Source organism: Apodemus sylvaticus, chromosome 11 (genome assembly GCF_947179515.1).
Source record: "Apodemus sylvaticus chromosome 11, mApoSyl1.1, whole genome shotgun sequence".
In the NCBI taxonomy this organism is placed as follows: domain Eukaryota; kingdom Metazoa; phylum Chordata; class Mammalia; order Rodentia; family Muridae; genus Apodemus; species Apodemus sylvaticus.
In genome coordinates this window covers 60,163,970-60,452,327 of record NC_067482.1, presented here as the reverse complement: position 1 = coordinate 60,452,327, position 288,358 = coordinate 60,163,970, and the positions used below count along the sequence as shown (strand labels likewise).

General features: G+C 38.6%; 1 protein-coding gene across 1 annotated transcript; it reads left to right on the top strand.

The window, feature by feature from the left end:
• Window positions 1–88,498: 88,498 nt before the first annotated feature.
• On the top strand, window positions 88,499–216,124 carry LOC127696572 (cytosolic beta-glucosidase). The gene is made up of 5 exons (XM_052199389.1): window positions 88,499–88,556; window positions 128,773–129,000; window positions 140,380–141,176; window positions 141,875–141,998; window positions 215,922–216,124. Exons 1-5 carry the CDS (start codon window positions 88,499–88,501, stop codon window positions 216,122–216,124), a joined length of 1,410 nt encoding a protein of 469 aa, XP_052055349.1.
• The last annotated feature ends 72,234 nt before the right edge of the window (window positions 216,125–288,358 follow it).

Here is a 288,358-nt window from a genome sequence, read left to right as displayed (position 1 = left end):
CCCTCTTGGAGTAAGAAAGTATGTAAACTATTTGGATTATAACCCCCCCCTATAATGGGCCTCACAGTTAATAGGCTTTTGTTTTTGTTTTGTTATTAAAAGAGACTAAACTTTCAAAGCACTGGATTTATTTATTTTTGTATTTTTATTATAGTACCATGGTATCTTGGGGACAAAAAGAAGAAAGGATAGGTTAGGATTTACAGTGAGGTGCTTGTGTGTCAAAATTAACAGAGTGTGGATTGTATTGGTTAGGTTTTGTTTTTCTAACTTGACATAGACATAGTTGGCAAGAGGGACTCATAATCAAGGAACTGTCTCCATCAGAGTGGCCTGTGAGCATGTCTCTGTGGCATATTCTTGATGGCTCATTGATGCAGAAGGGCTTAGCCCATTGTGGGGTGCGCCATTCCTGGACAGGTAGGCCTGGACTGTGTAAGAAAAGGAACTGAGCAAGCCAAGGAAGGCAAATGTAGTCTCCATTCTCTCTACAGATCTCTACTTTAGTTTCTGCTTCCAGCTCTAGCACGAGCTCCTACCTTGCCTTCTCCCAATGATCAACTGAATCTATAAGCTGAAATAAGAGCCCCGCCCTCTAGCTCGGTTTCATTTGTTTAGTGTTTTATCATAGGAACAGTAGTAATAGCAAACTAGGACTCACATGCAAAAATCAAAGTATTCACCAGAATGTAAAGGAACAAAATGTTTTTGACATACTCACAAATATACCAAAAATTTCTGCTCCACATTGGAAAACAAGCAAAAATATAAAGAACTATGGTAAAACAATGACCCACATGTGTCAAGAAGACATCAGGTATAAATACAAACAATGATTCCAAAATAGAAATGTCTAGAAAACACATGATCTACAAAGGCAGAAAAGAAACCTTTATAGTCTGAGTCCAGGGTTAGACACTGAGTGTTAGTAATAAAATACAAGAACAGACAGATAGGAAGGGGGAATGTGAAGATATTCAGAGAGAAATTAGTTTGTATCTTGATGGTATTGGGGCTTTTATGGGTGTATACATTTATATCATATATATTACTCATATGCCAATTCTTTATAAAATTATCTTAAAAGCTGTTATAAAGCTGAAGTTTTACTTGGAAATCTCTGAATTCATTTTCTCATCAGGTCAGAGAACTCAGAGTCTAGTCTGTGTAGAAAGGATGTTGAAAGGTGTGTGGAGTGTGGGAACCTCTCCTGCTGCAGGCAGAGGTCTGGGAACAGAGGCCAAGCATCTGGCTGTTGAGATCAGGTCTGGGTGAAGCCCAGTGGCCTGTAGTAGTGTTTGACAAGCAAAGCCAGTGGGGGATTCTATAGCTAAAAGAGCTTCCAGGAACTCTGAGAATTTCTTTCTCCTTACAGTTCTGTCATCTGCATCTGAAACTGCTTTTGATGTCTCTGGCTGTTTGTTTCCTCTCAAATCCTTTTTATTGATTTAGTTTTTTCTTCCTATTGATTTATAATTGGCAAACAAGTATAATTAATGTGTCAAAGAGAACGTGTATCTTAGCGTTTACTAGACACTGGAAAATTATTTTTCGAGGTAATTAAATAAGTTACATAAATGAAGAAACTGAATAAGCTCATGCTGTGTATCAATTTCGTTTTTTAAATTTTTACTATAGTTAAATCTAAAAATAACTAATGATTGAAAAAGCAACTCTCTGAGCCTATTTAAGGTTTATTTCATTAACCATAGAACAAAGAATTAGTTATATATACAAAATATGTAACAATGGATAAAAATGTTTGTGAGAGAGGCCCCTAGTCCTGGAAAGGCTCAGTGCAGTAGTGTAGGGGAATAGCAGGAGAGGGAAGTGGGAAGGGCTGGATTGGGGAACAGGGGAACTGAAGAGGGCTTATGGGACTTTCGGATAGGGGGGATCCAAGAAAGAGGAAATCATTTGAAATGTAAATAAAGACTATATTGACTAAAAAAAAAGAAAAACTATTTGTAGGATTGATATATAAATGTTCAGTTTGGCAATGTTATAGATTGTATATTTACTGGGAATACTGGGATGTTTATAATTTTTGTGTAGCTGATGCATTTCTTCTAGCATGGAAAATACCAACCATGAGCTGTTTTTCAGAACGCTAAAATATAATATAAAGGAGAGAAAATTTCACATCATCCAGTTTTACATCTTTCTGAACACTCTGTATGTGCTCAAGTTCAATTCAATGCCCAACCCAATATCCTGAAATTAACCAAGACACCTCAGAGTAAACTTCAGTACAATAGATTGTCCCCACCTCAGTGGTCAACCAGAAGAGTCCCTTGTCTGACTTTTCTTGACTATAGCCCTATAAATTGTTCCTACCACTCCTTCCTTGGGCTTAGGATTTTGCTAGAATAGCTCACAGAACTGGGTAAAACACCTTCTCTTATTTTTTGTTTATTACAAGATTACAAATTTATTAAAGGATATAAATGATGAGCATGTTGCAAAGGTGTCCAGGTAGGAGCTTCTATTTTTTTGTAGATTTGAGATTTGCTGCCTTCCTAACACCTGTGTGTACACTAACCAAGATGACCACTGAATCCAGCCATATAGGGGGTAATTACAGTGGCTCAACACATGGCCACAACTATTATGCTATTCTTCAGCATCTCTACATTGCCTACAATGAAAATCTAGGTTTCTCTTTAATTTGGTCCTTCTGACTACTAACCTGAAACTATGCACAAGTCTACTGGTAGCCCCATTTGACCAAAAACATTCTGACCACAAAATTCCTTGGGATTTAGAAATTCGAGTCACACACTGGCACTGTAGCTGGAATCTCTTTTGCTTACTATACTGTGCATCACACTAGGGAAGAGACTAGATTTGAATAAGTGGCTATATTTGTTTTTTTAAAAATAGTGATGAATTTTATAAGAAAATCTGGAAGGTACAAGAAAAACTCCACATGAATATAACCAAACAGCAGGATGCATTTTTAGAGCATGTTATATATGGCACATAATGTTAGTTTGATAGCAAGTCAAGATCATAACATAATTTTAAAATAAAGCAAAGAACTGTATAGGCCTCTAGTTAGTGGAATTGCTAAGGAGCTGAAATTTTCCTTATACTTACACTAGTTATTGGGTAGTGATTCTCAAGTCTTTTTATCCTATTATTTCCTCGGCTTCAATTCTTTTTTTATGTCTGTCTAATCATTTTTTATAGTATTTTCTATTTGCCCATGTTTATTTTTTTCTCATCATATGCAAAGTGTCTTTACCAGATGACAGCGCCCACACTGCCACAGTACCGAGTTTCTGGCGTAGGCCTGGGGGATTAACAAAAAACACAGACACAGATCATTCTGCAAGGAGAATGCCAAAGCTTTACTGAGAGACCAGCAATATATATACTAGAGGCCAGGGAAGGGAACAGGAAAAAACAATTAGAGTCATAGGTCAGGCACCTGGGAAGTCCGTACCACACTGGGTGGGAAGGCAGGAATCAAGCTAAGCCACGGGATGTTTTATTTTATTTTATTTTATTTTATTTTATTTTATTATTTTATTCGATAAATTTTTTATTTACATTTCAAATGATTTCCCCTTTTCTGGTCCCCCACTCCCCGAAAGTCACATAAGTCCCCTTCCCTCCCCCTGTTCTCCCACCCACCACTTCCCACTTCCCTGTTCTGGTTTTGCCTTATACTGCTACACTGAGTCTTTCCTGAACCAGGGGCCACTCCTCCGTTCTTCTTGTACTTCATTTGATGTGTGGATTATGTTTTGGGTATTCCAGTTTTCCAGGCTAATATCCACTTATTAGTGAGTGCATACCATGATTGATCTTTTGAGACTGGGTTACCTCACTTAGTATGATGTTCTCTAGCTCCATCCATTTGCCTAAGAATTTCATGAATTCATTGTTTCTAATGGCCGAATAGTACTCCATTGTGTATATATATCACATTTTTTGCATCCATTCTTCTGTTAAGGAGTACCTGAGTTCTTTCCAGCTTCTGGCTATTATAAATAGGGCTGCTATGAACATAGTGGAGCATATATCCTTATTACATGCTCGGGAATCCTCTGGGTATATGCCCAGGAGTGGTATAGCAGGATCTTTCAGAAGTGACATGCCCAGTTTTCTGAGGAACCACCAGACTGATTTCCAGAGTGGTTGTACCAATTTGCAACCCCACCAGCAGTGGAGGAGCGTTCCTCTTTCTCCACATCCTCTCCAACACCTGCTGTCTCCTGAATTTTTAATCTTAGCCATTCTGACTGGTGTAAGGTGAAATCTCAGGTTTGTTTTGATTTGCATTTCCCTGATGACTAGTGAAGTTGAGAATTTTTTAAGATGTTTCTCCGCCATCCGAAGTTCTTCAGGTGAGAATTCTTTGTTTAACTCTCTACCCCATTTTTCAATAAGGTTATTTGGTTTTCTGTGGTCTAACTTCTTGAGTTCTTTGTATATATAGGATATTAGCCCTTTATCTGATGTAGGGTTGGGGAAGATCTTTTCCCAATTTGTTGATTGCCGATTTGTCCTTTTGATGGTGTCCTTTGCTTTATAGAAACTTTGTAATTTTATGAGGTCCCATTTGTCAATTCTTGATCTTAGAGCATACGCTATTGGTGTTCTGTTCAGGAACTTTTCCCTGTGCCCATGTCCTCAAGGGTCTTCCCCAGTTTCTTTTCTATTAGCGTCAGAGTGTCTGGCTTTATGTGGAGGTCCTTGATCCATTTGGAGTTGACCTTAGTACAATGAGACAAGGATGGATCAATTCGCATTCTTCTGCATGCTGACCTCCAGTTGAACCAGCACCATTTGTTGAAAAGGCTATCTTTTTTCCATTGGATGTTTTCAGCCCCTTTGTCCAGGATCAAGTGGCCATAGGTGTGTGGGTTCATTTCTGGATCTTCAATCCTGTTCCATTGATCCACCTTCCTGTCACTGTACCAATACCATGCAGATTTTATCACTATTGCTCGGTAATATTGCTTGAGGTCAGGGATACTGATTCCCCCAGAATTTCTTTTGTTGTTGAGAATAGTTTTAGCTATCCTAGGTTTTTTGTTTTTCCAGATGAATTTGATAATTGCTCTTTCTAACTCTATGAAGAATTAAGTTGGGATTTTGATTGGTATTGCATTGAATCTGTATATTGCTTTTGGCCAAATGGCCATTTTAACTATATTATCCTGCCAATCCATGAGCATGGAAGGTTTTTTCTTTTTTGAGTGTCTGTATATAGCTGAGTATATGTATGTACATTTGCATGTGGCTGTATGTGCATACATATGCCCATCCTTGTAGAGAGACAAAGGTTGGAAAGTGAGGTTTGCTCTGGTCTTTCGTCAGGACATGCTTATTCATGGTCAGTGGGTACTTTGTCACCCATGTATACAGATGCTAGGATGCCTACAGAAGAAGATGCAATGTGATCCCTTACAGAGGTGAAATCATATCTGCTTTTCTCTGAAAACATGCTGCTTCCATGCCACCAAACCCTTGCTGGTTCAAAATGGGGCCTAGAGACTGGGACCAGAAAAATTCAACTACAAGGCACTGGTGTTTGGGCTTCTGTTAGACTATTGTTTGACTGTATTGTACATAATGTCATTTAGGATGGAGATGTGGGAGGGGATTGACTGGGGAATGAGTGGAGGGAAGAGGGCTTATGGGGAGGGGGGCACCGGGAAAGGGAAAATCATATGGATCATATGGAATGTAAACAAAGAATATAGAAAATAAAAAAAGAAAATGTGATGATCTTAAAATTATTTCTACTGTGTGTAGGTTATTGTTAGAGAGAAAGGCAATTCTTAAACAGAAAGAGGGATATAAAATGGAATCTTCTTGGTATCTGCAAAAGACCTTAGAATGCTGTGAAAAAGCCAACTACAAGGAACCTTCATCTCTTTAACCCAAGGACAGATACAATTCTCTATGTTAGTTCTTGATTCGCCCCGTTCCTTCCTTCCATACTCTGTAGTGCCCTGCTCCTTCTGCAGGCTCACTGTGGTGTGACAGCCCTGGCAATGGGACCACCTGTCACTTTCACCCTGCATCAACTCTGTACCCACTTTCTCTCACTGGCTCACTCTGTTTCTCCTACCATCCCTCCTCTCTCTCCCCCAAACTTCCCAGAAAATCTCTCAGTTCTACTCTGTAAATAATCCAGCTGTTTACAGCCCTATAATTATTATTTTCAAGTCTCTTTGGGGCTATAGGACAGCAATCACACGATCCATCACAGTCAGTCAAATCTAGACCCTCTCCCTGCTACATGACCCAGAACTTTGCTTTCAGCGGGCCTCTGAAAATGATGCAGCAGAGTCCTGTGGAAAGACTACCCTTCCTAGCTCCCTTCATGGACTATGGAAGTAATTTCTGCCCCTATAAAGTACTGCAACCCATTTTCTTCTGTAGGTCTTTTGGCTATTGGCACATTAGGCTGACAAAAGTGCTCCTTTGATGGAGTAACCATGGTGCCACCTAAGCTCAGACCAAGACTCTTTCTACTGTCTCTCTCTCTCTCTCTCTCTCTCTCTCTCTGTCTCTCTCTTTCTCTCTGTCTCTCTCTGTCTCTTTCTGTCTCTCTCTCTCTTTCTGTCTCTCTCTTTCTCTCTGTCTCTCTCTGTCTCTCTTTCTCTTTCTCTCTCTGTCTCTCTGTCTGTCTGTCTCTCTCTCTCTCTCTCTCTCTCTCTCTCTCTCTCTAATTGCTTTAATAATTGAACACTTTGCATCTCCAGGGTTTGAATTCAAGATGCAAGGTGTCAAACATTGTTTTCTATACAGGTACTAGTGATCTGAACTGAGTTTTTACTGATGAAATCAGTCTGCCTTCATCTTGTGCTATCTTACAGTAAAGACAAACTAGATTCATTATTCCTGTTTATGATGGAATCTGTTTCTCAAGGATTTGGCTATTCCCTCATCTGTAACTTTAACTGCAAATAGTTCTATACTTTCTGTTCCAGGAAATGGCAACCATGCCTTTGTTTCCAAAGACTATTTTGACCACACGTTGTTGTGAATAGGACCACTTTGCAAAACATGTGCTTGGTTCACAGGAGGCTGTTGTGACCAACTGTTTATGTTCTGCATCTGTAACCCTGTCTATTTGGCTACCACATCCCCCATTTGGAAACCCCCCTACCCCCAAATTATAAAAGCTCTTATCTTGGGCATGTGCAGTGCTGAACTCTTGAACTTCAACTAAGGGGAAGGCAACCAGTATACAGGAATAAATAGCTCGCTATAATTAATTGCTGGCTTTAATTAATTTGGCCATGTTGATTCAGGTCTGTGGTCTTTCTCTTAGCATCTTTGGTATGCACATTATGTTTGCACGTTAAGTACTTTGCCAACTGAGCCTTCTCCCCAGCCTTGTTGACATGATTTATATAGGTATATATTGAGATATAGTAAAATTCTATTGACAATTCTGTAGGAGATCCTCTCCTTTTCAAAATAGTTTCCCAGTTATATATGTGATTTCTCCTGCAGGACACAATGCTTGGGCTCTTGACTTTAATCCATACCTTAATTTATATTCCTTGTTATGTGAGGGCAGAAGAATGTCTCTAAGTCATTTAAACTGAAGACTCTTGTATTTTGGAGGTCAGCCAATGTCCTTGGGGTTGCTGCCAGCTTTAGGCCCTCCTCCACAGGCTAGATTCACTCTGGGATCCCTTGCTCCTGAACATTTTTTATCCTCTTGTGAGCTTATCCATGCCTTTAAAATAATTTTGAAGCATACCATCTATGGTGTTTTCTTTTGAAAAATACCATCTATCAGGATTTCAAAGTGTTTCATGATGTTGGGGCTTCCAGAAATGGAACTTGTGATGCTACTAGATAGAGAATTCCTATCTTAAATACTCAATGCTAGATTTTTCTGGTCTTTTATGTCACTGCAATAAATATCCAAGCTTAATGTTTATAAATTAATATATATTTTCTAAATTAATAAAAAATTATAAGTGTTTATTAAAAATAAGTTTATCGACTCAGTGAAACAGTATAACGGGGAAGTGGGAAGGGGTGGGTGGGAGGACAGGGGAAGAGAAGGGGGCTTACGGGACTTTCGGGGAGTGGGGGGGCTAGAAAAGGGGAAATCATTTGAAATGTAAATAAATTATATCGAATAAAAAAAAAGAAAGAAATCTGTCAACCAGTAAAAAACTAAAAAAAAAAAAAAGTTTATCATACATGGGATGATCTGTTGCCTAGTCATTTGGACAGGACTGGGCTGGGTAGTTCTTAAGCTCTGTCAGTTCAGTTTAGTTGCGCGTGTTTAGTTACAGCTTGACCTGGTTTAGAAGGTCTGAGCAGTCTTTATTCACTTATCTGGATCATCCTTCAAATTCACAAGTTGAAGCCCTTTTTTTCTTTGGGTGTATGTGAAAACTGAATCTTTAGGAGACAGTTGACCCTGAAGAAAGTCACATGATGGGACCCCCTGTGAAAGGACCCGCAGCCTCCGGGGAAGAGGAGATGGGTGGTATTGCCTTATACAACAATGTGATTTTTAGTTAACAACAATGGACTGTGCACTGAAAATGGTTATGATCATAAATTATATATTATGTGTGTTTCATTAAAATAACAAATATAATGGGACTATATTGCATGAACCAAACACTTTGGTCAGTCAGAAGTGTCCAAGAGCTGCCAGTTTATACCTTGAAGCACTTAGTAGTAATTTCAATAGCCAGAATGGGACCTCTAGGAAGGAATGGAGTCAGCATTGTGATCTAAGCAATAATAAATAAATTCAACACTTTGATTTTTTACGAAAGCTTTTGGGCTATTTTTTTCAGTCAGGAAACCAGTTACAATGACTTCCCATGGAGGTTCAATTTTACAATTTTATTTGAATGTGCACATTGTAAACTTTCATATAACAATTGAGAAAATGATTTATTCAGTTTGTCAAGGGAAGTAGTATATCATAGAACAGAGAAGAGCCTGTTATTCAGGAAAGGGAGCAAAATGCATTTAAAGCTTTAGGAGCAAGAAGGGGATTTTTAGTGTTACCCAAAATGGGTTGACTATGTGAGAGCATGTAAGTTTGTATTGTTGGAAAATAAAAGTGTAAAATATAGATGGATAATCTGATGGTGAAATAAAACTGTTGTATTTTGGAGATCAAGCATAGGGTTCTAGTACCACATGTTGGGCTTAGCAGAGTGGATTTCTCTTTCTTCTCTTGTAATAGCAAGCTCCAGGAAAAAGAGAATGAGCACAAAGTTCCGTATGCACATACAAATTTTCAAACACTGCTTCTAATCCCGATGTCCACAATGAGAGTGCATGAAAACCCCCTATGCATAACCTGACATAGTGTATGAACACAGCACAGACACCTTGGATGAGGAGTACCAAGAAAACCCAGAAGTTAACTTGACAGAACATGCACACCAAAATTCAGTAACACAAAAGAAACAGCCAAAACATTTGAACCTTGGTAACATTTTTTAAAGTTTAGATTTAAGTTTTAAATTGTTCTTACAAGAAGGTATTCTTGCATGTTTTTACTAGAAGTCAAAATTCACGGGGAAAAAGAAAGAAACACTACCAAGATGTGATTTATGACTTAATGATTTAAAGAGAAGAGCTGTATTATTAGAAGTGAACTGGAAACATTAACATGAGTCCATACTGGTCCTTGAGGTTGAGGTTGAGATCTTGGAGGTAAAAGGGATGGAGGACTTCATTTTAAGTCCTGTGTGCTGGCACGGCTTAGGGCCAAGTTCATCCTGCGATGTGCTCTATTGCCCAGAAGGACCAACCTCTTAGAAAATAGCTGATCTAGGGCCAGGAAGAAAGGAAACATTCTGAGATTGATGGTGTTGTGTCAAAAGACCACAAGAACCAATTTAGGGTGTACTCGAGATAATCTGAGTACCAAAAGGAGGATAATAGCTGTGGTCAATGGACACACCATAAATCTGAAAAGTGATTGGTTCATAATGATGTACAAAGAGAAAGGCTGCCCTAAGTGCTTATTCTTGTTACTCAATCATTTTAGTGTGGTAGACTAATTTATTGTGTTGCTGAAGTGTGTAGTAACCAAACAGTAAATACTTCAGCTCAGTATCTTCTGACTCAAAGGGAGCATAAATAGAAGGATGCTTTTAAGTTTTGAATTTGTAGTAGACATCAAAATATTTAAATTGACTTTAAATTATGTACATATGCATGCAAGAATATAATTTAATACAAATTACCAGTAGTATAAATGAAAAATTATATGATATAATTTGTCATTCCACAGAGTTCTTGCAAGATGGTTTCTGTATCTCCTTATAGCTGCCAACATCTAAGGCTGACCAAGTTCCTTACATAAAATGATCTAGCATTTATATAACTTAGGTATATTCTCTGATACTTTAACCATCTCTAAGTTATTCAAAATAATACAATCAAAGTGTTATATAGAGTGGTTAAATTTTATTATTTAGGAAAAAAGGATAAGAAAATATTTTTGAACATATTTACTGTAACTTTAAATTAATATTTTTATATTCCTTGTACCAGGTGAATCCATGACTGGTGTACACTGGAGTACAGTTTTAATAATAAGGAAAAAATGTCATCATATTGAAGTAATTTAGCCTTGTTTCAGGGGTCCATCCAACATTAACTCCTTTGAAGAAAGAGAAAGGTATTTATGTAACTTCCACTTTACCAAGTCGAGTGAAAGTCTCTTATGGAGCACAAGGGTGAGTTCTGTTAAATTCATGGGTGTAGGCTAACCAATCTTTGTAGAGGCATGAAATTGTTCATAACAAAAATCTGGGTTCAACAGGTTACATCATATAAGGAAATAATATCTTACTCATGTCCATCTAAGTCAAGTCAAAGAATGGGATTGGTAACTGATATTGTTATATCAATTATCATTTTTCAATGCAAGCTAACTCCAGAAATGTTTACAACCATTAGAACTAAGACTGTGTTAATAAGAATCAGTATTCTTTTTGTTTGTTTGTTTTGTTTTTTCAAGACGTGATATCTCTGTGTAGCCCTGGCTGTCCTGGAACTCACTCTGTAGATCAGGCTGGCCTCAAACTGAGAAATCTGCCTGCCTCTGCCTCCCAAATGCTGGAATTAAAGGCATGTGCCACTACTGCCTGGCAAGAATTAGTATTCATATATTAGCATTAAGTTGTGTTCTCATATTTCTTTATTTTTTCATGCAAATAAGTTTATTTAAAAACACAACATATTATATACAATTTTCCTGAAAGGAAAAATGGAATGGTGTCACCCCCTCACAAAAAATTATATCATACAAAGGGACAAAGTCAACAGGAAGCTAATCAAGCAATGTTGTTTTACAAATGGGACACAAAATATCTTAAGGGTATCATTGGTCCAGCACACAGCCACCTTGGGACTGTAGCTCCAGGCTTTTCAGGGAGAAAAACCAAGTGCCAAGGAACCTTAACTCCTGGCCCCAGCCCTGTGTCCTGAGCAAAGACAGAGATCTGAGTTCTTTTTGTCCTTTCACCAGGGCCTCTGAAAAGCCTTGAGACAGCCTGGCGCTAAACACGATGTCCAATGTTGTTTATTCAGAATCCAGCAGAAAGACAATACTTTTTCCAGGACTTTGAGAAAAAGTTGCTAACAATCTCAAGGCTGCAAGCCATGGCTATCACCTCATATCTTATCTCACCATGTTGACCTTCTTTCAGGATATGACACAGGAATTTTTACACACTAGCTACAAAGTATAATTATTCAGATATCTATGGCTGAGTGTGGCCCATTCCAGACACGCAGATGATAAAGACTCTCTAGCTGCTTGGATGATTTGATAAAAGCATCTTAGCAAGTCTGCAAGGCCTGCTCTGGAGCAGTAGTAGCTGTTATTACTTTACTTGTTTGGTGCCTTCATTTTTATTAATCTTTTCAATAAAGACATTTGGGTTGGGTTACTACTATCATCTACTTGTCTTATTTTATTTCTTTTCCTGTTCTTTTCTTTATTTGAATTTTTATAGTAACTCTTTCCACTTTCTTCCCTCTTCTCCCTTTTCCTTCTCCCCATCCTCTCTTCTATTCCTTTTCTCCCCTTTTATTAAGAATAGATTCTTTCTAATACACTATATCCTGATTACACTTTTCCTTCCTTTCACATCTTCTCTTGCCACATAGCCCAAGCTGGCCTTGAACTTGACCCCGAGGGCCCAGACTACAGATGTGTATCACTAGGCTGGCCCTCAACTTTTTCATTTTCTAGTCCTTTGTTTTACTAACATGTATAATTTGAGTCTTAAATTCTTCTCTAAGCAATTTTGCCATAGCCTTAAACTTTCAATATATAGAATTTTTATACTGTTAAATGTATTAATTCCAACTGTGATTTCAAAATTCCATTTTGCTCTTGTACTTAATGTGTACCTAAATGTTTTTAGCTTTGATTAATACCGTAACTATATTTTGATACAATATGTGGTCTGTGTGCTACTAATTATTTTTTAAGGTGTCGGTATTTTCTTTACAGTTTTGCACAAGGTAGAGTTCTCTTTCCTAGACATTCTGTCTTCTTCACTTGCTACAGAGCTTACCATTCATATTCGTGCAGACTGAATGCTGTATATTCATACAGATTTTTCTTTACTTATCATAACATTGGTCCCCAAAAGCAATTGCTTTCCTGAGGGGCATTCTGAGATTACATGCCACACAACAACTACCCCTTTTCCTTTTGGATGTGCTGCTGGCCACTCCACCTTTAATCTCTGGTGGATGAGCTACACTGTTATGCTTCCTGGTTTTGGCATTTTCTGTTCCCACTAACAATGTACAGGGCTCCAAGTCTATACTGTCACCAACATTTTTTTTTAAAAAGGTGATCATATTTTTTTAAGATTATTTATTTATTATATGTAAATACACTGCAGCTGTTTTCAGACACACCAGAAGAGGGAATCAGATCTTGTTAAGGATGCTTATGAGCCACCATGTAGTTGCTGGGATTTGAACTCAGGACCTTTGGAAGAGCAGTCGGTGCTCTTAACCACTGAGCCATTTATCTAGCCCCACCAATATTTTGTTAATTGACATCCCCTTGGTTTGAGGTGATGATACCTTCTCTGTCTAGATTTTTCTTTGCGACACATATGTACAGGTGAGCTAGAAGACAGACATAAAGTAGAAGTCATAATATATTTGTACTTTGAATGCTAGTACCGGTCAGATTACAAACAAAATACAGAATGCCCAAAGGAGCTTGAATTTTAGAAAAAGATTTTTTTAGAAAGAATATGTCCAGGTTTTGCATAGGACATAAATGTGTTTTAAAACCACATGTGGGTATATTTGTGGCATGCATTAAAAGTACTTACTTGAAGGTCAAACTGAATTTCTCATTTATTTTTATTTGTTAAATAAGATAATATTAAGTGCAATGTGCCAGGCTCTGTTGTACCCTGTAGAATAGTAGCTTGATTCATCCTTGGGTATGACCATGATGGATCTGTCACAACTCCAGCATCCTTAAATATCCTCAAACTTTTCTGGTTCCTGGAGCAGGATGCATTTGCCTCTACAATGGGGGTGGAGAGAATCGGTAACCCAATCACAAAAGAATACACACGGAATGCAGTCACTGATATGTGGATATTAATTAGCTCAGAAGTTTTGAATACTCAAGACACAATTAGCATATCAAATGATTCCCAAGAAGAAGGAAAGAGAGGGTCCTGGTCCTGGAAAGGCTTGATCTAGCATTGTAGGGGATTACCAGGACAGAAAAATGGGAGGGGGTGATTGGGGAATGGGTGGAGGGAAGAGGGTTTATGGGACTTATGGGGAGGGGGGAACTGGGAAAGAGGAAATCATTTGGAATGTAAATGAAGAATATAGAAAAATTTTTAAAAAAATGATAAAAAATGCTGGAGGATAGGATAGACGACAGTGAGAGACCTAGGCAGATGGATTCTAGAACATTCTTATGGTCTTCTCTCAGCCTTATGCATTTTAGTTTTGTCATTCCTGTCCATCTCTTTTTCTAGATTTCTGGCCCAGATAACTTTAGGCTGCTGCAGAAAAACCTCACTGTGATGCTCTGGAGTCCTCACAAGCATACAAGGTCAAGTCCCTGAAATAGGTTACATGGGTCCAGGCACACACGCCGCTGGTGAGTCTTCCCACTAATCCTATTTCTGAGAACAAATCCTGAAGAACATAGGCTGGAGTGAGTTTGTCAGCATTTTTCTTTGGGGACACTTGGGTCTCAAGAATGTTATGTCATTAGTCCAAGGTCATGTAAGGAACAAGTAGTAGAAGAAAAAGCAATGCCTGCTCCTTTTCTTTCTACTTCCAAAAGCTTTAGTCAGATTAATAGATTTAATGAAATACAATACAGAAATTACACATGTGTGGAATATTAATTGATTGATGAGTGTCACATTGAAAACAAGCAAGGTAATTAATCTAATTCTGCACTGGTGATTAGGTCTCGTTAATACTATATTTAGTACGAGAGCATCTAATTTCTTTGAAGAGACATAGATAAATTGGAGGAATTTTTAGAAGACTAACCAACCAAAGGGGGATTTAGGGAGAAGAAATGCTAATGAAACAATTCAAGTAATGAAGTATTAGGGAAAAAACCTGGGGTTCTAGTTCCAGGACAAGACACCTATTACAATTTACAAAACTGTAAACAGAGAAGAGACAGGTGAGGGAAAAATTGAAAGGTCCATGAAACTAACAAAAATTTTGTAAGATTGCATAAACATAGCATCCTCTGTTCTAGGAATGTATAAAATATTCACATTTCTCCAAAACTACCAGTTAAAGGTTGGTCATTTCAAATCATTTCAAATACATGAGATGACCCAGACCAGTGACCTGGTCTCCACCATTTACACACAGCTCATCAACTCCAAGACACATATCTCTTTCGTGCTTTAACATACATCTTTATTTAAGTGGCATATGAAACACTGGTGTGCATAATAATTAAATAGATTTATAATGCAATAGTTTTGTGATCAGGAACAACTCAATCAATCTATGCTTTATTTTTCTTATTTCTAGAGTACCATAATAAAAGCAAGTTTCTTACAAGACAGCTTCGGGGGAAAGAATAAGAAAGTCCTATGGTATGCTTAGGGAGAAGTAGTTATCTCTGGGAATAAGGGTACTACTGTATAGCAGGCCACATTGGAACGTGGTAGCTCAAAGCAATGACCACTCTTCTGTTTAGCACATCTAATTGTGATAAGCTCCTGGGGCCTCTTCCTGCATATCTGGCCCACTGTAGATCAGAAAGGAGGTTCTTCACTTAGATGGGTTCTTTCACTAATTCAGAGCAATGACTGGACCAGTTCTTGCTTCGTGTGCTCTTTGTCTCCTGTAAAGTACCTTGAGCTAGCTACTCAAGGCACTTTTTTTTTTTCTTAGAATAATCTTGGAGTTAGTGACTAGAAGCTGGCATGTCACCACACTTATTACATACAGGCTGTTGGCCAAATGACATCACAGAGTCAGCCTAGATTAAGAGGACAGACTTTGCCTCATAACAATAGGAGCTGCAGAGGATATGGATATGGAACCTGGGATGTTCCAGCTGCTTCTAAAATCAATTCGCCACACACAGGTCCTGGCATATAGCAAATATTCAGCAAATGGTACTTTTCATTCTTGTTATTAACCAAGGTCCTCGAGAATGATAAAGAGAGTCAACTTGATTCAGTCCAGCTTAGGGGAAGGGAAAAACATGGAGGGACAGTTTCTGAAGTGGCTTGATGCTGCCAGCATATATAATTATATCCACTGGAGTCTTTGAAGCACTGGATCTCAGAGTAGAAGAGATGAAGACATTTGAACCCAACTCATCTCTTTTGACATGTTTAAAATCATCTGGCAGAAGAGCAAGGATATCCAGTTCTCATAGCACTCTTTTTAAAATAAACTAATTCTCCTCCAATTGCAGTTAGACAGAGAAAAGTCCTATTTAAAAAAATAGCAAAATACAATATGAACACAAGACAATCCTATAAACTCTTAAGTGTTCAATCATAAATCTAATCATAAATATTCATTCATTGTGCCACTTTGAATGTAAGCCTTGGCTCTGAGAATTCATAAGTTCTTTTGAGTGATGACCAAATTTTGGATGGTACCAAGAATAGCTCCCTATTTTTCACAACAGTCTATATTCTACTTGTACATATGTGTGAGACTTAGAGACTTTATTGAGCCTTGAGAACAATGGGCAGCATGTGAAATTCAGATTCCCTTTGCCTTCCAAGGACGAATGGGCAGGGGTACGTTTCTGTTAGTTCACTATTTCAAAGAATAAATGTGGAATTATAGGACACCAATGACACCAGAAATATTTATTTTCAAATAAAACCATGCCATTCACAAGCACACCGTTCAAATGTTTAGAGAAGTCATTTATTAGTCTCTCTCTGAACAAGCACCATCCACACTTACACTTGCTTCTATGGTGGTGACTTTATGTGTGCTGTTAGCTTACATATTCTCAGCTGTGCATTACTGGAGCACTGCCAGAGGTGGCTGGTTACTTCCTGCTCCCTGGAGCTGAAGGAAGCCTGCCAGAGTGACCTGGGTGCTGTGTTTGTGTTCCTTATGTGCTTCACAGCATCGAACCTGCAGCTGGCTGTCAAGGAGATGTCTGTAAGACTGGCCTCCCCCTAGTTTCACTAAGAACCTTAGGGCTTCAGATTCCCACAGAACCTATCTTTTGCTTCAGTCTTGCCTTCACTTTTATCTCCTTTCCAGTGCTTATCCCCTCTTCCAGTGTGTGCACACAGCAGGTAGCTGACACTGTTTTCTTATCTTGGGAGAGGAGCTTTTGCTAGTTGCCTGGTTGTATTCTTTTGCTGCTGAACTACCTACTCTTGTTCTAGTTGCTAGTGCATGGGAATTCTGACCCAATACTCTTGGAACTTGACTTTACAAGTTTATGATCCAAATTAGTACAACAGGGAGATATATCTTGTTATTTATAAATTCTAAAAATGTTCTTCCAAGCCCCTTGCTTAAGCTAAGGAGTTGGGGAACGATTTTGAATTTTAAAACCAGAGTGATGCTTTCTTCATATGTGATATAATTACTTTCCAGAAGTGATAAACACAGCCAAATGGCTAGGAGCAAGGTCAAAGAGAAAAGGGAAAATTGACCCTAAATTGACACTCAGGCCAGGCTGATCCTTGTATAGAGAAAGAACAGCAGCAATTTGAGGACATGAATAGTTCAGGGGACTTGAAGTGTATAAAAATTACACAAGAGGCTTGAAAGGGATCACCAGCTTTCAACATGAGAGCTCAGCACTTGGTAGATGGAGACAGAAAAGATGTTTAGTTTGTCTTGGTACCTGCTATGCCCATATACTTTTTATGGGATGCCTGACTGATTCTCTACCACACCAGACAATAAGAATGCTGATTCTAATGTTAAAACAAAGGAAAAGAGGACTTTGGATAGAACCATAGAAATTTAAACATCTTCTTTGCAGAGCTGAGTAGGGAAGACAGCAGTGTCAAACCTTCATGCTATTTTAGCTTCCATCAACAGCTATAGGTGTTCTTAGAAAGGCGGCCATTCTACAAAGGAACTTAATGAAATCAGAGGGCTGTACAGTAAAGGAATCAGTTGAGTGAAAAGACAACCTAGGGAATTTGACAGAGCATTAATATCTATACTGTACAAAGAACTAAAACATGAAACAAGAAATAAAAAAAAGCTCAAAAAGAGGGCTCATGAGGTGAACAGACAGTTCTCTAAAGATGAAATACAAACAGCCCCCAAAAGGGAAAAAAATGTTCACCTTCACTAGTCATCAGAGAAATATAATCAGAACTTCATTGAAATTCCACCTCACCCCTGTAAGAATAGCAGTTATCAAGAAACAATAACAGCAAATGCTAGTGAGACCAAAGGCAAAAAGCCGTGGATGCTGTCACTGGAATATCAACTGGTCCAGGTATGATGGAAGTTAGTGTGCTAAGAGTCGCAAACTAAAAGAAAAAAAAAAGGTCTACAGTTTGTAGTACCTCTTCTGGGTATTTATACAAAGAGCTCCCGGTCAACAGATTACAGAAATATTTCCACCTCAATATTTATTGCAATATTTTTCAGAATATGTAAATTATGAAACCAATCTAGGTATACAGTAACAAACGAATGGATAAGAAAAATATGGTATATATACACAGTGGGTAGTTTTTTAATATATAAATAAGAAAAATTGTATAGTTTGCAAGAAAATAGCAGAAACTTGGAATGATTATATTAAGTTAATTAAACCTGTCTCAGAAAGACAACAGTATTTAGTTAGTTTCTTGCATTTGTGGTTTCTAGGTTTTCTTCGAGACATAAAGTCACATATGCAGACATGAAGCTCTTCAGGAGGCCAAAAGGACCGGAGAGGTGAAGGGCATATAGAAATGGGGGAAATGGAATATGCTCAACATACAATGTATACTTGTTTGACAATAAATAATAAAATTCAAAATGGAAAAACAGCCTTAAAAGTTTATTCGAACCCTGCGGTTTCCCTTTCCCAGCAGATCTCGACGCTGGACTTGGTGGTCGTAGAGGGTGAGTCCCTGAAGCTGGCCTCACAGCGATGCACTCTGCTGGAGAGCAGCAGCCCGACTCAAACATGCCTGAACTTTGTAGAATGGGATAACTTGAGAATTAAAAATGCCCTTGGGCAGTAGTATTGCTAAATACTGGCTTTCATGGTTTTTGTTTGTTTGTTTGTTTTTAAGGGCCATGTAACCAGTAAAGTGGCCATTATATATGATTCAGTCTACAGATGTTGGAAAAATTCCACAAGAGGATCACCCCTGAAGCTAGCAGAATTTTTTGGCTAATACTTAGCCAGGCAGCCATTGGAATCAGAGCAGCAGTCCAATCTTTGAGTTCAAGGCCAGGCTGGCCTACATTGAGAAACCTCATTTTGGAAAAGTGAAATACTTTGTCATGTAATATGCAATTGGTTCAATAAAGACTTTTGGAAAGTGAAAATAAAAAGTCTATTCAAAGTAACCTATGTAGCTGTCAACTCATTCAGTGGTGGTGTCATCGAAATAGAAAAACTCCAAGTATATTTATTGCTCAGATGTACGACTTCCAAATTTAGTGGGTTTTGCTATTCTTTTCATGAGTATGCATGTTTGGATACAGGCGGTTGTAAGTGTGAGTCTGTATGCATGTATGCATGTATATGTGCATATGTATGTGGCTGACGTCAGGAAACTTTATTGATCTATCTTCCGCTTTTTAATTGGATTTTTAATTTATTTACATTTCCATTGTTATCTTTAAGACAAGGTCACTCAGTGTAACTCTCATCTTGCCCATACCTGTGGCTCGTCTTGTAGCCAGCTTGTTCTGGAGATCCTCTACCTCTTGAGGGCCTGGATTGCAGGTGGCCATGACCATGATGTGTTTCTGTGAAGTCCTACTATCTGACCACTTTGTCCTCTTACAACCACAGCAGGATCTTAGAACATCTGAGCCATCGACTTCCCTGGCCCCTAAGTTAGAGATTTTTAAGCCCACTGAAAACAAGGGTTATAGTTTTGTCAAACAGAGCATCTGATATCTGAATTGATTCCAGGAAAAATCAAGGCATTTTATGGGATATGGCTTTTTCCTCTCCAGCTCCTCACACCTTAGTTTAATACTTGTGTGGTTGTCTTAAATGCCACTAGATTTTAGCTTGCTTTAGTAGGAAGGATTTCTAATCTGAAACCCTCTGGCTTTGGCATCCAAACTGTTATTTTATCACAGAACTGTTAAATGTATGCTCATAGATTAAGAGTCTGGGTTTTATTTTGCCTTTGTCCCCTTGTGGTGGTCCCTAACTCTTTGAGTTTGATAAAGGACTATGTGGAAAATGGAGCCATCAGCCTTGGAGCCATCTTATATTCCAATATAGAGATTTTGTTCACAGGCTGGAGAAACAACCTCCAATGGCAGTTTTTGGGGATTCACTGAACTGTTCTCCATAAAATCATCAGCGGAGTAGCAACTGCAGATTCCTAACCTCCTCACTGTTAACTTTATAACACATCCTCACTATGCATTTGGATTGCCCTCCCCTGCTTAACATCCCTGTTACATTATCTAGACTCCATCCATCTGATTCCATTAGCAGAAAGCCGCATAACTTGTCTTGTACAATGAAAATAAGGAATTCAGAAGTAAAACATAATTAGTCCAATTCTTGGCATCCCTGTCTGCTCATTTCTCTTTATTTAGATCATTACCCTTGTTTAAAGGAATTTTCATCACAGGTCTCTCATTCTCAAACTAGTCCTTTTGCATTTGGCAAATTCCTGTGATTTCTGATAGGTATTTTCAGCATTTCATGACTTTTCCTCCAACGTATTCGTCTTCTTCAGGACATTGCTTCATTTCACAAAACTCTCCCCAGAGTTTTATTAGTTGCTCATTTCTTCGTTTTTGATAGTTGAGTTTTTATCCTTGGAGAAAGTTTTCTGCACCACTAATGGGAATGTAAATTGATCTTCTAACCTTCCCAATGCCTAGAAAGAAGCTTTCTGTAGTAGGATAGTGATTATAGAACCTTTCTCAATTTTGCCAGTCAGACACCTTGAAGAAATCAATTAGTAGGCAAATTATTAACTAATTGAGCATTTAGAGTGTTCTTACTTTTGAAAAATCAATTAGGCCTTTGCCCTTAGTTTTCAAACATTGCTTCGTTATTAATTGTTTTAAACAGCAGTTCATCAGCAATTGGTTGCGATCAGCTGACAGTTGTTTTTTTGTTTATATTCTGTGCTTAATTGATTAATACAATGAGCTGAAAACCTTTAACATCATTGATTATGTTATGGAATGCTGAGTAACTGCCTGGCAAAATGTAATTTTTTAAAAAAAAATAATGAATCAATGGTTCAAAGGTTCATTTCGAGAGGAAATTGCAGTCAGCAAAAAGAAGATGTTCAGTATTTCTTCAAGACAGGTGACCTGAGTGGGAGCCTCAACTCACTCTTGAAGTCAGCACTACTGGGTTAGCTTTTCATTCCATGTAGAATAATAACATGCCATCTGTTGTTTTAATGGCATGATTTTATTATCAGTGGAGAAACGTGGATTTCAACTGCAAAGTTGAGGAGCTGGCTGTTGTGGTCAAAGTCTTCCCCAGAGTTACAAGAAAATAACAAACCTAATGGGATAGAGGTGCAGCTTTGTAGTATCTTCACGTGCAGGCGGTGGGGAGCAATGGATAGAGGCATAGGCATCAGCTTACCTACTTGGACTTCCAAGAAGGTTTTTTCCCTGTCTACTCTCGGTCCTTGGCTTTCTAAATGTAGCTCTGTCCCTGCATTGTCACTTGAGCTTGTTGGCATAGCATCTTGGGCAATGAGACGAAACTCACAGAACTAATGGGCTTAATCTACGTACTTTCAAGTATTTAGCACTATACCTGATTATAAAACAGAATTAATGACCACTGAATATTGGTTGGCAAAAAAAAAAAAAAAGACACGCACACACACACACACACAAGCACATGCACACTCTCTATTTTTAACTTTTATTGTTCTATCATACATTGCATTCCAACTGAAGTTCTCCTTCTCTCCACTCCTCCCAATTGCTCCCTCACCTTTCTCCCCAGATCAACTCTTGTTTTCCAGAACTATCCACTGAACATGTCCTGACAATAAGACTTGGCACATGGATGGTGGTAATGAACAACAGTACTCCCAGCACTCAGGAGGAGAGGCAGGTAAATCTGAGTTTGAGACAAGCCTGGTCTACAATGCTAGTTCCAGAACAGCCAGGGCTGCACAGAGAAACCCTATCACAAACAAACAGACAGACAGACAAGCAAATGATAAGACTGGTCACAAACCCTCATATCATGGCTGTTTATGGCAACTCAGTAGGAGGAAAAGTCTTTCAAGTATAGGGTAAAGAGCCAGAGACACTCCCCACTCCCGTTGTTGGGGGTCCCACAAGAACACTAAACTGCACAACCATACCTTAGGAGCAGAGGACCAAGCTCAGAGCCATATAGGAATCATGTCTGTTGTGTCAGACTATGTGAGCCCCTATGAGCCCTGTTTAGTAGATTGTGTGGTCCCCGTTCTCATGGTATTCTGGTCCCTTTGGCTCCTACAGTCCTTCCTCTCCCTCTTCTGTGGGATTCCCCTGGCTCTGCCTAGTGGGAAATACATATTCTTTTGTTCACTTAGGGAAATGTATTTTGGCTTTGTATATTATATTATGTAAATAGTGTAGAATTTATTGTTATCAATATGATAATATCTATATATCAGTATTTGCTTATATATTTTATATAATAGATAAGAGATATCTTTTATTTGTCTACATCGATTTTCTATCTCTCTTAAACATTTATAAAACAAAGTTGCTTTATTTCCAAGCTTGTCATTTAATTTTCAAGCTATTTGGCCATGACTTGGAAATTTTATCTATTTTCCAAGTTGCCAAGGTCTCATACATTAGCCAGGGTCTGTGGTCATTTCTTGATAAACATTGGAAATTTGTTTCATTTCTGTGTCTTTTAATACTCTATGGGATAAAATGTCAATATTTGTTTTTTGAATAAACCTCTCAAGATATTATTAATAAAAATAATTTACAGTCAAATTAATTTTGTGAAATCTATCAAATTCGCATCTTTGGAAACAGTCTGGTGTGTGTTTAAAAAGCTGAAATTCCTAAGAAGTCTAATCACAATGCTGCAGATCCCTAGTTTGTGGCCTGGGAATCCTTTGTGAAATATATTTTCCAGCCTCTCTGAGATGGAGTGGTCTGTAGAGCCCACGATGGGAGACATGACTTTAATCCTTGAAAGGTCAGAGGACCAGATCTCATTATACTCTGTATATAGGATAAAAGCAGGCTCTCCACAACACAGCAACGTTCCATATCTTCTTTTCTATTCATTTGCTGCTTTGTTTTCTAGGAATAGAGGCTTTCTTAAATATGAAACTAGGTTAAAAACATCTCTGTGATGTTCCATGCAAAGATAAATGCAGGAAATAGTGAAAATGCACATTTTCATTCTTTTCTTAATATGAATGATGGTCATCTTTAGTTGTCAATTGACATAGTCTCAGTGAGGGAGTGCCAACACTGACCTGGCCTGTGGGTATATTATATGTGAGGGATTATCTTGAATTGACATAGGTAGTACTTTAGGGAAGTGGCCCAGATAAAAGAACATAAATAAGAAACCTTTTGGCTTTTTAAAAAAATTTTCTACATTCTTTGTTTACATTCCAAATGATTTCCCCTTTCCAGGTCTCCCCACTCCCCATAAGTTGCATAAACCCATTCCCTGATAACCCCCCTCCCACTTCTCTGTCCTGGTAATCCCCTGCTTTGCTATATCAAGCCTTTCCAAGACCAGGGCCCTCTCCTTCCTTCTTCTTGGGAATCATTTGATAAGTTAATTGTGTCTTGGGTATTCAGAGCTTCTGGGCTAATATCCACATATCAGTGATTGCATTCCATGTGTGTTCTTTTGTGATTGGGTTACCTCACTTAGGATGATATTTTCCAGTTCCAACCATTTGCCTAAGAATTTCAGGAATTCATTGTTTTTAATTGCTGAGTAGTATTCCATTGTGTAAATATACCACATTTTCTGTATCCATTCCTCCATTGAGACAAGTTAGACTCCAGAGAGCCAAATAACCCTATTAAAAAATGAGCTAAACAAAGCTAAACAAAGAATTTTCACCTGAAGAATTTTGAATGGCTGAGAAGCACCTTAAGAAATGTTCAGCATCATTAGGGAAATGCAAATCAAAACAACTCTGAGATTTTACCTCACACCAGTCAGAATGGCTAAGATTAAAAACTCAGGAGACAGCAGGTGTTGGCGAGGATGTTCAAGAAAGAGGAACACTCACTCCTCCACTGCTGGTGGGATTGCAAGCTGGTACAACCACTCTGGAAATCAGTCTGGTGGTTTGTCATAAAACTAGGAATGATACTTCCACTGGACCCTGCTATACTACTCTGGGCATATACTCAGAGGATTCCCCAGCATGCAATAAGGACACATGCTCCACTATGTTCATAGTAGCCTTATTTATAATAGCCAGAAGCTGGAAAGAACCTCTTGGCTTTTTTTTTGCCTGCTTGTCCTCACTCTTTCTGGTGAGTTCATCAACCTGTTGCTGCCACTGCTGATTCCAAGGCTGAAGTTAGAGCCAGCTTTTCTAGCATTTCAACAGGAATGGAGGACAAGTAGAATTTAGAATCCTCCAGGAATGGAGGACAAGTAAGATTCAGCACCAGACTGAGGCAAAAGAGACTTTCAGCATCATGGACTGAATAACTACCAGGTTCTTGGCTTTTCATGTATGAGACAGCCATGTTGGATCACTCTGACAATATTGTGTATGTCAAGAAAATTCTATTGGCTCTGTTCCCTTAGAGAACCCTGATGTAATATCCCACTTGACTTTCCAATGGAGTTTCAGTATGCAGTTTTGCCATGTTTTAAAGCACAGATCCCTCTTGTTTTTGGGTGTTGAAGTGCCTGTTGGAAATGATAGATAATTAGAAAACTTTTGGAGGATCTTAGGGGTTATTTCTCAGAATTTCTCACTGTGTGGCCTAGTGATATTCCCAGGATAGTCAGGATCTCTTGGGATTTCAGTCTGAGGCTCTTGAAATCTATTTTTCAGCTTTTCATAACCGTCTTCCTTCAGGGACTGGGCTGAAACTCGGGGCACAAGCACCTACAGGAAGTGGAGCTAACAATAATAACAAAATTAATATGCACTTGGGAAACAATTGCTCAGGCAAACCAATACATGCATAATGGATTCTGTCCAAAGCTTCATTTTCGAAACTGAAGAACAATACGATGCATATTAACCCAGGTGAGTGCTGAAACAGATTCTTGGCAGACTGTGATTAGATAAAGGAACTCATACAGCCTGAATACAGTTTATGCAGCTAAAGCTATGCAGCAGCATCACAAAGGGACAAAGATGAGATGCAGTGATGTTCAAGCTGTTGTTAATTCAAATCTTTCTTACTTTTAAAATTCTAGGTAACTTTGAAGTTTAAACATTTTGTTTTCTTTGCAAAATGGCTAACTCTAACTTTGAATTTAATTGTTGAGTGTTCAGGAGTTTATGGTTAGCGGGAGTTATATTTTAGAAATAAAATTGAAGAATGTATAAAGAAGTTTAAATTATATGACTTTCATCTGTTCTTCTTAATTCCTGGTTAAGGAAAAATGGCAGTGTAATATTATTCTTGCTAAATATTTCATATATTAAGTGGAAAGATTTGATTTAAAAAGATATTTAGAAGTTGAATGTTATGGTGCACACCTTTGATACCAGTTCTGAGGAAGCAGAGACAGGTGGATCTCTGTGAGTTTGAGACCAGCCTGTGCTCATAGTGAGATCCTGTTACAAAAAGAAAAAGCAAAAAGCAAAAGCAAACGGAAAAGGAAAAGGAAAAGGAAAAGGAAAAGGAAAAGAGCCGGGCGGTGGTGGCGCACGCCTGTAATCCCATCACTCTGGGAGGCAGAGGCAGACAGATTTCTGAGGTCGAGGCCAGCCTGGTCTACCGAGTGAGTTCCAGGACAGCAAGGACTATACAGAGAAACCCTGTCTTAAAACAAAACAAAACAAACAAACAAACAAACAAAAAACAAATCCAAAAAGCCACCCCCCAAAAAATGAAAGAAAAAAGAAAAAGAAAAAGAAAAAGAAAAAGAAAGAAACTGCAGAGCTAGAAAAGTCACTCTGTCCTTAAGTGAACCTGCGATTCTCCAGAGTTCCCAGGTTCAATTCCCAGTACACGGGATAACTCACAACTACTTCTTTTCTTTTTCTTTCTTTCTTTCTTTCTTTCTTTCTTTCTTTCTTTCTTTCTTTCTTTCTTTCTTTCTTTCTGTCTGTCTGTCTTTCTTTCTTTCTTTTTTTTTTTTTTTTTTTTTTTTTTTTTACAATACTCAAGGTGTTCCAGGTAATGGGATACATGGCTCTGAATCCAGAAAGCAAGCTGTGCACTCTACTAGGGTCTATGGTGTTGGCCACCACCTTCCAACCACAATTTCTTTCTTTCTTTTTTTTTTTATTTTTTTAATATTATTATTTTCTATATTTGTTTACATTCCAAATGATTTCCCCTTTCCCGGATGCCCCCTCCCCATATGACCCATAAACCTTCTTCTCTCCATCCCTTCTCCAATCACCTCCCTCCTTTTTCTCTGTCCTTATATTCCCTTCCAATGCTAGATCGATCCTTTCCAGGATCAGGACCCTCTCCTTACTTCTTCATGGGAGTCATTTGTTATGCAATTTGTGCCTTGGGTATTCAGGGCTTCTGAGCTAATTAATATCCACTTATCAGAGATTGCATTCCATGTGTATTCTTTTGTGATTGGGTTACCTCACTTAGGATGATATTTTCCAGATCAAATCATTTGCCTAAAAATTTTGTGAATTCATTGTTTCTAATTGCTGAGTAGTATTCCATTGTGTAAATATACCACATTTTCTGAATCCATTCCTCCTTTGAGGGGCATCTGGGTTCTTTCCAGCTTCTGGCTATTATAAATAAGGCTGCTATGAACATAATGGAGCATGTGTCTTTATTGCATGCCGGGGAATCCTTTGGGTATATGCCCAGGAGAGGTATAGCAGGGTCCTCTGGAAGTCTCATGTCCAGTTTTCTGAGGAACCTCCAGACTGATTTCCACAGTGGTTGTACCATCTTACAGCCCCACCAGCAGTGGAGGAGTGTTCCTCTTTCTCCACATCCTCGCCAACACCTGCTGTCTCCTGAGTTTTTGACCTTAGCCAGTCTGACTGGTGTAAGGTGAAATCTCACAACTACTTCTAATTCAAGTTTAAGGGACTCTGAAACCCTCTTCTGGCCTCTGCAGACACCGTGCCTATCGTGTGGTTTAGCCCTAAATGTAGGCAAAATACTTTATGGTTTTTAAAAATTAATTTATAAATACTGAAATAAGTAATTTTTTAATGAAAAATATTTTTATAATTATAAATGTAAAAGCAAATGAGTAACTACATCTTTTACAATTCAGTTAAATCAATTATTAAAAACTGACAAGATAATTTAGGTAATATTTTTTGCTAGTAGACACATGAGGTTTGTTTTTAAGTTCATAACAATTTATCTAAGAAGTGATAACTGTGTTTATGAAGTGCAATGACATGACTTGATATGTATGTACATCTACATGTGTATGAAATGTTGAATGAGTCAATGAAAGTAATTATCATATGTAGAATCTTGCTTCCTTGTTTTTCTCTGGCGAAATGTTTGAAAGTTTCTTTTGAAATATATAATATATTGTGTTTGCTGTATTCATTCTGCTGTGTGATGGAGCTCCAACTTGTATAGGTTATTCCTCTTATCTATCTGTAAGTCTGAATTCTGACCAGTCATTCCCAAGCCTTTCCAAACCGTGCCTCTACAACATACTCTCTTATTCTGTGATTCATCCTTTTAGACTTCACATGAAAATGCGGTCCCATTGCATTTGTCTTTCTTTGCCTAAATTATTTCTCTTATTGTCACGGCTTCTAAATTCATATACATTGTTGCAAATAACATTATTTCCTCCACTTTAAAGGCATTTCCCCGTGTCTGCCTATGCTTTTTCTAACATAAACATGTGTTGATGGACATTTACATTAAATCCACATATTGGCTTTTGGGAATAGTGGCAGTCAGTGAGCACGGAGGTGCAAGTACTCCTTGCACACATTTGTTTTAAGTTCTTTGAGTAAGTGAGGTTGCTAGATCTCACGACAGTTGTAATTTTAGCTTGTTAAAGAATCTTCATACCATTTTCCTCTATACTTTGATAATGTATATCAACACCTACAGTATAAGAGAATTTCTCTGCCCTCTTCCTTGCCAGAGCTTAGCCTAAGTATGCAGCTTTGGATTGTCTTTTGGAGGCAGGATATATTGCTCCCCAGGCTGGCTTTAAACACACTGTGTGTTCGACAATGATTTTGAGTTTCACTGCAGGTGTCAGCTTCCTCATTTGGTTTGAGGTGGTGCTAAGGAACAAACCCAGGGATGTGTACACGTCAGATGAACACCCTATCCACTTTCATCTTATTCACAGAAAACCATTTCCACAGGTCTGAGATGGCAAGACATCACTGTGGTTTTAATGCTCACAGATTAGTAGTACCAAGTATTTTCTTTTTCATGAACTACCAATGATGTGTGCATGTCTTTTGAGAATTTCTAGTTAGGACCTCCGCTTGTGTGTTACTTGGTTTATTCAATTTCTGGCTATCGAGTTGCGATGTTTTAGTTTCTTGTACATCTTGAACTTGATCCCATGTTAGATGTGTGTTTCATAAAAATTTTCTCCCTGATTGTAGTTTGCCTCTTCATTTTATTAGCGGCTAAGCTATGGGTTTGAAAAGAAAAAGAGATAGCCATATGTCTGGATGGCAGAAAAATTATTTCTATTTGGTTTAGAAATAGAAGCTATCATTTGCACAGCACCTACCATATATCAGGCTCTAACTAAATGTTTTATGCAAATTATTTCATTGAAGTCTGTCATCACCCATAGAAGTGATCACCCATATTTTCTTGTTTTATGTTAGGGATGAAACATGAGGTAAAGGCTGCAGAGCATCGCAAACGAGACTGGATTATAACACCGTTAGTGCCTGATTTCCATCCATTTTGCAATCCAGGGATCACTAGATTGTTAGACGCATGGCATTTTCCTCTGTACTGCTGAATACGAATTCAGATGCTGCCTTTGATTCCCCAGTGGAAGAATTTCTCTTGACACTAATGCCATTCGAGAGCTTTCATCTTTCATGTCTCTTGTGGAAGCTGTGCTCTATCATCGAGGATTCTTCCCTTTCCTCCCTCCATAAAGAGCTGGATAAGATAGAGGATTGCTTTTATGCATTATTGCTTTTAATGATTTGTAATCATAGTAATTCCTTTCTTCTTTGACTTTGTGTGTGTGGTAAATGAATTTGAAAAGTGTTTTGTGTATAAGAGGCCTGCCAAGAATGCTGTCCAGAGCATCCGTTGCTACTCAGGGACATGAAACAAAACATGTGCAATGGTTTCCAGCTGTGATGGCGTGGGCATATGGGGAAGAGTGGATATGTTTTGTTTCTTCTTTCAAATTCTTAACTAAGGAAATATGTTTATAAAAACAAATTAATGCAAAGAGCAATAGCGATACTTCTTGCATTTCTGCTTGCTATTATCCATTCATTTGATTGTAATTTCTCAGGACCCTGTATTCACCAAAGAGAGACAAAAAAAGTATGTGTGTTTATGCATGTGTTTGGTGTGTATGCTGTATTTGTATATGTGTGTGTGGTGTGTATATGAGGTATGTAGGCTATGTCTGTGTGTGTGTGTGTATGTGTGTGTGTGTAGTATGTGGTATATGTGTATAGTAGACTGTGTGTGTTGTCTGTATGAAACATGTCAGTGTGATATAATGTGTATAGTACTGTGTATAGTAATTGTATGGTGTGTGTGTGTGTTTGTAGTGTTATGTATATGGTATGTGTGTGTGGTTTGTGTGTGTGTGTGTCTGCTACGTGGGTGTTATGGGTGTATGGTATGCATATGTGCATGGGATAGTGGCCTGTGTGGTATATGTATGTGTGGTGTGATGTGAGTGGTATTTGTATACAGCATATATGTGATTGTCTCTCTGTGTGTGTGTGTGTTGTGATGTATGTATGGTGGATTTATGTGTATATCCAGTGTGGTGTGGTATGTAGTATGTGCAGGAGTGGCGGTAGTGTGTGTGTGGTTATATGGGGTCTGATAGAGTGTGGGATAGTGTGTGTGTGTGTGTGTGTGTGTGTGTGTGTGTGTGTGTGTGTGTGTTTAAATAGGCATGAAACTAGCAGCCTAACAGATCTGGGCTGTAATTACAGATGCCCTCCTCTTTAAAGCCAATGCTTTATTTTCATGTTTATGCAGGTGAGGTTTAAAAACACAAGAGGCATTCAATTTAGAATTATGGTTTTCACAAAAATTGCAGCATAATTCTATCTCACATTTATTCACATTTTATAAGACATATGACCATTTCCTAAACCTCTGGGTGTAATAACATATTTTAAAATACCAGCACAATTACTGGGCTGAAAAAGAGCACTAACTAGGCATTTTCTCCCAAGAAAACCATTTCACACATTGACTCAAAATTATATATTAAGCCAGGAGAATTTAATATTCCATATATAAAAAAGAATGAGTTATTTTTTCTTTGGGAGTCATAACTTTGTATTTTTGACTTCTGTCTATTTACTATTTTAAACACAGTCTGTGTTTCTATAATTTTGAGGTGAGCATTGAATATACAAGCTTTGATGATGAAACAGCTTTCCCTCATTTTCTTGAAATTAACACAGACTCACAAACCTATTTTAATACATACTAGGTTTTCTGCATACCAACAAGGCATTGCTAAACAATTCCAACTGCGTGTTTTTGAAAATCAGCATAGTTCAATGTTTTCCTAACTCTCTGAGTCTGGGGAACATAAATAATCACTTTAATTCTCTGGTAGACACTGAATTACATAGTAAATTATATCAAGCCTGGAAAGGCTCCATTAAAAAAATCACACATTTCTTTTGTAAGAAGAATCTGAGATATGAATTAACTCAAAATGGTATTTAAAGTTTTGACTAAAATTAACGGTAGAACTTGAAATAATTCTTGCTATTTTAAGGAAAAGACTCTGGAGGCCATTTGAAAAAAACAAAGGATTATACTGAAGAAGAGAAGATATTATACGGAGAAAGAGAGAGAGAGAGATAATTAATAGAGTATACTAGAGACAAATAACTAAATCAAAATATACAGCTCTGCCAGAGCCCAGAGCAGTCAGAATAATATTAATCAAATCTTACTGACTCTTAATTGAAATAATGAGAAAACATTCTTAGCCTGCTTGATCATGTTGGCATTTTAATTAAACTTTTCTTGGAACCTAAAGAAAACAATGGTGTTTTTGTTGAAGTGCTTTTTGTTTAACTGTTACCAAAAATACTTTGGAAGGCAGTAACCGAGTACTATAATTGGGGTCTTTATGTACAATAACAAGGCAGAACATGTTACCATAGATTCAGACTCTGGCTTTTAAAAAGTTAACTATAAATCTACTGCTACAAGAACCGAGACCAATGAAATGTGGATTTAATTAGAACAAACTTCTCGTATTTTCAGAGATAATACTCTGCTTATTCTTCTACAACATATACTTAATAGAACAGTTCTGGTCTGATGGAATAAAGATTTTCAATAAATACATAGCTGACAATTTAATATAAACGTATATAGCATGCAAGGTGCCAAAGGCAGTGCTCTTAGGGCTGGAGTGGTGTGACCCCTTACAATCTCCATAACTTCCGCCTAATACAAGGAGTGTTCTCAGCTTTAATGATGAGGACACAGAGGTACCAGAAGTTTCATGGTTTGTGCCACATATACAAAAAAATGAAAGGAAGAAAGAGCTGGGAGATGGCTCAGCAGGTAAAGGCTCTAAATGTGAGGAGTACAGTACAAATTTCTAGCACCCACACAAACATCCAGGGGCACCCATGTGTGCCTACAACCCCAAAGCCATGAAGGTCAGGGACTAGAGGATTACTGGGGCTTGCTGACTGCCAGCCTAGTTCCAGGTTCAGTGAGAGCCCCTGGCCTAAACAGATCAAATGGAGTGACAGAGATTAGCTGACGTCCTTTCTGGCCTCTGCAGACATGGGCACGAACACCTTTATGCCCACATACACCACAGACATACATACACTGAACTAAACATATTTCAGGCCTGAGTGTATATCTACCTTTCGAATGTAGATTTAAGCTGATTTCAGACTGCTCTTGTCTTCCGTGGGTTGTGCACAATCAGGAACCTGATTCTATCACATCTGTCACACCATCTCATGCTCTGAGTCACTTTCCAAAACAAACGTTGTTATTGACATTTTACAGATGGGAAAAATGAGTACAGAAAACCCAAAGTAATGATCACATTTAAACACAATGAGCAAGAATCTGAGCCCATTTCTATCTGAGTCTGAAAGGTTTAGGTTGTTCACCTCTTCTTGGAAGACTAAGTTCTATAACTTTTTGATTCAGGTATCTCCGTAATTTCTCTATAAACCACACAATGTTCCAGAGGGCATATGTGTTATGTTTTTTTTTAAAGAGATTAAGCTATTTTATGAAAGACAATTTGATCGTATACCTAGGAAGCTGCAGTGTTTAAATAACCTAGAAGACCGTCTTTAGGAAAAGACCGTAGATTCATGTACTGAAGACGGAATAAGAAAGCCATTAAGTGAAACAGTGGGTCATGGTGCCTGCAGTCTCCCGCCCTAATGTTTATATTCTCCAGTGGGCAATGTTTGCACAGTGACCTCATATCCTCTCCCTGGAAAGTTAGCCATGGCCTAATTGCAGAAAGAAGTCATGTTTGGTCACAAGAACACTCTGAAAGGACTCTCCAAGTTTTGGGGCCATCCCCATATAAGGGAGGAGTAGGGGAGGAACTGCCTTTAGCTTTGCAGTAATTTAGATTAGTAATGAATCTGTCAGACATCCACTCCATTCCACTCACTGCTTGCTTGCCCTTCAAGAAAAGAAGGCAAGCAAAGCTGAACAATAGCAAGCTACCGGTGTGGGTAGCAAGAGTGGAAAACAGTATATTTTTGTATTTGGTCATATTATGCCAATCTGGAGAAAAAAATGGGAAAATCTACAATAACTTACAATATAAGAAAAATAAATCTTTGTATTGCTTTTATTAACTGAGAAAAGCTTTGTGTTTTCCATATTTTATTTGCTAATTATTAGTGTGTAGGTTGTGTGTATGTATGTGTATGTGTGTATACACAGCACACATGTGCCCCATTAGACACATGGAGGTCAGAGAACAAAATTCAGGATCTGGTTCTAGCTTTCCACTTTGTTGAGGCTGGATGTTTCTTTTGTTTCTGCTGTCCTCAGTATTCTAGGCTAGCGTATTCACAAATGTTCTGTGATTCTCTTGTCTCTCCCATCTTGTCACAGGAATGATGGGATCACTGTGTCCCACTGTGTGTGGGTGACTGAATCAAACACAGGGCACCGGGCCAATGCTTCAGATACTTGGACCTGGTGAGCCATCTCTCCAGCTCTGTTTCTCTCCATCTAATTAAAAAGAGAAATTAATAGATTGAAAGTAGCCTATGAATTTGATCCTAGACTAAGCCAAAAGAAAGAACACATTTTTGATTGTTAAGGCTTTTTATAATTAAGAATGGTGAGCTAAAGGGGGGGGGCTTAGCTCCCTCAAATGTAACATGTTATCGGTAAGGCTATTGGTTACCATTAACAACAAGATGGCAAAGAGGACCTTATGGCTGAAGACACTGCTTACTTATTTCATTGAACATGGAGAAATGGTGTTGGTTTGCAATTAGAAAATTTACCCCAACTGACTAATATTCATGGTTCTGGCTCATACATACTATCTGAGGAGAAAAGTAATAATTACTGTCACCCAGGCATAAACCCAGTGAGCTACAACAGTGACCTGCTTGCCAGAGATATGGTGCAACCACAAGAGAAATGTTATGGGAGTGAGAAAGCAGCAGGCGTTGAGTGGCTCTAAGGCCCACTCCCTGAGATCTAACCCATACCGGACACTGCTAAAGTGCCAAGAATCTGAGAGTAGATAAATCATAGGCCCTAAGGGGGAAAACCTAATACTATTATTCTGCTAGAAACATATCAATAAAATGACTCCTAATGAAACAAAGATAGAAACATAGATAACTGCCTTGCTCAGCCCTTATCAGAAAAGTTTCTTGCAGAGGTGGAAACTCAGCACAGAATCCCACAATTGGATAGTGTGCAGAGAGTAAGAGACTTTGAAGCACTCAGTACTAAAGAGGACGGCCCCTCCAGGCTCAAGGACCTATGTGGAAGAGGAGGCAGAAAGATTCTAAGGGCCAGAGATGTAGGAGACATTGCCTTCTAGACAAAGCAGAGATGATGCACATGTGGACTCAGAGAGTATGATAGCATACATACGACCTATACAAGTTCAAGCTGCACAAGACTTCCAGCATGGCAAAGGGGAAGAGGGCACAAAGTCCTACCCCAACCAATAAGGTGTTTGGACTTGATACTTTCTGGGAAAGGGAAAATCAATTTTTTTCTAATGGAGTGTCACTGGGTATATCAATCATATTCTGGGGGCAGGATCAGTGACCAGGAGCAGTTGGCCAGCAGAATATAGATTCTGTGTTTTTATTGTGCGTATGTTTTTTGTTTTGTCCTTTTTGTTTTATTGAGTTGTTTGCTTTAATTTTTGTATATATATATAGAGAGAGAGAGAGAGAGGGGGGGAGAATGAACATGAAAGTGGGTGGGTAGGGCAGTATGGAGGACCAGAGGAATTGAAAGAGGGAAAAGAAAGTCAAACTATATTATATATTAAATAAATTAAAAAAAATAAAGAACAAGAGAACAGCCATTAGAACAAGAAAAGTCAGTCTCCCTAAGACTCATTTTCATTGTCTTGATGTCTTATGCTTGAAGAAATCTGGCCTTGGACTGAAGGAGAACAAAGAGTTATAAACTGGAATGCTTTGCAGAATGATAGACAATACTATCTCCATTCTGGATTGGGACATCAACAGACACCCACAAGTCAGTAATTTCTGTATTTAACTTGCAGAAATTTATTCTTTTATTTGGCTTATAGAGTACAAAAAAGAAGTAAACTCAAACAATATTTCCTCAGTCCCATTTCTAGGATCACTCAACAAGTATCCTGGACTCAGACCTGGGTACTTATAGAAGAGTAAAGAGGGCATGCTGTCAGCACATAATTCTTTAGAGAAATGAACATGCTGTCCTGACAAAGCAAACACTAGAATGTTGCACAAATTCCCTGTGTAGGAATTCTTACTGTAAAGAAGCTGGTCTCTTGGGGTACATGTCTGTGGGAATTCTTTTCTCCTTGATATATACAGAGCCCCTAGCAGAAGTGTGAAGAGACCGAGATACCATTTGTCTAATTATTCCCAAGGTATAAATCAAATAATAACTCATCGAATGAGATACGTAGTTGTTACTTCCTACTTGGAAAACAGTGCTTCATAATGACAAAATGGAAAAACTGTATAAAGCCAGGATTTCAGATGACTTAAAATTGACAAAACATATCAAAGCTGATTGATTGCATTATTTTCACAAATAGCTCGATGTTCAGTTGATGAGTCAAAGATTTATGGGTCAATAATAAAGACATCCATAATTTATAAATTTTATGCTTCTTTCATAATCCCCATTTCCTTTACTTCCAGAAAAATCACTGATTATAATTATCATAATCAAAGTTTTACATAATTTTGGGTTCCTCTGGCAGTAATGATTAACAGAAGCAGATACTTAATTTTAATTCTGCTATTGTAGCACTAAAGTAACCAATAATATACAAACAAATGGAAAGTATTGGGTAACAGTATGGATAGTATTGGGTGACAGCGAAATCTTGTAACATGACCATGGAGGTTGGTTTTGTTGTTGTACTTTTTGTTTAGTTTTTATTTTCTTTTGAGAAAAGTTCTTGCTGTATAGCCTTGGTTGGCTTAGAACTTTCTACATAGACCAGACTGGCCTTGAACTCACAGAGATCCACTTGTCTCTGCCTCCTCCTGATAGCTGGAATTAGAGGTGTGCATTACCGTGTTCCCTAAATTTATATATTTTCATTAGAAATTCAAAGCAAGCAAAATACTAAAGAAATAGACCTCTCATGTTTTCTATATATTTCTAAAATAATAAATTAATCTAAAGGAGGAAACCCCACTTTATTTCTTTAATTGTAATCATTGATAATTTGTAAAAAAAAAAACTTAAATGAAGCTGTGTATATTGAATTTGTTTTAATATGTTTAATGTGCTTGTTTGTTTTGGACTTTCCATGTCTGTCTAGTTGGCAATATGAAGCGGAAGTGTAAATGCAATGCCTGGTTTGGTTCCCACATGAATTCAGACACATCCTGATCTTTTACTATGGGAGAAGGAGACTCACCTGCCATTTACACATTTTCCACACATTGAGCTGGTTCCCACATAGCAAAGAAAGTAGGAACAGAATCACAGAGCAAAGCCAGGTAAAGGATAAATGATAAAAACCAGCTCAGTAGAAGCCAGAACCTATTGCATTCAAACTGTGGAAGAGAAGGCCTTTTCAAGTAAAGAAATTCAGTTACTCCTGTTCAGTTATTTTCTGCTCCATGATTTGTTTATTCTGATCTTGCCCTTCTTTGACAGGAGTACGATCCTTGAAGACATTGCTTTAAAGAAAGTTTGGTTTATTTCTATTCTATTTACATGTATGAGTGCCTGTAAGTATATAGGGTATGCAGGTGCACAACATTCATGCCTAGTGCCTGTGGAGGCCAGAAGAGGGTGCTGGATTCACCGGAGCTATAGGGAGTTGTTACCTGCAAGGTGGGTACTGGAACTGAATCCAGGTACTCTGCAAGAGCACCCCATTCTTCTTCTCCAATCTAGCCATCTCTCCAGCCTCACAATCACTTTTTATTTTACTAGTGCAGGTTTAAAAAGAGCCTGAGTGTTTCTTTGAAACTAAGAGAGTATTAGTCACAATGTGATGTGTAGGGACATACATACCATGTGACCAGTGCTGGCATTCATTACTGAATAATGTAGAATCTCCATTTGTGTGTGTGTGTGTGTGTGTGTACACATACATATTTCCAGACAGTTTTTATTTATAATGAGGATTTTAGATAAAAAATATTGTTCAGAAAAACTACAATAAAATATTAATGAACATCTACTTGTATCTAGTTTGGGGTTGCTATCCATAAAATGGTGTTTATGTATTTTTATATAATTCTCTGTAGGAACAATGTGCTTTCTTTGTCCTTTTTCATTTCTCGGATCTCAGTATTTCTTAGTTTGGTATTTCTTCTGGTTAGGATACAGTAGAATTTTACTGGATATTAGTGTTTGTTTATATAATGGCTAGTAACATCAAAACATACACACATACATAGACACACACAGACACACACACAGACACACATAGACCAACACATATAGAAACACACACAGAGAACATACAGACACACATATACACAGACACACACAGACACACATACACACACAGACACATACACAGAAACACATAGACACACACACACACACACACACACACACACACACACACACACATTCTATTTAGCAGTGCTGAAGATTGAGGAGTATTGAACCCAGAGCTGCAAGCATGCTAGTCAAGCACATTGCTACTGAGCTATACTCTCAGTTCTATTGATCAGATTTAGTGCATTATTTGCTTATATTGTTTCCCATTGAAAATTAGCTAGGATATTTGTTGCATATTATTAATTTATAATAATTCATTTTATTATTTACTATGTGTATCGTGTTTACATGTGTATGCATGTATCTAAACATAAGCGTGGAGGTCAGAGGACAGCGCTGCAGAGTTGTCACCTCCACCTTTATGTGGGTTCCAGGGACAGAGCCTAGTCATTAGGATTGCATCATCAGACATCAAGCATCCTTACCCTCTCAGCTGGCTCTAAGAAATCTTTAAATGTTCTGTATACAAATTTCTTATCCTCTCTGTGTATTATACATATTCTGTCCTAGTTGTGTCTTGCTTCTTCATGATCCTAATAGTATATTAGGATACAAAAAGCTTCTGAATTTTGATGATCCATTTGTTGTGTGAGACATGGTGCATGTGAATTTATGCTCCCAGAGTTCCCTGGTAAGGGCTAGGCCCACTTACAGATTCCTCTTGCCCAGGGCTACTTTATTCATTGATACCTCTTAGAGATGACTATGCTCTTGGAATTTTTCCAAGTCCTTGTTGCCTCTGTTATGTGCCCTTAATAGTTAGCAATTGAACAAGACATTTAGGCTGGACCCTATTATAAGCTCCTATTGATAATGGGGGAAAGAGAAGGGCAGAGAAATCAATAGAGCACCTGACACTGTCATCACCATCTAAGAGCTTTATGAAGACAGATTCATTAACGTCACGACAGGATATTAAGTTCGATGAGGAGAAAGAGGGTGGGGGATGTTGATAATTTAGTCAGAGATGCAAAGCAAATAATTTGTGGAGTCAGAAAAATAGGGTTCAGATCTCTGTGTCCCCACTTAAGAACTACACAGTCAGACTGGATACTTTGAATGTCTAAGCTTCAGGTTTTTCTCTTATAAAATGGAGGTGGTATTTGTGTTAATTGGTTTGGGCAGCTGCAACAAAATACCAGAGTAGATGTTTTTATAAACAACAGAATTTTATTGCTCCTAGTTCTGGAGGCTGGAAAGTACAAGATCAAGTTAAAGCTAGATTCAGTATCTGGTAAGAAGGTTCCTTCCTGGTCCATTGTTGGCACCTTCTCATTGTTCTCTCCTAAGGAGGAAGAAAGCAGACCAATTCCCTCAGCCCTCCAGTCTCTTCTCCTGGTGCTTACATTAGTTATTAGCTGAGCAGAACCTAGAATCACTTGAGAAGAGTGGCCTAGAGTGGCCTGTAGGGAAACCTGTGTTGTATTGTCATGACTGAGGTGAGAAGTCATGCCCACTGTGGGGGTCACCATTCCCTGACTGACCTTGTGGGCTGTGTAGTTAGAGAAATGGAGCTGAGTAATAGCAAGTCTTGATGGCTTCTCTGCTTTCTGATTGTGGATGCACTGACTCCAGATGCTTCGAGCTCCTGAAGCCTTGGCTTCCCTGCCATGGTTGGTTATATGCTTGAACTGAAACAAACCCATTTCCCATAAGTTGCTTTTATTAAAGAGCTTTATTTATCACATCAACAGGAAAAAAGAAACCCTAAGATATTTTATATACAACTGAATCATCTCCCAGATGTATTTTTCTGAATATCATTGCTTTTGGAAATATAATTTTGCCCTAGGAACTTTGTCTGGGGGTAGATATCAACAGTTAGATCATATCAATGATGATGATGATGATGATGATGATGATGATAATGATAATAATAATATAATAATAATATAGTGTGATTTAAAATGTGAAGGGCCACAAGAAGAGTACTTGACATATAATCACTCTTCAATAAACCTTGGCTATTATTATTATTTGTTATAATTCTTTTTTAAATTTTTTTATTTTTATTAGATATTTTCTTTATTTACATTTCAAATGTTATCCCATTTCCTGGTTTCCCCTCTAAAAACACCCTATCCCATTCCCACCTCCTCCCTGGTCACCAACCCACCCACCCACACTTCCCTGTCCTGACATTCCCCTATAGGGAGGCATCGAGCCTTCTCAGGACCAAGGGCCTCTCCTCCCTTTGATGTCCAACAAGGCCATCCTCTTCTACATAGGCAGTTGGAGTCATGGGTCACTCCATGTGCACTCTTTGGTCTATAGTTTAGTCCCTAGGAGCTCTGGGGATCCATCCCATATACAGACACCAAACCCAGACACTATTGTGAATGCCAACAAGCACTTGCTGACAGGAGCCTGATATAGCTGTGTCCTGAGAGGCTCTGCCAGTACCTGACAAATACAGAGATGGATACTCTCAGCCAGCCATTGGACTGAACACAAGGTCTCCAATAGAGGAGCTAAAAAAGGAGGCAAGGAGCTGAAGGAGCTTGCAGACCCATAGGAGGAACAACAATATTATTCCTTCTTACTATCGGAGTTTATACTAATGATGAGACCTATGGATATCAAAGTTTGCAAATTGAGATAAGCAAATGCTGCAAAATGTAAGGAAGAGTTAGCAAGATGAAGGCATTTTGTATGTCTCTAACATTCTCAGTTTTCCTTAGTTGATTAATGTAAAGAGGGCAGAGTATAGGAGAGAGGATTTAGGGAAAGAAAGAGAGAGTAAATGAAGAATTGTTTCCACTGTGTTCAGTTTTCAGATCCTTGTTTTCCTGTTGGAGATTTGTTAGGCAACAGTCTAGAATTTAGGAGGTAGGACGGATTGCTGCTACCCATGTCTTTGCTTTATCCTCCAGAGATACTCCTACCTAACCGTTGCCCTGGCAGGAACCTGCTGTGACATTCTTCATGTCCCTTGCTTCTGTCCACACACCCTCAGCCAGTTCACACACGTGTACGGGATTATACTCTTCCCACGTCTGTATCCATCACCTTCAGGGAAGAATTGCAACATTATGTCAGGAGGATGCAGGGTGAAAAGGTCTCATCGCAGGCCTGGCAAGCTCATGACATGCTGTTGCTCATCTAAACATCTTAGATATTTGGGGGAAACGAACACATGCATGCAAGCTCCCACTTGCATGAAAGGAAATTCCAATCTTCCTTAGCTGCATTTTCTTGCTTTAATGTCTCATTTCATTTATTTTCCTTTCTTCTTGTGGCTGCTTTCTAGCAGCCAATTAATATTTTCTCTGATAAATGTTCCTTCTAAGGGTAATCTATCCTTGGTGCTAAACTCAACATTTTTTTTAATAATCTCCAAAATGTAAAAAAAAATTTAAAAAATTAAAAAAGGGAGACACATAAAAGCAAAAAAAAAAAAAAAAAAAAAAAAAACCCTGTTCCTTCCTGGAGCCTGAAAGACCAGCTCCAGCTAGCCAGTTTGCATACTTGTAATTGTTCTGTCTTATTCATAACAGCACTCTCGTAAAGTCAGTTAGGATTTAATGTATATTCGTATAGGGTAAAATAGAAGCGACAAAGTTTGGAATCCACATTCATATGTGGTTTCGTCTAGAGAGCCATGAACTTGGAGATCATTGCTCTCCAAGGATATTTAAATAACAAATGCAAAAGGATACCTGGGACGACACAGGATAGTCTTGTGTTGTGCTGATTAAAATTAGAGCAGGTTGCAGGGGGAAACAGTGGGATATGGTGCATCCAGAATTTCAAATGACTTACGGTTTTGTTCATTTTCAGAGACAGAGTTTGACATTATCATATTTTAGTTTCTTATTCAGGAAAGAATTGTTAAAATAATTTCCAAAGCAGCGGTGAGATTTTCTGCTCTTTTCTCCTGGTGAGAGCCTTTATTGTTCTGTTTGGCTTTTGCCACAAAGCATATACTGGCAGCTGCTCCGCTGGGGGTATAGATCGAGGGTGTTGGATAAGATGCATAACTTAGTTCTATGTGGCTCAATATGTGAACTACACTGCCTTTCATCCTTAGATAAGAATGATTCATCCTAGCTGGTTATTTTATAGATTATAGGATGTGGCGCATTTATTACTTCCCCTAATGGTAGGTCGCTGACTTTATCAGTGCTTTATGAAACCTGTGTTCTTCCTTGTGTTTCATTAATATACTTAGGGCATTATTTCCTCACTTTCACTTCTAAGTCTGAATAGTGGCTTTAAATATATATACCAGGCTCAGGGATGATCAGAGCATGTCGAGGTGCTTTGGGCAGAAGTGGGGTCAGTTCTTCCAGAAGTACCAATCATTAGCATCCATCTCCTCTTCCTTTTTTTTAAATTGGATATTTTCTTTATTTACTTTTCAAATGCTATTCCCTTTCTCAATTTCCCCCACTCCTGGAAACCCCCTATCCTAGTCTCCCTTCCCCTGTTTCTATAAGGGTGTTCTTCCACCCACCCCACTCCCACCTCCAGCCCTCAATTCCCCTACAATGGGGCATCTATCAAGCCTTCATAGGACCAAAGCCCTTTCCTCCCATTGATGCCTGATGAGGCTGTCCTCTGCTACATATGCAGCTGGAGCCATGTGCACTCCTTGGTTGATGGCGTAGTCCCTGGGAGCTCTGGGAGGTCTGGTTGGTTGATATTGTTGTTCTTCCTATGAAGTTGCAAACCCCTTTGGCTCCTTTAGTCCTTTCTCTAACACCTCCATTAGGGACCCTGCACTCAGTCCTATGGTTGGCTTTGAGAATTTGCCTCTGTATTTGTAAGGCTCTGGCAGGGCCTCTCAGGAGACAGCCATATCAGGCTCCTTTCACCAAGCATTTTGTGGCATCTACAATAGTGCAAGGGTTTGGTAGCTGTATATGGAATGAATCCCCAGGTGGGACAGTCTCAGTTCTTTTGAGAAGGGGAACAAAATACTCACAGGAGTAAATATGGATATAAAGTGTAGAGAAGAGACTGAAGGAAAGAAAGAGTCTCTGAAATCTAGAGACTCTCCTCTTCCTTTTGAGGGGATCTTGAATCCAGAGCTTCCTATATGATCATTTTCATTCCATCACAGAGGCCTAACTTCAGGGACTCTCAAAGGACTCAGGGTCAGCTATAATGCTCAGGTGGGCAGGGTAAGTCTGCTTTGTGATCAGGCAGGTATGAGGTTCTTCAAACCCAGTAAAAATTTGGCACAGGTGTTTTTCTATTTCAAGCTGAAAAAGGAAAATTCTAGCCCTCTTTGTCTTCCATTTCATTCCTCTGACTTTCTGTTCCATGAGCCCAAATTAAATTTTGTTTCTACATCTCTAATGATTCAGGCATTCAGGGCACAATGAAAAATAAAGGCCTTATTACTTCATAATATGTTTGGAATTGTGCATAATTATGTTTAGTTGATTAGTTGGCTATAGTAATCGCAGGACCATAGAATGAGTGAAATTAGAAATGGAAAAGACCCACTGGGGGTCATTATCATTCTTCCTGTTAGGGCCAGAGTATGCTTTGAAATGAAGTGTGCACATGAGAGCATCTTAGAGTTTTCTTTCAGCTACAAAAATGTTCAAAGTGTCACACTGACTTAGGTAGAAATAGCACTACTAAGAAGTGGAACTGCTAGTACCCGACAAAAACAGAGGTGGGTGCTCCTGGCCAACCATTGGACTAAGCACAAGGTTCCCAATGGAGCAGCTAGAGAAAGGACCCAAGGAGTTGAAGGAGCTGTCATCCTCATAGGAGGAACAGCATTATGAACCAACCAGTACTCCCAGAACTCCCAGGGACTAAACTACCAACCAAAAAGTACACATGGAGTGACCTACAGCTCTAGCTGCATATGTAGCAGAGGATGACCTTGTTGGGCATCAAAGGTAGGAGAGGCCCTTGGCCCTGAGAAGGCTCGATGACACAGTATAGGGGAATACCAGGACAGAGAAGCAGGAGTGGGTAGGTTGGTGAGCAGGGGAAGGGGGGATAGGATAGGGTATTTTCAGAGGGGAAACCAGAAAGGGGAGAACATTTGAAATGTAAATAAAGAAAATATCTAATAAAAAAATCACTATTATGCAAAAAAGGAAGAAGTGGGACACAGCTGGGTGTGGCCCTTAATCGAAGCCTGCTGAAAACAGAGGAAGGTAGCTGTCTCAGTTCTAGGACAGCCTGGTCTACAGAGGGAGTTCCAAGACAGCCAGGGCTACACAGAGAAACCCTGTCTCAAAACCAAACAAGGAACCAGGACTCATAACCAGAGTAATCACAGCAGAAGTACAGCAGCAGTGCTACATGTGTCGTGGTTCGGTTTTGCTTTGTAAGGTAGAAGCTGAACCCTGGGTTCACAAGTGCCAGCTACATGCTCTGCCACTGAGCCACATCCCCAGACTGCAGCCAATGCTTTTATGGAGCCATATATCCATGCCAGGCTTGTTGTTTACACTATCTCCACGAGCAGCACAATAATCAGATATTACTGTTTTCATGTTATATACAAGAAAATGGAGTTTGGACAGTTTAAACAAAGAAAAACAACTTGCATAATGGTCTATAGCCGCAGAAGCTCACTGCCAGATTCTGTTCTAACACTAAACCACATCTTCTGGGCCCATCATTGGAGAAGAACAGAATGCCCTAGGCAGCCTGGACTCTGGCTGTATTCCCCAAGAGGATGGGTATGTTCTTGGCTACACGGACAGTGGCGTGGTTGCACAGTTGAGCATAGAACACAGGAAGAGAAGGGACTGTGAAGTCACCTTGACAATGCCTTGCTTCCCAGACTCAACTTTGGATACACTTCTCTGAGTCCTGCTTCTGTTCCAGACCTTGGTCCATTTAGCCCTGTGTCAGCACGACTCTTTCTGGATCAGTTAGGTAAGAACACCTTTAATCATGTGGTTTTCTGAGTCATTTCCAAGCCACCAATCCCTCAGCTTCCACATTGCTCTAAGTGTTGTCCTGTCCTCACCATTTGGAGTTGGACTCAGTCTCAATCCCCAGCCTCCTTCAACTTACCACTGTCCCTCTTGCCTTACCCTGTTGATAAAGGCAAAAGCAGTTCCTTCTTTAACTTATTCATGGCTCCATAGAACTTGGGGGTTGAAAACAAAACTCCCCAAATCAATGGCTACAGTGGTGGCTCCATTCTGAGGAGAGCGTTGCTAAGGGCATCTGGAAGGAGCAGAACACAATTGGGGAGCAATGAACTTAATTCTTCCTTTTGTACAAAGGGCTGAACTGTGGCCAAGAGACAGAGGCCATATGTGCAGAACATCGGTCTTTGATGGTGCAGAAACATCCACCCTCCACTCAAGTTTAGGCTGGTCCCGGCTTCTGTCACGGAGCTGGTTGGGGAGTATTGCTCAGGCTCAGAACCAGTCAGTGCTGGGAGAAGTCTCTAGGTCAAAGGGAATGATCATTTCAAGAAAATCACAAAAAAAAAAAAAAAAAACCAAAAAAAAACCCAAAGCAAAATAAAACAACAAGAACAACAACACCAGGGAGGATTCTTTAGCCTTTCAAAGAATTTGTTAAACTATAGTTATAGTTATTATCTTTATATTAAACTAATTTTGATATCTAGTCTTCTGGTTTTATTAGAAACCCAGTCCCCTACTTCTTAAAAGATCTGATGAGGAAGAGAGACTGATCTTCTCCATGGGACTTAGGAAGATTCATTCTGGTGCATTCTGTCAGGCCTTAAATCTCAAGTGCCTACTGAATATCTCATTGTAATGCAGCTAGGGATTGCTTGTCAGGAAGCCAAGATTGACCCAGTTTTCCATGTGCATATTCTGTATCTCTTCATTTTAGACCTCAGAGGCCTTGTTGGTATGTCAGGGGGTCAATTGCAGTATGTGCAATGAAAATAAAGACTGACTCAGAAAAGCAAAGTTCCCTGGAGCTGCTACAGCAAAGGGGACAGCAATGGTGACTTAACTTTTGACTGTGAGATCAAAAGAAGCAGAGAGCTTCCGAGTAGAAAAAAAAAAGGTTACTTCAGGTTAGTTACAGATGGAGGCTGTTTGTGTGAGGAAAATGCAGTTGGGTTAACTAGCAGTAGGGCATTCTGTGTAATAGAACAAGAGAACATACTTGGTTTTCTTTACTTTGTCCTAAGCTTAAAGTAGAGTCAAAGAGGAGAGAAGTTATCTGACCTTCTGGACTCATGGCTGAAGTTTTTGTTTGGCTTCCTGGGTTTTCACTAGGGAGAGCCGTCTATTCTGAAAACCTCATTTACAGCAGACAGACCCCATGTGCTAACTTCTGTAGATAGGGTCTTGGTTTTCTGGTAGTCTATGAATAAAGCATGACTATTATGTCTGGTGGAGCTGGGGTCATTGAATTCAGATTCTTGTTGTTTAAGTGCATAGTAAGGGGTAGGGATAGGTGTAAGTAGATGGAAACATGAGTACTCTACTATGGTGTTTACAAATATTAGCACATGCTCTCCTGGAACAGGATGAAGTAAGTGGTGGTTGTAAAAATGTACCATGTCACAGCTACAGACTAAAGGCCCAGGACAGCAACCTCACATGTTCAGATCTTGGAACAGAATTCCAAGTCTTAAATGTCTCAGTCTGAACACTGGCTTTCCATTTGTCATGGAGGAACAGCTGGTTGTTAGTTCTTTTGGCATTACATATATTATCCTTTGACCATGCTTATTTCCTCTCTCCATCATTCCCAGATTCATCCCTCTCTTCTCTGACCACCTAATCATGGCCTTTTACTTCTCCTTTTATCCCATCAAGTTCATCGCCGTTGCTCATACACTCTCTTGAATGCATGGCCTTCTACTTTACCCTGGTCAACCAGCCCACCAGAAGTTACCTAGTTACAGAAAAATGGTTCTCCTCCTCCCCATAGTTATCTGACTAGGTGTAGGGCTTCATGCTCAGGCCTTTCCATGCTGCACTTTTGTCTGACTTGAGCTTATGCTGGTCTTGTGCATGCTGTCACAACTGCCGTGAGTTCACATGTACAGTTATCCTGTTGTGTCTGCAAAACTCTGCATTTGTATTCCCATCTGCTGCCTTTGCCTTGTTTCCTTTTTTTTTTAAATTTTTTAAATTTTTTTCGATGATCTCTGAGCCTTAGGAGACAAGGGTGAGATATAGATGCTCTCGGTTACTCTCCAAAACTTGAAGGTCTTCTTTTTTTTTATTAGATATTTTCTTTATTTACATTTCAAATGTTATCCCTTTTCCTTGTTTCCCCTCCAAAAACTCCCTATCCCATCTGTCCTCCCCCTGCTCACAACCCACCCACTCCTGCTTCCCTGCTTCCCTGTCCTGGTATTCCTCTACACTATGGCATCAAGTCTTTCCAGGACCAAGGACCTTTCCTCCCTTTGATGTCCAACAAGGCCATCCTCTGCTGCATATGCATCTGGAGCCATGGGTCCCTTCATGTGTACTCTTTGGTTGATGGCTTAGTCCCTGGGAGCTCTGGGGGTACTGGTTTGTTCATCTTGTTGTTCTTCCTATGGAGCTGCAAACCCCTTCAACTCCTTGGGTCCTTTCTCTAGCTTCTCCTACTGATGAAAATGCCACATTCTTAAATCATCAATGTGGTACTCACATGGAAGTGTTATCCCTGCTCGCTAAATTTCATGGCATTGGATTAGACAGTGCTATGCATGCTACCTGGAGAAGAAAAACATCACCAATCTTACCCAGCTGTGAACTAGATGAACTACCGTAAGCCCAGCCTAGCAAGTCATACCCACTCACCTGTACAATAGTGGTTTAGATGTCATGAGGGAAACTAACAACTTTCTCACTAGATTTAAGGCCTACTCCACAAGTTGAAACTCCTACCTAGTACCATTACAAAGGTCAAGAATCTATGGCTAAAATAATCATAGTCCCTAATCTACTACAGTTACTTGCTAAATGGGTATGGTATTAATTGACTTCTAGTGACATATCTATAATACCCACAAATTATGACATTTCTCAATCTTCATTGGAGAAGCTTCTTACATCATAGCAGATGGTGTCACAATACAAAAATATAATGTGTTCATTGTTGGTTTTACAGGCTGTCTCGTGAAACTATATGGTGGTTGTGATCCATCACATCATGTTATTCTTAGCCAAAATGGGAATAAAAATTAGAATTATTAGCTTATATTTGTACTATTTTGTTATATGGTTCACTGTTAATTCCCAGAGAGACTATGAAAATCCTGACCTCACAGGTTGAATCACCACAATGACAGAATGTTATCTAAAGCTCTTGCAGGCATACAATGGAGGGAGCTGACTGATGAAATGAACACAGTTGAGCCTATGAGAAATTCTGGCTCAGAGTTCAGTTTATAAGCCCAATGAGACAACCACATGGTCTTCTAGAATTAACTGTGGAAACGTTCACAGGAAATCTAAAATCCCACAGGAGGAGATTGTTCTCAAATTAGAAAATTTGGGCCATCTGTTAGCATGGTATCTCTTTCACCCATGGGAAAGTGTACATTAATGTAATTTGGGACAAACATAAAATTTAAAAAAAATGGATGATAATTAAATCCACAGATTTCCTTTTGTATTTATCACTAATATGTGTGTGATGGCAATCCGAGTCTAGTCCTGCTGGCCTTTTAAATATGCCTCATGAAACTCTTTTTTTAAATAGCTTTATTGAGGTACAATTTACATATCATAAAACTTGCATATTCTAGTTGCTCAACTTCGTGACTTTTAGGATATTTACAGAGCAGTGCAGCCAGCACTGCAATACAGCTGGCGAGCATCTTTTTCAACACAAATAGCTCCCCTGGGTCTACCTAGACTCTTACCTCCTCCAACCCTGGTCCCTGGTGACTGTAAGGTCTGCTTTCTTCCTGTAAGTTTGCTTTGGCAGAAGTTCTATGTAGATAATACGATATTTACAGTCATTTATGTCTAGCTTCTTCCACTAAATCTAATATGTTTAAAGGCTCATCCATGCTGTACTTCTGATTAACAACTAATATTCCATGTGGGAAAGTCACATTTTGCTTAGGTATGCAAATATTGATGGATGTTTGGGTTGTTTCCAGGTTAGCCTATTCTGAATGATGCTTTGGTAGACATATTTAGTGAGAATTGTAATATATTTAGTGAGAATAGTAATAGCTCCTAAGTTGTCATAAGGTCCTATGATTGCTGTGATTCATTTCATTGCCCACATATAAAGGAACCTTATATGACTCTGCAAAAACTGTTTTGTAGGAAGGAAAAAGGAAAAAAGTTACATTTCCTCTCAAGGAAATATCTAAAAATAGAAGTGCTTCGTTGTACGGTTAAAGAAGGATATATTTTGCTTTACAGTTCCATTCTACTCACTGTCATATTGGGGAAAGCTTCTTAGAGGGAGCTTGAAGCAGCTGGTCACATTGTATCCACAGTTAGGAAGGAGAGGTGAATTCTGGTATTGAGCTGTCATTTCCCTTTTCATTTAGCCAAGGAATTGTGCTGCCAAAATTTGAAGTGAGTCTTTTCTGAACTCACTTAGGCCAATGGAAGTTCTCTAACAGGCATATCCACAGATTTTCCCAAGCGATTCTAGATTCTGTCTAGTCAACAAACATGATTAGCTACATCACGGGGGCTGACTCTAGTCTCAGCAAATCTGTGACAGTTACTTACAGATCTCAAGGGGCAAGACTAGGCTGGAATCCTTGTGTTATAATTACAATTTAAGCAAGAGCCCAGTAAGGGAAGCTGGGATGGCCGGTGTGATTGAAGAGGACCGCCAGGCTCTGGACTGAAACAGGAAGCTCATTGGAATCAGAGCCACCAGGGTGCGCCTGGCCTTGAACAGGGTGACAGAGCATACTTGTGATTGCTATCGCAAAAGGTGCTGTGGATGGAAGGGCTTTGTGCTGTGCTGCAGAGCCCGTGGCTTCTGCTATTGTGATACCAGAGAGTCCCTTAACAGGTTCTGATCTTAATCTTTTCTTTTTTCTTTTTATCCCCCCCTGCAAGGTTTTCATATTTTCTCAAAAGCCAATCTTAATCGAACTTCTTAATCAGACTAGCTTCTCTTCTTTGAAATTACTTCTCTTTGACAATATCTTAATAGTAACTAAGGCATCCATGCAGAAAATTAGAAATGTATTGTGGTTCACCTCCCAGCCTCACCCCCAACAGGAAGCTGGGAATGGGGAATGACTGCTGTTGGCTGCAGCACAAGGTTTTGACAGAAGCGAGCAACCTAATCATGCCTGTCTTTGCCATCATGTTCTCCTGTTTCCTTTGCTCTCTCTCTCTCTCTCTCTCTCTCTCTCTCTCTCTCTCTCTCTCTCTCTCTCCTTACCCCCCTCCTTTCTGTTCCCTGTCTTTTCAAATACTTAGCAAAAAGCTGCAAGGCGAGAGACTGTATTGCTGGAAGAAGATAAACATATTAGAACAATACATTGCTTCCATATTGCTTCCATTTGATTTAGAAAAGAAAAATAGCCAAACTGGTCAGGAAAATGCTCAATCATAGAAACTGAAAAAAAAATGGATCTGGAGAAAAAGAACCTGTTCCAATCTCCCCTTTCTGTCTCAGCTGAAAGCCCTGGGTACAGTGTACACCCTTGGTATTTCCTCATTTGTGAGGTGCAACGAATCAGCGGACTTCTCACGTAGTTGTTTAGTTTTCAGCAGTTAGATGACACAAATTAGTGTCTGATGTAGTAAACACTTAAAAACTGGCAATGTTAGGGGCAATAGGATAAAGAGGAAGTTGTTTAAATGGTGATAAATTTATCATTTTTAACAGAAAGAATAAAGAATGTGAAGTGGTTGCAAAGAATCTGACCGTATAATTTGTGTGTTTGTTTATTAGATATTTTCCTTATTTACATTTCAAATGTTATCCCTTTTCCTGGTTTCCCCTCCAAAATCCCCCTTATAAATCTTAGGAAATGGGGCACTCTCACAGTTCATGAAGCCCAGAGCTAAACGGAGCATCTTGAACATTTATCTAATGGGCCAAGTAGAGGAATTTGCTGCTTTGTGTTGACCTAAAGCCCATCATCACCTTTTCCTGCGCATGTCCATACATAGTGTATGTGTGTGAGACCACATGTATGTGGAGGGTCTGTGGAGACTGTTGGTGGAGGCTGTAGGTGGAGGCTGTAGTGGAAGCTGTAGGTGGAGGCTGTAGGTGGAGGTTGTAGGTGGAGGCTGTTGGTGGAGGCTGTAGGTGGAGGCTGTAGGTGGAGGCTGTAGGTGGAGGCTGTAGGTGGAAGCTGTGTGTCTTCCTTAGTCACAATCTGCCTTACTTTGGTTTTAGAAATTTTTAAAAATCATATTTTAATTTATTTACTCTCTTCCTCTCTTTCTCCCTCTCACTATCCCTCCTTCCCCTCTCTCTCATTCTGTGTGTGTGTGTGAGTGTGTGTCTCTGTATGTGAATGTGTGTGTCTGTGTGTGTGAGTGTGTGTGGGGGGGTATTATGTTTGTGTGAGTGTGTGTGTAGGTGTGTACCTGCCTTACTCATTGGGGATAGGAAGATAACTGTTTTTGTTTTTCTTTTGTTTTTGTTTTTCATCCAACAATGTGAGTCCTAGAAAACAAACTCAGTTTATCCACCTGGGCAGCCTTTACAGCTCAGTCCTTAGACTGGTTCTCTCCACCCTATTTTACAAACGATTCTCACTAAACACTCAGCTCACTGATTCCTCTAGGCTGGCTAGCCTGAGGGCTCCAGGTACTTGCCTATCTCCACCTTACAGCCCAATGATTTCAGACATGTGCTATCACTTCTGGCATTGTAGTGAGGGCTGGGATGGAGCTCAGATCCTCATGGTTGGGGAATTTTCTTATTTTAAAAGAAAACATAGCATTTTCTCTCCAGTGACAGTGCAAGACTGGTACGACGAGGAGCACAGGGAACACAGGAGTGGCAGAGCAGCTGGGACAGGGTCCTTTCAGGCTCCATCTGCACTCAGGAGTTGGGCTGAGGCACAGCTCTTTGTGACAGGGGAGAACTGGTGTCCCAGGGGTTCTAAGACAGGCTTGCAGGCCCACAGGAGGGACAAGCACCAGCCAGAGACAGTAGGACCAACTAACACCAGAGTTAATAACCAGATGGCAAAAGGCAAACTCAAGAACATTACCAACAGTAACCAAGGTGACATGGAACCAACTGAACCCAGTTCTCCCACAACAGAAAGTCCTAGATACCTCAACACACTGGAAAACTAAGATTTGGATTTAAAATTCCAGCTCATGTTGTTGATAGAGGACTTCAAGAAGGGCATAAATAACGCTCTTAAAGAAATACAGGGAAACACAACAAAACAGGTGAAGGAATTGAACAAAACCATCCAGGATCTAAAAATGGAAGTAGAAACAATAAAGAAATTACAAAGGGAAACATCTTTGGAGATAGAAAACCTAGGAAAGAAGTCAGGAGTCATAGATACAAACATCAACAACAGAATACAAGAGATAGAAGAGAGAATCTCAGATGCAGAAGATACCATAGGAAAAATTGACATAACAGTCAAAGAAAATGAAAAATGCAAAAAAATTTCCTAACCCCAAATATCCAGGAAATCCAGGATACAAGGAGGAGACCAAACCAAAGGATAATAGGTATAGAGAGCAAAGATTTACAACTTAAAGCACCAGTAAATGTCTTCAACAAAATTATAGAAGAAAACTTCCCTAACCTAAAGAAAGAACATACAGAACTCCAAACCAGAAAATAAATTCCTTCTGATACATAATAATCAAAACACCACATGCACTAAACAAAGAATATTAAAAGCAGTAAGGGAAACAGGTCAAGTAACATATAAAGACAAACCTATCAGAATTGCACCAGACTTCTCACCAGAGACCATGAAAGCTAGAAGATCCTGGGCAGATGTCATACAGACCCTAAAGGAACAAAAATGCCAACCTGGGCTACTATACCCAGAAAAACTCTCAATTACCATAGATGAGAAACCAAAGAATTCCATGACAAAAACAAATTTCAACATTATCTTTCCACAAATACAGCTTTTCAAAGGATAATGAATAGAAAACACTAACAGAATGAGGAAAATTACACCCTAGTAAAAGCAACAAAATAATTGTCTTTTAGCAAACCCCAAAAGAAGAGAGCCACACAAACATAATCTACCTTTAATAGCAAAAATAATGGAAAACAGCTAGGCGGTGGTAGTGCAGGCAGTGGTGGTGCAGGCGGTGGTGGTGCACACCTTTAATTCCAGCACTTGGGAGGCAGAGGCAGGCAGATTTCTAAGTTTGAGGCCAGCCTGGTCTACAGAGTTAGTTCCAGGACAGCCAGGGCTATACAGAGAAACCCTGTTTCAAAAAACCAAAAATAAATAACTAAATAACTAAATAACTAAATAACTAAATAAATAATAAATAATGGGAAGCAACAATCACTTCTCCTTAATATCTCTTAATATCAATGGATTCAATTCTCTAATAAAAAGACATAGACTAACAAACTGGATACAACATTTTGCTGTATATAGGAAACTTACCTGAGTTACAAAGACAGACACTACCTCAGAGTAAAAGGCTGGAAAAAATTTTTCAAGCAAATGGTTCCAAGAAACAAGCTGCTGTAGCCACTCTAATATCAAATAAAATCACAGGAAAACAGAAAATAAACAGGGACACAATGAAACTAATTGAAGCTTTGGACCAAGTAGATTTAACATATATATATAGAACATTCTATCCTAAAACAAAAGAATATACCCTTTTCTCAGCACCTCATGGTACCTTCTCCAAAATCGACCATATAATTGGTCACAAGACCTCAACAAATATAAGAAGATCGAACTAATCACATGCCTCCTATCAGATCACTATGGAGTAAAAGTGGTCTTCAATAGCAACAAAAACAACAGAAACACCACATACACATGGAAACTGAACAATATTCTACTCAATGATACCTTGGTCAAGGAAGAAATAAAGAAAGAAATTAAAGACTTTTTAGAACACAATGAAAATGAAAACACAACATACCCAAATCTATGGGACACAATGAAAGCAGTGCTAAGAGGAAAACTCATAGCCCTGAGTGCCCCCAAAAAGAAAATGGAGAGAGCATACATTACCAGCTTAATGACACACCTGAAAGCCCTGGAACAAAAAGAAGCTATTTCACCCAGGAGGAGTAGAAGGCAGGAAATCATCAAACTCAGGGCCGAAATCAATCAAGTAGAAACAAAGAGAACCATACAAAAAATCAACAAAACCAGGAGCTGGTTCTTTGAGAAAAATCAACAAGATAGATAAACCCTTAGCCAGACTGACCAAAGGGCACAGAGAAAGTATCCAAATTAGCAAACTTAGAAATGAAAAGGGAGATATAACAACGGAAACTGAGGAAATACCAAAAAATCATCAGATCCTACTACAAGAGACTGTACTCAACACAACTGGAGAATCTGGAGGAGATGGACAATTTCCTTGACAGATACCAAATACCAAAATTAAATCAGGACCAACTAGACCATCTAAACAGTCCCATAATGCCTAAAGAAATAGAAGGAATCATAGAAAGACTTCCAACCAAAAAAAGCACAGGACCAGATGGTTTCAGTGCAGAATTCTATCAGACCATCAAAGAAGAGTTAACACCAATACTCTTCAAACTATTCCACAAAATAGAAACAGAAGGAACACTACCCAATTCCTTCTAGGAAGCCACAATTACGCTGATACCAAAGCCACACAAAGATCCAACAAAGAAAGAGAACTTCAGACCAATTTCCCTTATGAACATCGATGCAAAAATACTCAATAAAATTCTTGCCAACCGAATCCAAGAACACATCAAAACAATCATCCACCATGATCAAGTAGGCTTTATCCCGGGAATGCAGGGTTGGCTCAATATATGGAAATCAATCAATGCAATCCACTACATAAACAAACTCGAAGAACAAAACCACATGGTCATTTCATTGGATGATGAAAAAGCATTTGACAAAATTCAGCATCCTTTCATGCTTAAAGTCTTGGAGAGAACAGGAATTCAAGGCCCATACCTAAACATAGTAAAAGCAATATACAGGAAACCGGTAGCCAGCATCAAACTAAATGGAGAGAAACTTGAAGCAATCCCACTGAAATCAGGGTCCAGACAAGGCTGCCCCCTTTCTCCTTATCTTTTCAATATTGTACTTGAGGTACTAGCTCGGGCAATTCGACAACATAAGGAGGTCAAAGGGATACAAATTGGAAAGGAAGAAGTCAAACTATCATTATTTGCAGACGACATGATAGTCTACCTAAGTGACCCAAAAAACTCCACTAGAGAGCTCCTACAGCTGATAAACAACTTCAGCAAAGTGGCAGGTTATAAAATCAACTCAAGCAAATCAGTGGCCTTCCTATACTCAAAGGATAAGCAGGCTGAGAAAGAAATTAGGGAAATAACCCCCTTCACAATAGCCACAAATAGTATAAAGTATCTCGGGGTGACTCTTACCAAACATGTGAAAGATCTTTATGACAAGAACTTCAAGACTCTGAAGAAGGAAATGGAAGAAGACCTCAAAAAATGGGAAAACCTCCCATGCTCATGGATCGGTAGAATCAATATAGTTAAAATGGCCATTTTGCCAAAAGGAATATACAGATTCAATGCAATACCCATCAAAATCCCAACTCAATTCTTCACAGAGTTAGAAAGAGCAATTATCAAATTCATCTGGAACAACAAAAAACCCAGGATAGCTAAAACTATTCTCAGCAACAAAAGAAAATCTGGGGGAATCAATATCCCTGACCTCAAGCAATACTAGAGAGCAATAGTGTTAAAAACTGCATGGTATTGGTACAGTGACAGGCAGGAGGACCAATGCAACAGGATTGAAGATCCAGAAATGAACCCACACACCTATGGCCACTTGATCCTCAACAAAGAGGCTGAAAACATCCAATGGAAAAAAGATAGCCTTTTCAACAAATGGTGCTGGTTCAACTGGAGTTCAGCATGCAGAAGAATGCGAATTGATCCATCCTTGTCTCCTTGTACTAAGCTCAAATCCAAATGGATCAAGGACCTCCACATAAAGCCAGACACTCTGAATCTAATAGAAAAGAAACTGGGGAAGACTCTTGAGGACATCGGTTCAGGGAGAAAGTTTCTGAACAGAACACCAATAGCGTATGCTCTAAGAGCAAGAATTGACAAAATGGGACCTCATAAAATTACAAAGTTTCTGTAAGGCAAAGGACACTATCAAGAGGACAAATCAGCAACCAACAAATTGGGAAAAGATCTTCACCAATCCTACATCAGAAAGAGGGCTAATATCCAATATATATAAAGAACTGAAGAAGTTAGACTCCAGAAAACCAAGCAACCCTATTAAAAAATCGGGTACAGAGTTAAACAAAGAATTCTCACCTGAAGAACTTCGGATAGCAGAGAAGCATCTTAAAAAATGCTCAACTTCATTGGTCATTAGGGAAATGCAAATCAGAACAACCCTGAGATTTCACCTTACACCAGTCAGAATGGCTAAGATTAAAAATTCCGGTGATAGCATGTGTTGGAGAGGGTGCGGAGAAAGAGGAACACTCCTCCACTGCTGGTGGGGTTGCAAATTGGTACAACCACTCTGGAAATCAGTCTGGCAGTTCCTCCGAAAACTGGGCACCTCACTTCCAGAAGATCCTGCTATACCACTCCTGGGCATATACCCAGAGGATTCCCCACCATGTAATAAGGATACATGCTCTACTATGTTCATAGCAGCCCTATTTATAATTGCCAAATGCTGGAAAGAACCCAGGTATCCCTCAACAGAAGAATGGATGCAAAGAATGTGGTATATCTACACAATGGAGTACTATTCAGCCATTCGAAACAATGAATTCATGAATTTCTTAGGCAAATGGATGGAGCTAGAGAACATAGTAAGTGAGGTAACCCAGACTCAAAAGGTGAATCATGGTATGCACTCACTAATAAGTGGATATTAACCTAGAAACCTGGATTTCCCAAAACATAATCCACACATCAAATGAGGTACAAGAAGAAAGGAGGCCCCTGGTTCTGGAAAGACTCAATGAAGCAGTATTCGGCAAAACCAGAACGGGGAAGTGGGAAGAGGTGGGAGGGAGGACAGGGGAAGAGAAGGGGGCTTACGGGGCTTTCGGGGAGTGGGGGGCTAGAAAAGGGGAAATCATTTGAAATGTAAATAAATTATATCAAATAAAAAAAATTAAAAAAAAAGAAAGAGAATTTTGGACCAATTTCCCTTATGAATATCATTGCAAAAATATTCAATAAAATATTCAATAAAATTCTTGCCAACCAAATCCAAGAATACATCAAAACAATCATCCACCATGATCAAGTAGGCTTCATCCCAGGGATGCAGGGATGGTTCAATATATGGAAATCCATCAATGCAATATATTACACAAACTCAAAGAAAAAAAATTATTTAATTTGATGCTGAGAAAGTATTTGAAAAAAAATACAATACCCCTTCATGATAAAAGTCTTGGAAAAATCAGGAATTCAAGGCCCACACTTAAACATAGTAAAAGCAATATGCAGCAAACCAGTATCCAGCATAAAACTAAATGGAGAGCAACTTGAAGCAATCCCACTGAGATTAGGGACTAGACAAGGCTGTCCACACTTTCCCTACCTGTTCAATATATTACTTGAAATCCTAGCCAGAGCAATTAGAAAACAAAAGGAGGTCAAAGGGACTCACATTGGAAAGGAAGAAGTCAAAAGTATTACTATTTGCAGATGATATGATAGTATAGTTACGTGACCCCAAAAATTCTACCAGAGAATTCCTAAACCTGATATACTACTTCAGCAAAGTGGCTGGATATAAAATTAACTCAAACAAATCAGTAGCCTTCCTATATTCAAAAAATAAAGAGGCTGAGAAAGAAATTAGGGCCATAGCACCCTTTACAATAGTCACAAATAATATAAAATATCTTGTTATGAGTCTAACCAAGCAAGTGAAAGATCTGTATGACAAGAACTTCAAGTTTCTGAAGAAAGAAATTGAAGAAGATCTCAGAAGATGGAAAGATCTCCCATGTTCATGATTGGTAGCATTAATATAGCAAAAATGGCCATCTTGCCTAAAGCAATCTACAGATTCAATGAAATCCCCATCAAAATTCCAACTTAATTCTTCATAGAGTTAGAAAGAGTAATTTCTAACTATCTAGAAAAAGAAAAAAAACAGGATAAGGAAAACTATTCTCATTAACAAAAGAATTGCTGGCAGGATCACTATCCTTGACCTCAAGTCATTCTACAGAGCAACATTTTTTAATGAAGATAAAAACTTCATAGTATTGCTGAAATGACAGGCAGGTAGACCAATGGAATAGAATTGAAGACCCAGAAATGAACCCACACACCTGTGGTCACTTGATTTTTGACAAAGGAGCTAAAACCATGCAGTGGAAAAAAGCATTTTCAACAAATGGTGCTGGGTCAACTGGCGGTCAACATGTGCAAGGATGCAAATTGATCCATTCTTATCTTCCTTTACAAAGCTCAAGTTCACGTGGACCAAGGACCTCCACATAAAATCAGATAAATCTAATAGAAGAGGAATTAGGGAAGAACCTTGGAGCACATGGGCACAGGGGATAATTTCATGAGTAGAATACCAATAGCTTATGCTCTAAGATCAACAATTGACAACTGGGACCTCATAAAACTGCAAAGCTTCTGTAAGGCAAAGGACACTATCAATAGGACAAAATGGCAAGGAACAGATTGGGAAAAGATCTTTACCAACCCTACATTCATCAGACAGCTAATATCCAATATATACAAGGAACTCAACAAGTTATACTCCAGTGAACCAAATAACCCTATTAAAACTGGGGTACAGAGATAAGCAAAGAATTCTCAACTGAGGAATACTGGATGACTGAGAAACCCCAAAGGAAATGTTCAAAATCCTTAATCATCAGGGAAATGCAAATCAAAACAAACCTTTGATTTCACCTCACACCAGTCAGAATGGCTAAGATCAAAAACTCAGAGGACAGCAGATGCTGTCAAGAATGTGGAAAAAGAGGAACACTCCTCCATTGCTGGTGGTATTGCAAGCTGGTAAAACCACTCTGGAAAACAGTTTGACAGAACTGTTTCCTCAGAACATTGAACATAATACTACCTGAGGACCCAGCTATCCCACTCTTGGGCATATACCCAGAAGGTGCTCCAACATGTAATAAGGACACATGCTCCACTATGTTCATAGCAGCCTTGTTTATAATAGCCAGAAACTGGAAAGAAACCAGATGCCTCTCAACAGGGGAATGGATGCAGAAAGTGTGGTACATTTACACAATGGTGTACTACTCAGCTATTAAAAACAATGAATTCTTAAATTCTTAGGCAAATGGAAGGAACTAGAAAATATCATCCTGAGTGAGGTAACCAATCACAAAAGAGCACACAAGGTATGCACTAACTGATAAGTGGATATTAGCACAAAAGCTCAGAATACTCAAGATACAACTCACAGATCACATGAAGCTCAAGAAGAAGGGAGAGAAAATTGTTTATACTTTGATCTTTCTTAGAAGGGGGAACAAAATACCCATGGCTTACAGCCAACCAATAGACTGAGAGCATAGGGTCCCCAATGGAGCAGCTAGAGAAAGGACCCAATGAGATGAGAGGTCTGCAGTCCCATAGGAGGAACAAAAATATGTACCAACCAGTACTCTTAGAACTCCCAGGGACTAAAGCACCAACCAAAGAGTACACTTGGATGGTCCCATGGCTCCAGTTACACATGTAGCAGAGGATGGCCTTTTCAGATATCAATGAGAAGAGAGGCCATTGGTTGGTCTTGTGAAGGTTTGATGCCTCAGTGTAAGGCAATGCCAGTTCAGGAAGGTGGGAGAGAGGAGGTTTGGTAGCATGGGGAGGGTGAATGTGATAGGGGATTATTGGAGGTATAATGAGAAAAGGGGATACCATTTGAAATGTGAATAAAGTGGATATCCCATAAAAACAAACAAACAAACAAAAAACATAAAAAGTTTGAGTAATGGACTCAGTAAGATATGACAGCAGGAAGCAGACTATTTACAAGGTGGTCAGTAGTAGTGTTTTGTGTAGTGGACATTTACAGGCACTGTATGGAAACCCAGTAATGATTTATTTGCCTACAGTTCATCCTGAGCCTCACTGGGGAAAAGCCAATTCCACCATTTGGAGCCAAATATAAAGCAAGCTTTATTAAATATTAAATACTGACCAAGATATGGACTTTGGTCAGGACGATTCCCTGGAATTTCCCAGCTGGAATGGCCCTGAGCCATGTGTTGTAGGAGTTCATAACGACAACCCTATAGGCCACTCTACTTTTCCATGAGACTATGTTATTTTCTAAGAACTACGACTCCCAGAATTCCAGGAGGTTGCATGGTCCTTGGGCAGGTGGGACTTACAGGTTAATTTTGGGCATTACATCTATAACAGGGTATTTGGCTTGTTTGGGTATGAGCTAGGGAGAGTCTTTAGTTAAAGGTTAGCTCTTGCCATTGAAATGACTCAAAGGTTCATTTTGCTGTGTAGATAAAATTGATTTTTTTTGTTATATTTGCATAGTAATCCAGAACCCTGGAGTTATCTCAGCCCAGCTGTCTTTCCATTAATCTTCTTGATGCAAAAAGGAGTGGCATTTTCTAGACAACAGATTCATCTGATGCTTAGTTGGATGTCCATAACAATAGTTTGTAATAGCAATCACTGTGCCAATCTCTACTGTGATTTCTTTGAAAGCAGTCAAATTGACAGATTTCTTAGTGGTTGTCGAGAGGATCTTTGTCCCATTTTTATCCTTTTATGTACTGTGAATGTGCAATGTTGGGCACATTGAAAGGAAGTAGAAAGTAATGAATTTCAGAATAACTTCCCACCATTCTTTAGTGTGCACAGGAAGCAGCATGCATCCCAAAGATACCCTTGGAGGACAACAACTAGGGTTCTCCTTTCTGGGCCTCTTGTGCCATCACAGCCAAGGGTATCACTGATCACTGCTATGAAGCCAACCATGAATAGGAGACCCAGCTTGTTGCATTTTTTTCTTTTGTAGAGTAATTAAAATCTTGAACAGATCACAAGACTAGAAGTCTTGGATCTAGGCTTGCCTATTTTGTGATGGAGTAGTTTTAAAGGTGAGCTCTTGTCTAGTAGTGTTTAGTTCAAATTTGATTAAGAGAGAGGAATCAAGATGAGAAGGAAAATGAAGGAGACAGCTCATTGAAACTTGAATTGAAAAGCTCTGTCAGAGCTAGAGAAAGCTGAGAAAAGTAATGGCTTACTTCCCAACCCCCTCAACCTCATTCTCTTTCCTCTGGTCCTTCATTCCTGTTTAGCTTAGCTTGTGCTTCAAAAATCAGAGTAGTGTCTGCTTAAGTTCTTGGTGAACAAGTAAGAAGGAGCCCACAGATTCAAGGATCTTAACACCTACCAATAAAAAGAAACCAAGCCTCCCCAAACAAAGGAAGTATCTTCAAGAGGGGAACTTGTTAAGCCAGAGTCAAAAATTCAGGAAGTTAGAAGTCAGAAGTCAGAATTTCAAACAAAGGTGCTATGGCATGTAAATAAGGGGAATTGGTGGCAGGGGCAGACTTTTACCTTGGTGATGAGCAGATGAGTAACACTTCATGGACTTTCATTTAGGGAAGAGAGAGCATGAGTGAGAGAGAGAGAGAGAGAGAGAGAGAGAGAGAGAGAGAGAGAGAGAGAGAGAGAGAGAGAAAGAGAGAGAGGAGAGGAGAGGAGAGGAGAGGGGGTTAGGGCAAGGGGGAGAGAGAGGGGAGAGGAAGAGAAAGAGAACACTATGTTGAGTCAAGCATCTTTCTCCCCCCAATGCTTTGTTTTGTTTGTTGTTTTTTGAGCTATCTGTACTTTGCCTGAATGAAAGAAGAGTGAGGAGGAGGAAGAGGAGGAGGAAGAGGAGATAATTTTGGTTTATTCTAGGAAATCTAGTTACACCAAAAGGCAGGCTGAGTGCTGCTCAACATTGTCATAGTGCAGAGAAGTGAAGAGCTCAAATCCTCACACACTGGGGATTATGTTGAAAGGTTTAGCAGTTAAGGAAGAATTGTGATTTGGGGCAAACTAGTAGGAATCATTGTCAAGTATTTTTCCAGTTCTAGTCTGGGTTTGAATTGAAGAAGCTGTCTAATTGATAAACCAATCTGCCTCCATCTTGGGCTTGAAACTCATCTTATTTACTAAAGACTAACTATGTTCAATCCCGTCTATGATTAAATCTTTCTGTTAAGGATTGGATTATGCCCTTCCTGTAATCTTAATCACAGACAGTTCTGTTCTGTGTGTTCCAGGAAACGGCAATCACACCTTTGTTTCAGAATGTCTTGTTATGACACCTTGCAAGCATGCCTTTGTTTCAGAATGTTGTTATCACCAACTTGTTATGTTTATGTTCTGCATCTGTGATCCTGCTCCCTACTTGCCTGCCAAATGCCCTATTTGAAAATCCCTTACTCCTGAGTTATAAAATTCTATTTTCCCCAAGTCCAGGGCTAATCTCTTGAACTGCACCTTAGGGGAAGAAAGTACACACAAAAAGAGCTTGCTTTTTATTAATTTGGACATGGCTTAAATTGATGGTCTTTCTCCTTACACCTTCCAGATTAACATAATCTAGCTGACACCCCCCCCCCACCCCAACCCGTCTTTCTTTTTAACTTTAACAAGAGACAAGAGACTTCTGGTCTTTGGGGTTGTTGTAAGAAAGGGCTAAACCAGTTTGGTAAAGAGGTTTGGATCAGGTAATGCCTAGCCTGTCTTGTTTGCTTCCCATCCCATCCCCTACTAAATTTTATGAGACAAGGAAAAGCTTAAGATGAAAGACAGTGGTTAAACCTGTCTTTGGCCTGAGTATTGTGAACTGAAGTCTGTATGTATCTTTAACGTTATTTGCAGAACAACCTGGCTGAATGTTTGTTTTTCTGATATTTCCCAACTCATCAGATTAGCTGTAGTTCATATGTAGAGTGTCTGTGAAAAGAGAAGGAAGGGCTGCAAATGGCTATTGTTTTATGCTTTTTTTAATCTGTGTATATTTCATGTGTCTATATGTGTATGCTACTTACATGTGGGTCTTTTTGGAGAGTACATGAGAGTATTGGATTCTTTGGATTGGGAGTTCCAGGTGGTTGTAATCCACTCAATGTGTGTGCTGGGAACTGAACTATGGTTCTTTGGAAGATCATCAAGTGTCCTAACTACTGAGTCATCTCCAGAGCCTCAGACTGTCCATTCCTGATCTGGTAACTCAAAACACTCCTAAACAAACTCAACCTTGTAGAACAATCTTCTGGAAATACAATGATACTCACTAGTATGGGAGCTAGCTCCTACTCACCTAAAGAAGCATGACTTTCTCTACATGCTATGGTAAGTAAAACCCAGTATCCAAAGTATGGCCTATGATGTGATAAATACTCTAATAGATTTGACTCCAAATTAAGGTCTTCCCAACCTCCTTTATTCCATCTTTCATCCATAACCTTCTACCCTGTAGCATCTAGGTTTGTCTACACTGCTTTGTGTTCCTGGCCGGCAGAGTGTGTGGATCAACCAGCCCAGGAGCTATTTCAGATCCATAAATAGAAAACACACATATATACCAGTTATTCTTAAAATGCCTTGACTAACTCAATGACTGGGCACTCCTAAATCTTCCCCTGCTACCCCAGGCCTAAGAGTCCACTTCCTGAGAAACTCACATGGCTGGTTGGTCTTATCTTCTCTGCTATTGTATACCCTTCTCTGGACAGGCCTTGTCAAGTTCCCCCTTAGTCTGGTAGCATTAGATCACATCTATTCTTTGATGATCCAAAACAGGTTTAACCTTCATTTCAGAAGCTTCTTTTGCCATGTGAAACTTTAAACACACCTGCTGTGCTCTTCTAATCAGTCTTATGTCATCTGTCAGAATGCCAGATAGGACCCTTACAATAGATGAGAAAAGATACTGAAATGGGAAAAATTTGGGTGTCCTTGAGTTCCTCAGAAGTTTCTCTCTCTTGCCTTAGGTTATGAGAGTCAATGGCTTCTGAGTTCTGGTCTCCTGAACTAGAAGAATGAGATTGACAGACAATGGGAGGATGAGTGCTGAAAAGAATTTGCAATAGGCTTATAGATGAGACTTAAGATAAAGAAAGTATCACTCTCATGTAGCAGGAGCAGGTACCTGTAAATGGGAGACCATCAAACTGCTAGTCTATGGGATTTCTACAATGCTTATAGCAGACTTGGTTGAGACAAGTGCAGAGTTGGGTGGAGATGGAGGTGCTTAGTAGAGTAGATCCAGCCATGAGGAGTCAATGTGCTTCTTTTCAGTTTCTGTCCTGTCCTTATGTACAGCTGCTAGGCAGGGCTGCACATTTCAGGGACCTGCAAAGGAGAAAGCACACCGGGAACTAAAACTCCCTTCTGATGTTATTGTGTCAGACCAGCACAGAATTCAGAACATTTATTTCCTGGTTAAGGTAACAAAACTTGGAAGTACTTACTTTCTGCTCCTGAAGTTGGGCAACCAATCTTTGTCTCCTGTTTCTACCAACAAGATACTACCCTACCCTTACATTGTTAAAGGCAAACTATTGTCATGATATTAATCTTATTCATATAAATTAGAATCTGAAGCAGATGCGTTGGGGATGGAATCCAGGGCTTTGTGGATGCTGGACAAGGACTCTACTACTGAGCTACATTTCCAGCTCTCCACTTGTTAAATCTTAAGGCAAGGTTCTCTACATTGCTCAGATGGACCATGAACTTGAGCTCTTTCTGCCCCAGCTTCCAAGTAATCATAGTCATGAACTATCATGCCTGACTGCTTGGTCTACTATTTTTTTTTACATTTAAATTTTATTTATTTTTATGTGTTTGGGAATTTTGCCTACATATATATCTATGCACTATGTGCATGCATGATGTCTGAGGAAGCCAGTAGAGGATGTTAGATCCCTTGGGACTGGAGTTACAGATGGTATGAGCTCCTACATGCATGCTAGGAATCAAACTTGGGTCCCCTGAAAGAGCAGCCAATGCTCATAACTGCTGAGCTATCTTCCCAGGCTTCTATTCTCCCTTTTATCAGATCATTTATATAACAGAAACTTAAAAAAAAAGTGGGAGGACAGTTCTTTTTCTTTCCCTTATTTGTTATTTTTTTTTTTCTGAAAGAGAGTATTTTTATATAGCTCTGGGATTTCCTGGAACTTGCTGTGTAGACCAGCCTGGCTTCAAATTCACAGAGATTAGCCTGCTTCTACCTCACAAGTGCCGGGAATAAAGGTGTGTGCTACCACATCCAGCATTTCTTTTTTTTAAAGTATAATGTTTGGTGTTGTTCCACAAAATGGAAAGCCAGCCATCTGTTTCTATTTTGATCCTGGCAAGAAATTTGTGCTCCGAACATGCTGATCATTTATTATGTCCCTGTTGGTTGGAGCCCTGGCTTGCTGCTTTCTTAGTCAATACAGTACCAATACTTGTGGGGTGTGCCACATATTCTGGGCTTCCTCTACACAGTGGTTATAAATCTCAGTGCCAAATCCATAGCAACTCAGATTTCCAGATGTGTTTCTCTCTGTGACTTTTTAATGTTTTTAATTTTTAATTTTTTTTTTTTACTTTTATACTTAGCAGAAAGGGCAGTAATAGAGATAGTGATTTTTTAAAAAGTAAAGGGTGAAGAGTCTGGCTAGGGATATGATTTTCTGCTTCTTGGCACCTGAGCTATATACAAAGACCAGAAGGCAGAACTACCAAGTGAAGGCAAGCATGTCTCCTGAAAAGGAAAGATTGATTTCTCTGATGTCCTGGCAAGTTAAAATATAAAAGAAAACATGGGAAGTTCTTTTGGCAGATGGCTTCGACAATAAAAATGTGTTCTTCTCACTAGAGTGATAGTAGACTGTGTGTTCAAATGTATGAAAATACTGAAAAAGAGGTAGGACTTGTAACGAGGAGACTTGAACTTGCATGGCAGTTTTGCTGAAGTGTGAAGTGTCTGCAGGCAGCTCCCTGGCTCTTCTTCCTTATAAATGTTACACCTCCCTAAATGAGTCTCACTTTTACTTTCATCTCAAAAGCCTCTATGACCCTGAGGAATCTTCTCAAAGTCTCCATGAAAAGGGCCTTTTAGTTCTCCATTTTATGACTTTGAATGAAGGCCTTACTTCTACTTGACCATGGTAGAATGGGAAGGGACTGTGGGTTGTTAACTGCTAAACCACATGTCATAAAGAACAGCTGTACTACAAGCAAACTGCTTTAAAAAAAAATGAAATATTAAAGCAGACAAGGAAAACCAGACAGAAGAAGGACATGAGCCTCTGGAATGTTCGCTTTATTTAGCCTCAAGTGATTGGCACCTCAATGTGACATTATTACTCAATGCATTTTTGCTGCCATTTAAAACAGTTGTTGCAAGTGTTCAGCTTGAACAGTAGGCCTGTGTGGGTTATGCTTCCTGTCTCCTGGCTGGATGGAGAGGTATGTACACAACCCGTTTTGAAGAATAGTAGTGCTTAGAATCAGGGCCTGTTGCTGGTCTGAAGAATCTCTCTGTTCTTCATGTGGTCTTATTTTGAGAAAGACACTTTCCCTCTTCTGATATATAATATATCCATACCATGGAACATTTGTAAAGGCATAGATATAGATGAAGATGTATCACAACTTCAGTCACCACATATTTGGAATAAATCTTAGGAGAAATATGCAAGTAAAGAAACACGTATAGTCAACACTATATGTGGCAAACATGATGGGCAAGGAGCCTCTCCTATGCCTGCAGATTTTTTAAATTACTCCATGATTCCCGGGGGCTCAGCTACACACAACAGAAGAGCAGAAGCATTGTGGAGTTTTGAAAGCTAAGGTACGGGGCTGGGCTAAGGCACTTTTGCTCTCTGAGAGAAGAAAAGAATCATAGTGCAGGCCAGGAAAATAATTTTGGAAACTCAGTTAATTGTGAAAGGGAGGCTGAGCCACAGCGTAGCTAGAGATACAAAGGGAACACTGTTCCCTTCTGTAAGTGATTTCCCATATGTAACGTGGGGCCAGTCCTAGCAGGTGACTTCAGAGCTCTGGAAAGATTTAACCACAGAGGAATAAATCTTGCAAACACATTTGGGGGGGAAATGCAAAGTATAACCTTTAAAATAAAACCCCGTGGCTGTCACATTTAAAGACTGAAAACTTAAAAAAGCAAGGCTTGTTTGTACCAACCACAAAGGCTGGGGACCCGTGGTTTTACTGCATTTCTCATCCCAGGAAAATATTTACACTTGGAGGAGATGATGCATTTTTAACTATAAAAGCCTACATAGCATATTTGTGAGCGTCTTGCAAATAAAAATGGTTTTATCCCCTAGCCTGACACAACTGACAGCTCTGCTTCAGCCATCAAAACCAGGGGAAGAAACCGTGCTATCTTTTAAATTCGCAAAGCTTTTTATTCTTAATCGTCATGTGTACAGGCGATCCTGTGAAATCAAAAGATCGTTAGAGAGTGCCCTGTTGCAGTTTGCTGCAATATCCAGAATCCCAAAGATTTTGGAAGGCCAGATATATATTACATTGACGGGAGGAGAAAATAAAATCAGAGAGAAAATTAAAAAAAAAAATCACATTAGCATAGCCACAGTGTAGTAAACTAGACATAAATAGAATGAACTTCCAACACAGAGAAATAAAGAGAACTTAGAGAAATTTCACAGTGTTTGACACTTAATCATCAATAATGTCACTATTGAAAAGCAATCGATTTTCGATTTAGAAGTCAGTTTATTTAGAAGGAAAAAAGGGAGGGGCTCGTATAAACTAAATATTATCCATATTCATTAGCCCATCATGCCCAAAAGGAAAGTCCATATTTTTAGCTGAAGTCTTGAGGCTTCCAAAATATCAGAGGCAGAAATAAAACAAAAGCTGCACACCAGCCAGAGAAAGAGATCCAGAAATGGATGCACCAACACTCAGTAGTATTTTGTCTTTCCAGAAGAAACATCTGTATGCCCTAAATTAGAAGCGGCTCAAGATGTCCTCAGAAGTCCCTCATATCACTCATTTCCAACTTGTCTCTCTGGAGCATCCCAGGAGAGTTTCATGGTAAGTCACATAAAGAAACCTTCCTTCCTTCCTTCCTTCCTTCCTTCCTTCCTTCCTTCCTTCCTTCCTTCCTTCCTTCCTTCCTTCCTTCCTTCCTTCCTTCTTTCCTTCCTTCCTTCCTTTTTTAAAAGATATATTTATGCATTTTATGTATAAGAATACTGTGTCTGCATGTACACCTATATAACAGAAGGGGGATCATAGCCCATCAAAGATGATTGTGAACCATTCTATAATTGCTAAGAATTGAATGCAGAAACTGGGAAAGCAGCCCAGTGCTCTTAATTGTTGAGCTATCTCTCTAGCCCCATGCTGTGAGACTGGATGTTTAGATATAGACCTGGAGATTAGGCCAAATTTTACCTTTACCATGGTTTGACTGGGTCCCCAAAGCACACTGAAATTAAACCCTAACTCAACAGTGTGGACAGGGAATCTTTAGTAGGTGACTAGGTTACCAGAGTGCTGTACTTATGGATAGATTGGTGCCATTATCATGTGAGCGGCCTGTCTATCATGGAACACACTCTGGATGAAGAGCTGACTTCTGCACCATTTCTAGACTGCTCTTTGGCTCTTGGCCTTACCTGCCATTTACCAGGATTATAGCCTTGGACTTTCCAGCTTCCAGGACCTTGAGCCGAATGCATTTCTATGGTTTATTTATTACTCAATTTCAAAAGTTTCATTATAGCAAAATAATGGACTAAAATATTTACATTTCTAGAATTTTTAAACTTGAAAATTAAATTGACATGAAATAAACCAACAACAACAACAAAAAGCATTCAGCTTTCTACATGTGCGTATGGAGGATACAATGAAATGGGGACCCAAGTAGTCACCAAACCCCATGCATATGCAACAAGTTGTACAAAGCATGACAATTAAAAGAAGATCAAACATATGCATTTCTACATGTAGATTTCTCTGGGCTTTCCCCCTCCTGGGCTTTTGTGACAAGAACTTTTCTTCTGTCATTGGTTAGGCCAGTTCCTTTTATGCGGAGCGTCCCCAGTCCCTGTGGTGATGAGCATGCCTCTTTTCTTGTGATGCAAAGAGGCCTGGGCATCCTTTTTGTTTCTGTTGTTCTTAGAATGCCTCAGCTCCAAATAGTCCTCATGTCTCAGTGGTCTATTTGATGTGGCTTCGGATAGCCTGCGGCAGCAAATACTCTTTAGAATATGAAAAGCTTCGGCCCTTGTTTTATTTTAAGATCATGATGTGGTTGAGAACATACTCACCCCATATTTGATAGCTTGGCATTTGATAAAATACCAGAGGCTGAAGGCTTAGACTTGTCTTCTAACCCAAATCTTTTCCTGCTTAAGGGCATCATCAAACCTAGAATGGCCTCTCTGACCTCTGTTCTTCCCACAGCAGCTTGGAAGGTCCTCATTTGAATGATACCTGCCCTTTGGTCCCCATATTCAAAGGAAAGGAGTGGTTTTATCTCAGAAGCAGAGGTAGGGTGCTTGCTTAGCCTGAACACAAGACCCTGAGTTCTATCCCTAGAAACATAAACAAAACGTTTAGCACCTGTTTGTGGTTGACACCCAAACCAAAGTCCATGCCTCTTACCATTCCATAAAAGAAAGGTACCAATTGCAGGTAGAAAACAGTATTTCAGTTGCTTTCCCAATAAAAATGGCCAGGGCAAAGTTAGGATTCATGTCCCTTATGTCTGAGTGCTCATAAGATGGAGAATAGTAAGCAAAGGATTTTAAGAGATGAAAAATGAAGACTTGGCTAAGAGCAACCACAAATTTGAGACATTTGGATTGTACCTTTGAAATTTTGCCATGGTTTTGTGACACCCATGCTACCACTTTACTTTGGATCATTATTTTATACTAATATATTATATATTTACTTGCAAATGTGTTTGCAAAGGAAAATATCTACCATAACGGTGAATAGAGAACTGGTATCAGTTCCTGAGTTAAAAATAGCCAGACAACCAAATACAGGGAACAGGCCATTTTATGCAATTATCTTTCACCTTTCTGTGGCTCCGCCATTTTTTTTTCTGGTTTCCAACACTCCCTTTTCCTTGACACTTTGATCTTCTCTGCCCAGTGGGACAAAGGCTTCTGCTAGAGTTAGATACTCCATTCATACTTTCAAACATCTATAACTTCCTCCCACATTTCTACGATTCAACTCCTGGCCCTTCAAAAGCTTGTTTCTCATGCCATGTTTAGAGTTTACCATCGTAGTTGGTGAAGCATTTGTCTGCCATTATTATAAGCTTTATGCTGTCACCAGAACCTTTGCTGTTCCACACCCCTAGCTCTGATCATGGTCATTGTGGTTTCTTTTCGCTATGAATTTGCTTATTGTATATGAAGACCATAATATAAGAAATCATTAATGAGAATGCAAACTTGTAAAATCCACATGTGGAATGAGGATAACTACTTGAAGTAGACAGATTATAGTGCAGGTTCAGATGCTACAAATAGACATATTGAGCTGGGGGCTGGTAGGTTGGTGGGAGTCATGAGTTAATTCAGTTCTCTATTACCTGGAATGAATTACCTTCAGAAGATAGCAACATCTCCTATGTACCAAACTGGATGCCATGCCAAGACTGAGCAGCCGAGGTTTTCTATGGAGTCTGCTGAGGAACATCCTTGATGTCTGTGTCCTAAATTGAAAAACTGCCCATCTACTACATGCGGTGCTTTCAGATGACTCAACTCCCTACTGAGGTCTGCTGGACTCTGAGACGCAATGGAGCATGCTCAGATATTTTCCCCTTCTTTCTCCATCTCTAGCTGCTCTCTCTATTCTGGTTTTGGAAAATATTAACAAAAGAAATGGCAACAAAGCAATCAGGAAAGGTATATACCCCTCTATCTACTCTCATCTTCTTCCTCAGTAAATCTGAATAAATTCATGGGATGATATTAAAATAGAGATAATGTTTATTTTCTGTCTTAGTCTTTCACCTGTGTCCACTTTAGGAAAACACCCCTTCCCGTGTTTGTCCCAACAAAACACCATCTAACATAATTGATTTTTCATAGAACCTTTAAATTTTTACTTCAATTGCCCAGGTGACATGCCATTTTTTTTTTACAGTTTCCTGTAGCTCTTAACACTGTCACCAACCATGTTTCTAGCACATGAACCCGTGAAGTATAAACCATTTCCAAATGTAGCATCGGGGAGCTTTAATTAGTAGACTGGAAGATTTGGACCCAGAGAACATGCTCAGGGTTGCTGCTTTTCTTGGTTCATTGTTACTTTTCTAGCTTTTCTCGTGGGCACATCTTCCATGTGGATAATGAACTGATGATTTCAGGGGATCAGAGGCAAAGGATGAACTTTTAACATTTAAACTGAGTATGCACATTCAGAGAAGTTGTAGAGGAATGGAGAAGACAGCCAACTAAACACATTTTAAACAACTGCTAAGGTTTGATCAAGGGGCATAAAAGACAATAGAAAAAGAAGGCAAGGGATCCCATTCACTGGGGAATTTCAAATTAAAAGTAAGTTCATGAATTCATTGTTTTTAATAGCTGAATAGTATTCCATTATGTAAATGTACCACATTTTCTGTTTCCATTTCTGTGTTGAGGGACATCTGGGTTCTTTCCAGCTTCTAGCTATTATTAGTAAGGCTACTATGAACATAGTGGAGCATGTGTCCTTATTACACGTTGGAGCATCTTCTGGGTATACAGCCAGGAGTGGTGTAGCTGGGTCCTCAGGTAGTACTATATCCAGTTTTCTGAGGAACCACCAAACTGATTTCCAGAGTAGTTTTACCAGCTTGCAATCTCACCAGCAATGGAGGAGTGTTCCTCTTTCTTCACATCCTCACCAGCATCTGCTGTCCCCTGAGGTTTTTATCTCGGCCATTCTGATTGGTGTGAGGTGGAATCTCAGGGCTGTTTTGATTTATATTTCCCTGATGGCTAAAGATGTTGAACATTTCTTTAGGTGCTTCCCAGCCATTCAGTATTAAATAGTGAGAGCATCTTTGATTATTAATCTCACATAGAGTCAGAGTTTAGGACTTCAAAGGGTTTTCTGCACACAGTAAACAAAGCAGTGTTTCTTTCTGGAGGCTGGCGATCTGGAAAGGTAACATTGAAAGTGTGGAACTGGGGCAAATACAGTGTAAAACCAGAATGAAAAGGAACAGTTTTGCAAATAACGCAATAGATTTCTTTTGTAAGGGTCTCTTATACCCCTTGAAATCACTACACAGTTGGGGTGACCTCCAGCTGTTAATCCTCTTTGTCTTCAACTTCTCAGAGCTGGGGTCACAGGTGTGAGCCACCACACCTAGATTCACAAGGTGCCAGGGATTGAATGCAGGACTCTGTAAACTAGGCAAACACTTGACCATCTGAGCTACATCCCTGGTAAATATAACAATGCAGACAAAGCTCAGAATACCCAAGATGCAATTCACAGACCACATGAAGCTCAAGAAGAAGGAAGAACAAAGTATGGATACTTTGGTCCTTCTTAGATAGGGGAACAAAATACCCTTCAGAGGAGATATAGAGACAAAGAGTGGAGTTGAGGAAGGAAAGGCCATCCAGAGACTGCCCCACCTGGGGATCCATCCCATATACTTTTACCAAACCCAGATACTATTTTGGATGCCAATAAGTGCTTGCTGACAGGAGCCTGATATAGCTGTCTCCTGAGAGGCTCTGCCAGTGCCTGACAAATACAGAAGTGGATGTTCTCAGCCAATCATTGGACTGAGCACAGGCCTCCCAATGGAGGAGCTAGAGAAAGGACCCAAGGCGCTTAAGGATTTTGCAGCCCCATTGGAGGAACAACCATATGAACCAACCAATTCCCCCAGAACTCCCAGGGACTAAACCACCAACCAAAGAATACACATGGAGAGACCTGTCTCCAGCTGTGTGGTAGCAGAAGATGGCCTTTTCAGACATCAATGAGAGGAGAGGGGCTTGGTCCTGTGAAGGCTCATTGCCCCAGTATAGAGCAATACCAGGACAAGGAAGTGGGAGTGGGTGGGTTGGTGAGCAGGGGAAGGGGGGACAAGATAGGGGGTTTTTAGAGGGGAAACGAAAGGGGATAACATTTGAAATGTAAATATAGAAAATATCTAAGAATAAAAGAAAAGACACATAGAAGATAGATAGATATTTTAGATTAGATAATAGATGATAGACAGTATATAGATTAGATATATAATAGATAATAGATTAGACAGATAATTGATAGATACATGATGAATATTTATATATAATCATATATTTGATTAGTATAGTGTCAATTATTGATAAGATTCTTCCACTACTACACACTGTAGAATTAGTTTTTCCATAAATACAGTGATCATAAGAATGGGTGAATTCAGCAGCTTCGATCTTCTTTTTCAAAAAATTAGTTGCTGTTCTTGGTCTTTCATATATCCATATAAACATGAGCATCAGTCTTTTCATTTTTACACACACACACACACACACACACACACACACACCTCTATTGGAATTTGTATTGGGATTGCAATTTTATTTTTATTATGTCATTTATGTGTATGTCTTTGTGTGTTTGTGGGTGCCCAAAGAGGACAGAAGAGGGAACTGGGGTAACAGGTGGCTGTGAGGCACCTAATGTGGGTGCTGGAAGATGAACACAGGTCTTATGGAATAGCAGTAAGAGCTCTGAACCCCTGAGCTTTAGGACAGGACTACATTTTAGGCATATAGGCATAATTTGGGGGAGAATTAGTGTCTTTGCAGTGTTAAAATTTCCAATCCAAATACATAATATAATTTTTCACTCACTTGGTTTTGTTTTAATATTCCATAGTAATAAATTAGAATTGTTTCTAAGAAAAGTGTGCATATTCACCAGAAATAAAGAGGGACATTTTCTCATTATAAAATAATATTCAAAACAAAAAGGTAAGTTAAGTAGTTCATTAACAGTAACATAAAAGTTAACCAAACTAAGAGGGAAGCAAGTTCAAAAGAAAGCTGAAAAAGAACTTGGAGGATGAGAAAGAACAACAAATAAAGTCCCTAAATGGGAAACAGCTTGTTTGATGAAACCCCCCAGGTGCACTTGTGAACAGAGCACTGGGGGGGGGGGGGATGGACAAGGTCACCCATCTTGGCTGACCTGGGAAAGCATGACCTACCAGGGCAATCTTTTCATTAGAAACAGGGAACACACAGAGAAAAATTATATTGGATGAAAACAAGACTGGAAAAAGGAGTCCATCTAGAACTTTTAGGCCTGGATGGATTTCTATTGACTTGGAATAGAGAAGAGTCCACTGGAATAGAAGTAAATTGAAATCTACATGATACATGAAAGAACTAAATTAGCTCAGTTTAGACGTGGGCAGCCTATGGCAGGTAGAGAGGGATTTGAATATCATCCTAGACCTGGGTCAGCCTCTGAGTATGGATGCAAGATGGAAAATTCAGGGCTGGGTCTCCTCGATCTCCACAGGCTTCAAAGCTATAGTGCTTTCCAATCTGCTTTGTCTGCATTGTTTTATTTGCCAGGGATGTAGCTCAGATGGTCGAGTGTTTGCCTAGTTTACAGAGTCCTGCATTCAATCCCTGGCACCTTGTGAATCTGGGTGTGGTGGCTCACACCAGTGACCCCAGCTCTGAGAAGGTGAAGGCAAAGAGGGTCAACAGCTGGAGGTCACCCCATCTGTGTAGTGATTTCAAGGGGTATAAGAGACCCTTACAAAAGAAATCTATTGCGTTATTTGCAAAACTGTTCCTTTTCATTCTGGTTTTACACTGTATTTGCCCCAGTTCCACACTTTCCATGTTTCCTTTCCAGATCGCAGGCCTCCAGAAACACTGCTTTGTTTACTGTGTGCAGAAAACCCTTTGAAGTCCTAAACTCTGACTCTATGTGAGATTAATAATCAAAGATGCTCTCACTGTGTAAATACTGTGGGATTTAAGCAGATTAGCAACAGTCTAGTCCCGGGGCCTATAACACACCTGCTCATTGTCACAAACAGGATGGAAGAAAAGCCAGTTTGTCCTCCAGAGCTAGGCCTTTGAACTTGAGCATTCTCTTTCTTCAGGTATTTAGTGCTAGAGGAACTGTGCCTCTTTACATTTCGCCCCCTCAGTGCCTACTTGCCTCACCCTAATCCTGGCTCAGTTTAACACATCTTCAGATACTCTGTAGGAATACAAGGCGTGGATTGTATTGGGAAAAGAGTATTACTAAGCGGGCGACCTGAGTTTCCAACTCTCTGTGTGTGAATAATATATCTGATGAATCTGAAGCACCGAGATAAGGCGAACGAAGCCCCTGGCAGCTGCACTGGGAATAATGTCCTACGCTGTCCTACTGTTAGAACTTGATATCGCAGCTGTGGGTGTTTGCTGGAAGGTCCCCAAAAGGAATTCCAAGGCTCTGTCTCTACTCACTGCCTTTTATTTAAAATGAGAGCTCTAAGGCCGGAGTTGCTGCTGAAGTAGTTTCTGTCATTGCTTGTACGCCATTGTGAGGATCAGCTTGCCTACATCTTGAAGGGTAGACTGTTGTTTGTTCGAAAATTACTCCCTAATAAACCCTTAATTGTGCAGCACTGTGGTCTTTGTCTTTGTTTCTTATGTAAAATTTTGAGTGACGCAATGCTGTTGTTTTGTGTTTCTCTTATGCTGGTGTGTGCAGGCTTCAATACATAAATGTAAATAATGTAACTGGATCTACCAGAGCCTGCTATGTTAGCTCACATGGACCCTCACTTCTGGGATAATAATCTAGCCCAGAATTTAGGGAAGGTAAGAAATAAACCCCGAAGTTCTCTTACTGGAAGGGCATTCTAGGTAGCTTTAAATTTTTTATATTTTATTTTATCAGTGTTTTGCCTGCATGTATTACTGTGTACTATTTATATATCTGGTACTCAGGGAAGCAAAAAGAAGTTATCTATATCTGGAGTTTGAAATAGTTGTGAACCTGTCATATAGGTGCTGGGAGCTTAACTCAGGGTCTCTGAAAAACAAACCAGTGCTTTTAACTACTGAGTCATCTCTCCAGCCCTGCCTTAGTTAGCTGTAACTGGCAATTCAACTTTGCCTAGAGTATCCGTGAGGGATTGCCCATTTTTCTGTGTGGTGATGGCCTAAATTGTTAATTCATGTTGGAAGAGCCAGTCTCCTGTGGGTTGTACCATTCCCTGGGCAGGTGGGCCTGGGCTGTATAAGAAATCTAGGATAACATGTACGTGTGAGCTAGTTAAGAAGCAGCATCTTCAGGTTCTTCTTATAACTCTTTGGCTATGAACAGAGATCTTGGTCAGAGGTAATGCTGTGTAGAAGATGAAACAGGCCTGCTCACAGCTTTCTGTTTGAGTTCCTGCTCTGACTTCTTTCAGCAAATGGACTGTGACCTTGAAGTATAGCCAAGTGAATACTTTCTTCCTGGAAGTTCCTTTTTATGTCATTGTGTTGGCCACAGCAATGGAATAAAAATGGAACAGAAGGAACATATGATATTAATATACATGTCTTCCTTGCCTGTCCTACAAGAGTCACATGCACGAATGCACACATGCACACATTATGCACACAAGCACATACACACTTCCTTTTATATGTCTGTAGTCATTTATGAACATCTACTTAAAACAAAGGCTTGGACAGACAGTGAATGTATTACTGTTCAGTTGACCCTTAAATGATGTGGGGGTTAGGGATATCAACCGCTTAAAGTAGTAGAAAATGTAATTATATCTTCCTCCTCCCTAAGAAGTTAACTAAGTAATCTTCTTTTAACCAAAAGCTTTATTTACAACAACAACAACAACACAACAACAACAACAACAACAACAACAACAAACCAGTCTGTGATTAGGTATAGTGCCTGCCTGAAAATTGAGTCTGTGAGAAATTGCTTTCTGCTGTGATTCGCAGTTTCTTAGGAGAAGAGTGGCTCATGTGGAGGCAATTAATGTCACAGGGTGTTTTCTGTGGACACTCATGGCACATGCTGTCTTTGCAATAGCAACAGGAAGAAACAGAAATGATAGCACTGGTATAGTGCATGGCAGAGTTAGTTTTATGCTGTTTTGATTTATTGCTACATCTGTACTTCTGTTTCCATTTCTTTGATGGTGATGGTGCCTGGTTTTCTATAGGTGGGTCGTGACAGCTATTCTTGGTTGTCATCATGAGTCTATTTGGAACTAACTAAAACCCAAGTGGCTGAGTACATCTGTGAGGAAATTTTTTTTAGTTAAATCATTTGAAGTGGTTGACTCACCTTTAATCTGGATGTTTAGAGGTAGGATAATCCATCTTTTATCTGGCAGATTGCTTCTAGTAGCAGCCTATATAAAAGACATGGAAAAAGGCATTTCTTTCTTTGCCTGCTTACGCTCACTTTTGGTCACAAATGTATTCCTTACTTGGCATTAGAACCTAATTCTTCAGGATACTGAAGACCAGTGAAGACATCTAGACTTTTGGACTAAACAACTACCTACTGGATTCCTAGACTTTCCATTGGTAGACAGCCATTGTTAGATTAGATGAACCTCAGCCTGTAATCCATACAGTGAGAGCCCTAACTATATTGGTTGGTGGATTTTCACTTTTTATAATAGATCAATATAAATTGTTTGCAATGGAGATAAAGTAGATTTTGTCCATATAGAATTTTTTATGTTGTACATTTTCCTTTTTTTCCCCCAGTGTTTCAACGCTGTACAATTCGTCTGTAAGTTTTTTCATTTATAGGGAATCTCTCCAATAAAACCAATAGTCCTAAGGCAAGAGTATTCATATCTAAGGAAAACTGTGGCATTCAAATTCAGGTTGTTCATAGTTACCTAAAATATAAAATACACACACACACACACACACACACACACACACACACACACACACACGAGTTTGAAAATTTTGTTTGTAAGAAACAAGAAACCCAAGTCTCTGAACCAATAAGGGAACTCACAGGTTCTACAAACATCACTCTTCTGTTTGTCCTGCATGTCCCAAAGCCAGGCCTCTTTATGTCTGTGAAATGCCTGTGGAACTCTTCGCTGAAGCATTAACAGGAAGGGCATGGCTTAAAATAGATAAGCTTCCGTGGAAGGGGAAACATCTTTCAGAATCAGGTGGACTTTCTCTGGCATCTCAATGTTTGAATTGGATGTCAAACCCAAGTCTGATCCAATTCCCATAACCAATGAAATGAGATATGGAGATGAACAGAAATGAGTCCCTGAAGCTAGTGAGTTATTGGGTGGGACTCTGTGTCAGCTTTTCCAGAAGCATTTAGGCTGCATAGAGCAAGAAAAAGTCAGATTCTATTACCAAGAAGCAGGTTAAGTGAATCCTGGGTGGCTCAGCTGAGCAAATGTCTCTGTCCCCTGTTCCTAGAAATGAATATCCATGCATCACAATAAATAGAGTTCTCATAATTGAAGATTACCATTATTGGTTTCCTTCCTGAAACCATATTTTGACAGACCCTGTCTACTAAGAAACCAAGAATATCATTATAACTAATTTGGTCATGCATTTTCATGCATGAGAAACTGGTATTATCACAATAAGTTTATGTAATTCCAGCCTAAAGCAATAAAGTCGATGCTTCAGATAGCCTGAAATTCCTTATTGAAAATAGATTCGCTGCTGCAATTAGAATTATTGAAAAATGAGAAATAGCATATAGTTTACAGGAGTCTCTGGGGTGGCTTAGAACGCACCTTGGTGACAGTGTCTTAGGTCAGAGCTGACCAGAATATCGGGATGAATAATCCATTGTACCCTATCTCACTTCTCGCCTCACTGTATTCTCTTCCGCTTTCTTCTTCATTTCTATTTTTCTCAATTGATACTATCTTACTGATGAAGATCCACTGCTAGAGAAAGTATCTGAGACCTTAAGTGCCCCCTCACCCACCCCCCAATGTGTGTCTCTGTGTGTGTGTGTGTGTCTGTGTGTGTGTGAAATCTACTTATTGTTCAGTGTATTTATTAGGAGCTCTCTGACTAGTGAGGTTTTGTGAGGTGAAAAATGTATTCCTGTTCACAGGACAGTACTAGCGTTGCTTGTGAAGTGCAACCTTGAAGTGCTTCTTTGGAAAGTCGGTTGGATGGTGTTTTGCTAAGACAAACACGTGAAGGAACATTTAGCTGAAGTGGACTCAGGTGAAGGGTTAAGGCAAACTCATGAAGGAATATTTAGTTGAAGGAGACACAAGTTAATGGATGTCCTGCTAAAGCAAGCCTGTGAAAGGACACATGATGAAGAATTCTTTGCCAACAACACACATGTATTGGTCTGCCTTACATTGCGTAGTTGAGCTGCATTTCTCAGGACTCCATAGAAAGAAATGTACCAGAAGACTGCTGGTGGTCTGCTTTGCTTTTTGCTGCTTCCTCAGACTCAGGTTGATTAGCAGAGTGATGTCAGATGAGGCAGACACACATGCTGAGGCAAGACCTGTGATGAGGCAAGACCCCCAGAGTACACATGATTTTTGGAGAGAGTATAAAAAGAAATGGATGGGCAGTGGCAAAGGCTGAGCTAGGCTGGCTTATAGAGCTAGCTGTGTGTTGCTTGTTGGGCTCATGTCTGGCTGTCTCTGCTAGGTCATGCCACCACTGATTGCTACTTGCTATCCCAACTCTACTGAACTGGACGACTGGTGTATCTATAAAGTGTTTGCTGTTGACTCCTGCGAACTGAACTGCCCATCACCTGACAACACAGATAGGATTTGCTCCAAAGAATCATTTCCAAATAGGCCCACTTCTCCTGTTTCCTTTCCTTTCCACTTCCTCTGGTAGGTGGTGGGCTAGAGGGGGTGGTTAAAGTGTGTAAGAGCCACCATTAAAAATAGGTTTTGAAAAAAACTCAAGTTTTCTGCTTGCTTGTTATAGTCTTGCTTCATGCCACAATACAAGTCTCTTTCTGCTTAGGCATTACTAGAACTTTAATATCTTCTAGTAGAGTTTGTGTCTCTAGCCAGAGCATAAAAGAATGGTGACCCATGCTTGAATCATGAGTCCTGGTGTAGTCAGACTTTACTGGAGCATAATGGAAATCCTGTATTGACTTCCCTTCATAGGACACAGACATAGGAATATATATGACAAGCAATGCTATAGAGTGTGTCCAGATGGAAAAAGGAAGATGATTGGTTTTAATGTCTGTGTACCTTTGTTATAAATGGACAAATAAATGTTCACTTGCAACCCTTCTCTTCTGCATATATATACAAGAATGGAAAAATTCAGCTTCTGAACCTCAGGAATTCCAGTAAGAGGTCAATACTTGTGAGGCCAAATCTTTACTTTAAAACAAGAGAGTTTGTTTTACAGTTCAGGAAACAGAATATTTGGGGAAGGGGAAAGAATATCATCAGGGTAAATTCTATGAAAAAGACAGTTTATAGGCAATTAATAATTATTTAAATTTGTTTTAACCTTAGCAGGTAGAGAATTTATAGCTCTGCTATAAGCGGAATGCTTGAATACACAAGATGGTGCTCCTGTTTTGGAAGGTTTCAGAAACTTTTAGATATAGAATGTATCTGACAAAAGTAGGGCTATAGGGAACAAGACTCAAGGGGTATGAAGCATTGCCAGCCCAGGCTCCAGTCAGATTTCTGTCTGGTCACTAATCTATAAAGATGAGTAAAAACTCTTCTGATAACCCATACCTCCTCCAACCAAGCCGTCATGATGATTGTATCCCTGTACTCCATGAACCAAAATCAACCATTCTGCCACTCCAAGTCTCTTCTGCTAGGTGTTGGAATACAGGAATAATAAAAGAAACACACACATTTTTAGCATTTCCTAGGGTACAGACTGCTTTTAGTTACTGTTAGTGCAAGTAACTTATTTACCTTCAGCCTGGAAAGAAGGCAGAGGTTGGTGGCTCTTGAGAGCAGAAGGGAGAACAGCAGGATCCCAGGAAGATTAATGTGAGATTGTGATTCAGTCAATAGGTTAGCACTGTAGCCCAGTGGTGGAGCATATGCAAGGGCTTAGTTTGCACTATAAAAATCTAACCCAACCAAAGACTAAAACAAAACAGAACAAAACCCCCTTCAAATACCACATTCAAAAACTATTGGCTATGGTGGGCCCAGAGTGTGGATATCTTGTTACTAACCAGTAGGGAGTAAAACTGGGAAGTAGAGAACAGGATCATTTAAAAAAAAAAAAAACTGAACTTCATAAAGTACAAATGTTCAAGTTAGGTGGAGGAGATCTAATGGCCAGTAAACTTCAGTCACTGTTTCTGGATGAAGTAATGAGTTTGAATTCTTTTCTTCTCAAGAAAACAGAGGAGTGCTGCCTGCTGGATTGTTCCTCTTTTGCTTCCCATTCACCAACTGTTACATTTCATTGTGGAGAATGCTTTTCAAGCTCTTGTATAGATTTCTTTAATTAGTACATCCATTTGTTTGACTTTTATACATATTCGTTTAATTCTTTTGAATAGGAAGACTCTAATTTTTTTCTCAGACATTTCAGCTATCTCTGTAATATTGGATTCCATTCCAGGGTTTGGGTTCTGGGGTTTGGATTGTAGTTGTGCCATATGTTTTGTGCTGCTTTGTTATGTTTTACACATCCATTGACAGGGGTTTGTTTTAAATTCCTCTTCTGCCAAGGCAGTGGATATTGTGCTTTCTGTAACTCTTCCTAGAGGAATGTGTGCATGAAATTTAGCTAGAGGTACTGGTAAAACTTGATGTTGGCTACTGTATGAGTAGTTAGTGATCTTGTCTTGATTCTGTGTGAACAGGACCACTGGAAAGACAGTCAATGCTCTGTGATTGACAGAATTAATATTGTGAAAATGACTACACTGCCAAAATTGAGTTATGAATTTCATGTAGTACCTATGAAAATTCCACTATCATATTTCACAAGTTCAGAAAAAACAATACGAGGATTCATATGGAGCCAAAAAGACCATGAATAGTCAAAGCAGTTCTAATTAGGAAGGACACTACTGGAGATATTAGCCAACATTCAATTACATGTATAGAGCTGTAGTCATAAAGACAGTCTGGTGCTGGCATAAAAATAGACAAGAAGATCAATATTATAGAGGACAAGGAAACAAAATAACAAAGCTATGCTTGCTTAATTTTTGAAAAAGGGACAAAAACACATATTAAAAAAAGTCTCTTTTATACATGCTGCTACAAAGCAGGGTTTCTGCCTGCAGGAGAATGACATAGTTTTATATCTTACCTTGTACAAAAACCAATTCAAAATGGATCAAAGACCTTATTTTAAAACCTGAAACTTAAATATAGGGGACATCTTTCAAGATACTAGGCAAGGAAAGAAATTTCTGAATAGAACATCAATAGCACAGGAATGAACTCTGAGAATCAACAGATGGGTCGGCATGAAAAGCCAAAGTTCCTGTACAGCACATCATCAGGGCTAACAGACAGCCCGCAGAATGAGAGAATATCTCTAACAACCACCATACATCAAACAAGGGGCTAATGTCCAGAAATGAAATACCAAGAAAAATAAAACTGCCAACCAATAAATAGAAAAATGAACTGAAAAAAATAGTTTTTTAAAAAGAAACACAAGTAGCCATAATAATTATAAAAGTGTTTAATATTCCTAGCTACCAAGGAAATACAAATTAAAAATACTTTGAGACACTACCCTACTCCAGTAAGTATGGCTGTCATCAAAAAAATCTAACAATAAATGTTGGAGAGAATGTGAAGATCAAGAAACCATCTATTAATCACTACTGGTAGGGGTGTAAAACTAATACAGTGATGAATAATTCAATTTGAAAATTTCCCAAAAAATTAAAAATAGAACTACTATAAGACCCAACCATTTCACTCCTAGGCATACAGAGTACTCCAGGCCCTACCATAGAGATATTTGCACTCTATATTTTATTTCTGCTTTATTCATGATAGCAAAGAATTAGAATAGTTGTCCATATATAGATGAATGAATAATGAGAATGTTACATATAATGACTTTAGAGTGAATATTATTCATATATATGTAAATACTATTCAGTGCTAAACAAAAACATAATCAAAAAACTGTGGAAAAATGGATGGACTTAGCATGTATAATATTGAAGGAGGTCACATAATATCAGAAAGGAAAAAATATGCATATATTAGATATTAGCCCTCTGCCAGATTTAGGGTTGGTGAAGATCCTTTCCCAATCTGTTGGTTGACATTTTGTCCTTTTGACAGTGTCCTTTGCCTTACAGAAACTTTGTAGTTTTATGAGGTCCCATTTGTCTATTCTGGATCTTAGTGCATAAGCTATTGGTGTTCTATTCAGTAACTTTTCCCCTGTGCCTATGTCCTCAAGGGTCTTCCCCAGTTTCTTTTCTATTAGTTTCAGTGTGTCAGGATTTATGTGGCGGTCCTTGATCCATTTGCAGTACAAGGAGATAAGAATGGATTGATTCACATTCTTCTGCATGCTGACCTCCAATTGAACCAGCACCATTTTTTGAAAAGGCTATCTTCTTTCCACTGGATGCTTTCAGCTCCTTTGTCGAAGATCAAGTGACCATAGGTGTGTGGGTTCATTTCTGGGTCTTCAATCCTATTCCATTGTTCCACTTGCCTGAAATTGTACCAATATCATGCAGTTTTTTATCACTATTGCTCTGTAGTAAAGTTTGAGGCCTGGGATACTGAATCCCCCTGAAGTTCTTTTACTGTTGAGAATAGTTTTTAGCTATCCTGGGTTTTTTGTTATTCCAGATGAATTTGAGAATTTCTCTTTCTAGCTCTATGAAGAACTGAGTTGGGATTTTGATGGGGATTGCATTGAATCTGTAGATTGCCTTTGGCAAGATGACCATTTTAACTATATTAATCCTGCCAATCCATGAGCATGGAAGTTTTTTCCGTTTTCTGAGATCTTCTTCAATTTCCTTCTTCAGAGATCTGAAGTTCTTGTCATATAGGTCTTTCATTTGTTTGGTTAGAGTCATACCAAGATACTGCTGTTTGTGGCTATTGTGAAGGGAGTCATTTCCCTCATTTCTTTCTCAGTCTGCTTATCCTTTGAGTATATAAAGCTACTGATTTGCTTGAGTTGATTTTGTAGTCAGCCACTTTGCTGAAGTTGTAGGAGTTCTCTAGTAGTGTTTTTTGGGTTACTTAAGTATACTATCATATCATCTGCAAATAGTGATAGTTTGACTTCTTCCTTTCCGATTTGTATCCCTTTGACCTCCTTATGTTGTCTAATTGCTCTAGCTAGGACTTCAAGAACTATATTGAACAGATATGGAGAGAGGGGACAGCCTTTTCTAGTCCCTGATTTTAGTGGGATTGCTTCAAGTTTCTCTCCATTTAGTTTGCTGTTGGCTACCAGTTTGCTATATATTGCTTTTAGTATGTTTAGATATGGGCCTTGAATTCCTGCCCTTTCCAAGACTTTTAGCATGAAAGGATGATGAATTTTGTCAAATGCTTTTTCAGCATCTAATGAAATGATCATTTTTTTTTCTTTGAGTTTGTTTATGTAGTGGATAACATTGACGGATTTCCTTATATTGAACCATCCCTACATCCCTGGGATGAAGCCAACTTGATCATGGTGAATGATCGTTTTGACGTGTTCTTGGCTTTGGTGGGCAAGAATTTTATTGAGTATTTTTGCATCGATATTCATAAGGGAAACTGGCCTGAAATTCTCTTTCTTAGTTGGATCTTTGTGTGGTTTTGGTATCAGCGTAATTGTGGCTTCATAGAAGGAGTTGGGTAGTGTTCCTTCTGTTTCTGTTTGGTGGAATAGTCTGAGGAGTACTGGTGTTAAGTCTTCCTTGAAGGTCTGATAGAATTCTGCACTAAAACCATCTGGTCCTGTGCTTTTTTTGGTCAGAAGGCTATCTATGACCCCTTCTATTTCTTTAGGGGTTATGGGTCTCTTTAGATGATCTACTTGATCCTGATTTAATTTTGGTATTTGGGTACAGAGTTAAACAAAGAATTTTCACATGAAGAACTTTGGAGGGCTGAGAAACACCTTAAGAAATGTTCAACATCATTAATCATTAGGGAAATGCAAATCAAAACAACCCTGAGATTTCACCTCACATCAGTCAGAATGGCTAAGGTCAAAAACTCAGGAGACAGCAGGTGTTGGCGAGGATGTGGAGAAAGAGGAACACTCCTCCACTGCTGGTGGGGTTGCAAGATGGTGCAACCACTTTGGAAATCAGTCTGGCACTTCCTCAGAAATCTGGGCATGACATTTCCAGAGGACCCTGCTATACCACTCCTGGGCATATACCCAGAGGATTCCCTGGCATGCAATAAGGACACATGCTCCATTATGTTCGTAGCAGCCCTATTTGTAGTAGCCAGAAGCTGGAAAGAACCCAGTTGTCCCTCAACGGAGGAATGGATACAAAAAATGTGGTGTATTTACACAATGGAGTGCTATTAGAAACAATGAATTCATGAAATTCTTAGACAAATGGATGGAGCTGGAGAACATCATACTAAGTGAAGCAACCCAGTCTCAAAAGATCAATCATGGTATGCACTCACTGATAAGTGGATATTAGCCTAGAAACTTTGAATGCCCAAGACATAATCGACATTAAATGATGTCCAAGAAGAATGGAGGAATGGCCCCTGGTTCTAGAAAGACTCAGTGCAGCAGTATAGGGGAATACCAGAACAGGGAAGTGGAAAGGGGTGAATGGGGGAACAGGGGGAGGGAAGAGGGCTTATGGGACTTTTGGGGAGTGGAGAGCCAGAAAAGGGAAAATCATTTGAAATGTAAATAAAGAATATACTGAATTAAAAAAAATAAAAAAATAAAATAAAAAATAAAAAAATAAATCTCCACAAATTCCACTAAAAAATATGCTCTGTCTCATATGCAGAATCTAGGCAATAACATTTGTATATGTATATAAGCAAATACACATGTGGGTGTAATCTAACATGTGGAAAGGAGAACAAGAAAGCCTACATACAAAAGGATGAGGAATAACTGAAGACAGGCATTGGTCAGGACAGTGATAGAGGCTATAGAGCTGATGGCTTTTTAGTTCTACATCTATTATGGGTTTTTCATTTCCTGTTTTAGGTAAGTTCATGACGTTATATTAGACAGGAAAAACCCAAAGCGAAACTCCACAGTTTCTATTTCAAATGGCTACTCTGTACAGAAGTTCACTTAATTGTATAATCTTTGAGTGTGGTTAATTTCAATGTGTGATTTATTTTTATTTTTAATCATGTTTATAAGAAAAAATGAAGGAAAAACAAAAGTATAGAGTAGAGGAAGCAAACAGTTTTTGCTTCTCTGAGATGTGGCTAAAAATTCATGTTTTAGAGCCAGAGAAGCCAAAGCTCAGAAATCACTAGTGAAGTGAAGTCTCTAAAGTCAAGAAGGATAGAGAAACTGTGGGTAGCAATGGAAGGCCCTGGGAGACCAGCAGGAAGAAAGTGCTAGGATACTTAAGGTGTGTGTGTGTGTGTGTGTGTGTGTGTGTGTGTGTGTGTATGTGTGTGTTTGTGTTCTCCTATGAGTACTTGTGTGGAGGCCAAAAGTTAGCTTTGGATAACTTTCTGTGATTTTGCCTCTTTCCTTTGGAGACATGGTTTGTCACTAAACCTTCATCTTACAAATATTTCTGTAGTAGGATTGAGTGGCCTTTAGGAATATAGTCTTTGGGTGATAGGGATTCAAACTCAGGGCCTCATGATTGCAAAGTGAGAACTACACACTGAGCCATCTCCCCAGGTCTACATTTCTTAAAGTATGGTCTGAAGTGGAAATTTCTGGTTGTGTCATGTGTTGCTTTTCTGAGGCAGACTTATGTGATGTTTTGCTGACACAGACCCCTAAGAGGAAACGCAATGGAGACAGTATAAATAGGACCCAACAGACAGTGATGGTGTGCTTGCATAGCCAGCCATGCAATGCTTCCTTGGTCTTGTGTTTTCTCTGATCTTCACTTGGTTTAGAGAGGCATGCCAGAGAACTTCTGGTATTGCACCTAGATCTGATAGCCCCTGTGACTTGTGCCCATTGGGTAGAGGCCTCGCTGTTTCTGCTGGATCACGCTGTGATTGCTGATTTGTGTTTGTTGACATTACTGAACTGGACTGCTGGTATTTTAACAATGAATATTGGAGTCTCTCCAGAGAACTACTTTTAAACAGATCTAAATCATCATTGTCCTATTACCCATCATTTCTCCCCTAACTGTGGATGGTGGGCTAGAAGCCAGGGGTGGGGTGGGGGGAGATGCAGATTGATGGTTTTGAGAACCATTATTAAAGTAGGTTTTGAAAAATCTAAGCCTATGATGGTCCATGGGCTTCTTGGGGTTCTCAAGTCCCTTTAAGGGTCCACAAGGTCAAAAACACTTTTGTAATTATAATAATATATGATTTTTCTTTCATTCTCATTGGTCCTGCTTCGGAAGGATACCGTAGGTATTTCAAGAGGCAGCATACTGTACAAGAAGCAATACATGCATATAGCTGCTTCAACCAGATAGGAGTAATGAGCCTTGGAACAATGTAAAATGTAGACTTTTCTTAGTATATTTTTCAATTATATAGTTTTCAAATAGATTATATTATTTACATCAACAGCCTTTTCATTACTATTAATTTGAGGTAGAGTCTCAATAGGTAGTAAAAGTTGGCCAGGAACTCCCCATGTAGCTCTGGCTGGCTTGAAGCATTTCAGCCTTGTGCTTCAGTCTGCTGAGGTTGCAGGTATTGGCCACTTTTCCCAGTTTTTATTATTGTAAATGAAGTCAACAAAACAGTCAAAAGAGCTCAGGTTCAGTTTTTAATTCAGTATACTCCCATATATATCACGCATTAGTGACAAAGGCCCCTGAGGCCTCAGTTACATTTGTGAGTATAAGGAGTTGTTTATACTGACAAGCAGGAGACTGATCTGTGGGAGGATCTCCCCAGAACTGAGGAAGAATAATTATGCATTCAGGGGGAAAATAACTTTAGAGACGGTTGGAGAACTTGGACAAGGGTGTTGTTCTGTCTGCAGAGGAACTTGGAATAATCCAAGGAGCCGGGAGGGAGGGACTGCTACACATAGGAAACCCTCGGACAATCAATTTTCCCTGTTAACCCATTTGTGAGCCTAAATAATTGCAACACTGCCATCTAGTGCTCCATAATGAAAAGATTTAACACCCCCACCCCCAAATTTGGTTTATATAGATAGTTCCAGAACTGAGTATTTTTTGGATTAAATAGCTCCACCTGCTTTGCTAATGTTTATGTCTCCAAGTATGCAATTTTAAGTGCCTTAAGGGTCTCCTCATCTGTGCATTTTTAAGCATTTCTTTCTTCTTAGAGTTAGCATTCCCTCTTCCCCTCTTTATGCCCTTGTCCCTGAACAGGGAACAGCTCAGTTCAGAGTTGCGGAAATGGAACAAGTAACTTTTCCTTGTTCAATTCGTTTCTCCACAAGAAAGTTTTAAAACAAACCTTTAATTGTTGATTGTGTCTGTCTTAAAGAAAAGTTGCAATGTTAGTTCGGAGAGTCCTGAAGGATACCACTCCCATGCTGTCTCCCTGTCAGCAGCAATGTACATCCCTGGGCTGTACCTATTCACGTCCGTTGGTAGAAATAACCCACAGTTAGACAGGTGACCATGAACTTTCAGAAATAGTGGCCTAGGCAGCAGCAAGCAAGGCCCAGGGAACAAGACAGACTATAAAGAAACTAAGAGCTCTCCATTGTCACATCAGAAGCCAGAAAACCATAAACCAAGGTGTTCAACACCCTCCTCTCCAAATACACACGCACCCAGCTCACACAGAGATGGGGAGCGATTGCTTAGGGGAATACTCTAGAAGAATTGTGTAACTTACAAGTCATGCCCATGTGCTATATTATCAGAGAAAAGATTAACTTGTTCATAACGTAGGGTGATCCACGTCTGCTAAGAACAATGGAGAGCCAAGCGAAGAAAGCCAATCCTTATCTTAGACAACATGACCTGGAGTTTTCACAGCTATGGCCACATGAGGAGGGGCCTCCAGCCTTAAGCTCTACTTTTTTTTCCCACTTGTTTGCTCTCTGAGGAGGTCTGGGGTGAGAGGTAACCATTCTCCACAGCTGCTAAGCTCCTCTGGTTAAAGTCCAGAACTCTAGTTATCTCCTGTTAGTAGAGTTGAGATTCTACATCTGTAGCCATGGCTTTTCCTGTGGGGTTCGGATGGGGAGCAGCCACTGCTGCGTATCAAGTAGAAGGTAGGAGAAGATGCTTCCCACACTGTGGGGCTAGAATGGATGCTGGTGGGTTCTGTATTCCATGGGAGGAGGGTGAAGTGAACAGACAAAACTAGAAAAGATGCAAAAGCCTACAAATGAAACTTTCTCTTGTTGGAAGCCATATCCTTTTCTCTCCTTTCTTTGACCCAAGAAGTGGTGGATGAGGGGCCAGGATGGGACACGGCTGCCTTCCACTCAGGCTGGGCTATCTGAAAAGCAAGTTTATGTCAAATCAGTTGCTTTCACGATTGGGTTTTTGAATAACTTGGCCAAGAGTTTAGAAAAGACATTTCCCCCCACTGGCTAGAAAAGTGTTGAATAAATTCCTCCCAAGGACTTGTCATTATTTGGGAAATGCACTCTGCTCTGTTCCAAGGGAGCCAGAGCTTAGCACTATCTTGAACATGTCACCCATTTCTTGGGTTAGTTCATGAGACAGGAATACTGAACTATCAGATATAAATGAACTTTCAGATAAGTACAGGTGAACATCATGTCTTACCTCCAGTCTCTGTCCTTTACAGATGAACACATGAAGCGATGATATGCCCCCTCTGCTGCCCCCACACATGATTGGTTATCTGCAAAACAGAAATCTTGGATTTACTTTTCTAAAACGCATGTATCCTCCTGCCCTGTGTCACAATGACGAATTCTTTTCTTCTTTACTTGTTTATTTTTGTAATATATATTACATGCTATCTAAGTTTGCTCTCTTTACTTTCCTTCTAGTTCCATGTCCCCAAACCCCTCTCCCCCAGATCCACTCCTCCTCCATTTCCTTCAGAAAAGAACAGGCCTCCCAGGGACAGCAACCAAAGATGGCATATCAAGTTGCAGTAAGACCAGGCACCTCCTCTCATATTAAGGGTGGACAAAGCAACCTAGTCAGAGGAAAAGCATTCCAAGAATAGGCAAGAGTCAGAGACAGCCTCAACTTCCACTTTTAGGAGTCTCACAAGACTAAGCTACACAACCACAATATATACACAGTGACCCTAGGTCCCAGCCACGAAGGCTCCCTGCTTGTCATTTCAATCTCTGTGAGCCTCTGTGAGCTCTGGTTAGTTGATTCTGTGGGTTTGCAATGAAGAATTCTTAACAACCACCACAGTGAAAATATACATGTGGGCACAGAAGTGTGTGGTGAAACCGAGTCAAACAAAGGTAAAAGGTTTCTTGTAGCTTTCTATGATAGCAAGCTCTACAGCTAAGCAACTAAAATTTGTTCTCTGTCTCAGAGGCTAGTACTAGCCATTTGAAGTTGCAATTATCTAAGTTTTACTAGGGTAAGGTACAGCTCTGATCAGGTAGTACCTGATGTCCTCATTCAAAGAAGGAAGTTTGGACACAGAAAGGGACACACATGGAAATAAGTATGGAAATCAGAGCGACATAGCTGTAAATGAAGAAAACCCAAGATACAGTGTCCACAACCAGGGAACACTGAGAGGATGCCAGAGAGGCTTGTGTAGTTACAGTCCTAGTAGCAGTCAGGCTCTGCTGACACTTCAAGTTCGAGCTGTTCTTTTAAAAGAAGATACAGAGATCAGATTTCTGTGATTTCTCCTCATTGCATAGAACTTCCTTACAGGAACTAAGACATAAACAGAAACAGGTCAATCAATGAAATAATTTCTGATTGTATAAAGGCTTGCTTGACTGCCCATCAGTTAGCACGAGGGGATATTTGGAAGGCTGGGAAGCTACACAGGACACCAGAACTGTTGTCATTTTACCTAAAGCTTAAAGAATGAGAACAGGGTCATTTGAATGGGGGGCATTTTCTAGGAAGAGTGACAGAGGACAGGTTCATCTCTGTATAGACAAAGCTTTGGTCCCAGCTTTTAATTCCAGACCTGCAAAGGAGAACAGGAGCCTCTTCTGCTCTTGCTATTACTACCTTATGCAAGATGTCTCCGTGGGAGGATGAGTGCTATGACATGAAGGTCTATTGAAAGAATGTCTGAGAATGCTTTGGTCAACAAAGATTCTGTTATACACCTCTGCTGAATTATCTTCACTTATAGATAATTTCCACCTGATCAGGTGGATTACAGAATAAAGAAAGGGTGTCCCTCTCTCAGGGCAAAGGTCATGATTTTTGTTCCTTTTCAATTTGAAAGGGAGGTCCACCATCTCAGAGAGTGTCATTTCTAGGAAGCGAGAGAGTAGGACTAAATTCTAGAAGCACCAAGCATTGTGGTTATGATGATGGACTCTGGAGCTAGACTTCATAGATGCAGGACCCACATCTTCCTCTTCCCACCTTGGTGAATTTGGCAAGTTATTTACTCCCCATTTAAAACCTTCATATTGTATGTATGTGGGTGCTTTGCCTATAGACATGTGCAGGCACCATTTGCATGCCTCTGCTTATAGATCTGGAACGGGAGTTTCAGATAGCTGTGGGCCATCATGAGGATACTGGGAACTAAACCCATCACAGTAGCTATTATTTTTGTCCACTGATCTTTCTTTCCTTCCCCTTTCTTCTTGTTAAGAGGAAAGGAAGAGAATTTGAGCGAATGAATCTTAACAGAGTTTATCTGAGTCAGGAGAGTATCCCAGAGGAGGACATATTCAGAAAGCTCCGCCCAGCAATGTGAGCCGACAGTGATTATAGGTAGATGAAGGCAATGACAGAGAAATCATCAGGTCGGTATAGATCAACAGCTGCCTTACTTGAACATGACATATAGTTCAGAGCCTCTGATTGACTCATAGCTTCTATGATTGCCAGAAACTTTGTTAATTTAGTGACTTTGGACAGGGATTTTACACCCACAGACCTCTCAACAGCTTTTGTTACTGCACATAACCATCCCAAGGCAAAACTGATCAGAATTCTTGCAGGGATGGGTAAGGACTCACAAGACCCACCCCTATTTGAAGTACTACATAGAGTCAGAAGCTTTGAAGGGAGGGATAATCAGTTTTCTTCAGAAGATAAGTCACTTGAAAGGTTGCACACACACACACACACACACATACATGTGACTGACACTTATTAAACTCAATATGAGCTGTAGATGTATCTGATATATACTGAAGAAGAGAACATGAGTTTAAGAGGAATATAATAGAGCCATGGGAAAAGGTGAATATGAGCAGAACACATTGCACTCTACTGTGATTTTTAAAAAATAAATAAAACCGTTTTTAAAGAACTTACTCTTAAGTTAGGTTGTAGTTAATTAACTTAAGCTAGATATCAATTCACTTTATTAAAACAGAGCTTTGGGTGAAATTTTATTGATTTCATGTCTTCCTTCTTAGTTAGCCTATTAGTTTTGAAAGCTAACTGAAACCTTGGTATTGCTACCTGGTCACTAAGCTAATGAGTTTGTTTGGTTTCAATGTTAGCTTCAGAATTCACAGTGTCAAATTAATTAGATTATTATTTATGCCTTAAAATGTTTAGGTTTATGCATTTTATCTTATGTATATGAGTGTTTTGCCTGCATGGGGCATGTGCAACAGCCACATGCATGCCTGGTGCCCAGAGATAATAAGAGAGCATTTGGATCCCCCCAGAACTGGAGTTACAGATGTTTGTGAGCAACCATGTAGATGTCAGGAATTTAACGCCATCTTCTACAAGAACAGCAAGTGCTGTTAACCAATAAATCATCTCTCCAGTTCTGATATGTTCTCCCTCCAACATTTTTACTATTGTAACCACTTGATGTACTATGTTTGAAACTCTTGAGTGGATATAACCTATTGGGAAGAACGTGACCGTAGACATTAGGAAATTGTGATAAGAAATTAAAGTATTCTCCTTAACGAGAATACTTATGAAAAAACTCATCAAACTCAACCAATTAAAAGTTTAGGCAATAAAGATAGTCTATGAGTATAAAAGTCCATCTGGTCTTGGTGTTTGGGGCATGATGGCAGTTAAGACTCAGAGTCGCTACAAAATTATCTTATTAAAAAAAGTTTTCTATTTTTGTAGTTACTCTGGCAATACAGCTGTAGTCCACCTACAGAGCTCCTAAAAATACAGTCTCAAACTTGTTTATTCCAAAAATACCTTCTTTAAAATTTTTTGTTATTTTATATGTATGGATGTTTGGCTTGCTTATTTGTCAGTATATGACATACATGTCCTTGGCGTCCATGGAGGCCAAAAGGGGACATCAGGTCCCCTGTAACTGGAGTTACAAAGCAATTATGAGATGTCATGTGGGTGCTGGGAATTGAACCCAAGTCATTGGGAAGAGAAGCCAGTATCCTTAATGACTAAGCGCTTACTCCAGCCCCAAAAGACTCTTGAGTTTAGTTAGATTTAACTGAGTTATTTTTGTTTAATCCTTCCCTAGACTATGTCTAGTAAAAAGTTGTTTAAATAAGGTGAGAGATCTCAAAACACTAGTTTATGGAGCTCAAATTTGATAGAGAACTCACCCATGACCCCACATGCTGCAAATATCAATGGGTCGGATGGGTTCTTCAGAACTGTTTGTTGTTCCTGGACTTCCTGTTTATGTACTTCAGACCTCATTTCTAATGATGAGGTGTTAAGAGGGAAACTTTAGACAAATCAATTTTAGCAGAGTTTATTTGAACAAAGAAATGATTTACAAATTGGGTCTTTCCCCAATCCAGGTAAGATTCGAAAATTCCACTTAGTGTTGTGGATAGTCTTTAAGGACAGAAAGAGGAGGAAATATACAGAAATAGCCTAGTAGCACTCAATATTTGCCTAATTTGGGCATGTATGAGTAGTTAGCAGCTTGTGACTAAGTTCTTGACTGCTATGGTTGTCCAAGTCTCGGGTAGTTGCCATAAGTGCACACTACTTCCTTAGAGAGCTTGTGTCTATTTACGTTTCAAATAATGCTACAATTTTCTATGTATAGGAATAGTTCTAGACCATTCTATTAACATTCTGAACTCTGTAAAATGGGGGATAATTATAGCATATATTACAGAACAGTCAAGTATTGTTTGTATTCTGTGCTAATATGTCTCCAAGGTACAATCATATTTAGGGGCAGGGACAGAAGGATTACTGAGGATCACCTACTGTAGAACTCTATAGATAACTTGGTATAAATATATACTTAGTTTTGTAAGTGTACACTAGTTTTCAGTCACCAACATACATAGAGGACCAGGGGCTGCCCTAGCCAGCCTATCATGTACTCTGGTCTGTCTGGAGGTAGTCTTTCCCATGCTCTTCTGCATTGGGCTTGGATCTGCCTTATGTTAAAGTCTTTTCTGTGGCTCCTACCTGACTGTTATTTATGTATGCATACCTGTTTTGTATGTTAACTCTCTATTAATAGCTTCCAGACTGGGGACCTTGACCGATGTACTGTGTTCAATCCTCAGCCTCATTTTTTGACTCATCAAATGACTTCTCTGTGCTTGCTTGTTCTACCTTAGAAGTGCTGGGTTTGAGTACTTTACTTTAAACACTTCTTAGTATAAGCAGTGGCAGATTAAATATGCATTACTCAGCTTCTTAATTATGGAGTAGGAAGTAGCCACATTTACTCTATAGATGTGGTCTGGGTAAGCGTATGCAGCTGAAGCACTAGAATGCCTGGCCCATTGTGCTCAGTGACATTACCACAAATATTTCTATTAGCACCTATACATCATTTAATCTTTCTCTTTGGGCTATGTTCATCTCAGCTTGTACTTGAGAGCAGAGCAAGTACAAGCTCTGCTCTTTATTTAGGGGAAAGCTCATTTCTTGCCCTGACCATAGGTTACACATTACCCACTCCTTTCTTGTCCTCTGCTATTTCTTTGAACAGGTGCTGAGAAAGGGGTTTCACCTTCTCATCCACCACTGTTTCAATGACAGATGCAGGAAGTCCAAATGTGGCTCAGTCAGATCACCATGGCCTGAGTTTAAAAGCTAAGGTTGGCTTGTCACCTTTTTCATTTAAAACATTTTTGAATTTGGGTTTTAGCTCAGTCTATGGGATCTTTGGAAGTCACAGCTATTGAGCAAAAAGGAGGGCTGAATGAAAATGGTGTTTGGAGAAAACAACTTAGCAATTCAGTGACTTCATTCTGAAACATTGTCATGTATGTCTTTTCACCAATTTTCAAAGTATGGTTGTCTGTGTAGGTGCATTTGTTTTTATTCTCTTGGGAGCTCTGTAGGATTCCTGCACTCAAAATTGTGATGTTATGGAATTTTGGTGTGGAACACAGGACAATGTCAGAATCTTTGCAAGTGGGGTCAATGGAGAAGCTCAGGGCCTGTCCTTCTGACCACCCTGCTCATTATATCCTATTTGATTGCATATTTCACCAGAACCCTAGCTTCCTCCCGTGCCTCGTATTCCTTCTGCTTTTCTTTTGGCCACTTCACTGTTTATGGTTCTGAAGAAGAGTTTAATGTTTATTATATAATGGTTTTCTGTGCAGTGCCTTGGGCCTGTTGGAGGAAGGTACAATATAAATCTCATAAATAAATAATAAATAAGTGGTATAAGCAGGAGAGAAATTATGCATTTTAGGTGAGTTGTAAAGAACATTGCACGACCTATAAAATGTATTTGTTGGAGTAAAGAGACAGGGAGAAAACTGCAGACAATCATTTTCCATACAGAAAGTAAGGCTTGCCATCATTTTATGCATAGAAAACTCATTGAGATTTGTAACCCTTCAGGATGCTGACTCTGTGTGCTCTTTGGGCTAGATGGCAGGTGAGGAGCAAAGCTGGGGGGAGGGGACAGCTCAGTGTTCATTTCCTCTGCATCCCACAATCCACACAGGAACTATGAAAAAGACATTTAGAACCTGAGTCTATAGCTCTTAGAAGCTTGTAACTGCTGGCGATTTTGGAGAGGCTCTTAAGGAGCAAACGTGATCTGTTAAACCCCACAAGTCCTGAGCAAAGTCCAAACTACTCCATTACAGCCTCCTAATGGGTCTGGGGTTTGTGGTTCTAAAGGAGGCAAAGGACCCTGGTTTATGAATGTTACCATGAGCCTTCCAGGCTGCCCGGTATCTGTGTTGTACTTACTTTTGATTTAACAGTGACAATTTTTGGTCTGATTTATCAAAATTAGAATTCTACAGTCAAGAGATTTGAAGTTTACATTTAAAAAGCAGGAGAATGAGTAGGATGGTTATATGAGTAGGATTTAGGCCATGTTTACAACCATTCTATACTGAGTGTTTCTTTTCTTCTCCTTTTAAAAATTCAGTTGAGTCTACATAAGAGGCACATTGCACTTGCCTGTTGTAAATGCCAGCACCAACTCTGCCTTCTATTTGCTGTTTCTGCTCAACCAAATTCAACTATTTCTCTTGTTTCACACTGTCTATTAGTTTGGATTAAATATCCTGTTGGGGGTTAGGTGAGTGGCCACTCTGTTTTTTTTGTTTTTTTGTTTTTTTGTTTTTTGTGTGTGTGTGTGTGTGTGTGTGTGTGTGTTTGTTTGTTTGTTTGATTGTTTTTCTTTTCTTTTTTGTCTGGAACAATCCGGATAGATTTGTTCTTTGTTAATGTTACCCAAGAAAGAAAAAGGGAAACAAATTTAGAGTATTTACCTCTTTTATCAGTCAAAAGAAGAAGACGAGAAGAATTTTCACTTGAAATCTACCATTGTTTAACTAAAAGTCTGTCATATCAACTTTCACTTTTTTGTAACAACATACCTGACACAAGCAACCAAAGTTGAGAAAGCTTTCTTTTGGATCATGGCTTTAGAGATATTACAGTCTGTCCTGGTGAAGAAAGCATGGTTGCACCAGTTTTAGTGGAAATGTGGTCATATGGCTGTTAGCCAGGTAGCAGAGATGGACGGGAACCATGGCCATCTATTACTTCCAAAGGCTTATCACTAGTGATTGGGATTCTACCAGCCAAGTCCCACCTCCTAAATATTCCAGGGCCTTTATGAAAACAACAAACCACCAGTAGCTGGGGACCGAGAGTTCAAAACATGAGCCTGTAGGTCAGGTTTGATTCACACAAGGACATAATTTCATTCTGTCCTTAAACTTGAGATCCACAAAATTCTCAACTGACCTTTATATTTTTACCGTACCATGAGACTGACAAAGGAAAAAAATGTAAGTGCAGTGAAAAATGACTCATCAGCTAATGCAACTCACCAAGCAAATACCAGATGCAAAGAGTAGATTAGGAGACAGAAGTCAGAAAAAACAAAAACAAAAACCACTGGGTCTGCTCACAATGGTGGTGAACAGTCTCCCTTGAGCTCAGGAGAGTGATCCTTCAGGAGGACCTCAGGCTTTGCTTCTTGGCTATGCAGCACTGAACTGCTAGGTTCCTTGAGCCTCAGATGACTCACTGGCAAATTTGCTAATCTGATGTAACATGATGCCCACCGTTCTTCCTACCCTGGCTCACTTCATTCTAAGAACAATGGAGACCCTTTCTTACATTTTCTGCATCTTCTCTGGGTTACTTCCTTAACCTTTTCTTCCACGCGAATGTCCTTTAACTGTATTAGGGATTTAGTGGCATTTATGGCTAGGAAAATATGTCATCTGCACACAATGCAATACCATGCAGCCTTCAAATGGAAAAAAAAAATCCCTGTCAGCATGGGTAGAAATGGACAACAATATACTCAGTTAAAAAGGATGGGTGTGGAAAAAGGATTCTGCATCTCCTCACCATGGTCTAACACAACTGAACTGTTAGGGGAGGGCAATGGTGGCTGCAGAGGATAGAGATGAGGGGATAGTGGTGGTGATGGCCAATATCATGAAGACATACTTAGGCAGGAAAAAAAAGCACTTTTACATATAGCATGGCAAATGTATTTGAATGCTGAGAGTTGTGCCTTTCAAAACTGCCAAAAATGTGCATTTCCAAGTTCTCATGTTGAAAATGTATGTATTTAAAGGAACTGGTTCATCCATGAAATAGTCACAGGTCATAGCATCAGGTTTTAGTCCAGACATATATGCAACTGTAATTGTCTATTTACAAAAGATAAAATAAAAAAAGAACTAAACAGAAACAAGATAAAAATAGAAAAGAGAAGAGACAAAACTCCCTAAAAACCAGTAAAGACAATAAACTCCTCCTCTATTTGGTATTATTTTGAGGCTTGTTTTGAGACAGGGTTTGCAGTGTAGTTTAGGCTAGCCTGAGCTTTGCTACCGTGAGATCATGGCTTTTCTGCCCCAGCCTCCTAAATGCTGGAATTGCAGATGAGGGCCATAATAGAATTCTTTCCTATTTTTTATTTATTTTTTGTTCTTCTCTGTCATATTGGTTGTTTTAATCCAGTGGTCTGAAGATCCTAAGCTGAACTAATGCTGATTAATAGCAGGACATATTCAGACTTCTCTTTAAACTAGAATGGTATCATCAACTGAAACTCGGATGCCTGTAAAGGCAGAGTTCTGTTTGTTAGTTGATAGGATCGGCCATCAATCCTCACAGACTGGAAAGTTTGTATGGAAGAACTAGCCAAGATTTCAATTACAAATCACCAGAGGCAGAGGTTTAAAAAGTTTGTGTCTACCTTTGTGGTACCCTCTCTCTCCCTCTGCTCCCTCTGTCTCTGTCTCTGTTTCTTTCTCTCTGTCTCTGTTTCTCTCCCCCTTCCCTTATCCTCTCCCTCTCCTGCCCTATTATCGATGTTAGAATCCTTCCTGGTCACATTTGTCACTCTCACGAAACATCTCTTAACATGACCTTCGGGTAAAGGTAGCATTGTTTTGTTGATGGTGATGAGTCCATCCATCCATCAGTGACACAGATGGTCCCTGCATTAATTGTCAGGATGGGAGGCCACATCCACTTTCCCCTGTGATGGCTGCCTCAGAGGTTGTCAAGCAGAAGCTTCCCAGTCTTCACAGGCTTTCTCTAGAGTCTATACTTGAGTACTTTGTCTTAGGTTTTCTGACAAATTGGTTCTTTATTATTTTTATTTTCTAGAACCACTTGAGTAAATGTGATGTTCTATTGGGACCTTTTTAATGTAAGCTCAGTGTCGATCTCTTATTTACTGCCATTTCAATGGAGTACGAGAGGGAAACAAATATGTATGTTCCACTCTGTTTTGAACTTGAAATCTTTATTAACATAAATACAGACCTTAATATAATATTCATTTATGTATAAGTCTTTATTAACACGCATTAACATATGGGAGCACCTCATAAGGGATGAGGTATTATTCAAAATGAATGAGCTGAATGAGTTCCCTCTTCTTTTTGCCATTTATTCCCCCTGTGAGTACTAGGGCACCCACATTCTGAGAATTCTCTCGGCCCAGGCTTTCAGGGTGATGAAGAACACTGCAGTCAGGGTGTATCCAGCCTCTCCACTATATTTGTAGATAGATACCTGAATCCTCACTGAGAGTCTTTCATTGATGGGCTCCCTGCCTTATAAAAGAAGTCCAGAAGCCTGAGTGCCTCTTCCCAATCTGTATGAGGACAGCCTGAAGATCCCATCCTCGAACCAGGAGGAAATCCTGACTCTAGTCTGACCAAGCTGGTACCCAGGCCTCAGACTTTTTATTTTCTTTTTTCTTTTTATTGGTTATTTTATTTCTTTTCATTTCAAATGTTATTCTCCTTCCAAGTTTCTCCTGCACAACCCCCTATCAGTTCCCCCTCCTCATGCCTCTAAGAGGGTGCTCCCTCACATGCCCACCCACTCCTGCCTCAGCACCCTAGCATTCCCCTACCCTGGAACATTGAGCCTCCATAGACCTCAGACTTTTAACACAGTCAGACTGTGGTCTATTTCAGCAGTCTGAAGAAACTAAGATGGGAAAATACAGAATCGATGGGACTTCAGACAGTCTAGTATTAGAGGATGAAATGCTCAGTGTGATGAAATCATCACCTCTGAGTGGTGAGGAAGCCCACTCGGAGGTGATGGTTTCTATGTCAGAAAGAATCCACTGATCATTGGATTTGCTTCTGGGATCAGTTACTTGGTCAATATATTTGTCCTAATCTCTTACCTCCTCTAAGTCTGAATGCGCAGAATCTTCATGTACTGAGTCTTCCTGTTCCTTAGTTGGCTTCCTAGGGAGTGCTGCAATGTAACCCTTGTAAAAACTAATGGTTATATGGTATTTATTGATAAAGCTCCATCTTTCTGCTTGTATGTTCTTTTGTATTAACAAGGATCTGAATTGAATGCTTGCTTATCATATATGTTTCCGGAAAAAAAATATTTTACAAATACTATAAATGCAGAACATGTAACACATATAGCGAAAACTCAGTTGAATATTTGCCAGGAAAGGATGTTAAACTTTGAAGTGTACATTTTCAGTCTCTCCCTAACATTCACATAAGTACAGGCACACACCCATAACATTCGCAGAAGTAGAGGCACACACCCATAACATTCACAGAACTACAGGTGCGCACAGTTTCGCTTTTGTACCAGTATTACAATGGTCGAAAAATGGGTTTAGTTTTATTAAGATGCTTATAAATAACTTCATACCACATAACAGTGTTTTCTGGATAAGATACACTATTTTCTGCATTTTTACTCTTCCCATGCCCAGATTTTCTTGTTTATCTTTTATAGTAGTAGCAAGGATGTTATACAAAAAGCTAAATGAGAGTCAATGTATTTAACCTTGAGAAACAAGAAAGAAGTCATGGTATCTCTGTAATTTATTTGAAGTATGGGTTCTCCATATTGGCCCACGTTTGCTCATGAATTTTTTGTCAGCAATAAATCCTTCAGTTAAGACTTGCATTTGCTTATTTGAATGGATGCACTCTAGCACTGATCGGAGAGAGAGGGCATCGGTTGTTTTGTCCCTTCCTGGAGCTCCCCATCTTACAGGGCTTGCTGTCCAGCTAAGTTCATATATGCAAAAGATAATGTGATTCTGCAACCTTTATTAGGGCATCAATAGATTCCAGAGCCAGCAGCATGGTGTGTGTGCAAAAATTTTTCCTCTTATGCCCACATTAATTTGCACATTTTTTTTTCTGGATCAGAAACCTCTTTATTACACTTCATTATTTTTCTTCATTATTTTTATTTTTCCATTAGTTTTAAAATATATAGTCTCTCCTTGTCTTCTTCCTCCATTTTCACCCTCCTCTGATCTCTTCAGTATATTGTCTCTACCACTCTCTTACAATTCTAGCATGTTTTAAATCTATCATCTACTACCATGAGCTCTGACAGGGTCCACATTACATTTGTACCTTACCCCTGCTCCTTACCCATTGTGGAATCTTGAGTAATATCTAAACTTTGGAAGCCACCTTTTCCTTGTTTGTAAAATGGACATAGTAAGAGTGGCTCAGTTAATGTAAATATTAAACGTGTTCATGACATTTAGGAGAGTGCTAGTCAAAATGTGTTCCATATATTTCGATAATCATTAGAAAACTTTGATTATTTTTATTTTTTATAGGATCTGAATTTAAATAGCAGATAATATTTGTAATCTTTTCTCAGATTACCTCCTCCCCCGACTGTTTATTCTCTATTAGTACTTTATTCTTTAACCAAAATGCAGCATGTGTATTTTTTTGATGTCATGACCTTCATGCCTCTGTACCTTTGCACATGCTGTTCTCTTTGCTTGAATGCACACCTAACTTTGGTATGAATAAAGAGATGCAGAGGACAAAGGTCCAGGTGTTCTGATTTTCAAGCTTTGGATTTTCTGCTCTGTCACACAGCGGCTTTCTGGTTTGTCCTCTGTGTTACTATTTCAAGAGCATCACTTGGAACTTAGTAGCAATGGGGACAGCTTGGTTCTGGGACTAAGAAACCCCTCAAAAGTAGCACTTTTAACTATATACTATCAGTCAATTCCTTTTTTTAAAATTTACATTTTATTTATTTGGTGTGCATGCAGGCATACCTATGTGTGCATGCATCCATGCATGCCTGCATCTCTCTCTCTCTCTCTCTCTCTCTCTCTCTCTCTCTCTCTCTCTCTCTCTCTCTCTGTGTGTGTGTGAGTGTGTGCACACGTGCATGCACATGCATGTGTGTACATGTATATGTGTGAATGTTTATGCCTTGGAAGTCAGAGGACAACTTATAAGCGTTCTCTCATTCTACCATGTAAATGTCAGGTATGTAACTTGAGTCATCAAACTCCATGGCAGGTGTCTTTGCACACTGTACCCTAAGGATATATTCCCTAATAATCTATTCTTATACTATTTAAGGCAACATGGGCACCAATCTTTTTGACATGGGGGTGTTTGAACATGACTCCAGGCTTCTACCAATAACAACTATTATTCTGGGTGGCCATATGGATTTGTCACTCTGTGTTTATATTATGGATAAATTGCCTTTATTGGCAGGAGCTGGGACCCTGTTGTTTTTCTTTCATTACTCCTTGTTGTCCCTTTCCTTGGGGTGCCTGAAGCCAGATCAGCAGATCTGTCCTGATGTTGCATCTTTCTCAAGGTGTCTGTTATTCCTTTCATTAATGTAGGTAATCAGAGCTTGATTGTAAAGTATGCCTGGGCCAAATACAAGAGCTTTTAAAATTGTCTGCTGTTTTAGATTATCCAGGCCACTGATCCCCCTTCCTTGGCATAGATAAGTGAGAGAGAACTGGGTTGAAGACTTTTAAGCAGAACCAATTGACAAAATAAATGAGATTTAAAAATTATTTCAATTACCATTAAAAAAGTTCTTTTGTAATTTTTAATTTTTTCACATTTCAAAACTGTAAATATATTTGGTTTTAAACTGCTACAAGATGGAAAATTATTTTCTATGATACATGCACTTACAGAATACTAGTGATATACATTTAAGGGAGTAATGAGAAGAATTGGAAATCAAGATAAGAGGTCAGACAGCTTCAGGTTCAATGTCAAACCTTACAACCAAGCCTATGTTTCATCTTGGTAACAGTCAGCTTATGAGACACTTTAAATTCAGAAAACCTCTCTCTATAGTACAGGCGACAATTGTTTACCCCTAATAAACAATGGTCATTTAGAGAAGGTCATTTCTGGAATGTATATTTAAGAATGAAAAGATTGCTTCTTGTGCTCGGCTTCATATTTTTCCCATGCACCACTGAATGCAAGTAGAAATGGAGCTACATGCCACTAGACTGGGAATTTAGGGGACAATTCCTCAAAGGAACAATGTTGTAAATGGGAGTCAGTGTCACAAAAACACCCTTCAGGTGTATAATGAGATAAATAGATTTCTGAGGTTGGCTTGGGAATTAGGAGCATAATGTAAGAAGCAATGATGAGTTTCTGGGCAGGTGACACATAAACAAGGCTTGTGAAACATTACCCATTTTACATTGGGATTTGCCAAGCTAAAGTTTTAAGTTTCCCATAGCACCTATGAATAATCATTTAAATATAGGCTTTGAGACTTGGGGAGAAAGCACATTATTTACTCTAAAGACAAAAATCTTTCTTGGTGTTATTGCAGTCCGTCATGCAGATGCATAACTGGGGAACTTAGAAAATGCAACATTTTCTCTTGATAGCCCATTACTTTATATGTCTCATAAATTATTATGCAGGGATGGGGAGTTAGGGGCTCACACCAGTGATGATAGAACGAAGTGCCAGGGCACTCCTGATCTTTCACAGGGCGAAATTCTGCAGTTTTTTTTCCCTTGGCTTTTTTTGCCTCTGGTGTTGTGTGAAGAAAAAGAGGGAGGAGTAAGTGACAAGTACTATAGATTGTCATTGGTTTAGATTGACTCTGGCTTAGGACTTGGCAAATTTTGGCCTTCAGAAATTCCTGATACCCAGCTGACTTGCTAAAGGGAGAACTGAACGGTCCTCAACACAGACATTATGCTGTTGGGGTTAAATATCTTCATAAGATGCTCCCTGGGTTCTCTCCATGGCTAAAATGAAGCCCAAATTCGGCCATACCAAAGCTGTGACCAGTGGCTTGTTGAATAATGACATTTCTCTTGTTTGGATAGGAAAGAGACAAAATGATCCAGAAAATGTTTGTTCTCATGTTGAGTTAGAGACCTGGTTTCCTTGGCAAGGGATGAGTAATTAAATTAAATTAAATTATGACTACTTATTCAAATTGATGATGTAGCATTATTAGTTTATCCAATTAAGCATATTTTATGGAGATTATAGCTTGGTTATAGACAGGTGAATAAAAAGATCATTTGAATAAAACCTAAGGGGCAGAGGCAGGCACATAACTGTGATATGAAATGACAATGTTTCACAATAAACATACTATTGGGGGAAAGTGGAAGAGTGTCAGTGTAAGAGTAAAATGAGTGATTGATTGTGGTTTCTAAATGGCATCTGAAGGAGAAAGGCTTTTAGTTTTAGATAAATGTAGTTTTCAGGGAATGACATAAGAGTTGAGTACCAACAAACTAAACATTTTGGCGAGAAGGCACAGAAGTATGCATCTTTGAACAGCCTTTGGGGAAAGATACAGTCATGGCCCTGGGAGCAGGCCAATGGCTTCAAATTGAAATGCTTTAAAATGTATGTAAATTACTTGGAGTTCTTCTAATTGTTTGGAACGTTATTAAATACTACATAAGGAGACTATTTGCAAAGAGGATCAAGGAATAGGTGCTTTGAGAAGTATCCTCGATGACATTTTGTACTTGGATTATGCTTTGATGACAGGGTCAATGTTGGGATCTGAACCTGAGTGTGTGGAATACATGCATTGATGATCATTATCCCTGGCTAATGAGTTAGCGTGAGAATCATGTGCACTAGGTATTTGGTAGTGGTAAAATACTCACAAGCAGAGGAAATAATAGGATCAGTTCTACATATTAGAAAAATGGAGGGCTAGAAAGAGCTGTCAGGGCATTGCATGCAGTAGATGAGGTAGATGATAATGATGACCACTTGAAGTTGAGAGAATAGGACAAAAAGGACACAACAAAAGAATAGAGACATCAGTGATGGAGAACCAGAAAGCCATGTTCAAGATGCAATTTGGGCCATAGAAGAAATAGGAAAAGACTAAACCATCTTCTGATGGTTTTTATGATATTTGCCTGGCTGATGAAGCTAACTAGTGGTAAATGAACTAAAGAAGCAGGTTTGGATGTTGGAAAGATGACAAATGTGCTATAGGTTTAGCTTTGACAATCCATCTGGAGGTTTCTCAATGTTTAGGAGGGAGCTGAAGATTTGTATCTCCTTTTCAGGTTAGAGTTGTACCTAGTCATTGTGTAAAGTACATGATTAATGTAATAACTGAGACAGAATGCTTGTAATGAGGTTGAGTAGATAAACGAGAGGAGAAAAGTTGGAATATTTATATTAAGTGATATTGAAGAGTTAGGTAAACTTAAAAAGCACACGTGGAAGGTCATTTTAAAAGAATCTTAGAATGAGTAGAAAGAATGTTAGGAATATTCTAGTTCAGTGGCTAGTATGTTTTAATGCAGCAGCAAGAGTTTTCCAGATTTACTTCAGAATTCTCATAGATGAGGAACACAGATGATCCTACTCTGATTGAAGGGGGATCTGGAGAGTATTTGGGCCCATCCACTTAGAGTTTCCATCTTCATTTCTCCTTGCTGACCTGGTAACAGTCTTCATTTCTATGAAATGTGGTTTTAAAATCATCAACATACTTTTCGTATTTTATAGACGTATGATGGACACAATGTTGCACAAGGAATTAGGGACAGGAAGAATGAAGTAATGTGACAAGTTGTTCAAGTAATAGGCAATGGAAGGCAATGTGGTCTTTCAACACAGTTGTTCAGACCTGTGAGCTCAAGGACAAATGGACCTTTGCAGCTGGAATAGTCAAGAAAGGAGTTGCAGAGGTGGTGGCTTTAGAGAAGGTAAGGCACAAGAAGCTAATACAACTCAGGTTCTTGCCTATCTAAAACTCATAGTTAGCACAGCCCACAGAATCAACTAAGGAGGACTCTTGGGGGGCTCATACAGTCTGCTCTGACAACCAGGGAGTCTGTATGGGTCTGAACTAGGTCCTCTGCATGTATATTATAGTTGTGTAGCCTGGTGTTCTTGGAGGGCTCCCAAGAGTAGTAGTAAGGCTGTCTCTGATTTTGTCTGATCTTGGGAACCTTTTCCTCCTTCTAGATTGCCTTGACTATCCTTGATATGAGGGTATATGCTAGTCTTTGTTACTTGTTATGCCATGTTTGGTTGATATCCCTAGAAGGCATGATTTTTTTCTTCAGGGTAACAGAGGAAGAGTGGATCTGGGAGAGAAGGGAGAGGGAGAGTGTAGGAAGAGTGGAGGGAGGCGAAACTGTTTATTTGGGAGACCCCCCCCAAAAACAAAAAAATTCCGACAAACAAACAAAACCAAATAACTAAACAACCAAACAACAAAACCCCCAGAGCTAAAGTTTATACAGGTTGGACACAGTTATAAAATGTATGTTTCTAATATCTTTAAAACAAAGTCACTTAGAATATATGTCACAACACAATTACTTCTTACATCCCATATTAATTCCCGTAGTGATAGAAGTTTGAGTGGGCCAAGCTGACAAGTTAATTCAAAGAACATTAAGTAGTAACCTTCATTTCACTGTAGGGGGCACTTTGGTACAGTGCACTTTGTTATTGAAATTTGCTAAAGGGCTGATGTCATGGTAAGGTCATCTCTGCAAAGCATGCACAGTCTTCTTGTTTTCAGGTATCTAAAAAGAGACTTTTAAAGGTTGCCCATGGAGCACTCTTTTATTGTGCCAATTACCATATAGTAGAAAGGATCTTTAGTTACCACAACTGGAGTCTAACATGAGCAAACCTCTGGAAATTCTGTAGTTAGGAAGTCGTTTGAAGGCACTGGCAGAAGTCTGTCAAGACTGGTGACGAACGCAGTGAATCCAGGGGATCTTCAGGAACTGACAGTTGGCTTCAGAAACCAAACACATTCCAAGTTATTTCAAGTATCACTGTTGTCACCAGGGTTTCCCCTTCTTGGATCAGCATGCTAATAAAAGGTCCAATCCAGCATTCATTCTGAAAAAGATACTTATGGGATATACATATTTTAAAGTACATTTTATTACACCAACTCTTTTATTTAGAGAAAACCCATTGGCTTGATATTCAATGATCTATTTAATAGTGTCAGTAAATTCTAAAATTGGAGGCTTGGTATTATAATTTTGGATGTTTTAATGGCCTGAGTTATCCAGTTCCTTGACCTTGGCTCACTTTTTGCCCTTTGTTTGGTTTAATAGCTGAGAACCACTTTGCAGTCAGCCACAGAGTTAATGTATTGGCTATGTATTGCCTTGTGACATGCGTGGTACAAATCTGAAAAGTACTTTATTAGGATAACTTATCAAATGATACTTGGATAGATAGATTAGTCCTATTCAAGATAACAGAAATGTGGACAGTTGCAAATTTGGTAGGGGGATTCAAATAAAATTCAGTTCCTTTCAGCCCCAGTGGATTCAGCTGCCATGTTTGCCAGGCTGGCCTCAAACTCACAGAGCTTTGCCTGTTTCTGCCTCTCAAGTGCTGGAATTAAAGGCGTGCACCACTATGTTGGGCTAAAATTAACTTCTTACAAAAGGCTTGATATCATACACTTATTCTTTTAAGTTAGCCATAACTATATAATAATTCTCTAGAAAAGAAGATGAGAAAAAACTGTAAACTCTGGAGTTGGAACTGGGAAGATTGCCCAGTAGGTAATGTGCCCGCCATGAGGATATGAATTCATATCCCTAGTGCTCACACAAAAAGTAGAGCAAAGCAAGTTCAGATCCTGGGAGCTCGTTGGCCACCCAGTACAGTTGAAATGGGGAATTCCAGATGCAGTGACAGACTTTATTATAAAATCAGATGGAAAAGCAGTTCAGGATGACACTTAATGTCGTCCTCCTCAATTGCCTGCAAAGGTGGGCACACGACTGCATACATGTAAGTGTATGCACCCCTCCCATACACACACGGCTGGGGGATTCAATATGCAAGTATTTTGAAAAAGAGGAAAACTAATGATAACTGGCATCACTGCTTCTGTTTCTATAGGCATAGGAAAGCTAAAAGCCAATATTGCTTTTTTTTTTTCACTCACGAGCAATGTACTCTTATTTATTTTTTAAAGATTTGTAAAGACTTCTCTTAGTTGAGTCACAGAAATCTTTGTGTGTTTGCTCTGCCTTAGTTCACCTCCTACAACTGGTACTGGCTGGGACCAACCCATGGATCTGTGCACTCAATGTAAATACTGTTATTTTTTTTCCATAGGCACATGGCAGGTACATTGGTCAACCCTGAACCCAGAGTTCTGTGAAGTGTGTACTCATATACATCACAGTGAGGATTAAGGGATTTCAAAAAAAAAACTTCCCATTTCTGATAGTTTAGTCATGTTTTTACATTTAGCTAACATTACTTAGCATTTTGAAGAAGAGGTTAAAAAGATACTAGAAAACAGTTCCCTCTTAGTCTTGTGAGCATTTCGCCATCTTTTCATTTGCTTGAATGCTTTCGCATGGCTGTGCTATTACTTCAAGTGGACCTTTCCATGAAAAGTTTTATTTCTCTGCTCCAACTCCAATTTCTATTTAGAAACCTGATTTGATTAGAGTGTGAAAGTTTAAGTGTTTGTAACAGGATTCAATTAAAATAGGTCATTCTTGGGGCTTGGAAAATGGTAACGGGCCCTGGGCAAATTGGAGGGGAAGGTTATAAAATTCAATTGGATGAATCACAACATTCAACATCTTCAAGGAAGACATTTTGCCTAATAGATTCAATTTAGAAATATTTAGTGTAGGTCATCAGCTTAAGGACCTAAAAATGTGTGTGTTTTGTTTGTTTCTCTGCTTAGTTATAACTAGGATCAGGACACCTGGGCTTTGATTGACAAAATAAACAATTTGCAGTGGGACCTTGAAGAAAGTCAGTTTCTGTGACTTTATTGGTAGGTTAAAAAGGAGACTATAATATTGGAGAATAATGTGCTTAGTGATGTTTGCATAAAGGATGCTTTGTCATTGTAAAGTGTTATTGAATATTTATGGTCTAGCAGACTGAGCCAAATGGCCAGAGGGGGGAAAACAGTCAAATTTATGTAAACCTTGTAAAGTGTTCCTGATTCTTCAGGATGGGTGCTCTCTATATATGAGTGAATAAATAAATGGTAGAAACATTATTTTAAATCTTGAAGGAACATCAATATCCTCTGGGGTGTTAGCCAGGGCACCTGACCTATGCTGTAGAAATGAAATGTCCTCCTCTGGATAATGATTTCAATCTCATAAATATCTTCAAAGCCAGAGGCAGTGATGGTAAGTGATGCTTTCTTAGAGTTTTTTTTTTTTGTCTACAAATAAATGTAAATGATATCTTTACCTAAAACCTACAAGAAATGTTTGTCTCCCATCCACAGGCTTGCCCTGAGCACTCTTAGACTGAAACTACATATCCTATATATCACTTGTCCTGTCTTTAAAAAAAGTGTTTTACATATCTTCTAAGTAGTAGTTTTATCACTTTATTGGGAGAAATTAAAACAAAAATGAAACAGCTGTAAAAAGTGCCTAAAGACTAATTTTTTGATTTATTTATTTTTTATTTATATGAGTACACTGCAGTTGTCAGCCTTAACTAATCTTACTGAGTCTTGCAATGCAGATATTTTAGAACACAAGTAGGTGACATAAGATAGGAGGAATGTAACTAACTCGCTTAAATTGGGTCACTAGGAGTCCAAATGGCTTCAGCCAAAGAATTCATGAAAGAATAGACTGACAGGAACTTGCTGTGACATTTTTGGTCCCCCTACTTCTTCTAATTAAGCACTTAGAGTGCATTTTCCAGCATATGCAGACCTGCAGCCCCATCTGTACCAGGCACAGAGCTGTGTGTGGGATGATGGCTGCTGCCCTCCTTAGGCAATGGGCTGTGACTCAGTGCTACCTCAAGTTGGGCTATTAATTTCTATGATCCATTGATTCTGAAAAGTATTTTTTTTTTCTGTGAGACAAAAATGATACCACAATTGCCTGAGATAGGCTATCATTAAATGCATTTTAACATTTGGTCATGATATAAATATATTGTGAATCTAATGATGGATTTGAGAACCTAATACACATACATACACACACACACACACACACACACACTGCAATCGCACACACACACATACACAGACACCATACCACACACACCATATCGTGTCATCATGATAATGGCAGAAAATTATTAATAATAGGTGCCTTTAAATATAAATGACAGCCGTAGTGTCAGATATTTCATACTCTTCCTTATAAAATCTTCTGAGGAAAATATAATTGCTCATTATACAGAAATCGGTATAGATTCTAAGAACTTAAATTATCCAGAATGAATTTGTATTTCAAAGTTATAACTATATATTTTCATTTAGACAAATCAGGAATTCTTGCCTTCCAGTGTATGATCTAGCATCAGCTTTATGCCAAGCTCCTCAGATGCTCATGCCCCCCTCCCCAAACCCACTAACCTTTATATTTTCTCATGGGAGATGGGAGCTAGGATTTAAACCCAGAGTTCTGCTCATCTCTGGAGCATGTATCATGGTACTTCATGAATGATAAAGCAAGAACCAGTGACCCCTGAATGTTGTAAGCTTTCACAGGCAGACAAACAACCAAACAACCAAACAAAACCCCCATGCTTTCTCCCAAGGAAACAATAAAAAACTCGCTATTATCCTGCATTATGACTGTCAAATTTACATCAGTAACCCAGAAAGCTTATTTCAATGTGAAATTATTTAAAATAAGATGCTCATATTTTACTGAATAAAAAAATTAATCTGTCCTGCCCAATTCCTAGAACAGATTCAGAGTCATGTTTGTGTTTAATTGTATCACACAATGAAAATCCGTGATTCGTGGCTGATAAGAAGACAGTTGCTTATACAGTTTTGAAGTTGATTTGGTTTTGGAATCAAGCCAGGCAGGTTCCCAGGAGTTGAGGTTTCTAGTAGTGTTTTATGACTTGTGAGACATCAGCAAGAAGCTGCAAACCACAAGCATTTTGTGATTTTTCAAATAGCAGGAGAGGAGAGAGTTAAAGGATTTAATTGAATTTTGTGGAGGGCAGCAGAGGGTTGAATGTAGAGCACCTTTTGCATTTTAAACGCTGATATGTTTTCCTTGTCTTGAAGTTGTATAAAAGAAGAAGAGGAGTATCCCTCCACACCCCCTATGTGTGTATTCTTTTTTTAAGAAATAAAATAAAGGTCAATGAACCAGGCATTTGCTGCTTTCTGGGAGAACTTTATATTGAGTTTTGTACTGGTGCCATTTTACCTGCTTCAAAGCTATGGAGCAGAAAATATGTCCCTCTCAAAGTGTGGGGCGGTAAGAGATGAAGAAGTCCCAACCTTAGAGGAATCCAGACCTGTGTGAGCAGGATATGATGGGCATATCTAACAGGTCTGGTTGGTTACTAAGGCTCTAGGAATGCTATCCTTGATTCCCCAAGCTAAGTAAGAGGATGCTTCCAAATACCCATGACATTTATATACTGCATTCCCTCAGGTTTGTTTATCAGTTCTAGTCAGACATCTAGTAAATTCGTAGGTCTAGTAAATTAGGAAGATCAGGAATGATGAACACTCTCATTATGTCAATGAGGAAACTGAGATAAAGGTGGTTGAATGAATCTGCTAGGGTTATAGAGGGTAATCTATAGGCTTGATATATAGACAATACTAACTGAAAGGACACAGAGAGGGTTTTGCTCAGTCACATATGGCTTAGAATTTTAGCTAGCTCTGTGACCGTTTCCAAGTCCTTGAACTCAAGGAAACCCTGGGTTCCTTGTATTAAAAGAGGGAAGGAATGTAGTCATTAATATTATAAAGTATGCGACTCGGTTACAAAAGCACGTGCCTATTATGAGAGCTCAATAAGTGATATGTGCTACCATTATCCTACTGTTTTTCTAGTGTTTTCCTACTATGCCATTCTGACCTCCGAAATGAGGCTCCGAGAAGGGCAACAGCTATTGGAACCTGTAGCCAGCATAGGGCAAAGCAGTGTCTTAACTGTTTGAAGGAAGAGTAGGAAGTTCTTTGCAAAGGCATAGAGAAAAGTCTCTGACTACACAATTTGATCCTGTACATAAATAACTGAATTCAGAGACTTAATTGAAACTTGAAAGAATAATTATGAGAGATCAGCACAGACCAAAGAAGTTAAGACAAAGAGCTGTGTGTATTATACAGGACTTATGGCAATGATGAAGGGACCATGAAAGTCTTTGGAGTTAAGACCTTCCAGCCATCAGAAAACAAACAATGCAAGTGTGGTGTAGAGTGTGGAAAGTTAAGCCCAAAAGGCTTGAAACATTTCTTCTCACTACTTATCTCCTTAAGAATGTGTTCCTCCAGAGGAGTGGCCCCTGGTTCTGGAAAGACTCAGTGTAGCAGTATAGGGCAAAACCAGAACAGGGAAGTGGGAAGGGGTGGGTGGGAGAACAGGGGGAGGGAAGGGGGCTTATGTGACTTTCAGGGAGTGGGGGGCCTGAAAACAGGAAATAATTTGAAATGTAAATAAAAAATATATTGAATAAAAAAAAGATTAAAAAAGAATGTGTTCCTCTTCAGAATTATTTAATTAGCTGTTGTGATGATTAATATGATTATGACTCCAGGAATGGAGAATCACCTGAAAGACACATCTGTCTTTGTCTATGAAATGTGTTCTCAGAGAGGGTTAACCGAATGTAGGCAGCGCCATTCTGTGGACTGGGCCAAGATTAATAGGAGAAAGTGAGGAGAGCTTCAAGATTAATCTCTTTCTGCTTCCTGACTTTGAGTACAATGTGACCAGCTGCCTCCCACCCTAGCCACCATGACTCCCTGATAATGATGGGCTACATCTGTAAATTGTGAGTCAAAGTAAATCCTTTCTTTAAATGACCTTTTTAAAGTGACCTTTGTTGGAAATTTTGTCACACCAGTTAATTATTTAAAATGAGATAGTTGAAGTGTGAAAAGGTTACATGAGGACAGAGTTAAGGGCACCACCTGCCAGCCAAGCACTGGGCCTTAAGAAAAGCAAATCAGCCAATACCTTGATCTTGAACTTTTAGCTCCTAAAAGTACAAGGAAACAAATTTCTGGTGCTGAAGGCTCTCAGAATATGGAATTTGCCATGGTAACAATCACAAATCCAGAGTTCCAATGTTATCCCGGGAGTTAAATAATTAACTCTTTCTGAGTTTACTTCATGTATAGGCATATTTTAAGCAATGAAGGATTAGTATTTCAATACACCCATTTTGAAGGAACAGTATTTGCATGTGTAAATGTTGTCTTCTGAGGTAGAAGGTGAGTGACTTCTTTGAGACACTGGGGCCAGGCCATGTTGATATGACCATGACAGATTGCCTTCAAGAAAACCACCTCCCATACATCATTAGCAATCTAAAGTCTTGACAGGCTTCTTAATAGTGCAGGCACTGAGATCCTTCTTTTTACGTGTTTGCAACTGTGACTGGCACCATTAACATTGTTTTCACATTGGTGTTGTTGATTTTGTATTTGGTTATCTGCTACTTGGGCATTGCTTACATCCATGTTTCTCATCTAAATCATTCAGCAATTCTTAATATCATTCCTCCTCTTTCTATTTCTGGTTGTGAGCCTAGCCTTTAATGATTGAGCCATCTTTCAAGCCCCCTCCTCTTTCTAATTATTTATTTAAATTCAATCAAAGAATATTTATTTAAAAGTTTTATGAATTTACACTTAAGTAGAAGATCAACAAAGAGTTAAGAGTAGGAGATGAAGGAAGTACATTAAACCATCTGAATTATACTACCTCCAATTTACCATCCCACAAGTTACTAACATAATCTCTGTTCTCAATAAACACCTATCATAATTTCATCCATTTTAGTAATTTTTTTTAAAAAAGAGAGAACATTGTAAATAGACTTTGGTTGTAGCTGTCTATATATCTACGCTTGTGTGTATGTCTTAGCCACATAGAAGGTGGATGACAAATTTTGGGTGAATTGCCACCTCATCAAATCTTTGTTTACAAAGTATTTGAGAAAAGTTTGTTTGAGACATCATAGATCCCAGAGAAATACTGGAGAATTGTCTTTTTTTTTTTTTCAGGAGGTCACCTGTACCTCAGAGTAAGGACAAAACTGAACTGTACCCCTCACAATCTTCTGAATTCCAAAACGATATGAAACAAGGATGACAAATTTTGAGTCTTTTAGGAGAAAATTGATTTCTGCACACATGTTAAGATACTGGTCCTGGGAAGACTGAAGGACCTCATTTCTTAGAACAATATAATGAAGGGTCCACTTGTCTAAGTCAATTCCTGGTTATAAGGGTTCTTGAAATGATGGGTTGATTGTATAATTATACTGTTGCATTTTGGAATGTACATATCTCTCAACAACAGTGTGAAACATGGAAAAACCATATCTGTTATTTAAAATAGAAACTTCTAAAAGTCTGTACAGTGAACTCTCCAATTGCAGAAAACTCCATTTTACTTATTTACTTTGTGTGGATGCACAGCTGTGTGTATACGCATGCATGTGGAAGACTGAATATGTCTGTGTGTACATGTTGAATCAGCCAGTGGAGGATGCTGGATGTCTCACTCTGTCACTCCACGTTATTTCTTGAAGCAAGGTCTCTCATTAAACCAGAAACATTTTTTTTTGTCAAAGCTGGCTTATGAGTTCACTTTTTTAAAAATATGGATTTAAGAATCTGATTTCAGGGCCTGATGGTTGTGTAGCAAGAGACCTTGCCCACTCAGTGATCTCCCCAGACTTTGTTTACAGACTTTTGAAACACAGTCTTTCTATAGAGCACTGCCTGAAGACTGTGTTCAGTGGTGTCACTCAAGCTTGGTCGGAAGTCTTTGCCTGTGTTAGCCTCCCAGATACTGAGATTATAGGCACAAGTCACTAACTCTGGTCAGAAAGTTCATTCTAAAACGTAAATCTCCTCATGGAGGTTAGTTTCAAGGTTTTGCATTTCCTTAAGACAGTTTCAGAGCACAGTTCCCTTAAAAGTGTCTTTTCTTAACTTCCTGTTTAATGTACAGTTTAATCAGAACTTTCAATAGTTCTAACATTTATATTTTAACATTGTAATGTTATATAATGTTATTTTATATAACATTAAGCTATATAAAATAGTCTTCAATTGAATGTTCTTAGTGGAAGAAGGTGGCATGTAGGCTTACTACTATTTTCTGTTTTTCCTTCCTTTAACATTCCCTTTGTTCAGTTTTGTTTTCTTATCACTCTATGACGCTTATTTGAAAATGTGTTCTTGCATACTAGTTCAAGTCTCTAAATCGCATGTATATGCTTCCCATACCCATACCCATGAGTATGTGTTTGAAAGCGCGTGCGTGTGTGTGTGCATATGCACACACACACACACACACACAAATGTGCATATACCACAGATAATTACATCATCAAGTCTCTATCGGTTTCTATATGACTCTCTGTGTTAGTAGAACTATCAAAATATCACTGTATTTGAAACCTCTATTGTTAAATGCATAAAAGCTCTTACCTTCTGTGTTGTTTGGTAGACTATAACTTAATTATATGATATATCACTATATATAACACTTCATGGCCTTTGTATTTGTTATTAGGTATTTTTTAATTTTGCTCAACCTACTTTATTTTTGTTACAATTTGTTATATTTTCTCTTAATGTCTATCTTTGTTCAAACTAAACTATATATTAAAATTTTAGGTTTTTTCACAACCATTGTTTCAATGTGGCTTGGAAATTTGCTTTCTTATATTTTCAGATGCCATAGATTCTTTTTCTTTCATTTATATTGTCCTTTAATCTTTTTTCAACTAGAGAGGTGTTTCCCCATAGAGGTGCTACTGTTATCATACCTGGCTATGCAAAAGTTTTTGATACCTGCTTCATTTTGGCAAGCCTCTTTATTGCCTCTGCCACTCAATATCAGTAAGACCGCAGTTGTTTGGGAGCCCAGAAGCTCATTTGTGCATTTTGCTTTGCCTGCTAGGGGTGTGATACTGTACTGAACTACAAACAGTATTCATCAGTTGAAGTTCATCCTTCTTATTTGTCTTGTTAAGTTACTATTATTATTTTTTCACATTTAACCTTTTGTTTTAACTCTTTGTAATGTATGTACATAGTGCTGTAAGGCACAGTGAGACCTGGATACTGTTCACCATGAAAAAGTGTTCTACACCATGTCTGTCTAGTTATTATTTGTGGCACAAGGGCTATGCATTTTAATTTTTCACTACTAATTTGAGTAACATTTACCTTTATGGTACTAAAATGGCATACAGTTATAACTATTACTTAATTTTTAGCTGATTGCACAGCACTAGCTTTTTATTACATGAGCTAAGGTTTTGCTGGTTAGTTTGTGTGTAAGGCCAACATCTCTGTTTTTCTAATTTGGTTAAAGAACACATTTTGTTTAAATTGTTGCTTCATTTTTACCTCACTATGCAAGCTGAGTTACCAGTGCACTATGATTACATTTTAAAAATAGATTTTGCTTTGTCTGAGAGTTGATAATTTTCTGCAGTTACTGTTAGCTTTCTTTTGTATAATCTTTCCAGTAATTCATTTCCACTCTACCTGACAGAAATGCTGATTGCATCTCAATATTTTCAAACACATTACATACTTTATCAACTCGCTTTTTTTTTTACCTTGCTTTTCAAAACATTCCTTCTAGAACATTCGATCCTCTAGTAATATGATAAAGAAGTATGTTCTGGGTTACCACCCTGGTGATTGACCCTGTAAGTCTCAACACACTTGTCCTTCTGGGTCAGCTTGAGTTGCCACATCTTGCTTTCAGATCAAGTGATGATTACCAACCATTGGAGTTTCAAACAAAATAATTTTTACTAATATACTTAAAAGATGTTATTTTTAGGTTTAAACATTTTCTTTTTCAAGTGAATAACTTATAGTGGCCATTAGTTGGATTTGCAGGTATCTTTTCATATTTAAACTAAATAGTAAGTGGGTTACAAATATGAAGATAACTTCTGCAATTCTTGAAGCAACAAAGCATTAAATATCAACATTCCTATTTAATATGAAGTTTGACATGTAGAGAGCATCTTTACCCAGCACATGGTATTGCCATATATCAGTTTTGTTTCTGGGAAGACAGATGAATCAACAAAATGCGGACTTTGCCTAGGGATCAAAGCAAGTTATTTAAAAAAAACTCTGATTTTACATGTTCTTTGTCTCATAGGTGTCTAGTGGAGGGCATAATTATGGGAAGAAAAGACTGTTATTGAAAAGAGCAGCCTGGTGAGGCCACCTTTGGATTTTGGAGGAAGAAGATATAGATGACACACATATGTACATGACTATATCTCATTTGCTTTTTAATTGAGATGATTTCCTTTGTGCTTAGGATAGATGTGTACACAGATCTGTGATTTCTCAAAGGATGTTGTAGCAATAGCAACAGCAACGTGGTGCAATCTATCATCATATCTTGAAAGCCAGGAATCCAAAGTCTTTTTAGTTACATTATTAGTTCCACAAGCATATGAAAGTATTGATATTTAGAGTGTTTCCTACATAAATACCATGGTATAAAGAGCATGTGACATAAAGAAGCTAAAACCCCAACTGTTCTGTGTAAATGTAGTGAGTGCTCATTGCCTTGACCCTGCAGCAGGAGAGGAGAGCTCATCACTGCAGCACACATTGAAGACCATCATGTTCACTGGAATTTTGACCACTTTAGACTAACTCAAAAGCCTGTATAAAGTAGTCCATGTGTTGCCACAATAAATACAGAGAAGTTATGTGACTCATGAGCCAGAGAATGCACTGAGGCTCATCCATACCCAGCTGTGGAACAGCTGCAATTTCTGTAATACATTGCAGTCTTGAATATCATTGATTTTGGTAAATATCAACATTTTAAATAAAAATTTTATTGCATTTTATCAATTTCTGCTTACACACATATGTTATTAGTTACTTCTCTATCACTGTGATAAAAACACTATGACCAAGGAATCTTATAGGAAAAGGGGACTTTAAGGGGCCAAACAGTTCCAGAAGGTGGAGTCAATGATGGTGGACCAAAATCAGGAGGTTGCTGAAACAGATGGCAGAGAGAGCTCACATCATGAGGTGTAAGCATGACACACAGAGAACAAACTCAGAATGGCAAGAGTCTTTAACTCTCAAAACTCATCTCCAGTGACATACTTTCTCCAAATGTCATACCTCCTAAACCTCCCAAACAGTGTCATCAAGCTAGTACCAACTGTCAAATGCCTGAAGCCAGGAGGGACATTCTCATTGTGTCTGTGTGTGGACAGGAGTTTAGTTTTTTTTCTCTCATGTGAGTTCTGGGGATCAAACTTATGCTTTCAGGCTTCACAATGAGTCCATTTCCCATCTCAGAGACTCAATACATTACACTTTTGCTGAAATCGCTTATATCTCTGAATAGGATAGAAATTCAAAGGACAATTTTATTTTCTTCCAAATGACTTAAGAATAACTATTTTTGGCTCAGAGTATTACAATATTGCATCCGGTGCTTGGGTTTGCAGCAGTTCCTTCCTATAGGCCCTGTAAGCACTATATAGAAATCACAAATATCAACTACTGTGATCACCAATAATCATCTTTCAACAACTCCCTACGTTAACATGTTTCCTATTGTGCGAGTCGCCTGATTCCCGATGACAGTAGCAATTCTTGAGTATGCACTTTAGACATTTTCCTTATCTTTTCACACAATTTTACAACAACTCTGTCTTTCTATAGCCAACATTTGTTTGTGTAATAGACATACGTCTGTGAGTTTCTTAGAAGAGAATGGATATATAATATTTATTAAATGTATAAATGCTGAATGAAATTAATTCACAAAGGAAGATTTTATATTTTTCCATCCTTAACCAAAGTAATAAGTAATAGAGCCAGGAGTTTGCACTGCTTGTATTTCTATGGGCAGATTGGCATATCACATTGTGCTGCTCATTGGTGTCTGCTGTGCAATTTTTGGAAACCCATTCAATCTCTATGTGTCCTTGTTTTCCTCTCGGGAACAATAATACTTATTTTGAAGGCTTTTCATACCTGTAAGACTTATTATGAAGAATAAAAGAATGGAATTAAAATAAGATATCAACACAAGGTTGACTCAAAGTTAATGCTTAACAAAAGACTTCTGCTATGACCAATGAAATGTGTTATAAAGTGGGCTACATTAGATTCACTATAGTTGAAATTATAATGTGTGTGTTAAATAAGAATGTGTCCTAATACCATATTTTTACAATCCTATAAGATATTTTCTCCTGCTCAGGTATTCACTCAAATGAGATTTGCATTTGTAAGTGTTTGGTTTCTTTGTGATTTTTACCACAGGAAACTATAGCTATTTACTACTAATCTTATACAGAGAAGATGTATCCTACACACATTTAAGATTTGCTATTTATTGTATTACTGTAATTTGGGGGATTTGTGGAGGCAGGTTGGCTTGTCCAGATGAAGTTCATTTATTCTTACTCATGTGTGGTATTCTATTGTATATAGATTATATATTCCTTTTATTTATTGTCTAGACAAAGGAAGTTTGGAGTGCTTCCAATGTTTCTTTTGTTCCTACTTTGCATTTAGTCATCCTTTGAAGTTGCACCCATGGCTGTGTGTTCCTCTGGTCCATACTAGTAGTCATATGGTTGTAGGGAATTACTAATTCATACCATACTGTTTGTTTTGTAGACTTCTAGATGTTTATATATTTCTCTCCAATGGATACTATTTGTACATTCCCACCTAGCAACAACTTCTTCAGCTTTTACAGATGTATTCTACACCCAGCCAAATATATGGGTGTAGAATGGTATCTCATTGTGATACTAATCTCTATTTTCCAGATTTAATGGTATGCTACATTTATTTATTTTTTGACCTGCAGATTAAGTTTTATTTGATTGTACATACATGAAAAATACAGATGTCAGTAATATTTGTAGTTTTAGGCACCCACTAAGGTCCTGAAATATATCCTCATAGATAAGGGGTCAGGCGATTATTGTGCTATGTATGGTTAATCAGAGCAACTGTCTGACTTAAGGTGCATGAAGGGTTTGGCAGTGAGCAGTTAGCAAGAAAGACCTGGAATGGTGTTAGTCATTGGGTCATGGGAGGAGGGAGGGAAGAGCTCTCTGAGGGGATCCATCTTTTATAAAGGCTGGGTGTAAAATGTGTAATTCACAGAAAGCCCAGATTGTACTCCATATTTAGGCATGCTATAGCCAAATGCCCCAGATTAAATAGAAACTATTTTCCTGGTGACTCTGGAAGCTGGGAGGTTAAGATCAAGGTGTCAGCACTTTGAATTTCTTCGGAGCCACTCCTCCCTCATTTGCTTTCCATGCACCTGATTCTTTTCACTGTGCCTTTTGTGGTCTCAGTGTGCACACTTATGAGTGTGTGTGTGCACCCTTGGTGTGTCTTTGAGTCTCCAAGTTTCCTTGTCAAATCTCACAACAGTTAGACTGGAGGAGGACCCACTCCAGCAGTTTCATTTAATGGAGTCATGGCTTTAAAATGTCTCCAAATTTAGTCACATGCTCAAGGACTAGAGGCTGCAACACATGCATTTTGGAGAACCCAACTGAGCCTCTAGCAGAGTGACTGTGGGATAAAGCCCTCCGCTGGGGCTTTATTGCCCAGCTGGATGGGCTCTCGAAGCTTATCAGAAGCTTACTAGAAACTCCTGCTTAACAGTCAAGACTGCACAAAGACCATGCTAGCAGTGTTTTATGGACATGGAGAAGAAGAGAAAAACCAAGGATCAGATGTCTGTCTTTTTAAACACTCCATGTCTCAAGAGGTCCAAGGCTCCTCTGTTGCTGCCTGGGTTCACTTTTACACACACACACACACGTGTGTGTGTATATATATTTATGTACGTGTGTGTATGTATATATTATATGTATATGTGTGTGTGTGTATGTATACATGTATGTATACACACACACACACACACACACACATCCGTCTGCTTTCTTTCTCTAAAATGAGGGTCAGGTTAAATAATGGTCTAGGTGTTCAGGTGCCTTTAGCTTTTGAAACCCAGAGGAAGTGGTGGTAGGGGAAGACATTTCCACTACGGGTAAAATTACCCCATCTGCAGCCTCCAGTCAGAGTAAGAAGGCATAGGAAACTGCTTTCCTGAGGCACATGATGCTTATGGATGTGGAGTGAAGGTGTGGAGTGGGGGTGGGATAGGATGGACAAAGAGGTATATTGACCAGATTTCTTTCTTTCTCTCTTCTTTTCCCTTTTTATTGAAACCAGCTCTTCTTCTCCAATATACTATTACATGTTTACAATTTCCCCTCCTTCTCTTCCTTGCTGTTTTTACCCACTTCCACTCATATATGGATATATATTCTGAGTCTTATTAGAAAATGAACAGGCTTCTAAGTGATAATAATAAAATGACAAAATAAAAGATAAGGCAGACCAAAAACTAATACATTACAACGGTACAAAACAAAGCAAAGCAAACCAAGGAAAGACCCTAAGAAAAGGCACAAGAAACAGACATAGATACAGAGACCTACTCATTTACACACACACACACACACACACACACACACACACACACACACACATGTGTATATACATATGTGTGTGTATGTATACATACATACACACACATACACACATACACATAATTTTTAAAAAGAACCCATGGCATGACATTATAAGACAAGGGACCTCCGAAGATGCCATTGAGTTCATTTTGCATTGGCCACCTACTGCTGAACATGAAGCCTATTCTAAACAGTATTTTGTTTCTCTGGTGAGAGTCCTCTGTAGAAAATGAAGTTTTCATTTGCAAGTAGCTATCAGTTGGAGTAGTTTCTGGGTTAGGAATGGATGGGTTCATGAGTTCAGTTGTCCTTTCAGCTCTGGGATCCCATTTGCTGCAGAGTTGTGCAGACCTTGTGTATGCTGCCTCAGTCTCTGCAAGTTCATATGTGCATCAGTCCTGTTGATTCAGAGGACCTTGTGTTTTTGGTATTCTCTATCTTTTCTGATTCATATACTATTCCCATCTCCTGTTCCATAAAGTCCCTTGACCTCTGAGGTGAGAATTTGATGGAGACATTCTACTTACAACTGAGTGTTCCATGATCTCTTACTCTTCTCTGTGCATCTTCTGACTGTGGGTCTCTGTATTTGTTCCCATCTGCTGCAGGAGGAAGCTTTTCTGACAATGGCTGAGCAAGGCCCTTATCTATGAGTATAGCATGATGAAATTAGGAGTCATCTTATTTCTTTATTTAGAACAGTAGTATTTGGTTTTATATATCCCTATGTCCTTGGGCTATCTAGTCTTGGTCATCCAAGCAGTGTTGGGTGTGGGCGCCATCTTGCAAAATAAAGTCAGATATTGGTTGGTTAATTCCACAAACTTTGTGCCATCATTGCGCTAGCAAATCTTGAAGCCACAATATCATTGTAAATCCAAGGGTTGGTGTTTATGTTTCTCCTTTTGTAGCATGCAGAGTACCTTCCTGTACTGAAGATGCTAGCGTGTAGCTTGACTTCTGTGTTCAATGAGTTGTGCAATGTTGTCTGCAGCAAGAGGGCTTTGTAGTCTGTAGTTTGTGGAGAACAATATATAGTCATGGCAAGTTCTTGGCTTTCTTTGTAGTTCCCATAGGACCCTTTTGCTCAGCAATTCAATTAGATGTACAACATCCCTGATACTGGAAGTGTCAATATTAAGTGACAAGGTATGTCCACTTTGGGTTCTGTCTTGCCCATTATTTGACAATTTTATTTACATCAGTTTTAAATATGTCTATGTTAGGTAGCTTCTACTGTATTAGGTTTCCATACTAGCAAATGGTCCTTAATTTTCTATATTCACCATATTCCTTGTTCTCTTACCCTTCACCCACTCTACTTTATCCTCCTATTCCAGTCTCCACTCACACCCATCCATAACTATCCTATTTCCATTTCCTAAGATCTATCCATCCTCCAGTCCTTACTTTATACCTTACCTCTGTTGATCTACAGATTGTGTCTTGTACAACACTGACTTTTTTCCATTAATTTATTTATCTATTCACCCTGATTGCTGCCCTCCCACAGAATTCTTCCCAATCCCCTTCTCCTCCCTTTGAGAGAGGGGGCCCATGGGCCTCCCCTGGGTATTCCATTATCCTGACACATTAAGTCTTTGCAGGATTACTGGCATCCTCTTCCACTGAGGCCAGACAAGGCAGCCCAGTTTCATAACAGATTCTACAGACAGGCAGCAGCTTTAGGAACAGCTTCTTTTGCACATCATTAACTTAGCAGCTAATATCCACATAGAAGTGAATAACTACCATATAGTCTTTTTGAGTATGGATTACTTCACTCCTGATGATTTTTTTCTTCTTTTCTTCTATCCATTTCCTTGTGAATTTCATGATTTCATTTTGTAATGACTGTGGTGGTTTATTTATGCTTGGCCCAGAGAGTAACATTATTAGGAGGTTTGGCCTTGTTGGAGTAGGTGTGGTCTTGTTGGATGAAGTGTGCTAATGTGGGGGTGGGCCTTGAGATCCCCATCTGAGCCATGTGGGAGCCAGTCTGCTTCTGGCTTCTTTTGGATGAACATGTAGAGCTTTCTGCTTCTTGTATACTATATGCCCTTCTGACACTGTTATGCTTCCTGTCATGATGATAATGGACTGAACTCTGAACCTGTAAGCCAGCCCAAATTAAGTGTTGTCCTTTATAAGAGTTTCCTTTGTCATGGTATTTCTTCACAAATCCTAAATAAGACAATGACAGAGTATTATATGACAATATTCCATTGTGTAAATGTATCATATTTTCTTTAGCCATTCTTCTTTTGAGGGACATCTAGATTGTTTTCAATTTCTGGCTATTACGAATTGAGATGCAATGGACATGGCTGAGCAAATGTCCCTGTGTTTGGATAAAGCATCCCTTGGGTATTTGCCTAAGAGTGATACAGCTGGATAATGAGGTAGATCAGTTTCTATGTTCTTAAGGAACCACCACACTGATTCCCATAATGGCTGTATGTGTTTGTACTCCTACCAGGAGTAGACAAGTGATCTCCATACTCTAAATTCTCACCAGCATGAGCTATCATAAGTTTTATTGAGCTTAGCCATTCTAATGGGTGTTAAGATGAAATATCAAAGTATTTCTAATTTGCCTTTTCCTGATGACTAAATATGCTGAACATTTCTTAAGAGTTTTTAGCCATTAGAATTTCCTTTGTTGAGAATCTCTGTTTAGATCTATACCCTACTTTTAAATATCTAGTTTTTATACATTCCTTACAATTTTGGATATTATGCCCTATATTAATGTTTGAAAAATCTCTTCATATGTGGTAGGCTACTGCTTTGTCCTAATGATGGTGTCCTTGCCATACAGACGGTTTTCAGTTTCATGAGGTTCCATTTATTAATCAGTGATTTTAGTTCTTGCACTAATGGTATTCTGTTTCCTATGCCTATGAATTCAAAGACATTACCTAATTTCCTTTTTTCAGGTTCAGTGTATATATTTTATGTTGAAGTCTTTCATCCATTTTTGAGTTGAGTTTTTGGTAGGGCAACAAATATTTATCATCTGGATTATTTTACATGTAGCCATCTGTTGTGGATGGGCCTGGTGCTATTCTTGTGAACCAATCCCCTAATGAATAAAGAAGCAAATCACTGGGCAAGTGGACGGAACTTCTGGGTTGGACAGAGGAAGAGAGGGAGCAGGACAGAGTAAAAAAAAATTTGATTTCAAAAGATACCAAATGTTTGAGTTGTTTCTCCGGGTTTTGTTGTTGTTGTTGCTGTTGTTGATGCTGCTGCTGCTGCTGCTGCTGTGTGTGTGTGTGTGTGTGTGTGCTGTGTGTGTGTGTGTGTGCGTGCGCGCGCGCATGTGCCTGTGTGTGCATGTGTATGTGTTCCCTCTTTTAATATATATATATGTCTGGAATTATTTATTTCTGTGTTTTCTTGAATATGAATAACCTCCTTACTTTGGAGTTTTTCTGCTAGGACTTTCTGCAGGTCTAGATTTGTAGTTAGCTACTATTTAAATTTTGTTTTTATCATGGAATGTCTTAATCTCTCTATCTATGTGGTTGAAAGTTTTATTGCATATACAATTTAAGGCTGACATTTGTGATATCTCAGAGTACTGCTTTTGACATAAGTATTTTGAAATTCTTATCAGTTCATTTACTTTTATCACTGTTATATTCTCTGTATAAACTGACCTCTATAATATCAATGTTATAGCTGGTGATTCTTGACTAGAAATGTACACTGATATTGATAACATAGTTCTGATTTTCAAGTTAATGATACAGAGTATGATTTTTCTATTATGCCCCATTTTTTCACCCTTTTCTTTAAAATGAATGTCCTGTGGGCAAAGTAAGATTGCATTTACATTTTCTTTCAACATGATAGATAATTTTCCCTTTTCAAGTATGTTGTTTAGACTCATTTTATGTAATAATATTATTGACATAATTAGAGACCAATTAAACATATTCCTATTTGCTTTGCATTTGTTCTATCACTCTTTGATTTTTCCTCCTTTTTTTGAGATTTTTAGGTTTCATTTTATGGTCTCATTTTCCATTGTTTGTAGATGTATTAGCTATAATTCCTAATGTTGTTACTTTAGTGTTCCCTTTAGGGATTTTTATAGCACATATCTTTTGGGTTGTCACCATCAAATGATAGTATACCACTTCATGGATAATCCAAGATTCTTAACTATAGTAAGTTCCTATTTTATCTCCCCTGGCTTTTGTGCTGATGTGGAAATTCAGTTTACACCTATATATTTTAAAACTCTCCACCAAGCCTGAGCCATTATTCACTCATGCCTTTAACTTATCCTTTCACTTCGTCTTCTCACTTCTTGTGAGATTAATAATGCATTTGAAATATATTTCCCAATTTAATCCAAGAATTATATAGAATATGATTCAGAATATATGGTCCACATGGGAATATTAGTTATTAATGTCCAGGCACAGTTTCAGACTGGATATAGTGCAGTTATTAAAAACTGAATTATTAGTATCATCTGATCAGCAGCATCTGTGTTAAAGCACTGGTAAGTGTTATCCATTCTATATTTTTACCAAAGCTCCCATATTAATTGCTAATTCTCAGTTCAATGCTTAGTTTCTTATAGATTTCTTATATTTAAACATGTCTTATCTCGGTAATGAGTATACAATGAGATGGTCCTCATAAGTATATTTTTTTCTATGTGATTGTCAAAACTTCTTTGAGTTATGATAGATGGTCCATGCATCAAAGATGTTCTTTAAGACTTTACACATTGAGTAGTGTAACATGGTGCACTCTTGCTTCATTATTGTGAAGCATTATGACTAAGACCAGTCTGGCTTAGTGGAAGGAATTCTACTTCAAAGATCCAGATATAAATGGTACTCTTATAACTCACGAGCTGTTAGATAGACAGCTAATATGTTTTCATTGATTAGTGGTTATTTTATTTATTTTCATTTCAAATGTTATCCCCCTTCCCAGTTTCCCCTCCACAAGCCCCCATCCCCTCCTACCTTCCCCTGCCTCTATGAGGGTGCTCCCCTTACCCACCAACTCCTGTCTCAGTGCCCGAGCATTCCCTTATCCTAGATCATCAAGCCTCCACAGGACCAAGGGGCTCCCCTCCCAGTGACGCCAGATAAGGCAATCCTCTGCTACATATCCAGCTGGAGTCATGGGTAACCCCTGTATATTCTTTTGTTGGTGGTTTAATCCTTGGGAGCTCTGGGGTTCTGGTTGGTTGATATTGTTGTTTTTCCTGAGATTGCAAACCTCTTCAGTTCCTACTATTATTAAAAATAAAGTTATATAAACTTATAAGTATATAATTCAGGGTAAAGCTAAGCTAATAAGCACAGAAAATCATTACTTCCATTTTATTGTTATTTATGTTATGGAGATTATGTAGTAGCTGCCTGTGCATGGAGAACTTTTAAAGTATTCACTAATCCTCATTTGTCCCAATTCTACATTGCATGGCATCACAGAGGTAGCTTGAATTTGCCTAGAGTGAGGTTATTTACACCACAGGTATTGGCATGTGTTATGAATCAATAGTAGATTTAACATGGTACTTGTGGTGTCGGCCTATGTAAGTGATGTAGAAAATGTTAGTAATTCAGCTGGTAGAAAAGTCCTTCATATCTGCCTGGTTCTTTGTGAATAGCATATAACACAGAGGAAATGGTAGACTGAAATGCTGTGGAAAAAATTCTTATGTAACTCAGTAAAGAAGTGCTAGTGTCATAGACAAACAAGTCGCGTTCTGAAATGTCTTTCTTGTATTTCTTTCATTTCTGTTTGTTCTTTCAACTAAAAATATCAGTCAATAGTCATGAGAGAACTCCCAGTTTGCCAGGTTACAAGTGTCAGATGGCTATAGATGCAGGAATTTGGCAAATAAAAATAGTCTATGAAAAAAAGTCAGTGACAGGGAACTTACTGTATTGGCCATTGTGGATTATTCTTTGTGAAGTGTTCTCACATATTTATTCCATTATATACTTCCTTGTATTTTTAAACACAGCAAGCAGTAAATATTAGCTAGTCCTATACCACTTAAATTCTCTCAGATTAAGAATTTTCATTTATTAAGCCAAGCATTCAACCCATAAGAGCAAAACTAGGAAACTATATTTTTCATGTATGTGCCTATTTCACACTAGAGAGAAGCACAGGAAGCCTTTTTTCCATTCTCTCTAAGCCCATAGGTAGACACAACAGGGGTGTCACTATGTCTCAGTGTAGTTACTCATATCCTACCTTGATGTGCAGGTACTTTTGCTTTTGTCATAATCCCCTCTCAGCACTTCTTCCATATACTCTTAGTCACCTCCAGTCATTTTCTGTTTTTTTTCACCCATGACCTCTGTTCACCAGGCTGGAGTCCACAGTTGATCCTGTTAGCATTCACAAAATATGAGTCCATAGATGCTCACTAAGGATCAGAGGGTCCTTGCTACTGTTGTTGATGACAATACCTTGACTGTGAACTCTTTCTTAGAGAGAGATTATGCTGAAATATTTTAGGATTATAAGAGGATTGTAAATTATATAATAGGCATACCTCTATATATCTTCTATCTTATTTAAGGAGAAACTTGAAGATCCTTGCATTCTTCTTTAACTGCATTCCCCTTTCTCTCCAAATATAAGCACTAGCCCACATCCATCACTCCCAGATTATACTGCTAGATTTAGGTTCATAGATTGTTTTACATACTCTTAAATATACAAAGCATGACAACCCATATATGTGTATGTATATATATATATATATATATATATATATATATACACATTATACATACACATACACATATACATACATATACATATATATTCTTAAATCAATAGACTTTACAGTTTAGGTCTGTTTCAGGTTTACAAAATTACCAAGTAGAAAGAAACCTCCACTGATTTTAGCTCACAATTGAATAATAATTTTTTTATTTATCTTTCCTGTATTTCTGCAAAGGCTAGTGCCTGTACATTGGCAGTTTTACAACTGGTAATTGAATTTGGGTATGATCTTCAGCAGTGTGCACAGTGTTGTCCTCCTGAGCATCTCCTTCACCAGGCATGATGCTTGATACAAAACATCTGTTAAGTTAATAGACATACAGACAACTGTGTTTGAAATGTTAGTACCAACAGTGGGAGCTCTTTGTGCCCTTCTACACATAACAGTCTGGACAATGAAAGGTCTTCCTGTAAGAAAAAAAGGAGAATGGGTTCAAGTGTAGCCAGCAGAGATATAATCTTCAGACTCTGATAGGCAAGGGCAAGATTGTAAGTCACCACCAGGAGTAATATACTCAAGGTAGCAACACTCAAAACTCAGACATTTGTAAGCCGGGGACTGCCTCTGTTTACCACCTGAGAGCACTTTGGATAATGAACCATGAAAGCCTGCTATGCAACATCACTATGCAATAAGTTTTCGTTTGCTCCTAGTCAGCTTCAGGGATCAAGGACAGTAAAACACATAACCCACTCATGCATGTTATTTTAAAGGCACATTTTAAAGTTATAAATATGGTACATTGAGTTAATGAGGTATGTTCTTTTGGTGACAAATATTTACATTCCACATATGCCTCTTGATGTCAAGACGGTAACTGTTTCATTTTCTTCCTTCTCTCAGGAGGCTGGGATGCAGATGGAAGAGGCCCTTGTGTCTGGGATACATTCACTCATCAGGGAGGAGAGAGAGTTTTTGAGAACCAGACTGGTGATGTAGCTTGTGGCAGCTACACTCTGTGGGAAGAAGATTTGAAATGTATCAAACAGCTTGGATTGACTCATTACCGTTTCTCCCTTTCCTGGTCACGTCTGTTACCTGATGGGACGACAGGTTTCATCAACCAGAAAGGCAAGTGTTTCTTAAAAATAGAACGTTGCAGCTTTAATTCAAGGTTATTGCTGCAGTCTGGCATAATTAATCCAGCATGCTGTTCTGCAGGGCAGCTTTGAGATCACAAAGTTTTCCGACTGATTATAGGATAAAATTTCTGAAATGGGTTTGCATTAGCTTTCTCAGTAATATTTTGATTTGCCCAGCTCCTCTTTGGAGGAAAGGAGGAATATGTGTGTATGAAGAAAGCTATAATAAGAGTTCTGTTTTTGTAAGATGCTATCTCAATGAAGGTGAATTTTCAAAAGCTGCTGTATTAAAACACTTTTTACATTGTCTCACCCATGAGGAACTTTATAGCCCCGAAGAAGCCAAAAGGGCTGGGGAATTTCAGCTGCACTGAGCTCCCAGGGGCTTATTCCCCATGTCCCTGGAGCTTACTTAGTTGAGGGCAAGTGGGAGGCATCAGCTACATTGTACACTATAACAGTTTGCCTTGACATCACTTATTGACTTGGTTTCTCCATGAGTAGAAATGAATGCTATAAAAGAGAAGTATTAAAAATTACCTGGAATAATTTTGTTCTTCTCCTAGTACTTGACTTATCGTAAGCATTTATTAAATGCTAACTATTCTTAAAACATATAAGTAAAAGAAACATTCACTTCTCCATTGGATACTCGCACATTTTACCACATATTTTCTCCAATCCTCAAACCAATAAGAAAGACACCATGATCATGTTTTATAGATGTAGATGTCCAATGTCACACTTTTGGTAAATAGATCTGAAATCTAAAATGAAGATCTAGCTACACATTACACAAATAGGCTTGGAAACTTGGCCTAGGGACCAAATCTGGCCCGCCACCTGTTTTGTAAATAAAGTTTTACTGGAACACAGCCATGACTATTCATTACACATCATCTCTGGTTGCTTCCCTACTGAAATGGCAAAAGTAAGTAGTTAGGGTGGAGACCATATGGCCTACAAAGCCCAAAATATTAATGATCTGGTTCTTTGCATGAAGTTTGCCAACCCCATATTCTACAACATATGGCTTCTAAATATACACTCTTTATTATTACTTGGTCTGGAAGAGAGTTTGTATAATTCATAGAAGTACTAGATGAAGTCAACGAAGTGCAATTGAGTGTAAAATTTGGGATATATTTCCTAAACACAGGATGGGCAATTGTATGGACCAAGAGGGGCTCCTTTCCCTATATCACCGAGAGCCTTCATGATGGCATGGTATTCATATGAGTAAGCTATATAAATCCTTACATGAAAAAAAGCATTATGCTAGTACCTGCCTATGCTTGGGCATTTACAGTGTTTGTCTCAAACAAGACTGGCTAATCTCTTCCTTGTGAAATGCATGCACAACACAGAAGTGTACATGAAGGTCTAGACTTTAAGGTTGTATGCCCCCCCCCAGTAGTAACAATCCAAGATAAGCAGACCCATTACCGAATTCAGGAGTTATTAGCCAAAATGTGGTCTGTTGGTTAAATGTAGAATTGCTGAACATCATTGAGTATTTTACTTTTGGCTTTGAACAAGAAATGCATTGTTCAAGTCAAAGGTGAGTCCATAATTTTCTGTCTTCCTCACCCTACACCTTTTTTCTTTGTACCATGCTACCTCAGGCTCTGATAACTGACTGTGAATGATCTCAGTGTCTCCCTTCTTCCCTTGCACTCTTCGCCAGTTGGAGTCGACTCTCTTTGGACCATTGCAGCTATTAGCTTCCTGCCTTGATCATTATCCTCCTAGCCCTCAACTGTTTATTATTCTCAACAAAGACTTTTTGACAAACGCATTGACACATCTGCCTGTTTTCTCCCTTTCTGCCCTCTACTCTTCCCTATAAATACCACCATAGAACTTTCCTAAAAATTTGTCTAACTCATAGCAGGCTGGGTCATCTACTAAAACAGGGAAAGATTGAAAAAACATATCTCATTCTTTCAAGGCTCAATAAAAATCTTTCTTCTTTCTATATCATTCAAGGTTCTATTTGGGTTACTTTGAACTCACTTTTGAAGCCATTTAAATTTATATTATCTATCTATCTATCTATCTATCTATCTATCTATCTATCTATCACATATCTTATGTATCTATCATGTAGTTACCCATTTATCATCTATCTATCTATCTATCTATCTATCTATCTATCTTCTATCATATATCTACCTATCTATCCATCATCTATCCATGCTCTATCATCTCATGGCACTTTGAAAAGCTCATATTGTGTTTCTTACACTCTTTACTGTTAGTGGTGTGAGAACTTAGCATTTAATTCCACTCAGAATACATTGAGTGTGACTTATGACTAAGGGACTGTTCTCTGGACAGCATGGATGGAAGGCAGTACCTGAATTGCTTACAATGTGAAGGGCACATAATTATGTCTGCAGCGGCCTCCCTCTAATCTCATCTAATGCCTCTCAGAGAGGGATTCAGTAAACAGTTCTTAATTTATTTAGGTCAATATCAATGATAAAAACCATCAAGTTCAGTGATGATCACTTTTTATTGAGCATGTAGTATCTACTAGTCACTGTGCCAAACACAGATTTTGCTTTTGTGGTTTTGTGTTCTTATTAGGTCCATGAGTCAGAGGTCTCCTTATCATGGGCTACAAGCATAAATCTGCGTACAAAATTCAAAGATGGCAAAGTTTATGACTGAGGTTAACCTAGATTTGACACCAAAATTCTAGTGCTCAGTATTAAGTGCACCAAAAGCCATGCAAAGCCACTTGAAGACTGCTATAATCAATGACGCAGAAGTTCCATGTTCCCAAGACCCTTTCCATGAAAAGTTTCCATGGAGTTTTCAATGAGCTTCCATTTGCATGGTGAAGAACAAAATAATAATAATAATAATACTCAGAACTGTGATCACCATCAGGCTTATAAGACAGCACCAGCATTCCTTCTCTAAAGCTCTAGGATCACAAGGGCTCTTATTAAAGACTTCCTACACCTAAACTGCCATTATAAGTGGAATGAAATGTGTGTGAAAATTTCTCTCATCATCTTGGTTTATCATATCTGTTGAAGATATTTATGTATTTTGCTGCAGATAAAATTGAACCAGACCCACTATGAATGTTACATCATATGATGTATGCTTTGCTTTTTCTTTCTAAAACACCCAAATCCTTAAGATATTCTCTCTCAAGCCTTATTTATTTACTTATTCTCTTTGTTCTGTAAAGGATGTGTGTGTGTGTGTGTGTGTGTGTGTGTGTGTGTGTGTGTGTGTGCACATGTATGTACATGCTTGTAGGGGCCAGAAGAGAGCCTTTGGCTGTCTTTCCTCAGGATCATTCAATCTTAGTTTTGAAACTGGGTCTCCTTTTGGCTCAGAACTTGCCAAGTAATCCTGGTTGGTTGGGCTAGCCTGTGAACTTCATGGGTCTTGCTGTCTTGGTCTCTGCCATCATAGTATAAGTCTATTATAGCACACCAAACTTTTAAAGATATGATTTCTGGGGACTGAACTTAGGTCCTCTTTGTACAGATTGAACCATCTTTACAGCTTCCCCTGCCTTTCACCAAAGTTTTAATTAAAAACCTATGGATCTGTACCAGTATGTCAGATGTTGAGAGTCAGAATAACATGTACAGAACTTTGTGTACACAGTATGAGTAAGCCAAGAGAACAGAGACAGAGAAATGGGAACAGGAAGCAGAGGTACAAAGGTTGCTAGAGTCAGGTAGGTGATCTGGGGGTGGTGAGGAAAGATTCTTGCCAAGCACACATGATGATCACTTGGCCACTACAGAAAGACCTTTTTTTTTGTGTTTGGTCTTTGCCATAGCTGATTAATAATATAAACTTTCTCCTGAACCAAAGGGCACAGGGGGTACTTATAAGAGGCAGAATTTCTGCAAGCAGTTGCTCATTCTTATGTAGCAAACTGTTGAAGAGATTGAAATTGTTTAAACTCAGAAAGGCTGGTGTGTCCTCCTCCCCAAATTTAAATATTTTCTCAAAGAACATGTATAAAAATTAAAATATCTCTTACTGTCTTTGTCCAGGAATACTCTGTTTCTGTTGCTTTGTCTTTGTCAGTTTCTCTTATTGTCTCTATTTTCTTGGTATTGCTGTCTCTATTGTCTTTTTTGTCTCTCTGACTCTCTCTCTCTTTGTCTCTGTGTCTGTCTCTCTGTGTCTGTCTGTTTCTCTGTCTCTCTGTCTCTCTCTGTCTCTCTGTCTCTTTCTCTCTGTCTCTCTGTCTCTGTCTCTCTCTATCTGTCTCTGTCTCTCTCTCTCTCTCTCTCTCTCTCTCTCTCTCTCTCTCTCTCTCTCTCTCTCTCTCCTGTGTGTGTGTGTGTGTGTTTATGCTTGACTACCCATTCCAAAGCTTGATTTTGGGACATTTGGAACCTTGTAAAATTCTATGTTCTCAAACTGGCAGAATATTTTACAATGTAACATTGTGGCATAGCTTTTCTTTTTCAAATGTCAAGTTTTCAAGGTTTAACAAGAAAAGAATGAGCTGGCAACTGAAATCACATAGCTCTGGATTTTTTAGCTGTCTAAGTGCATTTTCATATCTGCCACAAATGTACATTTTATGGGATTACTAAGAGACACAAGTCTTGGAAAAAAAGAAAAAATGTGAATATACATGTAGAAATTCATGTTCACTTTAAGACTTCAAGTATAGGGATACTTAGTAGGAATGACTTAAATAAGTTGACTAACTCAAATTTACCTTGTATTTCACATCCAGTCTAACTGTAGACTGAATAATTTCTCCTTACATGCCAAACATGTCCTTGTGTTGAATTTTAGACATTGTGAAGACATTACCTTAACTGGCAAGAGAAACTTTACAGATGTCGTTAAGTTAAGGATATGGAGATGAGGTTATCTTGTATGATCTGTGCGGGACCATTGTAGTCACATAGATCATTAAAGGAGGGAAGATGGATGATCAGAGTTGGGAATATAAGAACTGAAACAGATTGAGAGAGATGAGTTAAATACAAAGAAAGAGAATGTAACAGAAGCATTCAGGAGACCTCTACCACCCAGAAAAGACAAGAAAGTGGATTGTAATTGAGAGATAGCCAGAAGATGGTGACTCTATTGCCATATTGATGTAACCTTCTTGAAAACTGTTTGGATTTCTGGCTTCCACAGTGGTGGCACAATTTCTATGTAATTTGTTACAACAGCAGCAGCAGCAGCAGCAGCAAACTAAAACAGTTCTTGGAACACTAAATTGGCAGTGTTAGACTAGAGGTGTGAATCAAAGAGAGTTAGCACATATCTGACAAAGGTTGAACACATGATCAAAACAAATTCTATTATAATTTCATAGTTGGCTAATTTGTCCTGACTGCTTGTCTGCCTCCCTCTCTTCTCCCTTTCCTCTTTCTTTTCTTCTTCCTTCCTTCCTTCCTTCCTTGGTTGCTTGCTTGCTTTCTTCTCTCCTTCTCTTCCTCCCTCTCGACCGACTGACCGACTTCCTTCCTTCCTTCCTTCCTTCCTTCCTTCCTTCCTTCCTTCCTTCCTTCCTTCCTTCCTACCTTTTTTCCTTCCTTCTCTCTTCCTCCCCCTTTCTTTCTGAAAGTTCTAGAGATTTTCTCTTATCACAGAATTTTCCTGTCTCTTAGTTCTGTATCATTCTCTTCCATTCCCAGTCACTGCTGATGGGACAAAGGAAAAAAGCCTATCTCCTGTATTGAATAACTTCTGTGCCCTTGTTAAAAAACATGGCCTTGTTCAGTTGTTTTTCTCAATCAAGGAAGTATAGATTTCATCAGCAGAGAGTACTGAGTTGGCTGGTAGATTGTGCAAGGATCTGAGGTAGTGTTCACAGATATGATAGCCTTGGAGAGATCATGGTAAATGGGCCACAGAGAGGAAACATGTTCTGAAGTGGAGAAACGGCACTGACATATTAAGGTGAGACAAGCCTACATATGAGAGTCCTCTGAGACAAAGCATCTCAGCCTCCAAGTACCTTGAATTTCGATTGTAGTTAATTCTTGTCACTAGGTGTCTGCTATGTTCATAGTATTTCAAGTAATACGTAGTTTACCATTCTAGGCCTACCACCAAACTGTCCTATGCTGCCTTTGCATGTGAGTTAGTCTTAGAAGGTTTATTTATTTTTCCTATGTCTCAAATCTACTCCAAGTTTTCAAAGACCAACTAAACAGAAATGGGCTTAATTGAAATAGAAATGTGGGGCCTGGAGAGATGGCTTAGTGGTTAAACATACTGGTTGCTTTTCCAGACGACCTGGGTTCAATTCCCAGCACCTACATGGCAGCTCACAGCTGTTTGTAACTCTAGGTGACTTGGAATCCTCACACAGACATACATGGAAGCAAAACACCAGTTCCCATAAAACAAAAGGAAATAAATTATAATAGAAGAAACAGAAATGTGGTATTAATTATGAGAGAAACTTGTAGATGTTTTATTGCTTCAAAGAGTTATTATTGTCCTAAGTATCTCAACAGATAGGAACCAAATGATCTTTCAATTCCAAGACCCTCAGATTTATAACAGGTAGTCCCTTGAGAATATGGGGGGTTAGTTGTCACTGAACCTTACAAGTCTTATTTGTAAAGGAAAATAAATGTTTTTTTTAAGGGATGAAGAATTTATTTCAGCTTACACTTCAAGGCTAAAATTAGTCATGGCAAGGAGTCCTGGAGCTTGAAGCAGATGACCACATTGCATGTACAGTCAGGAATTGGAGAGCAATGAATGTTTTTGTTCACCATAGTTTTTCACTTTTATATAGTCTAGGATCCTGGTCAAAGGAATAGTGCTACCCAGAGTGGAGAGGTCTTCCCACCTCAGTTAATCTAATCAAGACAGTTTCCTAAAGACACACCCAGAGGTGCATGGTCTGGTGACTCCAGATATTATCAAGCTAACAATTGAGATCCCACATCACAACGAATTAAACAAAACACAAAACCACCTACATTATTATTGAGGCACACCTTTGGATGTGGTACAAGGGTGTGTACAGAGATGAAACTAAACATTTTTAACAATATGATCTTATCCAATTCTTATAATACCCGCAAGGTGGCACTGTTAGCACCTCTCTTTCACAAAGGAGTGTAGGCATACAGAGGTCAAGGGATTCATCTAAGGTCCTTTCACTAAATTATGTTAATATCGTGCTCTGCCTTTAGGATATCATTCCTGCTGGAGATGCAGCTCAGTGGCAGGGAGTTTCATATTGTTCATAAAACTTTAGATTCAATCCCTCCTTATTAACACACACACACACACACACACACACACACACACACACACACACACACACACACACATCACAGCATTCTACCATCTCACCGAAAAGTTTTAAATGTTTTATTATATCATCAAGTAAACTGTATAAAGCTGAAATAAGAAAGGTATTTCATTCTGCAATATTACATATAAATTATGCAGCAGAGCATGAATTCCTAAACACAGAAAATGTATTTAATGCCAACTCATGATTATCATGCTGCTTAAATGAAAGTTGATTGGCTACCGTTAAAGATTCCTCATGAAAGAATAATAAAAAAGATCTGATATTATGACCAGGTCTGAGTAGGCAGAAGTTGAGGTTAATGAAAAGTCATATTTTTCTGGTTCAGGAACATTTGTAAACAGGAGAGATGATATGTTGTAGTGGGGAAAAGTTGGGCTCAGCGTGGGGCTAAATATTGTTGCTTTCATTTGACAACACCCAGGTTCTCTTGATACCAATTTTCAAGTGTGTAATAGGAATAGAATTGCTCTCCTCTTGGGCTTAATGCTAAAATTAAGCAAAAGTGAATGTCCTTTCTCTCTCTCTCTCTCTCTCTCTCTCTCTCTCTCTCTCTCTCTCTCTCTCTCTCTGTGTGTGTGTGTGTGTGTGTGTGTGTGTTCAGTAAGAAACTCATATGCAAGCCAAGGCAATGGAAAGAGTTCACTAGGAAGAACCTGAAGCTTACCAATACAAAGATTAGTATAGTGCATCAGCGTAGATATCCCATTTATATAGTGGGAATGTGGGTTTGTATTGGCCCAGAGATGGCTTTGGAACACTCTTTTATGGACAGAGGAAAGGACAGCTTTACAGAGAGAGGAAAGGAAAGCTTTATATATAGATTCAGAAATTGTATTGATTTTTTTCCATTGTTACCAAAATCAACCACCAGTGACTCAACTGCTTAAACCAACACAACTCTGCATCCTCAGAGCTCTGTTAACTGGAATGGAGAGATCTCTAGGGCTGTGTTTTCTCTAAAGTATATAAAGTGATCTCTGACTTGGCTCATGTGTGTTGTTGACATGTGGTACTGAGGTCCTGGCTGGCAATCTTTTGAGGGCCACCTTCGTTCGCTTCTACTGGCTTGCGGTTATCTTTCTTTACCTTTAAAGCCAGTGGCAACAAAGCCATCTTCCACAGACTCCACTTCTGATTTATTCTTACATAAGCTAATTATTTTTCTTACTTGTACTCTTTTACTTCTAAGGACTTTTGTGTTCTGTTCAGTCCATTTGAAAAATCTAAAAAGTCAAGAGAAACCTTTCCATATCAACGTCTTTACCTTTTTTAAATTTAGATATTTTCTTTATTTACATTTTAAATGTTATCCACTTTCCTCATTTCCCCTCCAAAATCTCCCTCTCCTATCCCCTGTCCTACTCACTAACCTACCCACTCCTACTTCCCTGTCCTGGCATCCTGCTATGTGGGGCAATGAGCCTTCACAGGACCAAAGGCCTTTCCTCTCATTGATGTCTGACAAGGCCATCCTCTGCTACATATGTGGCTGGAGCCATGGGTCTCTCCATGTGTACTCTTTGCCTGGTGGTTCAGCCCCTAGGAGCTCTGGGGGTCCCCAATGGAGGAGCTAAAAAATAGGACTCAAGGAGCATTCTCTTTCCTATTTTGATGAGGTATGAATCCTGTACACCAAACTTTCAGTTCCCAGAAGGAACACCTCTTTTAAGAGAGTAACTATATAAACACTGTCCAGACAGCATATCAAAATAAAACTCTGACCCACATGAGAAGCTCAGACAGCTAAACCACAAGCTCTGTAGCTGTCTGCCAAGAAGAGTCAGAATTAGCTAACAACTTTCACTTTCTGTAATTTTTGTTCCCAATAGAGGTCTGCATCCAACTGAGGCCAACAGGAGAAAGCTAAATATGCCCCACCAATAAATCACAGAAGACACTAACTTCTCATCTCTCTTCTACTGCCTGTGCCAGCAAGGCCAGTTACAGCATGCCTGAAGCCTTTTGTTTTTGCTTTTTCTTTCTCTTGACTGTCCTTGAGTCAAATTCTTGTGATGGTGGTTGACTTCCATACTATAGTAAACTGAGTAAATTCTGTTTTTTTCTTTGGATGGTCCTCATGTCTGTATCTGCTTTGATGTTCTAGAGACTTGCTTCTTTTATTTTTCTCTTTAAGGAACACTTTGCTCTTATTACCTTATGATAGTTTATATTCATCCAATATAACAATAATATTAATTAATAAAATGGTAGATGACCTGAACTGAGCCCTTATTATGTGTTAAGAAATGTTCTTATCATGTTTAGTCTATCAACTGATTATACCCTAACATAATAACCTACTGAAGTAGGTTTTTAGTGTTATCCATATTTTATAGATAAATCAAGGTAATTCAGGGAGCTCTGGTAGCCCAAGCTCATGGACCTAGTAGGTGACAGAGTGGCTATAGTCTTTATATTGGCTGGCACCATGATTCAATATCGAATCCATTAAGGTATAATTTTTTTAGAGCATGCTTGCAGAGGACCTAAGTTTAGGGTAGATGTGGGTATTTATTTATTTATTTATTTATTTACTTATTTATATAGGATTGATTTATTATGCATACAATGTTCTGCCTGTCTGTTTCAGAAAAGGGCACCAGATCTCAGTACAGAAGGTTATGAGCTACCATATGGTTGCTAGGTATTTAACTCAGCACCTCTGGAAGAACAGCAGTTAAATGCTCTTAATCACTGTGCCATCTCTTTTTAAAATAAAATACTAAACATTATCTGTACTAAGTAGTCCTACCATTTTTACCTGTTTATAAGTGTATCTGTATTATTTGTTGAGTCCTTAGTAGGTTCCTTGAGGAAGAGGTTCATGCTTACCTAAGTTTTTATGCCCAGCATATGATTGCTTTTCTCTCAATATGTCCTTAAGCAATGAGCAAGGAGATGACAGAATGGGTGAGACAGTTCAGTAGTCTGCTTAAATATTCACTACGTTAGAAAAGAAGGAGATCTTTCTTGTCAGTATGCCTTTCTACTGCATTTAGTGCACCTACATAGTGCAATTCTACTCATAATTTGGCACCATCTCACTAAAAGCCTCTAAATCCAGGATAGCTTTTCTTCTCTAAGCATTGGTTTCTTTTGTTCCTATAAACATAAAGCCAGGTACCACTACCTTCTCCTTAAAGAGTCCCTTTCAAGGCAAGAGTCATTGTATGAGACTGCTACCAATATCTTCTTAGAGCCCTTGGTTCCTGAGACAGAGTCTCTTCAGCTTAATACCATTCTAAATTCTGCAACAGTTCTTCCCACTACACTGCCCAGTTCATGCCATCATGGAAGAATCAACTGAGAGGAAGAGCTTGCTTGTTATTCTTGTAGATGATCAGAATTGTGGTGTGAACTCCATCCAGGGAGGTGCACTGCATGAGGACTCTTGGTATCTTTTATCTGCATTCTAAGATACATATAGAACTATTTAGATTCCTGAAAAAGACTATTTCAATATTGCTAAGACTGACACAAATGTTCTTGACTCATATAGATCCAAGTATTTGGTACCATAGGCATAGTCCACTGCACTAGTTTTTGATCCTAAACTTTTGTGAGTACTCAGTGGAATTCTTTCCCTAGACTTGTAAGATGATTAGGCATGGCAAGGTACTGAGGCAGTTATTTCCTTTCCTTTCTTTCTTTATATTTTAAAACTACTGAGATCCACCAACTGAACAGATCTTTATTAATCACTGAACTTCTGATAAGATTCCAGGTTTGGGGATTTAGAGACCGAATTACACATTTCACCTCACATGGAGGTTGCATTCTTATGGAGTTGATTTGAACAAAATCAAAACCAGCATAATGTTAGGTGATAGCTTTATCAAAAATATCTGTTTTGGAGCAACTATCTTCTCATCCTCCCAACACAACTCATAATCATTTTCTGATTATCCTGTCTTTTCTGGTGTTTTCCATGCTTCTTCACAATTTTTCATTGATCCACTGGAGCACATAATATATACTTTATTTTTAATTAGACTCATTATGATACCAGTCTCCTAAAATGTGTTGACAATATACTAAAAATAACATTTTGTTTCTCTCATTTTTCCCCCCTAGGAATCGACTATTACAACAAGATCATAGACGATTTGTTAAGGAATGGGGTGACGCCCATAGTGAGCATCTATCACTTTGATTTGCCTCAGGCTTTAGAAGACCTAGGAGGTTGGTTGTCAGAAGCAATTGTTGAAGCTTTTGACAAATATGCTCAGTTTTGCTTCAGCACCTTTGGGGACCGAGTGAAGCTGTGGATCACCATAAATGAGCCTAATACCCTTGCTCTTTTGGCCTATGACATGGGTATCTTTGCTCCTGGTGTGCCTCATGTTGGGATTGGGGGTTACCAAGCAGCTCATAATTTGATTAAGGCTCATGCCAGATCGTGGCACAGCTATGATTCTTTATTCCGAGAAAAACAGAAGGGCTTTGTGTCCCTATCATTATTTTTTTGCTGGTTAGAACCAGCAGATACCAACTCAGAGATTGACCAAGAAGCTACTATGAGGGCCATCAATTTCCACTTGGATTTGTTTGCCAAACCCATATTTATTGATGGTGATTATCCAGATGTTGTCAAGTCCCAGGTTGCCTCCATGAGCAAAAAGCAAGGCTATCCATCATCAAGGCTTCCAGAATTCACAGAAGAAGAGAAGAAAATGATCAAAGGCACTGCTGATTTCTTTGCTGTTCAATATTATACGACTCGCTTAGTCAGGCATCTGGAGAATAAGAAGAGAGAACTGAGCTTTCTTCAGGATATGGAGATTGAATTTTTTCCTAATCCATCTTGGAAAAATGTGGGTTGGGTCTATGTGGTGCCATGGGGAATACGTAAACTACTGAGATATATTAAGGTAAATTAATGATTTGTTTGTGTCTATGAGCACCCAAGTGCAGAAGGACAGCACACAGTGAAATATTCATAGGCATGGATAAAAAAAGGGATGATTTTAGGGGTTAGTTATGTCCTGTTGTTGGCTGGGAAGAAAAGACTAAGATTTGAGTTAGTTAACTTTAAATAGCTGGCTTTGATAGCAAAATTTGTTGTTAAATTCTGTTTTGGCTATATGAACAGCTTGGGCATAGTTTTCAAGTTAATATCACTGCTGTGGTTAGAAAAGGCATTTAAAAGAAAGAGAACTGAATGCTTTCTGGGTCTCTCCTATTCTGTCAGCTGAAATTACAATTTCAAGGTACCAGTTTTCTGGACCCCTCCTGTGGGGGATAGAAAATGTACCTGCTAGTAGGACCAAGGGGTTAAGGAGCAGTGACAATCAGCAGATGCTGATGGGAAGAAAGATATTTCTGTCTTCTCATTATGTTAAGAGTCATTTGACTGTCTTCATGGACATTTGCACAGTTTTGCTTTTCCATTGTTAGTCATAAAAGGTCAGTGTGTGGAAAATTAAGTTAATAGGGTCAGTGCAATTTGATGAAAACTAGTTTTGGGGTTGTAGCTTCCAGAAGATAGAGGGTAATGCACCTGATTTTATGAGCTATCTATTTTTTTTAAACATCTGTTTGGAATGAAACTTCTGCTCTCTTGTTCTAGGATACATATAATAACCCTGTAATTTACATCACCGAGAATGGGTTTCCCCAGTGTGACCCCCCATCTCTTGATGACACTCAGCGTTGGGAGTATTTCAGACAGACATTTCAGGAACTATTCAAAGGTACCATTTGAAATGATGAAAGATCAATTGTGCAAACTTAATATAATTTTGCCATGTGCTTATTTGCATTCCACAAAGACCATTGATTTTTGAAAGCCAAAATTCATGTAAATTAGTGTAAAGCCATGTAATTAGGAGAGGGGCAAGAGCAGGTATTTAGAGAAAAGGAAGGTGAGGATTAGGCACAGCTTCCACTCTCCTGAAACTGAGGCAAGGCAAAAACAGCTGTCTTCAATGTTTCCTGAATAGTAGGTGAAGGTAGCAAGAATAGAACAGTGGGGAAATCATTAAATATCATAAAACGTCAACACTGCTCAGCTCTAGCAAATTCATTTGCATATTTTGATGTCCTAACTATCAAAAATGAGTTGGCAGGACTGGAGAGCATCTCACTGTAGCATTTGAACTATGACTAAGCAGTGTGGTTAGAAACAGATATGCGAATTGCCTTCACAGGATGATGATAATGATGATGATGATGATGATGATGCCAACTCTTCAAAAAAATTCTTTTAATATTTGATAACAAATGGTGAGTTGTAATCATTAATGAACAACATGCATTACAAATTAAGTCTGCTTCTTTGTGTTCTCTTCTTCAGATTTCCTTAAAATACTGCTGTTTTACATTGTCACTGACTTGGTTTCATTTCTTCTTCCTATAAAGGAGTCACAGTTGGACGATCTAACACAAAATGAGACTGCAATTTCCTTTTTAAAATCTTAACAGCCATATTTGTTTTTTTGTTACTTTATTGCAACGTCCAGGAGTTATTCTGTACAGAATGACTCAGCAAACACCCAAAAGAAATTCTACAACATGATGCAAAGGGGTATATGTTTAAACCTGACAGTATTTGAGTGATCCCTCACTGAGGCCTGGAGTGGAGCTTCTTGGCCAATGACCGTCAGATTTCTACAGTCTAACCAAAGCAAAGGATTATTTTTTTTTAAAATGACACTCGTGTGTGTGTGTGTGTGTGTGTGTGTGTGTGTGTGTATTTTAAGTGAGAATTTACTTGTGAAAATAAAGGGAAATCTCTGCTCCTGAGACTCCTCTGCACTGTGAATGAATCTGGTTGGTATGTTGTCATCTTGCTGATATGCAGTTTCTTGTAGAAGGAGAGGCAGACTTATCAAGTAGCTTTATGGCTGGATTATTAGTCACTCTCACATTGCTAAGACAAAAATACCAGAAAGACCTTTGAAAAGGAAGAGTTTACTTTTAACTTTCAGTTTGGCCTAGAACCCTAGGCTTCATGTTTGTTTGATCTTGTGTTCTTGACTCAGACGTTGTGACAATGAAGTTGTGTTAGCAAGGAGTGTTGTCTTTTCCATGACCAACCAGAAATTGCTGGTGTTCTACTTTCTACTTTCTTCAGATACTATTCCATCACAGTCCCTGGCCTATGGGGTGATTCACCCACCCCACTTCACCCCACTTAAGCTGGGTCTTCTCTCTTAATGAACCTAGAGGTGTGCCTCAGATGCCTCAATTAATCGAAAGTCAAGTTAACAATGAAGATTATCCATTACAGGTGGATACAGGAAGCCTGAATGACTCCTTTAAAATTAGTCTGTGTATGTTTGGGAAAATAGACAAAAATAGGAAATAACCTTTTTTCATTTTCAATTTGGTATACTTTATTGCTAATTATAGAAATGCACTTTGTTTTTTGAAATGGTTTTAAGTGCTTGATGCAGTGCCCAAGATTTCACGTGCTAAAGACTCAGTGGTAAGCCCATAAATGTAATCATTTACAGGTGGGTTTTAACAGAACGTGAGAACAGAAACTGAAAGTTAATTTGTGTTTCTAGGGACAGGAGAAAGAAACAAGGCTCACAAGCAAAATCCTATTCATCAGCATGTTGAGCTTTGGTTGTGTCTTATTGGATGGAACATAAACAGGATATGCTCAAATGATGCCACCTCAACTTGGGATTTTTATATATTATAAAGAAGAGAATGATATTGTCTCAGTAAAAAAGGGAACCTGGAATGGTGAATTTTACTATTTTTCCTGGGAGGATGCTCCATGATAACACGTTCTATTCTGATAGCCGGTCTGAGACCCATGCCTCTCAATGAGTTCCTGTCTTGTGGTATACATTACTATATGTCTGCCACCTGTCTTTCCTCCTTCAGATTTTCTTGGAGTATTGCTGTTTAGAATACTGCTGTCGCCTCAGTGTTGCTCAGCTGACAACAAGTAGCTTGGAGGTAGCACTTACATTTTTAACTTAACTATGGGGTTGCAGAGACATGATCCCATGATATGTTGAGTACTGATTGTATTATGTATTTAAAGCATCATTTATTGTTAGCAAACTTTATCTTTTCATCTGACAACATACTATATATTTTCATTATAAGTAATACATAATGCAGTTTATATATATATATATATACATTTATATATATATAAACCATATATATATATATGTATATACTATATATTTTCATTATAAGTAATACATAATGCAGTTTATATATATATATATATGTGTATATATATATATACATTTATATATATATAAACCATATATATATATATATATATATATATATATATATATATATATATATATATATGGTTTTTTGGATTTGTTTTTTTCGAGACAGGGTTTCACTGTATAGCCCTAGCTGTCCTGGAACTCACTCTGTAGACCAGGCTGGCCTCGAACTCAGAAATCCACCTGCCTCTGCCTCCAAGAGTGCTGGGATTACAGGCGTGCGCCACCAATGCCCTGCCAATTTTTGTATTTTTATTTGTTGTCTTTATGAGACAAGGTCTCATATATTCCAGGCTGGCTTTAGAGTCACTGCTAGTCAATGTTGGCCTTAAACTCTTGATACTACTGCCTCCATAGGCAAGTACTACCATGCCGGGCATATAATACCATTTTTCTTTGGGCTTAAAAAAGATATGACCCCTTAAAGTGTTCAGAAATGTATGTATTGACACAACTTTTATCTTAATATATATTTATTCCAGACAAATATCCAAACATAAATGTATTTATAGTAGGATGGGTATCAGGGAAATATTTTTATTATGTTTCTGTATTATCTTATTCTGGGATTATTTTTCTGGTAACAAGCCCCCTTCAGTGAGGTGGTCATGGTCTGTTTTTGTATGCTTAGCAGAAGGTCAGCTTGGAAAGCTGGAGAGATTACTGTACCTGTCAGCAAATAATGGGTTGTTTTAGATGAACTTACATGATGTGAACTGAGCCAAACCCAGTCTCTCACTGGTGTTTGAACTTAAATGGATCTATTTTATCTTAGATTTTAGGGAGTAGGAAGCAACTTCCTGGGCCATTTCTGGTTTCCTTCTGCCTTATGATCTTAAAAACAGGAGGGAGATACTCCATAGACAGGGAAGTGGGTCCCAGAGACAGGAAGAGCCTGAGTCTTTTATTCCAGCTTTTCATGAAATCTTGTTGCATTCATTTCTTTGAGAGACTTTAATTTTATTTCCATAAAAGTTATTACTAAGTGCTTTTTTTCTTAACTTCATTCTGGTTGGAACAAAAAGAAATTTATTGATGCCATAATGCCATGTAAATCTTAAAACAGTGATTGGGGTAATTAGTGCCTTCTTACAGATGAGGAAACTAACTTTCCAGGAGTCCAGGTTACTTGCTTACATAATAAACAAACAAACAAACAAACAAACAAATAAATAAATAAAATAAAAAAGCTACTAAGCAACTTTTCCTGTGGCAGAGCAGAATGTGTTATTAATATCATTATCAAATTTTTTTGTATTTTCTGAGACACAGTGAATTTTGTTCTCCTAGCACAAAGCCATTTTCTTAAGATTGTTCACAGTTCACGTAAGTCCTCTACAGCTATTCTTCATGTCTTTGAAAGAATTAACTAGTTCTGTGATGTTGGAGGAATCTTAGGCCCACATATTTGGCCTGTTCCCTGAATAGTTGACCGGGAGCTACTCATGGATTCTCTGATATTTCTTGGAGGCAGTGCTCATGATAATGGTTGGCAAGAACTTTCCTAGTAAGAAGCATGTGGTAAAAAATTAAAAATAATAGCAGTTCAAGAAAGACATTTGTAGGAAGCTCTGCAAATGAGATCCCAACAACAACCAAAGGTGTCTAATAGCCCTGTTATTCCTGGGAACCACCTGCTCACCCCCAATATCATGCATATGGACAGGTACATAATGACACTAGAGTTGCCTCCATGATATCTGCCTGCAGGGCTTACAGAGCTCCCCCGGTAAAATCTCACAGCAACTTATTGAACACTAAATGTAAGGTAATGTTTCTGGTTCATTTTTGGGGAGAAGAAATAAAAAGAAAAGGAGGAAATGGAGAGAGGAAGAAGGAAGAAGAGAAGAAGAGGAAGAAGGAGAGGGAGAGGGACAGGGAGAGAGAGAAATTCATTATTATTGTATTGTTTAATTCTACTTATGTCTTTAAATAAGACATATTTTAATTAACATAGATACAGGCCAGAGTAAAGCTGCACTCCCATCTTTGACAAAACTAGGCTTATGTTTCAGCTTTGTAAATTCCTCAATGCAGGGCCTTTGGCAAATAGCTTAACCTAGAGGTCCCTGATTTGTTCATGGGTAAGTGTGGGAATAACAGTTTCAGTGTCAGAGGTGTTACAAAGAGTCCACCTAATAATTTACAGCATAAACCTCTCCAAGCAATTGTCAGGCACATTGGAGATCCTGAGCCAGTGTTAATTATTGTAAGAAAATGTGCATTCTTAAAATATTCTTATCACAGGTTATTTTCCTTGCTATTTAAAGTCTAACATCCACGACTGCATAAACATGAGCTGAACAAAGACCAACAACAGACATGCCAAGAGTTGACGAGAGAAAGATCATAAGGCTTCAACTGTACACAAAGAGCCACAGGCAACTAATGGACACTGAGTGTAGAAGTAATCTTCTCCAGGGAAGAGTACGACAATTGATTGTCTCATACCAAATGATCAACATGAAAACATTAGGAGTAACATTATACATATTACACAGGTTGTACTTATGTATTTAGGATATCTATATCTATATCTATATCTATATCTATATCTATCTATCTATCTATCTATCTATCGCTCTCTCTCTCTCTCTCTCTCTCTCTCTCTCTCTCTCTCTCTCTATATATATATATATATATATATATATATATATATATAGCTTCAACCATTAATAAAAAAAGAGACCACAAATTTGAAAGAAGAGAAAGGCGGGTACGTATATGGGAGACTTTAGAAGGAGGAAAGGGAAGGGGAAATTATTTATGTTATAATTTCAAAAATAAAAGAAATAATAAGTATATAACATTGTATGGCCTGTAGCATGGCTCAGTTGGCAAAGGTACCTGTCATCAAACCTCCAAACCTGAGTTCAAATTCTTAGACCCACGTGGTAGAAGAAGAGAATGGACTCTCACAGTTTGTCCTTGGACCTCTATTCCCTACAACATATAGTATAATAAAGTTTCAAAACAAGAAATACCATTTGTGCACTCACTACTGCCTGTTCTTTCCCCTGTGAAGAGATACCATGACCAAAGCAAATTCTGTAAGAGAAAACATTTCATTGTGGTTACTGGCTTACAGTTTCAGAGGTTCACTCCATTATCATCATGGTGGGAAGGCTGGCAGCCTGCCGGTAGCCATGCTGCTAGAGGACAGGAGTTCTACATCTTGATCTGAAGGCAGCCAGAAGGAGACTGTCTTCTGCAGGCAGCTAGGAGGAGGCTCTGGATCACACTAACTAGACTTGAGGCTATGAGACCTCAAAGCCCAGCCTCCATAGTGACATACTTACTGTAACAAGCTTACACTTCCCCCAATAAGGTCACACTTCCCAATAGTGCCACTTCCTATAGGTACAAGCTATTAAAAGTCCTCTACCCTGTGTTCACATTGTACCAGAGAAGTCTCTCATGCGTGCACATTTTATCACTGTGTGAAGCATTGACCATTCGGCTGTTTCCTTCCTGAAATCAGCAGAGAGGCAAATCTCCTCTCATTATTTCCTTCTGACAGGGCACAAAATTAGGTAAAAACTGAACTGTTTGCAAGAAAATTAATTTAGATGGATTTTTGTATGTTTGGAATTCAGTGATCTAGAAATGCTTGTGTTTCATACAATGTATGAGTCTTTATTCTATTCATAAGCTTAGCACCAGTGGTGAATGCTCAAAACCAGTAGGTAATTTCAAAATTCCCTGCACAAATGCTCATGGAGGGAAACCTTCCATTCTCAGCACTGTGTATATGCGGAAGAGGGAGCTCAGGGGACAAACTACCCACAGCAAGACTCCAGCATGAAGACTCCAGCACAAGAATTCTCAGGAAAGTGGTTATAGTCTCGGCTCATGTTTTTCCTCATATTTGCTTAACATTTTTCTGCATCTGGCTTGGTTGTCCTTTTTCAGTTCGAGATTGTAGGTCCTTTCCAAACTTTTTAATGGCCTGATCTTGTGTGGTTGCCTAGGACAGGTAAACATGTGTGAAGTTATGCAAAACCTCGTTTTGCAATCTGGATATTCCAGTTAGGTGGTTGTTAGCTCTGATAAAAATTTCTTAAATAAGCATTAATAGATTTTTCAAATTGTATTTAATTTCTGAGACAGGGTCTCATAGAGCCAAGGTCGGATTTGAATTTTGAATCCTCCTACCTGCATCCCTGGGAACTACTGTTACAGATGTGTGCTATCTCCCTCATCATGCATGGGTATCATTATGCTTTGTTCTAGAGCATCCCTCTCCCTCCTCCCACTCCTGTTGCTAGTTCCCTTCTTCCCCCAAATCATCCTTCTTTTCACTTTCCTCTCACAGATACACCATTATTCTCTCATACCCTTCTCTACCTCCCTTTAGACGTCTTCATTCCCCTCTAACTATCTCCTGTCTACCTTCTTATCCTCCATCTAGAATCTGAGAATAAGCTAATCTGTACTACTTGTATTTATGAGTCTGGCTTATTTTGCTTAACATAATGATCCCAATACCATCTATTTCCTGAAAATATAATTTCATTTTTTATGGCCAAATAAAATTTCACTATGTATGTATACCTTACTTTCCACCCAGGTTGGTTGGTTTCTCAAGTAGTCAAAGTGCTAGTCATTTAATCACAAAGATGAGGTTATTTAGAACATGCATCTTCCAAGAGACAGTGACAAATGAACAAGATGATGCTTATAATGCCTGCATTGGTTCTTGCCATATTACAAAAGGTTGTGCTAATGATGGCTAATTTTTTGGGGGTGGGTGGGCATGATCCTCTGAAGGCTGAGCTGTGTTTTTCCTAATTATATATTTAGCCCCAAGCAGTGTGCCTATTATATAGTTGTATGCTACACATGTTTGTTGAATTTGATTGTGTCTATGAGGGAAGGGTTAGTCCATAGATAATGAGAAATAAATGATGAAATGATTGGGATTCTTCCCCTAAAGAAATATACTCTGCACAATAAAAATGCATTCTTCCAGAAAGTTTCCAAAGCAGCCCAACTTTCCAGTTAGATCCATGCCTGAGCTAGCACAGCGGTGGATGATTGCAGAGAAGGTTTGTTAATGACCAGCTTTAGGCTTTTAATGACAAAACCCCTCAGCAAGATGTCATCGAAGTTATTGAAGACTTCACGGAAAGTGTTGAAGCTGATACATGGTAACAAGAAGGTTATAAATCTTGCAGTTGGATATACCACCAAGACAAGATGCTGAGCACAGAGTCCCCCTGCTGTTGTCTGTCAGTATTCTCCCTCCCCCCGTCCTCTTCCCCTTCCCACCGAGAGCTCGCTCATAGAGGAGAAATACATCCATTTCCCAAAGTAGCTCAGACCTAGCAGCCACCTGCCTATGCCAATTTCAGATCACAGAGGCCCATTTAACTGGACAAAATGTGTTAAGCACCTGCATTTTTCTAAATGCGCACAAACGTTCTAAGGATTAAAGAAAGATCTGAAAAGTTAATACATTGACCTTATGGAAGCACCAACCAATTAAAAATCCATTGTCAGCTCAGAACAGAGATTCCAGTACCTGAGTGTGGATTCCCATACAGTAGCTATTGTTTTATTACTTCTTGAATGAGAATGATGTCACAGGAAATAACCCCTGTCTTGGTGCACAGAGGGCTCATAGAAGATACGTTTTTATGGCTTTAGGGGGCCTGCTGGTGGCATGTTAGATTGACTTAATAATGTTAGCAAACCTGCTCTTGACTTCCTTTTATGGCTGCTGGCAAACAAAAGCCAGGACAGGAGAGAAAATGGAGAGTCACAAATGGTACACATGATTTTCTCATGAGTGCTAATGTATAGTTAAGAATTTTGTCAGATTTTAACAAATACACATAAAGATTGTATACATTTATAGATTGTAACATTTTTCAATTCCTGTTTCATTCCTGGAATGTCTCAACCAAATTGATGAGTGAATGCATTATCTTAGAAACTCACCATCTTTTTGTGATGAGAAGCTACCTTCTCAGTTTTCAGGGATGCCATACACTGTTATTGACCGCAGTCACCACACTGTATCGCAGGAGTCCCCTTCCTTTTGCTAATGCAGATTTTGACTGACATCTTTCTAAGCTCTCTTACGGTCTCATCCCCCAGAACAACTACTTATGTTTCTCCTTTTATCGAATCAATTGTGTTGGTCTGTACATGTAAGTGAGAGCATGCATTGGCCTCTCTGTTCCTGCAGAATCTCACCGAGTGTTCTCAGGTTCTATAATTACAAATTGTATATATTTTAAAGCTGAGTAGTATTCCATTGTGCATATGTCCTATGATTTTTCTTATGCATTTAAAAAAGATTCAATTTTTATTTATGTGTTGGAGTCTTTGCCTGAACATATGTAATGGCACCATGTGTGTACAGAATCCAAGGAAGCCAAAAGAGGAGAGGGCATCCTTTGGAAATGTAATTACAGACATTTGTGAGACACAAAATGAGTGCTTGGTCCTCTTTAAGAGCAGCAAGTGCTTTTAATTATTGAACCATTTTTCCCCAGGCCCTGCCTACAGATTTGTGGAAATGATGCTGCTCCTTGCCTGTAGAGAATATGGCTTCAGTGATCATAGGAGGCTGTGGAGCTTTCTCCTATTCTGCTAGCATGTCCTTTTAATAAGTACCCAGGATTGGTATTTATTTCTGGATCTTGTGGCAGATTTGTTTATTTAACTTCAGAAATTCTGAACAGAGCTCAGCAGTAGAAATGCAAGTAAATGACTTTTACTGGTAAACTTGCAAAATCTATCGCTGTCAGATTCTATGATTTTATTTTCAAACACATTTTAACATAATCTTAGGTGTACTGTAACCAAAAGATACTTACTTCAGTAGTGTCTAGTAATGTTCAGGCTTATATGTAGAATCCACACATACACACACATAATGCATACACACATATTCATATACACATATCAATATAAATATGTATATACATACATATACATATATACACACGTAGCTACACATATATACAGCCACATGCACACAAATACATATCCATATGCATACATAAATGCATATAAACACCATAGATACATAAACAAACATATTCACATACACACATATTCATACCCACATACACACATTGCACACATGAACACATGCACATACACACACACACACACACACACACACACACGTGCACACATGACATGCACCATGACATACTTCACTAGACCTATAGAGGTATGGTTCCCATGGACAGTGTCAGGTATGCTGTATATTGGCCCATCTTCTGAGACACAGAAGTCCTGGCATATTGCCTCATGGCACAGGTGTCCTGGAACTGCCCATGAAGAGAGCAGCTGCATTGTCTATGGTAGACTTGACCAGAGCCAGCTGGGTTCTCCAGTCTAAGCTGTGCCATGTGGTGCTGGTGGATCTTTCTATGGTCAGGAAAAAGAGCTTGAGACTAAAGTTAACTTTGGTTTTAATTAAGGTTTTGAATCCAGCTTCAGTTGCTTTGACATGGTAATTAAAGTCCTTCACCAGCCGAGAACCAGTGAATTTTAACATCACAATTAAACATCTTTATTTTATTGTAGATTTTATATTACCTTTTTTTTGCATTAAAGTACTTTTTATATTATATTTTAATTAATTAATTATTTTATATACTCCATATATTATTCCCCATCTCCCACCCCCCATCCACCCTCTGACTGTTCCACATCCCATATTTCCTCCCCACTCCCTGTCTCTACGTGGATATCCCCATCCCCCACACCACCTGACCTCTAAACACCCTGGGACCTCCAGTCTCTTGATGGTTAGGTGCATCATCTCTGAATGAACACAGACTAGGCAGTCCTCTACTGTATGTGTGTTGAGCACCTCATATCAGCTGGTATATGCTGCCTGTTTGGTGGTCCAATGTTTGAGAGATCTCAGGGGGTCCAGATTAACTGAGACTGCTGGTCCTCTTACAGGGTCACCCTTCTCCTCAGCTTCTTTCAGCCTTCCTTAATCCAACAACAGGGGTCAGCTGCTTCTGTCCATTGGTGAGGTGCAAATATCTGCATTTGACTCTTTCAGCTGCTTGTTGGGTCTTCCGGAGTGCAGTTATGCTGGGCTCCTTTTTTGTGAGTGCTCCATAGCCTCAGTAATAGTGTCAGGCCTTGGAACCTCCCCTTGAGCTGGATCCCACTTTGGGCCTGGACCCACTTTGGACCGTCTTTTTCCTCAGGCTCCTCTCCATTTCCATCCCTGTACTTCTTTCCGTTAGGAACACTTATGGGTCAGAGTTGTGACTGTGGGATGCGCCCCTCCCTCATTTGATGCCCCATCTTTCTGTTAGAGGTGGGCTCTATAAGTTCCTTTTCCCTAGTTTAGGGTGTTTCATCTAAGGTTCTTCCCTTTGAGTCCTGAGAGTTTGTCACCTCCCAGGTCTCTGGTGCATTCTGGGGGGTTCCCCTAACATCCTATTTCCTGAGGATGCCTGTTTCCATTCTTTCTGATGGCCCTCAGGGCTTCAGTCCTTTTCCCTCACCAAATACCAGATTAGGTTCCCCTCTTCCCATGACTCCCTCTGCCTCCACTTTCCCTCCCAGGGTCCTCCCTCTCTCCCCTTCTTCTCCCTCCCAAGTGGGACTGGGACATCCTCACTTCGGCACTTCAGCTTATTGACCTTTCAGAGTTCTGTGGACTGGATCTTGGGTGTTCTGTATTATTTTTTTTGCTAATATCCACTTATTAGTGAGTACATTCCATGCGTGTCCTTTTGGATCTGAGTTACCTCACTCAGGATGATATTTTCCAGTTCGATCCATTTGCCTGCAAAACTCAGGATGTCGTCACTCTTGATATTCCATTGTGTAAATGAACCACATTTTCTGTATCCATTCTTCTGTTTTGGGACATCTAGGTTGTTTCCAGCTTCTGGCTATTGCAAATAAAGCTACTATGAACATAGTGGACCATGTGCACCTGTGGCATGGTGGGGCATCTTTTGGTTATATTGCAAAAGTGGTATAGCTGGATCTTCAGATAGATCTATTTCCAATTTTCTGAGGAACCTCCTAATTCAAAATCTGAGGATTGATTTCTAGAGATCTTCTAAGCTCATGGATTGGCAGAATTAACAGTAAAAATGACTATCCTACCACAGGCAATGTATAGACTCAATGCAATCCCCATCAACATCTCAACACAATTTTTCAAAGACATGGGAAGAGCAATTTTCAAATTCATCTGGAAAGGCAAAGAACGCAGAAGAGCAAAAACGATTCTTAACAATAAAGAATGGCTGCAGGAATCAACATCCCTGACCTCAAGCTTTACTACAGAGAAATAGGGATAAAAACTGCATGGTATTGGTACAGAGAAAGACATGATGATCAATGGAATAGAATTTAAGACCCACAAATAAAACCAAAAAACTTACAGACCTCAAGAAGCTAATCACCAAAAAACCCAAACAACCCAATCAAAAAATGGGGTGCAGAACTAAACATAGAGTTCACAACTGAGGAATCTCAAATGGCTGAGAAGCACCTAAAGAAATGTTTAAAGGACTTCTTTAAGTGAAATTTAGAGTTTTGTAGTCAGTGTACAACCTGTTTGTTTGCAGTACTAGCAAACGCCAGAAGAGGGCGTCAGATGCTTTGGGAATAGAGTTACGTAGCCCATTGTGAACTACTTTATGAATGCTGAGAATTGAATCCCATTCCTCTGGAAAAGCAACAAGTGTTCTTAATCCTTTAGCAAATTCTCTAGCAAAAGATTTGTCTATGGTATCTCTTGTTTCTAGATCTCCAAGGTGACCTGAACATTCTGGTCTTTCAGGTGGGAATGAATAAGCCTACTTTGGAGAGAAGTGGGAGATTTCCTCTTAGTTTGGTTGGCAGGAGCTGCCTGGTAACTGTGTTTGGGTGTTTTCTCTTGGAACACAGTATGTTCATGGAGAGAATGGAGGAATAATGGATAGCCAAGGGGTAGCTATCTTGCCTAGGAAGTTTACCAAAGCTTCTAGCATCTAAAGAGATGCATTCCTCAAAATATACCAGCACCGGTAAGTCAGCCCCTGATAGAGTATGGAGATAAGCTTCTGTGTTCATGGTGCTAGTTGACAGTGTATTCAGTGTTGTTTTCAATGGCCCCATGGCCATCCTCTCCATGGCCTTGTCTTTTTGCAATTCCCACATTGCACATGCTGCTCTATCATTTCAATGGGACCTAAGTGTTGTTTCTGTCACACCTTCACAAACATCATGTACATTTCTGGCTAACCATGTCCTACCTCCTTTTCAGTTGTGTACTTGACATTGTGTAGAAGAAAATCAGCAATATTACAGATAAAGCCATCAACAGCTGGCAACATAACTGCTTCCTGGGCATCTTGTTTTCCTGAAGCTTTGTTAAAACTAGATGTATATTGCATTTGATAAGACATTTGATTAGATGGAAGTTGAAAGACACTTGGATTCCTGAAGGTAATACTCATAATAAGTCTTGAGATGGAGGAAGAAAACGATTTTCAGAAGAAAACAGAAGTTATTAAAAGGAATGAGCATGTGTAGACAGAAGTGGTATACATAAACATTTTATTTATCATTTTGGAAGGTTAAATGCTGATCAGAAAAACATTTTGTAATTTTCAATTACATACCTATTATTCAGTAAGTACTCAGTACATCTTTGAACAGCAAGGGTATAGGGTCTAGATTAGTGAGAAAACTAAGTACATTTTGGGAATTTCAGTAAAATATTAGAATGATATCATCATTGTGTTTTATTAAAATTTTAAGGATATAGTAATTGTTTTGATTTGCCTAAAATATATTTCAAACACTGAGATTATACATGGGTATTAATTATCTCTTCTCTTCACCTTTCCTTGTATTGGTAACTAGGGACTTAGAACGTTGAACAAGAGGTCCACCAGTGAGCTATCTCTCTCATTTCTTAAGTTATGATTGTGATATGGTGACTTCTCACTTTGCTCATATTCTTACTCAGTTCGGGACTCAAGGCAATCTTCAATTTGTGACTCTCCTACTTCATCTTCTCAAGTAGCTGTGTTGATAGGCATAGACAAAAGCCCATCTAAGCTCTTGTGAAAAGTATAGATTACTTAATCACATAACAAACTTTTAGGTTATCTTTGTATAAATTTGGTTACTTGCTCTGTGCCTCAGTTTCTCCATTTGAATAGAAGAATTGAATTAGATGCTTATTTTGGGAATCATGCCCAAATTTGAACCCTGTGATCTTCTAAATGTTCTTTCCAAGTAGATATAACTTTATTAGGACTCTTGATAATTTTTTAAGCAATGCAATTAAGACTAAGAACTTATAATTAATAATCTTCAAACAATGTAATCATTCTTTGTATCCAGCCATTTTAAAGTTTAACATCAGTCTCATTTGAACATAAAACTAGGCCTTGCTTTTCAATGTACTGCTTCTCTCGATAGACTTAGGTTCCAAGAACCATGTTCTTCACCTTCAGTCTGCATGTTGCCTTAATCACTGATACTAAAATGAACCTTGTTTTCTTCCATTCCAAAGTTATCCTTCTAAGTTTGTAGTCAGTAGTTCACCTTGCATTCAATCCACACAATCACTGTGAAGACCATAAAGTATCACAAAAGAGATCAGATGGATTTCAGCAGAGAGCATCAGTGAGTTTTCATCCTGAAAACCCTACCTGAGTCACTGTGTAGGGTGACATCGTCCTTGAGACATCCTAAAGGCCACTGCCATTTATCTGTCAAGCTTTAAGACAGTTATGTATGATTTGTCAAACTTTGCTACTAGTGCCTAATTTAATTCAGCTAGGCAGTGCAGTTCTATTAACTTCCCGTATATTTAATGTGACCAGGAAACTTTTGTCCCTGGGCAAGATCCTGAATTAGAAGGAAGAATCAAGCTGCAGCAATCAGAACACCCACTTCTGTACAGGCTTTGCATAGGGAAAGTATGTTTTTCTATTTGGAATTTCAAACACAGTTCATTACTGCCAAGGCTGCTTTTGCCTCAAGTTATCATCTCTGCAGCTTTTTCTTCAATACAACAAACCTAACTGCATGGTTCTGTGGGTCTAAATAGTCCATTTTAGAAGAGAAAATCACACGTAGAGGTTATCCGTACATATTATGAGAGGAGGTAGGGGAAGAATTTTCATCTCCACACCAGTAAAGTGTCCCTCATGGGTTAAAGAAATATCATATCCTGGGATTCCTTTATACTGTTCTGAAGTTCAATTCTACTTTGCTTCTTGTTTAGGAAAGATCTTTGCAACAGTTACTTGTAGAAGCAACATGGATGCTCCTGCAAGGAGTCATATCCAAAGACCTAGGTATGTGTGATTTGGCTGAAAGCTAGACATGACACATACCTTTCATCCCTCTGGCAAGTGTACAGACGTAGTCATAGCAGGGACCTTTAATCCCAAACAGTGACAGTAAATTTAGTTTGTAGAAGGAAGCCTCCATGTTTGAAAGTGATATCTAATTCAGGGGCAGACAAAGTGATGATCTGGAGAAACATTTGACAGAGTCAGAGATAGAACATGCCCAACTCTTAGACAGCCAGCACAGGAAAGAGAGGACACTTAAAAGCAGTTCCAAGAGATAGAGAAAGCAGAGTTGAATAAATTCAGTCAGTGCAGTTTATTCAGGGCCGTTGAATTTGTTTGTGAGTTCTGTTCAGTTTGTGCAGTTTGTGCAGTGCAAGTCAGCCGAGGCAGTTGAGGCCAGAGAATAATTAGAAGGACTCATAAGATTAGAACAGATTGCCAGAGTTAGTCTGAGGCCAAGAGGAACAATTCAGTGAGAAGCCAAGAGAAGCCAGTGTGAATTAGTGAGCTCAGAGAGGAGTTTGGACCAGAACAGCTGAGTGGAACCAGTCAGTGAGAGTTCAGAAAGAGCAATGTTTAAGGAGGCTGAGACATTCTAGGCCTAGGTTGGTAGACAGAGGCCGGAACCTGAAGCATTCAAGATTTAAGTTAGCAGAAGATTGGATTGGACAGAGGCTTGAAGCTCCTAGGCCTAGTGGAAGGGATAAGTAGAACAGAAAAAGCAATACTCTGGGTTCAGCCTGCGTCATGTATCTGCACAGCATGGGCATGGCTGTCCTCTCGTCTCTTCATCTGAGGAAATAAAAGTTACTTTCATAGACACTGACTCTTTAGAGGTAAGCAAAAACCATTATGGGTAGGGGAAGAAAAGCATTTGAATCATGAGGGATTTTATCAGAGCTGGCAAATAAGAGCAAATCAGAAGTCATAACAGTTTCAGGTGAAAAAAAATGAATGATTCAAGAATTAGAAAGTAGATAATGGGAATGGATAAGAGGAATAATATGTGTGAGGTAACTTCTCTGTTCTTATAATTAGAATCCATTTTTAAAAACGAATTTAAACACAGTCCCAAATCTTAAGTAATTGTTATTGACCATGTTCTGTGAGTAATAATTCAGTCCAATGTGTTTCACAGTTTAAGATGAACAGTAATATGAGAATTGGACCACCACATAAAGATGAATAAACAAGCCTATTTTAGAGTGTATATTAACCAGCAGATGAGTTTTAACTGGATAGGGGCTATATGAAGCTAGTTTCTTAAAAATAATTTTCTCCTAAGATGTTCACATTATGATTTTTTTATATTAACACTTTTCATTTTGGCTTCAACATTTATTTCATGAGGTTCAGAAGTGGCTCCGTGGGTGAAGTGCTTGCGACATAGAGTGATCTGAGTCCAGTTCCCAAGTTCCTTGTGAAAGACATGCACATCTAGAACACTAGCCCTAGGTGGTAGCAGGATAGGGGAGAATCCCTGGGTTCCTTGCTGGCTCGGTTCCAGGATCAGTGAGAAGCCTTGTCTGAAAAATAAGGTAATGAGGGAGGGAGGGAGGAACGACTCTGGATGCTGATCTTTATATTATACACACCACATGGTCACACAGGAGAGCAGCCTCACCCTAGCCAAGAGCATTCTCTGTAAACAGTATATAGATAGACATAAATAAGACACAGACACACAGACATAGACACACTTCTTAGCCAAACATATACTGTCTTGCTAAAGTTATTGCTGCTACATGGATTAAGGATAAAAGTATTTCTTCAAGCTTTCAACATAAACAAACAGCATGGTCCCCTAATTGTGTGTTCATTCTGACTATCCACAAATAACTTTTTTACAACAAAGATTTGCTTACTCGAGCCTATCCTATAAAGAAAGATTGGTATTCAAAAGTTTTGGTACCCTGTCATGCTGGGCAAGGTACACTGTTTCCGTGGACATTATAGTACATCACCTCTCAAAATTTGCTTTTGATGAGGATTGATGATATACTTCATATCTCAGAAAAATGCTTAGCACATAAATACTCCAAATACTAACTTTTGCTCTGAATTCTTTGTTACCCAGCCTCTATTAACCAAGATCTTAGGAAAACTGTGACTTCCTGCATAGTCATCAAGCACTGATAATTTATGCTCTTTCTGATGACCCTGAAATGCATTCTGAATAATTAGAGAAAGATTAAATTATAATCAGTTTAGTTGCAGTGTTAAGTGTATTTTAATTTATTCTCATTCTTTTAAAAATTTATAATCCTTCTACATGTGGCAACAATTAACAAAAAATATTTGATTAGCTAGAACATGGCATTTCCTATCTGATGCATAAAGAATTATTGTATATTGTTGGATCCATGCTTTGTCCTCAGAGAACTGAAGCCTTTGGTGGATGGGTACATTTAACATTGGTCTGTTATCTATTATCAGAACCAATGTATTAACTTATTGTCTGTGAGAAATTCTAGAATTAATTTTTAACATCCTTGAACAAGAGCCATAGAGTCTACACAATGTCCTCTGTGCATATTGCTTTGATCACAGGTCTTATTCCTGGTCATCTCTTCTGATTGATATCTGATATGAAAGTAAGTCCTGTTTCTGTGACATTCTGAAGTTAGGCATCTTAATAATCAATCTATCAGGATTTCATCTACTTTTTCCTTATAAAGGATGTTGAAGGTTGTTTCCGTGAAGGGTTGTATTAGTCAGGGTTCTCTAGAGTCACAGAACATATGGGTGGTCTCTATATAATAAGGAATTTGTTGATGACTTATGGTCTGTAATCCAACTCCCCAACAATGGTCAGCAGCAGCTATGGATGGAAGTCCAAGGATCTAGCAGTTGCTCAGTCCCATGAGGCAAGCAGGCAAAGAAGAGAGAGTCTTCCTTTGTTCAGTGTCCTTATGTAGGTCTCCAGGAGAGAGTGTGGCCCAGATTAAAGGTGTATGCCACCAGTTGACCTTGACCTCAGAGATCTCCCTGTCTTAATATTCTAGAATTCATAACCACTATGCTTCAAGGTCTCCATGCCAATATCTAGGTCAGAAACTTATATCTCTCAGACTCCAAATTAGGATCACAGTTGAGCCTTCCAATTCTGGGTTATAGATCATTGCAGATATAGTCAAGTTGACAACCAGGAATAGCCACTACAAGGGTTTAGTTTGACATAACAGTGGTATAGCTCTTACTTGTCTTAGTTAGGATTTCCATTGCTGTGAAGAGACACCATGATTAAGGCAACTCTTATAAAGGACATCATTTAATTGGCCTGCCTTACAGGTTGAGGCTCATTCCATTATCATCATGGTGGGAAAAATGGTAGCTTCCAGACTGACACAGTACTGGAGGAGATGAAAGATCTATATCCTATTCCAAAAGTAACCAGGATAGGACTAGCTTCCAGGCAGCTAGGAACAGGCTCTTAAAGCCCACCCCCGAAGTAACACACTTCCTCCAACAAGGCTATGCCTACTCCAACAAAACCATACCTCCTAATAGTGCCACTCTCTGGGTCAAGCATATTCAAAACACCACATTCTATTCCTTTACCCCCATAGGATTTTTTCAAACATATGAGACAATGGAACCTACACCTAGCCATAGCATAATACAAAATACATTTTAATCCAGTTGCAAAAGTCCCATATTCTGTAACAGTCTCAACAATGTTGAGTGTCTAAAGCTCAATTATCTTCTGAGATTCATGCAATCTTTTAACTGTAATCCCCTATAAAATCAAAATAAAAAAGCAGACCACTTACCTCTAACATCACAGGATAAAGTCTAAACTAGGCTTTTTTGATACTTCTTTGGTCAATGTAATTAATCTGAATCTTTGTACTTTAGCTTCAGGCAGACTCTTCAGACAGGGCAAAAAGCAGCCATATTATTCACCAAAATATCACAAAAGCAGACTCTAGGCCACATACTAATATTCTTCTCCTTTGGAAACTCTTGAGCCTGGTACCCACAGTTCAAATTACCATTAGCAACAATGTCTTCCATATTTCTACTAGGATGGCCCATTAAGCCCCACTTGAAACATTCTACCACTTTCCAAATACAAAGTTCCCAAGTCTTCATTCCTCCAAAAACCATGGGCAGGCCTGTTCCATCAATACCCAACTCCTGGTACCAACTTCTGTCTTAGTTAGGATTTCCATTCCTGTGAAGAGACACCATGACCAAGGCAACTCTTATAAAGGACAATGTTTGATTGGGCCTGGCTTATAAGTTCTGAGTTTCAGTCTATTATCATCATGGTGGGAAGCATGGTATGGTGCTGGAGGATCTGAGAGTTCTACATCTTGTTCCAAGGGGGACCAGGATAAGACTGGCCTCCAGGCAGCTAGGAGAAGGCTCTTAAAGCCCACCTTCAGAACAACAACTCCCTCCAATAAGGCAAACTACTCCAACAAGGCCATACCTCCTAATAGCACCACTTCCTGGGCTAAGCATATTCAAACCACTATACTACTTTTCTAACCAAAGCATAGCTCCTCAACTACTGGAGACAAGTTTTGTATTTGATAAACCAAATTTACATTGTAGGATGAACTGAATTTTCTTAAAAGTTTGATTTTGATGTACCTAACTAAGACAAGTAAAAGCATACATATTATAAAATATGCTTTTTAAAAAATATGACATTTAAGTGTAGCATAAGGTCACCTAGCAGAACAAATTAAATTTTGTTAATATAAAATGTTAAAATTCATGACTGTTCATAAAATTGAAGTTATTTGCACTGTTTTCTATACTGACATATTAGTCATAAAGATACCATATTAAACACAAATGTTGGGCGATATTTGAAGAGTACTTTATGTCTTTTCTTTAGTTATTAATATATCTAATAACAGATTTTATATAAATGCATATAACCATATTCACCCTTAATAATTTAATGTTTTCCTTTATTTAATGGAAACTTGCTTTCTTTAAAATGTCTCCATTTTATTTTTTTTGCTAAATTTTATATTGCTAACAGATGCAGGGTTAAACTTTCTTATTTAGATAATGATAAGTAGGACAGCTCTGAAATGACAGCTAAACTATGCTGAGAGTTATTAATTTTATAAATTACTGAAAATGTGCCATTGTTGTATATTTAGGTTCTTGGCAAAAAGGAGTACTAGATAGCAATGTGCTGTGGCTAGAGATATAGTTCAGTTGGTAGGCATGCCCAGCACAGTAAAGGAATAAAAGTGAGAATAACACAGGGTCTATACCACAATTGTTGACATGGGCCCAGAGAGATTAACTGTCAGTCAAATGAGTAGCTTTCACATTGTACTCCATGGTGTATTGTGTTCTATAATACCTTTGGGGACCCTGTTAGGATGCATAGAGGGAGTATGCGAAAGCAGGGCCCCAGGGCACCTCGCTTCTTATTGGTTGTATATATTAGGAATTCAGAAAAAAATTCATTTAAAGTAAGATTCTTGCTAAAAAAAGAAAAAGTAGAAAACCACAAAGTAATTGGGACCTCATTACCAGAGAAGAAGAATACCATGGATCCTTTGGGGAAATGAAGATTAACTTCTGTTCTATTTAACTTAAGAAATGAGTTATTTAAGCACACACACACACACACACACACACACACACACACACACACACGGTACAGGTACCCATGCAACTCTGGTCCATATTTTATTCATGTTGATATTTTATAATTAATAAGCTATTATTGACCTGTGCTTTTGTGCCTTTCTGAATCTGTTTCCTTTCCTCCATCTGTATCAAGGGGTAACCTTTATCCTGAAGTTGATTCTACTTTGTGCTGTTACATATATGATAATCCCCTATGCACTCAATTTCCTGCATTATGTTCTTTGAGGTCTGTCCATGCTAGTAGTTATTACTTCAGTAGATTCTTTCTAAGAGATATTTAGCATTCTAAGGTGTGAATATATCATATTTATTCATTTAGTGCTGATGGATATTTGAGGTCCTTTTATTTCTTCACTTTTATGCACAGGATTGTACTTCATACCCATAGGAAGCTCATTTGCCTATTTCTCAACTATATGCTCTCCATGTGCTACAACGGAGCCTGCATTCACAGAAATAGTGTGCAATATTTTCTAGAAAAAGATTATAGAGATTATGAAAATCTGTGAAGATTTTCTATCAAGGATACCTTCTAGAGGTTATCCTAGAGGAAGGTTTACTCTTCCTTGGGTAAACCCTACATCACCATAAGCTGAAGTTCTGCACATAGGTGACTATGCAGTATGAAAATGAATAGAACAGCATTTTGGTCAATTAATGTACCCTTAGCCTAGAGGCTAAGGTACAGCAAAGGTTTGTGCCGTGGCCTGGAGATGTAGTTCAGTTGGTATAATGCTTGTCCCGCATACAGTAAGCTCTGGGTTCCATCCCGAGAACCACATAATTTAGGCATAGTGACACAGACCTTTAATATCAGCCCTAAAGAGGTAGAGGCAGAAGGGTCAGAAATTTAAGATCATTCTTAGCTATATACTGAATTGTTGGTCAGCCTTTGATATGAGACACTGTCTCTAAAAATGTTCTCATCTCTCGTATGCAGGTTTTTCTAGTTAATGCAGGGCACAAGAAAAATTATATATCCTCCATTTATAGATGACAAGAGCATGTGGACCATGAGCAGGACCATATGGTATCAGATAGAAATATCATATTTTGTCTCATTATAGAATACTAACCTCAAGCCTCTTCAAGGTAGACATGGATTATAAGGCCCTTTTCTGGATTTATGTGGTAATATAACAGTATATAACCAAGGAAGCGAAGACTCTCAAGGAAGGTACAAATTCACCCTTAGTTTAGGAAACTGGACTGCATCTTGCTCAAGTAATGATCTATGGTATTTTACCAGGTACTACTAATTCAAGTCCAGCCCCACTAAAAAGCAATCATTTATGTATTCTCACAAGGCAATTTTTCCCAGGAGGAAACCATTCCCATAGCAGGTAAGAGAATGCCTTTTCTGTTGCTTATGGAAATCCAATGGGTGTACTAGTTATTTTTTTTTTATTGCGGAGATAAAACACCATAATTGAGGCAATGTACCAAAGGAAGACTTTATTTAGGCTTTTTCAGCATCCAATGAAATGACCATGTGGTGGTTTTTTTTTGTTTGTTTGTTTGTTTATGTAATGGATTGCATTGATGGATTTCCATATATTGAACCAACCCTGCATCTCTGGGATAAAGCCTACTTGATCATGGTGGATGATCGTTTTGATGTGTTCTTGGATTCGGTTGGCAAGAATTTTATTGAGTATTTTTGCATCGATATTCTTAAGGGAAATTGGTCTGAAGTTCTCTTTCTTTGTTGGATCTTTGCGTGGTTTTGGTATTAGCATAATTGTGGCTTAGTAGACAATGTTGGGTAGTGTTTGGTTGGCAAGATTTTATTGAGTATATTTGCATCTATATCAGTAAGGGAAAATGGTCTAAAGTTCTCTTTCTTTTATGGGTCTTGTGTGGTTTAGATATCAGAGTAATTGTGGTCTCATAAAAAGAGTTGAGTACTGTTCCTTCTGTTTGTATTTTGTGGAATAGTTTAAAGAGTATTGGTGTTAGGTCTTCTTTGAAGGTCTGACAGAATTCTGCACTGAAACCATCTGGTCCTGTGCTTTTTTGGTTGGAAGACTTTCTATGACTCTGTCTGTTTCTTTAGGGGTTATGTGACTGTTTAGATGATCTATTTCACCCTGATTTAATTTTGGTATTTGGTATCTGGCTAGGAAATTGTCCATTTCCTCCAGATTCTCCAGTTATGTTGAGTATAGGCTTTTGTAGTATGATCTGATGATTTTTTGAATTTCCTCAGTTTCTGTTGTTATATCCCCCTTTTCATTTCTAATTTTGTTAATTTGGATACTTTCTCTGTGCTTTTTGGTGAGTCTGGTTAAGGGTTTATCTATCTTGTTGATTTTCTCAAAGAACCAGCTCCTGGGTTCATTGATTTTTTGTATGGTTTTCTTTGTTTCCAGTTGATTGATTTCAGCCCTGAGTTTGATGATTTACTGTCTTCTTCTCCTGGGTGAATTTGCTTCTTTTTGCTGCAGGGCTTTCAGGTGTGTCATTAATCTGCTAGTGTATGTTCTCTCCCATTTCTTTTTTTTTTATTCGATATATTTTTTATTTACATTTCAAATGATTTCCCATTTTCTAGCCCCCCACTCCCCGAAAGTCCCACAAGTCCCCTTCTCTCCCCCTGACCTCCCACCCACCCCTTCCAACTTCCCCGTTCTGGTTTTGCCGAATACTGCTTCACTGAGTCTTTCCAGAACAGGGGGCCACTCTTCCTTTCTTCTTGTACCTCATTTGATGTGTGGATTATGTTTTGGGTATTCCAGTTTTCTAGGTTAATATCCACTTATTAGTGAGTGATTACCATGATTCACTTTTTGAGTCAGGGTTACCTCACTTAGTATGATGTTCTGTAGCTCCATCCATTTGCCTAAGAATTTCATGAATTCATTGTTTCTAATGGCTGAAGGCTCTCTACCATTTCTTTTTGGAGGCATTCAGGGCTATTAGTTTTCCTCTTAGCACTGCTTTCATTGTGTCCCAAAGATTGGGTATGTTGTGCCTTCATTTTCATTAAATTCTAAAAAGTCTCTGATTTCTTTCTTTATTTCTTCTTTGGCCAAGGTGTCATTGAGTAGAGTATTGTTCAGCCTCCATGTGTATGTGGGCTTTCTGTTGTTTTTGTTGCTATTGAAGACCACTCTTATTCCATAGTGATCTGATAGGAAGGCATGGGATTAGTTTGATCTTCTTATATTTGTTGAGGTCTGTCTTGTGACCAATTATATGGTTGATTTTGGAGAAGGTACCACGAGGTGCTAAGAAAAAGGTATATTCTTTTGCTTTAGGGTGAAAAGTTCTATAAATATCAATCATATCCAATTGGTCCAAAGCTTCAACTAGTTTTACTGTATCCCTGCTTAGTTTCTGTTTTCCTGATCGGTCCATTGAGGATAGTGGAGTGTTGAGGTCACCCACAATTATTGTGTTAGGTGCAATGTGTGCTTTAAGCTTTAGTAAAGTTTCTTTTATGAATGAGGGTGCCCTTGCATTTGGTGCATAGATGTTCAGAATCGAATGTTCTTGGTGGATTTTTCCTTTGACCAGCAAGAAGTGTCCTTCTGTGTCCTTTTGATGACTTTCGGTTGAAAGTCAGTTTTATCTGATATTAGAATGGCTACTCTGGCTCGTTTCCTGAGACCATTGGCTTGTAAAATTGTCTTCCAGCCTTTTACTCTAAGGTAGTTTTTGTCTTTGACACTGAGGTGTGTTTCCTGTATGCAGCAAAATGTAGGGTCCTGTTCCCTTATCCAGTCTGTTACTCTATGTTTTTTTATTGGGGAATTGATTCCATTGATGTTAAAAGATATTAAGGAATAGTGACTTATTACTTCCTGTCATTTTTGATGTTATTTTTATATTTGAGTGGTTATCTTCTTTTGGATTTAATGAAAGAAGGTTACTATCTTGCTTTTTCCAGGGTGCAGTTTCCCTCATTGTATTGGTGTTTTCCTCCTATTATTCTTTGTAGAGCTGGGATAGTGGAAAGATATTGTGTAATTTGGTTTTGTCATGGAATATCTTGCTTTCTCCATCTATGGTGATTGCAAGTTTTGCTGGGTATAGTAGTCTTGACTGACATTTGTGTTCTCTTAGAGTCTGCATGAGATCTGCTCAGGGTCTTCTAGCTTTCATGGTCTCTGGTGAGAAGTCTGGTGTGATTCTGATACGTCTTCCTTTATATGTTACTTGGCCTTTTCCTCTTACTGCCTTTAATATTCTTTCTTTGTTTAGTACATTTTAGGTTTTGATTATTATGTTATGGGAGGTATTTCTGCTCAGGTCCAGTCTGTTTGGAGTTCTGTAGGCTTCTTGTATATTCATGTGCATCTCTCTCTTTAAGTTAGGGAAATTTTCTTCCATAATTTTGTTAAATATATTTGCTGGCCCTTTCAGTTGTAAATCTTCACTCTCATCTATATCTATAATCCTTAGGTTTGGTCTTCTCATTGTGTCCTGGATTTCTTGGATGTTCTGGGATACAAGCTTTTTGCATTTTGCATTTTCTTTGACTGTTGTGTCAGTGGTTTCTACGGTATCTTCAGCATCTGAGATTCTATCTTCCATCTCTTATATTCTGTTGTTGATATTTGCATCTGTGGCTACTGATTTGTTCCCAAGGTTTTCTATCTCCAAAATTGTCTCCCTTTGTGATTTCTTAGTTGTTTCTACTTCTGTTTTTAGATTCAGGATGGTTTTGCTCAGTTCCTTCATTTGTTTGTGTTTTCTTTTAATTCTTTAAGAGATTTTTGTGTTTCCTTTTTCATGACTTCTGCCATTTGACTCACTTTCTCCTGCATTTCTTTAAGGTTTATTTTATTTTATTTATTTATTTTTTGCATTTCTTCTTTATTGGCTTCTATCTCTTGAGCCTTATTCTCCTGAATTTCTTTAAGTGATTTTTGTGTTTCCATTATACAGTTTTCTAGCTTATTCATGTTCCCCTGTATTTCTTTAAGAGATTCATTTATGTCCTGTTTGTGTTCTTCTAGCAACATCATAACCAGTGATTTTAAATCCAAATCTTGTTTTTCTGGAGTGTTCGCGTATCCAGGACTTGCTGATGTTGGAGAGTTTGGTTCAGACACTGCCATATTGCCTAGATTTCTGTTAGTAGTGTTCCTATGTTTGCCCTTTGCCATCTTGTTATCTCTGGCGTTAGTTGGTCTTGTCTCTGGCTGATGTTTGAGCCTCCTGTGAGGCTGTAGGGCTATTTCTGCAACACTGGGTTTTCCCTGTCACAGATTGCTGATGTGTTGCTCTCCTCTTGGGTGCCCTTAGAGCCCTAGTGTGCCTTGACCCAGATTGTGTCTGTGAACCATGTGGTACCCGTTTGCTCCTTATTGCTGTATTAAAACACCATGATAGAGGCAACTTATCAAAGGAAGATTTTATTATAGGCTTACAGTTCCAGATGGATGTGAGTCCCTCACTGTAACAGTGAGGGAGTCTGGAAACAAACAGGCATTTTGACTAGACCATTTTGACTAAATGAGCTAAGAGTTCACATCTCCAACCACAGGAAGCAGACAAGAACATAAACTGTTTCCTGGCCTATCACAGGAACTTACTGCATGTTTGTTGACATCATGAAAGTATAGTGGATATTATTGATGAATACTGAGAAAGGCACAGGCTTCATCCTATCATCAGCTTAGAGATGAAATTTGGAAGGACAGAAGACAATAATGAAGGAGGAATATGTGTGTGTGTGTATGTGTGTGTGTATGTGTGTGTGTGTGTGTGTGTGTATGTGTGTGTGTGTGTGTGTGAGTGTGTTACATGCTGGCAAATACATAAATGGTTGTTTAAAAGGATTTTTTTTTGTTGTTGTTGTTGTTTGAGATAGAGTTTGTCTGTGTAGCCCTAGCTGTCCTGGAACTCACTCTGTAGACCAGGCTGGCCTCGAAATCAGAAATCTGCCTGCCTTTGTCTCCCAAGTGTTGGGATTACAGGCATGCACCACCATTGCCCAGTGAGGTTTTCTAAATTATTATATGATATTGGCACTTTTTAATATCTGGAACCTTGTCATCAATTCCAGGACTCATTGAGTCCTATTATTTGTATTCACATTTGAAATCATCGTGAAAAAATGGTATGCTGGGTCCTAAGTACTCTTTGGTGGAGGGGAACTGGCAAGCTCTAGCTGGTTACAGTTACATGAAAAGAACAGAAAGACCCAAAATATTTATTTGTGTTTTCTGAAGGATAGAATTCCGGTAATTGGAAACCCATTATACCAATTCAGGTTTTGGCTTAATGTAAGACAAAGCTTTCTCAACATTAGAGAGAGAGAATAAGGGAAGAAAGATCCTTAGGAGGTCATTAGATATCTGTCAATAGATGGCATGGAAGCAGATGTCAGACACCCATCTGTCAAAGATGCTATAGCAAAGATGTCTGTCCCACAGGGGAGGGTCATTCCACAAGTGTGTGCAATCACTTAATATTTATTGAGTACCCACAGCATGCTTGCTTCTGTGGGGGATATGGAAATATATAAGGCACAGCTGCTGTCTGGATGCTATCACCTCTGGCTTCTAATTTTAATGAATATTTGGATGTTTCAGCCAAGGTCTTGATTAAATAATCACAGATTCTAAATTGGAACAGTGTGGAGCAATGGGGTCTCTTCATACTCACCAAAAGACAGTAGTCATTGGGGTCCAGCAGGATGGTTATACTATAGCTGCTTCATGCCTGCTTCCTGCTTTTATCATCTGGTCTAAGCTCTAGCTTATCTTTTGTGACATGACAGATCACAGCACATAAAACCTTGGTTTCTTGGTTTAAGTTCACCTTTCTTCTGGTTTTGCTAAAAGTTAATATGATTTCTGAGCTTGAGATGATGTGTACTAGCTTTATTTAGTGTAACTCTGTCAAGGAAAATATTTCTGCATCAGAATTGAACCTCTTTTTCTAATTCCCATTGATGACAGAGGCATGAATTATAAAGTAGAGACTTTATGGAATTAGAAGTAAGCTCACTTAATTCTTTAAAGTCAAGCCTGTTCCAATCCATCATAAAATGTTTGACATGGAAACCCACTTCAGAAGATTAATAAACAAACATCATGCTGCAACACATCAATTTGGATGCTGCACTATGATTTTAAACTTTTGTCTAAATTCAATGTTCAGGATCCCACTAATCCTATAGTGCCTTCTGTTGGTGACTGGTCCAAGCATGGTCACAACAACCCAAAGGAATACATTGCACTCTTAGACTACTTAGCTATTTGAACTCTGAGTGATCTTTAGCCTTACCTATTTAATATTTGTTTTTATTAATATATTAAAACATGAAATAGACAACTTGACTTTTTATATTTTTTAAAACTATATTTTGTTCATTCACTTATTTTTTTTTTAATCTTGGGAAGGTACATGTACCACAGCACCTGAGGGTAGAGCACCACTTACTGATGTGGGTTCTCCTCTTCCACATGTAGGTCCTGCATGGCAGACTCAGGTTGGCAGCCTTGGCAGGCAGCATCTTTACCCACTGACCCGTAGCACTGGCTCCTTGAGTGATTTGTAAAGTTTTTCTGTGTAGTGTGAGTTCATCTGGAAAACTTGTCATCATGTGTGACTTGTTTTCATTTGTTGTTCTTGCAATGAATTGAGCTACCAATCTTGCTCTTCAGATAGACCCGAGATGGTTCTGTTCTGAAGAAGAAAAATGCTGTTAAAAAAGCTTTTGATGGAGATAGCTCTGTCAGGACATTGCTTTGCATTTGTTAAGGCTGATAAGTCACCAAGTTCCAAAATGTCCATTATGGCATGCAAATGTGTATGTTTGTATGTGAGTGTGTGTTTGTGTGTGTGTGTGTGTGTGTGTGTACATGCACGTGCGCATGCATGTGCACGTGTGCATGTGAGCACACATGGAGATGTGGGTCTGATGCTCATGCACATATGTCTGTATGCATGTGGTTGTCTTAAGGTGATACTGGGTGTCTTTCTCCAGTGACTCTATATTTACTTATTGAATAGTCTCTCTCATGGAACCTGGAACTCTCTGATCCTGGCTAGTCTAATTAGCCAGCTTGCCCTGGGATGCCCTGTTTGCCTCCTGAATCCTGGACTCTTTAGGTGGTTGCTACATTAGCCTCCCTTGTATGTGGGATTTCTGGAGCTTACTGTGATCCTCACACTTGTATAACACATAGTTTATCCATTGAGCCACCTCTCCAGACTGAAAAAAAAAAGGTTATTATCTGAGAAAGCAATAAATTTAGCAAATTAAAAACAGTCAAGTGCAAACTTGCATGATCTGGGAAGAAAACATCTCCCTCCTATGCTCCATTTTTAGATTTTTTTGTTTTCTGTTCCAGGTAAAGGAAAGATTTGAAGCAGTGCTTCTTAATTTTAGCATCACACTGAAATCACCTGGGGAGATTTAAACACTACTGACACCTGAGTTCCATCCTCAGGGATGTTAATTTATATGTCTGAAACATTGTCTGGGCACTGGGGGGGGGGTTTCTGAGTTCCCAGGGGATTCTAATGTGCAGACAATGCTGAGGATCACTGGTCTAAGGGCTTTAATCAGCTGGTATTAAAGACAAAACTAAAAACCTTGCATGTGGTTATTTGTGCAGGGTTGTTGGTCTGGAACATAGACTACTTGTCAGTCTGAAAGTTGGAACAAAGGAATCAGCTTCTAAGAGGAACTTCAAGCCGCCACTCTCACTTCTATTGGATTGTTATTAAATGATAGATAACCCCTTAAGATTTTAAAGTTGTTATTTTTAACAGCCAGTATAATCCTTCTAGATCATTTGTGAACTGACTTATTTGAGAGTGTATTTCTAATGAACTCCATGGGAAGAACAACTTGTGTGACTCTCAAATTCTTCTCTGTCATTTTCTTCATTTTCTGCACACACACACACAGACAAAACCAAATGATGTTAAAAACAGATTCAGAAAATGTAATGTTCTCTATGTAAAACTGCCGTGATTCTCTATTGATCTTCATCTTATTTCTCCTTCTGACTAAGAATGGTTTTGCTCCTCTTGGACTGTGGCGTTGGGGAGAACTGTCTGTAGAAAGAGAGCATTTTCATGTTTCTCTGTTAATGAACAAGCAGCAGTGTAGATGCTTAGAAGAATACTTGTTCTTATAGGGCAATTCTTCTCTTTTTAGTGCCAACAAGGCCTTAAAAATTCATACAATTTAATCTTTATTAATAAAACCTACCTCTGCTGTCCCAATGTCTCCAAGGAAACTCTCTATATAATTATTTATATTATGCTAATATATTTTGTGTGTATATGTGATTAACAAATAGAATATTGTATTTTCTGACTCTTGCCTGTAAAGCAATTGTATCTCTGACCATGGCATGGCATTCTGATATAGAATAAAGACATATTATGATCCTTTCCCTTAATTGTTAAGTCAAGTGAGCCTAACAGTCACCCCCCCAAAAAAATGTTTTTCTAGGAGCAGTTTCTGAAACTTTAAAACAACAGTATAAGTCCTGTTTCTTCTCACTGGGATAGTGCCCTCTGGCCATTGCCTACCATCACCCTGAACAGTGCGCTGATGGTCCTGCATAGCAACCTGTATCTTCTCTGTGACGTTCCTGTCTTCTCTGGATTCATTTGATTGAAAGCACAGGGAACAGAAAGCTGAGAGGCAGCCAGAGCAAGCTCTCATATCAAGTCAATCCAATTCTTCTTGAGTTCCAGTGTGAATCTAAGTTCTCTGTAGTGTGTAGTGTGGGTTTTGAAATAATCTGTGTGGATAGAAGAAGTGCAAGAACTAAACGGTTGTGGTCACACTAAAAATCTAAAACCATTGCTGATCTTTGGAATTTTGTTTTTAATACTCAGATTCTTCCCATGTCCTTAGGATACATGCAGTCACAGAAGAAAATTGTTGAGTCAAACAATGTTTATGTCTATAAGCATTATTTTCTAGAAATTAGTCTTTTTTCCTTAACAGTTGCAAGGATAATGACTTTGATATATTTTTATTAATATTGAATGTTCTATTTTTAAAAATAAACATATACAAAAGATACCTTTGATTAATTTGATATGATGCATTTATTTGCATGTCTTGTTTTGTAGCTTTCATTTATATCAGTCACCAAGAAGACTAAATATTTTATATGAATTGCTTTTGTTGGGTGTGAACTCATATCCTGTGATTATTTCCGAGTGGCTTTTATGTTTGCCATATTTTTAAAGAAAGTGATAGATATTTTAATAAATAAATGTCTCATTTTCCAACACTCTCCAGGAAGTTATTCAGTGACAAAATTATTCTTATGAGTGGAGTGATGTCTCTTTGATTTATGTCTTTAAACATTGATATACTTACTGTGATATACTTACAGTTTTTACACTTCGTTCTGTTCTTTGTGTTTGTATGTATGTACATGTTCATATATTTATATGCACATGTAATATAAGTGTGCATACCCATGTGTATTTGTGCAGGTGTGCAGACATGATGTTGACTTTGAGTGTCTTCCTGAATTCCTCTCTTTCCTTCACTTTTTATTTTGTTTTGACCTGTCTTGCTGAGGATCAAATCAAGGCCTTGAAAATGCCAAGCAAGTGCCTTACATAAGTTATGGGCAAGCTTTCTGTAGTTGTTGGTGGTGTTTTGTTTTTGTTTTTGAGGCATGGTCCCTCACGGAACATGGAGCCCACCAATCAGAGTAGAGAAGTTAGGCAGAAACTCCTAGAGATCCTTCCCCATTCACTTTCCCAGGCCAGAATTACAGGAGTGTGGTACCCTGGTATGTCCATCATCAACACCCACTTTAAGTGAAGGTATGATGATGGAGAGAAAGATAAGACTTGCTCCATTCTAACTATACCCCATGTTGTTTTAACCTTCCTTCAATGTAGGTAAAATTTAACCATTTCTTTCGTGTCCCAAGAAAAGGTAAGCTTCTTGCTGTGTGTTTCTGGGTTTGTGTAACTCTTATCTCTAGGTGAAAATAACAAAATCCTTCTTTTAGAGATTAGAAGCGATTACACACACATTCTGTCATAGGTAAGCTGTTCTGGACTCAGGTATCTGCTTTCTGCATCCTACCTACTTCCTGCATTAACTTTAGCCATTGTTAGACAGATAAGGCACAATAGAGATCACAAGTTTGGCTTAGATGGGTGTGGGTTTAAGCCAATCCTGATTTAGATAAGACATTTCCCTGTCTTAGATTATGGGCAAGTCACTTTTCTAGGACGAATTTTGTTGCTAAATAAGGCTAATTATGTTCACTCCCTAAAAGTTACCATCAGTGTTGAATTATGCTATGTTTATACTTAGTTCAATACTTGGTCACAAAATAAGTCTTTAAGTAGGGGGACTTGGTTTTATGGGTACCTCTTTATGTGTTTGCCTCTCTACTTTGATTGTGAATTCCTTGAGCCATTAGTTCTTTCTTCATCTCTACATGATCCATATCTGCCCTAATATGTCATTTGATGGCAGTACCAAGTATCCAAGTAATTCGTGAACCATAGCTCTCCCTTGTTTTTCTTTGTACCCTCTCACATGACTGAACTTAAAACACCTAAGTTCACACAGTCATCTTCTTTTATTGCTTCCATGTTCCACTCTGTATTTCACCTTCTTAAAGCAGACAAGATTATCCTCTTACATATGTCATAGCATAAGATGTAAATAGTGTGCATAGGAGTCACAGCTATACATTCTACATGAATTAAGAGTCTACGTTCATCAGTCATTAGTACATTCTACTCTCCTAGAAAACCTGGTTTCTGTTCCCAGCATCTGCTTGGAAGACTCACAGTTACCTGTAACTCCAGCTGCAAAGGATCAAAGTTACTCTTCTGGCCTTTGAGGCACCTGTAGTCATAGTCACTACAGACAGACACATATTCACAAACATCATTTAAAACTGTAAATCTTATAAATAGACCATGTCCTGTTGGTGTTCCTCCCTCCTTGCATTTCTGCAACTGCCCTCCCAGTGTTCCACAACTACTCCAGGCATAGAAATGCCTAGAAAGAGGGTATAATAAGGGATTGCTAGCCCATCCATTCCCAGTGGTATGTGCATTGCAACTTAGATCTTGGAAAAACATCATTTTCTTCTAATGAGTATTTTAGGTCTTGTTTAAAATAAATATAAACATGCTTAAAATAAGAGGGATATAAGCAAATTTTACAACAGAAGTCATAATGTATATTATGTTATGCATGATATAGTGTGTATTATATATTTATTATATATTATATTTCTAGACTGGCAAGTAATAAAAGTACCAACTTCAAGGGATCTTTACAAAATTTAACCTGGACTAGAAAATCAGTTAAATTATTCACAAGGAAAATGGAATAGGATAGTGCTGAGTTCCCTGGGTTACTAATGTGACAAGAAAATTTTCTTCCTCGATTTTACTATATCTATGTTGTTCTTGAATCTCTATAGAAGTGAGTTTCTCTCTTTGCTATGAGGCACTTCTGGCTTTAATTCCCTGGTTTTACATCTTTGAAAGATTTCAGTTACCTCATCCTAGAGATGACTTTAGTGTCACATGTCATTATTTTCTAGACAGTTTGCTCCATATGAGCCTTACCTGTTTTTTTAGGGGAAAACTTTGACTGAATGTGATGTAAGGCAACCATAGCCAACCAAGAGACAAGTGTGTGTACAATCCCCAAATACTAGTCTAACACAATTCTTGTGATTGGGTGCAATACTTCAGAGTTACCCTTCAGCTAGGGTGAAAAGAAAAATCCTATGGCGTTCATAATTATATTTATTCCCTGAAAGGAGGATTTTGCCTTGAAATTGACCTGGTATCCAGGATGGAATGATAATAATGCTATGTATGTATACACACACATATATAATTACACACACACACACACATACATACACACACACATGTATATATATATATGAAATCAAACCTCTTGATATGTATACATAATGTTCCTTGGATTTATTAAAGCTTACTGTGTACCATATAAAGATGAAAATTCATATGAACTTTTATTAAGATCACAGTTGTCCTATGCTCAATCCTAAAGTTCCATCATAAGAAAACAGAGAACCTATAGAAGCAAATGCAGTTAAGTTAGCATATCCAACCATTCTTGAAAAGCCATAGAAATTTGTATGCACTTTGGTATTAGGAGAATTGTGGTCTTGGACACAAAACAACCAAGTGTAGAATAAAGTAGGGATTTTTGAGCATGTAGTGACAGTTGTTATGATAAGGCAGAAATAACTTTAATTTTAACAAGAATCCTGGGCCCTGTTTTCAACCAGTCTATGTAACAAATCATTGAAGCCTATGTACCTGGGAAATATGGGTCACATCAGTTTCTGTATTCTGCAAGGTGTTTTGACTTATAGCTACTAGGAATAAAGAAGGTATATTCTTTCAACCCACAAAGATGGCTTCTGGGCTAATAATTAGAGTGGAGGCTGATGGTTTGCCTTGAAATTGACCTTGACACCCAGACCTGCTGCTACAGTTAGACAGTTGTAAATGAAAGTGATGAGTCCTGGACTCCAGACTGTCCATTGCAGCTTCTTCTTGCAGGCTGTGGCCAGCCATAGCCATGATTGGCACACTTGTCTATTTGGAAAATAAAGAAACACTAGCTTTCTCTTTCTTTATTGTTTTTTTTTATTCGATATATTTTTTTATTTACATTTCAAATGATTTCCCCTTTTCTGGCCCCCCACTCCCTGAAAGTCACATAAGCCCCCTTCCCTCCCCCTGTTCTCCCACCCACTCCTTCCCACTTCCCTGTTCTGGTTTTGCCTTATACTGCTACACTGTGTCTTTCCAGAACCAGGGGCCACTCTTCCATTCTTCTTGTACCTCATTTGATGTGTGGATTATATTTTGGGTATTCCAGTTTTCCAGGCTAATATCCACTTATTAGTGAGTGCATATCATGATTGATCTTTTGAGACTGGGTTACCTCACTTAGTATGATGTTCTCCAGCTCCATCCATTTGCCTAAGGATTTCATGAATTCATTGTTTCTAATGGCTGAATAGTACTCCATTGTGTAGATATACCACATTTTCTGTATCCATTCTTCTGTTGAGAGATACCTGGGTTCTTTCCAGCTTCTGGCTATTATAAATAGGGCTGCTATGAACATAGTGGAGCATATATCCTTATTACATGCTGGGGAATCCTCTGGGTATATGCCCAGGAGTGGTATAGCAGGGTCCTCAGAAAGTGTCATGGCCAGTTTTCTGAGGAACCGCCAGACTGATTTCCAGAGTGGTTGTACCAATTTGCAACCTCACCAGCAGTGGAGGAGTGTTCCTCTTTCTCCACATCCTCGCCAACACCTGCTGTCTCCTGAGTTTTTAATCTGAGGCATTCTGACTGGTGTAAGGTGAAATCTCAGGGTTGTTTTGATTTGCATTTCCCTAATGACTAATGAAGTTGAACATTTTTAAGATATTTCTCTGCCATCTGAAATTCTTCAGGTGAGAATTCTTTGTTTAGCTCTGTACCCCATTTTTTAATAGGGTTATTTGGTTTTCTGGGGTCTAACTTTTTGAGTTCTTTATATATATATATATATATATATATATATATATATATTGGATATTAGCCCTCGCTCTGATGTAGGGTTGGTGAAGATCTTGTTGGTTGCCTATTTGTCCTTTTGATGGTGTCCTTTGCTTTACAGAAACTTTGTAATTTTATGAGGTCCCATTTGTCAATTCTTGATCTTAGAACATACTCTATTGGTGTTCTGTTCAGGAACTTTCCCCCTGTACCAATGTCCTCAAGGGTCTTCCCCAGTTTCTTTTCTATTAGCTTCAGCATGTCTGGCTTTATTAGGAGGTCCTTGATCCATTTGGAGCTGAGCTTAGTACAAGGAGACAAGGATGGATCAATTTGCATTCTTCTGCATGCTGACCTCCAGTTGAACCAGCACCATTTGTTGAAAAGGCTATCAAGACTCTGAAGAAGGAAATAGAAGAAGACCTCAAAAAATGGAAAAACCTCCCATGCTCATGGATCGGCTGGATTAATATAGTTAAAATGGCCATTTTGCCAAAAGCAATATACAGATTCAACGCAATACCCATCAAAATCCCAACTCAATTCTTCATAGACTTAGAAAGAGCAATTCTCAAATTCATCTGGAATAACAAAAAACCCACGATAGTTAAAACTATTCTCAACAACAAAAGAAATTCAGGGGGAATCAGTATCCCTGACCTCAACCAATACTACCGAGCAATAGTGTTAAAAACTGCATGGTATTGGTACAGTGACAGGCTGGCAGATCAGTGGAACAGGTTTGAAGATTCAGAAATGAACCCATACACCTATGACTACTTGATCCTCGACAAAGGGGCTGAAAACATCCAATGGAACCACTAGCTTTCTTAAATATATAATTTCTTTTGGAATGGTTACATCTAGCAACGTGCAAGACACTGATATAAGAACCAAATGTCAGTCAACTAAAATATGACTTGAAATACTATTGCCAAGGGCCCAAAATATTGATGTCCTTTAGGTGGCATATTTGTCTTTCTTTGAAGAAACCAATTGACAGAAAGCCCAAGTAAAGTTTAAAATGCATCCAGATGGCTCTGGCATGCTGAGGCCTAAACAGCTTTGTGATGTTGCAGTCTGCTAAACCCAGCACTGTTACAGTCATTGCTCTTGCTTTCAGAAGAACTGGATAGTTGTCCCAGTCCCTGGGATAGTTTGCACATATATATCTAAAAACTTCCAGTGCAATCTTGTTTCCTAAATCCAATTGTGTTTTGGGAGAGGGTGAACTCATAGAAGATTTCCTTCCCTTGTTGGCTCTCACCCTCTTATACATAGGGGAAGTTCTCTTCACTCACCTCTTCTGGTATTGTCATTTTCTCTCCATTCCCCAATTCTGCCACCATCGTACTGTGTGACTCTGGGTATTCTGATAACAACAGAGTTTTCTTCAGAGGATGTGTACTACCATGGCAGTAGTTTCTCTTGGCCTAAATGTTGGGGAAAGACATAGAAAATTAGCTGGAAGTGGCTTAAGAGAAGATAAGGGTCATGGGGTTTCTCCCCAAATGGGATAATTTCTCTTTGTTTTGCTTTGTTCAGTTCAGCCCTGGCTGATGGCTATTCAGTATGTAGGGATGCTTACAGTAGTCTGGGACTCTCTTTTTGCAGACCTTGACTATTTTCTCCCCCCCAGGGAACATAGGATTCTCCAGAGGAAAATGAATTATCTATTTGGCTAATTAGATAGGACAAAAAATATCCCCAAGAGGATTATCTCCTCTGAGGATGCTGTAATGCATCCTGAGTTTTGCAGAGTGTATTTATGCTCATTTTCTGTCCTGCTCATCTTGCAGCACATGCCTCACAAGGAAGATAGAACTGTCAAGTAGGCAAAAGCCCTTTCTAGTTATTAAAAGGACTTTCTCTTTCTTTCCTGGATGTTCCTCCTACCATCCACTTTCCACATCTTCCAGCTCAAACAGTTGCCCAACTCAGAAGGTTAGTGTGCCATGCAGCAACCCTGTGTTAGATGATATCTCCATTGTATTCTCTACCACACGGTTTGTGGCCAGTGTGTATACTAGTACCTAGATGAAATGTTGAAATCTTCACTTGGCTTTTGGATTTTTCCTTTTCTAGTGACCTCTCACCTCTTTTGATATAATCATACATTTTTTGTATGAATAATTCAACATGTCCCCACTTCATTTACTTTATTTCTGCAAGAACAGAAAAAAATTTCCTTTTGTCTCAGAGACAAACTATCATTAATTCCAATCAAATAAAATATCTCGTTCTTGAGACATCCTGGAGAATAGATGGTATCTCAGTGTGAGATAAGGAGATGTTTCTATAAAGAGACATTTCTCTATGAAAGATACTAGATAATGTCATATGTCTTTCTTTTGGGAAGAGAGGAAGGAATGGAGGAAGGGAAAAGTGAGGGAAGGAGAGAGAGACAGAGACAGAGACAGAGACAGACAGAGAGAGAGAGAGAGAGAGAGAGAGAGAGAGAGAGAGAGAGAGAGGAAACATGGAACAATACACACCCTTCAAAGTCATAGTCCTGGTGAATAATGACTTTTTTTTCTAAACTGGTTCTACCCAGTCACAGCTAGCTCTGAACATCAGTGGATTGATCCACTGATGGTGTCAATGTTCATATGATCCCAGTATCGCAAGATAGTGACCAAATTTTTTGGGAAATGAATCCTTTGTGGGGATAAGAAATATTCAGTTAATAGTAAGTATAGCTAGATTTAAAAAATGTATATAATGTTGTATTATTTGTGCTCATTATAGCTAGGCAACATGTTAGAAAAATGAAGGTCATTTGTTTCCCACTCTTGAGGCTTCAGAGAGCATCCTTGGTATCAGTTTAGCTCTTGTGAAGATCTTGGGGTGGATAGAACTGTAGCTGTAAGAGTGTTTACTTCAGGAAGAACTTATCAGACAAGAAGCCAAAGACATACAGAGCATTGTGTGAGTCCTTTATATGTGAGGAAGACAGTAACGCCTTTCCCAACCATGACCTCTGCTGACCTCAGGTCCTCCACCACGCCTGACTTCTTTAGGATGTTACTATCTTCCTCCTCACTTCTCTCTTTTGCTTCCACAAATCACATAATGTGAGATAAAATCCCCTTCTCCTCTCCATTCCCTTTCTTCTACTCTATCCCCTTCTCATCTTCTTTTCGATCTATCAAAATTGTTGTCATGGTAAGCAGCACCTATTGTCACTGAAACTGTGTTGGGACTAGAAGCCAGTCCCTAGAGAGATTCAAAATGCCTGTCCTAGGCAGTGAATGTCCCTTGAGAGCAAAGGTAATCCAACCATGTTAACCTAGGAACCTCCTGTATGGCTTAGAGACCCGACAAAGGGGAGGCGTGGTTAGTTGGATGTTCTGTTAGGTTGGCAGGCTTAACATTCCTCCTTCCTTCCAAAGCACCCTGCGCTTGGCTAGCTACACAGCAAACACTTAATAAATACTTGTAGATTAGTTATTTTACACTTGTTTAATGCCTTCCTTTGAAGTGCCTCCAGTTGAGATTGCTTCCACAAATCACATAATGTGAGATAAAATGCCCTATATACCTGTCAGTTTTCTCTGAGACTGTTGTCTAAGTGTTATATGTACTCAGTTCATGGACTGGGCGTTCAGTTGCTGGAAAAATAGAAATCACCCCATTAGTCATGCCTCTGAAAATTTCACATTCTATATTCCAGGTTCTGGGTGGGTGATATTTAAAGTGTTATGTATTTATTTTTGGGCCATCTATTATATCACTATGACTGTATATTGCTTGTGGACATTTTGTGATCTCAGATCTAAGGAAAATTATGATCCATTTGTTATCACTTCCAAGGAAGCCAAAAAGACTGTACAGTGAGAAACACAGCTTAATTAGCACATTGATGATTTGTATTACCCAGTGTGAAATAGCCACTGGGATGAGAGGAAAGATCCAAAGAAAAGGCAGCTTTGGGGATTTTTCAGTTTCTTTTTTATTTTTCTTACTCCAAATTCACAACCCTATTTCTATGTCTGTAGTCTTAAAACTCCACCAGATACCTACCATCACTGCCTCAGACTTACTGCATTCCACAGGACCAGGCCAGGGAACCCAGCAATGCATTGATTCATTTTCTGGAGCAAATATCCCCTGCTTTATTATGCATATACGCTTACACTTGGTTTGTATAGCATAGATGCCCTTAGACAGTGCTCAGTTTCTTCACTCTATGTTTGTTGGAAAAGATTCCAATTAAAACCAAACAAATAGAGAGGACTGGAATGTAGCTATTGTTAGACTGCCCCAGGTTTGGATCTCAACATACCTAAAACCAAGTGCGATGCTTAAGCTTGCCTGTTATCTCAGTCCTCGTGAAGTAAAGTCAGGGGTATCTGAAGTTCCCAGTCACCTTTTACAATACAGGGAATTCAAGGCCAACCTGGGTTACATGAGACATTGTTCCACAAACCAAAATAAATAAATACATAAATAAATAATAAAAATAACCTATTATCTATCTATCTATCTATCTATCTATCTATCTATCTATCTATCTATCTGTCATGTATCTACATACAGAATATTTGTTAAGCTATATCTTACCTTGAATAATTATTCAACTGACAGGATATCCTGGGATCCTCTATGAGTATCAAATTCATCTTATTTAGTTACAAAGAAATGAACAGAAATGGGTTAAAGTCACAACAGAGTTTATTTGATCACGTAGCAGAAACTTCACTCTCCATTACTAGAATTGAAACACTCACAGGGTTTGATTCTTCATTCTTGCCTATGGATATCTGTGGGCTACCATCCATATGCGACCTGTCTCCTTGTATTCACTAGCAGATCCCAGGCTTGTAAAGACTAGGTTCAAGACCAGAGAAAAGAAGACAACTCTGAATAGGTAACTGAAATCAGGAGCACATATCTGCACCAATCAATGTAGCTTTACTTTGGCAAGATGACAGTTGTCTTCATCTACAATGGGGAGTGGGGAGGAAGCCTAGCTCATACAAAGTGGTTCCCACATTCAAGCTAGATAATGACTTCTCAGAAACTGAAGTTGTTGGTAGGAGCTAGACATATGGAAAATAGGCAAAACCCCAAAAAACGTTTATAAGGAAACGTTGTGGTGGTAACAGAATGGAGAGGAGGTATTACTGGACTGGCAGTAGTCCACAGCACACTGTGAATTATTACAACTTTGTAAAGATGGTATGTATTAGAGAACAGAGTTATGTCTTTGGAATACAGTTGAAATGGTAAACACAGTTCAACATCATTCTAAAGCTCTTCTACCAGACACGGATATTTCTTAATTATACATGGGATAAAGATGTAGAATGTCAATATCTGAAACAAAGATTTTGGGAGATCTGGGGTTAGAATGAAAATCCTCTTACAATGCTTGGTAAGTACTTTACCATTGAGATGCATATACCCCAGCCCTCTATTTACCTTTTGTCTTCGGACAGATCCTCATTCAGTTGCTGAGTCTGGCCTTGATTTCACTCTATATATTTGCAGGACCCGCCCTTCTGATCTCCCTCCTAGAATTTTATACTATTACCACCAGGTCCTAAAAATGATTTAAAAATTTAGAAAATCACCACATAAGTGAATAATTTTCTATTTGCTCTGTATAGAAATTCTCTATAAATGTTCTCTGTGAAATTACTGTGAATTTAATTCTTAAACATAAAAATATAAGGGGAAATCATTTGAAATGTAAATAAAAATATATCGAATAAAAAAATATAAATCAGGTTAATCAAAATCTTTCACAGAGGCATCTGCTAATGAAGAAAGTGGTCATTGGGATTCATTCATAATTTAAGCTGTGTTCCTAGAAAACCACATTTTCAAGTCCCTCCATAAACTATCACTAGAATTATACTACCACTACACAACCCCAATAGTTAGAGCATAATGAGTTTTCTGTACGATTTCTTAGATCCTTGTAGTCTTGACTGGCTATCATTCTTTTGTGTGATTGCTTCCCATGAGTGCTCATGCAAAGACTTCTTCACACTTGATCCATGTGGCCTTTTGATGTCTTTTAAAACTAGTTTTGATTTACACAGTGGCTTTTACCACTACTTCGCCTGGAGAGCTACACAGTTATGATATAGCTCTCAGAAAGTTCTAAATCCATCTGTCTACTGACATGTTTCAATCTTTGTGATAGTTCACTGTGGCAGTGTGAGCTGGTTGCATACCATTGCTGGTGATTCTTCCCTCTACCATCTGCTTTTGTTCTTTGTTCTATTTGTCTCAATGCTGAAAATTCTACAATACTATTACTCTGTACACAAAACTAGAAATGGTCACCAAGCTGCCTAATATGAGATTATATAAGGAGGCATTTGAGTCTCACAAATATTATAGAAGACGATGGTGCAGATGTTGAAGAGAAAACGATACATACTGCTATGCAAATGAAAAGTAAGAGCTCTTTCCTTTCTTAATTGTGGGGAGGTCTACCTAGGTGAATAGAGATAGTGATATTCATTATATGAGTCATAAACTCTATGGTCTTGAATAAAGCAGTGGTAGGCAGAAGTAGCTGCCTTTGACCACTAGAGCATCTTTAATAACAATAGTATTAAACAATAACTCTAACAATAATTGTTAAAAACTTTTAGCATTAACAGTCTAATGGCTGAAACCTTAGGATCCTGCTTCTCCCTTCCTATCACATAAGCCCCAATTGGGACAAACGTAAAAGGTCTAAAACCTGTTACGGTGTTAACTGTATTGTCAAATAAACTTTATTCATTCCCTCTTACTCTTAATTTAATGTTTTTAACCAGTGGTTCTCAACCTTCTTAATGCTGTGACCTTTTAATACAGTTCCTCATGTTGTGGTGACCCCAGTCATATAATTATTTTTTGTTGCTACTACATAACTGTAAATTGCTACTGTTATAAATGATATTGTAGATATCTGATATGCAGGATATCTGATATGTGACCCCTGAGAAAGGGGCTATGACCCATAACTTCAAAACCACTTTTGTAAACATTAATTTTTGTTTTTAACCTAACTGCCAAGTGCTCTAGAATCTAATTTCTTCAGATTCAAATATTACTCTTTCCAATATATGCATAGTATGAGTACAAGCTTTGAGAGTATCACTGAAAGATTAATATCATCTTTTCTAATTCAAAATGTAAGCATAAATAAGTTCTGGAAGACTTTGTAGCCATCAACTTTGGGAGTCAGACCCATGCCAGTGTCACTGCTACTACAGGTATTCTTTCTTTTCCTTCCTTCCCTCCTTTGCCCTTTCCCATTACCACTTTCTCTTTGTGTCCATTTTATGATGTATTTTGATCTTATTCACCCACCATTCATCTCTCTCATTTTTCTTGCTTTTCCCTTTGGACCCCTTTTCCTTCCATCGACTCATCCTTCTACTCTCATGTCTTTTCAAATGACCCAATGAGTTTAATTAGTTTTTTTTTTCCTAGGCTCATGGGTTGGGATTTATTTGTTAGTGTATGGGTAACTTACCACTGGCTACATCACTAAAGACAGCAGTAGCAAGTTTTGACTACCAATAGCTTCTCAAAGAAGAGTGGTGCCTAATGAGGCCTTTCCATCTCACAATGGAATGTTGAAAGACCCCATATGGTGCAGGTCCTGTGCAGGCACTACAGCTGCTGTGAGTTTATGAGGACAAAGCTTATGCAATGGCCAGAAGAAAGAATGCCACAGCACTCCTTCCCCAAATCTAACTCTTAAATTACTGCCACATTTCTTAAAAACTATGAATAACAATACAAGCCTTATGTTTAAAGAGCCAACAACTTCATGAATTGGTTAGTAAGTGGTCAAACAAAGCACAGGCTTATTTGCTGTAATGTAATCCCAGAATGCTTTAAAGAGGTATTCAAAGGTATTAAAATCCTATTCATTTACTTAGGATAGTTTCTCAGAGGAAGTCTTTGAACTCTGAGTGTGTTTCCTGTCTTAGATGTCCTAGATGCAGAGTCCTGAGCAAAGGATTCAGAACACAGGGTGAATAAACTAGCTGTGTGTACAAGCTGGAGACCTGAGACTTGTGCTAAAAGATACTGTGGGAAGATGGGGCAGTCCTTCCAAGTGGAAGAGCTTTGTGTGGTGTTTTTACTTTGATAGAAATAGATGTAGCTAGAAGTAAGGTAAAGATGGGCTCATGAACAGTGATCTAGTTCTTGACTCATTTCTCATGCACCTGGGGAGGAGAAAGCTTAGCTTTTACTCACTGTTTTTTCATAGGCTTCAACTTTCTCCCCAAAGAATCATGTCTCGAGAAGTAGCCTCACGGTTGACATTTCTTTCCTGTTACTATTTCAATGACCAATATAGGTGCCACAACAGGAAAGGGAAGCTCTGGGTTTAAAGTTTAAGTTGGGATAGGAAAATCAGGAGAGGAGAAAGTGGGTGTTTGGGTACCTATATGAAGATCTGTACTAGTTTGTAAGATGACTAAATATATATTAAGTTTTAAGAGGCGATTGAACAGAAATACTCCATATGATTTGTCAATGCTACTCCCAGAAGACATGGGCTAGTACATGAAAATTTCAGTTCCAGGAATGGACTACTTCCCTATAAATTGTTGGTCACAGGAGCCCCGGAGTCATCCTAAACAACACAAAATACTGCCATTGCTCTTGTTTGTTCACCATAACCAGATGGTGTCCTAAAGACACCACTCATTTTGAATATGTGTCATTGAGAAATCAATTGCAATTGACTAGGAAAGTCTCTCCCTGCTGGCTAACTTAAATAGTGCTAAACGGTGCTATGCAGGCTGGTAGGAGAGAAAAGAAATCAATGGTCTCACCTGACGCTAGAGTCTGCATGCTGCAATACTGGCTAGTTTGGCAAAATGTGTCCACTGGTGGAATAGTGGTATGATGGTTTGGGGGCTAATTGATTTCTTATTGGACATTATGAGCTATTGGAGGACCTTACTTTTGTTATTCGGCTACATAGACATGCTGTTAAACTGCCTTTTAAATATGTATGCACATAGGTTTGTGTTACTCTAAGTTTTACCAGCGATTCTTATTTTCATTTGATCAACATGTTGCTCATGATTAACTGTGAATACTTAGCTGTGGATGAATCATCTTAGTCAATTTTATCCCATCCAGGGCTCAAAGGCTATCATGAAAGAGGCTATGAAAAACAATATAGGATCTGGTAGATGAACAGAATACTTAGGAAGTCATGACTTATAACATAGTATAAAGATTATATACATCAACTCATACCAGTAGTGGTTGTCTGCACAAGATCAAGACAGTCAAAATTCCACCATGTAATCCATGTACTGATATCTCCCATCACAACATTAGAGTTCCTACAACTATCAACTCTATTGCTACGTTCAGCTCTTATCATGGTGTGTGTGTGTGTGTGTGTGTGTGCTTGCGCACATGCATGCGCATGCACATGTGTGATTCTTTGAAACAAATTGATTAAATGTGTATCCAGGATTTTTATTTTTGTTTATTTTTTATTAGTTATTTTATTTATTTGCATTTCAAATGTTATCTCTTTTCTTGATTTCCCCTCTGCAACCCCCCTATAAGCCCTGCTTTTATGAGAGTGCTCCGCCACCCAACAACCTCTCCCACCTCACTGCCCTATCATTCCCCTATGCTGGGGCATAGAGACTTCATAAGACCAAGGGCCTCCACAAGGGCCTCCCTTTCTATTGATGCCAAATAAGGCCATCCTCTGCTACATATGCAGTGGAGCCATGGGTCCCTCCATGTGTACTCTTTGGCTGGTGGTTTAATCCTTGGGAGCTCTTGATGATCTGGTTGGTTGACATTGTTGTTTTGTTCTCTTGGGGTATCCAGGATTTTTCATCTTGGTTTAGTTATGGTGGCATAATAATACTTATTAAAATGACCAGATACTCTAGTCCTCTCTTATTTTCTCGTGAACTTTCTCTATTACAGCAGTTGCCTTTACTTCTGTAATTAAATAGCCTTTCTAGAGCACCAACAACCACACATTTCCTAATAAATGGTGATTCCTGAATCCTCATTTTACTTTATCTATTTATAGCAATGAATATCTGTACCTTGTTCTTCTTTTTCCATATCACAGAAGTTTCTTCTCAGCTTCTTCATGGCATTTTCTTCATTGCCCTGACCTGTAACCTCAAAAGAGACCAGGACTCTATCTCATGGGATGCTCTACATTACTTAGCACTGTGTGGATGATTGTATCACAGCTTTAATGAGCCCCGTGGAGCAGACAGCACACATATGTACTGCCGTTGCAAATTCTTCTCTGAATGCCAGCTTTGTCTGTTTCATTGTCTATCAAACTTCTCTGTGAGAAGGAAGACCCTCACTCTGTTAAGTTCAAGAGTGAAAGTGAAACAAACTTTTATTTTCTACAAAATCACTTGTCAGTTTGGCTAAACTCATTTTTAAAGTCCTAGATCATGGAAAATTCTTGCCCTCTTTTTTTCCCCTGTATGCTGGGACTCTGGAGATTTACAGTTTTTATTCTCACTCAATACAGCTCTTCCCTAGAGTCCTCATCTTGATGGTTAAGGACACAAATGCTCATCTAATGTGAATCCTGAGGCCTGAGTGTCCCGAATTTTATGATTATGGGTTCAGTCAATAGCTAACTGTCTATAACTTTTCTATCCTGAAATTAACTAAGAGTACTTAAATTAAGCAGTCAGCTTCTACCTAGACAAAACAGAGGCTTAATGCCTCTTATCTGTGATTCATTGATGAGCTTTTAATGTACCTCATACTGAAAACCAACCATGATAGGTTATTTCTTATATTTCCATTTGAATATTGTAATGGTTGCTTTTAAATATTTAAACTTAGAATCATCTGATCAGGGATCCTTAACTAAAGGATTATCTTCACTGCCTAAGTTGATGTGGGAAGGCCTAGTTCAAACATGGTTGACACCTTTAGGTAGCACCCTAGATAAAAAGGGACACACGGGAAGATCATTTCCCTTTGTTAGTTTGACCTTTCTACTCCTCACTGAGCGATTGCTGCTTCTGACTCATTTCGAAGTTACGAGGCTTCCAAAATGGGTTGAGGACTAATTCTTTCCCAGGAACCCTCCAGGTCTTTGTTGTAAGATTAGGGTTGTTGAAACACCCAACTTTGTAGACTGGGCAGTCTATGGTGTTAGGTAGCCATTTCTGGACTACTCTGCTGAGGTGCTTAGCCTCTTGGACTAAGTAGCTACTGGGTTCCTAGCCACTCACGTGTTATATATCTGTTACTGGGATATTTTAACCATATTGTGTAAGTCAGTTTATGAATCTATTTAAGACACACACACACACACACACACACACACACACACACAAACCTATACACCTATTCCTCTAGAGAAGCGCTGACTAATACCAATTCTTTATAGATATCTTAAATGTAAGTGTACACTAAAGGAATTTGAAGAGTTACAGTCATCTTCTCCATTCCAATAAGTGACAAACATACTAAGGATCCCCATTTCCCCCATTCTATTACAGGAGTCTGTCTCATTATCATCTACAAAAAGGGCCTTCTAACTAATATGTCTACTTTTTGCTTGCTTCCTAGCTACATATATCTCACACCAGCAAAGTCAGACTCTGTCATTTCTCAAACATAAAAAATACTAAAGCTTTTGCATCTTCTTTAGAATAAGATTTGTAAGAATCTACATCCTTACTGCGGCCTAAAAGACCTTTGCTTGATCTAGTCTCCATTCTTTATCTCTACCTCTATCTCTCTCTGTCATCTGCTAATTCAATTCAGTCTGGCCATCCTTTTGTCCATATATAAATGCTTCCTCCCAAGAGCCTTTGTGCTTCTGATTCATTCTTCCTGGGATGTTTTCTGTTTCTTTTTTTCAAACTTAATATTCATATATTTTGTTCCTTTTATAATCATTATCTCAGGAGAATTTGTTGGCTAAGCTTTCCTTGATCATTATATAAACTATCATATAACAATCTCTTGTACCCTTGACTTATTTTCCATTATCACTTTGTTCACCCCTGCTGTATTTAGATTTATTGCCAATTCTCTCCAACGGCTCTCTGTTGTTCATTGACAGATTCCTCTTCTCAAGGCATTGCTTTGGGCTAGGTGGCTCTTGGACAATCTAGCTCAAATCTGTTGAGTTGGTGAATGAATAATGAATGAATGAATGAGTGAATGATTGAATGAAGGATCATATGGTATAATTGAGACAAAACAAAGAAACTTACAAGTTTCAGTTGACTGGTTTTAACTGAATGCAAGTTTTAAATCCCTATCAGAAAAGCCAAACATTACTACAGAGCAATAGTGATAAAAACTGCATAGTATTGGTACAATGTCAGGAAAGCGGATCAATGGAATAAGATTGAAGACCCAGAAATGAACCCACACACCTATGGTCACTTGATCTTTGACAAAGGAGCTGAAAGCATCCAGTGGAGAAAAGATAGCCTTTTCAACAAATGGTGCTGGTTCAACTGGAGGTCAGCATGCAGAAGACTGCAAATTGATCCATTCTTATCTCTTTGTACTAAGCTCAACTCCAAGTGGATCAAGGACCTCCACATAAGACCTGACACACTGAAACTAATAGAAAAGAAACTGGGGAAGATGCTTGAGGACATGGGCACAGGGGAAAAGTTTCTGAACAGAACACCAATAGCTTATGCTCTAACATCAAGAATTGACAAATGGGACCTCATAAAACTACAAAGTTTCTGTAAGGCAAAGGACACTGTCAAAAGGACAAAATGTCAACCAACAGATTGGGAAAGGATCTTCACCTATCCTAAATCCGACAGAGGGCTAATATCTAATATATACAAAGAACTCAAGAAGGTAGAACCCAGAGAACCAAATAACCCTATTAAAAAGTGGGGTACAGAGCTAAACAAAGAATTTTCACATGAAGAACTTCCGATGGCTGAGAAACACCTTAAGAAATCTTCAACATCATTAATCATTAGGGAAATGCAAATCAAAACATACCTAAGATTTCACCTCACACCAGTCAGAATAGCTAAGGTCAAAAAATCAGGAGACAGCAGGTGTTGGTGAGGATGTGGAGAAAGAGGAACACTCCTCCACTGTTGGTGGGATTGCAAGATGGTACAACCACTTTGGAAATCAGTCTGGCGGTTCCTCAGAAATCTGGGCATGACATTCTGGAGGACCTTGCTATACCACTCCTGGGCATGCACCCAGAGGATTCCCTGGCATGCAATAAGGACACATGCTCCACTATGTTCATAGCAACCCTATTTGTAGTAGCACGAAGCTGTAAAGAACCCAGGTATCCCTCAATGGAGGAATGGATACAAAAAACGTGGTATATTTACACAATGGAGTACTATTCAGCCATTAGAAACAATGAATTCATAAAATTCTTAGACAAATGGATGGAGCTGGAGAACATCATACTAAGTGAGTTAACCTAGTCTCAAAAGATCAATCATGGTATGTACTCACTGATAAGTGGATATTAGCCGAGAAACTTTGAATACCCAAAACATAATCCACATATTAAATGATGTCCAAGAAGAACGGAGGAGTGGCCCTTGGTTCTGGAAAATCTCAGTGCAGCAGTATAGGGGAATATCAGAACAGGGAAGTGGGAAGGGGTAGATGGGGGAACAGGGGAGGAAAGAGGGCTTATGGGACTTTTGGGGAGTGGGGAGCCAAACAAGGGGAAATCATTTGAAATGTACATAAAGAATATATTGAGTAAAAAGAAAAACAACAAAAAAACACCCAAAACAAACAAACAAACAAAAAAGAAAAGCCATGACTTCACTCAACTTGGACACAATAGTTTTCACTGTTTGCATTTTTGTTACAAGTAACCATGGATTCAGTTTGAAAGAATTTTATTGAGTATTTTTACATTAAAATTCGTAAGTGAGATTGGTCTGAAGTTCTCTTTTTTTGGTTGGGTTCTTGTGTGGTTTAGGTATCAGAGTAATTGTGGCTTCACAGACCGAGTTAGGTAGCATTCCTTCTCTTTTTGTTTTATGGACTAGTTTGAGGAAAATTGGTATCAAGTCTTCTTTGAAGGTCTGATAGAATTCTGCTCTAAATCCATCTGGCCCTGGGCTTTCCTTGGTTGGGAGGATTTTAATGACATCTTCCATCTCCTTGTGTGATATAGGCCTGTTTAAATAGTTTACCTGCTCTTGATTTGACTTTGGTATGTGGCATCTGTCTAGAAAATCATCCATTTCTTCTAGATTTTTCCAATTTTGTTGAGTATAGGCTTTTATAGTAGGATCTGTTGATTTTTTGAATTTTCTCCATTTCTGTTGTTATGTCTCTCTCCCTTTTCATTTCTGATTTTGTTAATTTGGATACTGCCTCTCAGCCCTTTATTAGTTTGGCTAGGGGTTTAGCTATCTTGTTGATTCTCTTAAAGAACCATCTTCTGGTTTTATTAATTCTTAGTATTGTTTTCTTTGTTACTATTTGGTTGATTTCTGCCCGAGTTTGACTATTTCCTGCCTTCTACTCCTCTTGGGTGAGTTTGATTCTTTTTGTTCTAGGTGTGGTGTTAAGTTTTTAGCATAAAATCTCTCCAGTTTCTTTACCAGGGCAGTTAGTGCTAAGAACTTTCCTCTTAGTACTTTCACTGTGTTCCATAAGTTTGGGTATGATGTGTCAACATTTTCATTAAATTCCAGGAAGTCTTTAATTTCCTTCTTTATTTCTTCCCTGACCAATTTATCATTGAGTAAAGACTTGTTCAGTTTCCATGTGTATGTGGGCTTTCTGTAGTTTTTGCTGTTCTTGAAATCCAGCCTTAAGCCATAGTGATCTGATAGGATGCATGGTATTATTTCAAGCTTCTTGTATTGGTCAAGAGTTGTTTGGTGGCCAATTATATGGTCGATTTTGGAGAAGGTACCTTGAGATACTGAGAAGAGAGATGATGGACCTAACTAAGAGACTGGAGGCTCCAGCGAGTTTAGAGGTCAGGTGAGGTGGGGGGATAGGGACATTCACATGGAGACAGGGTAAGGGGAGAAGGTATGGGATGTGGAACAGTTGGAGGGTGAATAGGGGTTGGCAGAGTGGGGAATAATATATGGAGTGTATAAAATTAATTAATAAAAATGATAAAAAAGAGTAACCATGGAGCTATAGCAATGAAGAGAAGCCCTGTGGGCATTTGGAACTGTGCCATCAGTTCTTTTTTACCAGTGGGGCTATTTTTGCATTCCACACTTTTACTCCCACATGCTCAGTCCTGGAAGCTTCAGACCAGACTAGGTAACTGAAGTTCTCTTTTGGTTCTAAACAGTATACACCATGCATTTCCCATTCCTACTCTGAATGCACTTTTGTATTTTCTCTCTTTGCCTCATCTGCATTGCTCAGTGGCTTGAAACTCACAGATTAAGCTATTGTGCTCCATGATTTGCAGGACTGATTTTTACTATGTCTCTCAAATGTGATTTATTGGCGGCTGTTGAGGCTCCTAATTCAGGAGTATAATCAAGGTAGTTCTGTTGATATGTGTATTGTTCAGAGTAAGAGTCTACTGGAGACTCCTGTCTTTCAGCTGTAGAGATATGTGGAGTTTAGAGCCATTAAAATGGCTTTGTTGCTGTTAGTACAGGAGAGTTGAGGTGATTGTATAATTAGTCTTTGAAGCTCTTGAGAGAGAATAAGGCAACTGGGCTTTGTCTAAAACTGCTTCTCACCATAATTTTCAGTGCCCTTTGCATAACAATTTAGCTTTATTTTTGTTTAAATCAATATAGTTAAACTTGTCTGAATCTGATTTTCTTCTCTCTCTCTCTCTCTCTCTCTCTCTCTCTCTCTCTCTCTCTCTCACTCTGTCTCTCTCTGTGTGTGTATGTGTGTGTGAGTGTGTGTGTGTGTTGAGTTTTGCTTTTTTTTATTAACACAGGGTTGAAGAAAGAAAGGTTGAAGGACTCTTGTGTTAAGTACAATTCCAGTAAAAGCATAACAAAGCAAAGCAAAGCAAAACAAAAGAAAACAAAACAAAACAGCCCTTCCTTGGAAGGAAAAAGTTTATTTGGACCGGGAATGAACCTGTCTTAAACTTGATGAATACCATACTTTTCTAAGTTTTGTTGATTTCTTTCCATATGCTTCTCGTGGTTTAATTTGATTGGCACCATGAAGTATTGCTCTTTGATGTGGGACGTTGTTCTTATTGCACAGAACTATAGGCATAAATTTTATTTGTGTTAATAATGTTGAATAAACTGCATTTAGGTCCAGGGTTATTTCTGGCTGCTGTGTTCCTACCTCGTTTGATGGTCCAGTTTCCAGACATGGATTTAAATCTCCCTGCAGCTGGGAAATCACCATTCATGTTACATTTGCTTCTGTTTTCAGAAGCATGAAAATGGTCAAGCTAAAGCAGGAAAGCTATTTCAAGGTTTTCTTCTGCTTTTCAAATACAAAATTAATTCCACAGTGACCTGGCAATGAGGAGTCACTTCATTCCTTCCCATAGTCTGTTGGAATGAAAGCTTGAAAATAGACACTCTGGCTTTTCATTCAACTACTGCACATACCAGGCAGAGAAGGATGTACTGTCTTTGTTTTGCTTTTAGACAAAATTTTTTATTCTTTTATATATGTTTATACATATACAAAGATGCATGTAATAACTAGTAAAAGAAGAGGTCATAAATTAGAAAGAAAGCAGCAAGAGGTACATGGGAAGGGTTAGTGGGAGAAACGGGAAGGGGAAAGTAACATAATTATAACCCTCCCAAATAATAAAAGTATCAATAAGAATGATATTAAACAATAAATTTGATAGGTTGGATATTTTTCCTTTCTCTCCTCTTTTTTTTTTTTGTTTTTTTTTGTTTTTTTTTGTTTTGTTTTTTTTTTTTTGTTTTCGAGACAGGGTTTCTCTGTATAGCCCTGGCTATCCTGGAACTCACTCTATAGACCAGGCTAGCTTCGAACTCAGAAATCCATCTGCCTCTGCTTCCCAAGTGCTGGGAATAAAGGTGTGCACCACCACTGCCCGGCAACTTTCCTCTTTTCTTAAAAAACAGGGTCTGATTATGTAGTTCTTACTGGCCTGGAATTCATTATTTAGCCTTAAGCTCACAGAAATCTGCCTGCCTCTGCCTCGTAAGTGTTGGTATTAAAGACATTACGCCTAACTCAAGGTTGGCTTTTATCACATCATAAATTTATTATTTCCAATATTATCATTGAAAGAGCCCTCTTGGGGACATTATGTATCCTAATCTTGAGTGAATGTATCTATTCAGACCTAAATATTCAATCAGAGTAAATTTATTCTTCACTTGGAAAAATTAACAGCATACTTTAGTAGTAGTAATTTTCTCATTGCAATGACTAAATGCTAGTCAAGAAGCAATCTTAACGAGGGAGGGCTTACACTTCTAGAGAACACACTCCATCACAGCAGAAGGCAGAGCAGCCGAAAGAGGGCATGGCTGGTAACATTGCTTCTTTAGTCATGAACCAGAAAACCAGCAGAAAGAATGGCATAACTATAAATCTCAGGGCCTGTTCTCTGGGAGCCACTTCCTTAAGTATGGCTTCAAAAGTTCCATACGTTCAGAAACGTACTACTAGCTGCACCCAAGTGTTCAAACACGCAAGCTCATGGGGACATTTTCCATGCAACCACAACCATATTTCCTTCATTTAAGATAGTTTGTGGCACAGAAGGCAGACAGTCATTAATCTCAATGTGTGGTATAGGACTCTCAACCTCATGAATAAGTACTGTTATCCCCATTTCTCAGGTGAGGAAACTTAGACCAGAATAAGCTTGTTAAGTCCTTAGAGCTTGTAAGTATAAGTTTTGGTATTTGAGTGAGGCAGCCCAGTGATCACTGTCCATCCTAGGATATACCAGAAAGGGAGAACTAGCCATACAGAGTTAGCTTCTCCCTGCAACTTTACTTTCAGGGGCTCCAATTAGCATACTGAATGATCTCATTTACTAAATGGGATCTGAGTAATTGGCTGCTGAGGTTGGGGCAAATAGTGTCCCCAGGAGAGCTGTTTCACAGCTTCATGCACTGGGCAGTCAGGCCTTCTCCGGTCATTCCTTTCCAAGATTGCACAAACCAGCACACTAATGCTGTTGGAAAATAGCCCCCAATTTGAAAACTCAGAATGGATGAACTGTCCTGGCTCTGTCTTTCAAACATAGCAGGAAGAGCCCAGAGAGGATATCCAGATTGGTCTTCCATGGGAGCACTTGAGTTGGGGGTGAGGCAGAGTAAATGGCCCTCATCAGAGTTAAACAATTGAGGCCTCTTGCTGGTTGTTTTCCTTCACTTCATAGCCTTTGAAGGAAGGGCTTTCCAACAAGAAACCTCATGTTCTACCCAATCATGCCAGTCACTCAGGCTAACTACTAAAGGGTTCAGTTCCTGTTGATATAGTTCCCCACAAAGGAAACTGCAGTATAATTTTTTTCATTTTCCTTTGGATATTACTATATAATTTTGTATTTTCTGTGTCCTATTGTTCAGTTATCAGCATCTTTTTTTCTAAAAAAAAATTTATTTATTATGTATAGTGTTCTGACTGTATGTATGCCTGCCGGCCAGAAGAGGGCTCAAGATCTCCTTATAGGTGGTCGTGAGCCACCATGTAGTTGCTGGGAATTGAACTCAAGACCTTTAGAAAGAGCAGTCAGTGCTCATAACCTCTAATTCATCTCCCCAGTCTGTGATCAGCATCTTAAATTGCTGTATTAGTTCATGCAGTTGTGAATGGATATGGTTGAATATAGGCTTTTGTAGTAGGATATGATTTTTTTTTTAATTTCCTCAGTTTCTGTTAAGTTTCACCCTTCATTTCTGATTTTGTTAATTTGGGTATGGTTTCTGTGCCCTTTGGTTAGTTTGGCTGTTTATTTATCTTGTTGACTTTTCTCAAAGATCCACCTCTCAACTTTATTGTGTTCTCTTGGAGTCTGTATGACATCTGTCCAAGATCTTTTGATTTTTAGACTATCTGATGAGAAGTTTGGTGTAATTCTGGTAGGTCTGCCTTTATATGTTACTTGACCTTTCCCCCTTATCTCTTTTTAATATTCTTTCTTTATTTATTTCTGTGCATTTAGTGTTTTGATTATTATTATGTGTATTGAGAAATTTCTTTTCTGGTCCAATCTATTTGGTGTTCTGTAGACTTCTACATTCATGACTATCTCTTTATTTAGATTAGGGAGGTTTTCTTCTGTGATTTTGTTGAAGATGTTTCCTGGCCCTTTGATCTGGAAATCTTCACACTCTTCTATACCTATCATTCTTACGTTTGGCCTTTTTTGTTGTGTCCTGAATTTCCTGAATGTTTTGGGTTAGGAGCTTTTTGCAGTTTGTATTTTCTTTGAGTGTTGTGTCAGTATCTTCTATGTTATCATCTATGTCTGAGATTCTTTTCTCAATCTCTCAATCTCTTGTATTCTGTTGATGATGCTTACATCTGTAACTCCTGATTCTTTCCTACATTTTCCATTTCCAGGGATGCCTCCCTTTTTGATTTATTTATTGTTTATTTTTAGATCCTGGACAGTTTTGTTTAATTCTGCCCCTTGTTTGATTGTGTTTTCCTTTATTTCATTTAGGGATTTATTTGTTTCCTCCTTAAGGGCATCTACCTGTTTATTTGTGTCCTGTATTACTTTAGGGGAGTTATTTATGTTATCTTTAATGTTCTTTATCATCTTCATGAGATGGGAATTTAGGTCAGAATCTCACTTCTCAGGTGTGTTAGTGTATCCAGAGCTTGCTGTGGTGGGAAAACTGGGTTCTGATGTTAAGTGAGATTGGTTTCTGTTTCTTATATTCTTGTGCTTGCCTCTTGCCATTTGGTTATTTCAGGTCTTAGCTGGCCTTGCTGTCTCTGACTGGATTCAGTCCCTCCCATGAGCCTGGTTATGATGGATATCTTTGAGTCAAGCTGTCTCTGGGTTTGTGGTTATGAAGGGCCTTCTGGTAATCAAGCTGTCTCTAGTTATGGGAGGCATCTGCTGGGCCAGGTGGGGATTGCAATTAGGCCACGTATTGGGGTGTGTGTGTCTTACCTATGATCCTGGTTGTGAAAGCCCTCCTGGGAGTCAAGCTGTCTCTGGGTGTGCAAGGGGGTCTGGAGCACCAGTTTTGCCCCTGGCCAAGTTCATATTAGATGTTTTAAAGACCATTAATTTTGTATCAATCTAACTAGACTATGAGGAACTTAGATATGTGATTAGCTACACTTGGTGTGTGGGTGTGGATGTTTCTGAGTTATGAGGATTACAGACTGAGTAAAGTGGATTGCTTTTTCAGTGATGGTGAGGAAAAGCATTCATCTAATTTATTGAGGATAGAAGTCCCTTTCAAAAGGAACAGGTGAAAGGCCCAGTACAGGGGAAGTAACTGCCTTAGATTGGGAGCATTGCATTTTCCTAGATTCAGATTTGGACTTGGTACTTGTGCACTGACTTCACCAAGTTTTAAGTTTATATACCACATACCCAGAAATGTTACCCTCTCTAAACTCTTGAGCTAATTGATTAAATCCAACACCCCCACCTTGTCCATCTTTCCAATATCACATACTGTCAAAATGCAGAGAACAGCTGCTGGTGGCATGCTCAAATCTAGCTGATATATCTACAGCACAATTCCAGTGCTTATAGCTCAGTAAATGTCCAGGACTAGGAGGACAGAAAGAATATACAAGTTAGAGGATCAGGACATTTTCTGTGAAATATTGTCTTCTGAATAAGATAGGGAAGCTGCACCCATGAAATCTTAATATGCTGTCTAAACAAGACTGAAGGCTCAATGCCCCAATGTAGGGGAATGCCAGGGCAGTGAGGTGGATAGGGGAGCACCCTCATAGAAGCAGGGGAGGGAGAAGGAGATAGGGAGTTTGCAGAGGAGAAACCAGGAAAGGAGAAAATATTTAAAATGTAAACAAATAAAATATCCAATTAAAAAAAACAAGACCTGTACAGTGACAACCACCAGTTGACATACCAGCATGGATAGGCGAAATCTCACCAGGCCAGTCCTGTCCACAGGTGAAGAACTACAAGCAAATAATAACTTCTGAGAAAGGAATAATCTGTACTTTTCACTTGATCTTATCCACAAGACCGAGAAGTGGATGTACTTTTCATGGATGAAACCCCTGATAATATATCCATTCCCAAATGGTCAACTCTAAATGCATAACCATATAAGCAAAAGTAAATAAGACTCAGTACATTGGATTTTTACATATATTTACACATGGTATAAATATATGTAAATATGTATGTATTAATAATAATTAAAGAAGTGCTCACTAATTTTAGGAAGAGTGGACAAGACATTACAGAAGTTGAAGGCAAAGAGAGAGAAAATGATATGGATTCATATATATTAAATTCTCAAAAAAATAAAATTAAATAGATTAAAATGCATTCTTTGGCATTCCTTTTCCCCAAATGCTTTTCTAAACTAGAAGTTTCTTGTTGTGCCCTTGTAGGACACAGTGTTTTCATCAGATCACTGCACTACAGCTGCTCCTTGACATGTCTCTTCTTTCATAGAGGAGCCCTTGAAGACAGAAAGGGTTATCACCCTATTTGTTCCTATATTCCCTGTAGCTTGGGAGAAAAGCAATAGATATTGATTGAATGCAAGACTAACTTTTATACTTAATGAAAATAGGGTGAGATAGCTGTCCTTCAAGCATTCTCTTCAAATTGCTAATCCACTCCATTCTGCAAGAGGAGACTATGCTAGAGTTTCACTCCAAATGCAAGGCCTTGGGCAAATGGAATGGCTTCACAGTGCCTCAGGTATCTCATTGGGTAAAATGGGAACAGTAATAGGATCTATATTATAGGGCTGTAGAAAAGAGCAAGTGCTTCGTGCATGGGAAACTTCAAACTGAGCTTGGCATCCTGTAAACGCCTTGCAAATGGGAAATTTGCTATTTTATTAGCTCCAAAGGGGAGCTCACAAATTCATCCCACTGCTCATTTGCAGAAGCTCTTCTCAGATGTAATCAGTAGCAGGGAGTGGTGGTCTGTGGGTTTCCACTATTGCAGTTAAGTGCCTCACCATTGAGTATATGTATTGCAATTGAAACCATGGCAGTGCTTATTTAGTGGAATGGTGGAATGTGAAGACATGAAGTCCCCTACCATGAGCCAGAGGAAACTAAAGTTCTGCAGACCCCACTCTCCATTTGAGAGATGGTTCTCTTTGTACTTCAAAGAGAAATACAGCCTGTTACACCTTCTCTAATCTCTCTCCCCTTTCTGCTCATGCCTCATAGGGACATTTGAGTCTTTTTAAATGCACCAACCAAAACCCTATCGTGGATATATGAAAGTCAGTAAGTTGAATAGAAATAGACTGCTTGACCATACTGTTGTCAGTCACATGTTCCATAGGAGGCATTGGTACAGAGTTCAAGCATCATTCTGTGTCCTATATCCTCTTACAATAGAGTCATCAGAAGTCTTTCAAAGTCTACAAGAAACAAAGTAGTTTCTCTTTTACCCCTTCAGCAGGATACCAGCATTCTGTGACTCTCAAGGATCCTTTAGGCTCAACCAACTTAAATTAGGCTAATCCAATCTTAAAATACAGATTGGGATTTCTGGGCATTGTTTGAGCAGAAAGATACACACCTTCCAAATTTCACCTAGATTATTAGTTTGGAGAAGGAAGTGAGAGAAGAAGAGAGTGAAGGAGAAAAGGAGAGAGTGAAGGAGGGAGGAGAGAGTGGGAGGGAAGGAGTAAGGTCAGGAGAGAGGGGAGAGAGAGAGAGAGAGGGAGAGGGAGAGAGAGAGAGAGAGAGAGAGAGAGATTGCAGTGTGGTAGACATAACAATCGTACATGCCATGCCGGCTAAATGAGAACAGTCAGTCTTGGACATGAATGCTTTGTTCACTCTCAGACTAGAGCAGAAATAGAAATTTGAGCACTGAGAGGTGTAATACTGCTTGGACCAGTGATGATGACACAAGAACATTCTTCTAACCTTGAGAAGCTACACACCATCACTTATATGACTAGCTGGAGAACTCAAGCAATTTTCAAGTTTTGGTTCAGACTGCCTTTTTCCTTCAAGAGTCTGGCCTAGCCTTCACAGGATGGTTAGGTATGGGTATGACCAGTGTCTTTTATAGCCCATGTTTTTGTGTATTCTCAAGCCAGCTTTTGTTGAATCTATCTTCCCAATGAGAACACCAACTCCTGATATGTCACATACAGCCTGGAGTTTAGCATACAATATTCAGTGGATATTCATTGAAGAAAACATGAACCTCTGTGCTTCTCAAAGATTTGGAACAGATGTGGAATTCTAGGACCCAATTGTCAAGAAAAGCCATTCCTCACTAGGGGTATTATTGATAATTGATGTCCATTCTTAGTTCATATCAAATGCTCTCCTAGTTTTGTAGGGCTGCATGGGAACTGTTTCTTTGAATTTTGGGTAAACTGGTGAGCTTTGCATGTGATAATGTTGGTGTTCCCAAAGTTTAGGCAGAACAGCATTTTATGGCTCTCACTTTGTAGTCCACATAGAGTTTTATTTTCTGAATAAGTATTGATCACAGCTTACAAAACACTGTGAGCCCATATAATTAAAAAAAATGAGACCAGTCATCAGTGGGCAGTGCTTGTCTCAGTAGCAGAGAAGCCAAAGTCTTCAGGTGTCTGTGATTTTATAATTGCACTTGCTTGGGAAGCTTATTAAAGCCTTGCAGGTGCAATGTTTCATCACAGAGTAGTGAACCCTTGAAAGATATGCATAATAAACAGAGTTTGAAATATGTTTTTATTCCCGGCCATATGGTCCTGTCTGGAGCTTTCCTGGATCTTTGGGTCAGTTCACTGTTGAAAGATGGGCTTGCAAGGACCCACCTCTCGGAGCAGCTGTCAGAAGCCCTATCAGAATGAATCTGCAGTTGCATGATTATTTATTTTATGTGCCTCTCAGAAATAAGCCCAGTCTTCCTCCAGAGCTGAAATGTGCTGAGCGAAGTCTCTTCCCTGAACAGCTTGTGCTCACATCACCAAGCAATGTCCTTCCTTGTCCTTAAAAAGCAGACTGGTGAGAGTCCTGCATTAGGCCAGGATGGGAAGGCTGGGTGGGGTGTTGTCCACCTGGGCTTGAACTCGGTGCCAGCAATGTGAAAACTGGAACATGCACAGGTGCATTTTAAAGAAGTGTCAGTGTTCTTTCTTCTCTGTTCTTTGTTGCTCATCTTCTTGTGCCTCGTAGCTCTAAGCAATTACAGTGGCGCCTGCACCCAGGCACTCTGAGTATTATAGTGGCCGTATGGTGAACTTGTTCTTCCTTTGTTAGTGACAGAAGGTGGCATTGACATCTCTGACAATTGCTTCTTAAGGAGCATCAGCTATGATTTACTTGGCATTTGTTGTATACATATAGGGATGCTGGTAACTGAAGAGAGATTTGGTCTAGGAATTAAGGAACAACAACATATTCTGGTATTACATGCAAATACATGCAAAATGTATTTTTCTGAGCAGAGGAATAGAAAGTTCTACATCTCCTGATTACTCTGAAAAGTTGAACTTGGAAATGAATTCTGTCACTTTGGTCAAAAAGTCATTATATTTTTAATAACTGCTTTCTCTATGCTCTTATATTACTGACGAAATGTCCAATATAATATCCACTTACAGCCATTCATTCCAAGCAGTGTAAATTGAGCACAGGGATATAGAATCCAGGTCCTTCCTGCTTTTCTGGGGCACAGAGTCTAGAGTCCAAGATAGACTTTAAACATGTAATCTTACTTATATAATGAAATGGAAGCTAATATTATCAAGGGAGAAGTAAAAGAAAACAGATAAGAAATGTTAAGATTCACCCATCCATTCTGCATGTGATTTGGAAAGATATAATTTCAAAGAAAGTAGAGTAAACTACTTATTTTTCTTTGTGCTCCTGTTAAGGGTTGTCATGATTTTAATATTTACCATGATATCAGCATTACTTTTCTACAACCATGGAACCTAGAACTTAGTCTTTCATATGAATTTGGAAATATCTGAATGATATTTCTATGTACCAAATGCTTTCTTTAAAGGCTACTAAACTTAAAGACTACTGTAGGTGCTATAGTTGGTTGAAGAACATTTTTTTTAATCTGTGGGTAGATCAATATTTGTTTGGACTATATAATCACAGCAGTTCTAGGGTGTGTTCTTTAGGTAAGGGATAAGAGCATATGATAAAAGTTGCTTTTTCCAGGGGCTCTACTTTGGTCTTGAAAGGATGCAGTGTTAACATTCAAGTTCAACAGGTGGCCTAAGAGTGGGTAGTGAACCTATTCCACAGCATGAAGAGATGCTAGAATTATCATGGGAAAATTTCACGAGTAATTCCAAAAACCACTTCCAAGTGACACACAGAGGTCCTTTGAGATATGTTGAGAATCAGAAATGGATGTACATGAGCAGATGCTGAGGTACTAAGGAAGCTTTGCTGAAATCCATAAAGTGGTAAACTCCAGAGTAGTTCTGGTACACTCTGGAATGAACAGGTAGACAGGTAGATACTGGGCCTGGAATCAGAGATCAGTTGCAATGGAAGACAGTATCAATGAGATAAGATTAGATTCATTGATGAGCTGGAGACTTGAAATCAGTGATTACTGGGTCCAACCATTGGGCTGGTTAGCTTGGATATGGTGAAATTCTAAGACTATGATGGCGATGACAATACCAGAGGTTTTTGAGATCATGTCAAGATAATGTCCCCATTTTTCTCTATATACCTTCCCTATCTTCCTATTTTATCCTCATTCTTCTCCCCTTTCCATTTCTCTTTCTTCTTTCCTAAATTTTCTTTCAACAAATACTCCTTTATCATCTACCTTGGAGAGTGAAGAACTTCTTATGGTATTACATTTTAAAGGTAAAATGATGAAGTCTCTTTTAGTCACAAGAAACATCCCTCTACCCACTAAGATAAACAACAAAAATAGAATGTAGAAGCAAGACTTTTAAAATTCCTCAAAATTATAGTATGGGATGATGTGAAAGAAAGTGGGTCATTATACGTTAAATTCAAGCATCAGAAAGATCTGTTATGGGGATGGCTTTGCGGGAAGAGTAGAATGGCAACAATAAGACCAAAGAATAGCAGATGCAAGTCAATGTCAACATAAAGGCCACAAGGTATACATGTGCTCAGTACATTCTAGGAAGACCAAGAAAGCCACACCTTCTTGTGGAGAATGGCAAAGGAATGATAGGCTGAAGCAAGAACCAGGCAGAATCCATAATGGAGGTCTGAAAGATCAGAGAAGGTGTTTTGCTCTTAGGGGATGAATGGTCCATAATTCTAGCCACACCTTTTCGTGGAGAATGGCAAAGGAATGATAGGCTGATGCAAGAACCAGGCAGAATCCATAATGGAGGTCTGAAAGATCAGAGAAGGTGTTTTGCTCTTAGGAGATGGATGGTCCATAATTCTCTTCTACTTCCATCTATATTGTGTTCTCTATACCATCTGGTACTGTACTTCCCACAGTAGCTTGAATTCTTCATGCTTCTTTCAGTTCTTGTGCTTCAGACTTGTAACTTTCCATGTCCTTCTCGGTGGAGATCATAGGCTGTAGAGTTAGAGCCTCAGCTTCAATTGTTAGACTCTGTCAGCTTCATGTTCACGTTTCTTTGGGGTTTTTGTTTGTTTTGTTTTTTGTCTTTTTTTTTTTTTTGTTTCCTTTGGTCTTATGCTCTTATGTCTCTTAACAGCCATGATTTCAATTATCGTCTCTGTGGGAAAATTCTAAAATTAAAATCAACATCTCAGACTGTGCCTTGATCATATATTTGGATGTCAAGAAAAGCTTTGTAAGGTCATTATAACCATGTTTCACTCTGTCTTCCCTGCTTCTCTGCCAAAACTTGTCTCTGTTCAGTATTTCCTAACCTAGAGATTGCCACAATTTTCAATAAAGTCATTCTTTGCTTTTATATTTCCTTCATCATTGGTAAATCTTGTTGCTTTAATTTGAGCACATATCAAACCAATTCACTTCTCTGTTCTCACTTACATCCTTCCCATCATCCACATCTGACTACTATCACCTTTGCCTGCTTTACCCCATCTCCATTCCTGCCATTTCATTCCATCCATGCTCAGATCTGTTCTTCACAGAGGTCACAGTAAACTTTTAGATGTGCAAATTAGCTAAAATAACTCCCCTTCTTAAAATTCTTCAATGATTTTCGATCTCTGCTGGAGTAGAGCTAAGAAACAGCCTTAGAGTTTTGATGAGGAACTAGTCTTGGGTCTTCCTTGTGATATTTCCCTGCTATTCTTTTTGATGCTATAGAATCAATCACTCTTTTAATCTTTCTCAAAGGGCCCTCCCATATCTGAGTTTTCACATGCACTGTTCCTTCTCTTGGATTATTCTTGTCTTTAGTCATCTAGAGTGGTGAAGACCTGTCATGTCATCTGGCTGCCCAACATTGATTGAATGCATTTGTTCTTCTCAAGAAACATCCAGACTTCTGAGTTTTCTGTCTCCAAAGTGTAGGCTGAGAACTCTCTGGTTTCCTTGGCTAAATTGTTATGTGATCTACCAGTTAGATTCATTTATGTAAGAATTTAATCCAAAGGTGAACAACTGAATAAAAGTAGAGCCCTTTATGTTGGTGAGAATGGAAGCAGAGAGTCCCAGCTCTTGAGAATGATAATGGCTGTAACGTGTAACCTCTAGTAAAGCATAAGGTAGCTGCTGAGGTAGAAAGAAAGTCAGTATTTTGGACACGAAAGGAACTGTGGTACTCCATTTCTATTAGGCCATTGGCAGTTGAGGTGGGTTTCGTTTAGTCAACTGGCTTCACAGTATATATTTGAGCACTGCAGCCTATTTCCTAGTACATTCCCTTTTATTCTCCATCAGTTTTTAAACCTTCTGTTGATGTTACCTAGTAACTGACAAAAATCAACTTAATGGAAGAAGGATCTACTTTGGCTCACAGTTGGAGAGGATATAAATTCATCATGGTGACAAGAAGCCCATGGTGACCAGAGATTAATTGAATCTCAATATATCAGGGAGCCATAAGTACAGGAAGTAGGTGGGATGGTAAACTAGAAGGCCTACTTCTACTTCCACTAGGTAGCCCCATCTTCTAAATCCCCAGGGACACCAACCTATGTGGGGAACATTTCACATTCAAACAATAACAAATGGTGACAATCAGTCATAGTTAGATGCTGCTAAAAAAATTACCTTGACTGAGGGCACTATATAACCCCAACTAATTATTGGATCCATGGGCTCTTTTCATTGAGCAAAGAGATCCTTTAGGCATGTCCCATCCTCTCTGATTAGAATAGATCTTCTAATTGTGCAGACTCCACATGTAGGCTTTACTGCTATTGCCCTCTTGAGTTCCTGCCTCAAACAACTTTCTTGCTGCATGAATCTTATCAAGGTTACTTATCCTTCCTAGACATCAGTATTCTTCTCTGTGAAATATAAATGACATTGATATCTACTAGGTTCCTTGAAACAATGAAAGGGCTTGATGCATAATGAACTTTTGATATGCTATTCAAGTACTCAGTAAATGTTACAGTTGTTTATTTTTTCAAAGACTTTGATTAAATGCTCATGTGGAAATAATTTGATGAATTATTTGATGAACGTTCCTTACTTATAGGCTGAAATTGTGACTTCTTTTTAAGAAAAAAAGTATAAAATATCACCATATACTCTGTTCCTTGTTTTTCTTTTTTTTTTTTTTTTGCTTGAAACACATTTATTTCATAAATATAGGATAGGCATTGTCCATCTGTCCTAGGAATGTCAAGTAAGCTACTCCTTCTTCTTCCACTATTCCCTCAACTAGGAGAGCTGAAGTACCAGCCGGTGTTCTGGAAGCAGTACCCAAAGTTCCATGACAGTATTGACTCCGCCTGACCCATAGCTGACCCATTCCCACAGAGCATAACCCTGTCCCAGATGCTGTACGTTCCCTTGGCACCCGATTCCACTGCTTCTCAGCACTGAGCACTTTGTGCTGACTCTACGTCCTCTGAAAGCTGTTGGAAACCAGATGGAGGAAGAGATGGAACAGATTTTCACTCCTCACCCTCCCAGACTTGGAGAGCAATAAAAGCCACAATTGCAACCACTAAGTAGTATGTATTAGGCTTTACTAGGGACTGAGCATTCTTCCCAGAGCTATCGGTATTAATTTATTTAATGCTCACCATTAGCCTATGAATATATGCTAATATCTCCATTTTACAGGAAAGGAAAGCAAATCCCAGAGGAAAAGAAGTCAGGGAAAAGGGTAGAAAAAGGGATTGGGCGGGGGGGGGGGGGGGGGAGGGGGGGGAAGAATGAGCCCTTTTGATGAACCTCTGGCTGGGAAGAACATTGGTTCCTGTAATAGCAACTTCTTGGCTGGAAGAGAAATAACTGCATAATTAATATGGATAGAGAAATTGTGGAAGGTGATACAGGCATATACCTAGTCTCAGATTAGCTTTACAATTATGAATTTTTATGTGATCCCATGATCCCTTTCAATTGCTTGCTATTTGCAGCATACCTAATTGCCCCCCCCCCCCCCCCCCCCCGCAAGTGTAATAGAGTAGTAATACTAGTTAATTAAAAAATCTGTGGAGCTCATTTCTGGCTAATTGGCATTTCCCTATAAAATATTTAAAAATTAACTCTGATATTCAAGAACTCTCTGTACAGAAAGTTATGATCATGTGGCTCTTTTCAACATGAGTTTCCATCTGCAGGTGGGGTCTCCTACGTTGAGGTGATTTGCGTATTTTCAGAGTTGCTGTCCAGGTACACATGTTAAACTGGAGAGAGGGGAGGAGAGTCTTATTGTATATCTTCCTTTGTTTAGATCATCCCAATGCCTTTATTTTTGTTCAAAGAAAGGGAGAAGCAGCCAGTATGCCAGGTCTCCTGCAGGATGCTACCCAGCTAAAGCTCTTTTTCAATAGTAATGAACTTATAAGGTTCAACCAAACTCATAGAATCACATTTTCAACGTTAGTGTGTGGGCAATTGCCAAAAATCAGCTTCAAACTGTGTCCCCAGAAGGCTTTCTCTCTCTGGCTTTGACAGCCTTTGAGAGAGAGAGGTTCTTGTAAGCCCCCAGCAAGATCAGGTGGGTGGTTTAGAACTCTGAGCCCAGTTGGCAACCACTCTGAAAGAGTTTCCTGTGGCTATGTTAGCAAATTACCATAAACCTGGCGACTTAAAGACAAAAGAAATATGTTCTTTCACAGTTCATAAAGCCAGAATTCCAAAATTAAGGTTTCAGCAGGATCAGAATTCCCTTTCAGAGGTTAAGGGAGAGAATGTGCTCCATGCTTCTCAGTTGGCTTCTGGTAGCTGCTAGCACCTCCATCTTTCCCTGCACTGTCTTTCTGGTGTTGCTTCTCCCTTCGTCTTCTGCTACAAGGGTGTTTGACATTCAGGACTCACTATTATCCAGGACCATTATCTTGAGATTTGTAATTATATTTGCTAAGTCTCTTTTTTCCAGGTTATATCACATGGACAGTTTTGGTTTCTCCTTTGTAGGTTCCCATTTAACCTGTCCTACATGGTGACTGGGAATATTTCTTTGGATTGAATGAGAATGAATTTAGATATCAATTAAACAGTGGGCTGAAATGCATTCGAGTAGGACTGAGAATTTAGCATCTCCATGGACTTTCAGTGGTGATTCACAGTGTGAAGGACTTGCCTTGCAGAAATTCCTCTTCTTTTAGCATAAACTTCCTTAGGTGGAGGTGCTCACACTTCCAGGCTCAAAGCACTCTAACTCAGACACTGAAACTATACTAAGCACATTGTAGTAGATGCTGCTATATGCCATCAACTGGTAAGTCCGGTTAGATATAACAATCACCCAGTATTGTGATCATTAATCTTCATTGTCAGTGTGATTGGGCTTAAAATCAGCAGAAATTTGTTTTCTAATGGCTCTGAGGATTCCAGTTGTTATGAACTTCTCCTGGGCTTCTCTGTTTGCATTACAGATGGCCATCATGTTATTGTGAGCTTACCTGGCATTCTGTTCCTGTGCAGACCTCTACTTCTCCCTCTTCCCTCTTCCCCTCTCCTTTCTTCTCCTCTCCTAGTTATCTATTTTTTTCAGTATCATCCTGAAGAATAACCATAGAGGGAAGAAAATGCAAAAACTCAGTATTTTCTGCACATTATGGTGGCATTCATGGTCTTTCATGACATTTACAACAAACTTGGAAGTAAATTTCATTGTCTTCACTGGCATATGGGAAATGTGTTTCCTTTCAACTAACATTGTGTCCCTTTTTCAAATAATCTACTTCAGCCTACTAAAAGCATCCAATGTTGTTTCTATGTCATCATCTCAGTAAATTCAGCTATTGTATATTCTGATGGCACATCTAACAACTGAGATCTTTGTGAGATTGTCTAAGTTACCAATTGGTTTCTTTTTCTTAGTTATTTTCTATACCCATATGACTATATCTGATGATCAAGTATGATTACATTTAAATATTTATAATAGCAATTAGACATTTGGATTACCAGTGCCTCCCTTCAAAGTATTTGAATGTGCATTTTGATGTGCTTGGGGTACTGTTAATATAGATTCACATATGAGTCACATTTAATTTTTGATAAATAATTAGGGACTGTATTACCAAATAACTAGCTTAAGTCCTGCCCTGTCACCATAATCCCTAATAATTGGCATTTTACTTAGGTTTCTATTGCTGAGAAGACACACCATGACTATGACAGTGATTACAAAGGAAAACATTTAACTGAAGGTTTTTTTTTACAGTTCAAGGCTTTTCCCATTATCATCATGGCAGGAATCATGGTGGTATGGAGACAGACATAGTGCTGGACAGGAGCTAACAGTTCTCCATCTGGATCAACAGGCAGCAGGAAGAGTAGAGTGTGTGAGAGACACTGGACATGACTTGAGTTTCTGAAACCTCAAAGCCCACCTCCAGTAACATACTACCTCCAATGAGACCACACTTGTTCCAACCAGGCTACACATCATAATCCTTTCAAATAATGCCACTCCCTATGATACTATGGGGGCCATTTTGATTCAAAGTACCACACTGTGGTCATAGTTTTCTGTGTCAGATTGTATGCTAGGCTAACTGTGGGTCTGCAGAAAACACAATGCAAGAATTTTCAGATTTCCTAACATTGAAACTTTCTATTAGACAAAAGTAGCTGCCAGATACAAGGATGGTGATGCCTGCTTGTTTCTTGTTTCCATTTGCCTGGATTTTTCAATCAATCTTTTCATTTTAAGGTGGATTTTGTTTCTTTATCTACTTAGCTGGCCTGTGTCTTTAGATTTGAAGGTTGAGACCATTAATATTTAGAATTATTTTTGAAAGTCATTTATAGACTCCAGTCTTTTTTATTATGTTTTGGTTTATGTTCAAAGTTGTAGCATGTTTTTCATTAAATTATGACTTCAATTGTTTTTCTTCTACAGTTTCTTAGCCATGCTTATTTCCTTCTTCAGTTTAAAGCATTGTTTCCAGCCTTCTGTTTAGTGGGCAATTTTGTGCGTGCATGTGTGTGTGTGTGTGTGTGTGTGTGTGTATGTGTGTGTGTGTTCATGTGTGTTTAATTTATTTGTTTGTTTGTGTTTGAATCATGGAAAATTTATTTGTCTCTTTCAAATATGGAAGATATTTTTGCTGCATGCAGTAGTCTAGCCCATCATTGTCTTATACAATTTGGAGTACTTTGCTCTACACTCTTCTGGCTTTCAGAGATTCCAAAGAAAAATTTCCTTTTATGTGACTCATATTTTTTCCCTTTGGCACCTGTAAATATTTTACATTGTTCTCTATAGATAGCATTTTAAATATAATATGTCATGGGGTGTTCTTTGGTTGGTCACATCTAGTTATTGTTTGCTTTTTGTATTGGTATGAGTATGTCTTCCTTTAGTTTTGGAAGTTTTCTTCTATGATTTGGTGAAAACCTTGTCGATGGCATTTATTCTTTCTTATTTAGTTTTATAATTCAAACATTTGATCTTTTGATGATTTTTCACATTTATTGTATGTCTCTTTTCTGTGCTTTATTTTTTTCATAGTTTATTTGCTTTCTTTGCTTACTTCATAGTGCTTGCCTCCTCTGCTTTATCAATGAATTTTGACATTCTATCTTCTTCTGGATTCTTTGTACTTGTAAGGCTTTCCACTGAGCTTTCTCATGGGGACATGGGATGTTTTGGATTTCATCTTCATTAGAGTTTGCAGTTTTATTTCTTTATTAACTCAGTTTTCACATCCTTCCATTATCTTTTGACATTTCATTCAGCTATGTATATGTATTTTCTTAGACACCACTGAAGCAAATTCTGTTATGTTCTTGGAGTTTAGCAAAGTGTCTGCCAATGTCTTTCTCAAATTTTTTCTTAAATCTTCCATACAGCCCATCTATATCACTCCTTGGCATTTTCCCAAGGAACTGAATCTCCTACATTTTGGAAACTTGTTCAGCATTGTTCATTGTTGCCCTATTCACAATAGCCAGGAAATCAAAACAACTCAAATGTTCTTCAACAGATGAATGTATAATGAAAATGTGGTTACTTATAGACAATGAAATACTATTCATCTTTAAAGAAAAAAAGTGAAATTTTCAGTAAATGGGAATATAAAAAGATTATTCTGTGTGAGGTAACCCATAACCAAAAATATGCTGTATGTACGTTCTAATCTGTGGTTCCCAGTCCCAAATCTTCAGATGTGAATAACCACACAAAACAGAAAGTATAAAAGGACTATTGGTGAGGTTGAAGGCTTAAAGTAGGAATTACAGGATATAGATTTTATGAAGCCATAAATACAAAATTCATGAGGGGTCTTTGTGCAGTCTGGTTTTATTTCAACTTGATACAACCAGAGTCACTGAGAGGAGAGACCCCAAATTGAGAAAATGCCTCTATATTATTGGGCTGCAGACCAGCCTATAGAGCATCTTCTAAATTAGTGAGGAGGGCCCAGTGTGTGGTGGGTGGTATCACCCCTGTTTTGGTGCTCCTGCATTCTATATACAAAAGCATGGCTGGGTAGGTCATGAGAAGCAAGTCAGTAAGCAGCACTCCTTCATAGACTGTATCAGCTTCTACCTCCAGGTTTCTTCATGGCTTGTGGTCCTACCTTGGCTTCCTTCAGTAGACTGTGACTTTGGATTTGCAATCAAAATCAACTCTCCAAGTTGTTTCTGGTCAAAGTGTTCAATCACAATAATAGAGACTTTAACTAAGATAGACTCCAACTAGGGAGGGAGAACTACACTTATCTGCAGGAATAATTACCAATATTTAGAATGTAGTTAGGAATTATGGTGGTTTAGTAAAGTGGCAGCTGTATGTTATCCACCCAGATCTATGACTACAATAGCCATAGCAGACTTTCCTTTTCTCTTATTGATCAGGCATTAAGACCATTTAGAGAACTGTTTTGATGCCCAAAGAATACATACTACACACATAGTAATTCTCAGTGTTACTGTGTCATGATGATGGTTGTTGTGACAGTTCATAGGCATTTGAACTAGGTGGGGTTATTATTTTCTTCCCTCTCTTGAAAGTTTTTATGGCACCTTCGCTTCCCAAGAAAGCTAATTCTCTGTGAAAAGGCTTTCAGGTTAGGACCAGCTCAGGCTCTGTAGCCTCTGTGTCTGAATTCTATGTTGTCTACAGCAATAGGAACTTACTTTCTATCCTCTGAAGTGCTCAATAACCTATAAAGTATGAGGAGACTCTTGAAAAACCCTGATGAGCAACTCAAAAGGTGCCTTCTCATGCCTGGTGTTGAGATTTTTCTTAGTCTGTGGATATAAGGGCGCATTGTCGGCTGAAATGGGAAATTTCCACATAGAATATATATTTGCATGTACGGAACTTTATGTATTATCAATAATTTTAGGTACTAATGATTCTTTGTAAGTTTTTCAGACATCCTTACCCACTTCCTATATTATTCTGTGTCTCATCCAATGTAATTCAACCACCCTATTTTCCCCTTCAGATCATTAATACCATGCTATTGTCCTCTTAGTTCTCTGACTTTCCTGGTTTCTGCAGTTACTCCTGGTTATATGCTTATGTCTGAAGACTTGGAGTGAGGGACTGAACAAGGATGATAGAAAACATGGTGTGTCTGTCTTTCTGCATCTGGGTTACCTCACGATACTTTGTTTTGTAGTTCCGTTCATTTATGTGAAAATCTCATTTTTTCATAGAAGAATAGTATTATTCTATAGTGTCTATTTACTACATTTTCATTATCCCTTTATCAGCTGAAGGACATCTAGGTTTCTTCCTAAAGGTCATGGCTGAACAAGTATATGAGAGTTGTCCTAACGTTTGCCTTCATTCTTTTTAGTTTGGCTTTTTTTTTTTCTGGACAAAGTCTATATAATATACATAAACATATATACATACAAAAGAACATGCATACACACAAACACACATAATATATATACAGAGAGAGTGAAACTGGGAAGGGGTCTGTGTTGGCTTCTTGTAGCTACAAGAGCTTAAATGGAAGCAAGTTATAAAACTTTCGTCCCTGCATCTTTCCATAGTCTTGTAGTCCCGCATTACACTCTGACTCTACAATGGGTACCATTTTTATCCTTGCATGCTGTGTAGCTGTCCAAATTCCTATTGGTCTGTGTTGACTTTGCCTCTAACTATGGTTAAAGAAAGAAAGCAAATTCTCAGAAGTGCTTTTTGCCCCTGCCAAGATCTGGGACCTCATAAATCATGGTGACAAGAAATGTGATGATGGTCTCGTTCCATTCTCAAGGAGATTGGAAGAGGAGAGGCATGCAGGTTCCGGTGTGGTTTTGTAATTTTTCCCAGTGATGGCCTGGTGAGAAGGATTCCAGCAGGCTCGCTCCTGAACGTAACTGGGTAATTCTCCACTTGAGTGTTCCTGCAGTGAAAATGCAGAGACACCCCCCAGCGTCACGTGGGCAGTTTAGTGCTTGCTGCTGCATTCCTGACAGTTAATGAAATTGTCAAGATTTCCCTTTGTTCCCTTTCAAGCAGGCAGGGCCTCATTCTTATCCCTTGGGTTAGCACATGAAGCAGCCCTTCTATATATATATATATGATAAGAGGGACAGTGTGTGTTTGCAGAAAAGGTCTAACCATATACCTGGCAGGCTTTCTTGTTGGGCAATAGTAGTTCTACAAGTGGGAAAGAACACATGCATGTTCTCATGGACCCCCAGCCAGAGTTACCAAGCAATGGAGTCTGAGATTACTGTTTTCTAAACAAATAGTGGGCTTTCGTAGTTTTGAGACAGAGATGTCTCATTTTGTACTTAAATTGGATTCTTAAAAAAAAAATCAAAGGAAAGGGTATTTTTCAGATTATACTTGGCAAAGGACAACAGGTAAGAGAGTTTGCCTTAGTTCTTGCCCTACACCTTTTATAAAAATACTTGAATCAAAACACTTGCTTGATTCTTTGTACAACTGTACCTCAGGTTACACATCCTGACATGGACATTTTATATGCATAATACCTAACTCTATAAACAAAACTCTTATGAGTTAGAGTTCTACAGATATATAGTAGAAAAGGAGCACAGTGTTTCTTCATAAACTTGAAAGAATATAGACTGATACCAAAGAAAAAAATGAAAGAGCTTCATTTGATACCTATTTAGTTACAGGACTCATTGTTGGTGAAAACAATTCCCAGTGTAATTAAAATCTGATTCATTATGTGAATGTTCATTTTTTCTTGTTTATTGAGAGATGTAGCCATCTCGTTAAGCTACCAGCCTTTTCTTGTGATTTCTGCATGGAGAAATAGATCTTAGTGGATCACAGACCAAGTGTGCGTACTGTGATTCTCAAAGTGCTCAAGGGAAGAGTCAATCTCAGAATTCTGTGAAACTTAAAATAGTAGTTAAAAATATAAATTCTCCATCTCAAACAATGAAAATCACTGTGAAATGTTTTCGAGATTTCTCTATTCTTTGGTCTCCTAGCATGAAGAGAAACGATAAGGTTAGAGAACACACATAAGAAATTATATAGAGAATATTATGTTCATTTATATGTACACTTTTGGACCAAATGACTAATGTTTTAATTTTTCTTAACTTTTTTATTATATGAAAACTTTGGACATATATTTACAACGTGTTTTCACCAAATCTATCCCATTTCCTCATCTACAATTTCTACTATGTCTCTCTATTATTTTCGCTCCTAACTCAATATTTTATTAATTAATTAATTAATCAAATGTACATAGGTGTTTTGCCTGCATGTATGTTTGTGTGAAGATGTCAGATCTTGGACTTATAGACAGGTTTGAGTTGTCATATGCATTTTACCAATTATACCTGAGTTCTCTGGAGGAACATTCAATGCTCTTAATTGCTAAGCCATCTGTCCAGACCCATCAATACTCTATATTTTAAGCCACTGAATTTGTTTACTGCTGCCTGTATGTGAACAGTTGTAGGACTCCTACTGGAGCTTGGATAAACATTCAGATGTCACATAGCTGAAGAAAACCAACACTTTCTTCTAGAAACCAAGAATTGCAAATAGCTCATCAGCTTGGGGTGGTACATCATGGGTCTCCCTTTCTATTCCATGCTGAAATTTTTGTCTAGTTTGATGTTGTACAAGTCTTGAGGATATAGTATCACATTTGGTTCTTAAAGGTCTCAGGCACTCTGAGTCTAGATGGAGGGTATAAACAATGAGATATAGAATACACGTCGAGTTTCTCTAAAATAAATGTGGATGTCTTAGCTCTTCATGTGTTGTTACTATGATATGAGGACCTTGGGATTTGATTAGGTAACAAAGGTGCCATCATCAGTGGAGTTAGGGACCATATATAAAGATACAGGGCAGAGCTCACTTGCCTTTCCTGCCACATGAGGATGTAGCATGAAGGTGTCATAATAAACCTTGATATAGCACACTACAACATGCTGAGATCACCATTGACTTGATTTAGGATGTCTTACTCCTTTGAACTATGAAAAATGATTGGCCATTGCTCATAATCTAGCCTGTGTTTGGTAGTGTGCTACCGTGACCAATTAACAGAGATTGCTATGGCATTTTTAAGCTTTCCATAAGCTGTCCACAGCTGTGGACATGCCAGAGCTGTGTACTTACCATTTCTGCTTGGCATTTATAATTTTAGAGCTATAAGATATGTACCAGTTTTCTTATGGAAATTAAGGGACAGGGACATTTTTCAAATTTCCTGGGCATGCTACTCTCATCTTGTCCAACTGACCACTGGCTTTGTCTAGCTTTTAGAGGTACTCTAATGTACTCTGATGGTGATGGTGTTTGTAACTGAATTCACTTCTTGGTACTAGGAACGTGTGTGTGTGTGTGTGTGTGTGTGTTAAAAATGCACTAGAAAAACTGTACGTTAACAGAAGGAACAAATGTCAAAATGACTGATCACATTATTAGAATAATAAGTAACTTCTTTCAATTTTCAGATAAGGTCTAAGATCATCTGCAGCTCATTAAGTAAAACAAACTTGCCTTGAACCTGCACCCATCCTCCTGTGTGAGACTTCTGAGTGCTGGGGATTCTGTCACCCATGCCTGTCCATGACTTAAGTTCTGAAGTGAAACTCCTGCTCAGGTCAAGCAGAAAACTGGGAAGAGGGATTATTTTAAGTGACTCAAATTCCTGTCTGCTGTAGTATGGGACCTGATGAAGGTAGATTCTGAAGAATAACTAAATCAAGCTAGTTAACACATGCATTAGGTCCCCTGTTATCTTTATTTCAGTGTAGTGTCTCTATGGTTAAAAATGATAAAGAAGAATGTTATCTGTTCCCACTGAGATGCCTAGCAAAGCAGGAGAAAGAGGCACCCGGCACTCCCAGAAATGCTAATGGTTCTTTTTCCAAACATTTCAGCTATCCATGTGGATGAAGTCAATCTTCAATTATACTGTGCGTGGTCGCTTCTGGATAACTTTGAGTGGAACAATGGATACAGCAGACGATTTGGCCTCTTCCATGTTGATTTTGAAGATCCTGCTAGACCCCGAGTTCCATACAGGTCAGCCAAGGAATATGCCAAGGTCATCAAAAACAATGGCCTGGAAGGCCCTGTGTAGGGAAGGCAGTTGGGAAATGTCCCCTCTGTGCTGGAAGGACTGAGGGATGCTTTGGTCATGTTGTCTCAAACAACCTGAAGCTGCTTCAGTTCTCAATGATCTGTGATTATAATGCCTGAAACCCTAAGTTTATATCTGGTCAGAACTTCTACATGCTAACTGCATTTTATCAGAAAGCATCTTAGTGAAATAGAGAATCACAGACATTGATTCTCATTAAAATTTTTAGGTTGCTTTGAAAACTTCAATTTTAATTCTTAGAACAATTTCCTGGACAAGTAATGGTGAGTTTATAAAGATAATACACAGTTGATTTGCAACTCAAACAGCAGAAACCTTAGAGTGTAGATTACTGTTTCAAGGGTAGATTTGTACACCTGATTACTTTGGCTTCATAGCTATTTTTGCTCAGGAGAAGATTTCTGGTACTGTTTGATCCATGCAATTTCCAGTATTCAATTTAGCACAAAAGAGCAAAGCTAAAAGCCACAACATGCATTCCATTCAACAGAGGAACTAATAATACATGTAAGGAAATATATTAATATGTTCATGATTTATCTTGTTAATGATTGATTATACATATATATATATATATATATATATATCTTTTGTCTAATGAATTTTGGAAGATAATAAAAATTAAAATGTATTAAGCTCTGAACAGAAGGAAGATATGTGTCTTTCTTTGTTAGTTTATTGGCGTCAGGGATGGAACACAATGCCTTGTGCCTCTTAGGCAAGGACTCTGACACTAAGCAGCACTCACAGCTCCATTCATCTTGATATTTAATAAAATCCCAGATTCTTGTTACAGAGTAACACAAAATTCAAATCAAAGTGAGAAACAGGGCATGATCCTCATTTTTATATGTTTATAAAAATGATGTATTTATTTTGAAGCATTTAATTGCAAATTTTATGTGGGTATACAATGTCCCATGAGTCTACCTACACTCTGCTTTCCTTCCCACATACCCTCGCAACACAACCTCTTTTCTTCCCGCTTTTGAGTCCTTTCTTCTTTAGCAAAATAAACAAAACAACTATGTCAAAATCACCTAGTCTGATTTGACTTTCTGCTGGAATATTACTTGATGGTGGTGGCTTGATTATGTGCAGCTAACCATAGTGTAGTGAGCTCCTGAGTGTGATTCCCATGTACTGTCCAGAGGACAGCATTTCATGACACTGCACCCCATCCTGTGGCTCTTACATTCTTTCCCCGTCCACTTTCATGATGTTCCCTGAACCTTAGGTTATATTTCTATGATTTCTATTTTAAATTTTCATGAAATAAAGACACACTTTGAGTGGTCAAAATGAGTATCGGCGAAGGCAGGGGAAATTTACTACATTGGAAGGTAAGAATTTTTAACATGCCCATGGGGTTGGAGCTTTGCTGAGATTCTTTAGTGGGAGTCCCTGGTAGGTATAGGACTCCTTTGGGGATTCCATTTCTCCCTCCAGAACACCTTTCCTATATGCATCTCTGTCATTTAGGCAGCGTTGCCTAATGAAGACTGAGAAATTGAAGCAGTATACCCTGTATACTCAAGTTTCATGTATAATTATTAACAGGTCCTATGATGTCTTACATCAGCTTTTATCCAACACACTACAAATTAGGATTCCCTGGGGGATCCTCTCTGAATTTTCTGGATAGAAAAAGCAGCAAGAACACACGTGAGGGGCCCATGGCTCCAACTGCATTTATAGCAGAGGATGGCCTTGCCTGGCATCAAAGTGAGGAGAGGCCCTTGGTACCTGTGAAGGCTTGATGACCCAGGGTAGGGGAATGCTAGGAAGCTGGGACGGGAGTAGGCGTGTGGGTAGGGAAGCACCCTTGTGGAGGCAGGGGAGAGGGGAGAAGGGAGAGGGATGATGAGTTTCCAGAGAGGAAACCGGGAAGCGGGACAACACTTGAATTGTACATAAACAAAATAACCAATAAAAAATCAAAAAATTGAAAATAAGGACAAGAAAAGGAAAAGCAACACAGGTGTTAAGTTGATGACCTAGCAGGAAGCAGGGAGCATTTCCTATCCTCTCATGCTGCGTCCTCAAAGAAACTGTGTATAGACCTGACATCCAAGGAGGGCCTTTTCTGTGAGTAGATGCAATGTCATTTTTCCTCTTATAAACTGTGGTCAATTTCTGGATCGTTTTCATGTTCATTATAAGGGAATTATTTACAGTGGAGAACACAATCTCAGTAAGTTTGGACAGAGTGAGAAAGAATCGGTCATAGTAGTTCAATAAACATGGATGCACTGGGGAAAATTATATTAAGATTAAAATGGTATACATGGGGAATTCTATTACATCTTTGCCACTGGTTTGTTATTTTTATTGTTCAATGAGACATTATCTCACAATTTGTGTTCATTTAAGAAGCACATTTCCAAAGCTTATTTCATTCCTTTCCAATCCAGCCTGTCTTTTTCATTTTTACCATGCATCTTGTTTACAATTTATACGCCCTCCTATATTATCTGGCACGGCAACTGAGTTTTTCTTTTAATTAGGATGCGGCTTTGAGTATTACTTATCCTATGGGGCAAATTCACAAGTTTTACAACAATACAAATGAGCAGCGTGTTTTCCTTAACCAAATCAGAAAATTAATATTCCGTTGCACATAAAGCAGTCTGTCACATTTGGTCTACCAGGTGAAATAAACATTAGCGTGATTCTTGCCCAAGCTTCTTCCCTGAGCTGTGGCCATTTGAAGTCCTCTTCTGGTTCTTACAGGACAACTCTTCATTTCAAAGCTGGACCACACAAAGTGGGGCTCCCCAATTGATCATATAACTTAGCATAAATTACCCCGGGGTTAAGATGAAAAGACAAATGAACAATAGCAAGTAAACATGAAAGTCCTCATCGGCTTCCCCTCCCTTTACCAAATTCCCAGTCTCTGTAGTAATTCAATTAATATTGTACTCAATGGTTTGTCTTAGTGTTAAGACACTTAAGAACAAGATGGACTGTGTTTTGCCTGTCAGGGAATCAGACTTTGAATTCTTTAAGTGGAAAAGCAAGAGTTATTAATTCTTCTTAGCCCTGATAGACAGTTTTCAAAACATATAAGGCCACCTGAGGGCTGTTAATGGTCATGTTTTACGTCCTTTTTAAACAAAGGGAGACCTGAAGATCTCAGTGATAGGGAAGACAGACATACTCAGACTTCGTTATTCCTCCCTTGTTTTATCTTTCCAGTTTTTGTTTCCTTGTTATATGAACACATGATATCTACATCCTGGCAGTCACATTTGAGAAAATTATTTTTTTTCTTAAAAGGTACTTTTTCTTTTAAAATGTACAATTGGCAGATTGCTAAAAATATACACAAAATGAGAGACCACTCTGAAAGACAGAGTGTGTGTGGTTCCCAAACTCCTGAAAAGGGAGGGGTTCCACCTGAGTCCCTTACTGCATGAAAGAAGGAAGTAGTTTCTCATTAAAACCTCACACTAAGATGTTGGCAACATCAGTGTTTGGCAGTAGAGTGCTAGTCATGTTTTTATGTCTTGGGAATTTGTGTTTGGCCTGTAGCTTTTAATTATTTTTACAAACGAGAATAATGAATGCATTTGTAATATATTGAAAAAAAATCCCCAATGCTGACTGACCAAAAAGAAAAAAAAAGATTTATATGAGAATCCTTAAATACCAATTTTATTACTCTAGGCTGGTCAAAAAGAAAATAGAATGCTGAGCCTTATTACTGAGAATTCCAAATGTAAATCTAAGCTGATGGAATTAATACTGTTTAATTATTAGCAGCGCACCTCACCTGGAGAACACATATTCATCGCTCAGCATAATATTTTAGGCTGGAGTTGTCTTGCGAAAGATGTGGCGCAGAGACAAGAGCATGATAAACCATTAAAGAATGGTTTTAGGGAACTGTGCTGTCTTATGTTGGACTTTAGGTATGTGGCAACAGCTGAGTGTAGAGAGGCAGTGGGGTAGGGTGGAGAGGTCAGGGCAAAGTGCACATTTAAGGCTTCTGAGGAAGGACACTTCTCAACTGTGAGAGCAAACGGAAGTGAGGCTTTACTATAACATTTTATCAGCATATATTAATCATATAAATAGTGAGTTGCATTGTGACATTTTGAATCATGCATAAAAAGCAGTTCACTTTGATACTTCCCCTTGATTACACTCTTCTCTCCCTTCCTCACCCTGGTTCCCTTGGGAGGGATATTTCTTTTTTTTTTTTAATATTGGAGTATTTCTTAAAGTGAGTAGACTAGCTGTTCACATAGCTGAGCACTGATCAGTGCTTTGTGCTCGCTGTTTTGCCTGCATGACTTCTGGTAACTGAAATCAAGGAAACACAGAATTACCAGCACCAAGGGTGTGGGGTCTTGAGGCATGTTTCCTTAAAGCTAACATAATTCCGAAATTAAAAATTAGAAATGTTCTTGCCAAGTAACATGTATCCACATCCTAACATTCCCCGTGCCTCAGTTTCCCATGTACAAAATGATATGACTATCATGACCATCAAATCAGCAAGTACATACACAGCGTGCATAGAATGGTTCCTAGAACACAGCAAGAATGTGTTAGCACTACCATATTTTCACCCCTGAATTTCTCCACATCAAGGCTCTGGCAATTCATCAAATCTGTTTAGGTTTCCTTTCATGGGAGCAGCTCTGTTTCACACAAAAATTTCTCTCCATAGCTTTCTGTTAATGTGGGACTTATCACCCAGACAATCTATTACTCTAATTTCACTGACAGCTATTTTTCATCAGACCTCAATTCTTTGCTGGACCTAAGAAGAGATACTGATTTTTATTTGTTCTGTTGGCTTGTTTTCAGTAGGTAGAGCATGACACTTGTGAGCTTTCAGTATTGTACTGTGCCGAGAAGATTCCAGTTTTTACATCATCATTGTGGTTGGAGGTGTTCTGTGAGTCAATCAGTATATGTTTATTAAACTCACCTACACAGCATTTTGAAGAGGTGCAGTGCAATGGCTATGAAGAATCACCTGGACTTCTGTGGCTTGATTGAGACTTGAGAAAATAGAAAATGTCAAGTGAATTTTCTAAAGGCTAATTGTTCCTATACAGAGGAGGGAATAATTTTGAACAGCTTGGATGGTCACAGGTGGTTTGATGGGCAAATGAATATCATCTAGGCTGGATATGGTAATGAATGCTTGTAATACTAGAAGACAGGATGTAGAGGCCACAGTCCAGGAATTCAAGGCTGTGTAATGACTTTAAAGATAGCCTGGTAGACTTAAGAGCCTGTCATGTACAATTTGAGCTGCTCAAAAGCTCTTGGATGTATGGATTTCCACTGACGCTTGGATGACCTACCAAAGGTCAAACACTTAAATAAAGCCCCCCCCCCCCAGCATCCATCAGATGCCTTGATTGAGCTTGCTCAGGTATTGTGTTTACCATCACAATTGCTGTGGGTTCCTATGTGCAACACCATGATTTGTCCAGAAATGTCATTTCCTTGTTGTCACACATTGCCTCTGGCTCCTACAACGAACAAATATATTTGAATTATTGAACATGGAGAAACCAATGTGTTCCTAACCTGAGTCTTTCATTCCTACTTGCTAGTTTCATGGTGCTAGAAGGTTCTATGAATGCTACAGGAGGAGAAATATAATCATCAATATTGTCTAGCCTTGAACCCTGTGAATTACAATAATGACCAGCCTAAGAAGATACGCCCATTTGTACAATAATGACAGAAATGTCATGAGAGTAACCAATTACTTTCCAATTGGATTTAAGGCCTACATCATAAATTTAACCTCATGCTTGGTACCGTTATCATGGCCAAAGATCTATGGGAAGGACCTACTACTGTTTTTCAGTCAAATAAGTATAATATTTCACTGACCTCCCCAATGGCTTATTGTTATATCAGAATATCACAGCATCTTTCAACCATCATCAGGACAGATTCTTTTTGCAGCAGATGGTGCTTAAAATCAAGGCCTGCGTAGCAACTAGCAGATGTGAAGTGACACCATGGTGCGCTTAGCCCTAACCTGGGCATTTATAGTACATACCCTTATCAGAAAACTCCTAGCTTTTCTTCCCCTTGTGTCGGAAATTGAACACAGGTCCTCATAGATGCTATGCTGGTGCTTTATCATGGGGTTACTTTCCCAGTTCCCTATTTCCTTTTCTAATACGTCCAAAGTCATTTGTTCTCACCAATGATGGTCTTCATTAACAACCATATTACCTTGCACTCTCACTAGTTGGGTTTGTTTAGCTTTCTCCCCTGAGTGAGATCATTTGATACCTTACTTCTTTGTTCCTGGCTTATTTCTCTTTACATAATGTCTTTCAGGTCCATTTACATGTTTCTCTAACTGATAGAAATTTTTCAGAAATTTATTTCTACCATGTGTTCCAAAAGACACATCTTATACTTTATAATCTTTCCTACTATTGTTATTTTTACTCATTCAACTATTGATGGGTGCTCAGGTTGAAAGGATAGACTGAATTTGTTTTCTTTAGATAAATACCCAGTACTGGAATTGCTCTCTAATTTTTAATGTCAAGGCATTTCCATAATGTTATCAAATGCTTGCACTAATCTACATTCATACCAACAGTGTTCAAGGGTTTCTTTTCATCCACCTCTCTGCCACTGGTTGCCATCTTTTCCCTTTTTGATGATAGATATTCTAACATGATGAACATGATGAACATGTAATGTTTTTAATCTTGTGTTTACTTGTCCAGTGGTGAGTAACTTCAGCTTTAATTTACTTTGCATTTTCTCTGCCTAGGGTGATATTCAATTTCTGAAAGTAATTTATCAATGTATAAAGTCATTGATGAAATCTGTATGATGGAGTCAGACTTTAATTTATAGTTGAAACTTCAGGTGTGGATAGATTTCTATAATCCTGGCATAGTTCCCGTAAGACAGTCTATAGTTATCTTTATCCAGATAAATGCATTATGGCAATAAAAAGATAAATAACATATCAACCCCAGAGACATGTAGTGGTGAATCCCATATGGAAACCCATCCAACTTTTTTCCCTCTCTTTTTTGGGTATTAAGCACACACATTTTTTTCCTGGCAAAGATCTGGGAGCATCAAGCCTAGAGCCCAGGGCTGATGATTCCTAGGAACATTTAGACAGCTGCCCTGACATATAGTTTAACCACAGGCCCTTTCATATAAATTCCTCCATGTCTCTGAAATTTCAGCCAATTTTCCATACCTTCCAGCTGGCCATTTCATAGAGTGTTAGATGTGTAGCTTCATTCTTTTTAAAGACAGTCACTATCTATACCAAACACTCTCTTTTCTCACATACTCACATAGGTCCTTTTGTTTTGGAATCTTGTCTCCTACAAACTTGGTTCTCTTACCAGAAATGAATCACCAAACCAAAACTTTGCCCATGATTCAGTTTTGTATTTCAGCTTCTAGTTGACAGATATAATGGTTTAAAAGTTCATCTAACACAGAGTTTTATTTCAGCTCTGTATTTTATAGAACTTTTGACATTAGCCCCTTATGTTTTTGATTTTAACATTTTACTATTTCATGAGGATTAAAATAATACAACCAACATGGCTATTTTAAAATAAAATGAGATGATATATGAAAGGAACTAACCTTACATTCCATTAAATAATAATAGTAGTAGTTATTATTATTATTTTCTATTGGTGTTGGTTCAAGACTCAAACAGAAGGGAAGCAACCTTAGATAACCAGTACTCACTCCATACCTTTCTTACTTTTCCAACCTTCTGCCCTGAACAAAAGCAATTGCTTTACATGAGTGGAATGTATTGACTCTTCCAACCAAGCAGCCACACCCTCCTGCTGTGCTGGCACATTTTCATCTGGACTGTAGTTCCAACTGAGTGTTAATGCCTCTATTACTTTTCCAGATCTATCCTGCCCAGGGTATTCAGGGTTGTTTTCTAGAGGAGTGACCACTTTTCAAAGCAATTGCTTGCCAAGGGACGGGTTAAGAACTGCACTTCATCAAACACGATTCTGTGGTGAGCACTGTGCCTCCTGTGGGTTCAGTTTCCATGTTAGGCAGAACTGAAACATTTTATTTACCATGCATATAAAGAACAGTGATGAAATTTTTCTGCACTTTACCCTGCAAATGTCTTCCTTTCTTTTTGCCTCCATGCTAACTACAATATACACTTCTTATTAAACTGTGAATTGATTTGCATGGAAAACAGAGCCAGTGAAAGGTTTGGCAGCAAATAAACATTTTCTTTGCCCTCTGTGTTTCATTTTTGTACAGTAGAACGCATCTCTGAAAACCTTCCAGATTCACTACGTTCTGATCACAGTGTCTATTATAATTCTGCCCGATGGCAAACTTCTCCTTATTGACTCTAAATTACATTTAATCCTGTTAGGATCACTTTTTATTGAAAGGCATGCATTGTGATGGCATTGACGGGAATCCAGCAACCAAATAGCCCGGCCAGAGGAAAATAAACTCTTGGAGATTTCTAATGCTTGTCATTTTCACACTGGGCCCAGCTGTGGAGCCTCATGAAGGATGGAAAGGGTTGGGGTGCTCAGTGCAGATAATGGTATGCTTCTGGGCCATGTGGAGAGCTCTCTACCACAAGAAAATAATCTTTTGAGCCCAGTGGACTAAGAACCAAATACCACTTTGAGTTAAGACAGTATAATTCTATTAGTGAAAGGCCCTTGCAGGGGGAAATTGCCTGTGTTAAAATCTGTGCACAAATTAAAATAACAGGGCTAAAGGGGAAAATATCTCTATAAAAGGCTTTATGGTTCCAGCAGATAATAATATCCTGCCACATTAGAATCTAGGGAACCAAAAGATATAGTTTTTTTTTTTTTAAATAGTATATTGGTATCCTTTCCTAACTTTAGCCTGCGCAATGGATCTGTTCTTGAGGACTTATTTGATGAATCTGAATGCTGAACTGAAAGCTCACTATTGTTTATTATCAAGAAAATGCTGAAAATAAAGCCTGAATATTTTGGTTATGTGTTGACACCTCACAAAACTGATGTCATCTAAAAAATTCCAGTATTCCTAAGTGTATTAAATGTGTACATTCCCTGTAACTTTAATGGAAAGTTGCTGGCAGGTACTCTTAATATTTCTGTTTTGATAGAGTGTGTTAAATCCATTTAGATGTATACCTTAATTTACAATAGATCATTACAAAGGCGTGAGTAGTTAAAAATAAGCTGCCAGTGATAATAGTGTTCATTTTCTGTGGTGACAGAATTATGAAGTTCCAAGGCCTGGGTAGCTGTTAAATAGAGAATGTCACATATTACAGTACTACCCTCAAGCCTTTCGTTCATTGGACTTTGACTGTGAGCTGGAAGCTTATGCTACATTTCTAATTCCACGATGAAGACAATGTGAGCTCTCAAGGATCTAAAACTGTACCATGTAAGTAAATAAAGTCATAATTCTGCTAAAGGATGGTGGCAGCATTTACTCTAGAATTAAGCAATAACGAAACAGATGATGCTTTGAGATCTCACCATGGGCCATGGGCTTGAGGTTCAGTACCAGAGCATTTCTTTCTCATAGCAAAATAGAGACAGAAGCCAACAGTGCTATTAACTTCTCCCTGTCTTCCAGAGGTTTTTGTTTTGTTTGTTTGTTGCTTTTTTGCTCTTCCTTTTTTCTCTTCTTCCCTCTCTCTTTTTTGCTCTCTTTATCAATTATCTTTTCTTCCCAATTTTTGTATTCCCATTTCGTGCCTCTATTCTCCCTTCATCCTTCATTGGGTCTTTATTGAGATAAATACCTTTCTTGGCCTTGGCATGGTGCAGGCACTGTCTCTATTCTGTGACCAGGTGTCTTCATGCCATTCTCAAGCCAGGCTGAAACAATACAGGATTACCCAGTAGAAAGTTCAAATTCATATTTAGGGCACCCATGAGATTCTCTCATTCCCTCTTAACAATTAAATACCAAAACATGAATAAAATTGTTTACTGGAAACTCCTAGCATTCTTCCTTCCTGCATCTTCTCATCCTGCAGGAAAGAAGAAAAGGAATGAAGAAACACACACACTTCTCCCAAAAATCAGTAGAGAAAAACACAAGAAAAAAGTCCACAATGAGTCATAGGCAATTCTAGCAGATATAGGTCCTATGCATCCCAGAATAGCTAGGAATTTAACCTAAGACATTTGTAGATGGCCATCTTGTGTTGCAATGTGAAAAGTTAGGCTACCTCTGCTAGAGCATAGAAACCCCAAATGGCTGTGAATAAAAGAAAGGAACGCATAGCCTTTGATACCCTGCCTCTCCAGATGAGGTCTATTTGGGATTAGAGGAATTTTTCTCTGTGAAGAAAAGGTAAGCAAGAGGCTACCTCATCTCCTATCCCTACCATGAACACCTTCAGTTCTCACTGTTGAGGACTCTTGGATCCCTCCCAGGTCTTGAGTCCAGCCAAGGATGCTTTCTGGTGTTCATTAGCTGAGCTGTACCAATGGATATTAACCTATGTCCTCAGCAGCCATTCCCTGCCTTGCTAATACGTGTCCTGTTCTGAGTATGAGAATCCATTTAACTCATGCTTTCATGAGGTTCTACTCCCCCTGAACCTGTTATGGACCATCCTTGAGCAGAGCTTCTCTGCCCTTTTACCACTAGTGCCAAGTACTCCACACCCTCATCTTATGTTCTGTTGTCTTTCTTATGAAGAGAAGCACTGCTGACTCCTGATTGCATGGGACCTTGAGCCTTGAACTACTAGAGCAGTCACACATCTGGTAGGACCATGTTGTTCAGTCTTATGCACAAGGGCAGAGTCACTGGGGAATCTAGCCATTGGTGCCCAGAAAAACAGAACTCACCTCATCAGATCCACATCTGATCTAGCATCTCACTTTCGGGTATGGCCAGACTGCCAAATGCTGTGCACAGTGTAACAGGATGAGAAGATGCAGGGACTTGCAGTCTAAATCGTCAATGCCTTAGCTGTCCTGAGTTACTCCACCATTCAGAGCAAATGATTACAGTGCTATAAGTACCTACAAAGCCTCTTGGAGCTGAAAAAGTCACCATCCTTTATGAAGTGGAGATACTATTTTTCTATTGTCCAGAGGACTATAATCCAGTGTATCTTGTAGCAACTTACAATTACTAAGCCCTTGCCTCTGCTACACCCAGCTTTAGAACCTGGATTACTTCCATATTTTATCATTCCGGGGTCCAGTTCTTCTCAGTATAGTGTATTCACTAGAACTTGAAAGGCTGTCTATCCTGTTTGCTTACAGCTTTGAGTTAAATCTATGACTTGACTCCCAAGATCTACAACTTTGGAATATCTTTTCTTCCTGGGTGTCATGCTGGTGCTCTGAGCTATTAGAGGGCATGTTGGAGCAATTAACCTTGGCATAGCTACTGAACTATATGTATATGTGTATGTGTATACATATATGTAATAATGTGTAATACATATGTGATAATACACACTATTATCATTGAAAATGAAATTGTACTAAGGTCAAAGGTGCTATCATATTTTGCCAGATTCTAAGCTCAGGAATTTGTCTCTGAACCTAACACTGTCTTCTAAGCACAAGATCATGTTGGAACAGATCATCATCAGATGCAGCATCTTCATCCCAGTGAATGTGACTATCACAAGAAATCCTCAATATTGGACCTGATGATATGATGTTGACTGATTATGTTCCCTCATAAAAGAAGGGAGTAGGGATGAGGGATGGACCTTTACCTGAGATTCCAGACTCTTTTTCCTATACCTGCTTCTAAGCCAAATGTGATTCTGTGAAAATTCATATGGTCTCATTCTCTTGAAGTCAGAATATATGGAGTGTGAAAGGGCAGCTGCTTGGAGACTCCAGCTATACAGCTATTGGAAAATTATTATCTAGGTTAGGTTAAAAATTTTGAGAGTATGGCTACTCTGTGATCCTCTATAATCATGCAGTATAAGTAAGACAAATACATTTAAAAATTTTTGGTATGATTGAACTATGATCTGTGCTTCATGTACAATCTTAAGTGAGGATGAGGTAGATATTTATTTATACTTCTCCAGAAAATGTTAGTGCAATTTCATCCCTTCCCCTTACCAACACCCTTCCCTGGATGCAAAAGTCACTGTGGCTCCTAGTAAACCTTTAAATCCAATAAGGGAACATTCCCTCCAATAATGCTTTTCTTGGAGAAGAAAGCAAGAGCTGAATATGTAAACCCTTGCTACTATAATTATGAAGTTACAATTACTAGTTCTGTAGGCTAAATAATCAAGCACAAGTGTATATATAGTCATTGTAATATTTATTACAACGGGAGAATCCTCAGGTAAACTCCCCACCACATCCACAGAGAAGCTGAGCACCTACACTTTGCAAATACTATTGGCTTTATTTACTAACTTGACATATCCCAAAGTCAACTGAAGGAAAAGCATTGATTAAGAAATTGCCTGGGTCAGATTGGCTTTTAGGTATTTCTATGGGGAATTATCTTGATTGCTAATTGAAGTAGGAGGAACTTATTACACTGTGGATAGTATCATTCCTGCTCAAAGTGGTCCTGTTCAATGTGACTATTAAGTAAGCTAGCTAGCAAGCAGCATCTCCCATGGTTTCTCCTCTACTTTCTCAGCTGTGGTTTACTTTCTTAGTCAAAGTTAATGCTGTGTGAAAAGTCAGAAAGCCTGTCTTCAAGGTCCTGTTTGAAATCCTGCATTGACTTCTCTCAGTGATGAACTGAAACTTTTAACCCTTTCTTTCCCTATGTTCTTTTGTTCAGAGTGTTTTTTATCATAAAGAGTATCATAAAGAAAAATAGAACACTGAATGACTGGCATCGTATATGTGTTTGCAAGTACAAATCTTGCCCTGTGAAAGCCACTTTGCAAAACGTAAAGAGGATATAGTATTCCATTGTGTAGACAATAATGCAGGTGTATAAGTATGGTTAAAACAAAAAAAGAAGCTATTTGTATGGCCCAACCAAAAGAATACAGTAACCTAGTAGCTCTCAGCAAACAAATGGAAATATACAGATTACATGAAAGAGAATTCAAAATAATTATCAAAAGAAAAAGAAAGAAAAAAAAAGCCTCAATGAGACATTGTCCACTCTGACATTTGAGAATGTTTTTCTCTGCAGCTTCTTTTAACGATTGCCCATTCTGGATTTTGAGAATGTCCTACTTTACCTTGTAATGAACTCCATCTATTTTCCACACAGAAAAAGAAAATTCAGCAAGGGGAGTTAACAAAACACACAAGAGAAGGAACAAATAACATCTAATGGAATAACTGAGAGCTTCCTGTATTGGAAGGCATGTAACCATTTAGATCCGGGTAGCTGGAAGGTCTCTATATACATTTAGCTGAAACAGGACTTTTCTATGCCACATTGCAACCAAAATTATCCAAAGACCAAGAAGATATTTTAAGTCAACAGAACCATTGAGTGACATAATTCTATAAGAATAATAGAAGCTCTATCATTCTATAAGTGGATCTCACAGCAGAAACTTTGAAGTAATAATAGAATGGAATGCTATACTCAAATATTAAAAGAAGAAATCTTAGAGCATACAGCCAATCACAGAATAACTTTGTAATGTCCAGCAAAACTACCTTTCAGAACAGAAAAAAAATGAAGTCACAAACATGTAAAAAACCAAAGGAGTTCATTACCAATATCCCCGTGTTGCTAAAATGACTTAAGAAATATTTTTCCATCATAAATGAATGGTGATCATTGTCATGGAAATAAATTAGAATATAAAGTTTACAGATAAATGTAAACATGCAGTTAAAGTATTAAGAAAGGCAAATTCCAATTTGGGTTAAATTTACAGCAATTTTTAATTAAATAGTGACTAGGATGGACTTTTGTTAGGACCACTCGATGTAATTCCCAGCAAGTGACTGGAATGTGAATTATTAAACCTTGTCAACAAAAATAAAGATTTCTGTTGGCCATGATGAAAATGGTATAATAATACCTGAAGTTATTGCAAATAGGATTTCTGCATAACCTGGGAATAATTCTTAGATGTACCCAAAGGAAACAAGATGCTTATCCTCTTATGATACTTGCATAGACATTTTCTTTGCAGCTTTATTCACAATATCTAAAACAAGAAAAAATCTACATGTTATTTGAAGCACAAATGGAAAAGAAACTGTGGCATACATACAGAAAAGAATATTACCTATCTGCAAAATATAGTACTTTGTTCCTTTGTCATAATATAAAGTAGTCTCCATCGTACTATATTATATAAACTAAAAGGCAAATGAGAAATATTACATAACCTTACTCATATATGGAAAATAAAAAAAACAACAAATATTCAGAGATAGAGGACAATATAGTGGTTAGTAGGGATAAGGAGGACAGGAAATAAGGGAATATAGATCAGAGAACTTAAAGCAGTAGATGCATACATAGGGTAAGAGAATCTAGAGCGATACTGGGATTCATGCTAATCTTGTAATTGTTCTTACTTGTACTTTATACAGGTAACTATATGAAATGAAAAAGACTTCAGTTTGTTCCATTTATTGTAACCATGACCGTTAATTTTATGCATCCACTTGACTGAACCATGGGCCACATATTTAGTATATCTGTGAGGTAATTTTTAGTGAGACTAACATTCAAATTTGAAAATGAAGTAAGACACACTCACCACTTCAATACTGGTGAGAATCATTCTGTCTATTGGTAGGAGGAAAGAGTATGTCTCACTGCACGACTGTCTTTGAGCTGGGACATTGGTCTTCTACCTTCAGACTGTGTCTCAAACTTGAGCTTACATCTTTGTTGCAGGTGATCATACATTTGGATAGGGACTGAGTACGTACTCTCAGTTTCAACTGTCTTTCTCTAGACTTCTCATTCTTTATAATCATGGGATCCAATTTTTACAGACAGAATTTTCTTCTCTCCCCCACCTCCAGCCTCCCTGTCTCTGTTCCTCTCTTATAGATCCAATTTCTCTGGAAATACCTGACCAATATGATCATATGAACATATTTTAACTACTTCCGTGTTGCCTGCAAATAATACCACATTGTAGAGCTCGAATATAAACAACAATTAAAGAATATAAATACATTAATATATAGGTCATATAAGGTCTAAAGTAAGCATGATGGGTAAACTCTCCTTAATGTCTTAAATGTATTTTTATACTTTTTTTTTTTTTTTTTTTTTTTTTTTTTTTTTTTTTTTTATTATTCGATATAATTTATTTACATTTCAAATGATTTCCCCTTTTCTAGCCCCCCCACTCCCCGAAAGTCCCGCAAGCCCCCTTCTCTTCCCCTGTCCTCCCACCCACCCCTTCCCACTTCCCCGTTCTGGTTTTGCTGAATACTGTTTCACTGAGTCTTTCCAGAACCAGGGGCCACTCCTCCTTTCTTCTTCTACCTCATTTGATGTGTGGATTATGTTTTGGGTATTCCAGTTTTCTAGGTTAATATCCACTTATTAGTGAGTGCATACCATGATTCACCTTTTGAGTCTGGGTTACCTCACTTAGTATGATATTCTCTAGCTCCATCCATTTGCCTAAGAATTTCATGAATTCATTGTTTCTAATGGCTGAATAGTACTCCATTGTGTAGATATACCACATTTTTTGCATCCACTCTTCTGTTGAGGGATACCTGGGTTCTTTCCAGCATCTGGCAATTACAAATAGGGCTGCTATGAACATAGTAGAACATGTATCCTTATTACATGGTGGGGAGTCTTCTGGGTATATGCCCAGGAGTGGTATAGCAGGATCTTCTGGAAGTAAGGTGCCCAGTTTTCGGAGGAACCGCCAGACTGATTTCCAGAGTGGTTGTACCAATTTGCAACCCCACCAGCAGTGGAGGAGTGTTCCTCTTTCTCCACACCCTCTCCAACACCTGCTGTCTCCTGAATTTTTAATCTTAGCCATTCTGACTGGTGTAAGATGAAATCTTAGGGTTGTTTTGATTTGCATTTCCCTAATGACTAATGAAGTTGAGCATTTTTTAAGATGCTTCTCCGCCATCCGAAGTTCTTCAGGTGAGAATTCTTTGTTTAACTCTGTACCCCATTTTTTAATAGGGTTGTTTGGTTTTCTGGAGTCTAGCTTCTTGAGTTCTTTATATATATTGGATATTAGCCCTCTATCTGATGTAGGATTGGTGAAGATCTTTTCCCAATTTGTTGGTTGCCGATTTGTCCTCTTGATGGTGTCCTTTGCCTTACAGAAACTTTGTAATTTTATGAGGTCCCATTTGTCAATTCTTGCTCTTAGAGCATACGCTATTGGTGTTCTGTTCAGAAACTTTCTCCCTGTACCGATGTCCTCAAGGGTCTTCCCCAGTTTTTTTTCTATTAGCTTCAGAGTGTCTGGCTTTATGTGGAGGTCCTTGATCCATTTGGATTTGAGCTTAGTACAAGGAGACAAGGATGGATCAATTCGCATTCTTCTGCATGCTGACCTCCAGTTGAACCAGCACCATTTGTTGAAAAGGCTATCTTTTTTCCATTGGATGTTTTCAGCCTCTTTGTCGAGGATCAAGTGGCCATAGGTGTGTGGGTTCATTTCTGGATCTTCAATCCTGTTCCATTGATCCTCCTGTCTGTCACTGTACCAATACCATGCAGTTTTTAACACTATTGCTCTGTAGTATTGCTTGAGGTCAGGGATACTGATTCCCCCAGATTTCCTTTTGTTGCTGAGAATAGTTTTAGCTATCCTGGGTTTTTTGTTGTTCCAGATGAATTTGATAATTGCTCTTTCTAGCTCTGTGAAGAATTGAGTTGGGATTTTGATGGGTATTGCATTGAATCTGTATAGTGCTTTAGGCAAAATGGCCATTTTAACTATATTGATTCTGCCGATCCATGAGCATGGGAGGTTTTCCCATTTTTTGAGGTCTTCTTCCATTTCCTTCTTCAGAGTCTTGAAGTTCTTGTCATACAGATCTTTCACATGTTTGGTAAGAGTCACCCCAAGATACTTTATACTGTTTGTGGCTATTGTGAAGGGGGTCATTTCCCTAATTTCTTTCTCAGCCTGCTTATCCTTTGAGTATAGGAAGGCCACTGATTTGCTTGAGTTGACTTTATAACCTGCCACTTTGCTGAAGTTGTTTATCAGCTGTAGGAGCTCTCTAGTGGAGTTCTTTGGGTCACTTAGGTAGACGATCATGTCGTCTGCAAATAATGATAGTTTGACTTCTTCCTTTCCAATTTGTATCCCTTTGACCTCCTTATGTTGTCGAATTGCCCGAGCTAGTACCTCAAGTACAATATTGAAAAGATAAGGAGAAAGGGGGCAGCCTTGTCTGGTCCCTGATTTCAGTGGGATTGCTTCAAGTTTCTCTCCATTTAGTTTGATGCTGGCTACCGGTTTGCTGTATATTGCTTTTACTATGTTTAGGTATGGGCCTTGAATTCCTGTTCTCTCCAAGACTTTAAGCATGAAGGGATGCTGAATTTTGTCAAATGCTTTTTCAGCATCCAATGAAATGACCATGTGGTTTTGTTCTTTGAGTTTGTTTATGTAGTGGATTGTATTGATGGATTTCCGTATATTGAACCAACCCTGCATTCCTGGGATAAAGCCTACTTGATCATGGTGGATGATCGTTTTGATGTGTTCTTGGATTCGGTTGGCAAGAATTTTATTGAGTATTTTTGCATCGATGTTCATAAGGGAAATTGGTCTGAAGTTCTCTTTCTTTGTTGGATCTTTGTGTGGCTTTGGTATCAGCGTAATTGTGGCTTCGTAGAAGGAATTGGGTAGTGTTCCTTCTGTTTCTATTTTGTGGAATAGTTTGAAGAGTATTGGTGTTAACTCTTCTTTGAAGGTCTGATAGAATTCTGCACTGAAGCCATCTGGTCCTGTGCTTTTTTTGGTTGGAAGACTTTCTATGACTCCTTCTATTTCTTTAGGCATTATGGGACTGTTTAGATGGTCTAGTTGGTCCTGATTTAATTTTGGTATTTGGTATCTGTCAAGGAAATTGTCCATTTCCTCCAGATTCTCCAGTTGTGTTGAGTATAGGCTCTTGTAGTAGGATCTGATGATTTTTTGGATTTCCTCAGTTTCCGTTGTTATATCTCCCTTTTCATTTCTAAGTTTGTTAATTTGGATACTTTCTCTGTGCCCTTTGGTCATTCTGGCTAAGGGTTTATCTATCTTGTTGATTTTCTCAAAGAACCAGCTCCTGGTATTGTTGATTTTTTGTATGGTTCTCTTTGTTTCTACTTGATTGATTTCGGCCCTGAGTTTGATGATTTCCTGCCTTCTACTCCTCCTGGGCGAAATAGCTTCTTTTTGTTCCAGGGCTTTCAGGTGTGTCATTAAGCTGGTAATGTATGCTCTCTCCATTTTCTTTTTGGAGGCACTCAGGGCTATGAGTTTTCCTCTTAGCACTGCTTTCATTGTGTCCCATAGATTTGGGTATGTTGTGTTTTCATTTTCATTGTGTTCTAAAAAGTCTTTAATTTCTTTCTTTATTTCTTCCTTGACCAAGGTATCATTGAGTAGAGTATTGTTCAGTTTCCACGTGTATGTGGGCTTTCTGTTGTTTCTGTTGCTATTGAAGACCACTTTTACTCCATAGTGATCGGATAGGAGGCATGGGATTAGTTCGATCTTCTTATATTTGTTGAGGTCTGTCTTGTGGCCAATTATATGGTCGATTTTGGAGAAGGTACCATGAGGTGCTGAGAAAAAGGTATATTCTTTTGTTTTAGGATAGAATGTTCTATATATATCTGTTAAATCTAATTGGTCCAAAGCTTCAATTAGTTTCATTGTGTCCCTGTTTAGTTTCTGTTTTCCTGATCGGTCCATTGAGGAAAGTGCAGTGTTGAAGTCACCCACAATTATTGTGTTAGGTGCAATGTGTGCTTTTAGTTTTAATAAAGTTTCTTTTACAAAAGAGGGTGCCCTTACATTTGGGGCATAGATGTTCAGGATTGTCAGTTCTTCTTTTTGTATTTTTCCTTTGACCAGCAAGAAGTGTCCCTCAGGGTCTCTTTTGATGACTTTGGGTTGAAAGTCAATTTTATCTGATATTAAAATGGCTACTCCAGCTTGTTTCCTGAGACCATTTGCTTGTAAAATTGTCTTCCAGCCTTTTACTCTAAGGTAGTGTTTGTCTTTGACCCTGAGGTGTGTTTCCTGTAAGCAGCAAAATGTAGGGTCCTGTTTACGTATCCATTCAGTTAGTCTGTGTCTTTTTATTGGGGCATTAAGTCCATTGATGTTAAGAGATATTAAGGAATAGTGATTGCTACTTCCTATCATTTTTGACGTTATTTTTTAAATTTGAATGCTTAACTTCTTTTGGGTTTGATGAAAGGTTACTATCTTGCTTTTTCCAGGGTGAAGTTTCCCTCCTTGTATTGGTGTTGTCCTCCTATTATCCTTTTTAGGGCCGGGTTTGTGGATAGATATTGGGTAAACTTGGTTTTGTCATGAAATATCTTAGTTTCTCCATCTATGGTGATTGAGAGTTTTGCTGGATATAGTAGTTTTGGTTGGCATTTGTGTTCTCTTAGAGTCTGCATGAGATCTGCCCAGGACCTTCTAGCCTTCATAGTCTCAGGTGAAAAGTCTGCTGTGATTCTGATAGGTCTTCCTTTATATGTTACTTGGCCTTTTTCTCTTACTGCCTTTAGTATTCTTTCTTTGTTTAGAACATTTGGTGTTTTGATTATTATGTGACGGGAAGTATTTCTGTTCTGGTCCAGTCTGTTTGGAGTTCTGTAGGCTTCTTGTATATTCATGGGCATCTCTCTCTTTAGGTTAGGGAAGTTTTCTTCCATAATTTTATTGAAGATATTTGCTGGCCCTTTAAGTTGTAAATCTTCACTCTCCTCTATGCCTATAATCCTTAGGTTTGGTCTTCTCATTGTGTCCTGGATTTCCTGGATATTTTGGGTTACAAGCTTTTTGCATTTTGCATTTTCTTTAACTGTTGAGTCCATGGTTTCTATGGAATCTTCAGCATCTGAGATTCTTTCTTCTATCTCTTGTATTCTGTTGTTGATATTTGTATCTCTGTCCCCTGATTTCTTCCCAAGGCTTTCTATCTCCAAAGTTGTCTCCCTTTGAGTTTTCTTAGTTGTTTCTACTTCTGATTTTAGATCCTGGATGGTTTTGCTTAGCTCCTTCACTTGCATGTTTGTGTTTTCCTGTAATTCTTTAAGAGATTTTTGTGTTTTCTCATTCATGAGCTCAGCCTGTTGACCAAAGTTCTCCTGTATTTCTTTAAGAGATTTTTGTGTTTCGTCTTTCATGACCTCAGCCTGTTGAGCAAAGTTCTCCTGTATTTCTTTAAGTGTTTTTTGCATTTCCTCCTTGTTGGCTTTTGTATTCTCCTGGATTTCTTTCAATGATTTTTGTGTTTCCCTTGCAAGGGCTTCTACCTTTTGATCCATTGTCTCCTGAATTTCTTTACGTATGACCTTCATGTGTTCCTGTACCAGCATCATGACCAGTGATTTTAAATCCAGATCTTGTTTTACTGGTGTGATGGGGTATCCAGGACATGTTGGTAGAGGAGAATTGGGTTCAGATGTTGCCATATTGCCTTGATTTCTGTTAGTGACGTTCCTGCGTTTGCCTTTTGCCATCTAGATCTCACTGGTGTTAGCTTATCTTGTCAGTGCTGGACTCACCAGTGCAAGCTGCCCCTTCCCAGTTGGCCTCTGGTGCACAGCTTACCTCCTGCACTGCTTGTAGACAGTGTGCTGCTGCCCAGGCTGTTCAGATCCCAAAGCAGGCACCCGAAGGCTCCCGCTGGGGCCCGCTGGATTCACTGGAGCACACTGACTTCTCCCAGCTGGCCGCCCGGAAGCCCAGCTAGCCACTTGCAGGACTTGGAGATGTAATGCTGCCGCCCAGACTGATCTCAGTCTGTCCGATTCCTGGAGTACGGAACCAAGATGGATCCTCCTCTCCTGACTGGTGGGAGGCCGAGTTCTGAAGTGGCCTCCGTGCAGGAAAGGCGCCGCACAACTGCAGCTGCTTGCTGTCCGGCTGGTCAGCGAAGGTCAGTGGTCGTGGGCGCAGGGCCTAACTGGACCCTGTGACGCCTTGGTTCCACTGCTGATGGCCCTTCAGCTGGAGCAGCCACTGCTGCCGCTGCTGCCGCCGCCGCCGCCGCCGCCGCCCAAAAAAGTATTTTTATACTTTTGATTATATTTTTTTAAATTTCAAAATCCATCTGGTGTTGGGGGAGACACCATTATCTTGTCAGAGCTTAAGGCCTCTAAAGTCTTAATAGAGAACATGTGGGGAAGAAGTAATTAGGCAGTGACATTGAACAAGTAATTAAAAGTGTGATGGCTGCTGTAAGGGAGAGACGCAGAGTGCTCTGGAGCATATGACAGCGAGTCTGAACCTCTTTTCACTTTGTCTCCATGAAATCCAAGCCATGTACATTCTAAATGACCCTGGAAGAAGGGCATCGAGAGAACTTCAGTTACTACTTGAGACTGGGCAATGAATAGCAAGAGGTGGTTATTCTTGATGCCCATAATATGGACAAAACTATTGATGAAGAAATCCTCAAAGAACTGAAAAATAACAAATCTCGGGGAAGTAACTGGATGGGATAATAATGTGTTTACTCCAACACTTTGAGTAGTCATGTGAACTTGATTCCAAGAAACAAAAATGAAATTATCTTTTGGATTTGCTACTTTTCTCATAAATATGATTACAGTACCTAACAAAGGCAACTTAAGGAATGAGGGGAGGCTTTGTCTTAGCTCATTCCTTGAGGGTACAGTTACTCCATCATGGCACAAACCATCATGTCAACAGGAGTGGGAGGCAGCAGGTCTCTGTGAGTTCACAGACAGGAAAAAGATGAATGACTGTGATCGATGTATTTCATCAATTTTATTCAGTCCCCCAGGCCATGTGATGATGCCACTCTATTAGGGTAGGTCTTTCTACTTCAGTTAACCCACTCTAGAAACTCCCTTCTGACATGCATATAGTTTTGTCTCCTAGGTATGTCTAGAACCTGATGAGTTGATAATCAACACTAGCCACATCTTCTTCAAAGATCAGGGGAGAGTAGAAGCTTCAGGTAGTTCATCTGCCACACATGGATCAGTTTAAACCCTGGTTTTAATGGATTTGAGCTATTCTGGAGACTTGACATAAGAGCTATGTTTGGATTGCTTTGTGGTTTTACTAAGAGAAATGTTAAGGGCATCTGTAGAATATGTGAAAGCAATACACATCAGTTATCACATTATTAGGCTTCAGTGTTTAGCAAATGCCAGAGTTCTTAAATTCATAGTCATTAGAAACATATTAGAAGCTCAGAAACATGTGGACCAGAGGCCCAATTTAAGTTTCTGAGAAATTTTTGGCTTGAGATATTAGGATTCACATTCCTAAGTTTCAGATACTGCTGCTGTTAGTGCACATTGAACCCTAGTGTGTGTCAGTCATGTGACTATGCTGGTATTGAAAGAAGACCTGAGTGTGTCTTTCAGAGAGTCACTGAGTCAATGCTTCAGTTTGCCTTAGTCTTGTCATTAAGTTTCTTCATGTGAGTCTTCCTTCTCAATTGTAGAATATATTCTAACAAAGACACAAGAAATAAATGGTACGATACATCTGAAAGTGATTTGTAACCAAGAGACATACCTCAGGCATTGAACCTCTTTTCTCTTTTAATCTTCCATCAAGATCAGATATCTCCAGTGTGCTAAGTGAATAATTGTCCTGAGACTGGGGAAGGTACTCAGAGTGTCCAAGAACAAAGTTGTGACCTCCAGCAGTGATGGATGCCAGAAGTGTGTAATAACACATGTCCCAATGCTTCAAAACAGTACAAATTGAACAACCAGATTGAGCCCCATACTATGTTGCTTCTATGATTCTTTTCATTTCTCCAATTGGCAGTCTGTCCCTGTGCTTGGGAATCAGAAATCCTACTTTTCTCACAATGTTTCCATTCTGGGTGAAAGGGTGAAATCTCATGATCAAATGTGATTGAAATTTTAAGAGTGACCATGTCAGGAAATAACGGTGTCATTTAAACACTAAATGCTACAAAATAAAGGGAAAAAACAAGTAATAAGATATTTCCATGATGTGAAATAGCTTATCTCTCCCTATGAGTGTTAATGATCCAAACTACAGAAGCTGAGGAGGTAGGTTGGTAAAGTACCTGTGGTACAAGCATAGAGACCAGAGTTTTGATTTCCAGGAAGCAATCAGGAGGTGGTTGTCATCATGCATAACAACCCAACCATGGAGAAGGCACATTTAGGTTCCTGGATGTCTGCTGTTCTAGCTAATCAATGAGTTCTTTGTTCAGTGAGAGATACTGATTTGAAAACCAAAACAAAAAAACAGAGTCAAACTCATTAAGGGGTGACATGTGACATCACCCTCTGGCCTCCACATACCCATGTACAGATGTTCATATACTCTTCTGCATTCACAAGTACACAAAGAATGCACACATATACTATGTATATATACTGTACACACATATACTACACTAGTGTTAAACATGCATCACACACATACCAAGCACACACAGTTCCTAATTCTGTTTTTTTCTGATAGAGTTAACAACTTAACAGTATCTCTTACCTACATTTTCTTCAAAAAAATTAAATCATAAGTTAAAACCCATTTCCTTTTCATCAGTTAAAAGTTTGAGCCCTTACTCCTTTGACTGTCAACTTGCCCTGTGTGCTTTATCTTTAGTCTCAGCTGAGCACTGCTGGAGCTGAGCTGTTTCAGGAAAGATGGACAACTGTGAGTCCTGGTGGAAATGTGAATGTCTATGTGTCCTGAAAGTAAGTCTGTGAGATGTATTGGAAGAACAGCAGAATTGAGAATCCCTTCCATGGGGTAACCAGTAATCTTTTATTTGGCCATTAAACTGTTCATAGAATGCATTACTTCTACGCGGTGACAGAAAATCATTGAGAAAGGTCCCTCTTGTCCAGAGATATCACAGAAAACATCTGTGTGTCTGTTGTCCTGAGGCTGATTCTTCCAAGCCCTGTGTTCTTGCCAGTGGCTTGCAAGGTAGGCTACAAGTTTTACATGAATTATAGGTTTTCCCTCAAGCTTTGCTGGACATGTTTACTTGTGTTTTTAATAATTATAGCTGGAAGATTTCCCATTGGAGGATGATTTGTTCTGTAGCATTTGAAGGGGAGAATAAACATAGAAAAAGTCCAAGTCTAGAGGACTAAGACAAGATCATGGATCATAGACCTCAGCTTGCCAAAGGATGAGCTATAGGCAGCTAAAAGACATGAGCCAAAGCAAACAGTGTGGCCTCGAGTTCAAGATGCAGGGTTTACTTCCTTGTTACAGTACTTTCTGGCATTCAGCAAGTAAGCTCTCAGCAACTGTTTCTTTCTTTACAAAATTAGCATCAAATATTACATGTAGGACTAACTGTTGACATTAGCTAGGATGTGTGTTCCTGTAGAGAAGGCAGCATCTTGTTTTCCATTATAAGAAAAGCCCCACATGGAGCTCCTACTGTATTCAGGACCCTCCAGATGTCTATTTCCTCCGTGTTGTTCCATCACATCATCTTTGCCTTCATTCACATATTTATAGGATCACCTGAATGCAGGTTTCCCATACTGTTTCTTAGAGGTGTAAATGAATTTGGGTCATGTCCTCATTCACCTGTCAGGGTTCCTTAAAATGTTTGCAAATCTAATCAGAGTATTCTGCTATTAGGAAGGTGGGAGGAGGGGGCTGCAGAGAAGGCTCCATAGCAAAGATTGTATATTGATCTCAGAGAGGAGGACTGGGGTTCAGTTCCTAGACCCTATGGCAAGTGGCTCACAGCCATCAGCTCCCTGGAATTTGGTGCCTCCTTTGGCCTCCACAGGAACCATAGTCACTTGCACATAAACTCTCTCCACTATGTATAGACAGGTTACAAATCTTTTAAAAATCACTTTTCAAATGAAGAAAATATTGTGTAAAATTTCTTTCCAGATCTTTCATGTCATTCTTCCACGTGTCCTGGGGCTCTGATTGATTAGAAGTTAACACTGGGAAAGCTTTTTCAATGCAAGATGAAATCTATGCAAAGATCCATGACCGTACTATCACACTTTGTCCTCTTGAAGTTTGGATCTAATTTTTGATTTTGGCATTTTTTTTTCTGCCATGAAATATTGTGTGTAATGATGTAACAGCTAATAAGACCTGATATAGTCACTTTAAATTGAATTTCATTAGAAAAAATAAGAGCATAAAATGCCTTCCTAATAGTCTTAATTAGGGAAAATGGAAGATCATAGTATTTCTATCTTGATGCACTAACCTAGATAATTGGGGTAATATGAAATCCGGGGTGAGAAAAATAGGGAGTCTGGGAGCCAAAGGAAGAACTCCTGAATGCCCAGTTCCTTGAGTGTGTTTGGATCAAAAGATTCACCAGATGACAGACTTAGACTTGATGTAATTATTCTCTTTTATGTGGACAAGTCAGCATTGTCCAACTCTGCCCTTGATTTGCAGTGACTGCTTACTGTAGAAAGGCATTGTTCTGAGCCTCACTGCTTCATAACAAGGGCCACTTGTCCCCCTGATGAGGGCATTGTATGAAAACAGCACATTCATCCTTGGGCTCAGCCTAATCTCCCTGCTTTCATCCCATCTCCAGTTTCTCAGAGCTATGCCTGGGCATTTTAAATCACATGTCCTTAACCTTGATATTCATATATTCTGCTTGCCTGAAATCTCTGTTCATACCTCATGATGAAAGTCTTATCTTTCTCTTTTATATTTCAGTCTTGTCAGGGAGGGAAATTAAGCTAGATTCTCTAATTGGGAACCACATGGGGCATGCGCATGATGATGACTGTGTCAGGATTCAATAGCTACCCAGCACTCAGGAACAGAAGGTCGCCATTTTGTAAAACCAGAGAAAATGCTATTGGGCATTTTGTAGAATTGTCAATCAGGATAGAATGGACACTAATTGCTTCTCCCACAGCTGTTAGTATTTCTTTTCAGTAGCCAAGCAACCCTTAAGACAGGAGCAAACTCTGCAAGACATCTGAAGGTTTTATAATCCTAAGCACAGGCTTCCAAGGTGAAATCAGTGGTGAGTCCTCTATTGGTTAACACAAAGAAAAGGTTTATATGACCTGAAGAGAAAACAGAGTATGGTTAACATAAATAAAAAAAATTAACAGTTACAGAGCAATAAAAATTTTAGATACTCTGATCTAATTAAAAGAATATAGTTATCAGATAAATAAAATTGTCATATATCAATAGTTTGGGAGAGTGTTTTGTTCTGATATTATACATTTGCTCTTCAGCAGTATTCACTGGAGCAAATGTGGCCATATTCAGACAGGAAAATATTTCAGTGGACAGTGGAAACAAATGGTTTGAACTTCTTTCTACATTTGTTATTATCACAAAATGAAAACATGAAAAGAAACTTACAAAAAACCAAAGCAAAGGAAAACAAAAGTATCCAAATAAAAATGACAAAAAGACTTGCATAGACCCTTCTCTTCAAAAGGACACATAAATGGTTGACAAGTATTCCCAAACAATAACAGTTACATAAAAAGCACAAGCAACAATTACAGGAAAAAATCATTTGAAAATTACTAATATTTAAAATAAATGTTTAAAGAAATAGATGGCTAAAATCCATGCATACATATAACTATATTGAGAATGTATGCTCCAAATATTTATACTAATGCTAATAACATTAACAATAACAAATAACATGAGTTATTTCTTGATATATGATTATTACCATAAAATATCAGAGTTCTCAGCTCATATTAATTACCTCATTAATTACCTCTTGGGTCAGGATTTTAGGTACGATTGATTTATCTATGTGCCTCCTGTTCCAGATTCTTTGTAAGCTGTTGATAAGTTATTGGCTTGGGGCCTGAGGTCTAACTGAAGAGCCAGCTAGGAGGACATGTCTTATGCTGGCTCTCCTGTGTGATCATAGGACTCAGTTCTTATAATGTGTTTGCCTGAGGGTGTTTCTTGCTGGTGTTTGAAAGCATCTCTCCTTGTCTTGCCTTGCTGTAAGATGGCTCACAACATGGGCATGTCTTTCACATGCAGAGCCAGTGAATAAGAGAGGGGGAAAAACATCGAAGTTAAAAGGCAAACTCATTTTGTGATTTATCTTTAGAAGAGGTTTTCCGTCCCTTTGCTGTATTCCATGTAGGGAAACTGAGAAAAGTATGACTGCTGAATTGCATAGCAGAGCATAGAATGAAACTCTAAACAGGTCCACAGTTAAGGGGAGTGGGCATTTAATGTCATGGTTGCAAAGGCATAAAGATATTCAAACAATACTTTAGCTGCTACTTATCATGTAAGACATGCTCAAAAACAGGGTTCTCACATACGCAATTTTGTTTCTCCAAATTTTCCGATTATAAATGTGTTCGACTTATCCAGAACCCTTGAATGTTCTTGAATTTCCTCCTTCTTAAGAAATAGTCTTTAAGATAAGAAAGATAGCCCAATTGAAAGTACTTCAGGATCCATATTAAAAAGCCAGGCATGATGGAACATGCTAGTAATCCCAGCTCTGGGAATATGGAGACTGGCAGATCCCTGGTGAGACCCAGGTCTGGCCAGAAACCCTGACTCAAAAGACAAGGTGGCAGCACTTGAGAATTGACACCAGAAGTTTTCTTTAGTCTCTATCTATGGACATACTCTCTCACACACACTAGTCTACACTGGCACTGGAGGCCACAGGGATATGTAAACAACAACAAACAACAACATCATCAACAAAAGTCTGTGAACATAGAAACTCTTCAACTTGACTGAACATAATTGGGTTATGTGCAAGATTCACCCATAGTCTTCCAGCACTCACTCATTCTATTGGAGCAGGAACTAATTTTAGTTCAAAATTAAAAAGAACCTCAGCAATCAAGACCGCCATATGACAGAATCATCATGTATGACTCACTGAAATAGACATAGAGTTGCCTCAGGGAAAGGATTTTTGAGATTGAAGACACAAAATGTAACACAGACCCATTGAGGCTTTTCCAAGGTGACTTCTCCCAGGAGAGAGCATATGCTTTAGCCTTGGCTCAAGAACAAGACTGGCTGGATGAATGCATTTGGAAATGTATTCATTATCTCTGTTTCCAAGGTAAAAATGCCAAATATTAATATGTCACAATTTAAAAAAAAGAGGTGTCTGATTTTGTTTGGATCCAAACTTTCTTGATATAGATTTTCTTTCTCCCCTTTGCCTGGCACAATTCTACGGAACACTTAGGCCAAATTAGTGAACTCACAGGCTGTTCTATTTTGTGGAACACTTATCTCTAGATCTGAAGGCCATTGTTTAGTCTATTGATGTATACTTTCCTGGATAGTTACCTCCATGTCCAGTTCTGTCTTACAAGCTTTAAATGACTCTATCCACTAGGCCAGTCCTTTATGTTTTGGTGGCATGGATTTTTTAGAAGTCAGGTTGTCAAAAAGCAAACTGATTTATTTTAGGCACTGATCTTAAATATGGTATTTTCACCCAGGAGGTACTTAAGCAAGATTTACTGGATGAATGAAGATTGAAAAAAACCAAAGTGCTTTGAACCATTTGTGATTATGGACACAGAGATGGGAAGTCAATGTCTGTATAATGAATCAGTGCTTTGCAGGGTTGGGGTGGAAGGCAACAGTGTAATCGGTGAGCTTGAGGTTGCCATAAATCTGTATGTCCTCATGAGCAATCAAACTAAGTTTATCACTGTTATAAATTAAGAAGATTAAACTAAAATTGTGCTTCTGAGATTCGGATTTGTATAAAGACTGCCACTTTAAAAATAATCGTGGTGGATCTAGTTGATGTCTTTGTACTAGATGACTTGATATGCCCATGGCTTTCATCTGTGCATAATAGAATATTATCTGGTTACAACACATAATTCAATTAACACTGTCCTTTACATTTTCTCATCTTTTGTTGAAACGCTTGAAAATATTCTTCTTTTATCCTTGTCCCTTCACTTTCAATCTTGAAAACCACTGTCATTAATCAGTATCTTCTGAGATTATCACTTTTTGCTTTGGCTGTGGCCATTCTTTTCTTATCAGTACCCACAATTCATCATCTGCCTGCTCTTCTCCATGTTATGTATTGCCATCAATATTCCATCCTTATATATTTTTAATCTCAGCCAGGAAGGTTGTATCATCTTTATTTCTGGTCAGAAAAAATAAATGTTCCACTGGATATGTAAATGATCCTGTAAACCAGATGAATCCAGGACATTTTTGCTTTTTTTCGGTTGAAAAAAAAAAAGATCTTTATCCTAAATCAGACAGTACAGAAACAAATGCAATGTTACATGCTGGCATATTTTTAAATGCTATTTTCTTTTTACTTCTCCATGAATTAAGAAAAAGATGACATCTGTGACTTGTGATTTGCTCTGGAAAATAAAGTGCTTTCAATTCCTTACAAAAGAGAAATCCAAGGAACAATGTGGCTTTTGGTGTAGGTCTATGTCTAGAGGTGTTAGGTCATCAGCATTTGCCTCAACTAGCTTGGGATGGAAGCAGATAGATAGATGGAAACCCCACTTCAAAGCAGCCAAGGCAATAAAATTCCTCAACATTTTAACTAGAAGGGATGTAATACTTGGTTGAACCTACTATTTGTACAGTTGGGAAATCCAGGCCTTAAGGGTGTTAGGTGAAAGGGAATGACGTCACAGTTCTCAGTAGTAAACTTTCTTTGAGGCTGGATCTCCAGACTTCCATCTCAGGGTTCTTCCAATGCGTCCTAAGGTCATATTGTCTCTTTTGGAAATGTTGATGACTCACCAAGTATGTGCTTTATGAATGAATCACAGGAGTGGGTCACATATCTATTAAGACTTCAAGTTGTAATATCATAGGTAAGGCTAGTAGATTTTTAAATGATGGAGAGGATGCTTATTTACCAATAAAGGCAAAAATTAAAACAAAAAAAAACAAAAACAAAAAATATTTTACTTTTTTTCCCTTTTATACAAATAAGTAGATCTTGAGTGTGGGCCTTGTCAGCATCTGACTCTCCAGTAGTTTCAGTTGGCTGATGGTATTAAAACATAAGGACTACAGAGAATAAAACCTAGACAGGAGGGGCAATGCCCGTGAGCCTTTTGTTCCCAGTGTTGTTGCACTGGGGCCTGATCTCTCAGCAATCATACTTTCTAAAGGTATTTAAGAAGATTTTTAAATGTTTAAGAAACAAACCCTCATTATTTACACATAGATACATCTGAATGGCACTCTTTTTTGGGGGGGAGGATCTTTCCATTTGTTTAGCAGAGGTCTGAGAGATAAATTTAGATAATTAATGAAATATAAAGCAAAAGCTATGAAAGTCAGCAACAACAGCAATCACTCTAGTTTTGAGGAGACAAATCATAGCAAAATCCTCAGATCACAACAAACACTGTAACTTCTGTTATGGTGAGGCTCACAGCACAATGGAATCCTCCACTTATGATTTTCCATGTATGGTGGTTACTAAATGTTTATTGTAAGCAGCTCTGGCATCAAACTCTGTCTCGTGCACAGTACCCACATGTTTTTCAGTATGGCTGCCTTGCCTGGCATTGCTATGGTGACCTCCATCCTGATGCCTTTCCTGTTATAAGGTCACATTGGTCAATACTTAGGAAGTCTTAATACCATTTTCATGTCCTGGTGTCTGTAAATAACTTAACCATAGATGAAGTGATTATGCGCAAACATCTTTAACTATATCCTCTGCTTTCAGACTAAGTGTGTTCCCAAATAACTTTTACATTTACTAAAAATAAACAAATAAATCAATAAGTAAATAAGTAAGTAAATATGAAATACAAAAATAAAACAACAGAGTTGTGAAAGATAAATTGAAGAAGGATTGCATATCAGTATCCATTTAGTAGGTGGCAAGGATTGGAATCCCACACCTTCCTCCTATTTAGGCATCATTTCTCTTTGTTCTGTTCTGGTGCCTGGGCTCATCCAGGTGTGTCTACTGTGTTTTACTTTTAAGGCTCTGAAAGAGAGTCCAAGAATTTTAAATTCTTTTTATTTTTTCAAGGAGGAGATTGCCTTGATGACAAATCTTCCTCAAAGCAAAATTTTCATTTTATTCTCTAGATGTATGATTTCTCAGTGGGTTCCAAAGTGATTAATGCAGAATATCGGATGTTTTTTCAGAGACTGGTGTCCACTCAGCTCAGCCATTGCCCTTTCCCCTCCTGAGTGTGTAGCAGGCATTCTTTGTTGAGAAATTTTTGCTGTTCTCTGGATTTTCCCCTCTTCTTACTTTAAGGGTTATGATTTGTCAAGCTGGACCCAGGCATCTGCCTCTCTACACATAAAGAGCAGAAGTGCAGGTTGGTCTTCATGCGGGTCCTGAACAACTGGAGCAGGGGCTATCCCAAAAGCTGTTGCTTGTTTGAGGCATATGGTTTTTAGCTGGGCTGCTTTGTCTGTCCCAAGTGGGAAAGAATGTACCTACCTTCAGAGAGATTGATGGGACCCCCACACACTCAGGAGGAGGTGGAGGAGGAGAGGGAGGATGGGAAAAAGAATTGTAGAAGGTCCTGACTGGGAGTGGGACAGTGAGCAGAATATAAAGTGAATAAGTAAAATAATAATAATTAAAATTTGAAAAAAAGAATTGTAATTTGTTATATGGAGGGCTATTCTGCCATTTTCTTTTATTATTTTATTTCTTGGTTCTTTGTCTCTGCCTGGTTATTTATTTCCCAGTCTATCCTGTGTTACAGATGAACAACTTGTATATCCCTCATCAACTTTCAGTTTCTAGGAGTTTCCCAAATTGTATGCAACACCATGTACTCACAAAATTGCCTAGAAGTACAGCAAAAGACTGAATTAAAATATCACACTTAGCCCTTTGAGGAGACAATACAGATACTCACAGGAAATGGTGTGTGGTTAGTAGGCAAGACAGTGAAATCCAGTTCTTGTTTTTAAATGTTATGCCCAGAAGAGAGCTTTGAAATTTTATAAACAGATGGATTCTTTTTGCTTGATTCACTAATGTTTTACAATTAACTAATTAACAGGTTTATTGCCAAAATTAGCAATAAAAAGTGTTCAGGAGCGTTGACCAAAGCAGTCTTTTGTAATTACATAGATACCAAAACAATCTGTGTGATAGTTTGAGGCTACACGTTGCTCACATCAGAATTCTGCCTGCTGTTTTCAAATAAAAGTTGACAAATATGAAAATGAACCCTGTAGATTTCCATACTCCTTTCATATACACAGGCCTCTGCCTTAATTAATAATAATTACAGGTACCACAAACCAGAGGGAGGACTGGATGTACCCAGATTGCTTTCAAGTATGCAAAACTGCTTAGAAAACACGCTTCTGAAGGACAAATAGGAAGTGCTTTTATGTAAAGTCCATCTGCTGTTCTCTGGCCACAGAGACCTTAAGTGACCTGTGCAACCTGATCTACCATTCCTACCTTGAGCAGGTCAGGGCCCCATCGGAGGAGCTATCACCTCACTGTTGTGTTGATCCTTCTCCCCACCTCCCCCAACACGCACACCTTCTCCAACGCTCCAACAAGCTTCTGACATTCTCCAGTCCTGCTCTTCTCATGGCACTGAATCTCTTTCGTTGGCAAGAGCTGTTGAGAGACAGTAGGATGTCAAATGAACATTTCCAGGGAGTGCATTCGTTGATTACTCTAGGTGGATCTAAATGTAGGAGGCAAACATGTTCAACTTTGGATCTTCCCTCACTGGTCTTGCGGTCTTCCAGCAAAGAGGAATAAACAGGCTTTGGATTTTGAGATTCTTTTTTCTTGGGTTTGGGGCCAGGAATGCGGCCATCTACATCTGGGCATAGGACGTACCCTTAAGTATGGTATATATACCCAGTGAAGCTCCATTGGAGAAAACTATTTTTTCCTTTGCAAGAAGATGTCAATTGGAAATAACTCCTTGGTTAGAGAAGGAAGCTCATACTCACTTTCCCTGGGCACTGGGACCCTATCTGCCTTTAACTTGTAAAGGCACTGTGTACGGATCCTTACAAACCAGGAAGGCATGAAAGTCACCTATAATCTCACTCCACCTGAGGCCTAGGCAGAGGTAGATGGTAGCTTCTGAATGTGTTGGCTAGATAGATTAGCTGGAATAGGTGAATTCAGACTCTTCAGGAGACCCTATCTCAATAAAAAGGGTGAACATTAATGGAATAAAGACTCCGTGACAACTTTGGGGCTCCAAATGCACATACAAACAGCAGTATGTCCTCCTACATACACCACACATCCAAACTTGTGTACACACATACACATAAAATTCGTAAGAAAAATTTTCTAGGTTCAGTGAAGGACAAGTTGGAAGAAGAAAAGGAAGGGGAGAATTAAGGGAAGGATTGAAAGCAGACATGAAGGGGTATAAAAGGAAGAGAAATAGACAGAAATAATTTTCCTATTTCCTTGTATTTCCTCATCGAATCTGTCCCCAGCCTTCCATTATTTAGTCTGCATTTCTGGGTTAATTTCTCAGATTTTAGTAAAGTTTCAGTTTGTTTCCAACTACTTACTCCTATTTTTATTACTTTGCTTTATCTCTTTTCTGTCTGTGTGCATTTGTGTGTGTGTCTGTATGTGTGTCTCTGTATGTGTGTCCCACCTCTGAATGAAAATGAGTTTCATTAATTTAGGCTACAAACTTCCTGGGTAAGAAGTTGACAAGACCTCAGTAGTGAGAGAGAATGAGCAAAGTAAGTGCTCTCTGAAGAAGATACCTTTCTTGTACCAAGGCTCGCCTGGCCACCCAGTTGGTCCTTCAAGAATTACCTTACAGCTTCTTTGTCACCAAGCCCTTGATAAGCACTCTGTGAATGATGAATCAATTAAGTATTTTTTGTGCCTAACAAGATTAAATACTGTTCTTATGACTTTATTGATTTATTAAATTAATTAGTTTTTTATTTATACCCTACCATGTTCCAAAACACACACGCACACGTACAATTAGATCAAAATCAATTGTGATTTTTTTAACCTCGTGGCATGGTGTGAACAGTGAATTAAACTGCAGTACCTGCATTTCTCTAAGTTCTAAGGGGCAGCTATGTTGAGGCTTTTATCCTCAGGGTCTCCTTGACAAATTCATAGAAGTTGATGACCCTCAACTGTGCTTTCAAAGTTCCCATGCATGTCTTCCCCACAAAGTCAATCTAGATATTTCAACAGATTGGTATGACAATTTTATGACTCCCCCATTCTGTTCTGAAGAACTTGAAAGGTGGCCAGTTTTATTCCTACATCTTGGAATGGTCACACACACAGGACCTGGGGAGTGGTATCATGCCTGAGATCCATCTTTTGTAACTCTGAGATTTACAACCTATGCAAAACGTGCCTATAGCAAAGCCCATTCTGTACCTTGAATGGGAGAAATGGGGAATACTAGCATTTGGGGCAAGTATCCATCAATCACATGATCTGATCAATATCCCAGTCTTACCACCACTCCTATTCCTTCCACCATTTACCTTCTCTCAGCCACCTTTTATCTTACACTGCTGGTGCTGAAAAGAAATTTTCTCTTCACAGATCTCTGCCAACTAAATATGCCTTTAGAAGCACCCAGTCCTCTGTAAAGATTCAGCTCACAGATTAGCTACTTCTTTGCATCCCAAAACCAGCATGAAAAACCCACTTCATGGTCATCATCCCCAGGCCATGCCAGTGAGCACCAACCATGAGTCAGAGAAATGGAGTCAAAAGTGCATGTGTGAACAGGAAATCTACTCACTCCCTTTGCTTGTTTCTTTCCCCCAAAGCAGGGTGTCTAGCCAGTCTCTATATTTGAATGATTACATATTTAGAGATATCTTGCTTATTAATTTGTCATAATATTAATGGCTATAGTCTACCTTCATAATTAATGATTGTAAGCCACATGCACTTTCATGGATGGGAACTCTCAAAATACCATTGTAAGAAGATGTACTTGTTCATTCCAGAAGCTGAAGATATGATTCTTTCATTGTCTTTCTAATCTTTTTTAAAAAAGAATTCCATTCTTTTGCTTTTTTATTTCTCTGTAGTTAATTTTTGCATTAATACTATCTTTGATATTGTATTAGCTATAATATTTTAAATTTTTACAAAATGCATATAGATTTAAGTACAGAGCTTCTTTCTGATAATGGAAATACTGATAATGGCAGGGTTTTTTTTTTTTTGTTCAAACTCCTTGTGTATTATTAGAATGGAGAACATTATTTTACCCAGATTTTGCAGGGAGCTCAGAAGACACTATTCAAACATTAAAAGAATACAAATTTTATTAACCATCACCATTTTTATTAGGCAATAACCTGTTGCTCTCTTTTCATGGAAAATGGTATTATAGAACAATATTACTCATAAAAAATGGAATTTGGTATTTACATTAGTATTAATGCAGTTACATGATCATAACTTAACAATGGAGGAAACAAAACCAGCCTTACTAAGAGTCAGGAGCCAGAGCAACTCCAAGATGTAAGGAGAAACAGTTCTTCATTTCCCTTTTCCCAAAGAGATGTGCATATGCACAGGGGCTACTCTTAACTGACACCTATTTAGAGGAATGGCTGCAGTAGTGTTTTTCTTGCTTGATTTATTCATTTTGTTGCTTGACATTCTCCATTCATCTCTGAAATGGATGTATCAGCAACCCAGACTAACACATAAGGCATTTTAAATGCTCAGTAGCCTTTAAAATGTCAGTTCTTCATATATTTATTTTTGATAAAATGTACATAGATATGAGGCACTAGACTAATTTTGACTTATTAAAATTAATTCATGAGGGTCTGTAGAGGTGGCTTAGTGGTTTAAAGCACTTAGCTACCCTTCCAGAGGACCTGGGTTCAATTCCCAATACCCACATGACAGCTTAAAACTTCACATAATTCCAGTTCCAGTGGTCTGACACCATTGCCCAGACATATGTAAAGTCAAAACACCAATGCATATAAAATAAGAATAAATTTTTTTAAGAAAACTTTAAAAAATGGATACATGGAGAGCTGGGTATCTGGAATCCAATCTGAAAGAGAAGCTCATGTTCCCCTCCCATGTTGTGTCTGTCTTCAATACCCTTTTCTCCTATATTTTTCTCTGTCTACCAGTACTGTCTCCAACTTACTCTATAAGATTCCTCTATGTGCATCTCAAATTATGTACTCCTTTTTTCTACTCATTTTGGATCACTGTGTAAAAGACTGTGTAAAAACACAGTATAAAGTACATATATACATATAAAATATGTGTATGAACTCCTATGTAATCCTATTTATGATTACATGGTTTTGGTAAGTACATGTATATCCTTCTGTAATAGATATGGCTAACTATTTTTAAAATAATTTTTGTTCATCTTTATATGTTTGATGTTATGTGGCCATTTATTTTCTTCTTTAAAGTATTTATTCTTTATACTTTAACATACGTATTTAACAACAATAATAACTCCATCATCCTCCCAGACATTTGAAGACTAAATACTTCACTTTCTCCATTTCTTTTCACAATTCAATACTATTGTTCTGTAGTCATCAAAAACACCTCTGTTTTTCTCCAATAATCAAAAATTATTCTGGAGGTGGCTGGAGGGATGACTCAGTGTTAAAAAGTACTTCTCACTCCTGAAGAGGACCTGAGTTACTCTTGTTTGTTTCCCAATGCAAATGGGCCATTCATAAACACCTGTCATGCTAGCTGCAGGGCCATCCAGAGATGCTGGGCTAAGTGGCACCTGCCCTCACACAGACATATTCATGTGCAGACAAACACATTCACATCCAAATAAAGAAAAACTTTTTTGTTTTAGGATAGAATGTTCTATATATATCTGTTAAATCTAATTGGTCCAAGGCTTCAATTAGTTTCATTGTGTACCTGTTTAGTTTCTGTTTTCCTGATCGGTCCATTGAGGAAAGTGCAGTGTTGAAGTCACCCACAATTATTGTGTTAGGTGCAATGTGTGCTTTTAGTTTTAATAAAGTTTCTTTTACGAAAGAGGGTGCCCTTGCATTTGGGGCATAGATGTTCAGGATTGACAGTTCTTCTTTTTGTATTTTTCCTTTGACCAGCAAGAAGTGTCCCTCAGGGTCTCTTTTCATGACTTTGGGTTGAAAGTCAATTTTATCTGATATTAAAATGGCTACTCCAGCTTGTTTCCTGAGACCATTTGCTTGTAAAATTGTCTTCCAGCCTTTTACTCTAAGGTAGTGTTTGTCTTTGACCCTGAGGTGTGTTTCCTGTAAGCAGCAAAATGTAGGGTCCTGTTTATGTATCCAGTCAGTTAGTCTGTGTCTTTTTATTGGGGCATTAAGTCCATTGATAGAAGACTCCCCACCATGTAATAAGGATACATGTTCTACTATGTTCACAGCAGCCCTATTTGTAATTGCCAGATGCTGGAAAGAACCCAGGTATCCCTCAACAGAAGAGTGGATGCAAAAAATGTGGTATATCTACACAATGGAGTACTATTCAGCCATTAGAAACAATGAATTCATGAAATTCTTAGGCAAATGGATGCAGCTAGAGAATATCATACTAAGTGAGGTAACCCAGACTCAAAAGGTGAATCATGGTATGCACTCACTAATAAGTGGATATTAACCTAGAAAACTGGAATACCCAAAACATAATCCACACATCAAATGAGGTACAAGAAGAAAGGAGGAGTGGCCCCTGGTTCTGGAAAGACTCAGTGAAACAGTATTCAGCAAAACCAGAACGGGGAAGTGGGAAGGGGTGGGTGGGAGGACAGGGGAAGAGAAGGGGGCTTGCGGGACTTTCGGGGAGTGGGGGGGCTAGAAAAGGGGAAATCATTTGAAATGTAAATAAATTATATCTAATAATAAAAAAAATTGCAAAAAAAAATCAGGAGACAGCAGGTGTTGGAAAGGGTGTGGAGAAAGAGGAACACTCCTCCACTGCTGGGAAAAAAAATAAAAAAAAAAAAAGAAAAACTTTTAAGGGTTATGGGACTATTTACATGTTTTATCTGGTCCTTATTTAACTTAGATATTTGGTGTCTGTCTAGAAAATTGTCCATTTCATCCAGATTCTCAGTTTTGTTGAATATAGGCTTTTGTAGTAAGATCTGATGAGTTTTTGGACTTCCTCAGTTTCTGTTGTCACATCTCCCTTTTCATTTTGTTAATTTGTATACTGTCTCTGTGCCCTCTGGTTAGTTTGGCTAAGGGTTTATCTATCTTGTTGATTCTCTCAAAGAACCAGCTCCTGATTTTGTTGATTCTTTCTATAGTTCTTTTTATTTCTACCTAGCTGATTTCAGTCCTGAATTTGATTCTTTCTTCCCATTTACTCCTCTTGGGTGTATTTGCTTCTTTTTGTTCAGAGCTTTCAGGTGTGTTGTTACGCTACTAGTATATGTTCTCTCCAGTTTCTTTTTGGAGGCACTCAGAGCTATGAGTTTTCCTCTTAGTACTGTTTATTTTGTCCCACAAGTTTTGGTATGCTGTGCCTTCATTTTCATTAAATTCTAAAATCTTTAATTTCTTTCTTTACTTTTTCTTGACCAATTTATCATTGAGTAGGACATTGTGCAGCTTCCATGTGTATGTGAGCTTTTGGTTGTTTTTGTTGCTATTGAAGACCAGCCTTAGTCTGTGGTGATCTGATAGGATGCATGGGATAATTTCAATCTTATTTTATTTGTTGAGGCCTCTTATGTGACCAATTATATGGTCAATTTTGGAGAAGGTACCTTGAAGTGCTGAGAAGAACGTATATTCTTTTGTTTTAGGATGAAATGTTCAGTAGATATCTGTTAAATCCATTTGGTACATAACTTCTGTTAGTCTCTCTGTTTGTTTGTTTAGTTTGTATCTTTCATTGTTGACAGTGGGGTGTTGAAGTCTCTCACAATTATTGTTTGAGGTGCAATATGTGCTTTGAGCTTTTGTGCCATTTTTTTATGAATGTGCATGCCCTTGAATGTCAAGCATATATGTAAATAATTGAGAGTTCTTCTTGGTAGATTTTTCCTTTCATAAGTATAAAGTGTCCTTCCTTATTCTATTTGATAACTTTTGATTAAAAGTTGATTTTGCTTGATATTAGAATGGCTGCTCCATCTTGTTTCCTGGGACCATTTGCTTAGAAATATTTTTCCAGCCCTTGATTCTGAGGTAGTGTCTGTCTTTGTCACTAAGGTACATTTCCTGTATGCAGCAAAATACAGGGTCCTGTTTACATATCCAGTCTATTAGTCCAAGTCTTTTTATTGAGGAATTGAGTCCATTGATGTTAAGAGATATTAAGGAATAATGATTGTTGCTTACTGTTATTTTTGATGTTATTTTTGTTTGTGTTGCTATCTTCTTTTAGTTTTGTTGAAAGAAGATTACGTTCTTGCTTTTTTTAGGGTGTACTTTCCCTCCTTTTGTTGGCGTTTTCTATTATCCTTTGCAGAGCTGGATTTGTGGAAATATATTGTGTAAAATTTTTTGTCATGGAATATATTGGCTTCTCCATCTACAGTAATTGAGATTTTTGCTGCGTATAGTAGTCTGGGATAGCCTTCGTGTTCTCTTAGGGTCTGCATGACATCTGCTCAGGATCTTCTAGCTTTCATAGGCTCTGGTGAGAAGTCTGGTGTAATTCTGATAGTACTTCTTTTATATGTTACTTGACCCTTTTCCCTTACTGCTTTTAATATTCTTTCTTTGTTTTGTGCATTAATGTTTTGACTATTATGTGAAGAGAAGAATTTTCTTTCTGGTCCAATCTATTTGGATTTCTATAGGCCTCTTGCGTGTTCATGGGCATCTCTTTCTTTAGATTAGGGAAATTTTCTTCTATAATTTTGTTGAAGATATTTACTAGCCCTTAAGTTGGGAATCTTTGCTCTTGTCTATACCTATTATCCTTTGATTTGTTCTTCTCATTGTGTCCTGGACTCTCTGCATGTTCTGGGTTAGGACTTTCTGCATTTTGCATTTTCTTTGACTGTTGTGTCAATATTTTCTATGGTGTCTTCTGAACCTGAGACTCTCTCCTCTATCTCTTATATTCTGTTGGTGATGCTTGCATCTATGGCTCCTGATCTCTTTCCTATGGTTTATATCTCTATGGTTTTCTCCCTTTGTGATTTCTTTATTGTTTCTATTTCTATTTTTAGATTCTGGATGGTTTTGTTCAATTCCTTAACCTGTTTGGCTGTGTTTTCCTGTAATTCTTTAAGAGATTTTTGTGTTTCTTCTTTAAAGGCTTCTAGCTGTTTACCTTGTTCTCCTGTATTTCTTTAAGGGAGTTATTTATGTCCATTTTAAAGTCCTCTATCATCATCATCAGATATGATTTTAAATCAGAATCTTGTTTTTCTAGAGTGTTGGGGTATCCAGGGCTTGCTATGGTAGGAGAACTGGGTTCTAATGATGTACAAGTAGTCTTGGTTTCTGTTGCTTATGTTCTTACCCTTGCTTCTTGCCATCTGGCTATCTCTGGTGTTAGCTGGCCTTGCTGTCTCTGACTGTTGCCTGTCCCTCCTGCAAGCCTGTATGTCAGTGCTCCTGGGAGACCAGTTATCTCAGGGAGGAATTTGGGTATGGAGAGCTGGGGCACAGGGTCAGCTCTGGGATACATATGGAAACAGGAAGGATCCTGTTCTCAGCTGTTCCTTGGTTCCTGTTCCCTGATAGCTCTGTGTGGGTCTCTCTTTGGCCAGGAATTTGAGCAGAAGTGGTTGTCATACCTTTGCTCACAGGTAGGTCAGTACTCTGGGGACCCCAGCTCTCTCCCAATGGTATTTAGCAATGGAGTGCCCTGGTGCAGATAGAAACCAAAATGATCCTGTCCCAGGCTGCTCCTAGGGTCCTGTGTCCTGAGGGCTCCTGGCAGGTCCTTCTGAGCAGAAGTAGTGGTCTTTACTGTGCTCACAGATCTGCACTCCAGCGAGCCCAGCTCTCTCCCAGAGTTATTTGGGTATGTAGAACTGTGGCATGGGATAACCTCTGGGCACAGATGGAAATCTGTTTTGCCATTGTCTTAAGTGATCTCTACGGACGGATCTTTTGGCCACCAAAGGGGTAGTGACCCACAGGTTGAAAACTACTGGTATAAAGAGTCCTAAAAAGGTCTTAATTAAAAAAAAAGTTCAAACATTTTTTTGTGTGTGTGTCCTGTGGTGGTTTGAAAAAAGAAATCAACTCATATATTTAGGCACTTCATCTTGAGCTAGTGGCACTGTCTAGGGGGCAGGGTGTTATGAAGATTAGTTGCTGGAGGAAATACATCATGAGAGTTTAGAGACTCATTTGTGGATTTCTCTCTGCTTCTTGTATATGGATGTAAATGTGATCTTTCAGCTTACTATTCTGGCACTAATAGCAGCACCCCGCCTACAATGATGAGCCCTTCTTCTAGAACCCTGGCTAAAACAAATTATTTTTTATATGTTGTTTTTCATCCTGATATTCTATCATAATAACAAAAAGTTGCTACTACAAGCCCATGCTCTACAATCTCAGGGCAGAAGCAATGATTTGCACATTCTAGGCCTATAAACAAGGATACCTGAATCTCCCTGCTAATTAGGTTGGGACCAGAGGACAGAGTAAGAGCAAAGGGATGTAGTTGGAGAAAACAACTATACTGTTCAGATGTGATAGACTCCATCAGTATTCTGGGTGTCGACTTAGTGTGGTCCCAGGAGTTATCTCTGAAAGTCAAAGTACATACAAAATGACTGGCAACTGTAAATGGCCTGAACTCAGTCAGATGTTTGGAAGGAGAAAGGCTAGAAGACTAATGGTAAAGGTTGGAGGCAGAAGGATGTGAGTGAACACTGAGAGTAGCTGATATGGGTAAAGATTTTTGTAACATTCCATCACAGAAAATCTGCTTGAAAGAGATAAAAATGATTCAGCAGGTTCCCTTAGCAGCCATTATCTCATGGATACCCTGGCCCTGACAGGATAGCTATGGATGGCAAACACAAGTAACAATTGGATTCCCATTATGTGTCCATGCTCAACAGGGCTACCACAACTCTAGCTATGGATAAGTGTTCTATTGTTCAATAGTGCACCTCTTAATGAGTGCCTTATACTGATATTTTTAATGAACAGACAACTTAGCTAGTATAATGACAACTTATTGTCCTTCCCTCTATCTCCAACATCCTCTGGCCTTGATGAGCACCTCTACTCACATACATAATTTCCCTCCCCAATGCAAATGATTTTAAATTAATAAAAGACTCTGGTTATATTGAAGGATCTATACTGATTTATATCTGATCGTGTATCCCAGTCACTCTTCCTCATTACTCCACCTCAGATGTTTTTCTTGGGGTCAGTTGGGATCTTCTACTTTATATCAAAGAGAACATAAGTGGGTATAAAGGCAAGAGGTCTACAGATGAAGAACATGGTGGAGACCCTATATACTGTTTATGGTTTGGAGGTCATCTGAGGCAAAGGGAGCTGTCTTTTGTTCCATTAACCCACAACTTTTATGCTTCCAGAGAACAAGAACACCAACAAACTATGCATGGGCTATTTTCCAGATCTATGTCTCTGTTAGCATAACAGTCTTTTTTTTTTTTTTATAGAATGCTTGACTGTAGACAGCTCTCTTGCCCAAAGGTAAACTACTCCTGGCATGGCTCATACTCAGTGATGAAAGCTGACATATAAACAGCCAGACATTTTGTTCTAGCAATTGACAACTCTACTGGATGATTTTATTTCCAGAGTTTCCTGGGAGAAAGGCTATGGCATGCATTGACCTTTTCTACATGTTTGCTTCTTCCTCTGTTAGCCCTGTGGCATGACTTTCTCTTTCCCAGGTTCTAATCCCATGCATGAATAAGCATTTTGCCCATTAAACTACATAAAAGTCTGCTTTCTAGAGAATCTACCTGTGACTTTTACAGAAATGTAATCTATTCTAGAACAATAGGGCTACATTTTAAGTGTGAAAATTGCAATCTAGAGATTTCACAAACTTAATGCTCGGTTAAGAAAAAATACAACAGCCACAGAAACACTATACTCAGGTTTAAAATCACATTACTTCTCTTCTCATATGTTCTAGAAGACAATGGGAAAGGCATGAGGATTATACAACAAAGAAGTAAATTATTCCTGAAAGCTGACCTGTAAGAGCATTAGATTAGTTACATCATAACTAGAGCAGAAGTCTATTAACATTTTCAGAAACCTGTCAGACAAAAAAAACCCAATCAAACAATAACAATTTTTTAGAAATTAAATTATAAATAGGAAATATTTGATGTTTAATTTTATAAGTGAAGCAATTGCTACAAAAGCCTAAAAACTATAAGGATGAAAGCATTCTCACATCATCCCATATCTAACCAAGGATGATGATTGGAAAAGACAGTGCACAGAAAATGGATCCAGAAGCCATAAAGTCAATGTCCAGAGCTCTTCTGATTGGGAGGGGGGGGCGGTGATTCCTTGAGTAAAGAGCATCAGTGATGACTCCTCAGTAGATGTCCACAAATTATATATTGTGTCATTTTCAATGTCGTTTTTTTCTCATTATGTTTTTCAGAATGGTAACAGAAATGACTTTGTTCTTGGCCGAGTAGGGTTCTTATTAACTTTACCTCATAGGTCCCTGGGATCAAGATAAACTATGCTTATGATACTGATGCTTTTGTCACTTGGAATGCCTGGATGCCAAGCTGAAGCTAGTAACTAGATAGTCACACATTAGACTAATGGTGTTCAGTACCTTCTATGTATGGAATACTTCATTTGACAGATGAAAGACGACAAAGAGATGCTGAGATAAACTTTTTTCTGTGATTCCCCCATCTTTGTTTCCCCAGCCAACAACTCTGCAGACTATTTGTGGAAGCTGGTGATCTGTGCATCTTAAAGGAGAACATTTCTCTCTGATTTTCCAGGCTCATGTTGAACTTTGAGTAGATGATAAACATACTTATTATGTTAAGTTACTACATGTAGACTAGCCTCTTCTGACTATAGCCTGTGTTAAATCTATGCCACATGTCAGACTTTTAGTCTCTGTCAGTTGCCTTCTCTCTGATTTTCTATCACTTTGTCTTTAGAAAATCCATCTGGGTAATTTCTCTGTATCTACTTTACATTTCCATGTTATCTCCTGTTTGCTGTTTAGCTGGCCAATTGTATGTTTAACTTTAAGCTATTTCTCATGTATGGAAGTACAACAGGTCTTATACAAATCTATACAAGCTAATTTAGTCATTCCCTTCCCTCCATTCCCATTCTCAAACTTCTCTAGGTTGCTTTAAACATATGTTAAATCTGTACTTTTAGAATATTATTTACTGTATATAACAATTACTGGAAAATTTCTGTTGCACTGTTAAACCCTTTCTATTTCTTCATATAGCCATACTTTCACTTCTGACTTTTCGTTTTGTCATGTTTTAGCTATGATCTTGTTGCTGTGAATGACCTAGGCTGTCAAGTGAGCTGCACTTGCTTTTGTTTGGGCTATTTGAGTGATAGCTTCTTTATGTTGGTACTTTTATTTTTATATTCTTACTTTCCTTTCCCTTCCTTCCATCCTTCCTTCCTTCTGTCCTTCCTTCCTTACTTACTTGTTTCCCTCTCTCCTCTCTTTCCTCCCTTCCTCCTCCTCCTTCTTTCTTTCTTTCTTTCTTTCTTTCTTTCTTTCTTTCTTTCTTTCTTTCTTTCTTTCTTTCTTTCTTTCTTTCTTTCTTTCTTTCTTTCTTCTATTATTATCATTTAATATCATCATTCTTACTATTATGAAATAGGTCTCATTTTGAAGCCCAGGGTTAGCCTCGAATTCACTATGTAGGCAGCCTTGAACTATCTTCCTACATCAGTATCTCAAGTGCTAAAATTACAGGCATGAAACCATAAGCCCAGAATACATGGGGTTTTTATTTTTTACTTTTTTCCAAAGATCAAAATAGAAGGGTGAATTTGGACTGCAATCTTCTGTAATCATGCCTAATGCCCAACGTGAGCAGATGTGCTATTTTTCTCTATTCTTTCAGTACAGGAACAATGCATACATTCTTTTCTTTTTCCTTCTCTGGAATTCATGCTTGAGTCTGTGGACTGTGGGGCTACCTTTATGAAGGCTATCTCTGTAGGCTCCTTCTTTGTGAAGTCTTGAAGTTTAAATTCTAGTGCCTGCACCTTTTAAAGCCTCAAAGTGGAGGCTGCAGAAACCTAGGATCTATGTGAAACCTCTCCATGTAATCTGAACTTGGCATCCTCTTAGCGAACAACGCTACTTCTCTCACTTTATCGTTGGCCTCTGAATTACTTCCTTTTGTGCCAGCTCAGCAACACATTTTAGAAGATTGGACATATATATGTTTTATCCAACACTTTAGTTCTTTCCATCAGGAATTTGCTCAGAATGATCTAATCTGTCATCCTGCTGAAAAAGAAAAAAGTCACTTTAGTCATATTTTAAAAATGCATGCATCTAGACACAGGTCTGTTGGCCAGACAACATGCTCACCAAAGTTAAAGGCATCTGTTACCTGATCCTATTTTGATAATTTTCAAAATTATCACTCATGCACAGAGATGTTATCCTAGCTAAGTATTTAAAAATATTTTTGTTAATAAATAGCAATAACTAGTCTCACAAAGATGTTGAATAAAATATTCTGGTATAGTCAATCCCTTGGGGATTATATTAAACTTAGGGAAAATTAAGTAAAAGTTTAAAAAAAATTATAAAAATCTAGGAGGTCTTTGACCTCAGCTTCCTTTGCAGCCATTTCATATTATTATTTTACTTTAAATAAATTAAAATAAAAAATAATGTATTTTATTTACAATTTGCATAAGAAAGATAGCAAAGCAGTCATCTCAGGAAATTTACTGAAAAGAAAGATATTTGATAAACTAACAATCACCCAGTAAATATAACTTAATGGTTTTAACATTCTTTTGACAAATTTAAGAGTGTATTTTTTGAAAAGATAAGGAGAAAGGGGGCAGCCCTGTCTAGTCCCTGATTTTAGTGGGATTGCTTCAAGTTTCTCTCCATTTAGTTTGATGCTGGCTACCAGTTTGCTGTATATTGCTTTAATGATGTTTAGGTATGGGCCTTGAATTCCTGTTCTTTCCAAGACTTTAAGCATGAAAGGATGCTGAATTTTCTCAAATGCTTTTTCAGCATCCAATGAAATGACCATGTGGTTTTTTTCTTTGAGTTTGTTTATGTAGTGGATTGCATTGATGGATTTCCGTATATTGAACCAACCCTGCATCCCTGGGATAAAGCCTACTTGATCATGGTGGATGATCGTTTTGATGTGTTCTTGAATTTGGTTGGGAAGAATTTTATTGAGTATTTTTGCATCGATGTTCATAAGGGAGATTGGTCTGAAGTTTTCTTTCTTTGTTGGATCTTTGTGTGGTTTTGGTATCAGCGTAATTGTGGCTTCGTAGAAGGAATTGGGTAGGGTTCCTTCTGTTTCTATTTTGTGGAATAGTTTGAAGAGTATTGGTGTTAACTCTTCTTTGAAGGTCTGATAGAATTCTGCAGTGAAACCATCTGGTCCTGTGCTTTTTTTTTGGTTGGAAGACTTTCTATGACTCCTTCTATTTCTTTAGGGGTTATGGGACTGTTTAGATGATCTATTTGGTCCTGATTTAATTTTGGTATTTGGTATCTGTCTAGGAAATTGTCCATTTCCTCCAGATTCTCCAATTGTGTTGAGTATAGGCTTTTGTAGTAGGATCTGATGATTCTTTGGATTTCCTAAGTTTCTGTTGTAATATCTCCGTTTTCATTTCTAATTTTGTTAATTTGGATACTTTCTCTGTGCCCTTTGGTCAGTCTGGCTAAGGGTTTATCTATCTTATTGATTTTCTCAAAGAACCAGCTCCTGGACTCCTTGATTCTTTGTATGGTTCTCTTTGTTTCCATTTGATTGATTTCAGCCCTGAGTTTGATGATTTCCTGTCTTCTACTCCTCCTGGGTGAAATAGCTTCTTTTTGTTCCAGGGCTTTCAGGTGTGTCATTAAACAGCTGGTATATACTCTCTCCATTTTCTTTTTGGAGGCACTCAGGGCTATGAGTTTTCCTCTTAGCAGTGTTTTCATTGTGTCCCAAAGATTTGGGTATGTTGTGCCTTCATTTTCATTAAATTCTAAAAAGTCTCTGATTTCTTTCTTTATTTCTTCTTTGGCCAAGGTGTCATTGAGTAGAGTATTGTTCAACCTCCATGTGTATGTGGGCTTTCTGTTGTTTTTGTTGCTATTGAAGATCACTCTTACTCCATGGTTATCTGATAGGAGGCATGGGATTAGTTCGATCTTCTTGTATTTGTTGAGGTCTGTCTTGTGACCAATTATATGGTCGATTTTGGAGAAGGTACCATGAGATGCTGAGAAAAAGGTATATTCTTTTGCTTTAGGGTGAAATGTTCTATAGATATCAGTCAAATCCAATTGGTCCAAAGCTTCAATTAGTTTTACTGTGTCCCTGTTTAGTTTCTGTTTTCCTGATCGGTCCATTGAGGAAAGTGGAGTGTTGAAGTCCCCCACAATTATTGTGTTAGGTGCAATGTGTGCTTTGAGCTTTAGTAAAGTTTCTTTTACGAATGAGGGTGCCCTTGCATTTGGCGTATAGATGTTCAGAACCGGGCAATTAGACAACATAAGGAGGTCAAAGGGATACAAATTGGAAAGGAAGAAGTCAAACTATCATTATTTGCAGATGACATGATAGTCTACCTAAGTGACCCAAAAAACTCCACTAGAGAACTCCTACAGCTGATAAACAACTTCAGCAAAGTGGCAGGTTACAAAATCAACTCAAGCAAATCAGTGGCCTTCCTATACTCAAAGAATAAGCAGGCTGAGAAAGAAATTAGGGAAATGACCCCCTTCACAATAGCCACAAACAGTATAAAGTACCTTGGGGTGACTCTTACCAAACATGTGAAAGATCTGTATGACAAGAACTTCAAGACTCTGAAGAAGGAAATAGAAGAAGACCTCAAAAAATGGGAAAACCTCCCATGCTCATGGATCGGCAGGATCAATATAGTTAAAATGGCCATTTTGCCAAAAGCAATATACAGATTCAATGCAATACCCATCAAAATCCCAACTAAATTCTTCACAGAGTTAGAAAGAGCAATTCTCAAATTCATCTGGAATAACAAAAAAACCCAGGATAGCTAAAACTATTCTCAACAACAAAAGAAATTCTGGGGGAATCAGTATCCCTGACCTCAAGCAATACTACAGAGCAATAGTGTTAAAAACTGCATGGTATTGGTACAGTGACTGGCAGGCAGATCAGTGGAACAGGATTGAAGATCCAGAAATGAACCCACACACCTATGGCCACTTGATCCTCGACAAAGGGGCTGAAAACATCCAATGGAAAAAAGATAGCCTTTTCAACAAATGATGCTGGTTCAACTGGAGGTCAGCATGCAAAAGAATGCGAATTGATCCATCCTTGTCTCCTTGTACTAAGCTCAAATCCAAATGGATCAAGGACCTCCACATAAAGCCAGACACTCTGAAGCTAATAGAAAAGAAACTGGGGAAGACCCTGGAGGACATCGGTATAGGGAGAAAGTTTCTGAACAGAACACCAATAGCACATGCTCTAAGATCAAGAATTGACAAATGGGACCTCATAAAATTACAAAGTTTCTGTACGGCAAAGAACACCATCAAAAGGACAAATCGGCAACCAACAAATTGGGAAAAGATCTTCACCAATCCTACATCAGATAGAGGGCTAGTATCCAATATATATAAAGAACTCAAGAAGTTAGACTCCAGAAAACCAAACAACCCTATTAAAAATGGGGTACAGAGTTAAACAAAGAAATATCACCTGAAGAACTTCGGATGGCAGAGAAACACCTTAAAAAATGCTCAACTTCATTAGTCATTAGGGAAATGCAAATCAAAACAACCCTGAGATTTCACCTTATACCAGTCAGAATGGCTAAGATTAAAAATTCAGGAGACAGCAGGTGTTGGCGAGGATGTGGAGAAAGAGGAACACTCCTCCACTGCTGGTGTGGTTGCAAATTGGTACAACCACTCTGGAAATCAGTCTGGTGGTTCCTCCGAAAACTGGGCACCTCACTTCCAGAAGATCCTGCTATAACACTCCTGGGCATATACCCAGAGGATTCCCCACCATGTAATAAGGATACATGCTCTACTATGTTCATAGCAGCCCTATTTATAATTGCCAGATGCTGGAAAGAACCCAGGTATCCCTCAACAGAAGAGTGGATGCAATAAATGTGGTATATCTACATAATGGAGTACTATTCAGCCATTAGAAACAATGAATTCATAAAATTCTTAGAGCTAGAGAAACATCAATGGATGTAGCTAGAGAACATCATACTAAGTGAGGTAACCCAGACTCAAAAGGTGAATCATGGTATGCACTCACTAATAAGTGGATATTAACCTAGAAAACTGGAACACCCAAAACATAATCCACACATCAAATGAGGTACAAGAAGAACGGAGGAGTGGCCCCTTGTTCTGAAAAGACTCAGTGAAGCAGTATAGAGCAAAATCAGAACAGGGAAGTGGGAAGGATTGGGTGGGAAAACAGGGGGAGGGAAGGGAACTGATGGGACTTTCGGGGAGTGGGGGTCCAGAAAAGGGGAAATCATTTGAAATGTAAATAAATATATCAATAAATTTTAAAAAAGAGTGTATTTTTTTCTTTTCTTTTCTTTTTTTCTTTTCTCTTCTTTTTTCCTTTTCTTTTCTAGCTGTTCCTCCTCCTCCTTCTCCTCATACTTCTCCTCCTCCTACTACTCCTCCTACTCATCCCCCTCTCCTCCTCCTCCTCCTCCTCCAAAATTGACTTAAGGATGGGCAGTCCTTAGGTTCAGACAATGGCTCAGAAAGCTTTTCCCAGCAAAGGGGCAGACAATAGAAGTGAGGACCTAAAAAATTTCATTGCCTACGACTTTCTGGATTTATCTAATTTAGATATCGTTTGGCTGTTTGACAGCCTGTAATTGTCTGAAGCTTAGCTACTGTGTCTAGTTCATGTCTTGCTAGTCTGTATATTGTTAGTTTGTATGCAGAAATAGAGTCAGTCCTGGACCAATGTAATTTAACAGAACATATGTATCATCCTTATCATTCTTCAACAAAAACATATTTTTAATAAACCAGCTCTGAAAATAGAAAGAAATAGAGCTTCTCATATTTTTAACCCCAAAAGCCAAATAACGAATATAATAAAGTTCTGATTCATATATTTGTTTTGTTTCTATTTCTCCTTTCCCTAGCACAGCTTACTCCTTCTAGAATCTTTTTGTATGGCTGCTGGCATTTGGTCTGTCTTGTCCAGAGTTGAGTACTTTATTTTACACAGATAGTTTATGTCTTTAGTGCACATGTATCCCTCTTGGTATTGTGCTAGTCTATCCCAGCTATATATAACTTTAAACTATCAGCATTGTAGAATTGCTTTTAGAGCACCCAGAATAAACAATCTACATTTCCTAATCTACTGTGGGAGGAGTTTGAATAGATTTTCCTCTTCACAGTCAAGTCAAATTTAATGAATCATCCCCTATCAGCATCCAGCAGTACAGCTGGATGAGCTTGACTTTCCACCATGTATGATCACCTCAGTGTTAGCTACATGATGACAGTGCTGTGGATGACTTGTCTGTGATCGTCAATATTTCTGCATATTAACTCCAAATATCAGGGGTCTTCATTAAGTAAACTGAAGAGTTCATTTTCTTCTATGTTCTAGTTCAGAACTTCACTGAGGCAACCCTTCCTATAATTTACAGTTGTTAACTGTCTCCCAGAATAATTTTTCTCATCTCATTGCATATAGAAAGTTCATAGTTTTTGTTCTTGCACTTCTTTTAGGCAAGACAATTGTGGGTCAATGGTTTTGTGGGTGATTTGGTGAAATGGCCACCCAATCACTGGCCCATCTTTAATTCCATCCATGGGCAAGAACCAATACTTCTATTAAAAATACTCTGTTATGCTTTCAGGCAACAACCTAACATGACTATTCTCTGAGAGGCTCCACCCAGTAGCTGACCAAAACAGATGCAAAGATTCACAGTCAAGCATTAGACAGAGCTTAGGAAGTCTTGTGAAAGAGGTGGGGGAAGGATTGAGAAACCTGGATGGGATAGGCACTCCAGAAGAAGATGGACACAGTCAACTAACCTGGGCCTTTGGGAGCACCCAGAGAATGGACCATCAACTAAAGAGCATACACGGCCTGGAGCTAAGGCCCCTGCATAAAAGTAGCAGCTGTGCAGCTTGCTCTTCATGTAGGTTCCCTATAACTGGACCAGTGCTATCAATGAATCTGCTGCCTGCATGTGGATTCTGTTCCCCTAACTAGGATGCCTTAATAAACTATCAGTGGGACAGGATGTACCTAATACTGAGGTGACTTGAGGTGTCAAGGTAGGTATGGTACACACTTCTCAGAGGAGAAGGAGGGAGACCTATGAGGGTAGGACTGGAAAGAGGGAGGAGCGATCATGTTGTACAGTGAATAAATAAATAAATGAATGGCGAAAAGAAAGAAATCCAAGAAAAGAAAAAAAAATAAGTAACAAGAAATTTCATAGTCGCATATAATTCTAAAATGTTCAATATTTAAAAAGAGACAAAGTTCTGGTCATACAGATCTTTCACATGTTTGGTAAGAGTCACTCCCAAGGAACTTTATACTGTTTGTGGCTATTGTGAAGGGTGTCATTTCCCTAATTTCTTGCTCAGTCTGCTTATTCTTTGAGTATAGGAAGGCTACTGATTTGATTGAGTTGATTTTATAACATGCCACTTTGCTGAAGCTGTTTATCAGCTGAAGGAGTTCTCTAGTAGAGTTTTTTGGGTCACTTAGGTAGACAATAGCCACAAATAGTATAAAGTAACTTGGGGTGACTATTACCAAATATGAGAAAGATCTGTATGACAAAAACTTCAAGACTCTGAAGAAGGAAATAGAAGAAGACCTCAAAAAAATGGAAAAATCTTCCATGCTCATGGATCTGCAGGATTAATATAGTTAAAATGGCCATTTTGCCAAAAGCAATATACAGATTCAACACAATACCCATCAAAATCCCAACTCAATTCTTCATGGAGTTAGAAAGAGCAATTCTCAAATTCATCTGGAATAACAAAAAACCCAGGATAGCTAAAACTATTCTCAACAACAAAAGAAATTCTGGGGGAATCTGTATCCTGACCTCAAGCAATAATACAGAGCAATAGTGTTAAAAACTGCTTGGTATTGGTACAGTGACAGGCAGGTGGATCAATGGAAAAGGATTGAAGATCCCGAAATGAACCCACACACCTATGGCCACTTGATCCTCGACAAAGGAGATGAAAACATCCAATGGAAAAAACATAGCCTTTTCAACAAATGGTGCTGGTTCAACTGGAGGTCAGCATGCAAAAGAATGCAAATGGATCCATACTTGTCTCCTTGTACTAAGCTCAACTCCAAATGGATCAAAGACCTACACATGAAGCCAGACACTATGAAGCTAATAGAAAAGAAATTGGGGAAGACCCTTGAGGACTTCGGTACAGGGGAGGAGTGGCCCCTGGTTCTGGAAAGACTCAGTGTAGCAGTATAGGGCAATACCAGAACAGGGAAGTGGGAAGGGGTGGGTGGAAGAACACGGGGAGGGAAGGGGGCTTATGGGACTTTTGGAGAGTGGGGGGGCCAGAAAAGGGGAAATCATTTGAAATGTAAATAAAAAGTATATCGAATAAAAAAAGAGACAATTGAATCTGTAGATTGCTTTTGGCAAGATGGCCATTTTAACTGTATTAATCCTGCCGATCCATGAGCATGGCAGATTTTTCCATTTTCTGAGGTCTTCTTCGATTTCCTTCTTCAGAGACCTGAAGTTCTTGTCATATAGATCTTTCACTTGTTTGGTTAGAGTCACACCAAGATACTTTATATTGTTTGTGGCTATTGTGAAGGGTGTCATTTCCCTAACTTCTTTCTCAGCCTGCTTATCCTTTGAGTATAGGAAGGCAACTAGTTTGCTTGAGTTGATTTTAAAACCAGCCATTTTGCTGAAGTTGTAGGAGTTCTCTGGTGGAGGTTTTTGGGTCACTTAAGTAGACTATCATGTCATCTGCAAATAGTGATAATTTGAATTCTTTCTTTCCAATTTGTATCCACTTGACCTCCTTATGTTGTCTAATTGCTCTAGCTAGAACTTCAAGTACTATATTGAAAAGATATGGAGAGAGAGGACAGCCTTGACTAGTGCCTGATTTTAGTGGCATTGCTTCAAGTTTCTCTCCATTTAGTTTGATGTTGGCTACCGGTTTGCTGTATATTGCTTTAATGATGTTTAGGTATGGGCCTTGAATTCCTGTTCTTTCCAAGACTTTTAGCATGAAAGGATGCTGAATTTTGTCAAATGCTTTTTCTGCATCTTATGAGATGATCATATGGTTTTTCTCTTTGAGTTTGTTTATGTAGTGGATTGCATTGATGGATTTCCTTATATTGAACCATCCCTACATCCCTGGGATGAAGCCTACTTGATCATGGTGGATGATCGTTTTGATGTGTTCTTGGATTTGGTTGGCAAAAATTTTATTAAGTATTTTTCCATCAATATTCATAAGAGAATTGGCCTGAAGTTCTCTTTCTTTGTTGGATCTTTGTGTGGTTTTGGTATGAGCGTAATTGTGGCTTCATAGAACGAGTTGGGTAGAGTTCCTTCTGTTTCTATTTTCCCCATAAAAATCCCAACTCAGTTCTTCACAGAGATTGAAAAAGCAATTCTCAAATTCATCTGGAATAACAAAAAACCCAGGATAGCTAAAACTATTCTTAACAACAAAAGAAATTCTGGGGGAATCAGTATCCCTGACTTCAAGCAATACTACAGAGCAATAGTATTAAAAACTGCATGGTATTGGCACAGTGACAGACAAGTGGACCAATGGAATAGAATTGAATATCCAGAAATGAATCCACCCACCTATGGTCACTTGATCTTCGACAAAGGAGCCAAAAACATCCAGTGGAAAAAAGATAGCCTTTTCAACAAATGGTGCTGGTTCAATTGGAGGTCAGCATGCAGAAGAATGCGAATTGATCCATTCTTATCTCCATGTACTAAACTTAACTCTAAGTGGATCAAGGACCTCCACGTAAAACCAGACACACTGAAGCTAATAGAAAAGAAACTGGGGAAGACCCTAGAAGACATGGGCAGGGGTGGGGGGTGGGGGGGGAGGGGCGGGGCAGGGAAAGTTCCTGAACAGATCACCAATAGCTTATGCTCTAAGATCAAGAATTGAGAAATGGGACCTCATAAAATTACAAAATTTCTGTAAGGCAAAGGACACCGTTAAAAGGACAAAATGGCAACCATCAAATTGGGAAAGGATATTCACCAACCCTACATCTGATAGAGGGCTAATATCCAATATATACAAAGAACTCAAGAAGTTGGACACCAGGGAGCCAAATAACCCTATTAAAAATGGGGTACAGATCTAAACAAAGAATTTTCACCTGAAGAAATTCGGATGGCCAAGAGGCACCTTAAGAAGTGCTCAACATCATTAGTCATTAGGGAAATGCAAATCAAAACAACCCTGAGATTTCACCTTACACCAGTCAGAATGGATAAGTTAAAAATCTCAGGAGACAGCAGGTGTTGGCAAGGATGTGGAGAAAGAGGAACACTCCTCCACTGCTGGTGGGGCTGTAAGATGGTACAACCACTTTGTAAATCAGTCTGGCGTTTCCTCAGAAACCTGGACATGATACTTCCGGAGGACCCTGCTATACCTCTCCTGGGCATATACCCAAAAGATTCCCCGGCATGCAATAAAGACAAGTGCTCCATTATGTTCATAGCAGCCTTATTTATAATAGCTAGAAGCTGGAAAGAACCCAGATGCCCCTCAAAGGAGGGGCAGAAAATGTGGTATATTTACACAATGGAATACTACTCAGCAATTAGAAACAATGAATTCACACAATTTTTAGGCAAATGGTTTGATCTGGAAAATATCATCCTAAGTGAGGTAACCCAGTCACAAAAGAATACACATGGAATGCAATCTCTGATAAGTGGATATGAATTAGCTCAGAAGCCCTGAATACCCAAGGCACAAATCGCATAACAAATGACTCCCATGAAGAAGTATGGAGAAGGTTCTGATCCTGGAAAGGATTGATCTAGCATTGGAGGGAAATATAAGGACAGAGAAGAAAAGGAGGGAGGTAATAGGAGAATGGATGGAGAGAAGAAGGTTTATGGGGCATATGGGGAGGGGGAATCCGGGAAAGGGGAAATCATTTGGAATGTAAACAAAGAATATAGAAAATAAAAATATTAATAAAAAAGAGACAATTACTAAAAGAAGAACTGCTAAATTTATTAAATAAAAATGACTTCCAACCTCTTAAATTTTCAAATATAGACAAAAATAATGTAACTGTCCATTGGTATCCTGTGGAACTTGATTTAAAGAATATTGTAAAGGAACAAATCTGTTATTGGGTACTTGCATACAATACCCACATAGTCTTCTGTATATTTTGTCATACTGGGCTTACTTAGATTGCTTGTGTTCATTAATTTTGCCTCAACTTTATACAAGCTGGACTGATCTAGGAAGAGAAAACCTCAATTTAGAAAATGTCTTTCATCAGATTTGTTTGTAGGCAAGCTTGTGGGGACATTGTTTCAATGAATGATTAATATTATAGAGTTCAGCCCACTGTGGATGGTACTACTCCTTCAAAGGTATGCCTTGGTTGTTTAAGAAAGCAAGCCAATAAGAAGTGTTCCTTGATGAATTGCTTCAGCTTCCTGAATTGAGTTTTTGCTTTGACTTGCCTCGTACAATTAGATTTTTCAAAACCTACTTTAATTCGGGTTTTAAAATGCTTTATCCTCCCTTCCAGCCCACTACCCACCAGATGTAGTGGAAAGGAAAGATTAATAGAGCAAAGATGGATGTGTACCTGTTTAGAAATACTTCTTTTGGGTTATTCCAATCTTCTTTATCAGGATATCTACAGTTCAGTTCACACAAATCAGCAGTGGTAACTCAATTGACTTACAAAATCCATTCACAAATCAGGAATTTGATCCAGAAGAAACTGTGAGGCTCTGGAAATCAGCCCAAGTTCACAAAAGCAGGAAGAATCTACCAGATTCTCACAAGAAGTTGTTTGGTGAGGGAGCTGTGGAAGCAGACACGCCCCGTGGCCATACTCGATGCCTGCAGGGACACAAAAGGATCACTAGGTACTGTATCACCATGAGCTTTAGATTTCTGGTGGTGCAAACTTCCAGGGGTCTGCCTGCACTCAGGAACTGAGCACATAGGCAGTTCATCTGCAAGCCAGTCCATTGCAGGACCTGTGTCCTATGTGAGAATCAACAGAGAGAATGACCCCCACCACAACTTCTTCCCTCTATAATAGAGCAGACAGAGAATACCTGGTTGACCTTGACAACCTAAGTGTAGCATTGCTTGATGCAAGACTGAGAAGGGCTCCAAAGGCACAAAAGAGGAAGCCTGCATATCAGTAATCTGTGCCAGAAGAAGCCAAGTCATCCAGGGTTGCAGAGATAATCTTAAAGATCCACAGTAGGTTGAAGCACCAGCCAGTGACAATAAGACCATCTAACTCCTGGGAGAACCAGATGGCTAAAGGCAAACATAGGAACATTACTAACAGAAACCAAGGCATTATAGTAGCATCTGAACCCAATTCTCCAATATTAGCAAGTCCTGGATACCCCAACACACCAGAAAAACAAGATTTGGATTTAAAATCACTGGTCATGATGCTAGTACAGGAACACATGAAGGACATACTTAAAGAAATTCAGGAGAAAAAATGGATCAAAAATTAGAAACCCTTACAAGGGAAACACAAAAATCACTGAAAGAAATTCAGGAGAATACAAAAGCCAATAAGGAGGAAATGCAAAAATCACTTAAAGAAATACAGGAGAACCTTGATCAACAGGCAGAAGTCATGAAAGAGGAAACACAAAAATTGCTTAAAGAATTAGACGAAAACACAAACAAGCAAATGACAGAACTGAGCAAAAATTTCTAGGATCTAAAAACAGAAGTAGAAACAACTAAGAAAGCAAAAAGGGAGATAACTTTGGAGATAGAAAACCTTGGGAAGAAATCAGGGACCATAGACGCAAATATCAACAACAGAGTACAAGAGATAGAAGAAAGAATCTCAGATGCCGAAGATACCATAGAAACCATGGACTCAACAGTTAAAGAAAATGCAAAATGCAAAAACCTTGTAACCCAAAATATCCAGGAAATCCAGGACACAATAAGAAAGCCAAATCTAAGGATTATAGGTATCGATGAGAGTGAAGATTTACAACTTAAAGGGCCAGCAAATATCTTCAACAAAATTATGGAAGAAAACTTCCCTAACCTAGAGAGAGAGATGCCCATGGATATACAAGAAGCCTACAGAACTCCAAACAGACTGGACCAGAACAGAAATACCTCCCGTCACATAATAATCAAAACCCCAAATGTACTAAACAAAGAAAGAATACTTAGGGCAGTAAGAGAAAAAGGGCAAGTAACATAGAAAGGAAGATCTATCAGAATTATACCAGATTTCTCACCAGAGACCATGAAAGCTAGAAGATCCTGGGCGGATCTCATGCAGACTCTAAGAGAACACAAATGCCAGCCGAGACTACTATACCCAGCGAAACTCTCAATTACTATAGATGGAGAAACCAAGATATTTCATGACAAAACCAAATTTACACAATATCTTTCTACAAACCCAGCCCTACAAAGGATAATAGGGGGAAAGCACCATTACAACGTGGGAAACTATACCCTGGAAAGAGCAGGATATTAAGCTTCTTTCATCAAACACAAAGAAGATAACCACACACGTATAAAATTAAAATAAAAAATGTTAGGAAGCAATAACCACGACTCCTTGATATCTCTTAACATCAATGGACTCAATTCCCCAATAAAAAGACATAGACTAACAGACTGGTTACATAAACAGGACCCTACATATTGCTGCATACAGGAAACACACCTCAATGTCAAAGACAAAAACTACCTTAGAGTAAAAGACTGGAAGACAATTCTACAAGCAAATGGTCCCTGGAAACAAGCTGGAGTTGCCATTCTAATTTCAGATAAAATTGACTTTCAACCTAATGTCATCAAAAGAGACATGGAAGGTCACTACTTGCTGGTCGAAGGAAAAATCCAACAAGAAGGACTCTCAATCCTGAACATCTATGCCCCAAATACAAGGGTGCCCTCATTCATAAAAGAAAATTTACTAAAGCTCAAAGTACACATTGCACCTAACACAATAATTGTGGGTGACTTCAACACTCCACTTTCACCAATGGACTGATCAGGAAAACAGGGAGACAATGAAACTAATTGAAGCTTTGAACCAGTTGGAGTTAACAGATATATATAGAACTTTTTATCCCAAAGCAAAAGAATATATCTTTTTCTCAGCACCTCATGGTACCTTCTCCAAAATAGATCATATAGTTGGTCACAAGACAGACCTCAACAAATATAAGAAGATTGAAATAATTCCATGCCTCCTATCAGATCACTATGGAGTAAAAGTGGTCTTTAGTAACAGTAAAAACAACAGAAAGCCCACATGGAAACTGAACAATACTCTACTCAATGATACCTTGGTCAAGGAAGAAATAAAGAAAGAAATCAAAGATTTCTCAGAATTTAATGAAAATGAAGGCACAACATTCACAAATCTATGGGACACATTGAAAGCAGTACTAAGAGGAAAACTCATAGCTTTGAGTGCCTCCAAAAAGAAATTCGAGAGAGCTTACACTAGAAGATTAACAGAACAACTGAAAGCCCTGGAACAAGAAGAAGCTAATTCACCCAGGAGGAGAAGAAGACAGGAAATCATCAAACTCAGGGCTAAAATCCATCAAGTAGAAACCAAGAGAACCATACAAAGAATCAACAAGACCAAAAGCTGGTTCTTTGAATAAATCAACAAGATAGATAAACTCTTAGCCAGACTAACCAAAGGGCACAGAGAAATTAACAAAATTGGAAATGAAAACAGAGATATTACAACAGAAACGGAGGAAATTCAAAAAATCATCAGATCCTACTACAAAAACCTGTAGTCAACACAACTGGAGAATCTGGAGGAAATGGACATTTTCTTAGACAGATACCAATTACCAAAATTAAACCAGGATCAAATAGACCATCTAAACAGACCCATAACCCCTAAAGAAATAGAAGGGGTCATAGATAGGCTTCCAACCAAAAAAAGCACAGGACCAGATGGTTTCAGTGCAGAATTCTATCAGACCTTCAAAGAAGACTTAACACCAATACTCTTCAAACTTTTCCACCAAATAGAAACAGAAGGAACACTACCCAACTCCTTCTTCGAAGCCACTATTACGCTGATACCAAAACCACACAAAGATCCAACTAAGAAAGAGAATTTCAGGCCAATTTCCCTTTTGTGTGCTTCCCAAAACCACACAAAGATCCAACTAAGAAAGAGAATTTCAGGCCAATATCGATGCAAAAATACTAAATAAAATTCTTGCCCACCAAATCCAAAAACACATCAAAACGATCATCCACCATGATCAAGTAGGCTTCATCCCAGGGATGCAGGGTTGGTTCAATATAAGGAAGTCCATAAATGCTATCCACTACATAAACAAACTCAAAGAAAAAAAAACACATGATCATTTCATTAGATGCTGAAAAAGCATTTGACAAAATTCAGCATCCTTTCATGCAAAAAGTCTTGGAAAGGACAGGAATTAAAGGCCCATATCTAAACATAGTAAAAGCAATATACAGCAAACCGGTAGCCAACATCAAACTAAATGGAGAGGAACTTGAAGCAATCCCACTAAAATCAGTGACTAGACAAGGCTGCCCCCTCTCTCCATATCTTTTCAATATAGTTCTTGAAGTCCTAGCTAGAGCAATTAGACAACAGAAGGAAGTCAAAGGGATACAAATTGGAAAGGAAGAAGGCAAACTATCACTATTTTCAGATGATATGATCATATACTTAAGTGACCCTAAAAACTCTACTAGAGAACTCCTACAGCTGATAAACAGCTTCAGCAAAGCGGCTGGCTACAAAATCAATGCAAGCCAATCAGTAGCCTTTATATATTCAAAGGATAAGCAGACTGAGAAAGAAATTATGGAAATGGCCCCCTTCACAATAGCTTAAACAGCATAAAGTATCTTGGGGTGACTCTAACCAAACAAGTAAAAGACCTATATGACAAGAACTTCAGATCTCTGAAGAAGGAAATCGAAGAAGATCTCAGAAAATGGGAAAACCTTCCATGCTCGTGGATTGGCAGGATTAATATAGTTAAAATGGCCATCTTGCCAAAGGCAATCTACAAATTCAATGCTATCCCCATAAAAATCCCAACCCAGTTCTTCATAGAGCTAGAAAGAGCAATTCTCAAATTCATCTGGAATAACAAAAAACCCAGGATAGCTAAAACTATTCTCAACAGTAAAAGAACTTCAGGGGGATTCAATATCCCAGACTTTAAACTCTACTACAGAGCAATAGTGATAAAAACTGCATGGTATTGGTACCATGCAAGCAGATCAGTGGAATAGGACTGACGACCCAGAAATGAACCCATACACCTATGGTCACTTGGTCTTCGACAAAGGAGATGAAAGCATCCAGTGGAAAAAAGATAGTCTTTTCAACAAATGGTGCTGGTTCAATTGGAGGTCAGCATGCAGACGAATGCGCATCGATCCATTCTTATCTCCTTGTACCAAGCTCAACTCCAAATGGATCAAGGACCTCCACATAAAACCTGACACACTGAAACTAATCGAAAAGAAACTGGGGAAGACCCTGGAGGACCTGGGCACAGGGGAAAAGTTCCTGAATAGAACACCAATAGCTTATGCTCTAAGATCAAGAATTGACAAATGGGACCTCATAAAACTACAAAGTTTCTGTAAGGCAAAGGACACCATCAAAAGGACAAAACGTCAACCAACAGACTGGGAAAGGATCTTCACCAACCCTAAATCCGATAGAGGGCTAATATCTAATATATACAAAGAACTCAAGAAAGTAGAACCCAGAGAACCTAATAACCCCATTAAAAAGTGGGGTATGGAGCTAAACAAAGAATTTTCACATGAAGAACTTCAGAGAGCTGAGAAACACCTTAAGAAATGTTCAACATCATTAATCATTAGGGAAATGAAAATCAAAACAACCCTGAGATTTCACCTCACACCAGTCAGAATGGCTAAGGTCAAAAACTCAGGAGACAGCAGGTGTTGGCGAGGATGTGGAGAAAGGGGAACACTCGTCCACTGCTGGTAGGATTGCAAGATGGTGCAACCACTTTGGAAAACTGTCTGGCAGTTCCTCAGAAAACTGGGCATGTCACTTCCTGAGGACCCTGTTATACCACTACTGGGCATATATCCAGAGGATTCTTCAGCATGCAATAAGGACACATGCTCAACTATGTTCATAGCAGCCTATTTGTAGTAGCCAGAAGCTGGAAAGAACCTAGGTGTCCTTCAAGGGAGGAAGGGATACAAAAAATGTGGTATATTTACACAATGGAGTACTATTCAGCCATTAGAAACAATGAATTCATGAAATTCTTAGACAAATGGAGCTGGAGAACATCAAACTAAGTGAGGTAACACAGTCTCAAAAGATCAATCATGGTATGCACTCACTGATAAGTGGATATTAGCCTAGAAACTTTGAATACCCAGGACATAATCCACAAATTAAATGATGTCCAAAAAGAATGGAGGAGTGGCCCCTGGTTCTGGAAGGACTCAGTGCAAGAGTATAGGGGAATTCCAGAACAGGGAAGCAGGAAGGGGTAGAGGGAAGAATGGGGGATGGAAGAGGGCTTATGGGACTTGAGGGGAGTGGGGACCCAGAAAAGGGGAAATCATTTGCAGTGTAAATTAAAAAATAATTATAATAAAATAATAATAATAATAAAAAAGAAGTTGTTTGGTGTTTTTTTCTCTATGAAGTAATGACAAAGGATGATCAGTGAAGAAGGCAAGGTGAACTAATGCCATAGTGTCATCAGTGAAGACTAGCATCAGCAGAGCCCAACAAAGACCAGCAAAGAGTGGCAAGGAGAGCCAGTGCCAGAGTGTCATCCGCTGTCTGTTGGGTTATGCTTATATATGGTCAAATGCTGTTGTAGAAGGAACAAGCCTGTGATACTGTAATTTGTAAGTCTGACCAAAATGTTATATTCTTTCTACTGAAGCACTTTAATTTCATTTCTTAAAAGAAAAAGGCTTTACATGTAAAATTTACCATAGACTTATTTTTAAGATTTGAAATTATGAACTATATAAATGACAAAAAATGTTAAACTATTTTTTTATTTTATTTTTTATTTATTTATTTTTATTTATTTATTTATTTTTATTTACATTGCAAATGATTTCCCCCCTTTTTTTGTTTTTTTTTTAATTCGATATAATTTATTTACATTTCAAATGATTTCCCCTTTTCTAGCCCCCCACTCCCCGAAAGTCCTGTAAGCCCCCTTCTCTTCCCCTGTCCTCCCACCCACCCCCTCCCACTTCCCCATTCTGGTTTTGCCGAATACTGTTTCACTGAGTCTTTCCAGAACCAGGGGCCACTCCTCCTTTCTTCTTGTACCTCATTTGATGTGTGGATTATGTTTTGGGTATTCCAGTTTTCTAGGTTAATATCCACTTATTAGTGAGTGCATACCATGATTTACCTTTTGAGTCTGGGTTACCTCACTTAGTATAATGTTCTCTAGCTCCATCCATTTGCCTAAGAATTTCATGAATTCATTGTTTCTAATGGCTGAATAGTAGTACTGCATTGTGTAGATATACCACATTTTTTGCATCCACTCTTCTGTTGAGGGATACCTGGGTTCTTTCCAGCATCTGGCAATTATAAATAGGGCTGCTATGAACATAGTAGAGCATGTATCCTTATTACATGGTGGGGAATCCTCTGGGTATATGCCCAGGAGTGGTATAGCAGGATCTTCTGGAAGTGAGGTGCCCAGTTTTCAGAAGAACCGCCAGACTGATTTCCAGAGTGGTTGTACCAATTTGCAACCCCACCAGCAGTGGAGGAGTGTTCCTCTTTCTCCACACCCTCTCCAACACCTGCTGTCTCCTGAATTTTTAATCTTAGCCATTCTGACTGGTGTAAGATGAAATCTTAGGGTTGTTTTGATTTGCATTTCCCTAATGACTAATGAAGTTGAGCATTTTTTAAGATGCTTCTCTGCCATCTGAATTTTTTCAGGTGAGAATTCCTTGATTAACTCTGTACCCCATTTTTTAATAGGGTTGTTCGGTTTTCTGGAGTCTAACTTCTTGGGTCCCCACTCCCCGCAAGTCCCAGAAGCCCTCTTCCATCCACCTATTCTTCCATCTATCCCTTCCCACTTCCCTGTTCTGGAATTCTCCTATACTCTTGCACTGAGTCTTTCCAGAACCAGTGCCCACTCCTCCATTCTTTTTGAACATCATTTAATTTGTGGATTATGTCCTGGGTATTCAAAGTTTCTAGGCTAATATCCACTTATCAGTGAGTGCACACCATGATTAATCTTTTGAGACTGGGTTACCTCACTTAGTATGATGTTCTCCAGCTCCATCCATTTGTCTAAGAATTTCATGAATTCATTGTTTCTAATGGCTGAATAGTACTCCATTGTGTAAATATACCACATTTTTTGTATCCATTTTTCTGTTGAAGGACATCTAGGTTCTTTCCAGCTCCTGGCTACTACAAATAGGGCTGCTATGAACATAGTGGAGCATGTAACTATTATTACACAGGCCTATCAATTGAATATCATGAAGCCCTTAAGATTATATCTGGAATGATTTGCAATAATATGTAATAGTTCTCTTTAACTTAGGTTCGTTTATACGGTGCAAAACATGTAATGAAGGCTCAAGTGTAGGACATTTCCTAAGGATGTTGTGTAGAGCAGTTGCATAGACAGCAGGGATCTGAGACTAAAAGCCAACAAAAGGACAAGGTTTGTTCTGTCTGTTGATAGATAGAAATGAACACTACAGGTGAAAATTCTTTGTTTAGTTCTGTACCCCATTTTTTAAATAGGGTTATTTGGTTTTCTGGGGTCTAACTTCTTGAGTTCTTTGTATATATTGGATATTAGCCTTCTATCTGATGTAGGATTGGTGAAGGTCTTTTCCCAATTTGTTGGTTGCTGATTTGTCCTTTTGATAGTGTCCTTTGCCTTACAGAAACTTTGTAATTTATGAGGGCCCATTTGTCAATTCTTGATCTTAGAGCATATGTTATTAGTGTTCTGTTCAGGAACTTTCCCCCTGTACTGATGTCCTCAAGGGTCTTCCCCAGTTTCTTTTCTATTAGCTTCAGAGTGTCTGGCTTTATGTGGAGGTCCTTGATCCATTTGGAGTTTGGCTCAGTACAGGGAGATAAGGATGGATCAATTCACATTCTTCTGCATGCTGACCTCCAGTTGAACCAGCACCATTTGTTGAAAAGGCTACCTTTTATCCATTGTATGTTTTCAGCTCCTTTGTCGAGGATCAAGTGGCCATAGGTATGTGGGTTCATTTCTGGATCTTCAATCCTGTTCCATTGATCAAATAACCCTATTAAAAAATGGGGTACAGAACAAAGAATTTTCACCTGAAGAACTTCGGATGGCTGAGAAGCATCTTAAAAAATACTCAACTTCATTAGTCATTAGGGTAATGCAAATCAAAACAACCCTGAGATTTCACCTTACACCAGTCAGAATGGCTAAGATTAAAAATTCAGGAGACAGCAGGTGTTGGCAAGGATGTGGAGAAAGAGGAACACTCCTCCACTGCTGATGGGGTTGCAAACTGGTACAACTACTCTGGAAATCAGTCTGGCGGTTCCTCAGAAAACTGGGCATGTCACTTCCGGAGGATCCTGCTATACCACTCCTGGGAATATACCCAAAGGATTCCCCACCATGTAATAAGAATACGTCCTCCACTATGTTCATAGCAGCCCTATTCATAATAGCCAGAAGCTGGAAAGAACCCAGGTATCCCTCAACAGAAGAATGGATGCAAAAAATGTGGTATATATACACAATGGAGTACTACTCAGCCATTAGAAACAATGAATTCATTGTTGGATGGAGTTGGAACACATCATACTAAGTGAGGTAACCCAGTCTCAAAAGATCAATCATGGTATGCACTCACTAATAAGTGGATATTAGCCTAGAAAATTGGAATACCCAAAAGATAATCCACACATCTAATGAGGTACATGAAGAATGGAGGAGTGGCCCCTGGTTCTGGAAAGACTCAGTATAGCAGTATAGGGCAAAACCAGAACAGGGAAGTGGGAAGGGGTGAATGGGAGAGCAGGTGGAGGGAAGGGGACTTATGTGACTTTTGGGGAGTGGGGGTGTCTGAAAAGGGGAAATCATTTGAAATGTAAATAAAAAATATATCGAATAAAAAAAAGAAATAAAAGAAAATATAAAGAAATGAACACTACTAGGATATTTCAAGAAACAACTTTCCCAATTATTGAAGGTGGAAATTAATCTACTGGCATTGGCTCCTTATTGACCAATATTGGCATTATGGACACATATCAAGGTTAGTCATGGAATCACCAGGAGTAGGTTCTTAGTCTGTAGAATTAGTTACTTTCAGTTGTAAAGGAAGTCTGCATAGGGTACTCTGTATACTGGACCTGCTTGAAGCCCACCAGGAGTCTTGGGATCTGGGGGAACAACCTCCTCGACGTTAGCTATGAGTAGAAACTGACAGCAAGCATGATCATTTCAGTGCTTGAATACTGTGAGAAGCAAATAAGGAATACAGTTTCATGCTCAATTGAATGTAGATCAATTCCTGCTTCAGGAATCTATTGAATGATGAGTCTGTTCCAGGTCTTATAAAAATCAAAACACAGTGATCTCCCTCTTCCTTTTGGGAGTACACTTTTTAGGGGAGAAGGAGGGATTTTCAGCTCAGTTGGTTTGACCTACAATAAACCACTAATAAACAAAATAAATACAGTGAATAGGACTAGATTGGAGATGAAAAATCAACAACCTAACGATGCTTGGAAAGAACTTAAAGTACAGGAAAATTTCACTAGTGGAGAGCTTTGGAAAGGACAACAAATTTTATAGGTTTGTTGTTGTTTGATTATTTGCTTTTTAATTTCCCAAATTTTCTGTAATGGGCAAAGATTTCTCTTAAAAGCAGAAAATTCCTGGTGAAATGGTCATTGAAAATATTTGAAAGATGATAAAATCATTCCCCATTCCTCATTCCTCATATAGTTATTACTTTAGATCCTAGTCTATACTTGGTCTTTTTTTGGTGAATCATTCCTACTTACTTTTCAGTGCCTTCCTGAAAGTGGATATAAGGGTTTTTGCCTTCCCCCCACTTCTCTCTTTGCATGGAAGGAAAATCCCTGGAAATAAATTTCCAACAATATACCCTTAACAAGAACTTGATGAGCGTATGTTTTTGAAATGTAACTTATCTCATTTGCCACTTGCTAACAGAACTAGCCATCCACGAAGTTGACTCTTTTGGGAATTTCATGTCGGAGCTTTTAAGTGATGGATTTCAAAGTAGAGTCCACTATTGCTATGCAGCATAGCTAGCTATTGCTTAAATTTATAATAAACTGTGCATAGACTTACACTTTCAGTTTCCAAGGTGCCTATTTAATACTGAGATTGGCAACTCAACACTGTTTTCCTGTGCCTGTGACAAGGTGTCACCAGGAACACAAATCTGTAAGATACTGCCGCTTACCATCTGTTTCACACCCAGGGTCTCTGAATGGCCCCAAAAGGTGGTGGCTGTTTGCAGCACTCAGACTTTTGAATTGCATTAAGTTCTACTCTGAATTTTTCTTTTTGGCTGACCTCTAAAGAATGGCAGAGGAGAAATCAAATGCCCAACAAAGGAACCTTGTGGGACAGTAGGTGCTCCCGTCCCTGATGCCAGTGTGACCAATTCAGCAATTGTGTCTTTCCTGGGGATAAAATGAACATTGTGTCAATGAGGCTAAAATCAGAGAATGATGATCTGAGAATCAGCAAGAAAGAAGACGCTGACCTTGGAGAGGTTTAAGAACGCCTTCCGAATAGCTATCCTGAACATAATTAAAGGCATTTTAGCATTATAAGCCTTAAAGAATGCAAACCATCACTGCTGCACACTGGGGAGTTAAAGATATTGCTTTTATAGCTTGGGAGCTTATGGTCAGAAGTGATATGAAATATTAGAAATGTGACAGTTTTATAATAATTTTATTCTTGCTCATTGTGATCATTTCATTTGGAGCTTTTTACCTTGGAATGTGTTGAATTGTATTAAGCCTCCCTCTCTCCATCCTTGTCCTGTAATATTAGAGGCTGTGGTTATAAGTTGAGGAATTAGAGAGTGATATAGTCACAAGCAAACAGGTAATGGTGTGTAGGATACTTATTGTTTCATGAATTAGACATTCACAGTGAATTTGTCTCCTAGTTAATAGAGGGTAAAGTGAAATACTGTCTCTTCTTTATTCTTATTTGTATCTTTTATCTTATTCCCTTTCTTAGAGGATTTTTATTTTGAAAAGAGAAGCATCATTTTTTCTGTTAAATATTTTGTGACTGTTTTATCCTTGTTCATATTTTCTCAAATATTATATATAGTATATATGTATATATATATGTATGTATATGTATATATATATATGTTCAGTGCAGAATATATATATATATATTCTGTACTGAACTACCACCCACCACCTTTTGGAGTTGAAGGTATAAGTAATTTGATTTACCTATTCAGTGGGGTTAATTTATTTCAGATGAGTTAATATAAAGTCATAGGGCTCAGGAACTATCCAGGACTAGAGCGTAACCGAGTAAGCACAAATAGGGTAGCTAACATGGAACTCTGGTTGGTGATAGCCAAATGCCCTGAGCACTTTATATATGCCAACTCTCCTAAGCTTTAGAATGAAAATGAGTGTAATTTTCCTATTCTTGTCATCCTCATTTCATGGAAGAATGAACCACATCACACTCTGTCTAGGTATTTTAATTCAAGGTTGCTTGTGAGAGTGTGGTTTTTATGTGAAATGGTCCTCTTCGACACATGCATTTGAATGTCTGATCTTCATCTTGCAGAACTGTTTTGAAGGTTGTGGAACTTTTACATGGTATAGGGCTGATAAAGAAAGAGGTACCTGATAAAAATGGGCCTTGAGGTTTTATAGCCAACACCACTTCCTGTTCTCTGATTTATGACTGGATATAATGTGTCCATCTGATCCCACATCCCTTCTGTTGTGCCTTCTCTACCATAATGTGGTGTATGCCATCAGAATAGGAAGCTGCAATAATCCATTCCTCCCTTAAGTTACTTTGGTCATATAATTTGTCACAGCAATGTATAAACAGATTAAGATAAGTGGAATGGCTTTCTCAATTTTAGTACTCTACAAACTCTGATGAATATTGAAGTTTGGGCTTGACTAACATTTTTCCTTTCCTTTCCTTTTCTCTTTTCTTGGGGAATGTCCATTTTGCCTCTTTAAATTATAAGTAAATGACATGGTATTTCTTTAGACATGCAATTGATTAATAAAATGATTGTTGTTCACATTTAGGGGACTGTAGCACAACATTTGTTGATGGCTATGAGATTACTTCACTTTGTATTGACCTTTGTATTGACAACATTTGTTTTTTTTTAATAATGGAAATATGGTGTTAATGCACTTATCACCAAGAAAATGTGTTACTATGACTGTTTAAATCTCCAACCATAGACCGGTTGTGAGCTGACTATGTTATGCTACTTGTGGTGGTTTAAATGAAAATGGCCCCCATTGACTCCTAGAAAGTGGCACTATTAGGAGGTGTAGAGTTGGAGTAGGTGTGACCTTGTGAGAGGAAGTGTGTCTCTGGGGGTAGGCTTCAAGGTTTCAAAAGTTCAAGCCAGGCCCAGTGTCACTCTTTTTTTCCTCCTGCCTGCCAGTTCGGATGTAGAACTCTGTTACCGCCCTACTATCTGTGTGCCACTATGCTTCCCATCATAAAGATAATGAACTAATTCTTTTAAGCTGTAAGCCAGTCCCAATGAAAAATTTTCCTTTATAAAAGTTGCTGTGGTTATGATATCTCTTCACAGCAATAGAAACCTAAACAAAGACAAAAGTTAGTACCAGGCACAGTGGTGTTACTGTGATAGGTGAGACATTGCCATTGTTTGGAGAAATGTGGACATTAGATTTGAAAAGCAGTTAAGCACTTTAAGTGGAGCTTAATAGGCACACTTATAAGAGCATGGAAGACAGTGGTGCTGAGGGTGATTTGAACTGTGGAGGTTAAGCTCATGAGGCTTCAGAGGAGAATATTGATGTGTGGCCTAGAGGTCATTTCTTATAATATTTTAGTTATGAATGTGATTGCTTTTGCCCTAGGCAGAATTTGTCATGTATTTTGCTATTATCCATTGCCAATGTAGTTCTTGTAAAGATAGACACAGTTGCTGTGAATTAATGAATACAAAATCCATGTCACATCCAGAGAAAAGCATCTTACAGGACTCCTTCCATCCTCTGGATCTTACACTCTTTGTTCTGCCCTGTTCTGTGATTTTCCTGAGCTTTGGGGAATGGGTCTTAGAGCTGAACACTCAGCAGTCACATAATATCAGGTCTTTGACCAGTTATAAACTTCTGCACTATCAGCTGCCCACTGTAAATGGAAAGAATCCGTACCATTTTTTAACATACTTCTATGTCAATCCTTTTAACTTTTCAAGTCAGAAGGAAATAATTCTACATCCTTTTATTCTTAGTTTGCTCCTCTAGAAACACAGGTATCCAGATTTTAAGTTATTTAACAGCTGGTTAAATTGAAGACACCACAACTCTTGTTTATGTCGTGTGAAGTGGGATCTACTAAGTCTTGTTGGATAGTTCTTCTAAAAACTTGCATCACTGAGACCACAGTAGCTTTAATCAAATTTGTAATTTGACCTTTTGGTGAGGCTGAGAGGATGTGTTAGCATCAGATGTAAGATATTTTCTAATCAGAGTTGGTGGTGGATGCTTTTAATTTCAATACACAGAGGCAGGTAGATTTTGAGGCCAGTCTAGAATACATACTTTATTCTAGAACCTTGACTCAAAATAAAATAGTTATTTAACATTAATTTCTAAAATTTGGCATAATTAAGGGCCATCTCATAGTTCAAAAAGAATAACAGTTTATATATATAAAGGGCATGGTTTCTTTCACAAATATTTACATAAATTATAACTTGGAGATATTTTGATATGTCCTAAAGTGGTTCTGGTGAATTGATCAAATTCTTGACTAATGTTTCATTTCCCAAGGAGTAGTTAGTTCATTCAACAGGAAGATGCCACATATGCTGTAGTTTTTTATCGTGTTTGCTGTCACCATTTTCAGAATCAATTTGAAGCCATGGCTAAAAGCTAAACCAACACTTTATGTAGTCTGGCCAAGATAATAAGATATCTGCTTTCTGTAATGTTGATTCTTGGGCATATTGAAATTTGATTAATAACCCCCGCTATTACTCTGGTTTATTTTTATTTACACTAGTATACAGCACTTTGGAATGCAACATGGAGACAAGAGACATTTTTAGACTGTGATTTATATTAAATTGATAAGATGTCAGGTATGTCTTCAGCTCAGAATCTGACATAGAACTGAGTTAAATAGTCACAGCCATTTTGTTTAAATAAACATTCTCCTCTACTATCTCTGTAGTAAAAGGTGGTGATTTGATAAAATGTAGGCAAAAATAAGTATATTTAGTAGAGAATTTTGGTACTAATATGGCCACAGGAAAATTTTAGAAAATTAAGAAAGGCTCCTGAAATGGCCCATGCTTAACCATTGGTGTTGGAGTTGTTAGCCTACTGTCTTCTGCTTGGTAGAGTTCACATTTAACAGCCTTTCTTGTTTGCTTGCCTTCTCTTGCTGTTGAGGCCTCAACCTAGTCTCCAGTACTGACTGGTTCCTGGGACTTACTCATTAACCTATTGAGGATACTTGTAAAGGACCAGGCAAACCAAGAACATACCCTTTCCCATTTTCTTTGATTTGTGTTTTACATGTCTGAGATGACCCAGTGCCTGGAATTATAGCATCCTTCTTCAAACATGAGGATGTATTCAGGACTCTTGATGTTGCTGAGTGTCAGTATGAATCTTAAGTGCTTTCATACCATTTTTATTTGAAACATATAAAGCTTTATATGAATTTTCTATACTTCAGTTATTCTGTTTCTTGAAACCAAAATCATCCTTTTTTTAAAAAAATCTGGAATAGTGTTATAAACTTGATACTTTTCTTTCAGAATGTAGCTTTATTAGGGCAGGGATCAAGTATTCATATCAAATTACAGTATCTCAAATATGATAGAAGTTTATTTCTGCCTTACATTCAGTCTAGTTGCTGTGATGGCTGCTGATAGAATATGTCTTGTCAAGTAAGCAGAGTCTCTCCAGTGCATTGATCTGTTGTTATAGGATGGTGTCATAGATTGAATAGGAATGCCCCTATAGGCCCATATATTTGAAGGTCTAGTTCCTAGTTGTTGAAATGTTTGAGTAGAATTAGGTGTGGTTGTGTTGGAGGAAGTGTGTCACAGGGGTTGTGATTTGAGGTTTCACAAGTCCATGTCAGGTACAGATTCTCTTGTCATTTTGCCTATGGATCAGGATGTAGCTCTTAGTTACTGCTCAAGCATATGCATGTGTGCCACCATACTTCCTTCTGGAATGATAACAGAATAAACCTCTGAACTGTAAAAACACCCCACATTTAAGTGCTTTCATTCGTGAGAGTTGTCTTGGTCATAATGTCTCTTCAAACATTAGGACTGTCCTTACGTCTAAATTTCAAGATGACTCCCCACCACATCTGGGTCCCAAATAACAGAATGGAACAAAGACAATATGAAGGCAGATCATTTTAAAAGGCACATCCTAGAAGTCATCTATTTGTTGAGATACAAACAC

Coding starts and splice junctions, on each gene's coding strand:
- LOC127696572 (XM_052199389.1), top strand. CDS start 88,499: ATGGCTTTTCCTGTGGGGTTCGGATGGGGAGCAGCCACTGCTGCGTAT. Junction 141,177..141,874: donor AACTACTGAGATATATTAAG/GTAAATTAATGA, acceptor CTCTTGTTCTAG/GATACATATAATAACCCTGT. Junction 141,999..215,921: donor ATTTCAGGAACTATTCAAAG/GTACCATTTGAA, acceptor CAAACATTTCAG/CTATCCATGTGGATGAAGTC.